Here is a 273,457-nt window from a genome sequence, read left to right as displayed (position 1 = left end):
AAACTTTACTTTTGAACGTGATCAGTCATCATTAAATCCAAACAGCACCGTCTTCTGCAGATGATTACAACTAAATGTCACTGAAAGGTTTGCTGAGTCATCACAGTTGTGTTCTACATAATGGTGAAGCACTTTTGTTTTTGTTCCAAATATCATAATGTCAGATGTGCCCCACGGTGCCTTCACGTGTAAGTGCTGTACATGGTGGTTGGTCTTCACTTACTGATGGAGCTGGAAAAAGGTTCACAGTCAGGATGTTAGCGCCTCATCGCTTAACCAGCCGCTGCCCTTCACCAACATTACTCATCTTCTTCATGGTGACCTGCCCGGTCCTGCCTCCAACTGTCCACCAGGGGGCTTTGGAGACATAGCAGTCTGTATCATAATAAGTCGTTCATGCTACAGCCTATAGACTGTCTTCACGGGGCACTTGTTAAATATGAATGAAAACTTCCCCTCAAAGACGAACGCATTCAGCATGTATCGCATATAATTTCGACACGTGGTTCTCCTTCTTGTCTCAAACTAGGTTTAAAATCCGAGAGTGACGACACCCTGACGCGCCTTTTAACACTTCACGTTTAGTTTAATTTTATAATATAAACATTTGAAGTTCAGCCTGTTCCTGGATCATCCACTTTGCTGTTGTCTGAAGGTTGTTTAAATAAAATGATGAGTGTTTTTTTTCTTCTAATGTCACTGTTCGACTTGTCTATGATTTAAGAGTGCGAACAACATATCGGAGCTAAATACACGTCGACATGCAGCACAGCGCGTCCTGCAGTCAGAGGTGGGATCAGTGTCTGAAGATGACTCCACAGACTGTCGGTGGCCTTCGGGCGGCGGTCCCTGTGGGAGCTGTCCAGCGTGCTGAACTGTGTCTTTACCAGTCAGTGTTCGCCTCTCAGCCAGAGTACTGACTGTCTGTCTGTAGAAATAATAATAAGTCAATAAAAGCCCCCCCCCCCCCCCCTTTATGTTCCAACAGCTTTGACCTCCTTGAAGCAGTGGACTGGAGAGAAACTCATAGGCCTTCATGACTGAACCAGCGATAAACCATAAGTGGAGGTGAGTTTTTAATCAATAAAAACAAAGAAGACTAAACCTCACTGATCAAATACACGATGAATAAAACAAAAACAATAAGTGAATTAGGAATTAGGCTGGGATGCATGCATATTTTCGCACAGTGGCCCAGCCTCAGCAGACTTAAAAGACACCACATATAACATTATACCACATTTCAACTGTGTATATCTGCTATATATTAACTATAACTGTATTAAGAGAAGTGGAAGTGATTTTACTGGCAGAAGGCACATTTCTTAGCTAATCGTATAAAGAACAAGCAGAAGGAAAACAATTAGCAGAACAAAAGTAAATGGCCCTGCCTCGTCCTGTGTGTGAATGTGCCTGACCTTGTTTATGCAAAGATAGATTTACCCACTTGACTTTCATTTGTAAAAGGTAACCGTTGCGATTAACTAACAACCCCCTCTCCATCTCACACACACACACACACACACACACACACACACACACACACACAGACCCCTCAGCACCGTGATGTTCGTAAATCAGCCCCCCAATTATTCACAACATACCAAATCCAGTAGCCTTAATGTTGCACATTTCCCACTGTAGTTTGGCCTCCAGCGGCTTGGTTAACAGGAGGCCATCGTCATCTTTTAAGATGCACATGTAATCGTTCAAAGTTCAGGTTTGTATAATGTGGGGGCCAAAAGGTGCAAAACAAACTAGGCTCCCAGAAAATGTTAATTGTGCAGCAGTGATGGTTTCCACATCTCTCGGCTCTCTGGTTCCTGCTATGAAGCCTATAGGCCACATTTATGGAGGATGGAGGAATATTGCGCCGCGGATTCATTAGTAAAGTGGACGTCTCTTCTGGAAAAGACAACGCCGCTCTCCTCTCTGTCCACACCGGCACTTCAGCTTCTTCTCGCCTCTATCTCTCCGCATGAGACAGCAGCTGCAGCCGGCTGAAAAGCGCTCTTATTAATTGTCTTTTGTCATGCGTAATTGCCACATTTTCAATGGTGGCCGAGGCCTGACGTCTTTTGGAGTGGTCTCGTTTGTGTGTGCATTAGTAGGTATAGTCCCTTTCATCTGAAATCCACATTCCGCACACTCTGCCCTGCACTACATTTTGTAATGCGATCAGACTTTTCAGTGATAGTTTGGGGGGGGGGGGGGGGGGGGGGGGTCCATTTGACCTGGTACAAATAGGTAAACTCTCAAAATGAGCTTCAGTCCTTTTATTATACTGGCCTTACAGTCCGAGGTCACGTCCTGTGGGGCTGAAAGGGGGATGGGGGTCTTTCTCAAAACTGTTTATTCTATTGTTAATCGCTTTAAATGCTGCATTGGTCTTTCACACCTGCAAGGGAACTCTAATTCGATTAATAGGAACTTCAATATATATTCATTAGGTGGCTTTCCCCCAATAATATATGATCATCAGCGGGATGTGAAAGGGGACCATTTATTCCGGCTCTGAATGGGTCCGCGTGGGACCAAAACTTCACCTGCTTCCCCTCTCAATTAGGAATGTATCCCAAACTCTGACAGAAACGAGTTAAATTAGGCGTCAGCTAATTTCCAGTGGCCCCTCCTACGTAATCCCCCCTCAGAGTCTTTCCAGTTGAGCGTGCCCCCCCCCCCCCGTTTAATTCACCATAAGTTGAAAGGTTCAAATAGTGCCTAATGAAACAGTGACTAAATCGTTCTCTGTCGCTCGGAGGAACCCTGTAGCTGTCTCTCAAAGCTCTCTGAGCACACAGCCGTCGGGGGTCTCCGGCTAAATGCGAGTCCCAAGGCAGGACAATCTAACCTGTCAAAGCCTTTGCCCACTTCTATATATCCTTGTTCTGTGGTTTCAAGCAATAGCGGCATAATCAACCAACGTGGGACCGAAAACGCAATTAAACTCGCTTTGGACAACCAAAAATCTTTTCAAAAGCGAGCATTAATGGACTATTGGCTGCTCCCCAGGGGCGTTATCGGGTACCCTTTTGTGGTCCGATCTAAGGAGAAATTACAGCTACACTTTCATAGCTCACTTTGAATTAAATAGCTTATATCGTGTAAATGGAGCTCTGCTACGTCATGTCTCTAAAGTAAAAAACAAAAAAACAAACGCGCAGTGAATATTGTCTCTACCAGTCTCTTAAACACAACACCAATAGCGTAGTAATGACGGCTTAATAATAATAATAATGGCTGTCAATTGGTAGAAAGGGGCTGAAAAGGTGGTAAAACCTGTAGTGGGAGATAACTGCACTTAAACCCCCCAGCTTCTACGCAGAGAGTCAGAAAAATAGAAAGAGGCTGTTTCAGACACATGGATCCAACTGATGTCATTTTGTACGATGGAATTAGTTGTGTTGTTTTACTGGATTGCGTTGTAGTAAAATGTGTTTTAAATATTTAGTCCACTCATATGTACTACTCCTGTGTAATGTATGTTCTGCACTACATTATACAGGATATTATTTTCACTTTATCACTACAACTATAGGTAATCAGTTTGTCATGATGACACATTGATATTATCATAATAATAATAATAATGATATTGTCGTCTATGCAGAATATTTATGTACATTATGTACGAAATGCAATAATGAAGGACATTTATTTTTGTGGCCCATTTTTAATTGAAGTATTTCAAATTGCATTGATGCAAATGTTGATAAAATCAATGTCAATAAAAATATTTGCAGTAGTAGGTCCTTTTTGTCAGACAAAACAACTTCTTAGGTCAACTCGTCATGTTTATTACAATAAATACAGATATACATAGTTTACAAATAGTTGCGTACAGGTTCCACACAGGTTAGGCCTATACTATTTCTAAGGGGTGTCATTACCACACAACCTCACCGACAGCAGTGGGACATCAGGCAATAGTTTACTGGGGGTGATTAACTAGACCTGGGTGTGTAGGTGAGAACCCTGGAGGGATCAAAATACATCAGTCTATTACGGCACACAGTCGGTCACGTTTCCCAATATGTCACCACAGTGTTAAAACATGCATTCACATTTTTTTTCCTTTTTAATTAAACAGTAGGATTCACATGAAGTGAAGAACAACATTTTCAACACTTCTTCTCAGACTTCATGCAGGAGATTATTTTTTTTTGTTGGCCCCAGAGGTTTGCGTGATGCCATCATCCATAACTGTAGCAGGGCAGAGGAAGTGCCAGCAGCGGGACTGTGGATGTGGCGTTGCCCTCAGATGGGTGACACCTCTTTCTCTTCCTCGGCAGAAGCCGGAGATAGAGACTCCTCGTCCTCTGACCTTGAATAGTCTGTGTGGCCGGTTGTGCACTTGCACCCGCTGTGTGCGCTCCTCTGGGTGGCTTTCCCCTCCTTCTTGTGCTTCACCCTGCGGTTCTGAAACCAGATTTTCACCTGCTTCTCTGACAGGTTCAAATACGTGGCGATTTCGATTCTTCTGAGTCTCGAGAGATACATGTTCGTGGAAAACTCCCTTTCAAGTTCCAGGAGTTGCGTGCTCGTGAAAGCCGTGCGCATCCTCTTGCCATTCTGTATGTGGCTGTTGTCGGAGGCGCCTGTTCGAGAGAAAAAAAACATTTTAGTGTCACAGGTTTTAGCTTTTTGGTGCTAAAAGTCTAAACTCAATCAAAGATGCAAATGGCACAAAACATCGCGCGTAAATCAGCGTGCGTAAAAGCCGAGCCTGGACTTTTATCTTATTGCCTGAAAGTGCCTCATGGAGCAGCAGGACTATCAAACAGGTGCCTAACAGGGCTCCTAGTTGTGCGCTGAGGCTGAAGCAAACAGGTGGCTTACCAATAGAAAGACAGTGGTATCTCCTGGGATCTGTGACGCTGAAGGTGGGCGTGCAGACAGGTGTATGTCCCGGGTGCGCGAGTGTCGGAGACTGATGCGCTATTCTCTGACAGTACTGCGCCTCCGCTCCTGGAAAGTGGCTCTTCAGCATGGGAATGCCGCTGCGGGACGAGTGGATGTGGGACGTGACGCACAGTGGGCAAACACAGAAAGTCCCGTTTTTCCTGGACGGGCACACCGGAGCGGTGACCGTCATTACGCTCGGAGAATGCATGCTGATGGGTATGAGGAAGTCTTGTCCTGGGTGCTCAGCTGGTCCTGGTCGCACCGTGTCCTTGATTATTAAAGAATCGACGTAAAAAGACCTCGACATGGCTGCGCCGCTGATAAGTGATCGCTCCGTGCACAAGATGATAGCCGTTTCTCATCTGAACCCCTCGGGATCTCCAAAGGTGCTTATGTTTGATGGTTCAACAAAAGGGACCCCGAAGAGGGTTGGCCCTGCAGCGTCACCCACGTGCGCACCCGTCTCCAAGGGTTTATACTGTCAGCGACCCAAACCACGTGATGTCTCCCTGGGCCTCCAATCACATCTTGCAGATTTACTCCTTTTTATCCCTGAATTCAGAAAAGTCTTGGACACTAGAATAACATAACCAGCAACATACAAAAATACTTTTATTTGACTTATATTTTATGATCTATATGTACTGGCTTTCTTCAGCAGACTCAAACTAGTCAATAACTATAACTAATAATCATTTTAGAACAATGTAAAAAAACAAACAAAAAAAAAAAATCACAAACCTGCTGCTAAAATCTGTATTTATGGTGTGGAAGTTTTAGGAGCTGGTCAGACATCAATCTGACATTCTTTCTCTAGAAATAGCTGCCATTTTAAACTCTGATCGCACTACAATAATATGAAACACGCTTTAAATAACCAGATGAACTAGAAACAGCTGAAAGAAGAACTGTCAGAGCAGGTGCAGTGAAAACAAACAGCCTGCAGCCTGAAACACGTGAATCACTGTTTAAGTTTCCAACTGACTAAAGGTGATTTGATCATTATCCCTTTTCACCCCCAATTCACTCTATAGATCAGTTGAAATGAGCTTATGATTTCAAACGACTGCGTAATAAGTCTGGCATGCAAAGCAAAGCTATATGATGGACTTTTATTCGATAATCGATTTATTTTCCCCAAATGCGATTGAAGGAGTTATGCACGCGACTACAAGCACTAATTGCCTTGCAGCCTAATCAGACTTTGAGTCCGGTGGGTCCAGGTTTCACTTCCAGCAATTAAAGAATTATGAACCGATGGCGAGTCTGGCGCCCGGTTATTTGATGGCGATTAGGATTCAATTAGAAAGTGTTTATAATGGCCCGTCTGTGCGGGGGTAAACAGGCAGCTATTTCAGAAATGCGTTAATCCCTCATCTTGTGACAATAATTAGCGAGTTTGATCCTGCGGGCGGGTCACCGGTGGGTTTAGCTTCTGCTTTCATCTGCCAAGTAACGCCTCGGACCTGCAGACAGAGGCGAGCCGTCAGGAGCTCCTGCTCCCAACAACGACGTGCGTTACAGCTTCTCCACGAACACAAGAGGAGCAGGCCTGTTGTGGAAGTTTTACTAAGGCAGTCAACCTCCTCCATAATGGAGCGAATACCTGATTATAGCAGCAACAACAAAAAACAGGCGACTGGAGCGCTTATTGAACTGTGAGTTAAAATGCAGAAAGAATTAGAAAGTCTTTAAAATCCCACCACAATAATGACAGAGGCAAACATGTCAGTCACACAGACAGTAATTGCTCTAATAAAGTGAATCCAGCGTCAGACAGGGAAGACGCACAGAGTTGTTATGGTACAGATCATCTGAAACAAGAGAGAGAGATGGAGAGAGATGGAGAGGTGGGGGGGGGGGGGGGGGGGGGGGGGGGTGGAGAGAGATGGAGAGGGGGGGGGGAGAAGAGAGCAAACCAAGCGGAATGATGCGTGGCGCGCGCCCTCATCACACCATGCGAGCTCTAATATTATTTTTCCATAATTCTGCACGATAAAATTTCATTGTCTATTAAGTAATCCCACAAATGAGATCCTTTATGAGGCTATAATGAGGCCTAATTGCCAGGACTAGTGGAGCCACGTGGAAGGATTTAGGAAGCATTAAGCCGTCGGGTACTGAGCACAGGCTGTTACCTAGCCATTACTTTCATAATTCAAGGAGAAAATTAGTCCATTTAAGGGAAAAATCCTTTGATTCCCTTTATTCTGCCCGGGGTGACAGGGCTGCAGTTTTTTTGTCGGCTTCGGTTAAGAAGCCGGTGCAACAAATGGGGCCGGTGCAATATATAACTCACAGTTTAAACGTTAGATTAAAAAGAAAAGGGAAGAAAAAAATTTCAGAAATGTGTAAAGCTCTCAGGGCCCCACCTCTCACTTGCCTTTTCTTTCTCTGCAGTGTTGTGCGCCCTTTTACTTCATAGTGCAGCGGTTACCCTCCACTGTTCACCCCCTTTTCAAATCATGCTGATGGGCAATTAATCACTGGCCTATTCAATAACAGGAAAATTAAATTTAAATGGGGGATTTAAGAAAAAAAAGTTTATTCTCTTCAGTGGTTTGGTTAGTCTGAGTTTACTAAATCTCCTCAGTGGAAAACGTGTATGAGGGTCTGTGCAAGTGCATCAAAGAGGGGGAAAAAGGTGTGTGTGTGTGTGTGTGTGTGTGTGTGTGTGTGTGTGTGTGTGTGTGTTTCCAACTCCTCCCAGTAGTAAAAACACACAAACTTGTTAAAGTGCAGTGCTGAAGTTCCCCCCTCTCATTCACATCGCATCCCATGCCATATTATACCGTGAAGAAGTCCATTAATGTTTTGTTGAACAAGCGTCATTAACTTGTATCAACGCCTTTTTACAAACCTTGCATTGTTGCGCAGGGCCAGTCTGCGGCCCATCTTGGCCAATACAGTGGATGATTTGCCCCTTTATTAGTTACCAGGCAACAGATCCTGAATACCAAAACTCAAAGGAAACACTCTGGTCCTCCATATAGATCTCAATGGCGATGGGGGGAAAATGAACAATGATCCTGTGGACAACATAATGCCACGCAATGACTTTTCATTAACAATTATCTGGTTGATGTGAATAGCAGCTGCAGTGGCTACTCTCCATCTCGTGGTCTGCAGAGAAAAGGGGAGAGCGGGGAGAGAAAGAGGCTTGCCAGTGAATGGCATCCTGCAGGAGTTTAGGGGGTTCATGGTCCCCGTGAATGTGGGATCTAATTTATATCTCGGTGAATAATTAGGTTTCTATGCAAAAATGAGTTGGAAATAATTGCATTTTAAGATGCCGTGACAACTTTAGCCAGATAAACAAAGGAAATCAGCCCCTTTTTGATGGCTCACAGCAGGAGTTCATGAGTGGTTTTTTTTTTCAATTCACCGGTCAGGATCAATAAGATGACGTTTGGATTTTAGTGCAAAAAATGGATCAGGACACGACTTCTCTTTCAATATGGGATTGTTGTGCCGCTATATCCTCGAAACAAACTGTTCCTGCGATTGAAAAACAGACAACACTGTGAGGGAGTGCGGCCCTCGGCCCTATAGAAAAGTAAAGTGACAGCCTCAGCGTAAGAAGAGGCTGCTGAACAAAGCCAGCGAGGGCCCTGTTGATGGCCTATAGAGATGTCCTGCACCAGGCTCCCTCTAATTAGGGAGACGCTTCTCGGTCTCACAGAGCTGCTCAGACCAGACACTCCAGAGTGAAGTGTGCCCCTGCGCCGACGAGTGTGTCTGGACGTCCACACTCAACGCAGCATGTGTATGTGTCCGCGCACAATTAACGAGCCTCGAAAATGAGATAAACACCGACTGATAGTGACGCCGATCACGGTTAAGCTCCCAGAGAAATGTCCTTTATTACAGCTTATTGTTGGAGCCCCGATTTGTCCCTCGGCCTCCTCTGTTGTTTCCAAAAGACTAAGCAAATGCCATTACAGAGGCGGCACACAGCAGCCCTTATTTCAATCTTTTCTTGCTTGAGTTGTCAAATAGTCCTGAAATTCTGTCCTTTTTTGTAATAGGAAGCTATTGTTGGTCACTTTGTGCTGCATGTTCTCCCTGCAGGAGCTATCAGCTGTAAGGACTCATTATCGTGCTCCTCGCTGGTTTCCAAGAAGATCAAGATGCTGCTTCATCTCCGGTAATGATCGGCTTTTTACCAACGTTATTTGGGTTCAGAATGATGCCTTTTAGGCTTTGTCTGAAAACAAGCTCATCTACACAGAAAACAGAACGTTTCTCACTCAAATTCCCAGATTAAAACACAGCTTATAGATGGAAACCAATCGCCTCAACCAAACCTGAAGGTTCTCGCCCCTCCTCTGCTCACAACAAGAGAGATCCTGACTTCCCGTGAAACCCAAATCAGGAAACGTTTCAAAGAGTGAATGACAGGAGTCCTTCCACCCGGTTACCCCGACCAGTCTCTCCCTCAATCTAAGGGAGGTGATATTGTAGCCCTTTTTTCTCCCCTTTTTGAAAGGGGGAAATCCCTGGGATTGAGCTTGTGTGCTGGAGCGGAAGCAGACTGGAATGTGTGTCCGGGCCGCGTCTTTTGTCGCAGGCCGGGGCCATGAATAGACATGGACCGCAATCCCTCTGTCCTCTGTTTATCAGACTGTGAAGAAGCAAACAAACCAAAATGTTTCATCCCCGCGTTGTCGCCACCTTATACCTGCCAATCAATCAATCAATCTTTTTCTCCTGTCTGATGGGGATGTTTGAACTTTTCCTGTTAGAAGAACATCCACTAAATTACATCTTTTAATCCAATCAGCATGCAGGAAAACAGATCCAGCAGCAGTAGCATCCTCTGTGCTGTACTGCTGCCCTCCATAATTCATGCTAAATGTAGCCAAGGATCAGATGAAGGCTTTCATGGGTCCACACTGCTTAAAGAGGGACTTTTATTTTTAAATAAATAATATTTCTGATTTATTATTTCTGTGTGTCCTCTCTTCAGATTTAATATTGATTTGGAAAAGTGTCACGTTGAGTAGAGTTTGTCATTATGTTGATTTTCATTGTTGCCTGTTAGCGTCTCTCAGGCAGCTTGGCGCTCTAACCTCACCCTAGTTTTCCCTGCGTTTGAGGTCAATAGAAGCTTTCAAACTAATAGGAAAGCTTACACGTTTCTGAATTGAGATGATGCCCTCATTTTCCCATCCATTATTGTGGATATAGTGTTCCTCCAATGGGATTTATTGGAAGATATGCAGAAGTTAAAAGGGTTGGGTGGAGAGCGAGCTGTCAGGGTCTGAGACTCTGCTTCATTCTGCTCATTTGGACAATGAAGAAAGCATCGATCTGATTCTTCCTCTGTTTTTGTCGTCATCATCGTTACAGCTGCTGGCATTTCATTGTGTTCATTTATATTCATTCCACTGTTCTGCAGAAACACAGGCCGATGTAATTGAAATCCTCCTAGTATTTTAGTCAGAATGTGTACCTTCCCGCCAGTGCCTGAGATTCTTTTTATGAGAGGATTTTCAGATTTATATGTTAATTTTCAGTCGGCGGCCACAGACTGTAATTTACTGTCTTTTCTGTGAGAGCTGCAGTGTTCTTGTGTTATTCTCAGACAAAAGCTTTCAAAACCTGGAAGAAGAAGTTTTCATCCAAACACTCAGCTATCAGTTTTTGCTTCATACGTTGAAGATCCTGTTTAAGTAAAGAAACAATCATTTCAATCAAACAATCATTTCAAAGGAGTGCAACCGAATGTTCTGACCATAAAATGTTTCAATTGACTATCAATTGTTCATGAAAAATGTGATTTCATAGCTGCCTCGAAGAATCTGTAAAAGCCACCAGAGTCTCATTTTTCTCAGGCTTATTGCCAGAATTACATAAATGACTAATTAACATTTTGAGAGCAGTCCACTGTGACTTCAGAATGGAAGATTTTATTTTATTTTCTGTTCCCTGTATCCACCCACCAGTAGGCGTCTATGGAGGGCATCACAAGGTTTAATAGCAGAGGAACTCATAAAGTGCTGTAAGCCCAGCAGAGCTCATTATACAACAGGCGGCTAATTGTGCGGCGGGTAGTTTGGGGCATCACATGAACTGGCTGGAGTTTGGTGGGCAGCTGCATCCAACCTCCAGCAGCAGCACAAAGTCGCCCTCCACAGGAACACAGCCTGGAGCTCTGCTCTGGTTTGTGTGTGTGATGTTTGCAGGTTTTTAAGAATTCAAGTGTTTCAGTTTAAATGTGAAAAACTCTCATTAGAAATTGCTGTTTTCTAAAAAGCTATTTGGAATTTTCTTCACAGTTCCACAGAACATGCTAAATAAAACATGCCATCACATTAGGATAGGAAATATTGGTGGTGTTAAGCGTCTTAAATCTAAACAGATCTTCAAAAGCTTCATTGCACTCCGAGGCAGCTTCACCCATTTCAGTTTCAGAGCCTGAAGTGCCATTCAGAGCCATTTTCTTCTTAAAGGAAGATACATCTAATCCATTAGAAACAGGCAAACAAATAAATAAATACAATTGATACATATGGTGGTGTTTTTAAGAATTAAATCTAAAAAATGATCCAGGTTCACACACAGCTAGTTGTAGATTCAAAAGCTGCAGTTAACAAACGCATAATTTCTCTTAGAAGAAGAAGAAGTGTTGTTTTAGACCTTATTTAGACTTTATTTTTTTATACTTATTTAATTATATTTACAGTCACTACTGTCCAAAATAAACTATTATTTGAGACATGATGGATCTGGTACTTATTTCTTTTAAGATGATAAAATAATTATAAATAAATCTACTCTAATTTTTATGAATGTGATATAATTATGTACTGCTAACATAATGCAAAATAAAGGCGTTTTTCATTGAAGACATTTTGACATGTCACAGTAGGAAGAGCACAGGTGTAAATAATACAATGAATGATGATGGCTGAATTCCATTTAGCTGCTTCAGTTTCAGACGAAACAGCCATTGATAATGTTATTGTTCAATCAAATGAAAAGCAGAAAGAGTGTGTGAAGTTGAAAACAAACTTTTCAAAATATTCTATATAAAATAAATGCAATCAAAAAGATTGGTGTACATTGTGGTTATAGTAACTGCCATTCCATCCTTTCTCACATTTCCGCCATGTTTCAGTACACATTTTGGGACAGGAGAGGAATTTCCTAAACAAATTTTTCAGTTTCAAATAAAATGTAAAACATATTTCCAGTACTATACTTAAGTACAATTGTGAGGTACTTTTCAGTTTTACACTACTTTATACTTCTCTATTCCATTACATTTCAGAGGGAAATATTATATTTTTTACTTCATTTCACTTAACTGTCAGCTATAGTTACTGTTTACTTTTCAGATTAAAAGTTTCATCCAAAATATACAATTACGTCATAAAATATGATGCATTGGTTTAGATAAAACTACTTAACAAAATTCAAAGTATTTAAAATTTCCAACTTGAAAACATAAAAAACATGAATGCATCTGTAATAATATTCCTTTTAATATATATGATAAATATAAAGGGGCTGTAATTAGTGCTTTTACTTTTGATACGTAAAGTATGTTTTGCTGAGAATACTTAACACTAGTAAAACATTTACTTATAATCAAGTATTTTTATATTGCATTACTCCTATTTTACTTAAGTAAAAGATCTCTATTGGCTGTGAGTGTGTAACAGTATGTGCTTCAGTTTTACCGCAAGACACTAAAAATATCATAGTATTTTATAATAAAAACACACAAAATAAAGTAAAAAGTAAAACTTGTCATAGTAAAGATTAAAAGTCAGTACTGATTGGCATGACTGAAGATACATGTTTGTAATCTGCATGTCACGGAACAGACATTGGAAATGTCATTTGTACATGAAGGTGCTGGGAAGCGGTGATTTGGGTGCCAGAAGAAATAAGGTTGTGATTTAGAGTTACTTTGTAAGTAAGCGCTCATATTAGATTTTTTTTTTTTTTAATGACTCTCCCACAACTCTGCTTTGATTAGCAGCCATTCATAGCAGGGTGCTGGTTTTTCTTTGAGAGTTAAGTTAATTCATAGAAGAGTAACAAGTGTTTTGCTTCACACTGTTTGCATTTCCAAGTGCAGCGGGCTTCCTTTTCAACGTATCTAGACGGTGGAGGTCAGGGCCAGGAGCTCCTGTCTGCACCGTCCCAGCTCTGTGCCAGCTAGATAAATGGACAGAGTGTTTGTAAGCTGTCTGAGCTTTGTGTTTGCACAGAGTCACAACTTTGTATGGGGTTGGGGGGGGGGGGCAGCTACTCAGATTTGTATGCAGGCTACATCGCTCAGCCACCCCCCTGGTCCACTCTATGTCCTCTCACCTGCCTGCTGCAGTAAATCATAGAGCTATCAAGTGAAGCGTGTTGATGGGCCTGCACGTGCAAGAGCTTTGCTGCACCTGTCGTGTCTGTGTGTGTGTGCATGTGTGTGTGTTCTGAAGAAGTAAAGAAAGGTCTTTGCAAGTGTTTTAACTGTTTCTATGGATGTTTACTTCTCTGCATTCACATCTTTTAGCTGTGTGTGATTCTTCTTGCAGGCCTGGGGGTCGGTGATAAGAGAGTTTTGGAGATCTGCCTAATGGTTTGGTAAGTGTGTGTGTGTGTGTGTGTGTGTGCGCGCTCTCTGTGATAGCAGTAGGGATGGAAATAGAGGTAGCTGTGTGTCAAACAGGAGGTCTGCAGATGCCTGTCCGGCTGAGAGCTGCAAGGTCCCTCCCTTTGACAGAGTATCCATTCAGAGTCAATGAGCTGGGTCAAAGCCTACACGTCAGGCTGCAGCTCGGCCTAGCACTGGGGCGGTCCAAGAGGTCAGTCGTATTCACATGGCGCTGTCATGCAAATGAACCCACCCACGCTTAAACAACTCTTGGAATTTTTATGTCTGCTCCCTGGCCTTTTTTTCCTCCGTTTCCCCCTCTTTTTCCCCTGCTTTTCTCACTCCCTCTCTCCAAATCTCTCTCCCCTGTATTCACAAAGTCATTGACGAGACATTCAAAGCTTTTTAAATTGGCCAGTTTCATTGTGCCCGCACTAAAGTGAGGGGGGGGCGATGGAGAGAGGGAGAGTGTAAAGAGGAGTGGGCCTAAATATACTCCGGTCTGAAAGTAGTTAGATCATGTTCTTTTCATGGTCCGATTAGAATCAAATCGATCCCCCCGCCCCTCCTGACACTCCACGGTTTGAAGAGGAGCGGCCAAACAAAGATTTCTTGGCGGAGACAGGGGGAATGAATAACCAAACCTGAATGCTAAACACACTCTTAAAAGTCTCATTCTGAAGCGTGACAATGCCCAAGAGAGTAAATTTGTTTTAAGTGTGAGTGAGAGATGTTTGTGTGGACGGAGAAAAGATATCTCTACAGTGAGGATACTGTAGGAGCATCTTTGGACGAGACCTGATCTACATATAAATCAGAAAAACCCACAAGCCTCAGTGGAGGATCTTCTCCAAAAAGGCTTTAAGCCTCATGATGATCGAGGAGGAGGTTTTAAACAAAGGTGCTGATGAAAGAGTCTTTTCTTTAATCCATGATACCTTTCTTCAGGAGAAAGGTTACATATACAAAGAACAAAGAAGTGGGTCGGGGTGAGGAAGCTGGAGGTTCGGCCCGTGGTGTCCAGTGACAGAGAGGACGGCCGCTGGACACCCAGACTCTCCTTCAGGGTGAGGGGAGGGATGGGTGGAGGGATGTGAACTTGGTGACACCCTTTCTGCACCTGCAGCTGTGGTAATCATCAGCTCATTCTTCCACCAAACTGCCAAAACTCTCTCATTTTATTGGCTTGTTTTCTTTTTAAAGCCAGCAGATAATGCACTATTTGAGCTGTAGTTTGCTGAAGAAACTAATATGGAATATGTGTTTATTCTTTTGTTTACCATAACATTTTGTTTTGTTTTCAGCTTTTCATCCCTGTGAAAACCATGTATCTCCAAAATGTCCACTTGAAAAATGGCCTTATCTTCAGCTTTGTTACAATGCAATTTTCTGGTAATAAGGTTTGAAATGTGTTATTTAGCTGCAGAAGCACAAACTCACTTAATCCTTCAGTTTTTCTGAAAAAAACTGTCAATATGTGGTTTTCATTGAACAGCAGCAGTTTGTAAAAATGTAATTAATGAAAAATGTCTAAGGCAAGCCTTTGAATAATGTGTTCCCTTACCAAGTCTGGGCATGTTCAGATCCAAAATAATGAGCAGAAGAAAAGAATAATGGCAGTTATTATCTGTATACACTCAGTTGCCAGTTTATTAGATACACCTGGCTAAAACTAATGCAGTGCATTAATGAGGCTAAATAACAGAAACATCTAATGCAGTTCAACAGCAGCACCATCTGCAACCAAAATCCTTATTCCAGTAATTAAGATTACATGGTTAGATTAATGAATATAACTGTATGACAGTGGGGCTCCATCTACTCCTTGAAAAAGCCCACTAAAGCTGTTTATTTAAAGCACGTAATTGATGTGTGCTTCACTAAAACTCTGTTGTCCATGTTTTTTGTTTTAGCCGTTTACTAAAAAACCTTCTTCAAAATACAAAAATGAAAAATGAGAACTCGACACATTAACCTACGATAAGGACATCAAGCACAGTCAAAGACCAGTGTGCTCTCAGAAGCCTCACTGCAGTCATTATTGGTCCTAATTAAGCATTGTGTAATGAAACTATAGAGCTGCTTATCCTTAGCAAATTAAATACTACAAAACATTAATTATTTATTTTTTCTCTGCTGTTTAAATGGCTTTAACGCTGTAGCATGGCATGTCTGTTAGTAAATTATTAATAAACCTTTGTGACGATATTTTATTTATCTTCAGTTTGCATCTTCTCCTGCATGCTTTTTTTTCTCTCTAGGTCACCGCTATTGATCCGTCCATTCAAACAAGCAGCATTCATTACAAACTCAAACACTGTTCAAAACTTAATTTTAAATTCTAGTGGAGAGCCCAAAGTTTCTAAAGACACCAAATAATATGCTGACTTTTGGGGGAAATGTATACAGAAGGGTGCACATCCAGAATGTTTTCACTGCATGGGACGGTTATGCAAACAGATATGCAAATGATATTTCACCCAGTGTAAACATCTAATATCTTCATTGAAGAGCAATGATACAGAATATACAGTATGTGATTCTGTCAGACAAAGTGTAAAAGTTGATTTTAACCATCTTAAAAATGTTTAAGGGGAAAAAAGGGGGGTTATGGTGTTTTAATAACTGAAAATCTGATGGTTTACATGTGAAGCACATTCTGTCCCCCTGTCTGTCCTGTCAGTGGTGTGACAGGATCAGTCTGCTCTTGTAGCATGAAGTTTGTATTCTGAATCCTGAGAGAAGCCAAACAACACTCTAGAGGTGGAGGGACGGTGGAGGGATGGAGGGACGGAGGGGTGGGACCACCCTGCAGCTGCCCCCTTCTCTCTCTCTCACTCCCACCTCATCCCTTCATTCCCTCTCCTATTCATCCTGCAGCTGCAGTCTTGTGCCCCTCTCTCTCACTCTCTCTCTGTCATACAAAGTTTCTGCCTCTCTCTCTCTCTCTCTCTCTCTCTCTCTCCATTTGTCCCTGAGACACAAAGATGGATGGAGAAGCTCCTGGAATGGGGCGCACAATAGGTTGTGCCACAAGGTGAGCAGCCTCAGCTGCATACGGCCCAGTGCTGCCTTTTTTAGCTCCTGCGAGGCTCCTTCCCCGACTTGAGTATGCGTGTGTGTTAAGGGGGGTCTGAGCGGCACAGTATGGCAACAGATGCTTTTGTTCGGCCAAAAGTCTGAAAGGGGCCTTGGGTGGGGGGCTTAGCAGTGTCAGAGCACAGAGTCATTTTTCTCTCCTTTTTCTCTCACTCTGCCTCTCTTTCTCTGTGTCTCCCTCTCCCCAGCTGTGCCTGCCGTGGCGGCTGAGCAAGAGGAAATGTGAGGGCAACGGCATGATGGAATACGTAAGTGGGGCGCGCGGTTTTGGCCTGTTTTGTGGGCGACTTCATTAAAGGGTCGTTTATCTGGCCTGTGATCCCATTGTCCTGGGCCTTCTTTATCAGCCCCGGTGTGTCAGGGGGGCGTAATTGGCCGATTGGCTACGGTCTGCGCATGCTGAGGTGATTTATAAAGCTGTGAATGGAGCTGACTCCTCTCCGGGCAGCGCTCCCTCTCCCATATAGGAGACACTGCACTGCAGAGGAACACTGACTAAATGCAGAAGAAATGTGAAAAGGATGAAACGTCCCCAAAGCTCTTTGTGCGAGTGTGAAATCAGAGGCTTGAATAAAAGGGCTCTGGAATCACTCTTTCCCTTGTCATCTATTTTCTCTCACCTTTATACTCTGTCTGACTTTGTTGTGTCACCTCTTTAGACTCTGGTGATCACCCGCCTTTCAGACTTTATTCTATCATCATTTCCTCTATATTTCATCCTGTGAACCATGGCCAGAGTGTAACCTCCTTTTACCTTTCAGCAAATCACATCCAGTGCTGTTGCGATGATGTAGTGAAGAAATGTAGAAAAAGGACACGGTTTATTTTTTTACCTAAAATGTTCAAATATAATATTTTTATTCTTTATATTAGTTGAGCCAAGCACATTGTTTTGAATGAATCACAAGCTAAACAATGTCTGGTAGTTGATTGCATAAAACGAACTTAAATTGAAATGAATACAAGGCAGTTTTGTGGAGCAGTCAGCTGTGTTTGAATGCAAGCTGGAGAGCAGATTCTGTGATTGCAGGTGGGAGTGAGCGCTGGCTTTATGTGGTCCCATGGCGTGTTGAGGTTGGCTCTTAATGACCTCCTAATTAAAGCAGGCCCTCCTCTCAATGGGCTGATCATGTAGTGGAGGTCAGAGGTCATTTACAGGGCTGCTGGTGGCCTGAGTTCCTGCTCCATGCTAATTGCCCCCCCAATATGCACAAATGAACACAACACAATAATATCTGGCAGGTGAACGTTTTAACAGTATATGAGCTTCCTCTTGGCATGAGCAGTCAGAATCCATCCAATCTCTCTCTTCTCTCAGTGCTCACAGAGGCTGGAAGTCCCTCTCAGGGACTTCTGCATTGTCCTGCCCCAGACGTAGAGCCTGAGTCCATTAAGCCAGACTGAGTGTTTGTCTAAAGGCTAGACGAGACAACTTAAATCCCCAACAAGTGTTTGTGGACATGTAGATAAGGTCTGCAAACACACACCTTTTTAGAGAAGGATTCACAGACACACACACACACACACACACACACACACACACACACTCATTTTGGAAGCCAGATTTTAAGATTAATGCAGAAACCATTTAAGGTGGTATAGACTGTTATGTGTCAAAACATGAACAAAATGTGATTAAAAAAGAAATTAAATGCAAATTCTCCTCTTTCAAAGATGTTTTATTAGGAGCGATTTTAGTGCAACTTAAAATATATTAAATAACCACGTACGTTACAAACATTTGTCTTTGGATACTACCTCCCAGAGCTCTCTGAAACATGGCAAAGTCCCGTAGGAGCCTCCGTCCGCAGGCGAGGGAAGGCCAGGCGAGGAGGAGGGGCCTGGCTCGGGTTTAATGTAGCTGATTGTGCTCCCCTGAAAAAAGGAACAGTTTCTTCTGTGTTAATTTTCAATTTTGTTGCTGTCTGTGTGCCCGGCCTTTGTGTCCGATTCTTCTTCCCTCCCTAAACGGCACCACCACCCCTTCTCTTTTTCTTTTCACTTCTCCTCTCGTCAGGCCGTCTAGATTATGTTGCTAAGGAGATTTTTCTCTTTCTCCCTTTTTTTTTTTTTTTTTTTTTTTTTGCTTTTTTCACTGTTTCCCATTGATTTTGTGTTAATGCGTTTTGAATGCCCCTTGGTGTGTGCCGAGCGCTGGGGGGAGGAGTGGAGCACAGGGTCTTGCCGAGTGGAGGAATTTCAATCTGAAGCAGTTAGGTGGGGGTTTCGTGTGGGTTAAGGCCCAAAGAGATGCACTCAAGTGAGAACTGAAGTGGTTTGCAGAGCTGAGGAACCTCTCGGGCAGCCACTCCCCCTCTTCTTCCCCCTCTCTTTTTCAGGGTCACTCCTTCATTGGCAGCCCACAGGTGCACTGTCAATCTTTCCTTTTCATACCCAAAAACTAACTCATGAGTAAAACAAACATTTTTTTTTCCCCCAGTGAGAAAATGGGAAGAAATGCGTCCAGCGGCTTGCATAGCAAATTAGGTGCATAACAGTTTGCAAAAATTCAATGTTGGTTTGGGGTCACGGTTCAGTAGATTCTTGGTCCAGCGAGGAAACCAAAGATTGAATTTCCTTTCTGAAAATAAAAAGAAACTTAACGCTAGGATTCATTGGCCATGTTGCTGCCCAGAACGGGTGAAGAGGGCGTCTTCCTTTGACAGCAGAGGCCACGACCTTAAGGTTTCTTTCAACCGTAACCACAATCTTTCCACAATTAACAAAGTCATTTTTGTGCCTAAACCTAACAGAACGGTAACAGATCAGAAGGTTATATACGAAATGTAGAAGGTTTAAAGGTTATATATGTTTTGAAAGGCACAGTTGTCCTGACAATAGGGGTGCCAAATCGCTCATATGTCGTTTTGGAAGACGAAGGACCTATTTAATCGTTTAGTTTGGAGGATTTGTTGTGGGAAAGATGCTTGCTCTCGAGTTTCCTCTACAAGGTATCGTTCCTGTAGACTAAACTTGATTATCGCCATGAGGGGAGAAAGCAGAGTTATGAGGTCATGAACTTGTTAGTAGGTGTTGGTCTCAGTACATTAAAATATATTACAGTGATATTATGCTTTCACATTTTCATTGATGACAATGTCATTTATCATGATTTTGATGATAATGATGATGATGTGTTTTTATTACTACATGATCAGCCCAAGTGAAGAAGAAAATGAGTTCTTTCTTGAGTTAGTTTCTGCCACATGACTAGATGTAATACCATTTGTTTATAACATCATACCTTTAGATTTTTAAACTGTCTACTTTGTTGGCTCAGGCTCATCTCTCCCTCTCTGTAACTTTCTCTCACTTTCACCCACAGAAGCACAAACACATCTGTCCCTGCCCCGTAGCTGTGTGAGAAGTATCCTGCCATAATGACCTCGCAGAACATTTCATCTACATCGGCACTTAACATAATGAGACAATCAGAGATTTGCCTCCAGCAGAGGCTGCTGTTCCTAGGAAAGCTCTGACTTCTAGCAGCTGTGTGTATTATTTGGGTTGCCTTTAGTGAGTCTCAGTGCAACATTGCAGAAGCAAACACCGAGGTACCAGAGGAAACACTTAACCCTAATCATATGCCGTCCTCATCCGCTTTCTCAGCTACCCAAAATCCCAGAAGGTCGCTGAAAGTTTGGCGTGTCTGTTGTCTTTATCCATTTCAAAAAGGAAGTGACACACAAAGCCACATGATAACTGACTTCCAGTTTTCAACTCTGTAGTTTGTTGAGATAAAAATTTAAATGGTAAACCACCATTTAACACCAGTCTAATCCCTGAAGATTGTGTGTTAAGTAGGGATGGTAATTTTAAAGCAGTTATTAGGAATATTTTTTTATTAACAATGGATCACATGACTATTTGGCATGCAACTAGCTTTTTTATCACCGCTCTGATAGTGGTTGTTGTTTTCGGCCCAGAGCAGGCAGCTGCTTTCAGTAAAAAAGTTATGATAAACCGACTGTGTGTTACCTGTCCAGCACCAATCGGCAGACAGACAAAGCTAGCCAGAGGCTAGTGGCTAAACATCGTGCAGCATTTAGCAGCTAAAAACATGCTGGAGACCAAAAACAGAGCTTAAAGGAGGGTGAGTGTTGGACTCCAATATTTTTTTTCAGGTGAACACAAACACAACTCCAAATGAAAGCTAATGTTGCTCATCGTCTCCTGGATGAGGAATTCCAGTGAGAAACGGCAGCTAGTAGCAATGATATCGCTAACCGTTACCTAATTCTGCTTCAGCTAACCGGGAGGTTTCCTTCTTGAAGTAATGACCATTGCTTTTGTGATTTAAGGCACAAAAACTACTTTTGATGTTGATCTACCCATAAGCTCTCTGATTTCTACCCCCCCCTCGAGTGCTCGCATCTCACTCATGATGCTGCTCGGAAACTCCTCTACAGGCAGCTGTTTGCAAAAAAGTTTGCCCTATCATCTTAGAGGGTGATAATATGTGAGTGTTGTGTTCACAGCTTTTCCCACTGAGTTTAGATAAAGAAAGTGAACTGGAACAAACACCTGCTCTGTTAGCTTTGGACTCTTGTCATTACTGTACGTTGGCCTCCACAGGACTAATACAGGCTGCGGCGGCTGGCTCTATGTCAATTAAACCTATTCTTCACCAGGGCCAGGGTTGACCTCTGACCTGTGACCCTAATTTAACTAACCCTCACCAGTGTACTACAAGGAGACAAACACTCCCAACTGTTGAGGCTCTCAAAGGCCTTTAACTAAAGGGGAGGAGAGCCTATTCTGTTGCAGCCGTCGAAGGAGGCTCAAGATTCTTGTAGTACACTTGTAGGAAGTCACTTGAGACTGTTGTGTCAGCAGATAACAATAATTCAAATGTGCACGCTCTCAGTGTTTTTCAAATGATAATTATTAAAATGGAGGGTAGCATTTTGATTTAGCCATCATTTCAGAATACGATTCATTCCAATATTTTTTTAAGCAAGTGCTAAATGCCAAATTTATTCAGGCTCCAAAAAAAACCCAACAAAAACAATCCTCAGTCCTTGATGGTTACACTTCCTTCTGTGTTTATTTTCAGTCTGTGCTGGGAACCTCTCTGTGTAAACCAGTGTTCATGCATGGTCTGTTGTGCCAGCATAAATCATATAATGTGTGTACAGAGAGAAGAAAAAGACAAATCACCTGACACATTTCTGATTTGCTCTTTTATTTAAATAATGACGCTGGTTTTGGTGGGAGAACAGATGGAATTACAGATTGCTATGCAGCTCCATCGTCAATTATGGTCTGTCCTGTTTGTTTAGTTGATCTCTCTTTGATTGGATAATGACACACTGAGCTGTAACAAGAGATATAGATGAACAATGAAACACTATACTCTCTATGTACACCAGCAATTATCTCTCCATGCTTTATGCCCGCTGATGAACTGTAACCTTTTGTCTGAACAAATATGGATTCACCAAAATTTCACAAAAACACAGTGATGATAGCTCATCTCAGATCACAGCTACACAGCAAATGTGTTGTGAGTTTCAACACGTTCAGTGTGACGCAATCTCTTCACCACAGGCGAGAGTAGTTGTGTGCACATCCAAGTTTTTGTCCTCTGTTGGATCAAAATGTTGCTAGATCCAATATATTAGCTTTTTCAATATCACTACTTCAGTAATCAGGGCCTTCATGGAAGCATTAAGGAAACTCGGTTTCATGTAAAGTAACTTTCATACCAAAGTAAAGTTTTTTGTGTAAATTGCATGTGTTGCAGGATACGTTTTACTCTTACTTGAGTATATTTTGTGACTCTTGATTTACTTGACAAATAAGTATATAATATAAAAAGCGTGCTTAGTCACTGATATTGTTGGAATATTCATATGGGAATTTTGTGACAACTCTTAAGAGATAAAGACTAAATAATAGAATTTTGTCCTGGTATATATTTATAATTAATAATCAACTTCAAATGCAATTACATAATATCTCCCTGAGGATTCACATGTAAAAGAAGGTGGAACAGTACCCTTACTCAAGTAGTTATTTAGATTACTCTTAATTGTACTTGAGCTCTTATTTTCTTAAAGTAAGAGTGTCTTTACTTGACTTAAGTACTGCTCTACCTACCTCTGACTGGTTGTACCACCAGCAAAAATCCTTTTATTTGCCTCCTTTTTTGTGAATATTTCATTGCCTTCTGAAAAAGCTATAGATTTGAGAGTGACCTCTGACTGAGCCAACATCACTAACCTGCAGTATCTCTTTCTCAAAAGGCAGCTTGTTGTCAAGAATTACATCCAAAATTGTGGTTATGGTATAAAACAACGCTGGTATTCAATGGGTGGATGACGTTGAAGGTTAAATTCAATGCTGAAGTGATCTTAAAGTCCTGTGGGAAACATGACAGACATCCCACTAATGTGGATGCCACTTGTTCACAGGCAATTCATTACAGAGACTTGCCCAAAAATGTTTACAGTTACACATTCACAACATATGCAAGCACAGGCTGCTGTAGCCACCTGTTTTTCTTCTTTTCCTTTACATAACACACACACAGGAAAATGCACACATATATCGGACACACACACACACCCAGCGCAACAGTAGCTACAGCAGCTGCAGTGGGGTGCCATCACTGGTCATGTCTTCATACGTTTGATCCTTTTGACTGGGAGCTTTACTGCTGGAGGAGAAAAAACAGCAAAACTGAGCTAATGTGTGTCTTTGTCCTCCATGGGGGGGGAGAGCCTTTCTTCTCCCCAAGTACAAATCGCAAGACTTTGGCTGCATTCTCCGAGGACAGAGGGAGGCAATGGCGGAGAGAAAGATCCCAATCAGACATTGATCTGAACCAAACTAATCCCCCATTGGTGCCAATGTGACCTTAAAAAATCGGCTTAGAGCAGCTCGGTTAAACTGGACACAGTTTTCTATTTAAGTGGCCCCGGCACAGCCCACCCTAATTTTGCCACCCACAGACATTAGTAGAAGAGAATTAAGACACATACATTCATAACACTTTTCATTACAGCGAGGGTGGGGCTGTGGGTGGTGTATCTGCCGCCCTCACACAGCGAAACAGCTCTACAAGCGGGATAAGCCTGCGGGCCTGATGAGAGGAGATGGGATGATATCTCCCATTTTATCTGTGAACCTCTGCTACCATTTTTCATTGTTGAAGTTTTGAGTTAGAATTTATTTCTTTCGTTTTCCCAAGTATGTAAATTAAGGGCGACAAGGACTCTGATGGACAAACTATGTAATGATTACGGTTGGGTACCATTTCAATTTCATTGATTCCAATTCTGCTTATTGAGTCCGGTTCTTATTGAATATATATATTAGAATAATTTGTAGACATCATTCGTTTATATATAAAAGACGAATGTCTTACTATGTTGCTAATGTTAACGTTAGCTGTGTCAACACATCGAATGCCTCTAGTGCCACCATGATGTTGACATTTTTGTTTTTTTTGTGAAATGTGTCAACGAATATTGCAGATATAGCCATGGAATCTGGCTCAGACATCCATGTCCCCCTGGGGATGAATTATAAAAACTCTGGTGATCCTCCGACTTCATCAGCTCAAAAATTCAACATGGTAAATATTACTGTATACTTGCTACACATCAGCATGCTAGCATTGTCATTGTTAGCAGGCCTATGTTATGCTAAGCACCACTGTGCCTAAGTGCAGCCTCACAGAACCGCTAGCATGGCTGTAGACTCTTTGCTCAGAGTTTTAAAAGCGAGTTGTCCTGGCAAATTATGTAATGATGACACCATTTCTAAATTAGCTCAAGCACATTTTAAAAAAATGCTATGACTCTGTATTGGCCCTGTGCCAGTCTGGCTGTAGCAGTGAGCATGTAGGACTTGGAAAACAATAAAACCCAAGAACAGCACAAACTCTCCTCAACAAAAAGGGAGCAGTCTATGAACACAACACATTTTCCGCGTTCTGTGTACCAGCCAGTGTCACATAAGCTTTCCTTGGCTGCAACTAACATCTTCACTTCTGCTTCTGATTAGAGAGCATGAGCCCCGACAGCTATAATCTCAGCTCCTCTGTGCCTGTGCCCGCCTGTCTGTCTGTGACTGTGTAGGAGGTTAGAACATGAATGGATAAGAGGGAGACTGGAGGGGACTTTGTTTAGGGGGACCGTTATATGCTTGACTGAGAATAACGAACATTAGAGAGGCGAAAGAAACATTAAAGATGTTGATCTGTGTTGTGGCCTGCTGGTTTACAGGCCTATCTGAAGACAGAGGACTATTTTAAGCATGGTTAAAAAAAAAAAGTATCTCAGCTTTGTTTGAAAGCTTGAGCCCATTGTAGACATGTGAAAAATCAACCACAGTAAAACCAACCATATCCTGTGATTTATATGGGCACCAATACGGCCACGATCCTCCACCGCCACTTCCAGGGATCAACGGCTAAACCAACAGCCAGTAAGAGGCATTTGGGGTTGCTGGCAGTGGGCCAGGGCCCATAGAGAGGGTCCCATTATAAAGCCAGATCCTCCCATTATACAGCCCGCACCACAAAGACTCCACTGACAGACATCACACATAAGAATTACACAGATACACTGAACACAATTACACATGACACACTCAGAGCTTATAGATTCTGTCAGTGTGCCATCCATTTTATAACATTACTCTCGTATGACACATTTCTCTGTAATTACAGATACAGTCCAAACACTCATGTTTATAAATAACAATGGGAATACATTTCAAAGGGTATCTCCCTCTTTTTTTCACTGAATATGAAGGATTATGATCATGTCGCATGTGGGGGGAAAAAAAAAAAGTGAGATTTTGTTTGTTTTGTTCAAGTCTTGGAAAATTCACATGGGCAATCATGTAAACTTTGACTCTGCCCAGTGAGGTGTCTGTTTACTGTTTAGTCTGCACCATCTGACAACACAGGCCTGGCCAGCATACTGTCTACTATGGGCCTCTCTGCAGGGAGGCAGTGTGTGTGTGTGTGTGTGTGAGTGAGTGAGACAGCACCTTCATAAATCACTCAGTGGAGTTCTTCTAAACGTCTGGCTGACACATCAAAAGCAACTCTGTCCAATCAAGACATGAGCAGTAATGTTACACACCTACACCAGGAAAACACACACACACGCACAGACTTCATAAACTTGAGCTCAGAGACATGCAAAACCCTATTATATGATTGGCTGTCACGCTCACACATTTGTCTTGTCTGAGAAAGAGGCAAGGTGGCACCCAGAGGGGGTTTTGATTGCTAATCTCTTAGCAGGGATGCAGTACAGGGATTTGGTTGTCAGTTAAGGTCGTCTGTAGGTGAAACCCATCACGTGTTGCCTGACCCAACACTGCAATATCACACTTTATTGAACTTGGAAGCTGGGTTTAAAATGTCAAAATAGCAGTTGTGGCTCCCAAATAAATGACGAACAAAACGTCATGTCATTGATCAGTGATGCTGTTTGGAGAAAAGGTCCAATGTAAATAAGAAAACAGCAGTTTTAAACTATCAAAGCCACATCTGATCCGGCTCCGGAGCAGAACATGTCAACAGTGACGGCCTCACCAACATTTGAAGTGGAACAGTCCTCGGTTTTCTCTCCACGTTAGCTCCAGATCAAAGTCCAGAGTTGAGCATTGTTCTCGATGAGTTGGGGCTGGAGACACACACACTCTCAGGGTAAATGAGACAGCTTTCAAAAACCACAGCACCCTCAACTCCTCAGGAGAGACAGATGCACTCAAGGCCATTCTTAAGGCGCTCTCAGTGCGTCCCTTCAAAGGGGACAAAAGTACAAGAGCACCAATTAACGCTAAGTAATCATTCTTAGGATCAGCAAAGTACTGTAGAGATGCAAACCTCAATGAGATAATGGTTAGACACTCCACCCTGCACTGTGCAGCAGATAGAGGAGATTAAGGAAAGGCTTGGTTGATATTACACTTATGTTGTCGCAGGATTTAATAAAGTTTTGCATGGTACTTTGGCAACTGAAGCCAATGTACTCGTGGGAACATTTTCTTGATGCTTCCTTTTCTCATCTGATGCTGTAAAAATGATTCAGTGACCATCTTCCATCTCCCTGATCCCTGTTTATCTACAAGCAGCTCATCTCTTCTCTGTGCCTCCTATGAGGCTAACTCTTCTTGAAAAGACAAACACTGCCCTCTATCTCTGTCATGTGGAAACACAGGAATATAATTCACCTTCAGTTATATCTATGAACAATATGATGTACCCCCAACTGTCACCCATGGCCTGCAATGACGAGCAATTATGTATTTGGCCTCGGATGATATGATATGATTTTTTATTGTAATGGAGTTTTGCATGGCATTTCCCTCATTTGTTTATAGCTGAGAGACTCCAGCTTTTGTTGACTCAGTGGGGAGTGTGTTCGGTGAATCGATAAATTGTTTCTTAGAGGGAACCAATAGAATTTCATTTACCAGTCCAATGACAATGTGATGTCTTTTTTAACCTGGGGGGGGGGGGGGGGGTGTACCTCGGGGGCCCTTCATTCAGCGAGTCCCACTAAGAAAACAGCCATTGTGACGCTGTCGGCCAGATCTGCATGTCAGCACCAGTATTGCTTTCTCACACGCTACGTTTTATTAGTAAGGTTTTTCTAAGCAAAACAAACATTTTCAGCAAGTTCTTCTGGAAACAAAACATTTGACATGTCCACAAGGCAAACGGGGGTAAGGGTATTAGATCCAGGATATAACTGAGGATGTTACCATGTTGCCTTAAGTAAATAAAAGCTTTCAAAGTAAAGCAAGTTAAAGCTTTTTCCTTGTTGATGCTGCTTTAGTAGCAACTGGCAAACTTCCTAGAAGCAGTATTAAGCATGAATGGAAGTATTAATTATATATAATGCTGTGCTGATATTAAAGCATCCTTTTTTAGTTCTATGTTCCAGATTGAATATATATTTTTTGTACAGAATAGGTTCAACATCTCTCAAAGTCTGTCTTACAATAGTCAGGTATGAACAGTGAAAGAGCCCTTCCTAATGCACGGTCAGCGTAAGTGATGGGAGACAAACTCCACAGTCCTCTCTCAAAAAACATATTCAAAAGTTTATGAAGCTTCAGCCGTACAAATTAGTCAAATCAAGCGGTTATCCTCCAAAGCTAAAGCCTTTTTATTACAAAATTTTCCTCAGAAAAACCTGTTTTTGTTACTAACCTTCTACTGCAGCTCAGCAGGGAAACACAGAGAGGGAAATTCTTTCTGTGAAAACGTAACCTTTGGAAGATAGCCTCTTGATTTCATTCAGCCTGCTGAAGCCTCATATTAGTTTCAGATGAACTTTACACAAAATGAGGACTGTGGATTTAGTCCCCCATCACGTTGAAAGAGCGGTATGAAGGGACCTTTTAATGGCCAGTATGAACAGGAGGAAAGAAGACCTCTTTCAGTGTTTCTATGGGCACCTGACTGTTGTTTTAAGACAGACTTGAAAGAATTGTGAACCGATTCTTTAACAAACCTGCTGCAGTTAGCAATAAACATGCTAAACATGTATCTATTGATTTAATGTTTATTTTTAAACGGACAAGTATATAGAATTAACCAATTTCATATAGCATAGCATCTATAGCATATGCTAGTTTGCCGGTCCCTAGACAAGCCTTTATACAAGTACACAAAACTCAGCAAGAAAATATATACAAAACAACACAAAACATAAACAACAATACACTAAAATGACCATAAAACTCAAAGGCAAGCACCAGATCATTCGTGATCCCTCGTCAGCTTGTGTTTAAAATGATCACATCCATGATCAATTTTAACTTCTGTGGGTAAAGAGTTCCCCCATACAGAGAAAGACGTCAGAACCATCACACATCAAACTGTAACAAGACAACAAACGCACACTCCCTCCTAATGAGACTCTCCTCACCTGGCCCCCTGACAGCCATTCTCCTGTACCAGTGACAGTCCACTTTCATATAGCCATTGTATTCATTTCAGACGTGACAGCTCACCCTGTCTAATCCCCCACCCCCCTGCGGCCGTCTGGTTACCACGGCGACAGTGTTGTGGGCTGTGTCGCCTGTGGTGGCTCCTGGGGAGGTGACCTATTACAGTGGACGGGGACCAGCTACAAATGACAATGACCTCTGCGGCGCTCAGAATAATCTCTGTCATGTCTTCGGCCCGCGCTGAGATTAAAACCATCACTCTCACAGAAAAACTCATCTGTAGCCGGTAATGACTCCTTCACGCCTTTTTTTATGAACCGAAGCGTGCGCGTCAATAAAGATGATCAAATTATAAAACTCCAGTGTTTAATTGCAGAGCTCCCACTATCTTTACCAAGGACTCATAGTTCTGTAGCTGAAGATCATGGACGTTACATGGAACATTTCTTACTGTAAAACACAGTCAGAGCTCCACCTCTGCTGTCTGCAGGTTCCATGTGGGAGGTCAGCTTAGTAACTTAACTCCACCTCTACCCCGTGTGAAGGAGGTGGGCCTAGATAAGGGACTTTAATGGACACATGGTGGGGAATTTGACATGGTCTGTCGGAGGGCTAACATTATTCACAGACATTGCATTTTCTGTCTCTTCTCTAACTTCCTGTTTTCACTTTTTTAGAACCACATTATATATATATTCATATATATATATATATATATTTGTGTGTGTTTGCCTCATCACCATTTCCCTTTCTTTCAGCCTTTTCTTGCCTTAAACTCCCTCTTATCTACTACCTTCTCAGTCCAATGAGGTGCTACTGATGCTCGGTCCTCAGGTTGTTCTCTGCCTCCTGATTTGGTAAACTAACCCTTCCTTTAGCCTCTGTGGGTTAGAGGTTAAAGGTCAGGGGGACTGGTCTGTTGTTATGACCTCCTGTAAACACTGTCACTTACACCTCTCTATGAATCATTCTGTATCCTGACCATCTGGAGCTGGATGCACATCCCTCTGACAAAACAAATGTCAGTCCATGCACTGCGTCCAAGTCTGTATTCTCTGTGTGAGGACAAATCTCACAGTCCGCTGCTCAAAATAACAGCACTTTATATGTTAAAATAGAGCACCTCGTTGTGCAAACCACAGTGTTTTCTGCTGTGTGTGTGATCTCTGCGTTGCCGTTCTCATCCGCAGGATCCATGTTCTGCATTCCAAACATGCACTGTTTTATTGCTGTTGGTGTCGGCGGTGGGGAAAAGCCAAAATCCAGGCCCTGTCTGCTGAAGTCATTAGGTTTCTGATGGACAGCCTCTGAAATGTTTTACTGTTAAAAGGCCTGGTGCCCTGGAACCCCGCCCTCTCCCATGTGGAGCCCCACAGCCAAGCCTCAGTTTGTACACACACACACACACACACACACACACTGCAGTTTCATGCACACTATATACGCCCATTCTTTTCCTTGCATAAGCTGACACGAAACACATCTCAACTCAAAGCATAACACCACCATAAGACATCAGGCATTTTGGCACACGTGTATGCCTCATATGAAGTCAATAATACATTTTACAGTTGTCAGCGCCCCCCAAACCCAAAAGCTATGACCCCCCCCCCCCAAACACACGCACATCCCTGTTTTTACAGCATCTCTGCTCTGAGCTGTTGACCAGAACACAGACTTTAGACCCCCAGAAGTCGTTGTTTCCCATGAGCCGGCGTATAGCGGATGGCCACAGAGGTCATCTCTCTGACAACAGAAAATGAATGGTGCGCTCATCTGCTGACTGACCAGCGAGAAAATCCGTCATCATGGCCCTGATGTCAAACACTTTCACAGAGGTGTTTGCTAACCTCTAATCCTTTGGCCACGGGGGGAGGCGACTGTGACAGCTCCATGTAAACACACACACATACATACCTACGAATAGGCTGCGGCTTACGGCTTATGTAAAACCTCCCAATTAAACATGACTCATTTACAATGTTGTCAACAAGCAAGGAAGACCAGAAACAACATACAGCGGTTGAGTTTCAGTATCACTGCATCTGTAAACACTGGAGTCTCATAGTTAATTGACCAGAGATCATCAAAGCATCTGACAATGAGCTGTACCTTACTGGAAGTGTTTCTAATTAAAGCAATGCATTTTCTTCCTATTAAAACGTCAAAACATTTAGTCAGACGAGATTTAGCAGTGTGAGGTTAGAGCTGATTTGTAAAAAATGCAATGAGGACAAATGACGACTTGTGCAGTGTGAAACCACAGGACAGGAGAGGTTCAGATGCTGCACGGTGTAAGAAAACGCTTGCAGACGGACCCTCTCGTTGAACTGTTTATCCCTTCTGCCCTCAGTAAAAGTCCTGATCCTAGGCATTTTTAAGAGAGGTGTCATGGCGGGGGCTCTGGCGTTGATGATGCTAAACAGACTCCAGATGTTGAAGGAGAGCAGAGGACAAGAGTGCAAGAGGCCTGACTTAGAGAGAGAGAGGGAACGAGGAGGCAAGCGAGAGACACCGCTGGGCCCCCAGGACCCCCCCCAGGACCCCCACATGGGACGTGACTAACCGCCGGGTCACATCCGTCTCCTTCTTTCAACATAAAGTCATTCCTCTCTTTCCTCCTCTCCCTTCACAACACTACGGTATGTGTCAAAGCCTTTCCTGGCAGCATTCCTCACATCCAGCCTCCTCTCGCTTATCAATACCATATCTGCTAAATTTACTATTTCCGTTGCCAACTCTGTCCTAATCTGGTCCTTTATTCTACGTTTCATCCCTTTCCTGCACCCTTCTCTTTGCTTGTGGCCACTCTTGAGCATACTTCATTACTTCTTCACAGAGATGTCTCTGTCTGTGGAATACAGAGGAATATATTTACTGGAAACATGAATGCAAATGAATGCAGGACTTGGTTTATTCTCGCTCAAAGAGCTGGCTTGTTTTCCTGACGGCCCTGTGTAGCGGATGAGGAGGAATCTGCAGTTTCCATCAATCGTCTTCTAAAACACACGCACAAATGTTCCTGTATTTATTTATATTTATATTTATACCAAAGCTCTTAACTTAATAGAACAATTCAGTTTGCAAGGGCAGAAATCCAATCAGGTTATGTGATGTATTTGTACATTTATGTAAAAGTGGGTTGAATATGGTAAGATAAAGTGCTGCTATTTCAGGAACATGTGGAATCTTTCCATTAAAAGGATTTATCTTGGTTATCAGGGGCTTGAATATATGCAGGAGCACTCACACACACACACACACACACACACACACACACACACACACACACAGAGAGAGAGCTGCAGGAAATCTGTGCTACACTGCCATCTACAGAAACACAGCTATTTCCTGCATCACAAAGGCACAGTATCTGTCTCTCTCACTCTCTATACATATTTGTTTATGCCTGTAAAAGCTGGTTCAACTAAGAAACGTACGTTTGCTGCTTTAAAAATGTGACTTTAATTTAATTTAGGTTGAATGATGAGTTCAAAGTCGTTTCATGATTTGTGAGAATGTAAAACCAAATGAGTTCAGTTCACTGAACTTGAGTTGAAGACACTTTTACAGCAGATTTAGTGCAAAAACAACTCATCATGCTGCTCCCTCTAACTTGACTCAATTCAATGCTAACCATCATCATGGTTCGCATTGTTTTCACAACTTTTAAAGACGCACAACAAGCTTCCATCATATATCATCGTCATCATTTTCTTCATACTATAAGAAGAGGGGTCATTGGGAATGCATGCTGGGAATGCTGATGATGTCTCTTTAGAAACGTAATTTAATGAGTTAAGTGAACTCTCAGCTGTACGTTAATTCAACTCATCTTTTCAAGTCAAAATATTCCAGAAATCTAGAACTTTTAAGTTGAATTAACTCAATAATAAAACTTACATATTTACATTAAGTTAATAGTAAAAGATGAGTTGATTCCACTAATTTCCTGTCTGATGTTTTACAGTGTACTGAATACTCATCCATGTGTGCACACAGTACAGCATACTAGTATGGAGCTGCTTATCATACATGGAGCTGCTTGTGAAATCTCTCACGACCTGCAGAGTGTAGCTGGAGTGTTCCTGATTGAACACATCTTCCCTCCCAGAATCCCACCTGATTACCGAGTGGGCTTCTGCTGACCCCGCCTCAGACCGGAGTCACACCGAACCCATTGTGACTAAAAGACTTCAATCAGAGCGGTGAGCCAGAGCTGTAATGACTTCCATCACACGGAGGAAATTGGACCAAACTTCAGGCTGTTTGACTTGGTGACATGTAGAAACTGTGCACAGTGCTGCAGACATCCAGACAGGTATGCATGGACGTACACACATACACACACACACACACACACACACACACAGATTGACAGTACGAGCATGTCCACAACCAGCTTTGTTCTCATTTCATTTCTCCCTCTTCGTCTCTCTTGTCATTACCTCTCTACCTGCACTACAGCAGGAAAAAAAGACGCTACAAAATAAAGGCTCGGATGTGTTTTTAATTTTCTTCTTGATGCTCACACCAATCTCATTATTCCCGAGGGTCACAGGCACATCAACCTCCTGCAGACCACCTGATCAAAATCAAGGGATGAAGCCTCCAACAGCAAAGAATCCCACTGAGCTATTCAGAGGATTTATTGATTTACCTGATAATCAGCGATTGTATGCAATCAAACCTTTCACCACTAAAATTAAACCCTCCTGCTGTGACTCGTCTCAGACCTTCAGGCCAGATCTCGGCCGAGTGTTTCAAAACTGCAAATTTATGTCATGATAAATTCAACCTGGTGATAAATTCACCAGAATACCAAACCTTTGTTGTTGCCTTGTTCAAGATCTTAATCATACAACCAGATTGCTTCAGATTGTTTAACTTTGTTTCAATCAGTGAAATTTCCACTATAAATACACGTCCCAGTGCTACGCCACAACGGCAAGAGTGCTTCATCTCCCTCTGATAAATATTGCTATTGACAAAAATCACCAGTCAGCTGAGCGGCCACGTGTTGGTGGCCAGAGGGGAATGTTTATGGTCGGGGTAAACTATTGACGGCTGTGTACGCAATCATCAAAAGATACGAAGGCTCGCCAAGGAAGTTTGTGTTCCTGCAAAGCTCCAGTCCAGATGTTCAGGGAGAGGGAGGAGGTGGAAAGACAAATATTAGTCTACTGGAAAGCTCAGAGGAGTGGGCTTTGGGTTCGAAAAACATCAACAATGAAAGGCAGAACACAAAAACACAAAAAAGGAAAAGAAGAAAGGAACAGGACACTAGATTAAAAAAAAAAACTTTTGGTCGGAGCATCTTAGTCACTTTGAGATTCTTTGTTCAGATATATAAACTGTAAAAAACCCGTCTCGACATGAGTGTTTGGAGAGAAAACTTGTTTCCTAGAAAAACTGTTTTTCGACATATTTATTCAGAGGGACTAAAAATGACATGGCTTGTTCATGAAGTATAATTTGTGGTGGGAAAAACAAGGTCAGCAGCCAGTGAGAGAGCATCTTTATTTTAATCAACCACATGGAAAATATAAATGCAGAGTTATCTTAGATCACTTCCCTGAGGATATCTGTGTCAAAGGGATGAATTATAGAGGTCTAATGGTATATATAGGCCTGTCGCCATGCTACTGTCTTAAATAATCAAATGCTGAGAAATACCACTAAGGAAGGAGGGTGAGGATGTGAGGGAAGCTTAATTTCTTTAACCCATTGGGCATCATAAACCACATATAGGAGCAGTTGTGTGTATGCATGTGTGTATGTGTTCATCTGCATGTGTCATTGTGTGTGTTCATGTGTGAGGTTGAGATGTGTGGCCAGCCCACTTCAACTGCCCTTGACACCACAAATGAAGTCAGCATGTATTTCTGCCGTTGTGGCAGATTTTTTTCCCTTCATGCCAAAGTCACGCTGGTCAGAGTGTTTGTCAAGTTCAGAGGGCGGCCACCTCGACTCACCCTGGTCATCTCCGGCCCGGCCAGGCCCAGTGCAGCACACCAGCACAGAGGAGCACCTACTGTACAGTGAACCAGCCTCTCTGTGCCTCTGGGGCCCTGTCGAAGGCCGGGCTCTGGGTGTTAAGTGACACCGAATTGAATTAGCGAAATAAAATGGACAGGCTGTAGCAGGGTAATTTACCATGTCAGGGCAAATCAAATTATCCCTGAGGTGCAGATGGCAGTGTATCCATTACTACAGCTCAACTGGTAAACGCAGGCTGTTGTTATCTTTAGAATCCCAATTTCCTTTGCTTTGCTTTGTGTAGGAGGGAGCATGTTAAGTAGCGATGATAGAATAATCAGTGGCTGATTAAACAAGATTACTACAGAGGTATTTAAGACACTGAAGGAAAGTGAGACAGGGATTTCCTGCATTGTTTTGTGTAAATAGAAATCAGATGTTTCAGGGAACTAGACATCATACTCGCTTAGCAAGTCTCAGTCCCCTCTGGATCAGGTAAGGACAGACTCAGCCACACTGAAACAAGACTAGAAAGGGTCCGTGTCAAAACCCACACTTACGGTATTTGCGAGTACTCAAGTGCCTACTTGTGTGACATATTTACAGTAACTGCCAGAGTGCCCAAGTGCCCATTAAGACTGCAAGCATGTGGAAGTTTGTCAGAGCTCTGGACTACTTACTGGTTAGCCTGCTGCCACTGTGACCCAGCCCCAGATAAGCAGAAGAAAATGGATGGATGGACATGAAAATGAATGTTCACGCTAAATCCAACATGTCATAAACTCAAACTTCATCATCTTATAGGCGCATTATTGCTATTTACTGGACCGATGAGATGCAGTAGACAGTGGTGCATTGTGGGATACACTACAGCTCTGAATATAATATATATATATAATACCCTAACCCTCTGAAACTGTATGAGGTGAAGTGTGCATTAAGAGCTCTAGGCACCATGAATGCAAAATAAGTGTGTACAAAATTTCATGGAAAGAGTTGTTGAGATATTTCAGTGTGGACCAAAGTTGTGGACGGACCGACGGACACTGCCATAGAGCCACACTGCTAGCATGGCTCAAAATATTGTTATTACAAGTGTTTCAAATGGCATGTCAGTAAAGAAAGTAAAAAATGTTGGTATAGTAATTCTCATTTTTTGTGCCCTCTGCAGGCTCCTTCCTCGAGTGATACTTCGGCCTCTCGCCCATCCCCTTACACTAATATTTAGGTTCCCCTGATACATCTAATGAAACTGTTTATAATGTTTCCCCAGTGTTTCACCTCAGAGGAAGGACGTAAACTATTTCACAGCGCGAGGAGGAAAGGAAGCAAGGAGCAAAGAGAGATTGAATGTCTACGCACACCTTATGTAAATATTTGAGACATCCGCAGATTCTGGGTAACCTGGGATCTGGCACTCTGTCTACTGATCGTTATGAGTCAGACATTTCAAACCAGAAGAGAATATATAACAGCACTTGTTAAATCAAATGTCTCTCTACTCTCATGCGCACGTGTCTGCCTCCTTCCCACTGGTGCCGAGGCTTACGTAAGTGGCATCGCTGATATTAATATTTAAGGTTTGTTTTGGGGATGGCGCTCCTTGTTTTTTTGATGCTTGGCTTTCTCCCGTGATGATATTTCAATTGAGCTGTTACATCATCTGGATCAGGGCCACAGCCGAGATAAAAGAGCCCCGTGAGCCATTAGTGCAGGAAGCATGCTGCAGTATGGTCCATGTGATATGCATTAGGAGCTAACAGGGATGGCTGCTCATTAATATCAATGTTCCCTCAGATGTGTTTCCAATAACAGAGAGATTGACTAATCATTAATCCAGTGGTTATCACCAAGGTTATTCATCATCACTGGATTTGTGGGCTCGTCTGACTAACACAGTAAGCCTGCACGAGTATTAAACTTAAGTCTGATATCTTTTTTTTTGAATCTCTGCTGTACTTCTCAGTCGTAGATGTAAGGGGTGAGATAGATGGGAACCTCGGGGGTCGGTCGGTCGCTGTGATAAAACAATACTCTCTGCACATCACAACCTCGGAGTCTGTTTTTCAGGCCACGGCTGACTGAGCGCGCTCCTCTCTGTCTCCAAAGACGCCGCCACCCAGACGAGGGAGCGGCTGCAGGCTCAGTCTACCTCTCGGCCCATTACACAGGCCTCGCCGTGAACACGCCATCCTTTGATATCAGCGCTCAGAGATTCATCACAATTTGAGGTAGAGCTGAATGAGTAGGTAGATGTTTCTGTTTTCTGGGATTATGTGTGTTGGTTTATACTATGTGTGCACCAGTGGATACTTTCTCTAAAGTTTGACTATCACATTACTAAGTAACGCATCACAGTAATGTGATTATCTTTTTCAGAAACAAGTAGTGCAAGGGATTACAATTTGAAATTCAGTCATTACATTACAGTTATTAGTCTCAGTAATCTCAGTAATAGACCTGAACTACTGTCATCAATTTGGATGTCAGCTCATTCGCTGTCTCACTGAGAGTTTGATGAAGGGTTGATATCAGATTGGTCTGTGTTCAGTTTGTCTGACTCACCGGATGCAGGCTGTTGGGATAAGTCTGCCATTGGCCGACTATTTCAGTCAGTCTTCTCTTCCCCTTCCGCTCTCTGGGTGTTACGAAGAAGACGATTGTGATTGGTTGAAAGAAATACAAAAAAGTCAGAGCGTTTTCCCCCTTATCCCTGATAATGGGTTGAGCCTGACCTCTCTGCTAGACTAGTGTTCAGTTGACAGACTGGGCCGTTAGCTTGACGCAGGGACTGGAGGCGTGGGGAGGCCGCTAGCCTCTACTGAAAGAGTGCAAATACAACTTCCGCTAACTTCAAAATGTATGTAATTATACGTAATGTATTCTTAGCTGGCTTGCTAAAGTTTGTACATTGTATATACATAGTAGTATATAGTAATTCATTTAGTTTGGGAAGTTGGCAGTGGCAATGATTGAGGGCTGGGGGTGGATGGGTAGGAGGAGGTTCTCCTGAAAAAGAATAAAATAAACTTTAAAAAACGGAAGAAACGAACGTCAACTAGTTCATTTTTTGGGACTGTGAACTTAGTTCAAAATTAAAAATTGTGAACTATGAACGTGAACTAGGTCATTTTAATCTGTGCTAACTGAACTTTGAGTTAACTCTCGTGGAGTGTGAACTTGCATGACGCTCCTCAGGGATCTGAATGACTCGCAAGTAATTGCAATTCACTTCTTAAGACTTGTGACTTGACATGGACTTACTCTCAAGGACCTGAGACTCAAGGCCTCATAAAACTTCGCTTGCACTGTGCCACAAAACACTTAAAAGCTGCTCTGGTGCCAGGCATGCCAACTCCATTATTCCTGATGGTGTCTGTAAGCAGTGAGCTTAACTGGAAGACTAATTTTCCTACCCAAAGAAGAAGCCATTATTTTTTTGTACATTATGAAAATCAAATTCCACTGCCTTGAAAATTGCCTGAGCTAGATAATCCCTCCATGTGACAATGAAGTTGTGAATTTGGCTGTGTCAAAGTTTGTCTCTCTTACATTATTTCGTTCTCTGAGCTGAGTATTTTCACATCAGTCTGCTCATTATATCAAAGTCTGGTTATTGTGAGTTACCTGACACCCTCAGGAGGAAATTAAAGTTCTGCCAGGATATAATCCCTCCAAAAATATGTCGCCTGGCAAACTTTATCATGTCTTTTTATTTAGAGGGTTTTTTGCGAGCAGAACAGCAGTTAATTTCAAGCTTGGTTTACCGCCATCAATTCTGTGATTTGGAAATGACAAAAAAATAAGTTAATGTCCACACATCTAATTACTTTTGGCATACATTATAATAGTAGGTTGATGTGTAAAGCAGAGCTGTAGACTGAAACCCTGTAAAAATCACTTTAAATGATGATGGTATTCTCCATTGAAGTCCTTAAGGATGACGGTCTCCATTATTAACGTCTTTACTGTGTCTATAAAACATGAGCTTTTGTTCATAAGGAACTCAATCAAACACATACCATCAGTCGTTTGTCCATATGGAGCTGCAGCAGTAACTTCTGGCACGCCAGCCAGACTCCCATATCTCACGTCACTAGTCTTTTTGTCTCTTTGTCATGTGCTGTACATCATATCGGTGTCCTACTTTTCGGTCAGCTCTGGCTGGGACTATGAGTAAGTTGGCTGCCCATGTCTGTCTTCAGCCCCCCGAGGGGGTTCCTTCCTGTTTTTACATTTTTTAACACTGAGCCTTTTTTTATACCTACAAGCCTCAATATCTCCACCGCCTGCCTGAGCCCAGAGTCAGAGTGAAATAGAGGATCGGGTGGAGAGTGAGTCAGCGAGAGAGAGAAGAAAGAGCATTTTTGTGACAAATTATTAGAATACCAGAGCTGTGTTCTCTTTTTTTCCCCCCACCATTGATTGAAGTGATTTCCCTCCAAGTTACGCTGTAATTGATCTGCATATTGAACCGCGTTGTCGCATAATTTTTTACATTATTCATATGTTGCCGTGAGCGAGGATGTGTGATACACTGCAGAACATGGAGTTCCATTAATCCAGCTTTTTTTCCTCATACACTGGATCCACTTCTCTGTACCAGTTGCATTTTGTACGATGTCTTTTCCCCATTAAGTAAAGAAATACGTGTGAAACTTTTAATGCAACATCCAAACTATTGTGGCTCATCATGTATGTGTGTGTGAATCTAGAATACATTAAATTTGATTTTATTACATGAGGCATTCTGCTATGTTGTGTAACATTTGGTCATAAATTATTAAAGCATGAAAGTGATTACACTCTGGACCTTGTTACGCAATGCAGCATCCCAAGATCACTGGTGCTATATTCAGACATCAAGAGCTGCTGGTCACAAGACACCACTCTGGGAATAAAAGAGTCAAGAATACTTGACGTGTGTTTAAGATGAGGACTTGTACACTCTGCTGGCTAAGCTTCACTGCTCGGCTAAACTTGACAAAAGTCCAAATTATTAATCATTAAATGGATTGCCTGTTCGCAGCAGGAGCATGCCAGCCATGTGAAATGCGGAAGGTGTGCTGAGGTATAAAGGAAATTACATAATCCAGTCTATTACCCAAGTTAATCGATTCTGACACATTGTCAATTTCATTTATGAGAGCAACTTTAAGGTTAACAATTGCAATTAGGTTTGACACGTGGTGGGTGAAGGCAATCAGCAGGGTTAGACAGGTGGATCTATAGCGGCGCATATGTAATTAATGCATTCAGCTGTGCCCCGGGGCACTCTGCCGAACAGAACGAGCAAATTGCAAAGGCTGCTTTAAAGCCCAGATAAGTGCAACTGCAGATGTGAGCACATTTTATTGTGTTTGCAGTTTTTCTCTGTCACACACACCCTCTCCCCTGTCTTGCCCATTCTGCATGTGTGTTCATTGCACTTCCACCTTAGGTATGGTTTTCCTCTGCATGTGTATTACTGTGCACATATAATACGCGTCAGGACACGTGTGGTAGAGTTGACAGGCCATCAGAGCGGCTTTTGCAAATGAAAGTGATGCTCAGGAGGAGAGACGCCTGGAGGAGGGCTGGGAATAAACAGCCGGATCTGTGACGCACTTTGAAGCACACATCTGAGAGGAAGAGGGAGGAAGCAGAGGGGAAAAGAGCAAGTGGAGAGGGGGACAAAACTGAGTAGGAGGGAGCTGTTTTCAAGCCTTTATAGAGCTGAATCTATAACTGACCAGACAGCAGGTCATCTTTCAAATGCAGAGTAGCTGCAACTCTGAGGACTTAACTTGCTGCCAGGGAAGCCTTTCAGCATCGCACACATCTACACACAGAATCAAGAGGGAGCCCAGAGGCTGACCTGCAGAACGCAGCTTCAGACTGCTTTCTGATGTCAAAAATGTTCTGAACTCACATTTTCTTGTAACACGGATGAGTAAAGCAGGTAAAGGTAGCAGGAACAAGATGATGAAATATCAGATAAGACTGACATGCCTAAAGCAGCGCCCAGAGGCAGAGGAGGATGACACAGTGACTACATTTTATACAAGTTACACAAAAAAAAAGACATGAAATCGAGGTCCTCGTGGGGGAGTCATGATGTGATAAGAAAACTCGATGGTTCAAAGATTTGCTGCAGTACAAATATAGGTTTTAAAGAATGTATTTACTGCAGTATAGGATTAGGGTCATGTTATTGTGCCAGCATGATAAGAAGAGCACAGATTACTGACATTCTTATCTAAAGCCCACCACTACGGGCAGGACCACTCCACAACACAGAGGAGTGTGTTGTTTGTGTGCACACGGTTATCTATGTGTGCATGGCTGTGTGAGTATGTGTGTGTTGTGTCATGTTTTTCATATTTTTTTCTGAAAGTTTTAAACGTTAGTATCAGGCGGTGACAGTAAAGCTGTCGTGGAAAGATTTATTTGACCCCCACATAAAACTAAAACATGTATACTGAATATCTGAAACTATGTATACTGCAGTAATGTCTGCTAATGAAAATTAGCGGTATATGAACATAATTTCCAGGAGACAAGGTGTTAATTTAGCATTTATTTACCTTCGTACAATGTACATACAACATTTCTCTAACTTTCACGGTTTATATAATAGAATAAGCTGAAACATGGCCAGCTGTGTGTGTGTGTGTGTGTGTGTGTGTGTAACACTCCTCCCAGGTCTATTGGTTGTAGTAATTAGATGGCTTCTGGCTGCAGACTACATTATTAATAACACTTTTGTGAAAACACAGCACACATACGGAGACTCATACACCCACACCCACTAATATCCTCCACCCTGCACAGTATAATGAGCAAATGAGCAGGCAGAGACCCGCCGCGGCTCTGTGACGGATCACAGACAGTCTTGATCCTTTTAGGTATGAGGATGCTCTGAATGCAGGTCCCCCATTATCGGACAGCCGAGTGATGCAGAGCACAACCCCACATTAACGCTAATCGCTTCAATGTATTCACCTGCACATTCTGAATGATTATGCCAGGAAGCATTCGTAGCCATCCTCCACGCCATTTAATACCGTGAAAATAAGCGGAGATGCTGGATGGTTCGGTAAACACCAGTGTGATCAAAGGCTGCTATTCAACATGAATTATAAGAGGGAGAAAGTAAAAGAGCGAGTGTGTGTGTCTGTGTGTGACCGACTATGAGTTTATACAAGTGTGCATGTGGTCCTCTGAGAGGCCATCTGTGTGTGTTTGAAGTGTTTATGTGTTTCCACCTGTGTATGCCTGGACCAGACTGGTGATAAGTGATAAGGGTCATGGAGAGTGACAGGCTGGACAGCCAGCGGGAGTGTGTCAGTGGACGGGCAGGGTGAACTCAGGGTTATCTGACAGGGATCTCAGCTGGCACTCAGGACACAGCTGTTCCTGAAAGAGCAACGACAAGGTGGCAGCCATGTGACCACCATCTTTAATGTTGTCATACTCTGACTACAGATCCACCTAAACAACAGGTGGTTCGTCCCCCGACATGAGTAAGCTGGGTGAAATATTAGGTTGATATCGGACCTGAGACATCGTCCACCCAGGTTAAATTAAGTCAAGGGGAGCTCTCATTTTGTTGGGTGCACCTCTGAAGCGCACAGATCAACACATTATATCTCGTTTGTTGTTCATACTAATTCTTGGCCAGGTGCAATAACTTCCTGAAGCAGATTTTGTTCCCTTTGGACAGGGCCAGGCTTAGCTGTTTACAGACATGAGTGGCATCAATCTTCTCAACTAACTCTTGGCGAGAAAGTGAATAAGCTCTAAAAATAAATAAAAAGTATTTGTTGCTCATAAATATGTATTTTCTGTATTGTCACCCCATGCAAAAGCAATAATATTATATATTACTATTCACTGGTAGTCACAATCTTTATATCTCCTCTGTACAAAAGTATTGCTTTTGTGTTGCACTCTTAAAAATTGCCATTGCATAAAATTGCATCATCTCCTACCTTCAGAAATTGGGATAGTAAAAGTACATTACCTGTGTTCCTCTGTGCGAACGATGAAGGTAACAAAGCGCGGCTCATGTCCAAGGTTCTTGTCATCACTTTGCTCGATAAAGTGCCCAAGTGCCACAGGGAATATTTCAACTCACTGAAAGTTAACTTTAGTCACTTTTTCTTTTCATTTTTTCCCCATCCAGCAAAGTCGGAGAGGTCAGCCGAGCTCACGGCGTGCCTGTCTCTGATGGACTGATTATGATGAAACCGACGTGATGAGATGAGTCTCTGGATAGTTTGATGTTACTCTGTTATTAAGAATCGGTGATAAGAGAACTGCTTTAAGATACAATATGGTAAGATAAAAGTTAAACTGTCCTATTTGAAAATATGAACATTTAAACTGCAAGCAGTGATAAAATATAGCAAAAATACTTACAAGAATATAATGAGTGGGTATTATCCAAACACGACTTGTAGAGAGGGGTTGTGTAGTAGAATGTATAAACTGAAAATAAACAAATGGGCCAAAAATAGCCTACTCTGGCGATTGCAAACATGTATATATATTTCCATACACAGTATATGTGAGTGTACTATATTAAGCTCAGCATTTTAATCTGGATTTAATCATCTAAACACACAGAGATCATAACCGCAGTCATACAGGTTATTATCCTATGGAAGAGGCATACTGACCCCCCCCCCCCCCCACCCTTCATTGTTTCACTTCACTCTCTCTGTTCACCTTTGTATGGATGTATGGACTAGAAATACAATACTCAAGCTCTTCAATAACCCAATCAAATTGTGCTCCATGTCTCTCAACACGCCGGCCTTTGTCATTCCTCTACTTGTTTTCACTCTCTTTAGATGAGACTGATGATACCTTTGGGAGTCACATACAGCCACATACAGTCGACTGCATCTCATTATTGCTTTTCAAAGATGTGACCTTATTGAACCTGTTTTAAGTATTTTCCCAATGTTTGCGTTTATCTGATGTACCTACATCTCGGCACTGGATTTTGGTTTTATGTACTCGATGAAAGTGACAATGATGAGATGATGGTCTACTTTCTTAGCGTACTTTATTCATGTTCCTCTTGTCATTAACATTCACCGTTAGCACATATTTTGTGCCTGACCATCCTAATAGATCCAACTGGAGGCCCTTTACAAGGTTTTCTTCTAATAGTGGGATTTTATTAGGCTCAAGAGGAGAACCTCAATTAGTATTAGCTCTGTGTGTGGGGGGGGGGGGGCAAAATGCAGGTGTGGTCAAAATGCTGCTGCTATAAAATGTCAGGCTTACAGTTGGTCAAAGGTAGTGGGACAGGATCAGGCACACAACTCAGAAACCAGAACAGAAGTCTGCAACAGGCAGTCAGAACAGGCAACAGGTAAAGTGAAGCGAGACTGGCTGAAAGCCTGCAGCAGGTAGGCAACATAAACAATCTGGAGAACTACAATGCTAACTGCCCGCTATATATCCCGGGGAGCTAATGAGCAAACGAGCAGCAGCTGTGCAGGCAGGTGGCTGATCACAAGAGCAGTCAGGTGATTTAACAGAGGCAGGGAACTTCTGACAATGCCTACTGGGCAGGTACGGCATGACTGAGTCTGAAAAATAACACAAAAGGCACATGCCGTGTCGCAGTTCAGGGGCTGAATCTTCATAATCCATTGTGCATAGGGCAATAGACTTTTTTCCCCCTTTGTCATAGTAGGAAAAGCACAGGTGTTACTAGTAACATTAATGATGGCTCTGTTCCATTCAAGTGTTCCAGTAAGTCATGACATTGAGCCAGTATTTACCAGGACCCTGAAACTGAAGCATTTTTCTTTTATAACTGTGCTTTTCCTACCGTGACTTGTCAAAATGTTTTTTGTGAAAAAGGCCATCTGTTTAATGGAGAATTTAGGTGATCCTCTTTGAAGTTGGGAAACATCAAATAACTGTGTGTTAATTGCCTGAAAGTCCAGGCCAGTCTGACAAAGCTGGGTTAGCCAGCTATCTTTGGGTTTAACACCATTATCACAAGTATAATGAGCCATCATTCAGACAGGATCTTGACATCAACAAAAGTTCATGATAAAGTTATACAATAAAAAAATAAGCAAGTGTTTGAGTAACAGATTAATTAAAAAAAACATCAGTTTCTAATACTCTGAAGCAGGATTTTACGACTGCAATTATTTTATCTTTCGTCCCAATGGTCGCCAGGTAAACAGTAGAAATACTTGTCGTGGCTTAAACTCAAACCACAGAGTGGAAAAATACTTGAGAAAATCCGTGCTCCTGTGGTAGGACGCTGGCCCCACCTCACCTTCACACTGACCCCTGTCCACCTCCAAAAACCTGTTGATACTTGAAGCTGCTGGTTTATGGAGAGTGGAAGCTGCTGACAGGGAGCTCCCCAGAGCGCCATTAGCGCTGTCAGCAGCCGCTCAGCAGGAAATGCCCAGGCTTCGGGCCTATCAATAGGCCCTTTCAACAGGGCACACACCAGCCCTGTTCAGGCCAGGTAAACAGAACGTGATTCACACCTCCCATGGAAACCAAAATGCACATTCTCAACACTGCAAACACCACGTCCAGTTACTGAGTCTCTGATATGCCACATGTTATGTGCACATGCATTGTTTTATTGGAAACATTCAACTAGCTAACAAAAACAGAATTATGATCCTGTATAATATATATGGTTCAAGTGACTGCACCGACTGCAGCCAGCCTGTGAGATGAGGATTTGCTGTGTCAGATAAACAAAACCACCTCCAGACACTAAGTAAACATGCTTGCTTGCTGTGAATTATCTGATTTGAAAGTCATTTTTGCTCACACCTGTATCCAAACTCATCTGGGTAATTATAATGAAGGTGGTGCTGAATTAAATGAGGCAAGGGAAGAAGGAAGAAGAGAAAGTGTCTGAGAGGAAGACAGGATGAATAAGAGCATTAATTGAGGTCCTGCACAGAGCGGGATAGAGGTAGATGAAAAACACATCTCATAATCATGAAGATTAATTCACCATAAGTCCATTTCGCTGTGTTTTTACTTTATTTATGAGGATAAATTAACACACACATTTTGACAAGAGGGCTTTGAAGTTATGTATTGATGAAAGGGAAGGGGGAGAAAGTTTGCGTACGTGTGTGTCCACGAGACAAGAGACAGACATAGAAGGAGAAAGAAAGGGAGGGAAGCACCCCCTCCAGACAGCTGCTTTTCATCACTCTGCTTCACGCTCAGTCCGTCTTCCTTGTTAGTGGCGACTCACACAGTTTTCATCAGGATTTCTCACATATCTCAGAGTTTGGAAAGGCAGCCTCTCCTGTGTGTCTGCCTCCCACCTTTTTCACAAGTCACCTTCTAGCAGTCATTCACGTTGTCTTTGAGCCTGCTGATATGATCCAGAGCCCAAAAAAAAAAAAAACAGCAGAGAGCTGCCTTAATGAAGGGCTGGCGTCAGATGAAATATTCAAACGAAAGCATACAGGTGGACTTTTGAGTGTTGCATAATGTGGCTAACCTGGAGAGCTTAATGATATGAAGCAGGACTTTCAGATCATCTGATTATCATACTGAGTCATTCCCCTGTAGGCTGTGAGCCTTTCACATAACCTTGTCTAATCACTGATCTCCCACATCAAAAATGTCAAGCTGAATTTTGGCAAATCAAAAGGCAACATGCGGCCTGTGAGCTGAATCATAAGTAAAAGTTGTTGCCTCTACTGGAACAAGGTGTTCTCGCCATCCTTTTTCTTTCTTTCTCTGTCAGTCTGCCTCCTTTCCTCTTGCATCTCTGCCTCACCCCTCTACCCCTCCCTGTGCCCCCACTCTCCCCTTGCCGCTCTGATAAGAAGACAAAAGATAAACAACCCCTCCAGCATCTGCCATCGATCGCTCCGGGGTAAAAGCTTAATGGCTTGGCTCAAAGTAATAACACTCCTGGAGTTCTCTGAACTGATGGGAATGATAGATTCATTCCCCTCAGCTGCCCCTAGAGTTTATAAGCAGAGAGAGTTTGTATGTGGAGGAGAGGGTGAAATCAGGAGCACGGAGATCAGGACAAAGAAGAAATATGCAGAAATACTTAAATGACCCAAAGGAAACTTCTGTTCTTGAGGCAGGGAGTGTATTGTTAGCTGTGCCCTTCCTGACTGAGGTGGATCTGGGTTGTTCTCCAACACTTGTCACTCATCTTGATGAGCTGTCCACATTGAAATAGCGCCTAGCTTGTGGCTGAGGCAGCCGGCATCCCCGTGGCAATGTTCTTCTCTGCCCATGTCTAGCTTAGCCATTGTTTCTTCGTCAGTGATTTTCAATTTTGTTTTTATTACAACTCCCCCCTGCTTCTGATTGCCACAGCCCAGCTTGCTGCTGGGTATGCATGTAGAGAGACAGATATGCTCTGTTTCAAAAGAATGTCCCAAATACTATTAAAAAAACAAACAATTTCTGGCAAACAAGGAAACCAAGGCAGCCTGATAATGTGAAATAGGATTTCATGGTCACTTTAGTGTAATACAAGAAAGATGTGTGATGACTCATTACTGAAGACAAGCATAGCATTTCATTCAGAAAAACAATTCCTTAAAAAATGACTTCTGGTGCTGTGATTGTACTGGAGCAAGTGAAAAGCTTATTTGTCATACAGCACAGGTTTCAAAGGTTTTTTTTCCAATGTGGTTTTGTAAAGTGAAAAGTGAGGATTGTGCAGCAATTTAGATACTATAGAGAGACCCGTCACCCCAGGGCTCGCATCTCTCCAATAGCTTCTGCAAGTCAATGCAGTCTCTCATTGAGCATGTCTTTCCTGGGGTTTACTATCCATAACATAAATTAGCATCTATTACAGCACTTGCCATAGGCTAGCATCAAAAAAAACTACATCTCCCATGAAAATCTATCAGCACAATCATTGTTAGCTTTAATGTTTGTAAGTTTGTAAGTTTTCTTACTTGTAAAACAGAATGCAGAAGTTCCGGCTTCGCTTCGCCTTCTCTTTTTACTAAGCTGTGGTCCTGAAAATAGAAGGAAGAGGGTAAATCGGGGACAGAAATAAACAGCACTACAGCAGGTCCCGTCCTCTTTAATGCCTCTGTCTTTTAGGTTGGTTTCCTTCAACATTGGCTCTGACACTTTGTATAGCTTAGCCCTCCAGACTCTCCCACGAGACAGTGGCTGCTGCTCGCTCTCCCCAGTCAACTGCAGCAGCTTTCTCTTCTCCAGAGTATTTAAAACATTTACTGTGGTCCCAACTCGCTGCAAACATTTGTCAGACTCTATCATGCTCACATCACAGTTCCCAGGTGCTACAGTCCAGAGTTGGAGCTGGACCAGGAGGATTGTGGAGGTTTGAAGACAGAGAGAGAGAGAGTTCTTTGGTCTACAGTGTGCAACAGCGAAGCTCAGTAACACAGTTTTGGTAATTTGAACAGTCAATTAGGGGACTAATTAGCCATCCAGTCATTACAGTGATTTATTAGATTGAATGGTGTCAGAGATTGAAACAATGTCATCCTCATACTAAAAATAACAATCTTTGCACTTTGGGTGACTTCAATGATTCGTGTGGGCTTACAGAGCTGCCACAGCACGCACTGTAGCAATTCTCAAATTGGAATTAATCTGCTTAGAAAATGGTGTTTACAAGGCTTTCTTCCATTTATTTTTATTGAAACAAGGATTAGTCTGTCTCCATAATTCATGGGGGTCAAACGCCATGAGTGTGTTGATAAGGTGACCGTGAACAGAGACAAGCCCCCCCACCCCCTTTGCTACTGTGGGAACAGGCGTGACCTCTGACCCCTGACCTCACCGCTGAGGCTCTCTAGGGTTGGTTGTCTCGGTGGCTCCTTGGGCCGCCTGATCACAAACACTCACCTTGGGCATGATGGGCCGTGATGAATGGTAGCCCCGTGAGCCGTGAGGTCAGCCGAGTCAGCCCCATGCAGAGTCAACCGGCTGACCTCACATAGGTGTGTTTACGTGGCTGTGCACGTGTGGATGCGTCGCAGTAGTTTTGTGCTGTGTGTGTTTAAATAAGCAGTTCTTAGAGGTTTGTTTGGGCCAGATGAAATAAGACCTAGACTTGGATGGAAGGATTGAAAGCTTAAATGTGCAGGTGGGTATTGCTTAGCAACAAGCAGAGACTGCATACTGCTTTTCTTGCATTTGGAGGATACTTCTTGGTGACAGCACAGTATCCATTTTAAGATTTAAGAAAACTTAATCTTCAGTCATGAACAAACAGCCACGTGTGCGTCTCTGTGTGTGCTGATTATTCAGCTGATGGCCTTGAGTTCCTCCAGCGGAGCCACACTGCGGTAGCTCCAGTCTCCTGTGTAATGGTGCGATGATGATGATATCTCCTCTTAATCTTCAAAGTGAGTCCTGACACTCGTGAAAATGTCCCTCGGCGTCAGCCCCCTTCCTCCCCGCTCTGTCACAAGTGCGTATACATACATACGGGAGGTTGGGGTGTTACATAAGTGTTCTATGATAGATGGGAGCGCTAGCTGCCTAACACGTCCTATCTCTGAGATCAGCAGGAGGTGGCTTAAAGACACGTTGATACAGAGATGATGAGGAGGAGTTCAAAGAGAGAAGCTCAGTCCTGGGTAATAACCAGTGATCATTACATTATTAGGTAGTTCACTTTGTAAATTACATTTTCTGGAAGCTGGTGAGGTTTAATACAGATCTACTGTATGATTTTACAGCTGCAGCCAGGTAGAGAAATAAACAAATAGCTGCTCCTGGGCCCAGACGTGTCCTCGCGTGATAGAGGTGTGATACCATTAATGACACTCTCATGAGGAGAAGGCAATGGGAGGGTGTGTGTGTGTGTGTGTGTGTGTGTGTGTGTGTGTGTGTGTGTTTGTGTGCGTGTGTGTGGAATTCATATAAGCTGCCCTTTTAAAATCTGTCACCGACGACGGCCACACCAGTGGCTGCAGCTGTCATAGGACTGCTTGATTGCAACTTTGCTAAAACACAATGCCACAGAAACAAGAAGAGTCCACCTTTCATCATGAAGGGCGTCTTAGGTAATTGCTGATATTTCCAGAGGTAAAATTAGACAGTAGGCTGCTCTAAAAGCCCTATAAATGGAAGCAATCCTTTTGTTCTTCCTCCAGAGTGAAAGTCAAACAGGGAGGTAGATGAATTGGTTCTACTGCCAGAGTGGAAAAGCTTTTACAGGACCCTTTAACAAACTCTCATTGATGGCTTGCTGTCATGCAGCCATCATACAGTGGCTCTCTCAAATGCTATTTACCTGGAGGGATCTTAGCTTTGCACTAGATAAGGGGCATTCTGTTTTCATTTCATCTTACAAATGCCTTTCAGAGAATATTCTGGCTCATAAATTCAAAGACGAGCTACTCTGGTCCTCGTGTGCTGGCTGGCAGAGGAGTGGTGCTGGGTAGGAGAAAGTCACTGGAGTTAATTATGAGAAAGGTCTGTTCTCTGTTTGGAGGAGAGACATGACGCCAACAAGACATTGTTAAGATAAAAGCACGGGGGGAAAAATCAGGCATGAAACGAGACAGAGAGACAAGCAGACAGAGATGTTTCTTCTCTTCAACCTGCAGTGTACCAGAAACAATCAATGACTTAAGAGGATCCAGAACTGAAAGATCGTGCTGAGATGGAGACAAAAGAATAAGAAAAAATCTCTGGATGAAGTGCAAGTGTAGTTGTACAGAGAGAGAGGAAAGGCTGGGAAACTGATGATGAATCGACACTGAAGCTTCTTCGGCCAACGTACAGTAAGTTTAAAGTTTGAATCCTTAAGATTTCAGTCGTAGTTAATTTGGTGACACCCATGGTTACCTTGGTGACAGCAGGTACAGTTTAGTACTAATGCAACTACACTCCTTGAGCAGCTGCTCTGTAAGAATGACCAGGTCTTGTAGACGCATTTTCCATGAACAATCGCAGTTAGCGCCAACCGTGGTGACAAACACATTGTGTTTCCTGTGGCTGCTTCACAATAAAAGCCACTTCATGTTTTGCCAGTTGAATGCTTTCAAAGTAAGTTAACACAGCTCTGATACTGTGTAAAGAGAGCAAACAGTAAACAGTGAGATAAAATTGTGCTGGATTACGCATGCATCCGCCACTACCAAAAACTAAATAACTCTACTATGTATAGAGAGGTCATTGATAAATAAATAGTATAAATAATATCAAAAATGGGGTTTGATTTCATGAAAATTTTTCTCAGATTCTAACTTATAAGACCAAAGTTATTGATCTATATTGAGAGCACATGTCTTTTGTTCAAAGGCAAAAAGCAGGACAAGATGTCCCAAAATTAGAGAATAAATTGTTGACAGGACAAAACCCAAACTTTTGAATCACTAGACATGTTATAACAGTGGGCAGATGATTCATGAGTGGAAACAAGGCAAACGTTGTACAGTGTACACTGAGTGATTTTGTATTCAGCTTTTTGGGTAGTTGTTTTCAAAAATGTGTGTTTAGTCACTCCAATATGCCTAAAGACGTTTCTGATTCAAAAAAGTCAGTGGAACACAAAAAATACTGAGACTGTGTCTTTTTAGGAAAAACTGCACTTGTGTCTTTTTGGGCGGGTAAATAAGGCCACAGACATCAGGCATCAGTACACATTTGAAACAACTCTCACACATTCTCACACATGTATGCCCATCTTGAAGCACCAGGAGAATAATATGCAGTTCAAGGGTCTGACTTGGATCAAAGGTCACATATTGAGCCTGTCCTCGCACCGACGTTCATCTCTGACACCTTTGAAGAGGGGTCGTACATCATGGTGGGGAGTCCTGCGTGTCAAACGAAGACCTTGTGTAACAAGGATCATCCTTCCTGTTTGTGTGTGTGTGTGTGTGTGTGTGTGTGTACACTAAGGGCATGAGGGGGTGGACATCACCATCTTCAATCTAGGTCCTTCCCACATCCTGGATTATTTCACCATGTCATAGGTGTTTCTCCCATGATGATACTAAACAAAATGTCTAATATTATGTATGTGTTTGCATGTGTGTCTGCCAGTGCATGCCCACACTCACATATCTTTGCATTCCTCAGAAGTACAGTTAAAGAGGAGATACACTGAATGTGCATATTCATGTTTTAGAAATAGGTGTAATCATGAAAATCTGTAATTCTCAGTCTGATGTATTATTTACTGGTACGATTTTGTTTTTCTTTCTGCTTTGTGCATCATAATTGAATTCAGTAACTACTTGTCAAATAAGTTTAAATACACTTGTAAATTAGGTTTCATTGATTTAGCTAAATAGGCTATTTTACATATGTATTATACTAATACCAAACACTGAATGTAAACACACTGAGTGTTGTTTAGCTTAAAGACTTCTTTAAAGACTTAAAGAATTGGAAGTCACTTAAGATGACAACAAAGAATTCCTCCAAAGTCAATGAAGTCTCTGGGTTGAGTTTGTATTCTGGACTTTTCCCGATTCTTCCAGTCCCTTACCCGCCCACTAGTCGTCTCTACTTTGATTCCCTTTTCTTTGGACCACTAGGCCACTTTACTAACCAGCTGCTCCATGCAAACAACTAATCATACATCATAGGCCAGTATCCCTAGTGATTACAACCATATTGGAGAATGTTGTACGATGTCACTGCCAACGCAGGAAGTGGTGTTCCCCTTATTTAATGATGAGGGAAAGTAAGGGTGTGGACGTAGGTCGCAGTGGGGGATGGGCGTGCAGCGCATCAGGCTTTTGAGTCCAACAATTAAGAAAGGGGGAATTTTAAAAACATTGGCACTGGACGCTAAAAAAACACGAAAAACGTCACTGAATGTAATTCAGGTGGAAATGAGCTTTTTTTTCCTTACCAGAGTAAAATGCTCACTGATCTCCAATCACCAGTTTAATGCCACTTGCAATGATTATGAGTGGTGCCAATTTCTTTTTTGAATAAATCACAGTCCAGACCTTGATTCGTCCTGTCAACTTATGTGAGATGATGTTTTTAATTGGAACTCCCTGGTGTCTGTAATGCAAACTGGCGACTGTAAATATGGCTTGATTGCACAAAATGCCCACTGATATCTTACACAACATCAGCCTTTTTACGCTTACGAGCAGCTTTAATTTCCCATCAGCATGTAACTTTGCAGGAGCCTGGATTGTGCAGCCGTCACCAAACTCTGTTTGAAACAATAAACTCTCTACTGTCAAATTATTGACTTTCTCTCTTGTACTCTGTTGCACTTGTGGTAAATAAAAAGCTTTTAATCCCTCTGAGAACCTTAGCCCACTTTCTTTTTCCTCATTTCCCATTGCAAGGAAACCTGCTCTCCTTCTGTGCAACACATGAAGAATTACTGTGATCCCATGATAAGACACAACAATAATGATGGAGTAAAGATACCTTCCTTCACTGGTCTATTTTCAGCTGCTTGATCTATGACACTCGTTTGCAGTTGTCCAGGTTTCTATCATTTTCTGATGGATGAGCCACAGATTCAGATATTGCCTTCCCCTCATCCACAGTTGTCCCTCCTCTACCTCCTCAGCACTGCCTTCCCTCCAAATCCCTCCATCTCACTCTCCTCTGTCCATCTCTTTTGTGCTCCCTTACAGTTTATCCTTCCCTCCCGGCTTTTCCTCCATCTCTCTTTATGCTCTCGCTGTCCCTCCCTCTCGGTGACTTTGTGGATTTTTGCATCTCTGTTACGTAACGGCACCCAGGGGACGAGGGCACTTCAATCAATACTTCAAACAGGCCGGCCCCCGAAGGACTCGCGCCAAATGCCACGTGACAACATGAGAGGATGACATTTGAAGACGGAGGGGAGAGACGGCCCCGAAATACCTACTGCTACCAGCGGTGCTCAGGCTTAAGGGAGGTGGCTGTGACTGGGAGGAAGAAAGACGGCGAGAACACTGATGAGGGAGATTAGAGACCACTGGAGAGAGGAAGAAATTTCAAGAAAAGTAAGAACAACAGGCAGATAAAAACACACCCGCTCTGGGACACAGGCCCAGGGTGATTTATGTGTCTCACTGAGATAAAAGCCAGACGAAAAAATAGAAATAGAATTATTCATACTGTGGCATCAGAGGGGCAGCACAAACTTTATTCTAAAAAGATAGTAAAGTGGCACACTTTGTTTCACCCAATTTCCCTGTGAGTAGATGACTGGATGAGGAGTTTGATATACAGAAGCAAACATGTATATATAGATGATGATTACTGCCTACAGCCTGAAGAACCACTGTTGTCCAGTATTCCTTTCGATGGTCCCTCTGGCCTGAGCAAGCATCATCCCAGTGACGAGTCCCTGCGACTGGGACCCGCTCTGTGCTCCCAGCCTGGAGGAAGGTGAAGACTCTGGGCTCCATAAATCTCCCACCGCTGCCTAGCTCATGCTATTTCAGGCCCGAGCGGCCACAGAGACCTGACTGTAATTGTGCGTTCTCTCTCGATAAGTCTATATTTATTTAAACCACCCCCCTGTGAAGGCACAGTGTCCTCCACTCAGGGTTAATCAAGTGAATCAAACACTGAGAGTGTTTGTCTGGAGGACGAAAAAGAGAGGGAAGGAAATACATGGAGGCAGTCTCATCCATCCGTAGAGTTATTACAGTAATACGTTTAACTGTTATTTATTACACTAAAGCGCAGAGAGGCCTTTTGCGCTTCAGCTTAAATGTCACGATAATTATATGGTAACGGATTGCTGGTGCAGTCGAGCACAGGAAGTGGGAGGAGCTCATGTGTGCACATGTCATACACACAGAACACGCATGTGAGTATGTGTGGGGCATCAAAAGGTGTATGATATGAGGAAGACATGTAATTTGCATGAACGATCAATGCTGGAATAAAAGGTGTGCAGGTTTTGCAGCGAGGGTGACTTGACAGGTTTATTTCAGGAGAGCACAACCCCGAGCATCTCTCTCTGTTCCTCGGGGCCACTGTGTTTCAGATTCAGACCTCCTTGTTCCGTCTGTAGGCCTGACCTGAATCTCTCAGCCTCTGCACAGGGTTTTGAAAACAGTTGTGTCCCCGATGCTCTAGATCATCCTGACAGAGGAAGTTTACAATACCAGAACAGTAGTGTACTGGGTCATAGCAGCTGGCTCATACACAAATGTGTGTTTGTGTGTGCACATTACATGCAGGTGTTTTTTTCTGTAATAAGCAGGAAGTGAGAAAATAAATGTCATGAGGGTATTTCAGTGCCTTAAAAGGAAAGCATACAGTTGAAGGTAACATCAGCAATTAGGGTAATTGATTGAGATACAATTAAACCTTTCAGACTTCATGGACTAACTACGGTAATGATGCTATTCTTGAAGCAGTTAAGTAACTATTTATTTGATATGATTACATATGTTAAGGAGGTGGACTGCCCTGATCTGTGAAGGCACATATGGGCAACTGCTCTGAGGCCCCAAAGGGCTCAGGTTCACTGTTTAGCCATTATTTTGTGGTAACTTGATTAATTGCAAATGTGGTTTGATCCAGACATACACGGCCCCCAAATGATTAATCATAATAACTTTGGCAATCCCCTGACTTTACATCTAGCTCTACCATTAAGTCAAATTTCACTTTGTCCAATAAGATGGTGGTAAACACTGATGTTGTTAGAATGATGTAAACTGTACAGAAATGACAACCAGTACACTTCCTGCATATTAGAATCAGAAAGAATAAAGACTGTATTTCTTACATCTCTTTTCACATCTTTGTGCACACTACATGTGATATCATACAATTTCACAAGTGAGTTGACATTTCTGCTTTACACATCCTCCTCTCCTAACACTTCCATTCTCCCTACATAACAAACCCCTCTGATATACGTTATCCAAACTTTTATTCTGACAACAGCCTCTAGCCAGCTATTACATTTACTTCACTACAACTGCTAAAGAGTAAACTTTTTTCTATCTACCAGTTTGGTTTTCTTTACAGTGAGTATGACAGCCTGCCAGAGCTGCTAGCGTTGCTATAGATAGCTCTTTAGCATGGCTACCTTATCTTTAGAGGGACAATTTGTCACTTTGTTGAGTCACGGTAACCCCAGAATAAATCCCTAAACCAAACTCAAGGCCTCTTGTAATTCCATTCACATATCAACTCAAGGCCAACTCCAGCAGGCTGAGCGTTGTCCAACAACACACAACCATGTTGATTTAAGATTAATATTGCTATCACAACCAACTCATTACACTTGTATCCATCCATGCACAAACAGGGGGTGTTCGTAGAGAGTGTGTGTATGTGTTCGGCTGTTAATACGTCAAGATATCTCAGTGGGGTGCAACCAGGGCCAAAGTCAAACTTGTTTCAACTCTGATTCATAAAATTACTCACACTGAGATGTTCCCAGAAACAGAACCTTTGAAAGTCTGTACTTACATTCAATTGTGAGGGGCCGTTGGAGCAAAATAACATTAACCACAGCAGGGTTGCCATTTCCAGAGCTGTTGATGGAGCAATTTTATCATACTTCCATGAATACCACAATGTGGTCAATTAGTGAGTCATGGTAGGCAGAGAGCTTCAGGCTTTTAGTCATAGCGGTAAAGAGCTCAGGTGGGTGAGAATGACGTGAGAAGTGAAGACAGAAAAGTCTTGATTCCTCTTGCAAGGTTTTGAACGTGTACAAGTCTTGGAAAAAATAAATATTGTATGCAGATATAGGTACCTAGTGAAATTAGTGGTTAAAGAAGTCCATTAATAATAATTGAAATCGTGATCTGATTTCACGCTGTACACAGAATGAGCACAGAAAGGTTGGTTACCTTGCTGAGGAGCTGGAGTTGTGCAGCCTGTCGCCTGCAGCTCTTCATCTAACAGCTGACTGTGGCTGTTCATTCTTGTTACATTACTACTTCCAATATTAGAAACTGATCCGCTGTTGAAATGTTGAAAATGACTGATTATTGAATGAAAATACATTAAATGACTATAGTTGAAAAAACACCAACCAGAAACATCAAAAATGGGATTTGATTTCATGAAAATCTTAAGGATTCTAACTGTTGAGGACTAATTAAAGGACATGTCCTTCATATAAAACCTTGGATGATTTTGAATTAATCTCCTATAAATTAATGTTACTGTATTTCCACTCCCCTTAAACTGCTGTCAAAAGGAGCCAAGGCCACTAACATGATGTTTCTACTAACCAGAGCTGTATGTTACCACTTTGGATTCACTAAGTCACACAGTCACATTTATGAAAGCAGCATATACCTGTTTCTGCAACTTTGTGACTTTGGCAGAGTCTATTCAGTAGCAATGCAGCCCTGGAGCAGTACAGTCTGTGCTGGACAGTCATGGATGCTGTAAAATTTCTCCTCAACATGCTAGCACACAATAGAGGTAAGTAATGTCTTTGCAATGAGGTGTACTTTAAAAAGAAGGCTAGCAGACATCTGTAATACTGTACATTGTGTACGTTGTGTACAAGCAGAGTAATCTGGATAGCCTTTTTTGATATCATGCACTTATTCAATTTTCTCTTATTTGACCTTCATTTAATCTAGATTGTCTCCTGCAATTTAATTCTAATTTTCAAGAGAGCTCTGGCTAAAATCTGTCTCTGTCATTATGTTACACAACACAGAACCTGAATAGAAATAAAGGAAAGAGGAGTAAACATTAAAAATCTGAATTTCCACGTGACTGTTGTGTGATGAAGGCTCTGCCTTGCACCTCCATGGCTCTTCCATGTATCCCTGTCACATTGGTTGTGACTTGAGTCTTTGGCCTCAGAGGCTGATCAATCAGCTTCAGCACTGACCTATACGTGTGTCATCCATCATGCCTGCTTCTGAGGCATTTGTGATGGCCTCTTCGATGCTGTATTCCCATATTCAAACACCGGGAGGAACAAACGAGTTCCTGGAATTCATTTCATTTGGATGGGGACTATTAGGATAATGATGATAAACATTGCTAATCCCCCTGTGTGCTTTGTTCCGGGTATTAGAATTGCAGAGTTGATCCATTGATCATTTCTCAGGGGATTTGGAGAGAGTGTGCGACAAAACACTGAATTTATTTTGGGATCCACGGGGTATTGTATATAAGTTGTGTGTTGTGTAAGATAATTTTTTAAATTGCTCCGTGTTTGATTAATCCTGTCTTTGTCTCCCACAAGGCTTCTGTTAAATTATTATTTCTCGGGTCTTGAGGGTTGAATCCTCAGCTTGATGGTGAGATGTAATCTGTCGTTTCTTTTTTCATTTGTCCTTTTCTTTCATACTCCCTCTTTTTTTGAACTCGTTTGATTCACAGGTTGGTCATAAAGGGAGATGGAGAAGATTGTCATCTCCTAACCTAATTTGACTGCATCAGATGTTCACATTGCCAGCCCGAGTGTATCTCTGGTGTCTGCTAAGCTACCTACAGTATGATCAGACCTTTCTGGATTTTAGCTCTGCGGTTAATTATCACAGTCGATGCTCACAGAGCTGAGGGAGCAGGCTAAACTGTTTGCCTGCATTCGGTCCCAGTTCATTTAGCTGCTGCCCGCGGGACTGAAGCTCTTTATTATGAATGAGGCGCCTCATTGATGTGCCTCAAAGTCAGAGGCTCATTAGAACTAAATACTGCGTGCTGGCTGAAGTTGCATCTTGATGACTCCAGCAGCAGTACACTACCACTCTGTCCTAACTCCATCACTTTGAAGCGATGGTAACTGCATTTTTAACTCAGACTGGTAGCTGTTATAGAGAGATTTATTAGGAATTCTGCATATGCACTGCAAATTCACCAGCTGGCTCATTTAACATGTATATATATGATTGAGTTTAAGGTATTAAATGTGTAGACCCAGCGTCAAACATACAGTATGCTGTCTACAAGCTAATCCTAGCTCTATCCATTAAGTTTCAACTGCAGCTGCTGTTAATGTTTCCATTTTCAGATCATACTTAGAAAATGTGCTAGAGAGCTCCGTCTGTGCCAATGTTTTAAGACCATACAGCTGTTTTATCCGTACAATCTAAACACCACGTGTGAGCGGTGTGTGCATGTGGGTCAGAGCACATATGCATGAATGTGGACATTTGAAAAAGCTTTTATTTGTGTCTAAACTTATTATTTTTTGTATCTTAAAGGACTAGTTTGACATTTTAGGAAATACACTTATTTACACATATCATTTCTGGTAGAGAGTTAGATGAGAAGATCGATACCACTCTCATAATTGTCTATTAAATATAAGGCTACAGCAGCCGTTAGCTTAGCTTAGCACAAATACTTGAAACGGGGGGAAACAGCTAGTCTGGCTTTGTTGTCCAAAGGTCACAAAATCCTCCTACCAGCACCTCTAAAGCTCCCCAATTAACACTTTGCATATCGTTTGTTTGCCCCGAACAAAACTCAAAGTTTAAAAATTAAAATTTGCCATTTTACTGGGGATCATGGGCGGGGCTATTTATTAGTGGTAAATAGTTGCCAAGCAACCAGTGGGGACCAGGCCAAGCAAGCACGCTTGCTACCAAAGTGCTGGCAGATTTTGTTACCTTTGGACAGAGCCAGGTTAGCTGTTTGCCCCTGTTTCCAGCATTGATGAGCGCTGAACTTTTGCTCTAAAGGTAAATACGGTAAAGGCAGTGCAGTGTATTAGCTGAATGGATACTGTTGCAGTGACGCCCAGGCTGCATCATTAGGCTCATAGAAACTCGAATCCATATTTACTGCATGTATAATACACGGTGTACTAGAAACCTCAACAAAGCTTTGTTTACAGCAGCGCAACTCAGATCAATAGAAAGACATGAGACTGTGCACCCCTAACTAACCACATGCTGTGTTACAACTGTCTGCAGTGTGTTACCTCTTCACCACAACCACTCTTACATAATCATTTTGTTTTCTCAGTTTGGCTGGAATGACACTGTCAATAACACTCCACTTTCAAACGACTGAAACAGAGTACTACACGGCACAAAGTGGAGCTGCTCATTGCTTTCATTTAAATAATTTAGCATAATATGCATAATGACTGAACACAAATGCTTTTTTGTTCTAATAAAAATGACAAAAGAGAATGAAATGAATTCAATCAGTACATAATTCCCTACCTCACCAGTTCACTGCTTCCCTTTTATTGGTCTGAGGCCACTTCACTACTCCTTCTTGTTGCTACGAGCAGCCGGTGAATATTTAGACGCTCGCATTAAAGTTACCCTTCATTTCTGGCTGCTCAGTGCATAATACTAATATGCAGGGAGTTCTGTATAATGTTTGTTTTCGTGTGTGTGTGTGTGTGTGTGTGAGGGAGGGAGGGGTGGTGGTGGTGATGAAAAGAGAGTACATGGACACAGCTCCCTCTGGGGTTGTTAACATGTTTATATGTGGGCCATGTCACTGTTCCTCTTTCTCCTTCAATTGACTTATCGATCCACTCTTAATTATGTAACAATTTCAGTTTAAAAATAGGCCTTCGCCGCGGTCAATGCGCTTCATCATTAGCATCTAGCACAGCCTACCCGGCTCAGGCCATCTATACCACGGGATTAGGGGCCAACTAAATGGGATTACCACCAGCCCAAGGATCCCTTTGTTATTCACTGTTTCACCTACTCTGACATTAATAGACCACTTTACATTTTAGTCCACCGTGGGGCGGCTTACGAAGCAGATGAAAATTCCTCATTTATCCATTGCACGCAATATCTTCGGCCTATACGAGTGCGGGTGTCCTCTCTTGTCTTGCCGGCCAGTGGTTCGGCTAAACTCTGTTCTGTACCAACCTTGCTCTGACACTGTGCAGCACAGGACTGCTGCCAGATAAAGAAGAGCACACCCGTACTGGGCAAACCTGAGATGTCTGATTACACCTCTGCTGTCTGTCAAAGAGAGAGAGAGAGAGAGGCTGGCAAGAGAGTGGCCATCTGAAGAGAGGACATCAGTTCCCTGAATCACCAGGGACATCATACTCTGTTAAGCTTACAGTAGTTGGCATTTTATTTTAATCCTCCTACAAAAATACACAGAAAAGAGATTATGTTAATACAGTATGCATCCTAGCTAAATACAGAAATGTGTGCGTTTGCGTTGGTTAAACTCCGTCCGCCTGTGCGTTAATGTTTGGTAACTGGCAGTGTGTGCTCATGATAGGTCAGTTGCTATTTATGTCCGAGCCCCCTCCCACCCTAAGCCACCCCTCCCCTCTTTGCGCCTTCTCCTCCATCCTCTCAGTGATGCTAACCTCCACGTCTGCTCAACGTCACAGGACAGCCGCAGGGGAGGTCGAGGGAGGGAGGGAGGGAAAGAGGGGGAGGGGGTGGAGAGAATGGGGGCCAGAGGGGAAGGAGATGAGGAGGAGTGGGATGAAAGGAGCTGGTGTTGGAAAGAGCAGAGGAGAGGAAGGAGACAGAGAGAGTTGAGGAGGGGACAGAAAGAGAGGCAAAGTGTGACCTAAGTGTCACTCCCGGCCTTCTCCTGCTGGTGGAAGAGTCTTATTTTACACACTTCTGTGCATCTCTGGCTCTGTTTTCCTCACGTTCTCTCTTCTATTCCGTGAACTAGTCATTTGGCTTCACAGCATTCAGTCTCTCACTGCCCTCCCCCGCCCCCTCCGCCTCCCCTTTATTAGCCATGTCGGCTTTGTCTTCGCTTTGAGATGTGAAAGCTCCCTTTTGCTTCTGCACAGCGGCTCTCGTCCTCGGTCTCCCCCGCATCATAATAACTTCAGATTCAAAACGCTGTTATTCTTTATCTGACTCTGACCCTGTTTCTGCTAAGCCTTTCTCAGAAGCTCGGGCAGTGGCGCTTGAATATCTTATGTCACCCTTAGGTTATGAAAACCGTATCCGCCGTGTGTTTCTGGCAGAGATTGGTAACACTGCACACACTGTACAGGACACACAAGAGGACAAAGACACATTGTTGCAGAAAGCCTGTGAAAAAGCCTTATGATGTCCGCTGAGGAAAAAGAGGGAAAGATTTTCACATGAAAGCTGGATTAAACATTCAGTGATATAGTTGATAGATTATCCTCAGATGGATCTAATGTTGCTTGAGGCTGACAGGGGGTGGACACAATACCACGAACACCTTCACAATATCATGGCCTGGCATGTAAAACAGAAGTCCTCCAGTGAATGATTTTTACTATGCCAAAGAGGTGTTGATTCATATCTATGCTCATTTTCGAATGCAGAATGCATGCTACAGCCTCAGCTGTTCCCCGCAGCTCTACGGAGCATTTTAGCGTTTTTCACTTGATTGTTTTGGTTTTCTGGACCCTGAACTTTACTGTTTTGGTTCACTCTCATTGCTGTCATTGCACCGTTTTCCCTGTTTTCAGCAAACAGACAAAGTTAGTTGGTGGACATAGTGGAGCATTTAACGGCTAACATGGTGACATGATGGTGACATGATGGTAACATGTTGCTGTCATCTCGAGCAGAGACTTCAGGAAGCTTCTGCTCGTGGCCAGCTCACCACCCCCTGTAAAACCACAGTTACAGTTCAGTTTTTGTACAGATTTAACAAATAAGATATAACATGTTAATTGATATTAACACATATTAGATAAATAGATAGATGTATTTTATTGTCTCCCAAAGGAGAAATTTGTTTCCACAGAGTGTGCATTATATGAGCTTGCAGAACAAAGATACATTAACATACAACAACATGACACAAACAGATTTGTACTGAAAAACATAGTATTAATTGTTAATTTGCGATGTTTAGAAGTGCCGGTGGGTGGATTTTGTTACCTGGTTTTTCCCTTCCAATCTATTTCGCTAAGCTGATTGGCTGCTGACTGAAGCCTTATATTTACCAGACAAACATGATGTTTCACAAAATGTCAAAGAATTTCTTTGAATAAAGGATCTGAATACTTCACTGCAAAAATAACGCTGGTTCATACTGTTTAATCACTTGCTTTCTTTATATCGTAATTGTAATATTTGATGGGTTGTTTTATTTAATTAGGTTAGCATTGATTATATATTGTCCACATTCCTGTTGTTATATATGAGTTTGTCAAAGAAAACACTTAACATAAGCATAGTATAAATCCAGTAATAACTGTAAAACTCTAATACAGAAAGCATTTATTTTTAGTAGTGGTAGTATTAAAAACAGTTGTAGTGTAGTTATGCAGGTATAGATGCTACAGTGTACCCACTGTCCTACAAACAGGTATGATATCATTCCTTCTGCAGTATTTCTTTGACATGGCTGTTGTGCGGGTCAATGTGAAGTTGTAAAGCTAAGCCCCGGGGCTGAATGAGAGCCATCAAGATGCTTCACATCAAAGACTGGGTTACCCACTGGTGGCCAGCTTAAGAGCAGAGCAGCTGCTGTGACTGGAGCAGTAAGGACAATGGCCAGAGCAACACATCAGGCTCCACTATAGCAACTCGGAGAGACAAGCAGTGTGCAGTGAAAATCAATACAACACAGAAATACTGCAGCAGTAGCAGGGGGGTGCCAAGACATGCCAAACAATCCATCAGAAAACATGGGGGCAAAAACACAAACCTGCACCGGGTATCAACATAGCAACAACAAGCACGTAGATCGTGTCAAGAAGCATGAAATTAGAAACCTATTTCCATGGCAACAGACAGATGGAAATAATGACCGTCTCAAATGGATGTCAGAACACCCCGACAGAACAATTACACTGATCTCATAATTATGATTTCAGATTAATGTGATTTGGTGCGGTGTGTTCCCAGCAAGTTTTCATGTCTCATTCTGAATACATGAATTTTCTTTTTTCCTCGACAAATAAACATGTTGAATTTCACTGCACTAATAAGTTTTTAGAGCCCCTTTGGAAGTTAGCGCCTGCAAAGATCTGAGCCTTTTTTTGGACGTGCAGCTAAGCGTTCACAGTAGGGTAGAGCGAGAGGAGGAGAGAGTTGTGAATATTTATAAAGCTTAATTCATTCAGCGCTCAACAGTCCTTCCCAAAATGATGTTTGCTTTCAGAAACACTAAACAGAAACAGGCCCTCAGCCTAGCATCTTCTCTGCTGTTTTTCTTTTTTGCTTTTGTACCTGCTTTTCTGCATCATCTTGTATCATCACTGACTGTGTGTTGTCTCCATGCGAGGGGGCTCATGCATGTGGATTCAGAGTTCCATGGCAGCGGAGTGGAGTGACTGTCTAATAAATGGATGAGAGGATTACGGCTGTGATGAATGACTCCGTCTGTTCACATTCTTGTAAGTCCTGGTCATCTGGACTGTTGCATCATAAGCCCAATTTAATCACTCCAAAATACTATGAAATGATTGGAGCAAAAACCCAACACAGGCCCTAACAGGCCTCTTTTTACTGTATGCTGCAACCTGACCCGCCTTTTACATAACCATTGCTAACATTATGAAAGATGGACAGGGTGGGAATTGGAGGGGATGAAATGACATTTTTCAGGTGAGTTTTCCTGATAGGAGAAGACGTTAAGGTGATACAGGGAAGCAGTCTCCACACAGATCCTAATGTAAATGTCATGGAAAATTAGACCGTGGATGCTCTCCACTTGCCATCTATTCTCAGTGGACTGAGTGTGTTTTCACAGCTCTTCAAAGACACAGAGGTCCTGCTGGGAGATCGAGGGCTTGTCAGGGACTGGGATGTGAGTGGGGTTATGGGGGGATTCAACAAACTGCAGTTGGACAGATCAAAGGAAGTATTGAATGCTGCATGTTCCCCCACATATAATGAGTTATCCGTACATTGTTGCTTCTAGATAAAAAATGGAGACTTTTTTTCAATTTAATTGCACATATTATCATGTTATTTCTATGTAAGACATTTTAATCAGCCTTCCACTGTCACAGTACCCACAGTACCCCACTAATAACCAAAGGCAACATCTGAGTGGCATACGGGGTTGGCAGGGGTCTCTGGTAGCCTCTCACTCTGGACCAGGATAATGAGACTGTCCCGCTGTCAAGCATCTGTGGCCCTGCTCTAGTTTTCCTTCGACACACTTCAGTACACACACACACACACACACACACACACACACACGTGTCCAGGCTTTTATAAGCAGTCACAAAACAAAATTTTACCCGCTCAGTGTCAGAAATATTAATAATAAATGAATGTAAAATGTAAACATTTTACCAGTGAAGCCTGTGTTAGATTGATGGCTATTGTGTGTGGCCTTTAGGTTTCTGCGCGTGAGTGTGTGTCTCAATGCTAAAGTGTAGTTTTGGCAAGAGAGAGATTAAGTGCATTCATCTTCATTTGCTGGCTGGCGTTAGCTGTGTTACCTGCTGGAACAGCAACGCTCTGCTTCCCTCCTGAGACTCAGACCGCCGATTCAACGCTGAAAACAGAGCCAGACACACCACTCGCTTCATATCTCTCTCTCCCTTTCCCTCTCTCTCTCATTTGTCTCCTCCTCGCCTCTCATCCTGTATTCTGCTCAGCATCTGTCCCTCTTGTCCCACATGTACAAATGTCTCCCACTTTTGTTACAATCTGGCTTGGTGTCACGGTGACATTTGACAAATAGCATAACAAAATAACACCATCCATCCCGCGCACTCTGAACGATGATGTTCACACCAGTGATTACTGCTTATAGGGCAGCTGTCAGATCTGCACGAGCACACAGGCATGCACATTCTATACAAGGCACTTTTTCCCGTGTCAAAAGTGGAGCCCCTTTTGACACTAGACTAATGACTTATTGAATACAACATTATTTCCCCATATCATTTTGTCAGAGCTGGGAAAATTAAAATCGACTGTCCTACTTTATCACTGTGCCTACCTTTTTGTGCAAATGAGACGAGCAGTGATAAAAATGCAACACTTGCAGATGAAAATGCCCTAAAACTCACCCTTTGTGATGTCTTGTCTCAGTGTGTGGCACCGGACTGATGTGTATCAGAGGAGGGTGGGGTTTGGGTAGGTGGCAGTGGGCCAGTGGTGTCAAGGCAGACACTAATGGATGAGCTCCTGTCTGACGTGTGGTGTTTTATCTTTTGTGTGTGCATATATGTGAAAGTGAATTGCATTGGTTTGTATGTGTGGCTCTGGGAGTGATGGAAAGCCACATTCTATTACTGCAGCGAGTGAAAGGAGCAATATGAAACAATATGAGACGGGTGCACTTGTGTATTTCAGATGCCACCTTGAATTAGGTAGCTGAAGATTACCAGCAGAAATTGAAAGTGTTTGAAAAAAAACCCACAACAGCTAAGGTGAAACAGTACTGAGATTGAGTGAAATGAGAAGAGGTACAATAGAAAGAAGAGGGATTTTTTTCTTTTTTAAAAAGCGGGATCAGAAATTCTCTGAGGGTAAACCACCAGATAGATGGTAAAGTGAGATTGCAGGAAAGAGGACTGTTTCTTTTTTCAGCCATGTATGAATGTGCGTCATTTGCCTGCAGTGCAAAGACGGCAAAGTGTTTTTCATTCAGGTTGTTGAATAATTACACAGGGACCCAGTCTAAAAGCATTACCTTCGTTTGCCTACTGTAACAACCCAGTGGGGTAAACCTTCCCAACAAACTAAACCTAAAAATATCCACATCTTGTCACATAAATAAAGAAGGTCTGAACTCAACAAGATGATTAATTAATGAAGCAAGTTTTACCTGTACAGGCAGTAGAAGTCGAATCAAAATCCGTTTTTTGTTAACCTGGATGATGTTGTTATATTTATGGCCCTATATTAATATATGTCATGATGACATTTCCAATGCAAAGACTTGGGAAACACTGACTCAAGAACAACATTGATCTGGGCAAAGAGCAGGAAAGGAGAAATCATCTCACTTATCTTTGGGTTAGACCAAAAGTAAACACAGAATCCATGTAGTTGTAGCAAACTGCATAGCTGTTAGCAATTAGCCCCAAAGAGTCTCTCTTTATCATATGATGTCGGTCAATAAGACAACTAGTCTACAGCCATATGCTTCCAGCTCTGGGAGGCTGTACTTAGGCACAGTGTTGCTTTGATTAAATGCTAACATGCTCACAATGGCTATGCTACCATGTTGATGGGACGCAGGTATAATGTTTACCATGTTCACCATCTGAGTTTAGTGTGTTAGCACGCTATCAGTAGCTAATTAGCACTAAACACAAAGTGCAGCTTAGGCTGATGGGAATGTCATAAATGAAAGTATTGGACAAATTACACTTTTTGACCTGATGGTGGCGCTAGAAGGAAAAGTCAAGGGATCATTAAAGTCAGTAGGATTCATTCAAATGTCATGGTAACCAATACAATAGTTGAGATATTCCAGTTTGGACCAAAGTGGCGGATGTGTCGCTTGCATGGCTAACAACTGCACCTTGTGGAAACTTTCAGAGACAAACCATCTTCTCGTGTTTGCTACAGCTTCTCTAACACACACACACACACAAGCTAAATCGAAAGTGAGCCACACCCTCACACTAAGATAAACAAGCCAGCATACATGCATGAATACAGCAGGTAGGTCAGCCTGCAAGTTGACCAGGGAGTGGCTGCAATGCTATGCAGTTTGCTACAATAGCTACAGGGATTTCCAGGGTATTTCGCTTTTGGTTGGACTTAAAGTAGCTGAGATATGCTTTCACACTAAATATTTTTTTTTGTTTTTAGAAAGGCTCATGCTCCTTGCCTTGATCATTGCTGGTCTGCTGCAGTCTGCATTTCCCAAATCTCTACAACAGAGGTGGTGAGCAAATTGTTATCATGACAAACAGTCATAATGGTCAAAAAGATGAGAATAACACTCAGGTTGACAAATATTGGAATTTCCCTTTAAATCTGGACTGCATTATCCTTGCAGCCTTGTTTGATGTTGTAAATTCAGATGAACTCAGATTTACAAATCATTGTCATACTTACAGAAAATCTGCAGTGCAGAATAAATTACTGAAACACAGCAAGCATCAGCAGAGGTATTGGAGGTAGAGGAGTATGATAGTTCAATATGATTAGCAAGTGCAGCAAGGTCTCAAGGTAGTGTTTTAGCTAAATACAGTTGGTGAGGGATGGTTAATGTTAATGCTAAGTTATTGCCCTTTTTAAACAGACGAAGGATGTGAAGGCTGAGCATGTACAGTATTTCTTTTGTGTTTGACCTGAAACATGCGCTCACAACACCCAAGCACATGCATCTGCATAGACTCACACCTGCACCCACACACAGTCTGCGTTTAATGATCACATTAGAAGGACAAGAAGGAGGCCATCTCCGTGGTGATGGTGGAGGCTCGGTTTCTTCTATTTGATGACCTTCCTTCTTCCGTTCCCCTCTTCTGTATTCATGCTACAGAGAGCATTTGCATTGGTACCATGAAATATGGATGCTGTGTGGAAGGAGAAGAGACGGCCGACCTTTCACTGCCACATGAGAATGGATAGAAAGAGAAACTGATGAAGGGTATTTCAAAATGTGAGTTAGAAGGGAAATATTCCCTGTCTTTGTATCAGCCGGCTCTTCTACGTTCTCATCTGCCATCTGAATTCAAATCATTGCCGGGGACTTAGAGGAAAGTGTGTCAGAGGAATGTGAAGCGCTGCTAAGCTGGGAAGAGATAGGGGGAGCGGGAAAGTGTGTTCGTTGTATGTGTGTGTGTGTGTGTGTGTGTGTGTGTGTGTGTGTGAGGGAGAGAAAGAAGAGAAAGAAGAGAAAGTGTCCCAGACAGACAGGGAGGATTGGTTTCACCACAGTGTTTAGATCAACTCCAGCAGCAGGGAGCTGAGGGCCGAGAAACGTAACAGGATGCAGGTTCAACTCAGCACTTCAAAGGGAACTTAAGAGTTCAAGAAACTCAAAATCTTTGAATCACTGTAGCAAAACACTGCGTATAATTTAGCATTTCATGGGCATTTCCCAGCAGTTAGCACATCCTGCTGTATTATGCTGGTGATCAGAGTCAAGAAGAGACGAGAGGAGACAGGGAAAGAAGAGAAGAGCGGTCATGTGGAAAGGAAGTGGGAGTGATATGACAGCTGCAAAGGTCACAAGGAACTACTGTTTCTTGTTCATCAGAATCAGAATCAGAAACAGTTTATTGCCAAGTAACATACATTACAAGGAATTTGCTGTGGTCTAAAGGTGCTATTGTTTTGATAACAAATAAGTAGAATATAAAAATAAAAAGGTAAATTCAAAAGGTAAAATAAGAATAAGAATAAAAATAAGATAAGATAAATAACAACAGTGCAGTGACCAGAATAAAGTAAAGTGTCCAGGTAAAGTGTCCAGTAGGGGGTGGGTGCGTTAATGTAACGCAGGGGGGACAGGGGTGATGTGCGTTAATATAACGTATAACTAGTGTTTGTGTTCTGGGGGGGGGGGGGTCAATGTAAGTTTGTCAGGTTGACTGCAGAGGGGAAGAAACTGTTTTTGTGGCGGGAGGACCGCAGCCTCCTGGGTGGGGGAGGGGAGGGGGTCAAACAGATGGTGTCCGGGGTGGGAGGGGTCAGCAGCGATCTTCCCTGCTCTCCTCAGGGTCCTGGAGGAGTACAGGTCCTGAAGAGACCTCATCCAGTGAGGAGCCTATACTCAGCCTGATTGTTCAGTGAGCGTGAAGATATAAGCCAAATACCTTTAACGCCCCGAATCCAAAACAAAATATCACAAAGACAACCACGAGTTTCTGTTCCTGTAAACAGCACACCTGTTGCAGGAAGGTTGTGAGTGATATGTGAGCTGAAACTGAAATAAAATTTACCAAGAAATGAAAATGCGCTACACAAAACACCACGTTAGGGCTGAATGTGTTCTGAGTGATGATTGTCAGGGAAATTTAAAATAACACGAAAATTAACACAATTTGAATTTATCATGTTACTTGACAGGTTTCTCAACCCTGAAATATATCTCCTGTTCACTTTGATCACAACAGAATTTGTCATTTAAACAGAAAGCCCCATTCGCACTGGATGGGATATAGGGATATAGAGTGTTGTCGCAATTACCTATTGTTTTTCAGCGAACTCGCTGGTCCTCTTCTGTCTAGAGCAACGTCCTTGTATTTTAATGTGTTTCTTTGGTGGTAAGAGTTGTTTGTCACTAAAAATCAGCTCAGTGTGAAATTTGACTTTTGTGTGAAAATGGATGAAGTCAAAAAATGTTTTTGCTCACCAGTATATAGGCCTTTTGGTAGTGGTATTGTCTTTCAGTTTGTCCAACTGAATTTCCATGTCTATTACAGACTCACATGCTCACAGGAGCACAGTGAACATGTTATTCCTCACCTCCCCCTGTAATGTTAATCCTGTCCAAACTGGGCTTCCAGTTCACAGCCATGCTTGGGGCTCTATGAGGCTGTAATTAGTTGCTAATGCTAATTTCAGCATGCTAATATGTTCAAAGTGACAATGTTAACACAGTGATGTTTTTTTTAGGTATGTTTACCATGTTCACCATCTTAGTGTATTACTAAGACTAAGTGGTAACTATATTACCACTAAAGTTATCACAATTCATCCAGAGCAGAACATGAATGTCTGTACAAAATTTCACGGCAATCCTACAATAGTTGTTGAGGTATTTCAGTCTGGACCGAAGGCTAAAAATAGTATGTATCATATAAAACACCTGAACATGCCTTTAACAACCAATGAACACATATTTGGCATGTTTGATGTAATTTTTCTGTATTTTAAGGATTTCCGACACAGTATGGCACTCATCCCTTTTGTTGTTTTGCTCATTTTTCCTCACTGTACTAGTAGCCTATAGCAACACTTGAGTCACTGTGGCAGAGTGACCCATACACAGTCTAAACATACTCTGCTCAGACACAGCACAATTACAGATGATGACCAAAAAGAAAGAAAAGTGATGGATGTCACATTGTATGATCATGTGGATGTGATGAGCAAAGTAGGCACAACTATAAGTGCTATGAGAATATTCTCCACATATTGGATAACTAATGATTCAGCTCTGCTTGCGTCACAGAGTGACTCATAAAGAACCGTCATTTTGTGTCTGCAGTTGTGTTTGTCTCGAGCACCTGTGGCTCACAGTCTCTGGGTTTAAAGAGCAGCAGGTAGGAAAAGCCGAGAAGGAAACCACATCTGAAAACCAGGATAACAACTGTTTTTGTACAAAGCCGGATTCACGCGCACGGCTTTACAAAAGCAGCTATTGTCATAGAGAAGCAAAACCACAACACCAAAAAAGAGGTCCTATACAAGCAACAGGCATTATAGTGTCTGTATTGTACACAGGGTTAAAATCTTTGCACTACATGGTACCATTATCTAAGCCTGGCACATGTTGTCATTTACTCAGATTATGGGCTTCCTGTTTAAAGAACAGACGGTCCTTCTGTTTACGCAAATGGTCGGCAGGAAATCAATCATGTAGGTATAGAAAATGTTTCGTGGCTTATTAAATTTTCATTGGGATATAGAAGAGGTCCTGTCAGAACTTGTAGCTCAAGCTGCTGGTGCCCCTTTGCAAGACATTTTCAATATTTCATTACAAAGAAAATGGTTTTGTTTCTTAGTGGTACTGGGACACTTTAGAGAAATGTCTCAACAGCTTTTCATTACCCGTTACCCGTGTCTTTATAGGAAATTACAGCTTCTGCCAAAAACTCCCAGAGCAGGTTTGGGCAGTTCTCTTGTTTACCTTTTCTCTGGCTCCGCCCCTCTGCCCTGCTGCTTCCTGATCACCTTGGTCTGTTAGAGGTGAGCAGGTACTGAGCTCACACAGGAGCAGTCTAACCCCACTTTGGCTTGTAGAAATCCCTCAAGGCCGGCAGGCGGATAAAATTTCTCCACTTGAGGACTGGCAGCCAATCGGCAGACTCCGTGACTGGGACAAAGTCCTCTTTACTGAGTCATTTAACTCTCCTTCCCCTCCACCCCCTCTCTGAATGGTTTAATGTTACACCCTCTGCGAGGCTTTACCTGTCCAGGTGAAGTGCGCTGCTGAGAACGTCTCTGAGGAAGTCATGTAAGTACACTTTCCCCACTCCAAGTGGATTTTTTTTATTAGAAGTGTGTTTGTTGCTTTTATTAAATGCTCTTCTAGTGAAACTTTAACTTTGTCAGTAGCTACAAAGCATTGTTCCACTGCCTGTTACTAGTCTGTGTTATTTGCATGGAATTCATTTGCATTGAATCCCAGTGCGAGCATGTTTTCACTTTCACCTTACAACCATGTTGTATGTGTAGGTTTCTGCTAATCTCAGCATCTCAGTTAGTGTTCAGTACAGTTTGTGCTGATCCAGTCAGCCATTCTGATATTAGAGACACTTCACAGAGCTTCACATCTGCCTACAGCTGTTCTCCCAGACTGAGGTGTCAGCTCTGGCTCCGACTCATCGCGGAGATTGCTGTGAACTTGGATAGGGGCCGGCATACGCAAACATACACACACACACACGAGAGCTTTATGTAGAGGTTATTGAAAGGGCAGGAATTACATTACTCTGTTGCTCCACATCCCATATGTTCATTCTAAATGGGACGAGATATGCTAGATTTGAAAAATACTAAATGACGTTATGTTATGTAATGTCGTCTGTGTGGCTGAAGCCCGAGAGTTCGCGACATCGAAATCAAAATGAACCACAATATAATACATGTAGAGGTAGGAGTAAATAAGTCATGATGAGATTCTTGATAGAGTGTGCATTGTGTAACACCAGTAAACAACTATCCACAGAGAGAAGTTTTAGTCATTCATTTCCGCCTGTTGCATACTGTAGAAATACTGATAGATGTTTCTCTTGTTTCTTTAACGGTTTGGTTTGTTAGTGTGAGTCATTGTGATTATGGAACAGATTTCTGCAGAAAGTGAAGAAGGGAAAAAAATGGCTTACCGGAATTTTCAGTGTTTCAGGGACATGTCTGAACACAACAGACTGTAACTCCAACTCATGACCCCAGTTGTGCGCAGGGTCCGTGTTTATCGAGCTGCTTGGAACGGCGGTGCTGGTCAAGTATCGGCACGCTATCCTGATTTATTAAATTCTATTTGATGGTGAACCGATAAGGTCACGAGCAACCTGTTGTTCAGCACTCCCACTCTGTGCTGATGAGTGTGTGTCTCTTCTTTACATGAATCACAGAGCAGTTAATGGTCTTGAAAATGTCAGACCACACCCACTACAGTGACCAGGTGAACTCTGTGTCAGTGAAAATACACTGTAACATGAATTTCAGCACAGCGCAGCCATATCAGTGCGCTGCAGCACACAAATTGAAATCTGCAATGATTAATGAGGTAGTTATGCAAAAGAAGTCTGTGTTACATTATATCCAGTGTGCTAAGCTCACACGCAAGCTACACTACTTTGTCTGATTTGGCTTGGATCTGCCTTTTGCCGCGAGGGAGTGTTTTGTTTGATTGATACAGATATGATTTGATTTCTCCAGGTTGAACATGAGGATTGGATATGTGCTCTGCAACATGTTAGTTCCGTGTGGACGGTGAAAGTGCTGACGCAGACACAGTTGACTTGTCATTTGGTTGTTTTTCACACTCAGTCGTTGGGGGGGGGGTGCTGACTTGGCACAATCTTGAATCATTATTAACTCGTCAAGTCATCTCAGATCACAGGAGAGTGACCCCAGAGTGAATCAACAGCTTTATGTACATAAAATGTGCAATGTGTGAGGAAAAAGGTAAAAGCTGTCGTAAACAAACAACTCCCCCAGGTCTTAATGGTTGAAAAGGGACGGCCTATTGAGCCAAAGCCTGACGTGACTGGTTCAAAGACAAAGGAAACACTTTAACCTCGGCGTTGGATTTACAATCCAAACACAGCTTTTTCTTTCACTTTGTGATCAAAAGTGAAATGGGAATGTGGACAGAATGCAGCAAGCTTGTTTGGGTATTGTATTGCCGGTGTAGTTATTAATAAAACATCAGTAGTGTGTAGTCAAGGTTCAGCCTATCAGCTTTCTGTTATTTTCTCTCCAGAGCAAAGAGCAATGGGGCTGTTGCGGGCGTGTCGTCTTGTCACTTCAGGGATTAGGAATGAGCCAGAGAGAGTTGATTCCTCAGGCATGGGTGTGTCCTCTGAATGTGCCTGTGTGTATGAGTGGGTGTGTAGAGGCATGCATGTGTATGTGTATGTCTTTGCATGTAGTTACATGCGTTTGTGTAAGTGTGATCTTCATTCCAAACACAGATTATTATGGCTAATGGGTTGTACCTTGGCACTGGAGATGTTGTCCATTTTGTTTAAGACTAAGTATGATCCCTCTGCTATATTCTTATTGTTAGTGTGTAGTTATCTTTTCTCTTTTAACACCAAGGAGAGAAAAGAGAACAAACTTAAAGCAGACAATGTTACCCTGTTCAGATCAGGAGTTGATATCAAACGACTTTCATTTTTCTTTTTCTTTTCATTTTCAGCTCCTGCTGGCAGATATTCTCTCTCTCTCTCTCTCTCTCTCTCTCTCTCTCTCTGTCTCTCTCTCTCTCTCTCTCTCTCTGTCTCTCTCTCTCTCTCTCTCTCTCTCACTTTTCCTGTGTAGTGATGAAAGTGCTCTGCTCCATAGATCAGGCCAGACCTCAGACGCAGCAGGTGCCACATTGTGTGATGAATCAGCCATGCTACCGCAAGCTCTCAGTGGGAAAGTTCATCTTTGTTAAGACTGCTCAGCCCTTTTCTTATTAGTTTTCCCCTCCCAGACGCACCAAAGACACTGAGTGTTCATGGCTGTTCATCTTCACATTGCTTATGTAAAAAGAAATGAAGACGGCCAGTTTGTTTTGACAACTGGGTGGTTATTCAAACGATTTGTATGTACTTGTACATGCATGGTCATATTTGTCTGCATTAGCATATTGGGATGCACATCAAAGTCTATTGTTATGTTTGTTTTTAGCATGGGAATGTGTCCAATTAAAATAGAACTAGCACTTGGATAACATTTGTATTTTGTAGACTCCACACACAAGTTTTGTTGCTGTTGTTTTTTTTTAAGCAAGATCTAGTGTCTCATTAAGCAGCCAAAACCCAATAGTGGGTCCAGAAACAAAGCTTGTGGAGAGCCAACAAGATGGCTGTTGCCAAGGTGACGTGTGTCTGACTGAGCCCATCTGCTCGTGTCCATGTGCTCGAGGAGCCTGCCTGTTTTGGATATGACGTGCACACTGGCACGCTCACAATGTCCAGCACAATGTAAACCTGTGTAGCTGTGAAAAAGAACCAAAACATCATGTCTCATCCCGCAGTGGATTAGCGGCTATGTGTGCTTGTCATGCAGCACAGCGAGTCGGGGCCGGAGACTTATCTGTGTGTATCTGTCTCTACACTTGCAGCTGAGATGAGTGGTATTGATGTTGCTGCATCCAGAGAAGAAATCTCAGTAGTTCGATATCGCCTCTCTGTGCCAGCGGAAAAAATCAAACAAACTGAGAAAAGGACAGTTTGCAGGACTGCCGCACACATCGTGCGGTTGTTCATGTTCCTGCTCTGCTCTGGCTACACAGCTTATGAATATTTTCACACCCTGTTTGCTTGACATGATTGTGAACTGTCTCCCTTTCTTCAGTGGTGGAAAGTAACTAAGTACATGTACTCAAGTTATGTACTGTTACAGTTTTGAGGTACTTGTACTTCATTTCACATATAAAACATAATATTTTATAATACATTCAACACACTTTATAAATATTAAACCAGTGGCTCCCAGCCTTTTTGGCCTGTGAACCCTTACAAAAAGCAGTGTAGTTGGGGCCCCTTGTCACGTTTCAGATGCCTATGAGTTGTTAGCAGTTCCACCAAAGAAATATTTCCCTCCTACAATTCTCACATTGTTTCATTTGAATAATTATTCAAAGACCAAAGAGGTAAAAATTATCCAACATTTCACCAAAAGAGCGAAGATTAAAGGAAATGTCCAAAAAACTGAATACAAATTTGTGTATCAGCACTTTGTTTGTTCTCCTTTTGTTCCCCATCAATCATCTCACGACCCCTCTGAATTATTTTGTGACCCTTTGGAGGGGCCTGAACCCTAGGTTGGGAACCACTGGACTAAGCTGGCTAACTTTATATAAAGTAGTTGAAACCAGCTCCACCTCGACTGGCTACAACAGTAAAATGCCACTTACATGTTGATGCATGCAATTTGATAATGTCATATAAAATAATCAGTCACAGGAGACATTTTATGGCACAAGCAGTACTTTTACTTTTGATACTTTAAGTACATTTAGCTTGTAATGGGGTATTTCTACACTGTTGTATCGGTACTTTACTTAAGTAAAGGATCTGAGTACTTCTTCCACTACTGCCCTCCTCACACTATATTCTTCCCCGCAGATCTCTGCTGCTAATGACCTCCTCACTGGATTAAACAAGACGTCCTGAGTCATGCCCTCTAAATGAGTGTCTAGGTGGAGGGTATACAGCCTGAAGTTGCCACGGCGATGGCCGAAGCGTCGGCTCCACCTCTTTCCCCCTCTATGGACTATGGACTGTTGTCTCCGCCTCCTGACCTGTGCGCTTCATGCGGCCACTGTCACCAGCTGGAGGAGAACCATGAGTACCTTTACAAAGATGAGGTGGACGATGACCTGGTCTGTCACATCTGCCTGCAGGCGCTCATCAGGCCCCTGGACACGCCCTGCGGACACACCTACTGCCAGGAGTGTCTCACCAGCTTCCTGCTGGAGAGCGATTTCTGCCCCGTGTGCCGCACGCCCCTCATGCTTCAGAGCTGCAGGAAGCCCAGCCTGCTGGTGCACAAGCTGCTGGACAAGCTGACAGTGGCCTGCCCCTTCTCTGACCATTGCACTGAAACACTGGCCCGTGGTGAACTAGAAGATCACATCAAGAGCAGGTAGGATGGAAGAAGCAGTTTGGTGTATCCCAACACTCACATCATAACAGCAGTTTGTTCCTTGAAGCATTTGCAGGCCTATAACTGTGGATTTTCCATTAAAGAAACCAAGATATAATCAGTGCTGTTATTAAACAAGTAGGCAAGTACTTGAGTTTCTTTTTTTGTTTTTATTTCTCTCCTATTTACCCTTGCTATGTGGTAAAAACTGCACGACCTGCAGTAAACACTCACTCTAGGTTTCCCGCCCTCCTCTGCCCGTCGTCATTAACCCACAGCTCCATCTTCCTCCGTCCAGGCTTTCATCTAAACTAGGCCCAGCTCCTCTGTTTATACACAGTATCATTAAAACACAATACTCTGGTTTCTCTCAGTCTGGGTCTGTTTTCATTAATGCTCATTAATACTCCCCTCGCCCCAAAGGCCCCTGGGATAATTAGTGCATCTCGGCACACTCACACACAAGCAGAGTGTTTCCTATTCATTTGCACTTTAGAAAACCTCAAGTTGCATAAAACTCTCTCAAAAAGTTGTGTCCTTTTTTTCTGCCCCTTCTCTCTGTCTTATTTCCCACCGCCTACACTTACACTCATTTCCTCTGTTTCCTGTCTTTTTACACGTTCTTATCCATCCTTCCCTCTATCTTTTTTCCCAGCCTTTTCCTTCATGTAGTGTGAATGTCATAATGAGGTGTGGAGCTCTGAGTTCGACTCCCAGAAGGATTCAGCTGCTCTCCCATAGTTAGAAGGTGTTATCTGTGGAGGTGAGAGGCCACGTCCAGAGGGATGACTTTACACACCGTGTGCGAAGATGTGAAAACGTTTGAGTGAAACACCCATTTCAACATTTCTCTTCTGTTCACTTATTTTACTATGGTCCAGTGATTGTGGCTGCTGTTCATACAGTGGAGTAAATGTGTCTTTCATTGAATGGTTATTATTGTTGGCCTAGTATTTCTTGAGTTTTAACATGTGCTGAAGGGTGAGGAAACTAAAGGAAGTTGGTTCGGCCACCATGAGTCACCAAAACAGCTTCAGTGCGCCTTGGAATGGACTCTAGAAGTTGGACAACCAGTCCCACTCTACTACAAGGATGCAACACAATTCTTCCCAAAGATAATCCCTCATTTGGTGATGATGACAGTTGATGGTTGGATGGGTCAAAGTCAGCATTGGTTTATTTTAACCATGGCCACAAACGTCCCCTAAAACCAATAGATTATTATTTCAACCATGACCTCAAAGGTCTCGTAATCATAACAGAAGAGTAATTTTAACCCAAACCGTGATCTTTCCATAAGCCTAACCATTATCATTTGTGTACCCTAAACATACCCAAACCTTAGCCATAGTCGTATCAGATCAGAAAATGGGTTTATTTTCCCAACAGTGATTTGTAACAGTATGAGAAGGCAGACATCAGATTCAAAAATGGTTATATGTGTCATTCTGGAGATTTTCCTTTAATTTGTCACCTGTTGTTATGTTAAAGTAAATGGACTGAAAATGTGAACTCATATCCACATATTTTGTCTGATTCTCAAGATGTATACGCCTCTTATCAAACAACAGCAAGACATAATCGGGCCTTGCCTGCTGTTTGAAAAAGATTTTTCCATCTTTAATATGATGGAAGCTCAAAATGAGAATGATGAGAATAAAACCAACAGGGTCAACAGGGTCTTCTCTGTACGTTTAAAGACCTGTGTTATATGTAAGTGACACATCTTTTCTGTGGGTATTTTGGCCATGATGGGAGAATACACAGTCTCTGGCCATACCCCAGAATCTGGCAGTGGGTCAGGAGTCGTAATGACTGAGACAGCCACGCCATCTGGTCAGAGCTGATTTCATACTCATCTAATCATTCGTGACCTTTATTGGCCTTTGGTTGGAGAAATTGTCATTCTAGACACAACCAGTGCAATCGAGTGCAACAAAATCTTAATAATTTGCTCAGTGGTATTTCTTGTTGGTTTTGTTACTTGGTCCTGTAAGGGCTTGCACAGAATTCTGCCAGAAGGGGCCTCCCCACCCACTCAGGTATTTTCTTCTTTATAGCCAGTTACCTGTGGCTACATGTGTACGCACAGGTTTTCTCTGCTCTGAATGTCTCTGTGTTCTCATATTTTTTGTATGAGTCAAGTTAATTTACCCAGAGTTCTGTGTGTTTTTTGCTTATGTTCTGCCTTGAGCATGATGGTGTTTCTCTCTTTTTTCTTTCTCCTTTTTTGTGAAAATGTGCTTGTTTTCAAGTACACTTTCAAAGCCCACAGAGGAATTCTTCAAAGCGTGTGTCAATATTCAGAAACAAATGAGAATTCCTGGCAGCTCCTATAATTTTGTTCTTTCTGTATGTTTACATGGGCCTGTTACTTTTGTATGTGACCTTGCTGTTTCTGTGTGTGCTTGTATGAGAGATATAGATAGAGGCTGAGAGAGAGATAGGGCCACTTTACAGCCAAAGCCAGTCATAGTGACAAGTAAGTTAACCTGTTCACGGAACCAGCTTCTGCAGGGTTAGCGGTTGCTACAGGTGCCTTCCCTCTTCTTAGAGCTTTTTGGGAACTAAATGATGTAGGAACAAAACCTGTCACATCTTACACAGGATAACGTGGTCATGCCTCTGCCTTCGACTACCAAGGTGCGGGAGGACGACCTCAAGAAGTGGCCTTGGCTAACAGCAACAAGCAAAGTTAGCTTAACGTTAGCTAAAATGTTACAAAGCTGAGGGATAAGTTGCGCTGTTTGCCATCCAGCTGTCTTCTCACTGTTCTTTAGCATGCCACAAATTCACATGGCTCTGTTCATGTCTGCTTCTGAATACACAAGGTTTCGTCTCGTTGCTTTTAACATAACGTGCCTGATCTTATTACTTTTTAGATTGCTCATTGCTTCACCGTTGGTAGCAACGGAATCAATAAAGTAACTTAACCCTCAAATTTGTAACATTTTAGCTAACGTTAGGCTAACTTAGTTTGTTATTATTATTCTGAGGCCACTTGTTCAGGTCGTCCTCCCATCCCTCGGTAGTAGAGGGCAGAGGTACATCACATCACCTGTTTAAGGTGTGACATTTATTTCCCCAAAAATCTCTTAGAAAAGAGAATAGACACCTGAAGCATACTGCTAACTTATTATTTCTCCTGCCATGTGGTCATTTCCACAGCGTCAATAACCTCCTCTTCTCTACTCAGTGTACATACAGGTCCCTGGATTTAAACTTATAACACCTCTCTTGGTAAGTTTTCTTTGTGATGCAACATTCCAAGGCCAAAATATATACTGTACCTTTGAAAATAACCACTTTGACTGCACATCAGTATTAGGAATTGGCTGCTGTGAGTGGGCAATGAAAAGGAATAATGGGGGGAGAGTATGTGTATATGTGTATGTTACAATGGTGCTTTTGTGAGTGCAAGTTAATGTGCAAGTGTATGGAACGACTCCTGTGGGGGCAGACTGGTTTCTGTTCACAAACTGCATCCTGTCACAATCCAATTACATTTCCATTTCCTGCGTGCCCTGTGGTCTTGTTGCTGTGCGTACTGTTCAAATACCGCAGGATAACTTGTGCCTCAGTATGCACGCATGCATGCATTAACACACACAAACAGACGAACGCACACACACAGACATATTCAGCCTGTAACCACACTACCTCCATCCATGAAATATTAATTCAGACAGGGTATTTACACCCGTTAAGTGTCTTTCTCGAGGGTAGCAGACAGCTCAGCGCTATGAAAATTGGATAACAGTGGAAAACGGTAACAAGAGGGGCAACAAGGAAAGGAAAGGTGGAAAAGGACAAGATGAAGATAAAGGTCAGGAAGAGGAGATCGTTGAATGGTTCTGCATAAAACATTATAGATAAAATTGACATGATTCCATTTAGAATAAATAATTGGTTAAACACAGGAAAGGGATTGAGGGTGTGATATGACAGGATTACTAGAACTGCTGCAATATTTCACGTTCAGAGTTGTAATGAACAGAGGTGAGATGAAAAGAAACAGAAAGGGACGATAGAGGAAAGAAACACACACCTTTACATGTATCTTGCCTCTTTGTTCAGCACCTTCACCAACACGTAACACAGTCCATCAACACACACCTCTCTCCCTCTGTCACTTCCCAGCTGTAAGTGCCTCCCGAGAACTCTGCACAACCTCAGTCAGAACAGGTGGCGACAGACGGGGTTAACCTTTGTTATTGTGTATTACCTACTTCTCCCATTGTATATTCTGAAATTGAATGATTGTATGAATGAATGACTGAATGAATGAAATGTGCACTTGCATTGTGGCTCTCAAGCTTCCATCACTGCAGAGAATATTGATTTGCCAGTGTGTTTTGGTCATGCTCTGTCTTTTTTTTTTTTTTCTCTCTGTTTTTTTATTCTTTCCACACATGTAGGCAGATTCTTTTGAGCGATCACACCAATCTGCTGCACAGGGAGCAGTCCATCATTGGAGAGGAGGGGGTGAGGGTTTGGAGGCAACACATTCTCTCCCTCCTCTCTATCCTCCCCTTCATGGACCAACATATGTGCAGGCAGGGGGGAGGTGAATTGCAGAGGTTGTACGTGTGTGTGGATGTCTGAGTGTGTGCGCGTGTGTGGACGTGTGTGAAGAGGGTAGAGCCAATCAGAGCAGCACCAGGTACCTCCTCCCCCCCTCCTGTCTTTGTTTGGTCTGCTCCATCTCCCCCCTCAGTGGTTTCTGCTGCAGTATAAGTCACAGCCTGCGCTGTTCTCTCTGACATACACACATGCGCGCACACACGCACACACGCACACACCGAGGGAGACAGACATGCACACACACGCATACGAGCGCAAATCCTCTTACAACTCGCCAGTGCCCAGAGCAGATTAAGGGGCTGCACATCTCAAATTGTATTCCAAATGTGCCACCTTTGCATGGGTCTCCTTCCTCTTCTTCTTACACTTTCTCCTCTTCCTCCTGAGCCACAGCTGGACTTCTCCTCTGCACCTGCTTCTGCTGCTGCTGCTTCTTCTTCTTCCTCCTCCGCTCCGTCTTCAACCTCTGGCAACTGGCCCGTTTGCCTCTGCAGCTGAGATGACCAGGCAGCCAGCCTGAGGCAGAGGAAGAAACTGCCAAGCTCACACAGACTCAGAGGAGGAGAGGAGGTAGAGAGAGGGGGGGGGGGAAGCGGAGGGAAAGAAAGGTAGGAAGTGAAGGATTCATTCCGATCTGAGAGCGCCTCTGGAGAAGCAAGGCAGGCAGGCGAGGAGGGGGGGGGTCAGCACGGCCAGGTTTGGAGAATTGGAGGTGGAGGAGGAGGAGGGGGAGAAGGGGGGAATAGAAGAGGAGAAAGCTTCAGTGCTGAGGGGACAGGAAGAGGGGAAAAGAGAGGAAAAAGAGCCGAGCGTTGACCATGAAGGCTCTGTTGCTGCTGGTCCTGCCCTGGCTCAGCCCGGCCAACTACACAGACAATTTGGGCAACCTGCACATCCTCTATTCTGAGCTGTGAGTACAAGACTCAGCCTCCTCCTGCATCCTTTCACCAGCATCACCCCCATCTCTCCCCTCCGTCAGCAGTCTGTGAATGTGTTACCGTGCATGTCTTGTCACTTTTACCAGCTATTTGTTTGTGTGTGTTTGTGCAGCACATTCATGCACATTTGTGTGGAACTTCTGATGTTTACATTTTTGTCATCGCTTTAAGAGTTAGTGTGTGTAAAGAGTGTATCCTCTGTGGTGTGAAAATTATCATAGAATTGCTTCCTAATGGTCTGGTCATTGGTTGCTGTGGCACTGGGATGCAGTAGAGCCAGCAGGTAGGGCTTTGTACTGTCCAGGACAGTTTGGATGCTACAGCACTGCAGCATGGCATCTCTCTCTCTCTCTCTCTCTCTCTCTCTTCAGCGGCATGTGTGAGTGTGTCTGTGACTACTGTATTGATTTGAGCAAAATGTAAGCATGCGATTGCTCATGGTTGTTGGCTTTATGTACTGTGTGTGCGCGCAAGTCCCACTAAGCCTGTGGACAGTTGTAACTACGGTGTGTTTGTTTGTGGAATAGACTTTCACCTCGGCATTAAAAATTCATAGCTGGCTACTCTCGCATGGCATCTGTTCAGCATACAATCCTCTATGCACATATAATCTTTATTAGACTGGAAATAAACAAAATCACCATCAGTACACACAATAACATGTAACATAAAAACGCACCTGTTGGTGCACATTTTCACAGCCTTTCCTTTGAATTAGTATTTCATCATTATTGATTGATCTGTTGTTACGTATTTGGAAAAAGGATACATTATTTACCTATTTAGAAAAGGCAACTGGCATTACTTTTTGTTAACTGATCTGAACAAATCAATTCTGTTTACAATGATATAAAATAGAGCGAATGTTTGGCAGTTTTGCTTGATAATTGACTTGAAAGAATAATTATCAAAATTGTTGTCAAATGATTGAATAATCATTTCAGCAGAATTCAAGCAGACAAAATATTACACCACACACTATACGTCACGCTATCTTTGCTCTTGGCTCCTCTTCCTCTGAACTGTGTTTTCTGCTCTGTATTGGCCCTCAGACTCTCTTTATGTGGGAGTTAATGTTGACTATATTCAGCAGCTCCGTGTGAAGCCAGGGCTCTCTGATCCCCAGGCTGGGCTACCGCTCCTCTCTCCAGTCTGACGGAAATGTTTCATTATACTGCATGAATACATGGAACAATGGAGCGCCTCGCAAATCCCCTCATTTCATTGTATGCTCTCTGCACTGAGTGGGGCTTTAGCTCCTGCAGACACCAAGAGCCCACATTGGACAGCAGTGGATGCCAAAGAGGAGAGGAGAGGAAGGGCGATGTAGGGAGATGGGTTGGAAGAAGAGATGGAATCCTTGCGTTTGATTATGTACAGGAAAGAACCGGAGGAAGAGGAGGATGACATGAGAATGAAAATTAAGTGGATGACAGGGAGGTACAGCAGAGAGGAGAGGGGAGATGAGAGGAGACAGTGGGGGTATAAGGTCACTTCCTGTGCCTGCTTTCCATCTGGCCATACATACGGCTGCCATGGTGACGGCGCCCAGCACGCCCAGTATGTGGGTCATTTCAGTGAGGAGTTGTTTGTAAATAAAATGATCAGATGTCTGTGTGACCGTCTTTACCCACCGAGTGAGAAACATTGACAGCCAGACGGAGTGAATGTGTGTGTGACAGTGAGGTTTTTGCTGATTATGACATGACAGAGAGAGAAACCAGGAGCAGACAAACGCGGACGTGGTGTTTTTCTGCCTGGCTAGAGAGCAGTGGCACACCATTTGTCTTTATCCATACTGTTGACAGGAGTAGCCTCCAGCTCCCCTCTGCCTGCCTCTACTTTTCCTGCTCCCTCTCTCCACTCGTCTTCCACCCCCCTCCCCTATTTCTTTTCTGATTTCTTTCAATTTATGTGATTACTACACTGAGTTTATACTGCGTGGGAAAAATGAGAGTGGCTGCAATCTGTCTTACTCACACATAAATGTGCATACACAGGCTTGTGTACAGGCTGTATCGGCTATACGCAGGGTGGAGATGGAACTGACAGTGCAGGGGGGGAGTAAATGTTTCTCTGTGATGAAATGCTTAATATGGTTACTGCTGTTTTACTCTTGTCAGCAGCAGCCAATAAAAAAGCAGCACTGCCACACACACAGGAGAGCACCTAGATTGTGATTTGTTTTACTCCTCACTTCGTAACACACACACACACACACAATTACACCTTGCTTATTCCCTCCCCCAGCCCACATGGCCTCCCCTGATAATCACAGTGCAGTGCTGTAGAGCATTAATGATTAATCTATGTTCATTTCTGGGCCTGTGCTGAGATGTCTTAAACACTATGATTAGCTTAGCTTCCGTCCTTTCAGCCCTCATCTAGGAGGTGTTTGATCACCAAGAGCTGTGCGCACTCCCAGTGCTCCGGACATCTTCAGCATGGACGCATTCTAACAGGATTAGCCACCCGTCCGCCGCGCACATCGCTGGATCCGAACAATACCAGTCATTCGTTTATTGCAGGTCCACCTGGAGTCAGAGGCAGCACACCACGCCGTGCCCTCCTCGGCCTCGTGGCCGCTTCAAGTGTGGGGCAGGCTTCACTAATTAGACTTTTGTTTGGATTAAATATTAATCCCTGTTCTGTGGTGAGGCAGCTCTCCCTGTCTCATTGTATCTAGCAGGCCAGAAATACAGGGAAGGCCGGGGGGAGAGTGGCTGAGAGATAAAAATCATACTAACAGCCTACTTCCTACCCTCCTGAACTACTTTCACAGCTTTCTAAAAGGAGATAACATTAAATCAGCTTAATTATTTCTTTGCATGGGATTTAACCAGGAGCAGCACATTCAGTGAATCCGTCATGGGAGCATTTATATGCACGGGCAGACAAAGTCGACTAGCTGCAACAGTGTGAAGCAGCGTGCACTGCACACTCAATCAAACATGAAAGGAAACATGGAGCAAGGACACATGTGGAGGACACACTGAAGCTGTTCACAAATAAACAGACAAAAGTGTGAATCTCATATTACACGTTACACTTCACATAGAAACAAACATGCGTGAAAATACACACATCAAAACACGTTTGGCTATGTATAATTGAAGTGTGCACAGGGTGCGTAAATACAGCCACAAAAGAACAGATGAATAATGTATGTATTCATTTATTCATGAACAGAAGTGAGTAGCAGGTCATCATGTTTACTTTAGCTGAGCCTTCCTGTCAGATGTGTCTCTGTTCAAGCAGAAATACAGCACACCAGCAAGGTGAGCAGGTATTAGCGTCAGCATGCAGGGAGGGTTTAAGATGGGATTGAGTTTGGTATTTTGTAAGAAAAGCATTTTGCTAAACTTAAATATACGATATTTGTTTCTGCAGTGCAGTTCGCTTTCATATCTGTGCTGAGTCATTTACATCAAGTGCCCTACTTTCTTAGTCATATCACTGAAGATGCGTGTGTTGTATAAATGTGTGTCCGTTAACCTTTGCCTCTGGCTGGCTCACGGTCTGACCGGTGTTTTGGGTCTTTGAGGCCTCACATGTTTAACGTGGAATATTTTCCACAGCCTACCATCTCACGCAGGCTAATCTGAGAGAGGGGGCTCCATATGAGCGGCCCGCGGTGCAGAGTAACTGACAGCAGACAGGAGGGCAGCGTAGAGTTAATCTCTCACGTGAACAGCGCCCCACTGAGTGCCAGGGCTTTGGGTTGGGCTGATCAGGCCTGGCTGTGTGTCAGGCAGTTGTACCATGGCACGTGGAGGTAAAAACGGGACACTGCCAGGGGCTAGTGTGGCATAGAGTGAGAAAATATAGGCTACAAGGTGCCAAGAGCAATGTGGGACAGCAGCCTAGTGGGGATTCTCTATGATCATATACTGTGGTGCAGAGGGAATTACAGTTAGAGTTCAGCTCAGTGAGAGCAATGTGTACATAGTATTTCACTGCAGGGCTGGAAAACAGCCGCTGTTGAGGTGGACATATGTGAGGTGTATTAGTAAGCCGAGATCCAGCTCAGCCAGAGAGCAGAGAATAAATCAGTTCTAGCACTTCCTGTGCTCTTCTTCTCTGTTGACAAAAAGAGTGAGATCAACCTCTTGGTTGAAACCAGATACTGACGCAATAAACGCTGCATAAATGTCCCTCCGGCCTGATCATGGGGGTCAGGGCTCGGCTGATGATCGTACGTATTGATTGGCTGAAAAAAAACATGACTCAAGAGTTTGGGCTGTGTCTAACAGGCTGACTCGACAGACACGGCGCTGGCTGGGGAGGCCTCTGTGCTCGTAAACACACGGATGCACTGAGCACGCCAAACCTGCCGAGCCGCTGCACAGGAGCACAATGGACAGTTCAAACACAAAGACAGGATTTATGTTCTGTGTGGGCCGTTGTAACACATTCACTTTTGGTTTCTGAATGCATTCATCTTCAAAAGGCTGTAAGAAGTCACACCCAGCTAAACCTCGCCTCCTACTTCAATTTAGCAGATTTGTCTTTGGAAACAAGCTTAGCCAGAATTTCCTCCCACAGCAAGAGACTGTCCCCTCTAGCTGCGGTCTCACCCCCTCCTCGCTGCAGCAGATGGGATTACCCCTCGCAGCAGGCGGATCCAATCAACACACCAGCGCATCCTCTGATTAACACTCCTCTAGTTCATCATTAACTGGATTACTCTGTCTGTCTTTATGTCGCTCTTTACTCTCTCTCTCTCTCGCTATGTATCTATCCATCATTCTGTCTGTTCCCTCCCAGTCAAACTTTACTTTATGTGTTTGGCATGTGGCCCGAGTGTGTGATAAAGGAGTAATTGATATACTAATCTAATCAGGGGAAAATGTTCATTTCAAGCCTTTATCAACATAAATTCAATTAATGGCCATCAGCCCTCCCCATGTTGCACCAGCTTTCTTGTACTTTGTGTGTGTGTGTGTGTGTGTTGAGGCCACAGGTGCTTCCCCAGAGCACTGTCTTTTTCTCCTGCTCAGTCTAGTCTGAGTTACTCCTCGATGTGTCTCAGCCAAAAGCTCTTCTGGACAGACGGAGTCCCATCCCTGAATCAGCTGGAGTAGATGTTGAGTAAAGCATAAATCCTTATAATATAAATCCTTTAAATGTCTGGAATTTAAAGATTGTTTTCTTTGCATTGTTCGCCTTTATTACGGAACAATGGGACATTTGGTGGAGAAGGGGATGACATGCCTCCCTGGCTTTTTCATTCTTTGGTTTGTTTGTTCTTTGTCCGCAGGCAGATGGTTAAAGAAAATGAAAATGGTCTTTTTTAGCTCACAATGTGGCTGATAGATAGATCTGCAGGACTAAGAAGTCGCTGAATATTGCGAAGTGTGTGTGTGCGCTCCCATATTCATTAGTGCTCCAAGAATAAACTCACACATGCTGCCACTTTTAAGCTTCTCTCACATTCTGTCACACAAGGAAACCTCCCATATGTCACACATACACATACACACACTTGTTGTATTTCACACATTCTTCTGTGAGAGTAAACCTGCGGGCTACCTCCGGGCTCACAGTGCAACCGGAGATTCTTTTCTTTTATCTCGGGTGCTTACATGTCAGGTGTCGCTGGTATATTTTCAAGAGCATCAGAAAGTTGGCTGCTGGAGTCAGAACTCGTCAGGAACAGCTGCCTACTGCTGCTGCTGTCAAATTAATAAGGAAGAAGAGAAAGAGGAGCTCAACTAAACCAAAGTTAGTCAAACTTGTGGGTCATGCACATGTCAGCTGGCTGTACCCCCACAGACGTAGGATGAGTTTGTGGATATATACAATGCCTTAGATTCCAAACCATTTGCATGATTACACGCCGGCAGCATTTGAAAACATGAACTGAGATGCAGCCCAGTTCCTGTATCTGACTGCCTGACCTGGAATTGTCACCTCAGTGGGGGTAATTTGCGCTGTATGCCGAGTGTGGCCCAACACGATTGTCCGTGGCAGTCAGGGAGCGGAGAGAGTATTTGGGTTAGGAAGGATAATCCACTCACCCCTAAAGAGGATTGGAGAATCTCACAGGCTTTGATGAGTTGTGAGCTGGTGTTTATTTCACATCACAAGAACAGGGCTGTTTGTGTCACAGCCAGGGCGCTTCAGAACGACCACCATGTCGCAGAAAGCATCATGGGTAATTGCTCCTGTGCCGGAGAGAGTGGAGGGAAAAGGGAGCAGGGGGTAGAGGAGGATAAGGGTGTTTTGGCGTCTTCGCTCCTTATCTCGCCACAGATCCTGGGGTTTAGAGAGATGATGTGATAACCGAGGCGGTGCTGACCGAGACACAGATACTGCAGCGCTAATGAGCATCCTCTAGGCTCAGTGATCACCCCACCACCACCACCCCGAAAAATGATGCTTTTATGAGAAGAGGGTAGTCTCACATGAGCACCCAAAGTTCCATCATTATACACATAAAGGATGTTTGTTTACGAGAGAGAGAAAAGAATAAGGAGGGAAAGTGTATATGTGAGGATGTCTTTGCAAGCATACCTCCAGCAGTGCACTGCGACTCTCCAGTGTGCAGACTTAATTGGCTCGCTTACCTTGGCTCTAAAACTCCAGGACCACCCCGGTGAGAGAGACAAGGGGTTTCTGTCATGCTTCCCTGCCTTTAACCCCAGCACAGCACAGACGGTGGCCTTAACATTAAAACTCTAAGCAGCCGAGATATGGCTACGGTTTTAAGGCAACTCTCATCCCCCGGAGGGGAGGAAGGAGATTTTAATTAACGACAGACAAAGCCTTTAATAAACCAGTCGCACACTAAACAATGGCTGTGTGCTGCTGTCTCAGAGACTCTGCGTCGTGATGGCCTCTATGTTTCTGGGACTCATCAAGAACTACAACTTGCATCTAAATATATTTGTCTTTGTTTTTTATCGTCTGTGTCTGAGGCCTAGAATAGCACTTGTACTGGAAATGAACCCCTTAAGATCTTCCTTATGCAAACTCTGTGTGTAGTGTGCATTCATTAATACTTGGACAGACATTTTGCTGAGATTTGGGTGGTCTGTAAGATTTATATAACTGAATGAACCTGTATTCAACGGTATTTGCCCATCTCCACTGACTGACTGTGGTTTTCCATTTTCCACTACCCATGCTGAAACAGGGGAATGTTGTCTAGGTCTACAATTCCAGGCAGTCAAAGGTGTGTATGTGTGTGTGTGTGTGTGTGTGTGTGTGTGGCTGCATGTGTGACTATAGTCAAGCGTCTACTGTCAGTGCTGCTACACAAGACTTTGGCAGGGAGTGAATCTATATATAGATGAAGATGTGAACACCAGCTGGGAGGAATTAAAGTTAATGAGGACATTGTTACACAGGAGTGGTCACAGCAGCACGAAGTTGTGTAACAATAAGGACAATTAAAGCTGGAATCTGTAACGTTGTTTTAGTTAAGAGATTGTTATTGTATCTCTCCGTGAACTGGAGTGTGGTGAAATATTCACAAGATTAAGAGTCTGCAGCCATGCTAGCGATTCTGTGAGGCTATACTTCTTCACAACAATGTTTTGAGCTCAACGCTAACGCATGCTAACATGCTCACAATGACAATGTTAATGAAATTATGTCCATGGAATATTTGCCATGTTCACGCCTAAGTTTAGCAAGTTAACATGCAAACATTTGCTAACTAGCACTAAAGTACAGATGAGGCTAATTAGAGGAAAAGATACCAACCAACCCACTGGGTTGTGTGAGCACACCCAGCTACCTAATGAGTTCATCCAAAACACCTCCTGCCGCTTGTCATCTTTCTGTCTGACTGCATATTTCTGTGGCTGTCCTTTCTCTGCTCCTTACAATATATGATTCTGTTTATATTTTCAACTGACAATGGCTGTCTTCACAACAAATTCCTGTCTTGAAGACAGTTATGTGAGTAGCAGTAGTGTTTCAATTCTTCTAATTGATAGTGAGTGACACGAGCAAAAGCTTCTGCCCCCTCAAGACTGCAGCGCTGCCCTCTCCTGTGAAATATTGCTCTGTTCAACCACTTCACTCAGTTAAGTGGTATGTTGCTGCACGGACATGCTTGATAGCATTCAATTTACTAACTGAATGAACAAGAATAACTCACAATGGCACTGCCCACACACAGGTAGACAGACAGACACACACACACACACACACACGTACTGTATCGCAGTGTTATGTCACAGAGCTCAGAGGGAGATCAATAGGTACTTCAGCTTTGTGTAATGCTAACTGTGAGACTCTGAGTGGCTACAAGTGAGATATAGAACCCACTTTAGTATGAAATGATTCTCCCTGTGAAATATGGACAGAGTGCACGACCCACTCTGACAGCTCTGTTATTGAGACAAAATGCCGCTTCGAGTGATGTGGTGCCCCAAGGGGGGGCAATGGCCTCCCTGGGCTCAAACGCCTCACCAGCATGTAATCTTGCTTCTTGTGTGACTCTGCAATGATGGCCACCATTTTACCTTGCTTTTACTTAACCCCCTCCTTTTTTCGGCTTAATATCGTCCATGTAAGAACCAGCGGTGCCCAGCCCTTCTTACAGCACAGGAGAACGGATGCCGCTCCTCTTGTTTTTCTGGGCTACTGTTGAAGTGGAGCCTGGGTTTGATCCAGCTCATTAAAACCCAGTTAATGTTTGTGCTGATGGCTCCACAGAGACAGCCGGAGAGACAAGCCAGTGTTATTCCTGCCTCTGATGAAGCGTCAGCTCAAAGCCTTTATGGCTTACAGATGGAGGGAAATTCTCCAACAATACAACACCCTACTCTGTAGGGATATCTTTAATTCTCACACAAACACTCCCAATTTAATAATGTCAGTGTGAAAAGCCTTTCATGGTGTGTAGCATAATATGTGCATGAGTGTGTATCTGTGTGCATGTCTATGAGAGAGAGACACTGTATGTGTTGTGGTTGCGGTGTTGTTGACAGCGAGGAGACATCTGGAACTTAGGAATTAGATTTGTTTTTTGAGAAAAACAACATTCAGACGATCTCTGTTTTATATTCAAATGTTGTGTCAGTTACCCACCCTCTCTCCTCTCTGACGGGTGTTTTCTGTCAGGGATGTTCACACTCACAGCCATCCTACATATGATTATAGACACTGTCACAAAGAAGGTGTGCAAGCAACAGAAATTGGTATTTTTTCCTTTATAAGAGTAAATATGACAGGTGCTGCATAAATTCAGTGAATTCAATGAGTGAGAGCAGCGCCAGGATATATTCTGCCACGGCATTTGTTGTTGTGGCTTATTGTACAGGCTGTGTGGGATCTTAGAGGGGTGCTGTTTGAGTGTTAAGGTCAGATAAGCAGTCTTTGTGTGAGGCAGTCCCAAAGCTAGAAGATAGAGGTCAGCGTGCGGAGAGCCTCAGGCTGGAGGAGATGCTCACATTAGTCTTGAGAATGTGACCTTTTCATTAGATGTTAACATGAATTTGTTGACTCTACTCTGTTAAGTGATGCTGTTTATTGCTGCTTCAACATTTCAACATCAGTTGATTACAGAATTTGCGCACCCTTTGTCAGATCATCAATGTCATCGTTTCATTATGTCCAGTATTAATTGCACCACGCTGACTGTGGAATCTGACTGTGAGACTGACCTTTTTGACCCTTGTGTGCAGGTGTAAAGGGGCCTCTCACTATGGGCTCTCAGCAGACAGGAAGCGGCGCTCACAGGAGGGCGAATGCACCGACAGCACGTCAGAACTCACCATCGCCACTCTGCCCAACGATGGCCCCACCTCCGCCGCCGTGGCCCTCCTGTCGGACGAGCCTGGCCTGGTCAACCCCGCCTTCGACCCCAGCATGGAGGACAACAGTCAGTCAGGCAGCACGACCAGCCTGGCCGCCCGCAGCAGCAGCAAGAAGAGTGAGTGTGAGTGAGCGAACGGATGTTTGTGTTTGTGCGTGGTCATGTTCAGTCCTGCATGACGCTACCCTGAAGTTACCTGACGAGAGAGGCGTGTGTGTTTGCCAGAATGGCAGATTGGAAATCAATAGAGTAGTGAGCTTTCTAGTCCCAGTTACAGTCTCCTATTCAAAACCAGATGCCAGTTCAAACATACATTTACACCTGCAGACCTGCAATGTATAACCAAGGCGCTCGTTCAACCTCGAATACAGTCTTTGTTCTCCCTAATGCTCTCTGATAGAAATCCTATTAGCCAATTAGCTCTACTGCCTTGTTTTTTTCCCCACCAATCCATAAAATCTCTCTTTGTGGAAAACAGTTGAGAAAGCCACTGAGAGGGCAGGTACATTATGCAGTCAAGGAGAAATGGAAGGAGAGGTAGGTTAAATATAGCTGATGCAAGTGTGTGTTAATGCCCAATGACGTGAACCCCCCCCCCCCCCCATTTCCCCACCTGTGAAACCAGGAAGCAGTCACGAGTGTTCCTCTCTGCCCCTTCATCCCTCACCCTACCCCTTAACGTGAGCGTACAGGCAGTGGGGACACCAAATGACGCTGCACCAGCACTTTAGGCCCCACCACCACCACAAGCGCCACTACTGCTGAACAAGCTGTCAGCTCCAGAAGCGGCTGGCGCTTTTAAAGAATAATGTGGCTGTCAGGAGCCCTCGCATCTCCCCGAGCCTGCAGAGGGAGGGAATGGGGGGAGGGAGGGGCGCTGCAGAGGCTTGCTGCCCCGTGCTCGGTGCAGCCTGGCTGGGACTGCTGCCTCTCCACTGCAGCCTCCCGTAGCCTGTCTGTCTTTTTCTAAGAAAAGCAAAGTACCAGACAACAGTCTCTCCGGGTCTCCTTTGGATGTGGTCACTAGAATCCACGGCGTGTTACATCACTGCTGTAGTTATGCAACCGTGTAAATATACTCAGCACAGATTGGGTTTATTAATTAAAGAGCCACTGGTTGAAAGCAGCTCCTCCATCCACAAAAAAGACGCATTATTTGAGCTTGTTGAAAGTAGCTCAACAAATAAAGCTCGGAAGAAAATAAGGACTGGAGGCAAAAAAACATATTCTCCTCATTTCTTTCAGTGAGACCACTCCGGAAAACAAACACACAGGGTCGTCTGAAAAAACAACTGAACCTGGTTCAACAACAAAGTTATGCTTACCTCCAGTGTTTCTCAGCAAAATGTGTGTATTCTTAAGGACATACATTTCCTATTGCATATTTCAAACCCTGCATTGTTTACATCAATGTTTACTAGGAATGTACTGATCCAATACAGTGGATCGGTATCTCCAGATATTTCGGATATTTCTAACTGGATTATACGGATATTTCTAACCAGTACCTATATCAACACACCAACCCAGATCTCAAACAGTCACTAAACCAGGAGAGGCATCTGATTGGCTGTGAGGAGGCAGATTCAGACATGTCCGGGCATGTTGAGAGTGAGGTAATCTATAAAGTGCCTCTCTTTCTCCCGTCTTCCTTTGCAGTCAGAAATTTTGACCGTTCTTCAGTGAGGAGCCGCTCCTTCAGGAGGTTAAACCGGGCGTTCAGTGTCCTGCGGAGGACTAAGAGTGGCAACGCAGTGAGCAATGAGACGTCTGAGGAGAGAGACAATGCCAGGAATTCCAATGTGCCACAGGAAGGTATGGATCAGGGTCTGCATGTCTTGTCTTGTCTTTGTGTACATTGTTGTGCTTGTATTGTGCTTTTTGTGTCTTGGTTGCATGATGTCACTGCTGCATTTGCACTTCCTTGATTCCCTGAAGAGGCTTCCAGAGCGAGGGCTCAACGTGCGTGCGTGTTTCCAAATGTGTGTATCTGCGATGTTCCCTCAGCTGTATGAGGAGGGTGACACGGCTGGGAGCCCACAGTGTAACAGTAGCATATGTTTCTTTAATAATTCAGCTGCAGATTGCATAAGTCCACTGGTGCATCACTAGAGAGGGATGGGGGGGGGGGAGTGGTAGCCTGAGGCACTTTGGACAGGGATGGGATATGGGAGGTCACTGGAGACGAGGCTGATGACGTCCTTCCTCCCTTCTCCACCTCCAGATCTTCTCCTCCTTTATCTCACTCTCCTCCTGCCAGTCTTCTCCTCCTACATCTCCTTCTCCATGTCTCCCCTCCTCCTCTCCTTCTCCCTCCAACACAGCCAGGGTCAACAGGTTTGCACCAACTTGATGGAGTAGTCCCCGGGGAGAGCAGCGTTCTTGTCATGGAAGAGCCATAAGATGCTACGTAGTAAAGAAAATGTGCTCTAGAGATATTAAATGTAATATCCACAGCCCAACCCTCGTGATAGTAAAGTGGAGGGAATAAGAGAGCATAATGGTGAAGTAGAAGTGCAGCGTGATGGGAAGAAGAGAATGAATGTGCTATTGCGTAAGAATGAAGGATGACGAATAACCAGGGACTAGATTATTCTCTGAGGCCATCACTGAGGAGGCTGAGAGAATAGATTAAATATTCATTGCCTGCCGCTGGAGAGACAAAGATAGACGGAGAGGATGGAAGAGTGAAGTAGGGATAGATCCATACAGAACAAATGGAGGAAGGATGGGATACACAAAAAGACCGCGGAGATAAGGAAACAAATAAAGGCATAGTAATGTCCCCATGGATGGGGAGTGGATGAAAAAAAGAAGAGAAAGATGGGAGAAGAAAGACTGAGGTTAAAAGGGTGTGTGATGGAGAGAAGGAAGGGTTACATAATAGCTGCGAGTCTCTGTGTTAATGTGGTCTCCACCCTGGAAGCAATCTGCTGTGATAACGACAAAATATTGACTTTGGAACGGAGAAAGTGCAGCGCGAGTAGAACGAAAGACTGAGGCTATACGGAGCTAGAGACACAGAGGGAGACAACCCGCTGAGGGCTAAAGAGAGAGACATTATTCATAACCAAAGGAGAAAAAAATAAGACGAGGGATACATCTTCGCCGTCATTTATTGGTCAAGGCTGTTGGCCAAAATAATCCCAAAAGATCCCCACCCACCTCCACATGGTCCAGTCCAAGATGTGTCATTCTGCTGCTAAGTGCAATTCTCCACTAGGCATTAATGAGTTCAAACGAACAGACTAGCACATATTTCTCAGAAATGTTGAGGTTTATGATGAGGTTTGTGTGCATAGAAATCTCATTATTTGTCTTGGTAAAAAGCTGCATGTATTGTCATGGCAGAATCCTGCAAATTGGTTGAGTTGAGGTGAAAACTAGTTAAGAAATATGCTACTGCTTTACATCTACGAAAAACTAGAAGATACATGCACATTTTCACTGTGCGACGGTTGAAATATATGCAAAGTTTGTGCGTGATACAACTGTACTTGAATCCCCACCCAAGTAATAACCTTGTGGAAATTTGAAATTGAGGGTTTTCCCAAGCATACTTGCTACAGATGTATGTGACTAATGGTACAAACATCGAGCGGGATGATCAGCCAAGTAAATTTTCCCTGTTGGCTTGTACAAGTTTGTTTTAGTAACCTGAGGGAGTAGAGACAGCTGGTTCCACTGCTGAACCTCTCCACCACAGTCTACCACTCTTTCTCCCTCGATGTGTCTCTCTTTCTCCCACTTCCTCCCGTTTTACTTGGCTGTTTGTCAAATTCGGCTTTCCCTGTCGTTGTACAGTAAGATTCAGAACTAAACTCAGCCTTTTCCTTTTCCCTCAGTGCTGGCTCTTCCTCAGCTGCATCACCTGATCCCTGATGGTGAACTTACCAGTATTAAGATCACGCGGGTGGATCCCTCAGAACCGCTGGCCATCAGCATCGTTGGTGGCAATGAGACCCCATTGGTTCGCATCCTCATCCAGGATATCTACAGAGAAGGTGTCATTGCTCGGGATGGACGCTTGCTGCCTGGGGACATGATCCTGAAGGTATCACAGTAAAAATGTGTTTCACAAATCAGTATGAAGCAGTCAATTTGTCCTGTTTTAAACTGCATCTCTGTTGCCCTCTCAGGTAAATGGCATTGACATTAGCAACGTACCCCACTGCTACGCCGTGGCAACCCTCAAACAGCCCTGCCAACTCCTGCGGCTAACCGTGCTCAGAGAACAGCGCCATCGCTACCGCTCACACTCGCACAGCCACCCACACGGCCACGGCCATGATGTCGCTGGGGGCCACCCATCTCACGGCCTACCCCACCATCCCTTGAGGGATGATAGCATCCACGTGGTCCTAAATAAAACCACCCCAGAGGAGCAGCTGGGCATTAAGCTAGTTAGGCGGCCGGAGGAGCACGGAGTCTACATCTTTCACCTGCTGGAGGGTGGTCTGGCAGCACGCGACGGACAGTTGTGTGTTGGTGACCGCGTGCTGGCCATCAACGGGCACGATCTACGTTACGGAGCACCGGAGCATGCGGCACTGCTTATCCAGGTCAGTCAGCAGGTCTTTCTTTAAACGTATCGATTTAACTAAGAGAGCCGGTCTTAGCCTTTTATAGATAGTTCATAGTTGTGACAGTCAAATGAGTCCACATGTTCTTACAGACCATAAACAACTGTGTTCTGTTCTTACTCCGGGTCCCTGGGGTATTAAAGATAATTGTGGTGATTCAGTCTAATTGTGTTGTGCTGTGCTGTTGTGTCTGCGCTCACTGCACTTAATGGTATTTAATTGTGGTTATTCCCTGATGGACCGGCCCATGCAGCTGTCTCTGGTTCCTGGTTGATGCCAGTCAATGGTGGTGTGTTTGTGGTTAATGGTGGTTAATTGTGGAGTGTTAGTGGCTGACTGTGCAGGGTCTCTGAGCCCGGAGTTCCTGTTTGAGCAATCTGACTGGCTCTTAGGGGTCTCAGTGGAGCCAACCTGGCCTCTCGGAGTAGGCACATTCTGTCAGAGATTAAGAACTGGCAGGGAAGAAATTAAATTAGACCAATTAAGGCAATAATGGGCTGGACTGGCTAATTCAGGAGTCAGCTCTGTGCTACAGAGACCAGGGCAAATCTCAGAGGACTGAGGAGAGGGAAGCAGCCAGCCAGTCTGTGAATCTAGTGGATCGCTTGCATGTGAATGTGTGAATGAGTGTAGCTGGACTGGCAGTTCAGCAGTAGGAGTTTGAGTCAGAGAGGGAGGGGACTTTCAAAATATACTTACAAAACTGCTTGGCAGTGAATTTCAACTATGACTGACCACCCGTTTCCTGCAAATTTCTCCTTAAAGGGCTAGTTCACCCAAATTTAAAAAACAATATATATATTTTGCCTTTACCCAGTACCATGGATGTGAATGAAATTCCATCGGTGATGCTCACAGCACTGAAGAATTACATTTTAAATGTGATTTTTCAAATGTATTATTTCAATGCCGTGAACATAACAAATTAAATCCCACTTTGTAATGAATCTTTAGCTGGAGTTTTAATCTTAAGCCTGAGTTTTAGAGGTGCTGGTAGGCAAATTTTGTTACCATTTTAAAAATCAAGGCTAGCTGTTTCCCCCTGTTTCCAGTCTTTATGCTAAGCTAAGCTAACTGGCTAATGGCTGTAGCCTTAAATCTAACGGACAGACGTGAGAGTGGTACCAATCTTCTCAGTCTTGCTTTAAAAAATGTCTTGTTGTTTTAGCATTATTTGCAACTCATGTCTAAACTTTCTGTTGTCTCTTAATGTTCTCCAGGCAAGCGAGGAGGGTGTCCACTTCATAGTGTCTCGTCAGATCTGCCTGCCTACCCCAGACATCTTACAAGAAGCTCCGTGGGGCATGGACGGTCCCCCACCATATTCCCCTGTGGATATAGAGCAAACACTACTGGTGAGTAGCACATACACAACAGTGCTAATACACAGAGAGGAGCTTTGTTCCCCCGTCTCCCCTTGCCATGATAAATATTCCCTTTCAGGTGCAAATGATCCATGGAGGTATTATTCTCCCATCAAAGCTGAGCATGTCATTCAAGCAGTATAGCAGGCACTCTTCTCCTCTCAAGAGAATTGTTGCATCCAAATCAGCCATCTTTTTTTTCAACATGCACACAGAAAACAGCCCCTCACCCCACAGGATTTAGAATATCTTCCACCCATCCTTCCCCGAAAGATTTGTCCTGGTTCTTTACAGAACCTGGTGATATTTCTTCTATCACTTCTTGATAGATTAATTCATATCTTACATTAGAGTCACTGTTTCAAGCAGAAAATGTTTGATTTCAAATTTGGTTTAGAAGCAGCCAGAGGAGTAGGCTTCTTCCAAACAACATACATTTTGGACACAATGACAAAATGTCAAACTTACTATTCACTGAAATATAATACTAATTAAGTTGGTCAGAAAAGAGAAAAGTTTCTACCACTATTGACAGTCCCTATTTTAGAAAGTATGCAAAAGCCTTACTTTTCTGTATAGTCTTTGCTCTTCATGAAGGTGTATTATGTATGTATATTCACACACATAGCATCCCACGCAGTCGTGTACATTGCATAACTTACACATTCTACAGTGTATTGTGTAGGTAGGCAGCAAATGTGTACACTGTTCACGCGGCTATAGTCGGCGCCGTGCCCCGGGGTCAGTCATGTGACCATGAGTGATCTCCTCCTGTGAGCGCAGCAGATATGTGTGAAGGCAGCACATTAGCGAAGCAGCACAAGCTACATCCCATCAACCTCAATGTGTCCATGTGTTATTCATAACTACTCTACTCTCCCTCGCGCTCCCCCATCTGACACACAAACACATTCACCATAAATAAAATCTCTCTCACTTTATCCCACACACACAGCCTCGTTCACCAAACCAAATCGCACATCACGACGCCTATGAATAAATCAATTTCTCTGTATCCAACATGGACACAAAATGAAGAGGCACTTGAGCTGCCTGACATCCTATCCTAATAACCACCATATATTATACATAACCCGTTATGCTAATGAGGTCACTCATTAATTAGCAACTATGTCTATGTCATTGGACTCTTGTTCCCATGGCACAGCATGGGTGGTAGATGCATATGAATTCTCCTACCATTAAGAGGCTATCACAAGTCCCAGAGAAAACAGTGCTTATTAATATGCAAATGTGCCGCTCCAAAATCTAATTAGATTATGTAGTCTATAGAAGGTGCCCTTGGTGTAATTAAGTTCATATGTTGTTTGGTCTTGAGTTATTGTGTTTAGAAGAATGTGGATACACAAAGGAAGACACCCAAGACGCCACTGTGAGAATGTCCTGTATGTTTTTATATTTACTACCATGGCTGTTGAAACTAAAATAGTACATGGTATTGGGGCAAAAACAGCTCTGTTATTTTTCCATTATTAATTTACCCTCCACTGTAACCACTCTCTCTCTCTGTCATCTATCCCCCGTGAAGGACTCTTGTCAGAAGCCTGCATGTTATGAGAAGACAGTTACTCTGACTAAGGAGCCATATGACTCCCTGGGCATGACGGTGGCGGGTGGCATGTCCAGCCGAGGGTGGGACCTCCCCATTTATGTCACGAACGTGGACTCTGATGGAGTGGTGGGACAGGAGGGCTCCATCCGCAAAGGTAAAATGAACTACTAACGAACCCCTTGTCGTCTCTTTCCACTTACCTGCACACTCAATCTTGTAATTATCAGAATATTACGCATATATTTTATGACAAGGAATGTCATGTTCAGCGCTTTTGTGCGAATAATTACTCATTTAGTGGACGGAGTAGTTGTTTTGTGAGGTTGTCGTCTACTGTTGTGCAAGGCGCTGGAGCTCACATTGTGGCAGGCAGATTGTCATGGATTTGGCTTTGATGATGAAAACTTTGCATATAACAGACTGGGTGATTGATGAACACTTAAGACTATGCTTCATTATGAAGTTCATTCATCCAGCAGAATAACTCAGTGGTGCTGCTGTGGTTCAGCGCTCAGCAAATTGGCTCTAACACACTTAAACACAAACAAACATTTGCGTAGCAGTAGTAAGGACTGATTGTGTTCCAGAGGAGAATTTGTGGAGTACTTCATTATTTGATTATATGAAATCAGTCGGCTTTGAAATAGAGCAAAACATGGTGTGGCACACAAATATCTAGATGTTATAGCAGCAGTCTTAATATCCTATAATGCAGTTCAAGGCAGGGGACTGCTGATTCCAGCATATCCACCTTAAAACATAACCATATTAAGCCTGTCATTAGACTCAATCCCTTCTGTCTGAGGCTCTGTTCATGAGAGGAATGAGAGAAATGCTGCGATGGAGCATAACTGAATAAAGGTTTCATGAAAACGTATCAAAAGTAAATTGAGTCTGTTTGTCCTGTGCATGGTTCAAGGTGCATATTACTGTATTCATATGGGACATAGCAGCAGCAGCTGTCTCTGTTGTGTGGTTATGAAACATGTTTGTGCATTGTAATAGACTATTCATTTGCATTAGTATATCCACACAGGGCAAACGTGTCCTTTGAGTTGCTTACTAGCGAGCTGAAACGTCTGTCTTTCTTTGCACCACTTTCATCACCAGGAGGCTTTTTAAAGCACAGGTGGCGCTTGGTTTCCATCCCTTTGTTTTGTAGCAGGACGGTTGTTGAATATTAAATAGGCAGGCGACAAGTCCCTGTCCTGTGAGGTCTTTTGAAAAGCATTTATCAGGGCAGCAACCGTGGGCAGAGGATGAGCTGTGCTGTCCGCTTCCTCCCCTGCAGGTGACATCTTGTTAAACGTGAACGGGGTGGACTTGACGGGGGTGACGCGAGGCGAAGCTGTGGCCAACTTGAAGAACACCTCCTCTCCCGTTGTGCTCAAGGTCTTGGAGATGCGTCCTCCAGAAGAAAGCCTGCAAGAGTGCACGTTGCCGCCCTGTCTCACACCCTCACCCACAGATAGCACCAAGAGCCCAGTGCCCAACGACGATTACTCCCCACTGTGGGTGTCATGGCTGCAGCTACCCAGGTGAACACCCCTTGATGTCTCTGTTTCCACTCCAAATACATTTTTCTACTTTCTCCACTACTTTTTTTCAGAGCTCAGTATAATTTACACCCCCCACACTGGTCCTTGTGACCTCTGCCAGCTGGTGCCAAGTGAAATTTTGACAGAGCCAGCTGGGGAGAGAATTCTCATTATACTTTCAAACTAGCTTTCCATCTTAAATATTCACCACTATTATATCAGTAGAACTTCTGATAATGAAAAAACTTTCCCTCAGATTGTAAGATATGAATTTATCTTACTACAATGCGCTGTCAGGGAGACAGCGGTGCGCTGACAGCAATAAGCAACTGCCGCTGCTTCAAGTGAAATACAAATGTTTTCCTCAAACTGTGAATTGATTAACAGTCAAAACCGAGAACTGAGTCACCATGGGAATGTAGTCTAGACCAGTGGTGCAACTAAAAGGATTTGAATATAATTTTCACTCAGCCTTGCGCTATCTCTATGAGACTGATATAGAAGTCCAGCTACTCCCATTGTTTCATTTCTCCTGGGAGGAAAAGTCACACCTTCATTCAATGAGCAGCCTGGCCTTTGTCTTCTGACTGGTTTCAGCAATCTAGCAAGTGCACACACACTCAGTATGGATATACAGTATATGTAATTTGAAGATGCAGTCGAGAGATTAGTGTTTTTAATCTCTCTCTTGGCTCATGCAGGCATCTCTACTGCTGCAAAGACATTGTCCTGCGGCGGAGCACTTCGGGCAGCCTGGGCTTCAGTATCGTGGGAGGTCAGGAGGAGGTCAACTGCAATCAATCCTTTTTTATCCGCTCCATCGTGGAGGGGACGCCAGCCTACAATGATGGCAGGATAAGGTATTCAGCCTATGTAAATCACTTAGTATTGCCCATGAACAAAATGTTTTAGACCAGCTTCAATGCAACCTGTACATGCAAAAAGAAGGTGCCATATTGCAATTTTTTCAGTCGTACCCATGTTAATTTACATAATCTGAGGTTCACCATGCTTTTTCAATGGCCGTCTCCCTCTGTGTAGGTGTGGGGACATATTGCTCGAGGTGAACGGGAAGAGTACATGGGGAATGACCCACACAGCGCTGGTGCGCTTACTGAAGGAGCTTCGGGGCAGAATCACCCTGACCATCGTCTCCTGGCCGGGCAGCCTGCTGTAGCGGCGCTCCAAGCCATCCAGCACTGCTTCAGTGGCACTGACCGAGGAATGTGGAAGGCAGAGCTTTAGACCGGCTGACCACCCTAAGCTTGCTGTGTGGGAGAAGCTTAGAATAGTGCTGTAGTTGTATGGATATCTCACTTCTGATGGACAGCTGAGACTTTGCCAGGAGTTTGGAGAGGGACAAACATGAGACTGGATTTGTTACCAGAGGTTAACTTGCCCCTCCGTGAACACTGAACAGGGAGGATCCAGGACTGAGCCACTTCTACCTAGGATGTTGGGCGTCATCTGTTTAGAGGACACGGTCATTCTCTGGCACAGCACCCAGTGAGTGGATCGAGAGGAGACACAACACGTTGCCAATTCCAGTAGTTATATATTAGGGTATGCGTTAAGTTGGACTCACATTTCTTTACTGTAAATGTTGGGTGTCTAAAAAAGTTCTGATCCAAGCACTTGTAATACGTTTCTTTTGTTTGTGGTATGGCCTTTAAATATAGGCTCCATTCTGTTTGTACTGACAGTGGTTGTCATCTTCATCCGTTGACCTGAGGACACGTTGCCAAGTAGTAGTCTGTGTTGAGATTTTTTTTTCTTTTATTTCAGAAGCTATGGCTAAATGATCAAACCACTGGCAATAAAAATATATTTAAAAAAATAAAATAAAGGATCAGTGTGTTCATAACATGTTTAAAAATAATATTTAATTAGGTGACATTGTGGAGGCCTTACTAATTTTCTTACTTTTAAGAAAAAAAAACGGACTTGGTTTCTGTGTATCAGTGGATGGTCTGGGGTCCATCTGCTGTGGTTCTGTCTGTCACGCTTCGGCCTGTGTAGTATATCTAATGGTACATTTGGTTAAATGATCAATAAAGTCGTATGAAAAAAGACTTGTGTGAGAAAACCCATACTTAAAAGTCTCACTTCAGCTCAACAAAAACAACACTAAAAGCTGATGCAACATAAACATTTGGTATACAATATATACATACAATTATATTAAGTTTCTCTGGTGAAGTTAAACTCACATTCTGATGAAACATACAGTAAGATGCCACAGGGCAGCCCCTCTCATTAAATAGATTGGGAAACTGAAAGTCAATCAGATTTAAATTTCCTCTCTTGGTCAGCAGAGAACATCTTGTCGGTCTCCTTGTCCTTCCTATTTCTTTTGGGCTTTTTGTGTTTGTGTCTCCTCTGACTGTTTCTGTCCTCACCACCGTCCCTCCTGCTCCTGCTGCTGCTGCTGAGGATGTAGATGACAATCACATGATAATTCTGTCGTCTTTCATTCTATTTTTCATTAGGAGTTAGTGTGTGTGTGTCTCTGTCAGACCTGCGTGATGAATTTTGCCATCCTTCGCTTTTGTCTCTGTGCCTCCTCTCTTGGTGCTGTTCTTCTTTTCCTCCACTGCATCTTTCCAAACTGTGGCGTTTGTGCCCTCGCTCCGTAGTGTCCCTGTGCCTCATTCGCTCCTCCCCACTGAAAAATACCATACACGTATGCAGTGTATTTTTTCCATTTGCAATTGATGAAACTGGAGGCTGTTTCTTTGGGAAATAATACAAAAGGAAAAAGAGCTCATGGTCCACAGGAATGAGACTGCTGGCCTCTTTTTCCTCTTCTCCACTGGGAAAGAGATAAGTCAGAACTCAAGGGACCAAAACCTGAACCACAGTGCCTGCTGGTCACCTGTCTGAGCTTTTGTAGCCTCCCCCCTGGCTTAGACTTTGAGTAACAAAGAGCCCAACACTAGTGTCACAGAATGCCCTTTACATTAAGGCCATGCTGCAGTATCCTCTAAGCTAAAAAAGTCTATTATTCGCTGAAGGACCTGGAGTCCTGTGAGACCACAGGATGGATCAGTCATTACCTTCACGTCAGATACCTTCTCTCCCCTCATACGACCTCTGATAACACACATTACAACAACAAATTCATGCTAAGGGGGGTGGTGACAGTGCAATATTATGATTTCACTACACCTACACCGTTAACCACAGAGGAGGGACTGATCACTGACATCAGATGTTGGTTGGAATGATCACCTGCAATGGTTAGGGTTAGGGTAGGGATGGTTTCAGCTAGACAGTAGTGCAGTTGTTTCCAAAGTGGGAACTTCAGCACCCTGGGGTGACTTAAGGACAGCCTGAGGGTGCCCTAAGATTTTCACTGTACATTTATAATAACGTTTCACCACATAAGCGACATTAACTACATTTTAATATTATGTCTTCAAACATAACCAAACAAAATATGCAACTATCACTGAAATCACCCAGTGGAATTAGCAGCTAAGACTGGTGACAACAGCTTACAGTTGCCATTTATCATAGCAACCAGCAACATGCTTTTCTGAAACAGGTTTTCACGTGCACAGCAGTCAGAGCAAGCATTGCAAATACTTGTCATTGTAAATAAAGCTCAATAAAGACATGCTGATACATCTACACAGCCGAATGAACCTGAGCCGACAAAAAGAGCTAAAATCTGAAAGCTACATGGCTTACAGCTTTTCACGGAGAGGAGAAGCTCGCTGCCTCATCTGCAGCAGGGGTCGAGAGACATCCTGAAAAACCTCAAATGTAAGCAAATTTCACTTTTAAACAGGACAAAAGAAAAAACTTTTTACTTATTAACACACTTGGTTTTTATTTACTTTTTTGTGCCATGAATAAAAATCATATTATCATATGAATGGTTTATGAATGGAATGGCCATGGTTTAAAAATGTTTGGGAACCACTGGTGTAGCGACCCATTTCAGCAGCTGCCTCCTTTAAAGGATGCAGTCTATTACAGTGTAACCTTCAGAGGGCGTCTCTAGTAATCAGAGTATGACTGGCTGCGACACTGTCCCCTCCTGAAATAAGATTCACCATAACATAATTACACGTCACCACTACTAGACTCTCACTTCATTATGTTTTAGTTAATCAGTTATATAAACTTTTCCACAGTTAGTACACAAGACAAAAAGCTTAGTGAAGATGACATTGTCGCCTCTGCCTGCTTCTACATAATAGGGATTATAGTTACAGTTCCACAGTAGCTAAACCATAATCTAGATAATGTTACATCATGTAAATTGTGCTTACTTTTCCAGGAGAAATGTTTCCTTTTCAAAAGCAACACCGGTGTTAGTGCTTGTTTTATCCAAAGCAATTTGAGTTGTTTGGTCTTTCCTATGCTGCTTGTGTGTGTGTATACATTTTTCTCTCTCTCACACTCCCTCGCCTCAACACAAGACACCCCGGCACAGCTTGCAGCTCACAGTTTTAGAATAATCAACCTGACCTTTGAGAATCATCGTACTGGAGGCATTTCTCTCTGCCGCTATAGAAGTATCATCTTGCTCAAAAGAGGCTGTAGGAGAAGTACAGATGCAGCACTGCTCACACATGGCTGGAGTAATTATTACCATTCACACAGAAAAGAGAGAGAGCCTTTAGGGGCAGAGTTGTTGCAAGTACAAAGCTAAATATATTCAATATTTGGAGACAGCTCTTCTGTTAGCAGCTGGGATTAGGACCCAAGGCCCACATTTGTTCTTGCTCAGAGCCATTAGCTTTAACACAGAAACAACCATCTCACATAACACCAAGAACATAGTCAAACGGTTCCCAAGGAGACCGTTAGAGAGAGTATATTATAGCATGGAAGCCTCCGGATTTGTTTTCACATTTTATGTTTTTAATTCATTACAAGTGCCCAGGCCTGTCAGGGCGGGCAGTATCACAGATTTCAGAAGATGCCTGAGCCCGCCGCTGTGTAATTTTGTCCACTCCATTCCTGCAGTCACTTAACTGAGAAACCCAGATGATTCACCGAGCCACACTGCGGATATGAAACACAATTTATGATTGGCAGAATTAACATGAAACTAATATCCAGAAAAATAAACAGCAGCTGCGTTTGGGGGGATAGAATGTAACGTCTATATGACTCATGGAGGGGGAGATGTTTTTATTTTAGAAAGATTATGGTGGAAACTTTGGTCGCCAAAAGAAATGCCACTGTGCCAGCTTTTCTGTAAAGGCAAATTTTTGTTCTATAATAAGCTTTTTTTAAGAAATGTAACCCAAATAACTTAATGCAACCTTATTTGACTTTACAGCATCTCCCTCCATCTATCCTCTCTCCTGTTTCTACATTCTATTCTATTCTGTGATAATCACGCTTGATTTACATATTAGAGCCAATTAAAATGTAGATTCTACTAATGTGACCTTACTTGGTAACTCTGACACAACCCATGGTGCTATGTGACAACTGCACAGTCAATCCCATTTCGGAAAAAAAAATTAGGTAGTCGCCATGTTTATTTTTCATGTGCATCATGTGCAGCCAAATGTAGGTAAAGACACAGTGTTGTAGATGCTATATAAACCCTGCAAATAAATATTCCAAATATTAGAAATAAGGCTAAGACTATAAATAGGTATACTTTACTATTATTATATATGTCTTTAGTAGGAAGAAAGTATTTTTGCTTCTTTGTCCAATGATGAACAAAATATTATGAATATGTGAGCGCACATAAAAGACTTAAAAGTAATGTCAGACTGTTTCTGCTGCCAAAGCAGAGAGGAGAGCATGTCTTTTATTTCCAATTATCATCACAGAGTCACCTCATGTTATTCTGAGCTGCAGTGATGGTGCAAAGGCATCGACACTGTCAGAAGTCTTGTCAGGAAAAAAGAAACTTTGCTCAATTAAAATGTAGCTATAATCGTCATTACCTATTTATAGTGTCATAAACTATCCCTCCGTTTGTTAGAGGCTCTGTTTTAAAACCAAAATGATTCAACTGATCTATAAAAACATCTAATGCTCTTTATTACTCAGTACTTTATTATAAAGTCAGTGCTTATGTCAATGTTGGGGCCCTGTAGAAATACTTCCAATGAGCTGATTGGTCAGTGGTCGAGCTGTTGGCAGGTTTTGATCTGATTATCTGAAGTTGTAGCGCATAAGTTACCATGGTGATCTAGACGGTTAAAAGTGATACCAGAAAACCTGAGTTAAGCCCAAAGACAGCTGGCTAACCCACTCATCTCGCTTCATGGTGCAGGCCTTTGAAAAAGCCAATTTATTATCAGCCTTCAAGTAACAAGGTGTGGTGTCACCATGGGAACCAAGTGAGTGAATAATTCAATATGGATGGCTGTCCATACTTGAATTTTGTGGAACTAAAATGTTGTATTCCATTTTACAGCCACCTGGGTTTGTAAGGAGGAATACTGCTGGTTAAGTAGAACAGTATTTTCTATTCCTATACTGCTCTAATACAGCATTTTACTTGTTTTCTTAGTAGATGTTTGATTTGGCCAAATGCACCACCATTGAATCAGATTATTGAGGGAACCATGGATGTGTAAAGACACCAATGCCAATCGGTTTGCTCCAGACACAACAAAGATACTACTTAGAAGCCAATGTTTCTGTAGGAGGGTGAGTGCAAAATCAAACAAAACTGGGGACTCAGGTCAATGAAAAGAAGCGGAATGTTTTGTAAAAGATAACCAGTGTGCAGTGCCCTTAGGAAGAGAGCTTTACCAAGCATTGCTGGCTGTTAGTGGCAAGGAAAATAAGAAGCAAATGCAGAGGAATATACAGCAGCTATGTATGTAAAGCTAAGACAGGAAGTGATGCTGTATGTTTAATAAATGAAGACAGAAAGTAGCACTGAATGCAAGGGAAAGCATGCACTGTAGAAGGAACATTTAACTTGATTAGGTACAGACCCCAGGATCGACTCTGGAAAGAAATGAGTTTCATGCATGAAGTTGAGTCAGAAAGACAGAAAGTATGTCGCATTACGGGCTAAGCAAGTTGGGTAGGGGGAAAATAAAAACAGATGTAGGTGGGAGAATATACAGGACCCAAGACAGACCCTGAAGCCAGGATAAAAGTGGCATCAGGCACAAAAGCAGCTGAGGAAAAGACCAGTTTTACTTTTACCCCTCTCTGCCTACGGTAGAAGCAAAATGGCAATTTGGATCTTGTGCTGCCTCCTAAATCTAAAACAAAGCCTGGAAGGCAGACAGGGCTGTTCCTCCAAATCACCAAGCTGCCATCAAAGTTGCAACTTACTTATGAAACGTATGAAAAAGTAGCTCTCCAAATGTTTTCAGCTTAGGACGGGAATCACTCTATTGTGCATTGATGCAAATTGAATGAGGCTGTTATTGTTGACAGGTGCAAATTTGTTTTAAGGCTGTAAAATGTTATTGCCATGCTTTCGCTGTTCCGAATTAGCGATGCCCTAATTTGGTTTCAATGCATTGTATTACAGCTGCCTTTTTTCAATTATCAGTTCCTGTTCCATATTCAGAGTCAGCTAAACCCTTTGTTAACACTGAAACTAGCCTCACAGCATTTTCTAATGAAGCTTTAGTGCAGTTCAGAGCAGGGAGACAATTATCATTTAAATGTCCTCATCACACTGGGACTTCTCCACTCAATTATTATCCGATGAACTTACTGGCTTACGTTTGCAAGCTCTTCGGTCAACCAATGATCAAACTAGCCGAAGGGCATTTAAATTAGGTTTACGTTTGTTTGAATGTGTGAACTGAGGCCATGTGTTATAAATGGACCAAGACAAAAAGTGGATATTGTGTGTTGCCATTGTCTTGTGCAAGTTTGTGCATATGTGCACATGAAAGACATGATGACAGGGTCTGAGACTTGGCCAGCTGGAAAGATGAGAGCCACGTGTATCATCTGGAGATGTGATCTGCAGTCAGTGTTGAGCAAATGGCCAAATCAGTTCCTCAGCCTGCACCCATTGGTAAAAAGTAGAGGATGTCAGAGGCAGGGGAAGAGACAGACACACACGCACAGTATATCACTCACTGGATAAATGCATGAGTGAAAATGTGAGTGTTAAGAATCTATTAGTGATGGTGGTAAATCATAGGCATGCCGTCACAACCACAGCTGATAACCAGTAGCTGATGCCTAGAGGGCTGCCCTGCCACACTCTGTGTGTGTGACTCAGCACAGGACATGTGGGCTACCAAGCACAGCTCCTGGATCAGCAGCCCAAATGCACAATGTAACACTCACACCAACCTCACCAATGAACAATAAGGGTGGCTGGCAACAAAGCTATGGAAGGCTCCATCTGTTTCTCTCTCTTTCACACACACACACACACACACACACACACACACACACACACACACACACACACACACGAATCCCTCTGGTTCCAGTCTAAAAATAGCTTAGAGCACAGTCATAAATCAATGTAGCAGAAAACACATAACCTGTACATATGAGCGTGTGTGTGTGACACACGCAGCGTGAAGCCTGATCATGTGACCAGAATGTAGGGCAAACACATCACCAGAGCCCAGAGGGTTGTGAGCAGTACACATTCAACTCTGGGGCACAGGAATAGTCCTTTTTTGACTGTGACATTAGAACAAATCTATGGTGTGTATACCCAAATCTCCTGTGCCTTCCCCTGTGTGTCTGTCACGCACATGTGATTCACGTACTTCCCATCTTCTACAGCTAGCCTACAGCTTCCCAGCTGTCCCCATGTCCCACTTTCCTCATTTGACCCACAAGACTGTTCTGAGCTTTATATACAATCCTGAATCCAGTCATCTAACGCAACACAAAGGCTCCAGTAGAAGTTCACCACTTTAAGTAGGAGAAGTGCTGAAAAGCAGAACAGCATTTGAGGATATTTCAGAACAGAGCACAGTACAGTAAGAGATACTTTACTTTGTCATTTTGGTTATTTTGCACTTATTTCCATGCAAGTTCATTAACGATGAAGCTCCAACATTTGCTGACACAGGGATTCATTTTTATCAACTGCATTACAGCTTTTGCAACCACAGACACAGTCATATTTCAGTTGTACCTCGTAGTCACAACTCCAGATCTGAGGCCAGTGCCTCGGTCAAGGGCAGTGGCAGGAGTATCCCTGATACCTAACATGTACATGTCACAGTGAAATGTCACACTCATCCTTTCATACAGTATGAGCCTTAGGTCAGCTGAGGAGTATGTGGGAAGGAGGGAAGATGTGCCTGTGAGTATTACAGTTGGCAGCTGTCTGAGTTGATAATATTTAAATAGACATCTGGCTACCGATCAACACTGAGTGAGCAAAGAAAATGTAGGGCTCGGGTTTGGCTTGTGCATGCATGTGAGCATGACTGTTTGAGTACACATACGGCAGCGCTCAGGCTGTCAGAGTGTAGGGTAGTGGGGCACTATGTGAAAATTTGGAGTGGGAATCAGATTGGCTTTTATCATCTGTGAGCCACGGGGAGGGAGGACTCAAGCTCCATGCAGAGGAGCGAACACTCAATGATTTCCTGGCAGTAGCTGGCAAACACAGCAAGTTATTCCCTCATCTAGACAGTGCTGTGGCCGTCTCACTGCACCAGAACAAAAAGAAAACAAAAAATATTCTGCATATGCTGGCAATAATTTCTCCCGGCCTTGCAATAGTCTTGATTTCTGTCACAATAGTCTTACGCTCTTTTGCAATAGTGTGCATTTCTTCACAATAGCCTTTTCTCACAACAGTCATAGCTGGTTATATTATAGCTATCAGCTGGAGACATGAGAGAGGAACCACAAAATCCCAGTTGCAACTTTACCCCCTCTGCAACAATGGACACTAAGAACATACTCTTTACAGTGCCACACAAACCCAACATGAGTTAAGAGTCACTCTGGCAACTATACAATTAGTACAAGACAACTAAAAAGCCAAATATTTTCACGTCCATGTGTCTTCAGAGCTTTGGTTCTCTGCCACTTGAGGCAGTCAGTGTAACACAGGCTCCTACAGAAACTGCTGTCACCAAATACTATATAGCCATGCAGAGATTTTACCCTGCACTGATGCCAACATCATCTCTAGTCTCACCATCTCTAGTCTCACCTGGCAAACGGACTGCTGCACAGATCCACACTCCTCCTTGTTCTTTGTTTTGTTTTTGTCTTAACTCTGAAGTTTTCAATCACACAAATCATACTTGCTGTTCACATATGTACAAGCCTGTGTGTATATGTGAGTGTGTATGTGAGAGAGAGAGGCAGGCTGCGAATGCCCACATATTGAAGGAGCCCAAAACAGACTGGATATCTGGACCAGAACCAATCTACTATATGTTTCCCAATCCAAAAGGCCACATCTGCACAGCAGACATTTGCATTTATCCACTACGGAGGCAACCAAGAGTAAAAATAGGGACATGTGAAGGAAGAGGGCGCACTGTGTTTTGTGCTTGATCAACATGATGTACATATATTAAATAAACTGACCTAGGGTAATTTGATCATGAATATTTATAACTTCAAGTCACTGAGACCCACCTGTTGTGTGAAGAGGAACAGCTCTCCCTGTCTCTGTCTCTCTGACTGTCTTTATCATGGCCATGCTCTCTGGATCTGTCTACACTGGCTGAAAGTTGAAACAGAATATATTGGGTATATGTACTAAAAGTGTAAAAATACATAAAACGCAGTGCAGAGCAAACCTTCAAAAGGCTGTGAATGTACATTGATCTGTATAAAAAGGCCTGTATGTTTCCAGGGCCAAGTCACATATTATCATTGACCCTGATGTCTCAATAGTATTCAAAAACAGCTGAGAGAACGAAGTGAGTACCAAGAAGCAATACACACCTTTGATCCTGGTTGACAGGCTGTATGTAAGATCATCATGGCATTATGTGTGCAGTACACAAACCGGAGTCATTATTATGAAAAATTATGTATTCTGGACAGAAGTAGACATGTACCTGATGAACATGGGTAGAGTGAAGTTGAGGGGCCATCAAAGCCTTTAGAGAGTCCACTGAAAAAGAAAACAGAAAGAGAACATGGTGTCAATTCATGCATAACATCTCTACAAGACTCCACACCCTGCTGCTTTCATACATAAAACTTTTGTTGAAAAAATGCGTAAGAGCTGTCTGTTCTATTTGTGGTGGCATCTGAAATCAACATTCTATAACATTTTTCAACCTCCTTGTTAACCATCTACTCCTGGCAGACCCATATTGCCAGATATTATTCAATTTGATACAATATATAAGGTAATTCATTGCAAAATTGCGAAAAGAAACAAATTTACAGATGAATCAATGAATGAAAAAAAAAACCAAATGGACAGGCCTGTAACATGATCAAAGCACTTTTCTAAATGCACAGCTGTGTTTTCCAAGTGTTTGAAGTGACTGGCTCATTGTCAAGGCGCAGTGTGTGCTTGCCAACCCATGAGGAACGGATGGAGGGCATATTACTGATATTATCTGGATCTTCTGCCTGTCCTCGTGGCCTGGACCCACACCCGCTTCCAATTGAAATCTTCCGACAGCGCTGAAGGTGTGTATGAAGCTCATCCAATGGAACTGCTTCCCACCAGGTGTGAGTCCAAACACACTGCGCCATAAGTCCCGTAGTAAGCAGGTCCATCATTCCCTGTGCTATGTCAGCACTGGCCTGGCCAGTTCTCTCTCTCTTACATTTTATCCTGGTGTAGCAGAGACATGGAGATGTGGGGAGGGTTGTTTGTGAATGGAGACAGAATGAGTGAATGGAAGAGTGAGTCTGGCTGAGTGAGCATGTGGCTGCTGGCAGGGCCCTAACAGGGGATAATAACTGAATGTGTAATGGTTCATCAAAGCACTCTGCACTGCTCAGTGCTCACATCTCTCACTTTGTGGCCTCTGCGTTTCATCAACATAAGCACTGATGATTCTAACTTCATCTGAAATGCAACACGAGTTCCTTTAATGGTCAATAATATACATTATGGTTTAGACACATCTGTCAGAGAGTTGTGTCTTGTCCTGATGCTGCATCACAGGAATAAGAACATAGATGCAAAATTTGGCTGACATGGGAAACATGTAAGGATTTCTTCAGGCAGTATCGCAATCCATATTTCTCTATTGATGTTACTACTCTCTATCTTATAAGGCTATTTTACTAAAAGATATATCCAAATTGGCATCTCTACAGCACTAATTTTTTCAAGCAAATATAACCCTGCAAAAACAATAAGACAGTCAGATTTAAAACAAAGAACACAACCAAATCAATTCAAACCACGTAACTGGAAGAGAGTTATTGAAATGAGCCCAAGCTGAATTTAAATATGTTTCTAGTTTGTTGTGTTTCCAACATTGTGTGGCAATATTAGACTGTTTTGGCATTGTTTTAGTTATTTGGCTATTTTCTTCTGCAAAAACATGTGTAACTTTAGGATATGAGAGGCCTCTTATTAGCTTGTGTATTATCACCCAGATTAAGCCAACAGTTGTATGGTAACTGAGCTCCCCCTCTTGTGTGTCTGGAGCGCTTCACCTAACCAGTCACATTGTGTAAAACAAAAAGCGTCCAAACAGGTCCAAAGTTCAACATCTTGTGTCTTCTCTGGTTTGACTTGTTCAGCAGTGCTTTTCCCAGTGATGATTGAGCATTTTTTCTTTTCATTCAACAAATAGATTAGATTTAGACTGAATGTGAGCATGTGAAAAACTGACAACTATGAATGTTCAGCAGTGGCATGGTACTACTAATCTCCCTATAAAGGCTTATCATTGGGAAATTAAATATTACACAAAATTGAAATTAAATAAACTATATGTGGACATTGGGAGCCCTATGGGCCCTTGGCCTTCCACACTGCATGTGAAGCCAGGGCCAAGATCAAGCCAGAAATACCTGCTGTTCCTAATATCCCCGAGGGAAAGGCTAAGCACCAACAGTGAGGCAGGGACTATCTGTGTAGACACGGCACAAGTGTGTGTGTTGGAGAAAAGTTAAAAAGGAAATGATTCATAAAGCGTAAGGGAGATGGCTGGCAGAGTTCATAGGAACAGTAAGTCCCTGAAGGATGTGAGGATTTGGCAGATGGACTGAGATGTGAGAAAAAACATCTTTTAGGACAGAGTACAGAGTGAATTCAGGCACACGTAGACACAGAAAATTAGGAGAAAGGGAAAGAGTAGGATTGAGAAAAGAGAAAAAAGATGAAGGGACAGGAAGCTACAGAGACAGACAAATAGAGAGATGGAATGAGACAGGCTGGATACAGACAACATCCAAGGGAAACAAGCTCAGTAGCAAACAAAACTGGAGTGGAGCTGCATTTAGGGCCCTGTAAGAAAATGCAGGAGAGATCCTGGGGTACAACGTGGCCCACTTGTGATCTAAGTAGTGTAAATTAGAGCTGAAATGTGGGAGTTTGCTGACGGGTTGTGACATATATCAGAAGAGGGGAGCGGGGGATGCCTTGGATACTGATAAACAGACATAAACAAGGTCGCTGTCTTGCTTTCTACCTTATTTGGCCATTGGTCCAGCTGCTAGATCAGCAACAGAGCACAGCGTACAGTGATAAAACTGGTCCAATTCAGAATGAAAAGCAGTAATATCAGAAAACCTAAATACGGGTTGTCCTTTGTTGTCAAATAGGAGCCACTAGGTCTGTCTCAGAAATTAGAAAACTGCTTCCAACAGCAATTATATTATTTTACATTTTCAGCATGAATGCAGCTTTTATTAATGAGCTCTAGTTCAGTCTCTGACTAATGTTTTTCTTCTCTTCTTCCCATATTTTTGCTGAATTTGTTTCTTACCTGTGCCTGCACCTGAGTCACTGAGATCAGTGTACTGTTACCCTGACACCATCTCCATCCCACCTGCGGTCTCTCCTGCTCCTACACTGCAGCCACTACATACAGATACACAATGACAAATTCATGGACTCACCTGTCCAAAGTAGCAAGGGTGGAGAGAGGAGGGGGTCCTGGTCGGTAAAGGAAAGCTGCCCAGAGGAGAAGACAGTGACAGTGACCAGCGTTACATATGATCATATATGAAATTATTTTATCTGAATATGTAAACGTGCAACACATACATACACATACATACATACATATACATTGTTATTGTATATATTTTTTTACCTCATTGTTCACTTAAATACTGTAAATGTGTATATTTTTTGTTTTCTATTTTATTATTTTTATATTTTGTACATACTTTTAGTTCTAAATTATGCTACATTTCTACTCTTGAATGGGAGCACCGGTACTGTACAATTTCCCCCCGGGGATCAATAAAGTATTTCTGATTCTGATTCTGTGATAGTCAAGCTCTGTTGTCTATGGTCTATGGTGGGCATGGTCTGAGACTAGAATGAAAATACAATAATGCAATATATGCCTCAGTGCAGGAGATCTTTCTTTTCCCCTGTTTTTTCCCCCAATGTGGAATATCCAGTCCCAGTGCAATGCAGTCCTTTTCACTGCCAACTCCATTGTTAGCTTGGGGAGGGAGCAGACACACATCCACAACGCACAACATCATTTTGGTATTATTAGCTATCTTTCACTTCATACAAAAACTCCCTGTGTTGTCAAGCTCCCTAACTGGATTTTCATGCCTTTGCTGAAGATGGGTTTGCCTCACAATTTTGGGGAAAAAATCAAGAGACAGTTTGGGCGAAAAAAGGTGTTGGCACAGTAACACAGAGACAGGGTTTAATAGGCGATTATGCTGGGGTATTTACCTTCATATGGCTAATGTTAGTTTAACTGGTAACTAAAAGTAAGTAAGTAAAAAAAGAACAACTACTACTGCAAGCAACCTGGCCTAGTTACACATTTAGAACACATGTTGCATACCCCTGAATGCAAAAGGATTCAAATCACTAAGGTTGCAATCATTTGCCTTTCACTTTACTTTGAGGACCTTAAACTTCCAAACTAAATGCATTTCAGAATGACAGCCATTAGAGTAAAACACATGAGACATAACAGACAAAAGCCACCACAGAGCCTATAACAAAAAAAGAAAAATCTTTTCCAACATAGTGCAAATATTTCAGGAATGGAAATATATTTATATATGAGGAAATATTAATAAGGTGCGTTACGTGTGTGAAGTTCAATGTGTCAGCATTAATAAGTGGAACAAATAACAGGAACACAAGCCACAAATTGCCAGCAACATAACCTAATAATTTATGGTGCTAGTCCTTTAAAGGTAGAGAAACTAGATCAGCCTCAAAATGTGGCAAGTCCTGCTTGCCTTTTCCTCCATCAATAAAACAGAGTCAAACGCTTGGGTGCACAGTTAATGGTCCCACTTGTTATAATGCTCAAATTTTTCGTGACCAAGCAACACAATCAGTTCTACCTCACACACTAAAGCTGCACAGAGTACACATTTGCATGCGTGCACACACATATACACACATATAGAGATTCCTTTGAAGAGCTAAGGCAAAAACACACATTCACATCTGGATACCATCCCCTTCTTTCTTCCATAAAGACCCCTAATATGAGAGTGGCTCAGAGCAGTTTTCAACAACATAAAGAACACAAAAAAATGGTTGAAACAGGAGGAAGAATAATAAGAGCTGTTGGAAGTTCAAGCTTGAATATGAAAAAAAGAGCACAGGGCGCCCCTGTTTAGTAAGTGAAATGTAGAACATCTTCCTTCCTTTTCAAATACAAGTCCCACAGAGTTGAGAGGGCCTGAACTGCTCACTATAGAAGACAGACCCAGCGAGGCCTTTGATACCTCAGACACCTGAACCCCCAAAGGAAGACACATGCGCACACACACATAAACTTCCAACAGTCTGAGAAAGAAAGGCCTGAAGTGTAGTGCTGAGGGACGACTTCAGGCAATTCCTTTCAAGAAAACAAACCGAAACTCAACGTGTGATTCCCTCAACGGTGTGATAACCTTAACCCTAACCCTAACACCCGAGATAGGGATTCATTACAACATATAGATAAAGTCACTGCATGAGAAAACACCAAAAGTTTATAAAACACTAGAAGTATGTCTCAAAAAGTGATTAAAACTGGAACATCTCCTTCGCACAGTAATTATGCTTGAGAAAGGCAGTGCAGTGCGCACTGCATACACAAACAGACACACATGCTCTCACAGTAAACACCAGCTCGTCCACACACATGCCATCAATGTTTGCGTGAGTGAGTAATTGTTTCTACCTGTGGGGATCTCAAGTGAGTGTTTGATGAGGGCTGGAGCTCCATGCTTGGCAGCATATAAGAGAGCTAATGGCTGAGGGCTAATTGCCGCAGATTGTGCTTGCGTGGCGTTCTCTCTCATGCTAATGTTTCACAGAGCCACAGGCTGGAGGGTTTTAGATGGAGTTGATATTTCACATTGAACCACATGCTGCCTTTCTGCAGTACAGTAGAGGTCTGAGCTTTTCTTTGCTTAGGTAAAGGCTACTGTCTCCCGTACTCTCAGACGCAGCAATCTGCACAGATAGATGTGCACGATTCCTCTTGCAGTGACAGTGGCCTGTCATTGCCCTGCCACTCGTCAAGAGCATAGCCATTAGCTGCTGGTCAAACGCTTCCTGAAAAAAAGCTGCCTTTCTCAACCCTGAACCTCAAAATCAATACTGGGTGCAGACTTTTGATGTAATCAATCAAAAGAAAATAATTTGCACTTTCATTTGTTTTCCTGGAAATTATCACAAAGCCAGGAACTTTTGGTATTTTAACATATTATGCAACTGCTCGATTGTTTCGAGTCAAATGATCTCCTCAGTAATAAGAGCTATAGAGGTCAGTAGTTCTCGTCAATGACCCAGATGTGAGGGCATCTGGTAATGTATGGTCAACTCAGACAGAACTGCACATCTGCTCAGCTATGATCATCAGTCAGTGTATTGCTGCCAAATGGAAGGACACTCGTATACAAGCTGTGCTGCTACACTGACTGTAGTGACCCACTAACCGGCTGTAGAAAGCATTAGCTGCAGCGCAGAGCAGCAGACGGTCTCACCTTGGCTGTGCACTGTGCTGCACTGACAGATGACACAAGAGCAACCCTGCAATGACACAGTTCCACTCCAAAATCAAACACACTTGGCATCTAATGTGACCTGAACGAATAGCAAACAAAAAATTAGAAAAAAACCCGGCCCCTTCTTTCCCTCTGCCTTATTCCCTATGGTCGGTCTGTTCAGCACATTTCTCATGCCACAATATGCTGGCCCAGCACTTTTTTTTTACCAGAGGCTATTTTTATCATGTTACACATTTGCATCACAAAAGGAGGCAAGGCCTATAACTTAAAGAAAGGGGAGTGGCCTAGATAAAAGCTACACAAATACACTTCAAAGCTGGTGTTGACTGTTCAAAGCTGCAGTCGGCAGGATGTTTGAGATTTGGGTTGTATTAGCAGCTCTGGCACGGGTTCACCAGGCAGTATGGGGCTCACAGGGAGGGGTGTGAGGGGTAAGAAGGGGGCCTAAACCCGCGCATCTATTTTGGAACCTTTGAAGATGAAGATATGGCATGTGCTCAGCTGTGTGCTTAGGCCAGGGAGCCTCCCTGGATTTCTATCTGATTCACTACAAAGACCAAGAGGAAGTCTAAAGACTGACAGCACCTGGATGGCACTACAAACACCTGCCTGCGGGGAGACATATATCCATACAACGTCTTCAAACGCATGCGTTTACACACACACACACTCACCAGTGTTCACCTCTGTCCTTCAACCCCACAGGATTATTTATTATCACATGTGTTGCAGCTTCACAAACACACACATGGTCAGATTGCCATTAGTCATTTGTGCAGCTGCATGATGCGTGATGCGGCCCACCAGGGTCTCTAATGGGGCCCTTTCCACCTGAAATCTCCACATACCACTTAAATCTACTCCCGCAGCTTCTTAAAAGACAACTCATCTGTTCATAATCATAGTGTAAGATGAGAAAGTGCAAGGATTTTTGCCTATTAAGTCTAGGGATATTGTGAATGAGCATGCATATAAATAAGTGTGTGACTTACGTGGTGGAGAAGTATACGCAAAGATAAAATTGGATGGAGGGGACTGATGATAATAAGTAATTCTATCCTCCTCGGGGGACATCTCAGTAGCTGCCTGCAATATAAACATAGGTATTAATGGCTCAGTGACTGTGTCTTTGTCTCTCACTCTCTCTCTCTCTCTCTCTCACACACACACACACACAGACACACACACACACACACACACACACTACCTGAGTATTGTTCCCTTCATCACTGAGACATTGGCGCCCTTCCACTCTGCTGCTGGATCCAGGTTGCCCTCCAATCACATCAATGGTAACACTTGACTGTCTGTTGATCAGGTCATATGATAAACAGTCTACAGCTACATCACATCCAGGCATTATTTTGATACAGTGGCAAAATATGGCAGGTGAACCATTCTTAATATTCCCCTTAAACAATGGCTACACGTGGTTTTTATGTGCACTTCTATAACATTTTTAAAAACAGGACATTAGTTTGTCCTAAACTCCTCATGTCCCTACTACAACCCCCTGCAGATCCATTAACACATTAAACCTCCTTATCTGGGTCATCTTGCCTTCTTCACAAAAGAAAACCCCTAAACCCCTTCTAACCCCCAACCCCATGGAGCATGCACACACACACACACACACACACACACACACACACACACACACACACACACACACACACACACACACACAGATGGGACACTAACCCCTTTCTGTCACTAGGACTTAATCAACAGTAGAGAAAAACATACAGAAAAAGGAATAACAACAACATCTAATGGCATCTCAATAGGGAAGTGCTTGGAGCTCCTTAATGTCTCTTCTGCTTGCTTCAGCTTTGAAACACTGAATTTTTTTTAACACAATAGCTTTGTAGAAAGAGAACACACAATTTCTTTTTCATGAATTTAAAATTTAAAATAGAAGAGAAATTGTGACTGAATCTCACTTGCACCCCAGAGGACAGCTATATTGCTTGGTAGGCAGCACCAAGTGGAGAACATCACACACACGTCAAGAAATACAGCAAGCGCTTCCTTAAGCAAGCATCACATTTTCAGACTTTCTGTGACGGCTGCTGTATCAAAGCCTCATTGAACACATCATCCACTTCATAACAGAGTGTGTGTATTTGTCACGCGTCAGTATGACTTCCTGGTTCCTCTCTGGTCCAGTGCTGTCACTGAGAAACAGCGAGATGCATGACGCCACACAGCGCTCAGATTTACATGACCTCCCCGGAGGGGCAACCTTGCAGAGGCAGGGGAACATTATTAAGAGACAAATCTTTAATTGAGTGGCCGGTCCTGCCAGTTAGCATCCTTGACAACCACCCAACTAAATGGGAGGGTGTTGAGGAAAAGATGCTGTTGTGTATGGGATGCTATTTAACAACATGACAAGCATCTGCTGCTCATGAATGTATACATAAATGATGGGAGACTGTAACTGGGTTGTAAGGCACCATGGGCCCAGTCTAACAGCCCTGACTCCCACAGGCTTCAGCCAGCTCTAGTGCTCAAAACCTTCCCTTAAAAGCTTCACATTAATGTGCGGAGGACAGTGCGAGCAATTTGACAACTCAAAGCCGACCCATTTCATTTAGAGGGATTTGATTTTTCTATGACCATATTACTCTGATTTTTCTGTTATACATACATATAAAACTGTGATTATTTCAATGTATGTAAATGAATCCAATATGTTAATTGTACTGAAGAAGTGTTAAGAGTCTTTTAATTAAGTAAAAGTAGCAATACAATCATGTAGAAATACATACATTTCTGCATTCAGATGTGTTACTTAAGAAGAAATACAGAGGTATGAGGAGCAAAGTATTAAAGTCTAAAAAGTACAGTACTCATTAGACAGCAGAATGGCCTGTGTGAGTGTTATATTGGATATGGATCAGTATTACTGATGCATCAATATGTGAGCAGTTTTTTCATGTTGCAGCTGGCTGAGGTGATATTTTAGTGATAATAAGGTGATAATTTAAATCTAGATTTCAATCTATAACGACATATCATATCATATTAGCTGATTATAACTAGTAATTTACTTTTTAACGAGTAAAAAGTGCAGTATTTTCCACTGTAATGTAGTAGAGTAGAATTATAAAGTAGCATAAAATGAAAAGTTAAGTACTAGTACGTCAAAATTGTACTTAATTACTTGAGTAAATGTACATATTTACTTTTTACCACTGTGAGTGCAAAGTGGTGGAAAGTAATTATTTGGTAATTGGTAATTATTTGGACAAAACCCATCATAGTACTCTGTGAGTGTCTTTTATGAAATTTCCCTTCAGCCTTTAACAGATGAACATTAGTCTCTGTTTACCTCACTACACTTTGGGATCCCTTGCCAGTACAACCCTAATATGCTGAGCCCATCTTAGGATCACAGAAAACAGATGGCACCAGCCTGATAGTTGTTGTGTCACAAACAAACACAAACAACCAGCTGCCAGCTTCTCCTGGCTCTGAGCTTGGAGTTATAACAGGATGTGGGGTGGAGCAGTGAGGACACAGACAATGACAGTAGGTAAGAAGACGTGTTACCAACCTGGAAGCTAGTATAGATGAGCTGCCTGAGGAGGGATAAGCAGAACAAGACTCTTTTTCTTCATGTCTAGTGTGCCCCCTCTGGACCTGCGTGGAATAACAACAATTCCACACTCCTCTGCTCTCTAGTCTACTCATTATTCATTTCTAGTTCAAATTAAACCAATAGTATCTGTTGTGATTCATGCTTTCAGATTATGTTCTCCCTCTTGAGTTAACAGCCTCTTCAAAAAAGAAGGTAAATCACATCCGAAATATCTTATCTTACCATGATTCTGGTGTATAGTTTTCTATTAGCTGCACGGAGTTTGGACTGTTTCTTACAGTAGGTGCTCCAGCTTTCTTCATCAAAACCATAGTTAAAGTAATCTGAGATGTCAGCACCTACAAGCAAAACACAACATAGTAATGAACAAGTCTGCATATAATTACTGGCCAAATCTACAGGCTCAAAGACTACTTCTTACCAGATTTCCTCCATGGCTTTTCCTCTGCATTCATCCTCAGTACTGGTATTCCTTGAATATTGTCCAATGCATCCAAGTCTAGTCCCCATTTGACTGGATTCAAGGTGTCTGAAACAGATACCTCACAATCATGACATTTGCCAAGGACCGTAATGGAGAAGATGAAAATTTATTGACTTTTAATAAGGCCATGGGACATTTTTTTTTTGCATAAATACATCATTAAACTGAGCTGATGTGCACTAATGAATCCAGTACTCTCAGTGAAGAGGTCAGATAATGATGAAGGTGTTAGGAATGTGCAAAGTCCAAATATTCTGAACAGTTAACTTGCTATTTCATGAAAGATCTATATGAATTAGAATGTATTATGTATGTAAGTAAGTATGAAAGCATGTTTCTTGGCTTTTTTAACAATAGTAAAAAGGCTGAATGCTTATCAGTTTTTTGTTAAATTAATTACAAAAGAAATATGGTCCTTCTGTCTCAGTGCTCATGTTGTGTTATGTGACATCTTGTTTTCTGAGCCACCTACTTACCAACTGCATGTGTCCTCCTTTCAGCATTCATTTTCAGATGTACAGGTGTGTGCCCAGAGCTGCAAACACACATTATCAACACAGTTATCTCCATCATCAGGACATTAACTTGGAACACTGAGAAATACTGCTGTCTGGGCTGAGAGCTGATAACCTAATTTCAAATGGCACCACCACATACAAGACTCATATTTCACACAAAAAACAACAACAATGAAAATATCTCAAAGCTACATTTTGACAGAAGTGGGTTTCTGACAAACAATGCACATTAATATTGTGCCCAACAGGCAAACAAACACAATAAAAGACTGAAAAATGCAATATTATTTTGTCAGAAGATGGATAGTAAACAGTTATACTCTCATAGGCACGGCTGCATGGTTACACAAAAATCATTGTATTCATTAGTGCTGTCATTGTCACTGTCTTCATCATGTTGGACAGCTTTCAAATTATGCCATAAAACAAAAGAAACACATGAAAATAATAATAATAACATAATATATCCATTTGCATGTCAAAACGCACAACAGTTTATTTGGCAGGTGCTGTGACAAAAATACAAAATAATGTACATAGTAGATAATAATGAGAACTGGAGATAAAAGTCTACAATGACTGTAGCTTTTTTTAGCTGAATGCTTCACTCAGACTGCTCTTGTCAAGACCAGTCACAGGCAAAGTGCCCACTTTCACAGATTCATAGGAGAATGATATTACGTGATTATAAAAAATATCAGTTCCACAGCCAGTTATTGCATGGCACAAAAACAAACACAATAAAGCCATCTGAAAAGAGATTATGTTCTGTTGGAAAATCACGACAAAATCTAATCTTAGCTTTTCAAACACAATCATCAACAGCTGTTCGAGCTTTGTTCGGATTCTTGAGGTGGGTCATTCTGACCATCAGGCATCAGGGCTTTAAGTGAACCGAAAACAAAGACACTTCACTGCTATCCTTTGAATAGCTTACACGTTCAATTTAAGTCACAAATGCAAAAAATCACACACAAAAAAACAAGAGCTTTGGTGTACCTTAAAGTAACTTACTGTAATTGGCAGGTTATGCTACATTTACTCAAAGAGAATGCAGACCACAAACAGCGTCAGTGCTCCAGTCGTGTGATTGCTTACATCCACATTTCCCAGCTCACAAATAAACACTGCCGGCCTGGCAGCAGATTTAATGAGCATCAAAATACTTCTTAAAGTTCCACATGACTGGCTGCACATTTTAGGCTGCACACACGGTGCCATCACACACACACACACACACACACACACACACACACACACACACACGTATTGTGCAACTATAATGATCACTGTCATTATTGTACTGTGAAAAGTGTATTATATCTGAATGCTTCATTACTGTAATGCAGTGAATTTGTTCGCCACTCACTGTCACTAATGGCCTGTCTAACCTGTGTGTTTTGAACTTCTCAATCCTTAGTTCAAAGTAAGAGGGGTATTGGAGACTTAAGTGAGCAGGTTAAATAACTGTAATAACAGTCTCATATATTGTATTATATCATCATTTTCTTGTGGTTATGGAAAGCAAAATAGTGGTTGTATTCAAATGTAGCGTTATGCTTATAACACATAACAACACACCTTTAATATGGTTCAATAATCATATTAAAAGTGAAAGGTTTACTATCATGGAGACAAATACAGTGGGAGCATATACCTGACACACAGTAACTACCTGGATGGAATCTGAGCCTTCTCTTTTTCCTCCTTGTCATCTGTGGTGTCCATGTCATAAATCACTAAAACACACGCACACACATGATAAAAGTAGCTAAATCAACCTTAGTGGTCTAATTTGACACTTCGGTACAGTATGCTAACATAATGTTACGTTCATTGGGACAACTGTGGCAACTATAACGGCTTTCAGTTATGATTTCTCTAGTTAATTATAATATTGTTTGTGCCGAAAATGGAGAGAACAAATTGGCTACACAGACAGCGGTTGGTCTGTTTAAACTTACATTTATATATGCTTTCCTCGTCTTCATCTTTGGAGTCAGACGGTGAAGACATCTTAATATAGAAAAGGTAGTTTAGCTAGCGTCATGTAAAACGGTAATGTCGGATAATTAGGCAGTGTGGACCTGTCAGTGGCAGTTAAATTAACAGTTCAAGCCGTTTCTATGGAGGAAGACGTTCTATGAGGGAAGTGACTGCTCATGTCGCATGAACCCAGCCTTGTCATTGGTCGGAAACGTCTCGCGCTGGGTTGATCAACTGCTATTAGCTTAACCGCTCAAAGACAAGGTTGATATGTTTTAACATGTTTTTAAGAATTGAGTCTAGAGTTGAGTTGTATTCTTTTTTTTCCTTTTCAAACTTTGAAATTTCGTGCCTAGTAATGGAGGTGAATCCTAGACCCTCTAATATTATTAAATTCCGAAAATGTATCGATAACTCCGAGACATTAACACTTTATCTGCACGAGCTGCCCTCTGGATACTGCTTATTGCCATAGCAACGAGTTAACGCTTGCGTGACGTTTTTATGCTGCGACGCGTGATTGCCACGTCACCTTCAAGAGACTCGTGTGTTTGTTTTGTTGGAGCTGACACTTCTGCATGCATTTCTGATGTGTATTTGATTTCCGAGCATTTAGCTAAGACTGACAGCTGGTAAAATGCTGACGACGGAGGATTTTACGCACTTTCCGCTCCAGATGTGGGAGAAGGTGCTTTCGAAGGTAAAGAAAGCTGTTGTTTTCATGGATGACAAGTGCGCTGAGGCTCTGCACTGGAGCGGAGGTGCAGCTGCCTTATTGGAGGCTGGGGCCAGAAATTTAAAGGAGTTTTCGAGCTTCGAAGCCTGCAGTGTGAACGAACCTAAAGCGGTATTTGTGGTGAGCACTTTGTTGAAGGGCAGGACAGTTGACATCATTAAAGACATCATATCCCTCAGTCACTTCCAGTATTGTGTTGTCTTCACCACCGTGGCTCACTCCGTGCACCTGCTCGCCAACAACGTCACGACAGAAATGGGGGGGAGCCCTGTGTTTGAGCAGTTTGAAGAAAAGCTGTGCGAGTGGATGGGAAACATGAACTACACGGCTGAAGTCATGCACGTTCCGGCGGTGTTCGCCCCCGTATCACAGCAGCTGCTCCTCACGCCCATGTTTGCTCACCTGTTTCCCCTGCTCTCACCTGATCTGGAGGCAATAAATGCGAAACGACCAGAGAAGAAGAGATTTGGAAGCGTGGTCGACATAGACGTACACTCTCTCCCTGTTGATCTGTATCTTGAAATCAAATCCTTGGCTTCATCATTAAATTCAGTGTTTGAAGCTACAGGCACCAGGGAAGAGAGTTTTGCTGTGGGCCCCATGAGCCGCATCATAGCAGGAGAATTGGCCAATCACCCTCAAGCAAAAAACCGAAGGAAGACAGCCCCAAATAAAGCATCGATAATTTTTATTGACCGAACAATGGATCTTACAGGTGAAATCCTATTGCATCAAAGTCACATCACAATCATGACCCTGTCTGATATTCTTTATAGTATTCATTGCTAAATCTGCAAAAATACTTGTTCTGTGACCAGTATCAAGTATAAAAGTGTACATATTGATGTCACTGACAAGTTTTACTACGTACTGAATAGATATTTGGTCAGTTTTAATTCTCCATTTCTTGATTCTCAGGAGCTGTTGGTCACCATGGCGACAACCTGGTGGAGAAGATTCTGACTGTGCTTCAACCTTTACCTGGTCATGTGACAGATGTACAGGTGGACATGCTGGAGCTCACAAGCCTGCAGCGAACCCCTCACTCCCAGACCACTCTGGCCCCCGGCTGTCTCGCACAGACCCAGTGAGTGCATCTCTGATGATAGTTTTGACCATAGTTCATTTATAGTAATAGTCATTTTCTTGTTAATTAGTTCTTGGATTGAAATTACTTTTATTAGTAGTGATCATTCATTGCACCTCTTTTCAGCCACTATTTGAAACATTGTTTTCATTTTTCAGTATTATTCATTTAAGCATGATCCATTAAACAAAGAACGCAAGTGAAAAAGAACAGTAAGTAATTAGGAGGTACTGGGTTGTCAGCACATGCTCAAGGTTTTAGCTAGATAGAGAAGTTTGTTCTACACACATATACGTGCTGTACCTATAACTTTATTTTAGGTTTCAGATATTTTGGACATGCAAGTATTGCATTTGTTTATACAGAGTTCTGGTGGTTCAGCTCTCTGTAATATCCAAGACCCAACATGACATTTAGCAGATGTTCAAAGGGCAAAATGTAAGGTCATCTCTTCTGCAGCCTCGCCTGGAGCAGATAGAATGTGTGATTTTCATCCCCCTACTAGAACGGCAACGATTTGTCAATGAATCGATTAAATTAATTTTCAAGCAAACATTTTGTGGTTCCAACTTGAGAATTTGCTCCCTAACATTATAGTAATTGGATACCTCTGTGTTTTGGACTGTTGGTCATACAAAACAAGACATTTGAAGGAAATTGTGATGGACATTTTTCACTATTTTCTGATGTTTTTTGGACCAAACAATTAATCGAGAAAATAATCTTCAGATTCATTGATGATGAAAATTATTATTAGTTGAATAGTAGAGTAGTAGAGTTACTCTCTACCTCAGTAATAATTACAGTCATAATTACATTCATTCCTTCCGTAATTTCCTCCTGAGATATAGCTCGTATTTTAAAAGTGTATTTGCACACAAAGAACTGCATGTCCCATTGGGAGAGCACAAAAGACCCCACAAGCTCATCCAATATGTTGCTGTAGTGAAAGCTACAGGTAATCATTCTGTCTGGCTAGTGACTTCCTATGGCTGATTTCATGTGTAGTGGAAAACACTACACTTGCTGTACCTTTGTTACTGCAAAATCTTATTACTAGCCTCTCAGAAAGAGGAATTTCAGTAGTTTGAAACTGTTCCTGTGTGTGTGTGTGTGTGTGTTTCCTCTTGGTGCTCCGGTTTCCTCCCAAAAAAGACATGCAGGTTAGGTAAATTGGAGTAAATTGCCTCTGGGTGTGAATGTGAGTGTGGATGGTTGTCTGTCTCTATGTGTTATAGTTAAAATGCTGTCCTGAATGATGAGTTTAGTTACCAAGGAGCATTATTATTTTTTATATTTTGTCACCTCCCCATGGAATATTTATCCTATCCCAATGGGGTTTAATTCTTGTGCACTAGCGCTTCATCGAATCTGAGTCCAGTTCCCAATCCGAATCCTTTTGAATCCCTTATCAAATCTTTTTAGGTAGTTTGTTTGGTAGGGAATGAAGACATCTTAGTTTAAATAATATGTAGCCTACTGTTATTTCAGTAACATACATAAACAAATCCAGGTATACCAACTTGGAACCGGATCCAAAATGGAACTGGCTGTTGGAACCCATCCCTACCATAATATACATTTTTGCATACTTTTCCCACCTGGCCAAACACACATATGCCCAAACACACACGCACCCGCCAGAGCCACCCCCCTCTGAGCGAGTTGAGTGGCATATGACCAGCACTAGGTGCCAGTGGTTCAGTGAAGCCTGCCTCCAGTCTTGGCTGTGCAGATGCACGTGTTAGGAACCTGCGGTGGGGCTGTTGTACATGGCAGGGATTAGTCCTACATCATGTGTTCCACTCCCGCTTTGCCCCTTCATGTGGTTGCAGGAGGAAAAGGCTTTGACTGAGAAGAAGAGTTTTGTGGCTTGAGCTGTCATGCAGTGTGTCTGACCGCGTTCATGAACAGGCTTATACATATACACTGAATGCAGCGGGGACCGGTCCCAAGCTAGGTGGGAGGTTCTGTTGCAATGGAACCAGTCTTAGATCTTTCTAGTCAGTGCTGTTTAGACAGTGTGTGCTGTAGCAGATAATGTGAGCACAGCAGGGGCAGGCTGCACCGACCCTCAGATGCAGGGCTGAAGTCTGGGGCACATCAACCAGATGCCTACAATACACCCACAATAGCATGCTTCAAGTCACTGTAGTTGTGAATATCTTTGTTGCACAAAGTAGTCTTTAGAGAGAGAGAGTCTTTAGTAGAGTAGTCTTTGTAGACGGATGAAGTGTTTCATATGGTATGCTCGATGCTGCAGCAACAAGCTCTCACATTGTCTGTCCATAAAAAAGTTAAGTTGTGAGGATGGGTTATATTTTCTTATCTCACAACATTTAGATGACAGATTCAGATATTGTGTACAAGTTCTAGCAGGTGCTCGGACGCAAACAGACAGAAGTGTAGCTGGAAGTAATAAGTAAGGCAGCGGGGGGATGTGTTTGTATGGAGTACGTGTCTGATCGGGGCCAGCGGGATCAGCGGGAGTCTTATTGCCTGTGCTATCTCTGAGCAGATGGCCCAGTTGAGCCTTATCACAGATGTTTGGGAGATTGAAGTGCTGCCGAGGCACAGCAAGAAAGAAGCCTAGAGTTCCCACTTTATTTAACTGCCTTCAAGTGCACAGCTCTCCACAGGCGGAGTTTATGTCAATCACTTTAATACGTTGAAGACAGGGCTCTACAAATGCATGTTTCTTTAGGTAAACTTCTTAAGCATTAATCTCTCCTAATTCCACAAAAGATACAAAAGCACACAATTCTAAAAACGGATTGTTTTCTTTGCATTATGTGAACTGTGCAAAGCACCAGACCCTCCTGGCTCTGTGCGGTTTGATTGTCTATATAATAAGTTCCCTCCTACTGTATGTTTATACACCTATGATTTGTTGGGCTATTTTTAGCTCCGACCACAGTGTGTTTTGATTGGTTTTGTTGTGTAGACCAGTTCAAGCCTTTTAAATATTAGGTGTGGACCTAATTTGGACCTTTTGTATGATATTTCCCTCAGTAATTCCAGGATATTTTTATAGATTACTGTGTCTTAAACATTCTGTGGGTGGTTGTTGATACTAGCTCTCCTGGCAAGGCCCCACACTTACTTTGCAATTACTGCCATATTGTCTTTCATAACCTGGTGTGAATTTTCCTTATCCTGCAACCTGACTTTCACTCTGTGGTTCTAGTAATCATGCCAAAGAGAAAGTATACATTGTGTGGGTGTGTATGCGCACGCACACACACACACACACACACACACACACACACACACACACACACACACACACACACACACTTTGCCTGGGCTGTTTTTTTGCTATTCCACTCTTGTACTATGGCCATTAAATGGTGCCAGGATGCACAGTTTGCTGTATATAGAAGGACGCTGAGTGAAAGTGGCAGTGGAAGTGTTGTTTTTTGTGTGCCTGTGTATGTGTGTGTGTGTGTGTTTGTGGTCAGGTACCTTCCAGCCCAGTCTGTGTAATTTGCTGTGCTTGGCTGCACACCCCTTGTGATCCTGACCGGGACACATGAACCCCATTGGCAGAGGGCACCAAGTTTCCCTCAGTCTCAGGCTGAACCCTGCACCCCCGTCATCTGGCCGCCTTCGACCTTGATCCTGTGGTGGGAGTGTGTGCATGTGGGCAGAAGCCGAGTACGGGTGGCCAAGGTGCTCTGGGCCTGCCTCGGGAGCTGCTGAGCCTGAGCCAGGCAGAGTAACCGACCGCACCCTGCCACGAGAAAACACTGCAAGGCTGCCATCTCCTCAAATCTGCCTGGCAGATCCTGCATGCGTACCACCAGGAAGGAGGGAAAACACCTATTTCTGTCCCAGCTGGGAAATATGAGCATGAATAAAAAGCCATGAACACTTACTTAAGTTCAGGCTGTATGGGAAAAGTAACAAAAAAAACAGAGATAGGAGAGAGCAAATGACAGACAGCTAAGCCTGTTTTTACTCCACCAAGAATGAAGAAGGGGAATGAAAAGTGGCCACATTCATTCTATTGTGGTTCCTTATAGGGTAGAGATTGTTTTGCTTTACTATACTTACTTACTTATACTTGAAGTTAAGTCTTTCAAGTGATTTATTGGCTAAACATGGACTCTACTCCATCATTACTTACAGTAAAGTATGAGTTCCCATACAGACCTGCCTGTTGAGTATGTTTTGATGATTTCAAGGTTTGTTAGAACGGCGATTCACAAGATGTTGATTCTTGCCAAACACTGGGTTCCTTACATTGTATCTTGATAAACTTAATTCGTGGAAAATGGATTGCAGTGCTTATAGTAGGAGGTAGAGGTACTCATGCCCACAGAAAAGTGCTTTTTCTTCTCTAGAATAAAACTTTGCACTTGATGGAAATCATAGCTATGTTCTTGCGATGCCAAAGTAAAGACCAATTTGTGCTTGCAGTTTTAATCATTGCAATACAGAGTGAAGACCAAACTTAAAATAGCCACAATTTAATATTTTGAAACCTTCTCCCCCCACTTTAAAGAAGAGAACGAATTCTCCCTCTGAGCCATTTGCGTCTGTGCAAGAGCAACGCAGTTTGGCTGCTTTCATCTAATAATTTATCACACTGATTTTATCGAGACTACCCTAAAGGTCAATGATAACTGCAGTTGTTGCAAAATAATTCAGTTCATATCTGTTGATTTTGGTAGTTCTGTAGGAGATGCAGAGGATTTGCTGACATGTCCCCTTGTCCATCTCAGATGTTGTGTTTCTTCCGCTGCTTAATTCTTTTTTTTCCCCCTCCAGTGTAGAAGGTATCTCATCCCGAAACCCACAGTACATCAGTCAAGTAGATCACGTGATCACCTGAACAACTTGTACTCCGTGTTCCCATCAAGACGGGGATAACAAAACCTATTCTGTCTTTGTATTCCGTCTTCTACTCTGTCATTTGATTTTCACCACAGAGCGCGCTTTATATTTGGGAAAGAGCGTGCGTTCATTTATTCAGTAAGATGATAAAACACCCCCAAAGATGGCGCTTTACATCCTACAGCCCCACTTCTTCAAAGAGCCCCCACTGCTGGCATCCATTTGAAATGGTAAACTAGCCAAGACAAATGAGGGGAAGAAGAGACTCCTGCACACACACACACACACACACACACTTTACTATTCTCTCTACACTGCCAGAGAAGAAAGTTTCTAACATTTTGTACTGTAATTCAATTCAACGTTTCACTGTAAATGTACATATTTCTACTGTATAAATGATACATATACTTTTACTTCACACACCTCTAGTACAGATTAAAGGAAGTTTCTTACTGTTGTAATTGGCATCATTGGTAATAACAGATGTTTTCGTTGTTCATTGTAATTCCAAATGGTGTTAACAATGATGCATTTTACTATTCTTTTTTTAGTGTATAAGAAGTATATATGGAGTCGTCACTGAATGAAACTGGCCAATGAGAGCTCCTGGTATTTCTGCGTTGGTGTGTTTTAGTTTTTCACTTCCTGCGAACTCCTCTCCCTCTTTTTCACTCCATAAATCCGTTGGGTCATTTGTCCCCCTTTCCAGGACACACAGACACTCAAGGCCAGGTCTGGTTTTGGTCCGCCTCTCTCTCTCTCTCTCTCTCTCTCTCTCTCTCTCTCTCTCTCTCTCTCTCTCTCTCTCTCTCTCTCTCTCTCTCTCTCTCTCTCTCTCTCTCTCTGTCTCTGTCTCTCTCATGCACTCATGTACACGGGGAGGTTTACAGGAAACCGAGAGTGTGTTTTGCCCCATTAAAAACACTCCACAAATTAACTCACTGAGGAATGGGGCTGACCTTGCACAATTCTAAGGCTGGATCTGTTACATGTACACCTGTTGGAAAGGACACAGATCATCTGAGTCATCTGCACTGGGAAGTAGATTACAGTTTTGCAGTCTGCTGAGTGCGAAATTGTGATGCTCTTGATCTCATTAAGGATAGTTACATTAATATGCACTGGAGAGTACTGTAGTTTGGGGATGTGACTTGTTGCACAGATGCCAACAAACACCAAGAAGTGGTGTCGAATATTTATGAGCTGTGATCCGCACTATGCATCTCAGCTGTCCAAATGATAGGCTGAGTAGAACTACTTACCTCTGGGGGTATCTAGTCATGCAGATAGTTTTTGAGTTTATTTGTAGAGATTTAAGATATATTTCTCCTAGATTTCTGCCACCACTGCAATACAATTGACTTCATTTTAAATGCATTTGTGGTGCTCAGAACATTTTGAACTTTTGAACAACCACCAACAGCAATTTGCCTTTACAGAAACTATATAACACTTCTGATTGCTTCCATAAAATTCACAGACATTGACTGGAACGTCTTTCTACACTAGAATTATTCCTCATGAAAGCTCTTGACAGTAGTTTAAGTGGATTAGACAGACGGTTGGAACACTTTCTGGAAAGAGGTGTTGCTGCAGAATTTTAAAATGTTATTTATCAATGCTTTGAGCACCACAAACATGGTTCCATTCACCTCTACAGTGTTGCAGTGGTGGCAGAAATCTCTGAGACACACACCTCAATAAGACGAATAAACCTAATAAAACTGGATGCTTCCAGAGGTAAGTGAGACAGTGTTTTTTGTAATTTGGGTGGTGTGACCCTTTAAAGACATTTTGCCACTCATCCTGGAGGCTTCATCTTATTGTATGTATGTAGTGTGACTCACCTCTGAATCATGTCATGAATGCTGAATTTTGAGGCACATGCTTGCTCGTATGTGAGTGGGAGTCAGAGTAAAGAAATAAACACTGAAATGTGTGTGTACACACGCATGTTTAACCAAATTATGAGGGGGCCACAGGATGGGGAGTAAATTTAAGAAATCCTGAGTCAGAACGGTTGGAGCCATTCTTTTCTGCTGCATCACACACTTCCAGGAATACTATCCCCCTCCTCACCCCCACACTCATTAATGACTTAGACATGGTCAGAGGAATTTCATCACTTTAATGGGCACATACATGTTCATTCTTTCAGGCAGTACACACATCTTTCTTTAAGTTACTGTATATGATGCTTAACTGCATTTTAATGGTACAGCACTCATTACACATCTAGTGGAATTTAGTTTGGGCACAGACACCCACACTCTCCAAACACACCCACTCAGCCTTTCCAAGCAAGCCAGAGAGGACATTCACTATGGTGTACACAAGTCCAGTGCAAGAGTGCCCCCTTCAGGCTGTATCTGAGCAGCCTTTTCAACAGACAGAGCCACACTGCACTTAGCGCTTGCAGATGGCCAATGACAGCCCCCCCCCCAACCTCCACCTCTCTTCCATAGTAGAGTAGTTACTCAACAAGGTTCCTGGCTGGTTATGGAGCCTGTCTCACATCCTGCCAGTATAAACCTCACCCCTCACCCCTCAGTCCAACTCAAACCCCCGCCTTCGTCTGACCAAATGGCCCAGGGAAAGCGTCAGGGGAGTGGGCCGCTGGAGGGGGGCGGGGCAGCTGTATGGGCAAAGAGCCAAATTAGAACCATATTTTATCCACACCCGACCGAAGCCCTCCGTCTTCCAAGAACACACACGGATGCACAGGGTTGTGTGCAAACATATACAGATGCATGTGCACACACTACTCTCAGACACACAAACACACACATGGCTGCGCACATGTGGCCTGGTCAAGTCACACTATTGGTATTTCAACAATGACAAGTACGTGGGACTTCACGGTTTGCATAATCGTAGAAATTCTAATACTTCGTCAAATGTATGGGAGGTGTTTTTCTGAAGGATTGAGAGAAATGTTCTCCAGGATACACCATGTCATAGCACTTGACCAATAGCATGTCAGTATTCATGTCTTAATCATAACTTAAGAAAACCAAGAGAAACCAAAATTTTTAGTTCAGTCTTTTGCCCATATTCCAAAAAAGACAATATTCCTACTAAGCTGTTAACATGGCTAATATTAGCCTAATAATATTCCTGTTTACATGCAGCCGTGCATACTCCAATTAATGCAGTGATGTGTGAACTCTTTCATTCTTCCAACCACTTCTTGAAAAGGTCGGTATTGTGATATAAGAGGCCAAACTGCGGGAAAAACCCAGATTGAGACACATATTCCGAATGCACTGTATACATGTCCAAAGAATGCTCCTATGACCCCAATAATATCGGCATATCCCACATGTCTTAATTGGAAACTGCTACGTTCGGAATATCCAAACGGAATATGCTGTTATTTATGACCTGTGTCAAATTCGGAATATTGTCACATTTGGACTAATAGTGGAAAATTAGTGTGCATGCATCTTTTACTGTATCAGTTTTTATGTAAGACTCTTGTCCCGGGCTGAGTCGTGTTTGCCGGTCTTTGTGTCTGGTTCTGGTGTGAAGATGGCGGGCGTCCCAGTGTGAGCCCCTCTCCTCCCCATCTAGCCCCAGCCCAAGGTCTGGAACAGATTACATCTGATATTAAACACATGGCAGCAGTTAGAATGGAGAAAAGGCGAGAGAAGAAAAAAGTCCCCCCCCCTCCAAAAAAAAAGCAAAGAAAAAGAAGAAAAACAGAGTGGATTTGTCAACGAGCTCCCTCCTACCTTCCCTCTTTCTGTCCTTAGCCCCTTTTTCTCTCTTTGTCTCTTATTCTCTTCAGTTGCTGCTCGCTCCTGAGAGTACGGAGGAGATCATGTCCGCTTGTCTGTCTAACTGTCACAGACACAGACAGAGATGTAGGCTGTTGATTCCCTTTCATCCAGCCAGCAAAGTGTCAGTATCTTTAACAGGGCATGAAATCTGAGATGACACCAGTGGAGACTGAAATATAAAATGTTGAATTCAGACATAGGAGCTGTTTTATAAGAATAAGTGTCGCTCTCTATGAAGCTATTGATGATGAAGCTCCTCCATGACACTCTTTGATTCTTTCATGGAAGGACTTGAAGCGGTTTCCACTGCTCATGGCAGATGGTAGTAGTCTTACACACATACCTTGTCCTCAGTCTCCCATTAGAGATGTGGATCAGTGTGTTTCATAACCTAGCGGATAATGAGACGAGGGACTGAGATGGTATCAAGACTCTGTTGCTTTGACACTGATATAAGGACAGCACGGATCAGTCCAAAGGAATGTTGGCATACAGACGTTTAAGGTGGACTGAGAACATTCCTGATGTTCCTTCTGCTAATTTCAGCTTTATCCTGTGAGGGGTCCCACAGGAGAGTAGCCACTCCCCGACCAGCAGGCTCTCAATCACGTCCACGTTCTTTTGTGTTTATACAAAAACAAAGTCCTGCAGAATTGTTAGTGCTGATAAACACCGTACAACCTCTACTACAGCGTTTTGATTAAATGACTTGATTGTTTTACCTACCAGGTCACCTGCAGCACAGTCACTATGGGAGGCCATGCTGACCAATAAACATAAAGAAGGGGTGATGGAGGTCCGGCGGCAACTAGTGGAAACAGCCAGCAAGGAGGAGCTGCCAATCAAGATGAGCATGGGTAAGAAACAGAAATCCACAAATGGAAACAAGTACACACCTTGTTTCCCATTCAATAAAACACAAATTCACACAAAATGCAGAAAATAAAAATTAATAAACGCGAGCATTCACATCAAATAAAAGCATCAATATTCTTAGAGAGAAGTGTGTGTGAGTATTGCAGAACCATAGCGCCTCCTACTGAGATCCAACTTCTCTGCCTTGCCGTGTATTTGCCCATGTGGCCACATAGGAAATCTGAACCACATGTTGGCTCTATGACACACACTCACACACATACATGCTCCCTCGCACACACACTGCTTTTGAAAACTTTTTGTTGTTTGTTAATGAAGCAAAGGGGGCCAAAGAGAGGGATAAAAATATGTGTAAGCACGCAAAAATAAAGTCATTACATGCACAAGTATACAGTGCTCTCGTGCACATTCACCTTATTGTTACCCTCTGACTCACATAGGTAATAGATGTACTACACTCACACACACACACACACACACACACACACACACACACACACACACACACACAGGGCTAATATGCAGGTTAGCATCTGTCAGAAAGGGGGGTGGTAAAAGGGAGGGGCAGTGTGTCCCTCAGCTCCTATAATCTGTGAGGTAAAGAAGGTCTCGTCTCTCGTAACATGCAGATTGTAATGTGTTGGAGGTCACACACACACACACACACACACACACACACACACACACACACACACACACTCTGACAAGCATCTACATACACATGGTGGTTTCCTTTCACACATTTGTGCTAAACAGCAGTCCTTCTAATTCTGGATGGCTGCTACATTGTGGATTTATTTAGACAAATGTACGACAACAAGAGACTGAGCTGCAGAAAGAGAGGGAACAAAGAGATTGGGAGTGACAGTAAAAGCAAGAAAGTATGAAGAAGCATTAAAGCTGCTCCCGCCTGCTGGCTGACAGTCTGTTGACTTAATGTCTTTCCTGAGAGAGGGAGAATAAGAGAAAAGCAGGGAGAGAAGGGGGCACTGTCAGACTCCTCACACACTGAACCTTTATAGCCCACTGGCAGTGGACCAGATTCCATGAAGCCCCCCTGAGCTCCCAGCGCACCCCCACACAGTTCCCATCCTACCCACCAGCACCACCAGCAGAGTTCTCAATCCATCATGCTCTGCTCATATGAGACCGAGCTAAACCCAGTAACGCAAAACGCTTAGCATTTAATACCTATCTGCTCTCTCAGTGCCCACTCGCTCACCAGGAGAGTAGAATTTTCCAGTCGCACCCGAACGCACTCTCACTCGGGTAGGTTTATGCAGATCAATGGAGAAAATACTGTATCAGAATACAGCAGGCCCCGCGTTCTCACATACACACTGGCCCAACTTGGTTTCTTTTCATCTCAACAGGATAAGATCATCCAGAGAGAGTCAGAGAAAATAATCCATTTCTCAGAGCCTGAGTATGACCCGTCAGGTTTCTCATAGCACAACGGGATGATGAAATTCCCTCGCTGTGTGTGTGTGTGAGTGGCTATATATGTGGTTGTGCAGTCCAGAGTCCAGTGTTTATCTTGGGTGTTTTTCCTCTTAGCGGGGAATTAGTGAGACAGCTTTGGTTTCATCGTCAGTAAACGTGCGTTTATCTGTTCATCTGTGTGTGTGTGTGTGTGTGTGTGTGTGTGTGTATACACATGCATGCATATGTGTGTGTCACAAGGTTATACAGTTTGTGTATATATTGTGTGCACTGATACTGCAGTGTAAATGAGACAGGGCCTTTCTTTCTGTGGTGCAGTCTGGGCTTTTAACAGCAGATAGGAGTGAGACACAAACTGACAATTGATTGTCATTGTGAGCAGGTAAGGCCTGCTAATGTTCGTGTTTGGCTCAAAACAACGCTGCCCGAGTACAGCCTCATGGAGCCGCTAGCATGACTATACACTCTTAGTCTTAGTATACAACACAAAAACATGCCCCGTCAATCAAGATCAAGATGCCTCATACATACTGTACAGATGATCTAAAACATTTTTCCAACAGCTATTTCAATCCCCAAATCACTCGCATACATTTTGAACTGAGGAGGAATCGCAGATAAAAACTTTTGTAGCTGCCCTATTAAAGCCTGTACTCTCCTCTCTTGTACAGTAGATTCTTGAAAGGGGCCCCAACATGCGTCCACAAATAAAAGTTCCAGGACTTTCCTCCTCTTGGAGTGCATAAATAAAAGTCTCTCAGTCTTCCTGTGTCCCCCATCCATGTAGAATTACTTATGAGGCTGTCCAGCTGCTGAGGCCGGCCACCACTCAGCTGCAAGCTGACATCAGACATCACTTAGCCTCTGACTAACCCTGTGCACCTAGAATGCAAGTCATCTTCCAGTAACCGGACTAAGTGATTGTTGGCCCCTGCCCTATTTTGCATTGTTCAGGACTTTGATCATGGGTGAGCCTCAACTTCCACTTCTGCACATCAGGCTAAAATGGGCAGCAGCTCAAAGTCTTTATAGCATGGGGCTGAAAATGTGATTTGTTTTATGGCTGGTCCTGCAATAAATGCACCCAGAAGAACTTTAAAATGGCCAAAAGGTTCAAGTTTCTTCCACCATCTTAGGTCATAACTAAAGAGCGACACAAACGACAGTATTGCATATACCTGAAAACCATGCAGGAGGGTGCTGGTGAACAAAACAGACATGTTGATGTCATGAGTGGAGTTGCGTTTAACTAGAATAACTCCATATTTCATGCACACATTGTCCAATTAGAAACATGTCATGTACATCACACTTGATCACATTTTAAACTTCCACTGTAACATAAAAACTTGTCTTTCAATGCCTTGAAATGAACTGAAAAACACAAAAGGCAGACTGTAATTTGTTCCATGAAAACAGTTGTTAAACAAATGATAAAGCTGACATGGAAAAGTCAATTAAAGGCACAAGTGCAGTGTCATCTTACACGTACAGTCTAATTTATTAGAGGCTGAAAGGGTTTCCAGCACTGCATTTACTGCAGGAACACCCGAGCTTGAAACCATAGCTCAGCTGACAGATCATCTCCCTGGGATTCATTGTGCATCTGGCAACAAGATGCTTGAGGAATCACAGAACTGTTTTGAGGGAAGTTTAGTGACATAGATAAGCGCTAAGGCTCGGCCGGGACTGTTTGATTGTGTAATGGAGAACAGGCTTTTGTGTTGCTTTCTTGTCTTAAGTTCTTTTTTGCGTTTTTTTCCCCATGTCTTAACATTTTCTCTCTCCATTTCGTATGATCTCCCCGAGCTGTAAAGTCTGATTATATTTGGCCTACAGTGTACCATTCTTTGGTCGCCTATTCTCGAGTGAAATTATGCTTGGCCCTTGCCTTGGACGTATTTCCTGGTTCTGTGCTGAATTATGGTTGGCACATCAAGCTCAGCGAACCTTGGTTATGCTGCCAGGATTTTATGGCTGGATATGTTCACAATAGAGCTTTTCAGGATTTTGACTGAAGCTTATTCTTCAAAAAACACTTTAATTTCAGCAAGAAACTTCATTCCCTTTTGTGGCTCCATATTGCCCGTACAGTAAGTGCACAACACACTGACTCTGAATCTGTTTTGCTGTCAGGTTTACTTATCAGCTACTCCGAAAATTTGTTTTTATGTTTCTAGCTTCCCTGGATGATTCCCTCCAATTTTCTGTCTGAAAATATTTCACATGCAAATAAATTGTATTCATCCAGTTTAACAAAGTTAAAAAAAAGAATGTGTTGCCATGACACCATATTATATCTAGTATTCTGGGACTTTCTGCTCCATTTTTTATCCTGCCTGTCTGTTTCTCTTCTAGTCATGTGTTTGGCCCCGCTAAAGAAAACATTGGCCGTGTAGTCCAACAGGAAATACTCCCACATCTGGTGCTGGTTCAGAACATCAACATGAAGAAGTAGGCTTTATGGGGAGTTAATGTGTGCCCCCTCTCTATCCCAGCCCCTGACACAGCCCCTTCGTAGCTCCAGGCCACCCTGCACCCCCCACCCCAGCCCTAACGCCCTTTACGCTGCTCTTCCTGTGTCTCTGTGAATCTTCGCAGGGGGGACGCAGAGGGTCCTAAACAGTGTGAGGAGTCTAGTCTCTCTCTGCTGCCTCTATAAATGTTCAGAGACATTTAGACCTCTGATTTACACTTATTAGTCACGCACAAGCTGGGCTCTCAGGAGCTGTTATCAGTGTTCCTGCACCTCTGCTATATGTAGTCACGCTCAGGCACACAGACATTCTGGTCATATACAGTGACTCATGTAAACACCTCACTGAAACCTCTGGACAGTAACTCTCCACCTGAAGCTTGCACATATAAATGATATCGCTCCCTGACTGGCACAGCCACACACACACATACACACTTCTGCACGGCTCTCGCTTTCTCCCAGCCTGTGGAGCTTTTTGCTCATTAAGATAATATTATGGTCTGTTTTGGTATCAGTAATTCCCCTCTGCCCTAAGCTGAGTGTATGATAGTTATTAAAAAGGCTGTTATGCTTGGAAAAAAGTTGTCTATTTTTTCTGTTTCCACGCTCCGCTCTCCCCATCAGGAGGAATAACTGTGTGTGTCCCTTGCAACTTTGTACATTTTTATTTGTTTATAACAGATGGCACCCAAAAGACCATTAGGCCAACAGGCCGAGTACAGTTGTGGATTATATGTTATATATACTGTATGATGGAATTTGACAAATATTGATTGAAGAATTTATGATGGCTCCAAATTTCTCCCCAGATAATAATGGTATCTTCTTCGCTCCTCTCAGGCCGTGTGACCCCCGAGCAGCTGTGCTCCTACGTACAGCTGTTCCGGAGCAGTTGGGGGGCGCTAGAGAGTCACTGCGGGGTGCTCCAGCTGGGCCTGGCCACGGCCCAGACGCTCCGCCACCCCAGCCTGCCCCGCTGGGATGCCTGCCTGGCCTTCGAGAGGCTGCTGCTGCAGGTTTGTACTCATCTTACACAAACCTATAATCCATTTGCGTTAGAGGCGATGAAAGCTGGAAAGTCTCCTTTCCAAATGGGATATCCACCACTTAAAAAATGTGATACCAGCTATGACAGAGAGACTGACAGAAACTTTTTTGAGCCTTTTAACAGCAGAACTATATTTCAGATGCAAGCGATTCTCTTTTTTGATATTAGGGAATGTGGATCAAATAACTTAAAGAATGAACACGTGTTGTTTTTAAATTAGAATCCTAAATACTGACAGAATTAAGTTGAAAAACAGCACATTCGCTGGCAATTTGTAATTAATATGGTAATTATTCTTTCACATCTTTGCCTTCGGGTAAATATTTTATTACTGATGCTCAGCAGGTAAGTGGGTGCTTGTGGTTCACTAGATGGTGGCCAAAATGTTGTGTTAAACTGACAGAGGCAGGAAAAAACGCAGATTCCTCTCCTTCATAAACAAGGTCAGTGGTGTTTGTAGGGAAAACATTCGGATCCAGTAAACACTGCAAAAAACCCCACCAGATTTCCATCATGTTGTTCAGAGGCTTTTTAGTTCAGAGGAAGAAGAGGTCTAGTTTACGGGGGCGGACAGCAGCGGATGCACACGTGTGTTTGACTTTGGAAAGGTCAGAGGGCACGTCTGATGGGGAGACAGAGAGGAGAGTGTAAGGATAAATCAAAAGCCAGACCAGCCAGTTATCACTTGTTCACTTCAGCTCTTCAGCGGTGATCAGCTGACATTTCAGGACATTTCTCACCGGGCTGAAAGGCGCCATGCTCTGCACTGTGAGCTAACTAACACTAAAGCCATTTCCTCCTTCTCTTACCTTGCCACTTTCATTGAGTCTCTTTATATTCCTGAAGCTGTAAAGCAAGCAGTAGGACAGCAGAGTATTTAGGAACTTATTAAACTAAATCACGGAAAAATAAAACAAGCTCGCAGCAGTGCCCCATGCTAAATTGGAATTTGAAAACAACCTCATAAACCTTGGTCCTCAGCTGGGGCCATCGTTGGTTTTATTAAATAAAGGAAGACTTTAGGGCTTATGGTTCCAGTATCCATTTACTTCATGACTCTACTTTGATCCACTCCCCCATAGTTGTCTACTATACCTGGATAATTCAAAGTACAACTTTCTCATCACTCTTTTTTTTTTTTTTTTTGTTTCGGTCTCATAACTACCAGGCTTTTAGGCGACTGTGTCCACAGGTGGAACTGGGTCTCATTAAACTGATGATGACTACGTTAATAACAGACTGTTGTTGTATTTAGCATCATGAAAGTGTATATATAGCTCTTGGCCTGGGTTCAAAATGACATTCTTCAAGAATCAAATGTTTGCAATCAAGTTGGCCCAAGTTTTATTGAGGTATTAGGGGAAATGAGCTGTGTGTCCTCTGTGCCCCCTCTGTTTATTTAATTTCCATGTGAGGGTTTTGCTTTGGCTCGACGTGGACAGAGTGAAGTTAATTACATTACAAAATGGCCGGGCGAAATGCCTTTCAGCTCTGCCTGGCGGTTGGGCCGTGTTTACTCTGCCTGAGTGTGTGAGGGCTGCTGTGGGTACGACCGGGCAGAGCTGGACGCTCCATCGCTGTTGGACAGTGTGAGTTCATTCAGGCCAGCTCCTCCGTGGTGCACTGTGGCCTTGGACTGGGCAGTAGCTGTACTGAGGCAAAGGGCCATTGGGTTCAGGGCCTAGCCTAGATCATGCCTTTCCCAACAGTTACGTACACACTTTGTCAGTATAAAATACTGTGTAATAGCTACTTTGTGACCTAGACAGCGTAGTGTTTTGCTCATGAGGTAATGCTTAAATATTCTGTAACACATAAAAAGCTCTTCTGAAAGGAATTGTGCTCTTGCAGGTTTTTCAATGGCAGCCTTTACTTGAAAGGCGATATACCTGTGAGGGTCTTGCAGCCAGGAGGTTAATAAGATAGGGGCACAGATGTGGTTATGGAGGTTGGCACGTTAGTTAGACTGTGTGACATAAATGTGGTTAGTGTTATACATACTGCCTTTACGGAGACTGTTGTATTTATTACCTCCCAATTATAGTAATTATATTTGTGTGAGATGGCCAGATATCTTCTTCGCTGGCACTGCCACCCTGCCTGCACCTATATCCCCCGCCCTGCTGCCCTGGGCCCTGGCTGTCTGGCATGTAACTGGGTTTTGGTCTGAATGGCTCAGATTGAGCAGGCTTGGTCCAGGTCCAGCCCGCAGTTACAGAATGTGTATGCTAGACGTGTTCAGTGCTGGACAGGGGTGGTGCAGCCAAGGTAAAACTCAACAGACTCGCTCTTTCACCACTTCCCAGAACATCACAGGCACACTACCTTCCCATCAACGGCCCAGCCAGAGCCTCTACCTCACCAAACTAAACACGTACACTACTACTGTACATCCCTCCCAGAGAGAGCCGACTTGGGACAGGTTTGCAGCTCCATTATGTTTGTACTGACAGACTTTTTAAGGAGGCTAGTATTGTCTTTGAGTGTGCTGTGCAGCCTACTGTTGATTAGTCTGTCACATCACTGGACAGGGTAGTGATGACAGCAGTGCAGTAGAGAAGAGCTAACCTCTCTCACCCCGGCCTGTTGCTTTACTCTGCTGGGATTACCAGGGCATGCCTCTGCAAACATTCAAGCTCCGAGTTGTTACTGGTCACAGCGCTGCTCAGACAGAGAGCTGCACTAGGCTGTGTGTCCCGTTCTCCCATGAGTCACTCAAGCTGCTGGCCTGGTCCTTATCTCTGTATCTGCTGTATGTTTGTGTTTTAGTCTCAAATACTGTACATATAAGTTAAAATCCAGCTATGAACTCAAACCCGATGCCCTTGACATAGCAGAAAAATACAGTATATATATACAAGGAAAAATTGCCCTCATTATTAAACTTCACACAAGATAAAAATCCAAATTAGTCATTCTTAAAACATCAGCATCTACGGGAATATGAAAAAACTAGTTTACCAAGACAACCAATTAGAGACAACCCAGAAGACCCCTTCACTGGGTCCTCTTGTTTGTTCAGATCTGAGACGGCCCGTATCCAAAGTAACTAAGTGCATTTACTCAAGTACTGTGCTACAATTTTGAGGTACTTGTACTTTACTTGACTATTTCCATGTTATGCTACTTTATACTTCAACTCCACTACAATTCAGGGGGAAATATTGTACTTTTTAATCCACTACATTTATTTGATAATTTTAGTTACTAGTTACCAGCAAAATATAATCAGCATATATGTGATGTGTGTGTGTGTGTGTGTGTGTGTGTATATGTGTGTGTGTGTATATATATATATATGTATATGTGTATATATGTATATATGTATATGTGTGTATATGTGTGTATATATGTATATATGTATATGTGTGTATATATGTATGTATGTATGTATATATATGTGTGATGTATTATTATAGATAAAGATAGGACAATCAAATTAATAGGACAATGAAATTCACGAGCTACCAGCAGTATATATATATTTATACAGTAACAAATAATCACAACAATTATAATTCAATTTTCAATGATATACATTATTCTGAATTGAACCTTTCTGCATAGTGAGTACTTTTATTTTTTGTACTTTAAGTATATTTTGATGCTAATACTTTTGTACTTTTACTTAAGTCAAATTTTGAAAGCAGGACGTTCACTTGCAACAGAGTATTTGTAGACTGTCTACAAAGATCTGAGTACTTCTTTCAGCACTTGGTTTGGGTCCCATTGAATTCCCGCAGGTCTTGGGTCTGGGTGTCAATATTACAGTACTGACCTTTACCAGATTTTGAAGCCTTTACTGATGACGATATTTGGGAGTTAACATATATCAGCCAGTAGTAATAACAAACCTACAGTTTATACTGCTGTGTCATAGATAAGCTAAGTCTTCTTTTCAGACTGTTGTTTTGCTGGTGTTTGTGTTCATGTTCATATTGTCGGTGAGTATATAGCCAGGTTGGAGCCTGGTGAGCCACATACTCCATTAACCCCCCCAGTACAGTGTCTGTGCATGCATGACCCTTCACCTCTATCCATTGACCCCTCCTGGACATACAATGACCTATAGATGCTCAAATCTGCAGGTCTGTAGTATGTGAGTCGCCCGACAATAAAAATTGTCATTTTCATGTTATGTAAAGCTGTAAGAAGGCACAGCAATCCCCAGAATACTTAACATGCAGTTATATATGTAACATCTGGATCGTGTCATTTCTTATGGCGACAGAAGGAAAAATGTTGATATTGGTCCCGAGTAACTTTCATCTTATCTGAGCTGCATGCCAAAGACAGACAGGGGGCTTTAAGCCTGTAATTGGCCTTTCCCCAGGGTATGGAGACTGTCCCCACATCCCAGACATTCCCCTTATTCTCATCTCTGCCCCCACAATGCAGGGGGGGGGGGGGGGGGGGGTTGTAACAAAGGGGTGTGAATGACTCCGGGGCACTGCCCTGAGATGTCCAGCACTGACCTTCTCCAGTTCCCCACTGTTTAACAGCCTCACATCTGGACTGACCTGGACTGACCGTCTCCCCATCCATCCAATTTCAGTACCACATTCTCCCTCATCCAGCCCCTGTGTATCCTCTCTTTATCCCCTTAAACCCTGGAGCAACCAAGATCTGTTCACAGAATGAGCCACAGGAGGTTCAGGATCAACTCCTGTCTGTCCTCTTGACAAAGTGGCCTCTCTGGCTTTCTCCTATCATCTTCTGTTAGTCCCTTTTTGCCAAACCCCCCTTTATTCTGCGCTTCCCTTGTAAATATGTCATGTTTGCCCTGTATCTCTGTTATGTGTTCTCCAAACATGTGCCTCGCTGTAACATACACACACATGTACAACATGAACTCCTGTGCTCCGCTAAAGTACACGCCACTGTATTTTGTAGCATAACAAGCCTTCTAAAACAGGAGGAAAATGCAGAGCTGGAAGAAAGTTGGGTTTATCAGAAGAGTGAGTTATTTACCTATCTCTTCCTTCCTGTGTTTAGTTGGAAAGGATTACAGTGGGAGAGAAGAGCAGTGATGGAGTTCACTCCCAGGAAGACCCAGGAATAGCCCCCATCTGAAGCCCCTCCCCCCTCCCCTTAGCGCCGGTACCCTGAGACGTCTGTGTTTACATTGTTCTGCACAGCTCAGGCCTAATGTACTATCTGTTTAATAGGCAGAGAGAGGCCTGTTTATAGAGAGGGACCCTCTTTAACAGAGGTGATGGGCTGGTAGGCCAGAGGGCAAGACCAACTCATCTCACTTCCTGTTATCATTACCTCTCTTCTCTCAGACAGATAGGTGCTTGGCTCGCTCTGCATTCTGCATTACTTATCCCCAATCACTAGGATTGCACTCAATCTATTTCCCCTGGAAAATCGAGGGACACAAGAAGGCTCAGTCAAGTTGCCTCATATTAAACCTCAGTGGCTCCACTTCTCAGCTCAATAGTGATTTGCATGTGCTGCATTTTAAATGTTCTACTAAGCAACTTTTTACTAAATCTATATTTCAGCCCACTGAACTGAAACTTTATAGGAATTGCTTTGGGGTTAATAGCTGTAGAATTATAGAGCCACAGCTCTGTGAATGTTAAAGCGGAGGGAGTATGATGGGCTCATAAGGGTTTAATACATTAAACATTTTCTCTTTTACTTAAAGCGACCTTTTTCTTTTGGCATTGTTCTGTATCGAGTCAGAGTTGCGTATGTGCATTTGCGGATATTTTTTTGTACTGGTCTCTATTGTTAACTGTGGCTGTTCAACTGTGGAGTCAAAATCCTTCATGTCAGGAGGATTTTTCATGTGGCCTGGAGTTTTTTTCCCCCTCACGAATGTGTGTTTTTGGGGGTTCTGCAGGATTTAAACTGAATGTTTTTCACTGCCTCAGCCAAAGGTTTTTCTCACACTTGCTCGGACCAAACTTGCATAATGAAATGGTCTGTCTTTTCTTGGAGATCATCCATACTGCTCTCTCCACTTGAGCACGCTTTTGGCATTTCAGAACTCTGTTGTACTGAGCTACATTGTCATCTCACAGTGTTTGGGTGAGGTGGTCTTGGGAACATGATCAGAGGGGGCTCTTGGAGCTCCCACTAACACTATCCATCCCTGGTGAATCAGGTCAGTGTGGTCTGCTGACTTGGCCTCCTGGCGTCAGACTTCATTTGAGCATTCTCCAACAAGACACCACAGACTGGGGAAAAATCCCACAATGCCCAGCATTCACCCTTGGATTGTTAACAAGGAAGGCCGTAGAAAAAGATGACCAGTAGGGAAGATGGCGGGGGTTGCAAGAGACCCAACAATGACCCAGTGTCCCAGACAGAGCCGGTCAACGAACCACTTCATACCTTTATATTCCTCTGACTGGCACACGACCCTTTCTGTCATTTTAACATGCCACTGCTCACTGTTTTTTGTTTTTTCCATGATGAACTGCATCTGAAACTATAGCCAGATGTGCTTGCAAGTAAGTGTGTGTGCGGCCATGTGTGCACGCAGGCATTCATGCATGTGCGTCCTTTAATGTGCTTATTCTGGTGACAGTGTCTCAACTTCCTGTTGTCACAAACAGACTCTCTGTTCCCTGTAGAAAAGCTCCACCCCAGGACAGATTAACTATCAGGTCATTTGTCACTACCTGCTGAGCACAGGCCAGGGAAGGTCACGGCCCACAGGACATGTGTCTTTGTGTCTGTATGTCTGATCTGAAATGGAGACAGAGAAACATTCCAGGACCTTTTTGAGTGTCTTCTTTAGATAGTGAATGACCCCTTAGAGCCAGATTACAGATTTTTAATCCGGTTGAAGATTTCATTGTGATTGATCAGTTAAGGGTGAAGATATATTAGTGACCAGTAAGCCATTAGCCCTCATAGATCTAGCATGTTTTTAGTGCTGTAGATGGACACACATCAGACCAGTTTCTCTATGCTTGGTGGACTGATGATGAATGCTCATCCTTGTGAGCCAGTGGACAGTAATCTCTCAGAACTTGACCAGTTTCATGCTGGCCTATACATTTTGGGACACCGTAGATTAGTAGTGCCCCCTACTGCCAATGATGGGCAAAGCCTTGCATTCTGTAAACAGAGATGAATGGGGTGAGGTGGGGGAAGTAACCCCCTTAGGTCGTGGAGCAAAGGTGGGACAAGGACTCCTCTTTGCTATCGTGTGTAATTGTACCCATCTGAAACCCCGGTCGTCACCTCCTTCTCTTCTGTACCCCCACCCCTCTGCTCACTCATGCCCACCCTGCAGACCACCTTGTCGCCCCAGGGATTCGCCCAGTCACCCAAAGGGAACGAGGCTGACCGATCACTATGGTAACTAAGCAGGGAGGGTCAAACCGGGTCAATCAGAGACAGACTCTTGCCACCCTTGCTCTGTCATTAATTACCCATAGTTCCCTGGGGCAGTGCTCCTCATGTAACCACATAGCTCAGCAGGCTGGATCTGAGTGGACTGAGTGTATGATCAGGTGGAGCACACCATTTGTTTGATATGTGTATCTGTGACAGGGTCAGTTAAGTGAGTGTTCCACCTCTGACCGTGTTTGGAAACTGGTGTGTCAAATGGAGATGTCATGTTAGCAATAATAGCTCAAATCTATCCTACGACCTGTGGGATGTTACAGAGACCTTTGACTCTAAAGGAAGGCTTTTATTGATTGAATGTTTGAAAGGTTCATAGTGGAGCAATCTAAAACAAGTCCAGCAGCATCTCAGTGTTTGATTTGAGCAGCCAGAGCGTACAGACCCCAGTCCCCCCGCTCTAACTTTAAATGTTTCAACATTTATAGGTGGTGACAACATTAGCTATATCTGGTTTTGAGTTCAGCTTTCGACTTGAGCTGGTATTTGCATTTGTTGGGAGACATGTGGAAGAAATGCATACAGCTTCCCTTCTTTTTTTGTGTTTGGCAAGGTTGCCTTTTGTTGTTCTTGGAATCATCTTGTTTGAGCTAGAAATGAAACTCATCTGTGGAGGAATTTTTAGAGAGCGGACCTCTCCACTCCCCTCGTAGCTTGATTGACATCAGGGTGCAGAGAACAGGGAGATGCCACCCCAGGCTCTCTGCTGGGGTCTGGAGGTAGTTAAGTGTCCTGTCATCCTCTCATTCAATATTATTAGTATTTTCTGTCTTTGTTTTGAATGCCTTTTTTCTTGTAGCCTTTCCTCCTGTCTGTCTTTCTCCTCCCCGAACATTTATTTTTCATTACTAATATGATTTGTTTTGTGTTGACTCGTAGAAATGTGTCTCATTATATCTGTGTAGTCTTTATTTGGGGGCAGAAGGGTGTATCTGGTGCAAAGGACTGTAGCCATATGCTGAAGCATCCTTTAAGAGACTGAAACCAGAGCGGCTGACGTGAACATGTACGCATCGACAAAATATTTGTAAATGGATTTGTTAGAAAGGCCTCAGAACAGCTGCCAAAATACTGGATATGTTTAGTGCAATTATGACAAATAGAGAAAGATTTCCCACATGTTTGCTCGATCCAGCACACAGAAAGATGAATTTCCAATAAGCTACTCATGGCATAAATACATAGAATGTGTTGAAATGACTAGAACATGTGGGCGCATTTCGATCGGCCGTCGAGTTTTGTTGAAAAGTTTCCACTGCCTGTCATGGTGTATACCAGTTGAAGCCAACACTAAGCTGTTCCAGCCTTCCACGTGACATTTTATCCAATAGGAATACTTGATTTGAAAACATGTGAGGGAAAACCTCACTAATTCCTGTGTTTTCCCGCTCTAGCTTTCATCTGGAGTGAACTCACATGCCCCACTTTTCTTCTTCTATTGTTCTAAGCTTGGTGTACTTGGAGACACATGTGCGCCTGTTTGTCCCACTGCTGTTTTCATGGAAATAGGAAAAGGAATGAAAGTAACCCAAAACGAGCACCAACGCCGAACCGCTAATTATGAGCGGGAGGAGGGGATGGAGGAGAAGGAGGAGACTGGTTTCTCATACGCCCGCCATGTGCCCCCTCACCCCCTCCTCCCAATCTCCTGCTCCTTAACTCTCCATCTTCTCTACCCTGTTGTTGTTTTTTCTATTCTGAGTTATTTAAGATGCTGTGTGTTCTCTCTTTCATGTCTGCAGTCGTGATGTCTTTGTGTTCTGAGTGCTGTGTGTCTAAACATCACAGCGAAGATATCTGCTCCAGGCCTGTGGGGCCCTATTGACGGCAACAATGTTTATAGCCTTTTACATGCTTTGCATTGTGTGTTTGAGGGGCATAATAAATTATACCGGCTCTAATTTGACGAATGTGTGTTCACTTTTGGTGGTCATGTTTGTGTTGAAATTGTCATAAGCTTTCAACTAATTTTCAGCTGCTTATTGTGGTTATTAGGAGTTCATTGTAGAAAAAATGAAGACTCACAATGACACATTGAACACATACTGCACATCTGGCTGTGAGGATCACAAGTTCAGATGTCCTCATTCACACTGCACTAACCACCACATCCTGTATAAAGCATAACAATACAGAGGTTAAACTGCAGAATCAAATTTTTATTTTTGCAAGTTTGCATTACTGCAGTCTGCAGTCGGCTGACTCTGCTCATACCTTGTTTCTTATAATAGACAAATCTTAAACAAAACCCTAAAAGCTTTTGTTCAAATATGTCACAATAAAACATTTTTTACATGACTTTGATTGTACATGATTATAATGAACACAAATTCCTTAGATACACCCAACTAAATCTAATGTTATCCAATGTAGAAGCCCTGCCATAAATCTTACATTTATAAAGCTCTTCATATTCAGTTTGTGTTGAGACTTTGTCAAAGAGGTGCTGACTCAGCTCTGCACTGCACTGCATTCAATTATAGTGGAAGTTGTTTGCAATATTTTGTCTACTAACATTAGTGTCAGTGGAGGTGGCCAACCTATTACCAACACCTAGTTTAGTATAGAAGTTTTGCTCAGCATGCTATGCATTTTCATTGACTTTTTACAAGTCAATAAATCATCATATGTTTAAATCATTTGACATTCAAAACCATTAACATGCCAAGTCGACAGTATGATATAAAAAAAAAAACATTTCACAAATGTTGCCTTCTTTGTGACACATTTTCTGTATATTTTTTAAATATGTCTTCTTTTTAAGTAGCTTTACTCTCTGTCAGCCAGTGGTGGAAGAAGTATTCAGCTCCTTCACTTAAGTAAAAGTACCATGACCACACTATATGAATACTCCATGGCAAGTAAAAGTCATTTTGCCATGCATTCAACATTTTACTTAAGCAAAAGTAGGTAAGTACAATCAGGAAAATGTGTTTAAAGTATCAAAAGTAGAAGTACTCAATGCAGAGAAATGTGAACCGAAACCTGTGTTATACATCATTACATTATTATCCGTCATGCATCAATATTTAAGCAGCATTTATCTGTTCTTGTTGGTTGTGGTGGAGCCGGTTTTTAATTATTATATATATATAGGGCTGCATTGAATGGTATTTCATTGTGGATTAATCAGTCCATTAATTGTTTGGTTTGTAAAACGTTAGAAAATAGTCATAATAGAGCTCAAAGTGACGCCTTCAAATGTCTTTTTTTTTGTCCAACCAACAGTCAAAACCTCAATATTTTTTGGTTTACTGTTATTTAAAACAAGGAAAAACATCTGAAGAGCTGAAACAATGAAATGTTTGGCATTCTTGCATGAAAAATGGGATTAATCAGTTATCGAAACAGTCACTGACCAACTATTGATTAATCAGCTGATCGTTTAAGCTCAAATTGTATATACTGTTGGGTAGTTAAATTTTTTCAATGCGTCATATTTTAAAAGTTCTTTGTATGTTTTGTACGTATCTTAATTTGTAAAGTACCTAGTAACTATAGCTGTCACATAAATGTAGTGGAGTAAAAAATGCAGTATAAAGTGTCCTGAAATGGAAATACGTATAAGTAATAATAATAAGTACGCCAAAATTGCATTACATTACTTGAGTAAATGGACTTAGTTACTTTCTACCACTGCTGTCACTGTGAGACTACAGACTAGTGTATACTGTAGTTGTGGGAAAATCACAAAGTCTTAAACAACCAGTGGAAATAAAGGGGTAATATTAGCTGAGCGGTATACTTTAGATGCTTGAGCACTTAGACCATCAAGCACACAGTGACATTGTAATTCTCACAGTCTTAGTGTTGTTTGGAGAAGCGGTGCCTCTTTGCCAGTGTGATGTGTTTAGTCCTTGTGTAGCAGGGAGGCTCTGCGCTGCATCACAGCATAGACAAACAGACAGACAAGGCATTAGTGATGTGTTTACCATCTGTTCAGGAAGGACAGACATGATGGGAGAGGATGAGGAAGAGAGACATTTTCACGGTGTGCGAAGGCAAGGGCAGTGGGCGGCGTCTAAGGATTTACTACCAGACATCAACCATTATTTGTCAGAGAGGCCAGTCAAACATTGGTGTACCCTCATTGGCACACTGTCATCCTTAACTCGGGAAGACAGGCCAGGGATTATCAATGATGCTGTCTTCTTTATATTACAAGACCCACCTGGGTTATGGACCCCAAAGGTGACAGGGTGGTAATCACATTGAAAACAGCTGTCAACATGTAGAAACGGGGCTGACTGAAAATATAACCCCCAGAAACAACAATTTAGAGAATTTCACCTCCTCACATTAGGCACAGAGAAATGACCCATGCAAACAGTCAGAAAGTGTGAGAAACACCCTCAAGCTGCTGCCTTCAGTCATTGAGGGGGATGCTTAATGTGCACAGTTAACATAGGGTAGCACAGTTTGTGACCCAAGAATTCTGGGAAGTGAAGGTGGTCTATTAGACCAAGGGGAAGTAAGGTAAGGATTGAAGCGGGATGGAATTGGGAAGAGAAATGGGGTTTACTCTAGACTCTAGGAGTTTGGTGTAGCAATCCTTCCCTGCCTCCACTCCTTCTCCAACGCTATCTCAGACGCCAGCCGCACAAGACTTTCGTGCAAAACCATTATTTGATTTGATTTGTGTTATCGTACTTGTGCTCGAGCTCTAGCAATTTTGATTTTGTCAAAGATATAAGTTATGATTTCTCAAAGTTATTATAGTCTTGAGGGATTTTTTTTATCACGTCAGAAGAGTTTAAGAGTCTGTGTGATTTGGCCTGAGCAGAGTTATGCTTTCACAAGCAAGGCAATGAGAGGAAGAGTGTGGGATGCACTGGGGAATGTATGAAGAAATCTGGGAAAAAAGAGGGAGACAATAATTGAGAGAATGATGTACTTAGTCCTGGACAAAGTGAATAAAAAATGAGGTGTTAGGCTGTATTAATGGTTTGAGCTAGCCTCGTTGCCCCTTCCTGGTAGTGTTTTTTAGCTGAGCTGTGGGCTTAAGGCTCTGGGAATGTTTGTGCAGTTGAAACCCTGGGTGATGTTGTTTGTATTGTTCTATTTCAGCCTGTGTGTCAAACCAGTGTCAGCAGACCAGGACTGTGTTTTGTTTTCACACACACACACACACACATATAAAGAAGAAATCAGCCATGCACTAATCACTCTGTCTGTCTCCATCCTGACCCCAGCTCCCAACTCTCCTTCTGCCCCCGTCCTTGTTTGCGTCTATTGGTCTTTGCCCCTTTTCATGAAATGCGGGTCAATGCTCAAATGAATTGCCATGAAGAGATCCTGGTAAACCCCGCTGATATTAAAAGTGTTGTAACAGATGGAGTTCATGCAGGCGATGGGTGTTAGTGTGCAGACATGTAGTCTGCAGAAGGATCGCTGAATGTCTGTGCTCTCTTTCATTCTAGCCTGCATGTTGTGTCCAGCCCTCCCCATGACACCTCAGTAAACACAAGCATAACACATATACCTTCTGTTGCCTGTATGTCTGCGTGTGTGTGTGTGTGTGTGTGTGTGTGTGTGTGTGTGTGTGTGTTTGTGTGTGTGTGTGTGTGTGTGTGTGTGCTCCAATCAGACTGGGTTCTTAGTGTTTTGGTGGGGACGAGCGTGCTTCCATGCAACCTGTGTTAGCACATTCATATGGGTGTGTGACAGAGGACTGCTGTGTGTGCAGAATGCCACCCTGTCTCAGGTCTTAGATTACTCACAGAAAGAGCTTTTTACTTCACACCCCACTGCCCTGATACACTCTGTTAAAATAATATATTTAATCTTACAGCAAGGTTTTCTCAGTGAGGAAAACTTTTGAAAAGCTTCAGGTCTCATCTGAGATCAAACTTTTTAAATTATTATCTCCTCTAAACTTTTATTTTGAAAGTTTCCTCCCCCAGCCACAACTACCTCTTACTGTGGCTCCTATTTCCTAATTCTATTTTCTATTTTGTCTCTTCTTTGTGTGAGAAGGGGTTTCCAGGAAAAATCGGATGGGAGAATACGCCTGCAACTGTTTATCGTGGTCTTTACCCAATAATGCCTTTATTTCACTGTGTGCAGGCGTGTGTGTGTGTGTGTGTGTGTGTGTGTGTGTGTGTGTGTGTGTGTGTGTATGTGCCTTTTTGTATTTCTGTTGACATGGAGCCCTCTCATGTTAGCCAGACAGTAAATAATCGTGTTGATCATAATTGACTGGTAAATAGAGGTCTGACTCACATCATAAGTGTGCTCATCGGGGAGCATCATGTGACCTGTCTCACTCACACCACCGTCACTGCACTGATAAGATCTCTCAGTGGAGGTCTTACTACGTTTCCTTCCCATCATCCCAAACTTTTTATTCATGTCTTTCCTCTCTCCGTCTTGTTTGTCTTTCAGGATCTTTTTTTTTATTTGTTTATTTAAAATGTTCCAGTATGTTCTCATTTTGAGCATAATTCGTCCGTACGTCCACGCAGGTGTGTGTACAAGCGCGCATTTGCAGGGAAATGGAGGGAGATTAGTTGTTTTCCATTTCCCATGTCTGTAATGAGTGTTCTATAAATGTTTAGGGAAGAGCAGCCGTGTGTAGGCGTGTTTGTCAGTGTCTATGATAGAGATGCACACAGGTTGGCGGGACAGTCCAGATTATGATGTAGACCGTAGTTACACAAAAAAACACACAAAAACACTAACGCATACACATCTAAATACACGGTCCTCCCCTGCCTTTAAAATAGATGCGCACATCATCTCTTTTCCATTTACCCATAAATATGGTTACCTCTGTGACCTCTGTGTTAATGTGAGGCTCAGTAAAGAAGCTCTCCCCACATGTGGCACACTCAGCCGACACACGTACATGACCCTCCTCCTTTGTTAGACAGAGAGCGCACCAGCTGTACCTCAGAGTAATGACTCACATCACAGTCCGCTAGTCAGTGACACAGCTCTCGGGTTATTCATGATGAATTCCATGTTTTATTCAAGCTTCACCACAGAAACCTACCCATGACAGAGCTCCGCATCCACTACAGCAGCCTGTGATGACGAGCTGCCAGGTTAGAAATGACGGCATGGATACAGCTGAGGTCAGCGACGCAGAACACAGCCTTGATCCACCTAACATACAGCTAATAGTTTAAAAATATCCAACACTAAGACTCCAGTCCATTTCCTGTCTATTGTAGACTTCTCCAAGTCGGAGGGATGGAGTTTTGGAGGGAAAGAGACAGGCAGACGTGGTGCAATCTGTGCAGGCTGTGATCAAGCCTTCCTGGGGCTCGGCGTGGTGCAACAGTGCCCCCTAATGACTCATTGTTTGAAAGTCTCCACAAGCCCTGGAACTGAATTAAAGAACAGCATCTCTCATATGAAAAACTTTATCTCCCTCTCATGCAAACATGCTCATATAAACTTAAAAATGTGTTTTCCTTCACAAAACAACCACAACTGAAAGAGGATCACAATAAGTTGCTACTACACATTTACAAATTTGCAATCAGCCTTTCCCATCCAGTCAAGTCAAACTCTTATTTTGAAATAGCCTCCTTTTTGTGCTGGTTAAACTTACCCCCCCCCACCTCTGTGCCCTCCTCTCCATGTGTGAGACCAAAACTGGAATCAGATGGTCTGCTTTAATCTTTCACACTACATGTTTTTTCATAAAAGATAGAAGAGAAGAAAAGTGATCTCTTGTATCACTGTGTCACGTTTCTGATTGGCTGCAGTGAAAAATGAAACTGAGCAACTGCAAATTGTCAAAGCTAGTGGTTTTGCTTTGAATCCCATCGGATAAATTGTGGTTGTTTCATTCGGCCTCGTGTAGAAACCGTCTGTTTACCTCAGGATGTTTTCTCCCTGCTGGAGCCTCCTGAGTCAATTAGTAGTGGATGTAATGTACTGTCCTTGGCAGTATTAGGTGTGTGTGTGTGTGTGTGTGTGTGTGTGTGTGTGTGTGTGTGTGTGTGTGTGTGTGTGTGTGTGTGTGTGTGTGTGCGCACGCACACACACGTGTGTCTGCTCATGAATGCGTATGATTCAGTTTCTCGCAGTGTGAGAAAAGTGCAGGAGGTTTAACATGGCCCTGGGGTTTGTGGCTGCAGAGCAACTCTCATCTGGTAAATTACGCCATAATCTGTTGCAGCCTATGTGGCAGAAATAAAGCCTCATTAATTCCCTTATGTTTCTAAACACTTTGAGTGTACTGCCATAATACACTTTTTTTTACATTAAAAGCTACAGTACGTATGATTGCTATCTCGCTCATTTTTCCTGCTAGTAACAAAGGAACTGCAGGTTTTAGAGTGTGATAAGCAGGCAGGGTGTCGTGTGCCGCGCAGACAGAGTCCAGCCGCAGTGACCAGCATGTGGCTGACTGGTGGCGTGCGGGGACTGTGTGTTTGTGTCTGTGATTGGGTCCCATGTCTCCTCTAAATTACAGCCCTCAAGCTCTGAGCCAAGCCAACCTTTGACACACAGAGCAGAAGGGGAAAAAAATGCAGATAAAAGACAGAGAGATGCATGTGGAGACGCTGGCTTAAAGAGGATAAAAGGTGAAAGGCAGAAGGACTGGTGTAAAGCCTATTGAGAGCTTTTGCCTGTATTGACAGAGAGGCAGCTGCCCGTCCATCCCTCCTCCAGCGTGCTGACCTTCAGCTGTGTGTCTCTCCATGTGCAGGAGTCCATTGATTTCTCTCCCAACAGTCCAGCGTGCAGACCTGAGACCAGGCCGCTCGGCTGGGCAGAAACAAAACAGACCCACCTCACTCTGTGTGGTAATTCAGGCCTCATTTAAAGCGAAAGATTTATGTCTCAGTGTTCCCACAAACATAACAGGCATCAGGCTGATGGAGCCAGACCAGGGGTCACCTTACCTTTAAGAGCTTTTCCATCCACTGCGCCATCTATCATCCCATCTCCTACTTTACAACAATGTGTCTAATTAATCAATCAAATGGTCTTATCTTTCGCAGTTTCTTTTTTTTCTCTGTATTTTCTTCTAACTTGCCTCATCAGGTGTTAATGTGTATGTTTTTTCTGAGCTGAGACATGCAAGAGTTAACCGACTGATGGACAAGCCACAGAGTAGTGGTGAGCTGTGTCGAGTACATTCCATCATTTACTGAGTATTAATAGATTTGTTGTAAAGAAAATCCCAGTCTGTTTTCCTTTTGCATTCAAGCAGTGTTTTGCTTAGTCATCAGATCATCTGGATGATGATCATTCTGTAAAAGAGAGTAGTGACTGACATTAATGTTGTAATAATGTTGTAAAGATTTCAGTCCTGGTTTATTTGGCGATATCCACGGTTACTGATGGTAACAGCATGTGAGGTTTAATACTACACAAACACTCTTTAAGCAGCTACTTTCAGTCAAAAAATGATTGCAAACACGATCTGATCTTCACGCTGCACACGGCGGGAGTAGTTTTCCACACAACAGCAGGGTACAGTAAAGTTGGTTACCTTTCAGAGGAGTTGCAGTTATGCAGCTCTTCATCTAACAGCTCACTGTGGCTCCTCCCTCGGGAACATTTAGAACTGATTCACTGTCAAACAATGCAGAAATTAACTGTTGCCTTGTTTTTGAGCTGCATCTTTGATGAACAATTTCACAGTAGTAGCCACCTTGTGTTTCCCCAGTTCAGTGCTTTTGATATAAAGCAGTGGCAGTAGGAAACGTGTGGCTTGCATTAACAGTAACAGTGAGGCTAATCATAATAATAAAATAAAAAACAGTAACCCTGCATTACATGCATACATTGTTTCCTGTGAATCCCTCCTGCTTATTTAGGATATTTCAATCCCGCAGAGGAATGGCTTCACCATGAACAATAAATAATATTTTTTAATATGGTAATTACAGAATATAAATACATATAAAGACTATTGCAGAAAAAATGCAGACCATGAATATCATCAAAAACGGGTTTGATTTCATGAAAATCTTATGGATTGTTTGAACTTTTTAAAGCTGACAACACGTCACAGGATATGAAAGAGAGCAGGTAACACAGACATTTGGCAGATGTTGCAGTTCAAATCTTTCACCTCATATTTGAGCCTCAGAAAAGTCACAACCATTACAATCATTGCAAATTGTTTGAGCTGGTTAACAACAGAAAATATGAGGTAGGCAGAGAGAAATGTGGATATAAAGGGATGAAATTCAAGCTAGCTAAGTTGAGTGATTTGATGAATTGGTGATCTTCCACTGTTCAGTGTACGTATGATCCTGTGTGCAGTCTTGCTCTTCTTTGTGTTTAGAGTCACGTTTCCGCTCTCCTTGTTAAAGACCTGACCCGTTGTCCACACCTTTCACACAAGACAGAATAATGGTTGTAAAAGGAGAGCCAGAGATAACATTTATATTTCCATTCCCGCTCGACTTAAGGCAAATTTCCGTCTTTTGATAAACAGAAATTTTCCGGTGAACACGTCCTCGGATTCATCATTGTCATCACTGCAGGTTACAATGAGCATATGTCCCTGCTGAGATGTTCTATGTGTGCGAGCGCGCTGGCAGGCTCAGATAAGGCTCGTCTACAAAATGTCTGTCAAAGCATTTGTGAGTTTGCTCTGAGTTTTGGTGTTGTTTACATGTTCGAACTTCTGCCAGCCTCCTTGAGGGTGAAGACATACTTGTTTGTTTTCCAGCTGTTCTACTACAAATCAATAGTAATCTTGCTGTACATAATTTAGAGTCAAAGTTTAGCTGTCTTCTAACTCTAAGATTTATGTATTTTGTTTTTAGAAGTTTGCTTGTATCCCTTCCAGCTTTGCGTGTTGTTATTTGTGAACGCAAATTGGATGTGATTACACATTTGCAAATTAAGCCCATATGTACATTTCCAAAAGAATGCAAATTCGTTTTTTTTCTAGTTGCTATGGTAATGATGAACTGTCTGACAACCATGTAAGGTGACTCCTGTCCAGGGTGTCTTTGGTTGACTAGAACCACTGACCTATAGCCAACTTTGTTCATGCTCCCACAAGGACCCCCACCTCCAATACCCGCCCCCTCCCCCTGCCCTCGGGCCCAGAAAAAGGTTCATTGTGCAGGCAGAGAGCGAGGCAAGCAAGGCCTGGTTCTGTTTAGCGCGCTGTGCTGCATCTGAAACGCTCACCTTCCTCCAGGGTCTGCATCTGGAGCTGGTTTCCTGTTCAGGCTGCACTGGGCAGGGGCGGAGTTTGGCCCATCTCTGTGATTGGGCGAGATTGAGCCTTGATGGACCCCAGGATGGTTGGAACTGCCAAACAGTAATCTGTCAATCACTGGCATACAGATTCAAACCAGAGCATAATGCAAGAGAACGCTTATGATTGGTGCAAAGGCGTGAGCAAGAAGCCAGCGACGTTTCAGTCATACACCGATAATCCAGCAGCAAATTTAGCATCAGTCAATCTGCTGAGCCGATTCACAGAACAAAGAAGTCTTATGTTCTATATTTTCTATCACATGTCAGTTTTTCTTTGGGAAATGTTGTGTCATGACTCTCAAGTAATTTAAAGTAATGGCTTTATTTGAGTAATTGCAAGCCCTAAAATTAGCATTGTTTTGACAGAGCAATGCCATTGTTATTCTATAATTGGGTGTAATAGTCACATTAGAGCATGGCAGCAGGGCCAGTGCATTCAGTAATGGTGTTTAATAATAACTTTTGCTTCCTGTTATTACTGCAGTAATTCTGTAGGTCAGGCCAAGAGCACCGCCCCTAAATCTGCACAGTGGACCTTAAACGCAACATGAATTTAGCAGCATTCTGAGTCTGTCTTTGTTAGATGGGTTTTTGAAAGTTAGATGAGCGTTGGGGTTGGAAAGATATCCTTAAAAAGTTTACTTAAATTAAAATGGTATTGGCTGAAAATATGTATTTGAACAGGCTCTTTTTTGAGCATTTAATTAACCTGTAAACCTGTAAAGAGTATTTAAATGTTGTCGGTGGTCCAGATTGCTCAAAGTCCAAACACTCAATACAGTCGGTTCTATGTTTTTTGTAAATGCTTATTCTGAATAAATGGATCGAATGAAAGAAAACACGTCATATCTGAGCGCAATACTCTGATTGTGTTCTCCTAATTGCCATGGAAAGCATGCTGTATTCTGCTCCGCTCTGTTCCCAGAGGTGTACAGTACACTACCTTTCCAGTGAGCCTGTGTGCCAGCGCCGTGAGTCGGGCATTGTTGAGTTTAGCTTCAGTGCTGGAAAGAGCTTTAGTCAGTCTTCCCACTCAGCTTCACTCAGTTCAGTCTCAGTTCTGTACCAAAGACCTCCATTTCCTGCTTTGGCGCCACAGCATGCAGCTGACAGCAGCTTTTATAGATCTTCTGAAGGGACCCAGTTACAGTGCATGCTTCCTCTCACACGTAAAAACATACACATCCTGCACAGTACACAGTTTACACACATGGTTGGAAGGGGTATACGATATAGGGATATAATATATGAAAATAGCTTAGTGATGGCAGGAATTGTACTTGGGTTCACGTTCAAGTTCATCAAATAATACATTTGTTCAGTGGAATACATTCCAATACTTACTTTTAGCTACAGCTTCAAATTCAATTTTCCAGATTCTGATTCAGTTTTCCTAATTTATGTGCTGTTTCATGAGACACTGCCAGGCGTAGAAAAGACCAAAGTGAAGAAGTAAAACTGAATAAAAATAAAGCTGTCTTTTCTGTTGACAAAAAAGTTGAACAACCTTATTAGCTGTTGGCTTTGGAGAGACCAATGGATGACTCGCTTTCTAGGCCAAGGGGTCCGTAGATCAATCTGAGGGGTCATGAGCTGATCAAAATGAAAAAAAAAAACAGAAAATATATATATTGCTGCAGCACAAAATTATGTTTATTTTTTCTGACTTTTTCTTGTGAAATCTTGGACACTTCATCCTTCTTCATCCCTCTAGAAATCTCTCAAGTGAAACAATCTCCGAAAGGAAAACTCACCCTTTGCTTGAAATGCTCACACTACGGCTCTAACATGTGATGAGCTTTATTTGAAGGGGTCACAAGCCAAGAAGGCTGGGAACCACTGTATAAAAAAAGTTTTGTAGTGGTAATACGTTAAGGGATATTCTAACAAGCCTCTTCTAAACATTCAAATATCATGATGATCGTGAGGATTATAAATGATTACAGGCATGTTGTTCTGCTTTTCATCAATACTTGTTTGCACAGTAGCAGCAAGATAAAACTGCATAATGGTAACTTTGATCAAACCAACAACCTTTTTACTATCTGGCAGCTATGCTGACCAACCTGCAACCTGTGAAGCGTAGTTAAGACCACATGTTGAAGAAAAATACAAAATATAATTTGATGCCTACAAATGAAAACATATACTGGCATGCTCAGAGGCCCAGGAGGTAACACTCGTTCAGGTTTGAGCGAAGTACTTCTTGACAAATGATGTGGGGGCCCGGAGTCCCTGCAGAGCTCCTCTTTCAGCTCCTCGTCTCTCCGCGGACCCATACGGAGAGCTTCTGATGCCGAGGTACGATGGCAGCAGGTACTTCTTAGTCTAGCTCTGGTTAAAATAAAAATGCAATTTGTTGACAATGGCACGCGATCAGATGAATGTCCTCCTGGACATGCACAGACAGATGTGTAGGCGATCAATAGTCAATAGTTAGTAATGAGAGATGAAAGAGAAAGTACTTCACCGTTTGCATTTCAACAAGAAACTGTTAATGTCTTTCTCTCCTCACAGCCGTCCAGTTTCAGTTCATTTTTAGTTTAGTTTATTTATATAGCACTTTAAAAAGCAAACAGTATTTGCTTCACAAAGACAGACATATATGTATACACACACAAGCACAAATGCATACATGTGCCTGACAGATGCTCTGGAAATAAAGCAAGATTAAAATAGAAACAAGTTAAACCCAATGTAAAACCCAAGGGGAAACAAAATAAAAACAGATTAAACACAATTAAAAGCCAGAGAATAACAGTGGGTTTCTTAAAAGCATCAGCAGACTCAGCCTGTCTAAAGGCCTCCGGCAGGATATTCCAGAGCCGAGGAGCCGCTACAGAAAAGGCCCTGTCCCCGACCAGCAAAACGAATCTTTCAAGGGAAAGAGCCAAAACATTGTTTGGCAGTTAGAATGAGTGCAACTGGGAGAGGTATTTGATTTCACAATAGAAGAAATATGTGTGGTGAGATTGTGTTTGAACGGTCCAGAGGGGCGAGTGGTTGGCGGGGGTCTGAGGCGAGGAGGAGCTGTTGGAGTGAACAGACCAGCAGGAGAGAGTGTTCTCCAGATAACTCGGATGTTGGGAGGATGTCACCTTCAGCTGCGTCTATTCATGCAGCAGTGACTGTAACTGCGATGTTTAACTTTATATTTATGATCAAGATAATCACCAACATCAACAGAGTCACTGATGTAGTCCTTGTATTGTGAACACTGTCCACCACATTTTCCTAAAAGTCTTCTCCTCAGCTATTTCAGGGGGGACAGTCAATCAGTTCTGTGGCTTTGGCTCACCGTCTCTGGGTTGCCGATTGTATTGCGTCTTTGTCTCCGTGCAGAGTTCTTCTGGGTCAGATACAGGATCCCCCCAGTGGGACCACTGCAAGGTCCAAAACCCATCGTTCTCAGAGCCTGTTTGTCTTGGTAAGAGGAGCACAAAGCCCTTCACAGAGGAATCCCTCGTTAAAATGAAATATATCCACGGGGCATTTGTAGCTGTATCCGACACAAACATATTGTCCTCTGTCAACAATCATTCCCTTTATACGATCATCTGAGGCTCAATTCCTCATGTAATATCTCAGTATCTTTCTCAACTCCTTTTCTTCCCCCCTTTGTTTTTCATGTTTTTTTCAGCTGTTGCCTCCATTTCCCCCTTTCAGCTCTATTTTTCATTCAATTTTCATGCTGTTCATCGGACAGATTAGCTCCACACCCTTGTTTTATAGGTCCATGAGCTCAGCCTTGTTGTGAAAGTGGCCAGTGTTCTGTAAACGGCCCAGTGATCTACAGCATGTCGGGACTAGAGCGCAACCGTCGTGTGGGACTATTCAGACCTGCTCAGACAGGCTCACAAAAACAGGTCACTGCACCTAAACATTGCCCCAAATGTTGGATTTGTGTGTGTGTGTGTGTGTGTGTGTGTGTGTGTGTGTGTGTGTGTGTGTGTGAGATAGAGACTGAGAGAAAGCAGTTCAGTGCAAATCCAACAAGAGCATGAAACAAAACTAAGCGTTACCTCAACCTCTCACAGAGCTGTAAAATTAGCAAATGGAACGATGAGCTCACTCACACTGTGCTCTTCATTTAAACACTTACAGTATTTTTACAAGGACGCTAACTAATAACATGTACACTAATGAATAGGTAATATAAAATGATGTAAATGCTCTTTGCATCATAATGCAATATACTCAACAGGGGGACACAGCTAATTAATCAATGAATCAATATGTTGTTTTTACACTTTTTTTTTAATGGACTAAACAAAAAAGATAAAACATGTAATATTTGTGTGTGTGTATATACATACAGTATATACAGTTCGGCCACAGACTCGAGTGTGTTATGCTAGTAGCAGCTAATGTAGCCTCGAGCCATTAGCCTCAAGCAGAGATGAGGTGCGGGATACAGAGGTCTGGTAAGCTCACTTTCTTCCAACTCCAGAACACCTCCAACCAACACTGATTCAAGTGGCATCACTTGAGGTCATTTATCAGACTTTCGCCCAGTAAAGATATAACTTATGGCACTCTGGAAGGTGCAAATATTACTGTCTTCTGACTACCTGCCTGTTTTCCATGTATGTCTGTGTGTTGTGTGTCACAGGCTCTTGGAGACTCTGACTTCCCTGCTGTGCTGAGGCAGCTGCTGCCCTTGATGAAGCCCCGTGGAGGCGAGGACAGCGCGGCCTCTGAGGCAAGGTCCAGGGAGGATGAGTGCGGGCCTGAAGAGCTGATCCTCCTTCTGGTCTACCTGTACTCCCTGGCTGATGAGGCGCAGCCCGCGGACCAGGACACTGAGGAGGAGGAGCTGGAGAAGCTGGAGAGGGAGCTGATAGGAGTGCTCACCCTGGTCCTCACCCGAGAGACCGAACTCAGCCCCTTGCTCCAGAAACTCACCGGTGAGAGAGAGAGAGTTAATGTGATTACAGTTTCATGATTACCTCCAGGAGCATGCTCTGTTTGCCAAATTTGCTGATGGTCTAAGGAGAGAGAAATTGGAGCAGGAGAGTGGGAACAGCTGATTGTTTATTTCCTCAGTCTGCTTCCAGTGCTGTTAATGGGAGGCTTTTTATCAAAGTCTTCACACCCCATCCCTCTACTTCTGTCCTTGCATCACACACACACACACACACACACACACACACACACACCTACACACACACTTTCTGGTCCGTTTGGCAAGCAGATACACAAACAGTTGAGTGTGGAAATGTCTGAACTTTGTGCATATGGATAAGTGTGAGAGAGAAATGTCCACTTCACTTCAACATCTACAGCCCCTCTGCAATGACAATGAGATATACCTGTACAGCATACAGATGTAAGAAAACTTTGTATTTGCGGTTCAAACTTGCTAATTGGCACCAATGTGTGTCTAGTTTCTTTGGTTCCTCTGTGCACCACCTCTTGCTGGTTTAGCTGAGCTGGTAACTGTGTGGTAGAGCAGCTCAAGGCCAGCCCCTAAGATGAATGAACCGTCTACCTCCACACCACAGTCGGCTGTACCTCCCAGAGTAATAGCGTCTTTAACCTTGAGCCTGTACACACACGGTCTCCTCCCCTGCCACATAGTTCATAATTAGAGCTACTTTTAGTTTTAGCCCGCTCTGTACCTTAGCACACACCCTGAAATAATATACTGCTGTCAGGGTTTTCATCTCATATCGCACATAGGCTCATATAGTATATATAGGGTTGGTAAATCTATGAAAAGCGCTAATAAAGATTGTTGATCCCTCTTGCTCTTTTTCACCCTTTTCCTTCTCATACTCCGTCTCTCTCTCTTCCTGTTCTACTTGGCTAAGTGCAGCTTGGAATTGAGGGGCCTCTTGGCAGGCAAAGGCGCAGAGATGTGGCTCATGTTTAAAACCTGACTCTCTGTTATAAACACTTCATTGGAAATTACCCTGTCATAGTGTGCCAGGTGTGTTTTAGACAGAAAACACTGCGTGTGTGTGTGCACATGCGCACGTCTTGCCCATTCAAATGAATTCAGCAGTCTGCTCTTAGATTTGAGCGTGTGTGTGTGTGTGTGCACGCTCACGCACGAGTGTCTGTGTGAGAGTTTTTATGGCAGCCGATGAAGTGCTTGGCTGGGGTAACATGAGGCGGGAGGTCGTCTCTCTCTGCATCCAGAGCAAAACACCGATTGTGACATTCTCCCCAATTAAAGGAGTCAAATGGAAACCAGACGTTGAATGAAAACCTGGTCGCCATGAGAACAATGTTTTTACAAATTCTTCTATTTTGTTCCCCTTGGCTACAGCACATGCACAAACAGGGTGCAGAAACACAAGAACAATATACACAGAGAAGAAATCAGGACAAGTGAGTTTGGGACTGGACACAGGACAGACTAATGCAACACACCCCGACCCCGCCGACTAACTCCTTCTGGGAACTTAATTAAAGAGGATCTTCAGGAAATGGCGTTCCTCAGACTACCGTACCCTGCAGATTTGTTGTCTATTCCATGTTTCCTGTTTCCTGAGTTTTGTGTACAGCAGCATAAAACTTTCATCATACTTGTTAGTACGATCAATTTATTGTTTGTTTTGGCCTTTTCATGTGATCTGTTGACAATAAGAAAAATATATAATATCACAGACTTACCCTTTAAATAACACATCTCACCACAGTGCTTCATCTTCGTCTCACTTAGACCAGAGGGAGGACAAATCCGACTCCTCAGAATGTCCTAATATAAACTTAGGGCTGCCCCCTGAAAGTCAAAGATTTGAATCATCAGTCAGACACCCCTCAGTTGTCTGAGATTCTTCAAGTTGAGCAGTTGTTTTTTTTGTTTTTTTATGTCAGTCAGTGTGTTTCTGGGGACATTTCGGTCCCCAGAAGCAGCTGCAGAGTGTACGCTCCTTTCATGATGCTCTCTAGGGTCAAATCATTCCACTACTAAGTCATCCCGCCTGCTTGGTGAAGGTGTCTGCGACTGGCACAGGCAGCTGTATTAGCACATTTAGTACGCATTAGCTCGGAGGGCTTGCTTTGCTTGTTTACTATATTACTGAACGTCGCTGTCACCCTGACCATCCCACCGAACCCCATTCAAAAATCTGGCAGTTCAATAAAGTGTTGCTTGATAGCCTATATGTTTGTGTTGAACAGCTAAATCCCAATCGACTGACACAATTCTGAGTCAGGGAAAAGCCCTAAACTCATCTCACCACAGTGCTTCGTCTTGCTCACTCATACCAGAGGGAGTGTTAACTCAAGTTTGGGGTATTCAAGAAGTTTTGCCATGTCTATATGTTTGCATTTGTTTACACAATGCAACTTTCTCATCACTGTGCATGTCCGTGCATGTGAAATGAACATTCATACTATACAGTACAGTACAGCTTGTCTGCATTGTTGTCTTCGGGTACGGCTTTGATTAAAGGGTTGAACAGTATTTATCCAAGAAAATGGTTCCGCTTATTGCAGCCTGGGAAATGAGCTCTTAAACCAAAACGCTCCACAGCCAACACCACATGTGGGGAGAGCCGGATTGGTCATGTGCAAAGCCGCGAATGGGGAACAAACAGCGTGATTGGTTAAGGAACCCACTGCTCTCCTGAAACCCGGAGTGTGATTGGCTGCTGCCACACAGTCTGTGGTGTACATGGGTGGTGTGTGTGATGTGTGCAGGTTGTAAATAGCTCCAAGCAGTTACTGTTAATCCCTCGTTCAGTTGTGGCAAAAAACGACATTGATGCTGGTAAGAGAGCGAGAATGAGTGTTCCTCAGACTTCTTTATGGATTTGTTTCCTGTCAGCCTTGGTGGATCTTGTTTTCCTTTGGTGCTGAATCAAACTTCCTTCTCTTTTTTTCCCTCTCTTCTCTCAGCATTAGGGTACAGTGGGCCAGAGAAAGAGAGCAGGCCAACCCAAATGTTCCTAATTCTTCACCCTAGGACGTCCAGCTAGCTCAGGATCATGGATCATAGTTTGTCTGCGCTTGTGTCAGTGTGTGGGTGTACAGCTCCAGTAGTTAGAATGTGAAATCTCAGTCCCCAGATGGTAATGATAGTGATTTACTGGCAGCAGTGACAGAAGAAGGGAAGAAGGTCGCAAAATAACTTTTAGAGCAAGACATGAATTTTAACTGAAATTGCGGTGGTTTCAAGTCCTGTTCCTCTCTCTCTCTCTCTCTCTCTCTCTCTCTCTCTCTCTCTCTCTCTCTCTCTCTGTCTCTCTCTCTCTCTCTCTCTCTCTCTCTCTCTGCCTCAGACACACATTGGGTTTGTTATTCATCCTGTCAGTGGGGTGTGCACGGGGCAAGGAAGAGGGGAGCAGTGGGAGAGTCGGACCTCCCCAACGCCGCTGTTTGGGTTGGCACGGCAACACGGGCCAGTCGAGGGACATGAAAGGGATCACACATAACTCTGGCCACCAACTCTCCGTCTGCCTACCTCTTAAACTTTTCTTCTCTTTATTTTTTTAATGTCCTTTTCCATTTCTCCCTCTTTCTGGCTTTTTCACCACCCTTTCGTTCTCCCTCCTTCCCTCTCTCCGAGGCCCTGAAGCACCAGGCTGGTTGCAGGGGGAAGTGGAGCATAAGTTGGTCTAATGATCGCGCCTGATTAAATATATTTCCCCTGTTGCACTGTGTTTATGAAATTAGTCCCAATTATTTTTAATTGGTGGTCTTGCTTTACTTCCTCCTCAGTTACACAAACACACACATACACACACACATACATGTATGAGGTGAAAGCCGTCGACCCCGGGGTGAACAAAGCAGCCAGTGGCATTGTGCTCTCTAGTTCACTTCATCAGATAAGCTGATGACATGGAGCTCAGGCTTTAATTAACAGAGGCTCATCAGCTCCTCACTGCCGGGCCAGACAGGCCTGGATCACAGGCAGGGCCACACACAGACTCGCACCCCACCAAGTTTGCTACCAAGTCAGCACTGTGGTTGAGTCTCCATACTGGGTCTCTTGTTTCCTTGTATCCATCTCACTTCAAAAAGGGAACATTTAAAATATATCATTAACAAATGTCAGATCATTTTAGTACATATTTGTAGAATATGCTTTTATTTCTATGGGGAAGCACATCTTAAAACGTATCTATGTACCTTAAATGTATGCATTACAATTGCATGCAAGTGGATGCATCCTACCCCTCCACCAAGACCAAATGGTGAGCTTTGAATTATGCGTTTGGTGCTCCACTTGCCCTTAACAACTGAGACATGGAATTAGTTTGGAGGAGTTTTTCTTTTTCATCCAGGGAGTAAGATGTCAAGTCAAAATGAAACTGAAGAACTAAAACAGAGGTGATGAAGCTTCTCTCTAGCAAGCAATCAAACATCAACTCTACATAATCAATATACAATACGTCTGGATAATTTAGTTTTGACTTGTCAGTGAAATGGCCTGAGACAAAGGCGCCTTCTAATCGTAGGGAGGGATACATTTGCTTCAGTAGTTGTGAAGAGATTTTTGTCCTGAGACTTTTGTACAATGTACTGTATGCAGTAATGAAAAATGATACCTGCAGTATTATCACTCAGAAGCAAGCCGTCAGCTGTCGAAATAGTGCAGTGAGTAGTAGCCATAGTTTGTCGGCTAGATTTCGCAGGGCCAGCCGAGAGTGTAGTTTACACCTCTGTTTGCTTTATGGAGTGTGTTAGCGCTCAGCAGAGAATTCCTTGGCGTCTTATTTATGACAGGAAATGCACATCATAAAAGACTCGTAAGCACTTATATCTCCACCGGGAATTGGGCTTGCAGAATGAAAAAGGACACTATCTCCATCCCACACAAGACTTTCAAATAGATACACACACACTCGCTCAACGAAGAAAAGGCAGAAATACATACCAGACACACACAAACACACACATACAGGCGGGCTCCAGAGGGACTCTAACTGAGACAGCGGCCCCTGGCCCCTGCACACGCGTCAGTGCAGGCAGGGGTCAGTCTGTGACCCTCTGTCGGAGGGTCAGCAGAGGAGTCCAGCCAACGCACTTTACCCGCTCGTCTTCTGCAGGGACACCCCTTGGCTCCTCTGGGAAGACATCCCTCTTGATCTGCTTCACTTTCTGTGCAGCACTTAGACTGAGAGGCAAAGAGTTTAAAGAAGGTCTTTGTGGGTCTCTGTGTGTGCCTTTTCTACAGTCTGATGGCCGTAGAAACAAATGTCTTAACTCGAACAGCATTCATAAATGAGCGTATGAGTTTGGTGGGCTGTGTGTGCGTGTGTCTGTTTTTTAGCAGAGCCACTTGGTTTTACAGTATATCTGCGTTTTATCTGTTGGTGCGGAAGAACTTGTTTACGTTCAGGATTCCAGTCAGCAGTGAAAGATGACCTGTCCTAATGTACCCGCTTTCCTCCCCAAACTGTCCCCTCACTCGCTCTCTCTCCACCCACAACCAGTGCATTTTCTGAATCTGAGGAACTCTCTAAACTACTTTCACCTCATACTCCTCAAGGGATGTCCGGCTGTAAACTTGGCAGAATCGACCGTCAATAGAATGTTGTGATGTGGTCGTGATTTGCTGCGGGGCTCAGCGCTGCTTTTGACGACTACGCCCTCAAACAACAACAACAGGAACAGAGGTATGCTTCCTGTGTTAGCGCCCCGTACAAACACCGGGACTAATCTAGCAGTCCTGGAAGAGAAACGTCCTTCTGCGAAAGTTCTTCTGCTCGGTTCTGAGTTCTCCTGGGTGGAGAATTCCTCCATGGCCTCGACACCAGATGGAAGCTCTCCTGGCGCTATGAGCTGGCCGGGTCATTTCCTGTCAGGAGGCCTGGTGTTAATCAAGGCCTGAGCCAGCAGGGAACGCCCCCTACTCCCCTACCTCCTTCTTCTCCTCTTACACCCCCTCATCTAGCAGAGAGGCTAAGAAATGCACATTTTCTCTCCTCCCCCATTTCCCCCCTTTAGTTTCAGTTCTTTTGTCTTCCATACCATACCCCTGCTTTGTTTAGTACATGTCATACTCCACTCTTAGTGTCTTCAGGTGGTCGTAAATCATGTGGAGGTAATGGTCTGTGTTATCAAAGTGTCCCTATGGAGGACTGCAGGTTCAGCCAATAGATAGAAGGAGATAGTAAGGAATGAGGAGAAAGGAGGCTTTCTTTACTTGCAGTCTGGTCACTTTCTGTTGTGTCTGTTAGTGTCTCCTGTAGTGTGATGGACACAGTCGGAGATAGGCTTATCTCCTTGCTCCTCCCACTCAGCTGACCTCCAGGCTGACCAGACGCAGGCCGACAAGCTGAGGGGGGCAGTCAGAGGGAATGTTTGGACCAAGTTCTCCTGCTATGTCTTTCTTAGTCACTTAATGGTCTACGTGCCTCGTCTCCAGTGTTCAATGGTGAAGCGCTGCCTTAGCTGTGGTTTTTCTGTGGGGTCATTTACATGCTAGGAGGTTCTGGACTCATGCAAATGTAGCTCATGTATCCTAGCTTTGGGTTGAAACATAAAAACATAATTTAGTTTGAGAAAATTCAGTTAAGCTAAGTATGAAAAACACTTCAAGTATGAGACTTGGAATGAAAACATAATGTTCCATCAGTGTTTTGGATTTCACTGTTGCTGTATTATCAGATTTGTGATTTAATTTTGATGACCGCGAGCAGTTCAAACTGTTTTTGGTGTTTGCTGTTTTTGGAAAGCATTTCTTTTTCCTCTAATAGAGGTCACAACCTAAGAAAAAATGTTTCTACCAGAACCTAATGGTTCATTCTTCAAATAAACCTAAATCTGAGTGTGCTTATGTTCATTATTGAAACAGCAGAAAAGGCAAGCAAGCAGCAAGGAGAGCAAACGACTGCTAGTGCCCTCTCAGCACCCATAGGCCTCAGGTGTCATTGCTCTCTCAACAGTCATCTATGAATATTGCATTCAAAGATGTATGTATTCCCATGAAAGTTGCTTACTGGGCACGTTTATCTGAAAAAGCCACCGCAGGCTTCCTCACACTTCCTCACACTTCCTCACGCGTTTTTTGGCCCATAGAGCATGCTCAGTAGTGTCCTCCTCCAGCCAAGCCAGCTAATATATTGTTATTCAGTGTTTTACAGTCACTCATTTTCTAATGATTGTGTGTGGAGAAAAGAAATTGTGTATGTCAAAATCGCTTTACAAAAGAATAAACAAACATGACTAAGTATCTGATCAGACATTCAGATCCCACTTTCAACACTTTTTAAATACTATTGCTATAGGCAGCACTAAATGTAAAAGTTCCTGTTAGCCTGTTCCACCCCTGGTAGATGAGTGTTCTAGCTGTGCTGAGCTGACGCAGCCTGATAAAGCACAGACTGTTGGCTATCATTTAAATCCTCCTATCAATACAACCTATTTCTCCATCACATTTTCTGTCTGCCTCTCCATCTTCTTATCTTCTCTTAGTTCTGTCGGCTTCTTGGTCCTCTCAGGCTGCTCACACACACACACACACACACACACACTCACTCGACTGTCTTTGATGCTGACAGCTGCTTGCCGTCTGCACTGTGTCTGTGAGCTCAGCACTATCACATCCGACTCAGCCCACTCTCAGTCCAGGTAAACGAGCTCTCTCTGATGGGCAGAGAATGAATGAACTGGCTGTTGTAACGTTTTCCTCTGCAGTCTCGCTGATGGTGAGACACATTTTGGCGAAGAGAACCGTCAGCTGCCCGTTATCGCCGCCATCCACACAGCGTGGGTGCATGCACCGTGATAATGACTGTCTGCGGCGAGGATTGCTGCAGTGAGGCCAGTGTAAACTCGGCCCCCCGGAAAATAAACACATTAGAACACACACATATGCACAACTGTCGCCCCTTGCCCTAAGGCCAAAGCACCCCCCCGCCCCTATTGTATACTCCCCAGTATACCAGCTTCTTTTCTATCGTCCCTGACCCAGAACACACAAACTGAAGTCTCCACATTGAAAACACTCTCTATTTTTGGCCATGCTTAATTTCCCTCTCCGTACTGTAGCGATAGCAAATCCTAAGAAAATCCACTGTAGGGGATGTGTTATTTCCAGGATGGGATGTATGTTTTTAATTTTCTCCTTTTCCTGTTCTCTCCTCCACGCCTCCAGTCCCCCTTTTAGACTCTCCTCTCATATTGCTGCTGTTCACAGTTCCTCAGTAGCATCTCTCCGGAGTTTCACAGTTGCACACAACCTCTCTCCTTTAATGAAACACTCGCTTATTTATCGCCAAGTGTTGACGAAGTAACATTAGCGCTATGCTGAGTTCTTGGAAATGGATCATACAGTGTGTTCGACATACTGAGGATTAAGATTGAAATGCTCATTATCAGCTTTACTCTGGAGGAAATGTGGGATGACAGGGGGATCGTTCACATATCGTCTGGGACTATCCAGTACTGCAGGGATTTTGGCAAGATATAAAAGAGGAGATTGAAAAAAATAGTGAAAATTGCCATCCCAATGAAACCTGTGTTGTTTTTAGTTGAAGAACCACCCCAAAATGTAATGGGGCAAAGACCAGAGAGATATAAACTACACATACTTCTACTGATTGCAAGAAAAATTATAACTATAAGTGGAAGGAAAGCGCTTTCGCCAACACAAACTCAAAGGATCAGCCAGCTCAAAGCCCTATGTCAAGGACTGTTTAATAGGGTTTTATGTTTTATGTTACTGATACTGAAATTTAGTTAAAAGTTTAAAAAAAAATAAAAACAAATTCAAAACAAGATTGAAATATAACATAACCTGTTGAATTGTGGATTCTTTTTAAATATTCATAAAAATGCCTGTAGAGTGTTATTTCTTGCTGTTAGACTAAAAGTGCTATTAGACGCACTAATGTGGATTTTACAGCATTACTGTGGCAGGTCGAGCCCTCTACTAACATTAACATCTGTCTCTCAGGTGGGAGCAGCCGCCCTCTGGTAGGCCTCCTTGCATCACTGCACCACCAGTAAAGACACACACACACACACACACACACATCGGCAGCTGCCTCACACTTTCACTTGAACTTTGAATAATTCTAAAACCAGCAAGCTTTGTAGTCCAAATGTTTTCAGTTGTGATACACTGTGCTGCAGTTCCTGACCCAATCCGTGACAGCCCTCTGCTGCGATGTGTGGGAGCGGATTAGCCCGTTGTGTACTTTGAATGACAGGATTATGAAGTTTGTGTGTTTCTGTAGGGCTGGTGTGTATGAAGTATGTGTGTTATTAGCAGTGCGGCGTGTTATTTGTGTTATGCTAACCTATTTTTGTAAGCAGTGCATCTTTTGTAGCAGAGGTTATTGTGGGTTATTGTGGTACTCAGGCCAGGAATATGATACACACACACACACACACACACACACACACACACACACACACACACACTCCTCAATTAAAAGCCATGTTAACATTATTAAGACAATAAAACGTTGTGATTCAACCATTTAATAGGTCACACATTTGTGTGTGTGGACAGTTTAGAGACATTCCCTTAGCCATGGGTGGCGTCGACATATCGAGGTCAGAAATAATAAGTGGTATGTCTGCTAGCGGTCACTGCAGCGCTGGCTTCATCCACCCTATAATCCACTTTGATGTGGACCTCAACCCCACCAGGCTGCGATGTTTGTGTAGGGTGCCTGCCTGGATGGGTAAGTATATGTATGACCCCATGTGATGTTGTCCAGCTCGCAGAACTGAAACAGGAAGTCGAGCGGCGATTAGGAGGATCTGACATTTGCAAGAGGAGCTTCCTGCGATAGGAGGCTTCCTCTGTGTCTGTGGGACTCAACACCTTATCTCACCCCCTCTCTCTATCTGGCAGTGACCACCTTCTCTTCCAGTCCGCTCTTCTCTCACTCGCTGTTGCCCCCGGATATGCCAGTTGTTTATGTCACACGTATGTATTTCCAGGTTCGGTCAGTTCACAGGAATTACAAAAGGCTTATTTTCTTGCTTACTGCCACTGGGATGGACCCAGTAAAATGGAGGTGAACTGAATTTAGTTTGTGGTGCTCACAACATTGAGCACTGACATTTAAATAATTCAACTGTGACATATATTTTTCAAGATATATGAATCAGTACGTTCACATTCACACAACACATTTACATGTGCTATGGCAACCTGGGCCTATATTTATCAAGCTGATAAGAATTACACCTTCACTGAGTGTGAAGAATAACACGTATAAAACAACTCAAGCAACATGATTAATCACGTTTGCTCTGAGCAGGAAAGGATTTACCCTATGTCTGCCTTATTGTCCATTCTTTAAAACAAAATCCTTACATTTTACTTTGTGATATGTTATTCTGCAACATATCTAATTTAGGTAATTTTGTTTGTGTGAAATCCTTAGTATCTCCATTAGATTGCTGTGATATCAACAAAACTTTGTGCTAGTTTCAGTTTTAGTCTTTGTGACTTTGTATTGGAGTTATTTTGTTTTTTTGAGGATGATCTGTAAATTCCTCCTGCCGCTCTGCCGTCACTGCAATACCTTGTTTGTCTGAAGTCTTTGCACTGCACATGAATACATGCACAGTAAAAAGCCTACGTGAAACCTGGTTACACATATTCATGGCCAAGAAATCATCTTTCCTGGAGAAATCTTGCTGCATAGGTTTTAGTATCCATAATGTTTAAGAAATCGGGTTACTGCAGAAAGCTGAGTGTCCCCATTACTCTGGAAAAACCACAGAACATTTTTCATTGGAACTGGATTTTCCTGAGGAAATAGTCCCTGTTCACAATGTGTTCTGTGGCAGTTTTTATATTTTCACAAGCGCAGCTGAGTGTGCCATAGAGTTTTTAGTTCCCATGATGCCCCTAACAAGCTGTGATATCTTTGAAAAGATGAAGTGAAATGAGAAGTTTCAGGCCCTCTCTCCCCAGAACCAATAGTTAGTAGTTACTCTGGAAAATCCACAAACCTTTCTGCATTTCAGTGTTTTAACTGGACCTTCACTCTGCCAAAGAAATACTAACTATAAAAACTGTCCCCAGTGTTTCCTGTGGAGGTTTTTATGTTTTCACAAGTATGCCACTGTGATTTTTGTTCCCATGATGCCCCTCACAACCTGTACGCTCTCTCACTTTCCTCCCTTTGCTTCTCAGTAAAACTCGTCGCAGCCTCCTCCTCCTCCTCACTACGGGATTACACACTGTTACAAGCCGCCCCCCCCCGCTATGTGCTACCGTCCCTACAGAGCAACATCAGAAAGTTGTTCCACTCTTAAAGGCAGTTGTAAGTTTGAGATCAGACGACTTTCTGTGTGGCGCACTACAGTGCTCTTGGAGAAGTTGCGACTTTGTGTGAGTCACCCCACAGCACAATAGTGTGTGTCTGAGTGTGAGTCACAGTGAAGTAGTATGAGTGTACAAGAAAGAAAGAGATGAAATGTGCTACAGTATATAAGCGGTACATTGTCATCTGCTCTGGCTTTGCTGTGGAACTTTGTGCTTTTAGAGGGAAAAGAAAAAAACATTCCAGATTAATCAATCAATCTGTGTGTGTGTGTGTGTGTGTGTGTGTGTGTGTGTGTGTGTGTGTGTGTGTGTGTGTGTGTGTGTGTGTGTGTGTGTGTGTGTGCTGCGCCTCAACATATGGCTTCAATCTCTGTTTTCTGTTGCGTCCCACCCCTCTTTTACCCTTCACAGAGACTTGTGACCATTGAAGACGTCTTCGTGGTTGAAAACAAGTCGTTTCAAACTGGATTTCACATTAGTTAATTTGCCCTTGTTTTTTTTGTTATTTTGATACCATCATGGCTCTAAATATCTCTACAGCAAAAGAATCACATCTCATGCAACAGTGGTTCTATTGGAGGAATCATTGTGAGAGCGTCCAGGTTGAGATGTCCGTGTGTGTCTGCCATTGCGGTGTGTTGACTGATGAGCCCGTAAACAGACCCAGCGTCTCAGATATCGGTGGAGTTTATTGCTCTGGGTTCAGATCTGGCAGCACTGAGTTGTTTATTTGGCTTTCAGGTATCAAATTAAACCCGCAACTCTCTTTTTGTGTCTCTCTCACAATCACAAGTGTATTCCCTCGGTCTGACCGTGCAGTAATAGCTTTGTAGAGTCAATAAACAGTCATGCATGAACTTGTTCACACAAATACACAACTCATTGTCCAGCACATACAAGAACTGATCTCTCTTCTCTGCTTTCCCACAGAGACACACACACACGCTTTTTTTTTTCCTCCGTCATTGCTCACTTTTTCTCTCGCCCTCACTTTGACATAGACACCACATACGTACATGCACAAGGCTCATGGCGTTCCCATGCTTTGTCCCAGGTCAGCTTGGTTTCAGAGGTCAAACGCAAATCCTCCCGTCCCCTCAGCGCGTAATTCAGACCAGCAGCACCCAGGGACCACCAGAGGGTAGAGGCTACCCAACCACCCCAACCAACATGTCAAACACACACACGCAAACATACACAGCCACCACCACCAACCTCCTCCTCCTTCTCCTCCTCCCCGCTCCATCCCTGCAGCCATTATCAAAGGATCTGAACAGCGTCAACATTATCTATCTCTGTCTCCCACGGGAGCAGCAGAGCACATAGCACAGTTATCATTCAGCAAACACAGGCACACACACACACTCTCTCTCTTCTCTCTTCACACGCACTCGCTCATACTCTCCAAGATGTGCCTGCATGCACACACACATGCACACACACATGCACACACACATGCACACACACATGCACACACACATGCACACACGATGCGGAGTGAAGATCAAAGGTTAATCATGTCTTTTCATCAGTTGCACCACCCTCTCCTCTATCTGTCCTCCTCCTGTCTAATGGTTGTGTTTATATATATGTGTGTGTGTGTGTGTGTGTGTGTGTGTGTGTGTGTGTGTGTGTGTGTGTGTGTGTGTGTGTGTGTGTGTGTGTGGTCGTGTGTACATGCTTCGTTTGTCTTCGGTTGTGGGATCATTTCTGTCCTCACTATTGGACGCTTTGGAAGCACTTTTATGCTTGCACACGGTAAATAAACACTCCTGTCCTCCTCTTCCATTGTTTTCTTCTATCTCTCTTCATCTCCTGGATGTTTTTTTCCACTATGAAACAAAATTTCTCTGTTTACATTAGCTGATTTAATGGGAACCAAGTGTTTCTGTTGTAGTTGTAAAATTGGCTATTAATTTGATGTACGCTCCAATAAAGTCTGTGTAATAGAGCCTTTCTATAATTTGATAAGTATGTGAGATTTTAGCTGCGTGTTTAAGAGTCTGCAAGTGAACTGAAAATCCTGCTCTTGACTGTTTGAGTAGTTGTTTTTCTTAGAGTTGAGAAAGAGAGCAAGGGAGAGAGTCTAACCCCCCTGCGTGAACCCCAACCCTGACTGTAGCAGGAAGTGCTTATTCATTCAGGAGGTGTACATTTACAGAAAACCCTCTCCTGCACACTCAAATGGAGATTTTTGAAACAGGTCAGAGGCACAAAATGGCTGTGAAGAACTGCAGCGTATGATGCTCAAGGCCCATATGCTTTAAGTACGTGATGGTAAAAGACATGGTCCTCTCTTGTTAAAATGATGTGATCCTGCAGCCTGACCAGTCACCCTTCAAAAGTCTTCCTGTTCTTAGATAACAGTTTTGCTTGTGCGGCGCCTTTCTGCACTTCTCTCATGAAAATCGTTTTCAAACATCATAATTGCCTCAATTCATGGGTTGATATTTAGAAATATTCCCCTGTGAGTGAGTTTCCAGATCAGCACTTCAGGCAGCCTGCCTGTAAAACAAATAGAAAATAAATTATGCCTTATTTGGAAAGGAGATGAGAATATGCAAGAAAGTTCTGGCAGTGTATTAATTTATCAAGAGTGTTTTACAATTATCAAAAATTGAATTTGAGCTTAACGATTAACTGCATTTCCTTCAAGATTTGCTTCATTCTTTCTTATTTTTGTTATCATTGGCATCTTGTGCTCAGGCTCTAGATATTGTACTGTTTCATATGTCGGACACAAACCACAAGGAGTTACATCCACAGTCGTTTGTTGCATGGAGGTTTCTCAGTGCATCTGGCTGATTTTCAGTGGGAAATCGAGCAGCCTTGGCAGAGGAAATGATATTCTGCCATGAATTACGGCACCCTTGCTCCATAGTTCATTAATGATAACCCCGGCAGTGAGGTTGGCCTGGAGCCGGGCCTCTCCTCCAGCTCTTCGTTAGCATGGTGGCGTGGGCTCGGAGCAGCCAGGCTACACTTGGGGCAGTCGGGGCTGCCATGCACATTATCACATTATCATGCTTCCTGGTGTGTGGGATTGAACATTTGCCATCAGGCTTCTAAGCACTTTCACCCACTGATCTGACGCACACTTGTATGGCCTTTGATGACTTTGGAACCTAAATGATTGCAGTGTTTCATAAATCAAACAGCGTGTATCTGTTTGAGTCTGATGTGTTGGATGTGTTATGGTGTGTCTGGTTGGGCATTCAAACAGTTTCCACTATTCACTGGAGTATTTGCAGTGTTTAAAATGGCAGATGTATCAACCAAACAGCCAAGCACAACAGCAAACTGTATGTTGTAGAGTAAAATATGTCAGGACAGACCTTGTCTGTTGGCAACAATGGGTTGATTAGTTTACTGTGTACATTTACAACAACTTTTACTTTATATATCCTAAAGAATACTGGCATTGTAAGAATCCAGTGAATTAAATGGGGAAGAGTTGTTTAGTTTAGAATTGTTACACAAATATTTCTTTAAACAATGACACCAAATAGACATTAATAGCCCTTTATAGAGTATATTTATCTAACTAACTCAATTCAGTCAGACAGAACCTGTATATAGAAACTAATAATTCAGTTTTCCCTCATTTTCTCCTCCCGGAGGATGCTACTAGTCTTACTCTCCTGTGGGTGGCGGCTCTTTGTCTCTATTTAAAATGATGTGTGCTTTCTGTAACTTACCAACAGCTCCTCCGGCTCAACCATATGTTGGATTAGGAGATTTTGCAGCCATATTTTAATTACGTCTCCTGATAATACATGTGTGATTAAATAGAGGTGGATTTGGAGGACACGAAACACAGACTTGTTTATTTTGCAATCTCCAAACATGGAAGATGCTTAAAGGAGTAGTTCAGCATTTTGGGAAGCATGCTTATGCGCTTTCTTGAACGAGACAAGAAGATTAATACCACTTTTATGGCTATATGGTAAATATTTTTGTTGTCTTTTTGTCTTTTCACCTGAATGCCTCTGCAGATTTCTGTCACATACAGATATCAGGCAGCATGCTCACTGTCTGTAAGTGTGAACTGATACTAACAGCTTCACATATTGAATTCACTCATTTTGATGACCACTGGAGATTTGCTGACAAGCAGCAGCATTTTGCTAAAATGTTAAACATTTGTTTAAATTTGATTCATCTCAGTCAGCAAACTATAAAACACCCAATAAGTTGAAACATTTAGATTCACATTTTGGATCTATATAACAGCGTGCCATTTGGCCTTGATCCTACATATTATGTTTTCCAGGAATTCCTGTACCTCGTCTTTATTTCAAAGGGTTGGGTCCAGCTGTCTCCCTCAAATGTCAACCTATGTCCAGTATGATAGCCTATTAGTACTGTGTATGCTATTGCAAAGCAGGACAAGCCTCTATTTTCAACCGTCATTGCCAGTTTGCAGGTCGCAATTTCTGTGTAAGGCACAGCACCTCCCAGATGTGGTTTAAAAAATGTAACACCCAAGTGTTGGACCGGTGTAAGTTGTCCCTCGAGTTGTGGTTTTGAAAGATAATATGCAAAAGTCTGGTATAATAAAAGAGAAGATTCTGGAGCCATCATTGTACACTGCACTCCACACTTAAACTGAAATGTTTTCTAGTCATTATCTCTTTTAAACTGCAAAACTTGAAATATATTCATACTTAGCTCCACACAATGTTTAACTTCTGTTTTTGTGGTTCTTTCAATTTGTGATTGGGTTCAAAAGGCTCCAGAGGACTACCACCAAACAGTCAGGAGAAGTAGAAGAAGTTAAAAATGGACAAGAAAACACACCAGATCAGAGGAGGAGGGAAAGTGACTGCGGGTTTTTTTTAGCAGGTTTAGAGTTGGTGCCTCACATCTGGGCCACAACCTCACTGTATTATCTAAGATGGAGAAATTGGACACAGTTAAAAAAAAACAACAGGAGTAAAAAAAAGACGCTGATCTCCCTCAGGAGAACGAGAGAAAACAGCTCAGTCGTGGCAGCAGTGTGTTTAGGAGTGGGGGCTGATGTATATATATATGTGTGTGTGTGTGTGTGTCTGTACCTGTGTGTGTTAGGGTTCAGTGAGCAGTGTAACAGTGCACCCTAGTGACCATGCTGAGAACTGCATCAGCAGAGGTTGTGTGAATCTGAATAGCGCGCAGATAAGCTCAGATCTGCCGTGTGTGATCAAAGTGTTTCTCTGAGAGCACATTTGCCTCCATGACTGCTGTGAAGCTCTTAGAGTGCCATCATCGCTGTTCTCCGCTGAGCTCTTATCACTTCTCACAGCAAAGAGGGGCTGACGCGTACATTTCTTATTGAAAAAGGAGGCCTGTGACAAAGGCCAGATGTTCTTGCCAAGTGAAATATGTTTGCACTTACACAATATTTGCTTAAGAGTTGTTTTTGAGCCTTGGATTTCTTGGCTCAATACGTAGTAATACAATACAAACTGCAGCCACAGCCAGAAGACAATGAAGTTGTCCATCCAGCTATTGCTATAGGCCTTGAGACCACCTTATATCTACCATACATACTAACACACACGTTCACGGTGGCCCCTACAGTCCCAGCATTAGGCGACATTCCTCAGGCTGCCTTTGAAGTTTTGTGGTGTTTCCACGTCGTCTGATAATAAAACATGTGGATTTGACATTACTTAAGAGTAATAGCAATTATATGACAAAGCAGAGATTAACATTGTCCTTACCTTTGTGTGTGTTTCCCTCCTTATATGTATGTATGTGTGTGTGTGTGTGTGTGTGTGTGTGTGTGTGTGTGTGTGTGTGTGTGTGTGTGTGTGTGTGTGTGTGTGTGTGTGTGTGTATATATCTTTGTGTGTCCGACTGTGCACATGTGTTTATGCGTTCTTGTGCACCGGTGCAGCTTGTAACTCTAGCCCAGCGTGTTGCTCTGAGGAACACCACAGATGTTCAGATGTTTCTCCTTGGAAAACAAACACAACAGAGGCCATTTTCTCCAGGACAGAGGGACTGTCAAAATAAGAGCTGGCCCCCTTTGGACCCCTCCTCCAACAGTGACTCTCTTATTCAGAGGCAGATCACTGCTCGCTCTGTCTTAAAAATGTTTTGCAGGGTGTTTTTTTAACCTGCATTTGGATACATTAGGTTCACGTGTGAGTTTCTTCCACATTCTGTTTTCATGTATGTTTGTATGTGCGTCTGAGCCGGCCATTACTCTTGTGGAACACAGGGGAGGGGCTCTGAGGGTGATGAGTCCTCAGACTGGGAGAGATTTAAAATCATAAAATGGGAGGGAGGGATCGGAGAAAACATGGTGGGAGAGCAGGACAACCCGGCCACCCTCTCCTCCTCCTCCTGCCCCACCTTTTGATTAATGTCTTGCTCCCCACCGTGTATGACAGAGCTCCACAGGGCCTTGCAGGGCCCCAGGTGAAGACTTTAGGCAGACAGGAACAGAGGAAAAGAAGAGAAACTCATGAAGAAAGAGTGCTAGCCCATTTGCTTTTTTGTTGCATGTTATAGGTCAAACGTTTGTCTTTTGGCTTTATAATGATAATAACATTGCACATAAAAGCGCAATATGAATGTAAGACAATAAATGGAGGCACAGAAAAGGTCATTTGTATCTGCGCTGATAGTAGGAGATGGATGTGACAGAGTCGGAGCAGAGGCGAAGCAAACAAGCAGTTTGAGCTGTGAAATTGAAGAGGATCAAAGTGTCAGTGAGTCATAAATAAATCCTGGTCCCTCCCTGTGGATAGATGGAGCGGACGTTGTACTGCACTGATTCTAACAGCAGTGTGAGCGTCAGGAAAACAGCATACAACTCTCTGAGCCTGTGTGTGTGTGTGTGTGTGTGTGTGTGTGTGTGTGTGTGTGTGTGTGTGTGTGTGTGTGTGTGTGTGTGTGTGTGTGTGTGTGTGTGTGTGTGTGTGTGTGTGTGCAGCTGTGTGTGCAGTTTTGTTAACACTCTCAATACTTTAACAGAAGGCAATGCTACGATGGTTACTCATGAAAACCGGGGAGGTGGTCCATTGAACCCCTATTGGCCGATACGTTTTCCCAGAACTCTCCGTCTGTGTGTGTGTGTGTGTGTGTGTGTGTGTTTGATGCAATGTTGGAGACTAGCAGTGCTATGAGCTTGTTTCCTCTGGGCCACATGTGTTCTTCAGTGCTGAGCAGGCTCAGAGCGCAGCAGTAATGAGAAGTCCAGGTGCAGATTTTACCCTCGGGGAGGAAGTCCTTGTTTACTCATATTTAACCTTGTTTCTGACCTCCCTTTTTGTAGGCTTTTTGACCCCATAGACATTGCGCTATTGAAGTTGCACTGGTTGAGAAACTGTTGAGACATTCAACTGGTCACCACCATGTCGGTTTTGAGATCACATACATGCTGATACAGATTGAAACATTGCTGGCATGTTTGTAATAAACAACTACATGTTCAGACCTCAAGATTATGTCAGAAAGAAAACCAGGAATCACATTTTCACAGGCTGTACACACACACAGTTTTATGACATCGACGCAGGTGTTTCAGCATCTTTTCTTTTTTTAATGATTACATAATGTCGGATAAAGAATAGAACATGAAAATCATGTTAAATAATAATAAAAAAACTCAGTGACTTCTAACTACATACATTTGCATTAAAATAATTTATATCACTCATAAGTTCTGCTCTTTTTCTCTCAGACTAGCCTTTGGTCTCGTCATGCAGCGTCAGCATTAAGATATTAGTGATTGTTAAAGTTGAAATCTGTAAATCAAACATCATTAAAATGATGTTTGCCATTGCTGCTTGTGCTGTTTGATTGTGACAAACATTGTGTGAAGTGTGTTTTTGCTTGTGTGGTGGGTCTCTTTAGAACTAACTTTATTGGCTTTGTTAAGCAGCTACAACCTGACAACCTTCTGTAGCAGAATGACGGAGCATCTCTGACAGTTGTTTTTTGTGCTAGTTTTCTCATCATATTATCATTTACCACATGTGCTGATAGTATACATGCATTACAGATAATAGTAACTGAAAACCTGTGTAGTTGAGTTTGCTGTTGTTGTGTCAGCATACATTGATTTGCGCTGATTTATCATTACATCAATGCCACACTACATTAGTTTGGCACATACTTTTGTCCAAAACAACTCACTTTTTTTCTCAAGAACAGACTGACATGCGGACAGAAGGAGATGTGGATCAAACCACTAACTTTAGGATTAACCCACCATTTCGGTGAACATTGTACTGTGGCAGATTAGTCCAAGTCTTTGCTATGTGCTGGTCTGGCTTTGACCAACAGAGGGTTCTCTGTCAGTGGAAAAAATATTGACTAGTCTCATAGGAATACCCTCCACCCTAATAAAGCTTTGGCTCTAACAGATACACTGTAATAAAGTTTTATACTCTGAAGACTGTAGGACTGAAGGAACTGCAGCTACACACTATTCATTCAGCTGTATTCTGATTGCACAACAAGCTGCCATTTATTAAATCCCACGTATGCTGCTGATAGTTCAATGTCTGCACTGTCACTGTTGTCCTTCAGGGGGCAGAATAACCTTACTTTGGCTCACAGAGTGTCTTTAAGTTTGCCAGAGGCACCGAATGGCCCTTTTGCCTTTCTTTGAGTAGCAGAGAGAGCCGGTCAGCTCAGCATGATTATCTCACTGTGAGCACTGTTTGTGCCTGATGTCTGCAGCCGCTGACACCCGGCCTCAGGAATGATCTTGAATTGAGGAGTGATGAAAACTGTCCCTTACCAGTTACACACACACATTCACACTTGTGTTGGAGTGTGCACACAACTTAATCATGCGTGTGCAGCATATTTTGCCAAATTAAAAAACACTCTCTTCTGTCCTGTCCTGGCTTGGCACACACACACACACACACACACACACACACACACACACACACACACACACACACACACACACTCAGTCATCACACTGCTAATGACATTCTTTCACATGCATGCAGGTATGATTGGGGAGCAACACTCTGCAGGTTCAGCTGGGTTCAGCGGCTGACCTACTGCAGAGAGCATGGTTTGTGGATATTTACTACATGTATGAATAAAAGACATGCTTGCAACACTGTGGCATTGTGGCTGTAATGTTATAGGTCAGGGAACTGATACAATTGCTTTTACACTGCTTATGCAATACATTTCTCAAGACACATCAAGGTATAACATTCATAAAAGTCTCTTTAGTCAGAATTTTCACTTTTTGCAGACAAGGTCAGTGGCGTCAAATAATTCTTTCATACTTATGTAAGAGTTGCTGTATAAAGAGGTGTTAGGGTTTTTTTTTCCCTTTCTCCGTTACATAACATTTTCATCGCCAGCCAATTACATGATAAAATGCCTTTGGCTCCTAAACTGTAATCAAACCTTCCTGAATGTTCACTGTTAATTAAAGTGCTCTTATTTCACAGAGCAGGAATAGCCACTGCTGGTAATGCAAAACATGCCAGATGCTCATACACGCATGCATGTGTGTTTAAATGCACAGGTACCCTACATACTGACATATTTCAATGCACACAGACACACAAAGAGAGAGACCCTGAGATTTTATGAGCTATACTGTGCAGCAGCTCTTTCAGCCTATGTGAAGGCCTTGGGTTGCCGTGTCAACTACGCTCTCACCCACAGAAACATAAATCCTTCAGTCTGGCCAGATAAGCGCCTCGTGACACACCATATGAACTCAGACACCTTAAGTACACAAGAGCAAATATACTTTTCAGAGCTTTGCTTAAAGGACTTTAACACTGTGTTATAGCTCCTTAAGTATAAAACGTGTGTTCTATACACTTTGATGAGCATGGTCGAGTGCAAGCTGCAGAGTTTCTGATTTTTGCCTGAATCTTTCCAGCCATTAAATTACTTATATTTTAGTTTCTGCATTTGACCAAATTGATGTCAAATTCAATGTATTTGAGCTGTGATGACAACACAACTGAAGGTGGTTTCAACAGTCTGCTATCAGATTTAAATATTGTACAGAAAAACAGTGGGCGCCTAGAATGGTGGAAAGAAACTTCACATTTCTAAAATACAGCAGCTTGGTTTGCAAAATGGTTAGCTGTGATGTGTTCTGCAATTTGTAGTGAAAGGGTTAAAGCATTAAAAAAAAGAATAGGATGGTCCTTTATAACTACACTAATCAATCAATCATTCATTTTTAAATTAACAGGGGATGAAATGACTATAATGTGAAAATTGTCACACTTCGTGGCAAATTCTCTGAGAATTATTACCTGCCTTTGCTGTTTGCCTCAGCTCTACAGGGCTTTATAGCATCTTCCAGCAACTTAACAGTTTTGGTTCAGTCTCACCGCTCCCATAGAGTTATTTTTCGCCTCACTAGGCAGCTGTTTTCAGCTAAAGAGTCCGATATTTCCCTTAAGAGTTAGTGTAGACCAAAACAGAGCTAAAAGGACGGTAAAAACTGGGCTTACATACGCCAGGCGACCAGAGACACGACTCCAAAAGAATGCTAATGTTGCTCCTGCTAGATACATACATCTGCTAGATGTGTAAATAAGTTTTGCCATAACAGCTATGCAAGGTGATATGTCAGTGTTGTATTTACAGCTTGTTTCTGCTGCCCCTGTGTGGCCAAAAAAACAATTAGGGCTGCACCATCATTCTGCTTCTAAAATACATAGTGAATGTGAAAATATTTTGGTGCATGCTACGGTAACATGCTGAACCAAGATGGTGATCATTTTACAGATTACGGCTGCGTAGCATGTTAGCATTGTCATGGTGAGCATGGTAGCTTGATGGATGTGGTTAGCATGCTGACATTAGTACAGCCTCACCGAGCCGCTAGCATGGCTGTAGACTCTTGTTCTTCATCGATAGCACCATCACAAACAGGGACTCTGGGAAGAGCCGTCCTTTCACCCACATAACCAGCCCAAGCATCTCCACGGTGACAACATTCAGACCATCAACGCACAGAGTGATTTGTATGCATGACTTGTGTTTGTGTATGCAGTCCATCCGCCGAAGACCATTTTGCAGTAGACGTGAGGATAAGCACCTGGTGTTCCACGGGGATGTAGTTATGTAACAGCTGGGACATTTATGAGACGGGAGAGCTAACATACTGTATATCCAGTCAGCCAGACAGCCACAGAAGGACTGATGTGGAAAAGGGGTTTGTTTAACATCCCACCATAAATACACACTGTTACACACACACACTCCTCTCTCCTGCTCCCCCTCGTCATCTCCATGTGAAAGAGGGGACCCGTGTTGCATTGCGTGCAAGAGTTGTAATGTTGTCTGTGTCTGGAGTCGGTGGTGTTTTCTGCGCCTCGCCAGATTTCACTGATTTACCTCGAAACACTGTGACCGGCATGATTACAATACACGCCCCCCATTTACACACACTAATACACACTCACAAACACACAGCACTGTAATTACAGAGGATCAAAGTGAAATTCAGCGGGTCTGATAGTCCGGCTAATAGTAGACGACAGCGAGGTGAAACACAAATCATGAGGAACAATATCAAAGAGGGAACCCCAGGTCAGCATCAGGACGCAAAGTTTTCATTTCTGCAGCTAACACTGGGGCCATGAATCAGCTGTCGTCTGGGAGAATCTAGGTAGTTGAAATGAAAAGGAGAAAAATGTGACTCCTCAGTGAGTAATAACTTTCATATGAAAAGCCATATTGTGCCTTTTTAGAACGTATGTGAAAGCACTGTTGCCATGGTGAAGTGGATTAATGTTAGTTTGTCTCAGTGGCGCGTCAGACACCTTATGTGAAGCTTTGTCCACTCACTGTGTGTGTGTGTGTGTGTGTGTGTGTGTGTGTGTGTGTGTGTGTGTGTGTGTGTGTGTGTGTGTGTGTGTGTGTCTACCATCTAATCTGCTTTAGAAGACCTTAAGTCAGATGGGGAAATTAGCAGCTGCCACTCTCTAGTTGAGCAGATCATTACCCTGTGATTCAAACCACAGTCCCCACCTTCATCTTATTTTTACACACACACGCATGTTGAAACACACATGTAGAGCTCTCTGATCCACTCGTACGGATACACACGTGTACTCTCATTCTTGTTAGTCATTTATTATGCCCACGCACACCGGCGGAAACTCCCTTTGGCGGCGACAAGGTGTTCCCCCCTCAGTGGGTGAGTCGTCCACGCCTGCTGTTTGATCTCTTCATGCCTGTTAGCAGACAACACAACATCTGAGGGCCGTGTTGCCAAGCTGCTATGCAGCTCCCAATCCCATCCACTAACACAACCCCCCAGCTGACATGAAAGCGCTCAGGAGACAGTGTTTTGCACACCGACCCCTCTGTTCTCCACAGTTACGCCGCCTGCTCTAACCATGAAAAGTTTTCTTCACAAGTGGCAGGGTTGAGACCGCATTCTCCTCAGCATGTGATTAATCACATCCACTGTGAACACACAGGGAAAAGCTGAGGATGCTGGCATGCTGTGGCCTTCTCACTTTACATTTTCACCTGTCTTCTTTCTCTGATGAAACACGTCCACGCTCAGCCCCACATTGTGTTCACTCACTGAAGTCTCACATCAGTGGAGGAGGTTTGAGTTTAATACGACTGACAGAGGGCCTGATGTGTGAGTGTGTTTGTATGAGTAAATCACTGTGAGGAGCGTTGTTCTGCACTTCCTAAAGAGTTTGTGAAGCAGCCCAGATTAACAGGTCTTGTGTTTTCTCTCAAGCAGGCCACTCTGGAAAGGATTAAAGCTTGGCTCTATTTGGCCCTTATCAGTGGCCCTTATGTTGGACGGTGCTTTATACAACTTTATCACATATGCAGTAGTGCTCCCCTCCCTGCAAACAGACTTTGATGTGTAAAATCGGCAGAGTTGTTAGTTGCAACATTTTATAGGACATATTCTCAGTTCGTATTTTGAGCATGTGTGCAATGTTTTGTGGGATATGAATACAAACTAATGGCTGCGTAATCATGACGGTGGATGTTAAGTGCATGTTGGAGCTCAGCTGTAGTCTTTGTAATGTGTGTAAATGCAACTTTTATCGGAAGAGATGAGGCAGTACAAAGTGATTAGTCAGACTCTGTCACTGCTAGTCGTATGAGGTCGTCATGCTGTTCCAAGTCCCTTTAAGTATCATTATGTTCTTGTGAAATGATCTTATGGGACAATTCCTCATTCCAACTCACACCTCAGCTATGAAAAGTGCAAACAAATGCACTGCATTTTAATATATACTCTATTTAGTGTGTGGAAGTACATAGATTTTTTTTAAACTTGTAAATGAAATATTCTTTGATAAATGATTGGCCTGTTTTTAGCTAAGGATGCTTGTTAGGGAGGTATTCAAATGGGCGAGTGAAAGGATGATGTCATCCTCCTACAGTTGTGCCTGTAGAGTGGAGACATCTTCCTCTGCGATACCTAGCAGTGGAACTGGAGGTACCTTTTGTTGATGTAATGGATTGATGTACAGTCTTTCAGTTATTGCAGTTTACTGTATGTGCACATGCACGTGCATACATTAATGCTCTCTAGTCGACAGCTCCTTCTCTTCAACACACCTCTCAGTACACATGTTGGCCAACAGCAAATTAAAATCTATGAAGCCTCCTGACATAATCTTCTACAGTATGTTTGTCAGATTGACACAGTGAAACATTCTGGAAACACATATTTAGACAGCATATTATTACTATTATTGTGTGTGAAAGAATAGTCGTCACGAAGCAGTGAAGACAGTTAGCCTGGATCCCTGCTGTGGTTGATTTTTCTGCATTATTTTCCAAATCCATCTGAGGCTAAAGTCTGACATTGCAGCACACAATGTGTGTTATTAATTCTTCCATTAGCTTGTTTGGTTTGGCTCTCAAGTTGAAGCAGAATAGCTAAAGGTAAATGCATTGTAGCTTCTTATGACCCTATATGTGCATATTTCCTCAGTACAGCTGTGCTTTACTTATGTCAGTCTCATGATGGCACCATGCGGAAGTGACTACCTCCTGACCTAGAAATTACATGGTTGCCACGGTGACAGCTAGCATCATGTAAGGGAGAGAAGGGGCATGACAAGCGTGGAGCTCTAAACAATCCACCTCGTCCGTCTCTCTCCTTTCATCCTGAGATACAGTAGCAAAGAGATTTTCCTTCCCAGCATTCCACACAGGATCACCACGTCTGATAGAAACTCTTTGTAGCAGTCAGTGCTCTCCCTCTAAAAAATCACGTACTTGCTTTCTTTTCTCTGACCAGAATAGAATTTTTGACCAGGTTTCAAAATAAGCCGGGATATTTATAAGTAGTCTCGTTGTCTGCATTCCACTGATAAGTACAGAGCGATTAGTTTTGATTGTGGTGTCAGGCTTGGATGGTGAGTTGTTGCAGTGTTTTGAGGGTTGTTGAGGAGACAGACTGTGTTTTTCTAATTTAATGTTCCCTCTGTTCTTTAGAAGAGGCTGTATTTCCTGTAAGCAGAACAGCGTGGCGGTGGTAATGGACACAAATGCCGTTTTACTTCCACATTGTTTTGATTTATTTTGATGATTTACAGGCATTGTGTGTCCAGTCTGTTCTGTGTGTCCATTCTGTTCTTGTTGTGTAATATTAAATGCTAGATTGAAAAAAACCTTTTGACCTTTAATTTTAGCATTAAAAGATAAGGCTGGCAACTTTCTGTATTTTTTTAAAAGACCAAAATAATGAATGAATGAATGAAGCCTGATTTATCATATAGTCCCTCAGTGTTACTATTGTCACTATTAAAAACACTTACATGAGCCACATCATTGCTCTGGGTGACATGTTTCTTCTTTGCCACCAGCATCAGCACTGCAGTGTATTTTCAGTCCCACATGCACCGTCCTGCTGCCGTAAATACTCAGTACACACCAAACGTGTATTAATCCGTGGCTGAAAGTAGTTCCCAGCACATGCACAATTTACTCCTGTTTGAGTAACATTTGCTAAAAACTACAGTGCCCAGCTGTTTTAGGATATTGTTAGGCCTTTTTTTTTTTTAAAAATGAAAGAACTGAGGGCCACAGATGGATTGAAGTATTGGGAGGTGGAGTAACGTATTGTTGGTTTTGACCGTTTCATGTTAACGATAACAACATGTAGAATTACACCAGGCTTCTCCTTTTAAAGGCAAAACATTACTGATTACAAGTTAGTCCTCCTGTTCAGATCTGCCTTGACTTCACTGAACATTGCTGATTTTGAAACATTTTAAGTCAACTTCTATGTATACAGATTATGTTTTTTACACACGGTAATGTTTATAGGGGTTTCAGTTGCCTCATAAAGTTTGCATTTTGCTCTAGCGAACAAAGCGTGTCTCATGTCAGGCACCCTTATTATACTTTCATATTAAGTTTTTATATAATTTGTGCAGCATAATGAGCAGTGTGGTACAATACTGCTACATTCCCAGACTTTGTTTGGAGGCTTGTTTCATGGGTCATAAACTTCACATTATGCATTCTCAAAAGTGAGGGCAGAAGCAAGCTGGACCTTTTGTTTTTGATGGCAAATCACAGACACCAGTGATGTCACCCTGACAGTAATATTACTTCAAGCTTTGTCTTTGATTGCATCGCTTCTCTCTCTGCAGTTCTTTATTTTGTTATTTGTTTTAATCCCCACCCAGCTCCATTCATTAGTGACACATTCCTCTGTGTTGGTAGGTTGCACCTTTTGAGCGTCACAGGTTACACTCACACCCTCTTTAGTAACCATTGCTCAACTCCGTCTCTGTTAGATCTAATTAAGAAAACCCTCAATCAACCATTTCCGGCCTAGACTGTTATTGGTTTTCCGTATTAAGACCAAACTACATTCTCTCTCCGCTTTCTCTCTCTCCCTAATCTCTCTCTGGTGAGTCAGCCTTAGAAATTACCTCGTAGTCTTCTAAACAAGCTCTTCACTGTTGAAGTGAGTCATTTCGGGAAGTAAACGTGTATAGACGTCGATGGATTTGGAGCTCTTCAAATGACATGTACTCATCATTTCCCATCAGTTTTACAAAAGGTATAATCATAGAAAGGCAAGAAATAATTCAGCCAGGAGGCTATGAACTAAGCATTTATTATGCACTCAATTTGAACAAACTGGAATTCAGCTCGCATGTTTGCGTGAGAGACATCAGACAGCGAGTGGTGATGTGAAACGTGGTGTGGTGCTGCAATGGTGGGAAGCATGGCGGCGTCGCGTGAGATGAATTCAGACACAGGTGTTCAGCCTCACAGCCAAGCTGGATGTTCCCGGATCAGCACCTGGTCCTGCTCCCTGCTCAGGATCTGCAGTGCCACGATCAACATCTAAACCACAGATCGTTTCGAGGAGGGAGGGGGGGCGGGCACAGCCTCAGACCCAGCCCTGGGCCTGCACTGTATGCTTTGGCAGCAAGTCAACCAGCTCACGGCAGACACGCAAGCACTCGAACAGATTTATACATCTCCTCCGACACAGCCCTCATAATGTGTCCAGCCCACTCCAGTTCCCGTGACCTCCTGCCACACACACACATCCAATATGCACACAACCCTTAACCGTAGGTTTCAGCAGATGGTTGCTGTTCAGTCATGTAACTAAATTTCCAGCATATTTGCATGTTGTATTTTACCATCTTCTGGTACCATAGGTTCTTTGACTGTATGAATGCTCAGAGACAAACATCAGTCGTAGTTTGTTTTGTTGGATGGCTTTCTACTCTGCGGGTGTCTGCAGAGATAAGACCCTCATCTTCACGCTCAGCGCCGTCAGATGGCCCTGCTGTATGTTCCTAAGAGTTTACCTCTCAGCCGGGGCAGCACAGGAGAGCCAACCGCCGGGCCAGACACTTTACATTCCTCAAGACAGCGACTCAAAACAAAGACTTGCCGGGGCTAAATTTGATATCGCCTATATGGGAAGGAACAGGAACAGATATCAAAGCCTGACAAAGTCAAGCTGTTCTGTGTACATTATCCATTTTATTAACTGTGCTGACAGTGATGTATTCCTCAATGTATATAATGTGCCAAGTAAAATGAAGCAAAGTATTCATGCAGGTCAGTTTCCAGCCTTGTGAAAGTTATATCTTGACAGCGGGGGAGGAATTAGGAGCGACATAGCTTCCCTCACGTCTTATCAATTTACAGTATGTTACAGACAGTAAGAGTGCATCAGCGTTCATAAAGGGATTTCTACAACCTGTGAATGTTAGATCTTATCTTCAGCACTCACATATCACTAACATATATGTGTCTGCCTTTGCTTTCATTCCAAAGTAGGGCTGTGTAATATGTGAGCTCATGCGTTGTTATATAACCCTGAGGTAAGCGCTTTAAATGAATTTCCTGGGCTTGATGGTAACCCCACGGTGGCAGAAGTCATGCATAGCCTTTTGAGTCTGGCCTAATTAGTCGAATCAAAGTTGTGGAGTGCCTGGAAATTCTTTCATTCACTGAGAGCAAAGATTACAGTACTCTGTGTTACTGAGCGATGGAGATGTCCCAGTTTGTTAGTATATTCTATGTTCTACAATATTTTCCAATACATTTTTTGTCATTTTGCTTTAAAGTTAGTTTTTAGAGAATGGATGGAGGCAATTGAGCTCTTTAATCAGTGAGTCAGCATTTTACAATATTTTTGCCACTGTTTTCGGCCGTGCCGGCAGCTGTCGAGGAGGCAGTGTCAGTCTGCTGCTCGCTCAGACTCGGGAATCCCGCAGATTATGGTGATCCACTGGCTTTTCCTTTAGCGCCACCATGTCATTTTTGTCTTTTAATAAAATGTCTCAATAACTATTGGATGGATTGCTATGAAATTTAATGTCCCCCTCTGGATGAATTGTACTAATACCTGCAGAACCAGTAACATTTCAGCCTCAGCTGTACTTTGTGTTTAGTGCTAATTAGCAAAAGTTAGCATGCCAACATGCTAAATTAATGGTTAATGAGGTAAAATGAATACGTGATAAACATCAGCATGTTAGCATTGTGAGCACGTTAGCTTGCTGATGCACAATAATTATTGCTGGGTTTTAATGAAGTTAACATCAACAACATATGTGGAGTACTGTAAGTTGTGCGATGTTGGGCATGACCTATATCAGGTTTTATTGTTTTATGTTTTCTTTTTTAACGGTGACCTTACAAGGAACTGCAGATGAGAATTTCTTCTCGGATGATTCTGATACATACAATGTAATATTCATGCTTAATATTGTGCACGGCTCATTACAAATAAATATACATATAGGCCAGTGTATAGAGGTATTATATATTCGTTATATCAAAGAGTGGACAAACAGAGCCCTGAGTGGAAGAAGACATTAAGTGGCCCCTGTAGCTTAATCTTCTTATCCCAGCACACAGTTCACCACTTCTGACTGGGAGGAAGTGGGAGCTTAAAGTTCCAGTCAATGACAGTCTGTCATAGGCTAACAATATGGATTTTTTTTCTTTTGAAATACATACAATACCGTTCAAAAGTTTGGAATAGCTGGCCACAGATTCAGTACAGTCAGATGGCTGAGAGGACTACTCTATAGTATTGAATGGTCTTCATGCTTTTAGGTTGTAGAAAGTCCTCTTTACAAATAGATATTATTTTGTATGATGGTTTGCAAAATGAAAAAAATTGTATATGGAGAACAAAACGCTGTATATGGTTCAATCAGACTGCCAACTGAAAGGGCAGAAGGAGACAAAGATACCTCTGAGCAACAGTTAAATAAGAATAAATGAAATTGCCAGTCATTGGTAAAAGAAATTGGATGTTTAGCATCAAAATCTGTGCAGATTTAAATAGAAACAGGTTCCTGTTTCAGTGTTAAGCGCACAATAAGGCCTGTAACAAGCTGGAATTAACAGGCCTAGTCTAGGGTTAGTACTACTGGATTGGACGCGGGAATGAATATCAGCTGAACATATGATGGATTGGCAAGTCACAGTTTTACCCTGTTCAATCTAATCACAAGACAAGGAGACTGCAGAGGACCCAAAGAAAGATGGGTTCCCAAAATATTAAGAGCCCCATTGCAAGCACTGTTGTGGCTCAAAAATGATCTAGGGTCACTTGCACTTTTCTGGACAGGAAAACAAATTCAAAATCGAAGAATATTTGGGGGGGGAAATGGTTACAACAGTATTCTCCCATCATGCAACACTTTGGGGACATCGACTAAATTTAAGGTTTAATCATTTAATTATTCTGCTTTTGGGGCCAAAACTATTTCAAATGTAAATAAGATAGTTGGTGTCTGAATTATACTGGTTTTATGTATTTTAAAATAGCCATTATGAAGGAAAGAAGAAAAACAGGTGATTCCAAACTTTTGAACAGTGGTATATGTGCTACAGTGCTTTGTAAAAAAAAAAAACACCATCTTACTTAAATTTGCTGATTTGCAGCAGCGATGGCAGAGTCATCAATGTTCTTGTTGTTCGTTACGAGCCTCTCAGAGTTAGCTGTGCTGACGCAGTTGTCAGTTTTGGCTTTTATATATTTTATAAGACAGCTGGCTGGAAGGCAGCAACATTCCTGAGCAGTGCGAGGGGGAAGTGCAGGTGCCAGTCGACCTACTTTGCCAACAGCGCTGTGAACTGCCTGCTCAGCCGCCATCCTCCATCTTCCTTCACGGTCTCTCCGTCCTCTCACTTTCTGTCTGTTTACTTCACTCTCACATTCTTATGCTTTTTTTCCTGAACCCCCACCACCACCACCACTCTCCTTCTGTCACAGCCTGTCTGTTTCTCCCCTTTTATCTTATGCTCTGTCAGGTCTTTGTTTCTATACGCACTTCTTTAGAAAGGAGGCAACATTACCTTTTGATTAGACAGCAGTGTTTTCTGCCCGAATAAAGGAGCTCTTGTCCTCTTGCTGCCGTGCGTTTACCTTGATAATTGGTTTCAGTGCACACCCAGCTGAGACAATTAACCATGAAAAGCAACATGTTACATCTTACAGGCCATTTTTTTTGCAGATGCAAATGTTTTCTTGCATGTTTAGCTTTCTTATCAGGTCCGTTTTTGAAGGAACGTGGGGCGTTTCTTATTTTATGTGAATCTTGTGTACACACTGTCACACCACAGTGACGCATTTTCACATGCATTGTAACGCTCTTGACATTCATATATGATTCTATACTCATTTAGTAAGTATGTGTGTATGTGTGTTGTTAGGTTGTGCAAACCCCGAGGAGCTGACCACAGAGCGAGCCCATTCTGCTGTGGAGGAGATGTTCGAGACCCTCCGAGGTTTGAGCCACACCAGAGACCACCTGAAGCAGCTGCGCTCCGTTTACACCACCAGCGATGGAGTTCACCAGGTCTTAGACACACAAACACAGACCGTCACCGTCAAAACACACACCCATTTGTGTTGCAGAGTCCACCAACACATCTATATTCCAGGATCCAGGCAGGTTATTTAGTTAACGTTCATTACACTCAGCTGGTTTCTCTCATGTTTTATTTACCTATTTTTTTACACTCTTGCTGTGGCAGTAACACAGGCGCAGATTGAGCGGAGGACCTCTGGCCTTCGTTGCTTTTGTCCCCCTCCAGCTTGCGTCACACAGGCAGAAGGAGTTCACTGTGAGAGCCTCTTCATAAACTGTCTGTTTCTTGGCACTTATGTAACTCAGAATGGCCTCTGCATGTATCCGAAAGCTCTGTCCTCATGAAAGGCTCTCACCTTTCCTCATGGACAGTCAACAGTGCAGCTTCACTGCCAGTGTCCTTCACTGTGATTGGGTAGGTTTTTTCAGAGAATAATAGGTCAGGAGCATAAAGGTTAGTCAATGAAAGTTCAAGACACTTTTTTTTCTTTAGAGGTCGTAATTATTTTCGGAGCCAAATACATAGACAGAAATGAAAGAAACAGGCAGTAGAGTGAAAGACATATTCTTGGGCAAAAGCTTTTCAACAACAGGGATTTTCATGTCCTTCTCTTTTTGTCTTTTGTTGCTTGTGTCTCCTTTGAAATGTGTTGATTGAGGCTTTTATTTTTTGCAACTCTTACATAAGTCATTTATACAATCATGAAGCCATGAGGCACAAAGCCTTATTCTTTCTGGAAGAGTTGGATCTCTTGTGTTCAGCGGGATAGTGAGAAAGAAATGTTAGAAATGTATTGAGTATTGAGGAGTATTTCATCCATTTTTATGCTACTTCAAATATTTTAGCCACATATATTATGTGTATGCTGTATTCAGCAATAAACAGTAATCCCTAAAGGAAAGGTTTGACATTTTGGTAAATAGGTTTATTTGCTTTTTTTTCAGAGAGTTAGATGATTTCCCGTTCAGCCTCAGATGCAAAAGCTAAATCTGAGGGGGGTTTCTCTCTAATCGTCAAAAGGTTTCAATGCTTTCAATGCTTACTCCGTCTCAGTGCAGATAAATAAGAGTAAAAATAATGTCATCTTTGTCAATACTTACTTGACAAGTACTTACGTAATACTACTGTCTGTGACTGTAAGGGTGTGTGTTGCATGCATGTGAGCAGCATTGTGTTGCCGTTAGGACAGAACTGTCTTTCCCTTATCCTCCTGAAGTATGATAATGATTTCATATAATAGGTGAACAGCGTGACATCTTCCAGCTACTGGCTGTTCTTGAGAAACATCAGAAATCCTTCAGCCTCTCTCAGCACACATCCCCTCCACCAATGAAGCCAATACCTGTCGGTCAAGATGTCTTCCTCCTCCCCTGGGTTCACACCTAAGTGAGAGGTTTTGACTTCAGCCAGAACCTCTTACTCTTGCCCCTTTTTCAGTATAGGTCATGTTAAGTTGCTGATTTTATTTCTCAAAAAGCCTGGAATAAGACTGGTGGGATCAGACGTTTTCTTCCTAGCGTGTTTGTATGAGTGCCACTGAGCACTGTGTGCTATTAGCTTCAGTGAAAAGCTTTCACTCTGCATTTAAGTGGAGGATTATGTTGACAATAGCAAATGGATTTAGTAATATAAATGAGAACATCACAGTTTCTCAGATGGTTCCAATCACGCTCTGTTTATTCCAGTTATAATTAATCACACCAGCAGACAGCAGCACTCGTATGCCTTTGCTGTCACATGTATATTTGTTGCATGAAGATTGCACATTTCCTGAGCACATGTCGTGCTGTGAGGAACTGAACGCTGTAGAATTTCCTGGGAAAAAATCATCAATGAATGAGTGACGGAGGCTGTAGCAGCTGGAGTCTAATGCTTTCTATTGACCCACACGAAGGGGGGGGGGGGGGGGGGGGGGGGGGGCTTGATTGATAGCAATTTTATTGCTGTGACAATTTCATACATATGATGTATCAACATGGCTTCAACCACTACCACCTCAGCTGAACTGCAAATACTGTGAAGCAAAACTAAATGGTCAGTTCACCCAAATGACAAAGACCATATTTTCTAATTTACCCCCATAATCTAGTCAAAATTATATTTAAAAACAAGTTGCATCTTATTTCAATCCTTTAAAGGAATAAAGTGACTTCCCTGGAGTATTGTCGTCACTGTGAGTTTGCCAGACGACCAGCAGGGACTTCAGGAAGTCAAGGTCCCTTGCCAAGAAGTTTTCTAGCCCATAACCTCCCGTCAAACCAAAAAATGTCATCTTTACACTTCTTTAAATCTCTGTACAGCCTGAACAAATAAGGGACATGTTAATTTGTGAGGGGAACATGCTGTACTCTTTAAAAAGAGTACATTGCACGTGCTGATTGAAATTTAGCACTGTGTTTTTATTTTTAGGGATTTAAATGAGATGCATAGTACATCTTCATAATTTTGACCACATTATTCCAAAGACATTCCAGTCTGTTCTGTTCTCTGCTGTCTTTCTCTGTGTGTCTGTTTGATGTTGTCACCGTGTTGTTTTGGAACATTAATTTGTTCATCCACCTCCACGCCAAGAAAACCTGTGGGGAAACTGATACTCACATGTGAGGATGTGTGTGTGTGTGTGTGTGTGTGTGTGTGTGTGTGTGTGTGTGTGTGTGTGTGTGTGTGTGTGTGTGTGTGTGTGTGTGTGTGTGTGTGTGTGTGTGTGTGTGTGCGTGCACACATGTTTGTGTGTACAGACGAATATTTAAGCACTGGCATTATCATATGACTAATTCTAATATTGTTTTCATCATGTTGGTGTTTGTGGTGGTGATTTAATAGGATTGCTTTTGGCTTTTTGAATAGCAGATGAAAATGGAGTGTGCGTGACTGTGGGTAGGATTCGTTGTTTATGCCCGCGATGCTGTTGGTTGTGTGTTATTTAGCCGGAGGTGAATCACTAATGTGTTTACTCCCAGCTCAGTTTGGGCAGGCTGACCCATGCAGCAAAATCATGTTGGCAGGGGTAAATGTTAGTTGATATAATTTGTGATTTATACAACGTGGACGGCAGGATTTCCCTAGGCCTAATTTGGCTGCTCCTCAGGGACTAGAGGAGTGGGAGGCTGTGAGGCATCAGCTAAGAATGATACATACTGATGCTCCATATTGAGGTGAGAGGATGCCTGTGGGCAGAAACACCTGGATGCATTAGCATTTGGACAACATTATTTTTGTTAGTGTGTAGGTGTGTATATTTATTGCTTAAATCAACAGTTTGGTAGATGGAGTCTCTGCTGTGTGTTCAGATGTTTCTTTGACAACTTCCAAAGCTCACATTTTGGCATATAGCCCCGATGTGTCACTAACTCTGGCCTTATCCAGTGTTGCAGTCCTGGAAGATATTCAGCCCGTTTATTTTAAAACTTTTGCTATTCGGAGTACTCATATAAATCTCTGCCAAGTCTTATCTGGGTCTTTATTGTTCTCTGAGACAGCAAACTTCACTCCCATGAAGAAAAAAAGTCTTGAATTCTTGATCCGCTGGCTTTGAGGTCTATAAATGGTACATTACTGTATGTCCTGGATAACTTGGCAGAAAAAGCTGAGTCCCTGTTACTGTTAAAGAGCTTAGTTTTTTTTTTTTCATGGATCACCTTTTAAGAATTTATGAGGCTTTAGTTGAGGCTCAGCTCCTTCAAGGACATCAACATTTTATGGAAAGTCCAGTTTTTCACTGTAAAAATTACCAGGAAGAATAATGAAATATTGTGCTTGTGAAAGCTAAGCTGCTCATAACTATGGAAACGTGAGCCAGGTGCTGTTGACTGTTTTGGAGAAGCAGGTTATGTTCATGTGACGGTGTCAATATGTTTATGTTCATAGGAAAAGTTTTTTAAAAAAAGACTGTTTTTTACCAGCATGTACACACTCAGCTTAATCAAATCTAAGCTCAAATATGGCCGACCTTCAGCATTCGTCAACACGGCCTTAACATCTTCTATTGCTGGGAAAACAAGAGTCTACAGCCATGTTAGCAGCTGCTTAGACACAGCGGTGCTTTGAGCTAAATGCTAACATGCTCACAATGACTATACTTACATGGTGATGTTTAGCAGGTATAATGTCTGCCATGTTCACCATCTCAGTTTAGCATGTTAGAATGCTAACATTGGCTAATTAGCACAAGACAGGTACAAGGGTAAACTAAGTTGTCATTCAAGACTAGTTGTTGAGACATTGAGCCAAAACACCGATGTGAACCTCATGGTGGCACTAGGGGAAAAGTCAGTACGATATATTATCACAGAACATGAATGTCTGTACAGAATTTCATGGGAATCGTCTAATAGTTGATGAGATATTTCAGTTTGGACCAAACTGGTGGACCGACTGAGCGAGATTTCCATCCCTAGAGGCACGCCACCACATGGCTAAAAAATACACAGACCTTGCTGTGACTGTTTTTCAATGTGCTGAAGAAATACTGACTGACTAGTATCACAATTGTGACATAATGGTGGTTTGGATAGTTTTGTTGGTACCATTGAGGGAAAGGTGTTTTCAGACACAACACTGGCAGGTGTTGATTCTCTCCCTTTTAGGTGCTGTTTTTAGCCACATCGAACAGTGCAGGGTATTTTTTCCATCCTGATTGCAGCAGTGATCAAGCTCCTCTCGCCAGAGCTGTTTATAACTCCACTGTCTCTCACACCCACGACCATTCACATAAACATGCAGAGGCTAAAAGAAGGGCTCTCTGTGGAAAACACACAGCTCTTCAATCACATTTACACACATATTCATAGGCAGATTGTTTACTGAAGAACATCACACTTGACACATCTATAAATATAAAAGCTGTGATGTCTGTGGGGGTATTTTTGGGTGTTAGCTAAATATGGTGTTCAAGTTTGTTGTTTGGTGTTTTGCAGGCGACCTATCGTCCTTTCCTGCGGCAGATCCTGGAGGAAGTCTTCCACCCTGACAGACTTGAATGTCCCGACATCGAGCACATGTCCGGAGGTCTCACGGACCTGCTCAAGACCGGCTTCAGCATGTTCATGAAGGTCAGACATTGCTCACAATCACACACACACAACCATTTTTATGTAATGGGGTCAGCTCTGTCACATCATCTTAAACCTACCTTTGCCATCTACCTGCTGTAAACAATGAGGTGCCTTCTTCTATTGCTTGAACTTGACCTGATTTGACAATTTGCTGAGTGAGTTTCTCATGTCTGCACTCACAGTATGCAGTGTTTACTCTAGTAGGCCACTTAAACCCTATGTAACTATTTACCCACCACTTTTAATTCTTCCTAACCACAATCCTACCCTTACACACAGATGTTCCACACTTCTTACAGTAATTTGACCAACAGATCAAAAGCCTTAACATTTCACTCGGCCTGTTCTATAATCATCACTGCACAAATAATTGCAAAAATTGTCACGGAATACAGTTACTGATCCTGCAGTCAGGAGCTGAAAGAAAAACACTAGTACAGAGACCATTTGCACAACGATCACACTTTATAGGTCAAACAGCCACGTGTCTCCACATGGAGTTTCCAGCTGCTTCTTTTCATTTCACATTTACAAAGCACAGTTTGCTTCACTACATGGGCCCAACAGCCCCCACTGTTGGCGCACCAGCAATTACTTGGCCTGGATAATTGGCCAAGTGGTGGCGCTGTTCGTAGCTCGTTTGAGGAGGCCTGTCTTGACCCGAGGGATCCAGACAAAAGACAATTTTCCTTCTGACCCTCATGGTTCATAAGTTACCAGCAGAAATGTAAACTGCGTCATAAATCAGCGCTCACAAACATTATTAAAGGCAAAGAAATAATCAGACATCTGTAATCATCTGACCCATTAAAGGTTTGACTTTCGATTTAGAAATTTAGAAATGTAATCCTCAGATGACACCAGCCCCATGTGGTCCAGGTACACGAGGAGCACGAGCTTAACAGGAACAGAAACACTGGAAGAGAAACAGATAGTCTGTCACAGTATTTCAATAACAAGAAACCCCTTAATTCCATGTTAATCCATTTTAACCAAAATGTCACCTTTTAAAACAGTGCAGTTGGATTGGAAGAGAGTGGAAAATTGTGTGCAGTAATTATAGACAATTTGTTGTTAATAAGCTGCTTGATTGATTATCAATTGGCTCATTCTTCCAATCATTCATTTAGATATTCATTCATTCTTTTACAGCTTCAGAGGGCGACACAAAGACCTGGATTTTTGGGTTATGTTAATATTTTGGCCAAATGTTTTTCTCCAACAAACACATAGTTTTGGCCTTGCGGGTAATGTATATCCACCGCAGAGCAGATCACTATCTGCAGTCTGATTTTCCCACATCTGGGCCTGCTTAAACTGATGATTACCCAGGGGGAGGAATTAGACTGGTTGTGTAACTGTGGCCTGGTTTTACACAAATTAAGAAACTTGGCCCACGAACCACCAACTCAGACAGACTAAAGCTATAAACCTGAACTTGGAGCATTGTATAGGAGCACAGTGTACACCCTTTATACAATAAAACAACCCAATAAAACTTCTATTTTTAACCACAGGGCCTACTGTGTGCTCTGCAGTTTGTATTATTATACACACTGGATCCCGCTGTCTGGACCATGACCAAGTGAGAGCTTGTGCGCTGTTGCTTTATCTGTCATAGCCTGTAACCAAAGGGTGTACGTGCGAGTTTGTGTCTGGTGGTCTCCCATGTTTAGTCTTTGTTTAGACAGAGTCCCAGTTGTACAGGAGATCTGGCTCCTGCTCTGACTAACACCAGCAACCAAATATATGTTTTAAATACAATTTGTTATTTGCCACAGAATATATTCAACTTGGTTTTTTACTGACAATGCAGTGAGGTACTGGCCAGGGTTGAGCTGTTGTATTGCCCCATTCTTTTTATCAGGCAAAGTTACAAGTCATGCTTTAAAAATAGTTTTAGTAGCCTGAATAAACTTAAATGTGTTACAATTTATTTAGGTTTTATTTCACTTTTCATTTTTATGAAATGAAAAAATGCTACAGTCAGAGGATGAACAAGGTGTCGCCATCTTGGTTTTTTGGAACCAGAGGGGACCATATTTGGACAAGAGGGTAGAGATGCACTCTGCACGCCCACCTATACCTGACTGCATCTGGCTCCTGGCTACGATGTGTGAAGTAGCTGCTTACAAAGTTAGCATGTAAATATACTTACCAGAAATGAACAGTTGACTTCTAGAGTATCTTTTAGTGCAGCCGAATGCTGACTTGTCAATCACAAGGTAGCCACACCCTAAAGCACACTCTGCTTCATCATTTATTTTACTCTGAATGGGAACATAATTTACAAGATGAACATCATGCTATGTTGAAGAAGATTTGAAACTAGTGATTGAGACCATAAACTCATTAGGAAAATGTTTACTGAGGTAATCAAGTGAGAAATACGGCCATTTTGTCATAGACTTCTATACTATCGGACTTATCTTCGCCCCCTGTGGGCCATTAGAAAGAATGCAGATTTAAGGCACTTCCACATTGGCTTCACTTCTCAGACCTGGAGGTTGGCACTTGCAGTTGCATGTCATAGCACTGCTACTCACTTGAAGGTGGGAAACAGTACTAAAATAGCCGTTCTGGAAATTCACTTTTATTTATTTTTGGTTTGTTTGTTTGTTTGTTGACTCCTCACAACAAAAAGTCGTTGGTTTGAATCCACTGACAGGCAGTCAGAGTGGATGAATGAAAATCATCTGAATGTGTTCTAAGATGATCTATGTGTGCAGCGAGACCTGATGGATGAGAGAAAATCTGGATCCTCACGCTGAACCAGTTAAGAACCACTAGTAGAGTAGATGTCCCGCCTTAGACAAAAGCAGCTCCCTGCCAGCAGCTTGATATTTTAAAAGAATTTTTATTGAGTGAGCGGCGTCTCTAAGAAAGCCTGTGGATGTATTTTATCATCAGGACATTCACACCTCATCTCTACTCACTTCCATAATCCCCTTCCTCCCTCCCTGTCCACCCGCATGGCAGCACACATGGTTCAGACACATGGAGCTGCAGTGTGTCTTCAGATACAGCGAACATGCATGTGGTGCCACGGAATCCGTCTTGAAAACATACAACAAAATATAACATGAGAAGAACACACTAGAAAACATTTGTTCTCACATTTTTTCCCGCAAAACACATGTTGAATCATCCTTGCCATGCTTCACCCCAGCCTGCTGGAGCTTCACGTGTACAGCCACCCTCGCCTCGGGTCCGCCCCCTGCAGCTTTGATTGCTCGGTTAGCATTCACAGGCGGCAGACGTGTCCTGACTGCTGCTCGCTGAGCCAATAACACAAAGCCATTATTCCCCAGACAACCAATCACGCTCAGCAGAAACACCAGACTTTACCCTGCTGTTAAAATGTGTCTTTTAGAGACAGTTAATGCAGCTTCATGCTGTACTAGCAAATGTTTGAGTGAGTCTGTGAGAGCTTTCTGACACAGGCGATGGGGAACATGTTGTTTGTGTGTCTGCATGTGTTGTATTAGAGCGTGTGTGTGTGTGTGTGTGTGTGTGTGTGTGTGTGTGTGTGTACGCCTGCTTACATGTCCACGTGTCAGCCATCATAACACCGGGGTGAGAAGACATCAGCCACTGAGCCTTGTTTGGAGTTGTGTCCTGGTAGAGTCCACTCTCATCACCACAATATCAGACAAGCGTCCAGCTGAGCAGTGACTCAGCATCAAGACACAGAGACAACCACAGATGATAATATGAAGAGGAAATGATTAAGTGTTCCCTGGACAGAGCGGGTTTGTTGATCACATTGACTGTTTTATAATCAGGAACAGAATCGACACCTTATATGGCCTTTCAAATACACTGACCAATCACAATGTCCCGTCTTAACTCCAGGTGAGTCGTCCACATCCCAGCGACAACCCTCTGCTCTTCCTCTTCCTGGTTGGTGGAGTCACGCCCTCAGAGCTTCGTCTCATCAAAGAGATTGTTGCCACTCACAAACCAGGGACCCAGGTGAGTGGGCAAGAGTCTGCACATTTCTGCATAATCATTGAGTTTCCCTTATATATTCTCTCACTCTTCCAACTCTGTCTGCACTAACTGCACGGAGTAAAAGGCCTGTGGGGTTGATGTAAGCTAAGAAACTAGAAAAGCTTTTACTGAATCTGTGCAAGACTTGACTGTACTTTCATGTTTTAGGCCCCTCTGAAAGCAGTTAGTGGATAATTTAAGCAGTAGGGTGCACTCAGCTCAGAGATGAGCACTAAAAGTAGTTTTACTGTATGTTGTCGTTTTAACAGAAAACATATATTAAAGTAATACTGAAAATATATAAATATGAAGTAATCTTGATATAACTTTTAAACTTTTCTGACTTTTACACTTAGTTGTAATGCAGTTCAGTGCTTTAAGATATAAACTGAAACTAGGTGTATTTTGATATTGCTTATCCCTGCATATACTGTGTTGCGTTGTGGTGGTAACTCATTTTGAGGTACTTGTGATTTACAAGTATTTGTATTCCTTTGTGCGCTATCTCTACTCCACTACTTTTCAGATAGAAATATTATGTTTTCAACTCCATTCATTTGACAGCTATAGTTACTTGTTCCTTTAGATTTTACGTACACATAAAACAGATGATCAAATTCAAAAATATTAAAATATAATTTAAGATATAAATACACAACAGTATGAACAATGGTTAATATATGTAGGTTAGGCATATATAAGCATCTTGCTTCTGCCTGAGCCTGTTCAGTCACTATTTACATACATAGACTGTTGATTTTGTCTATATATACAAAAAAAAGGTACGACTACTAAATATTAGCAACATTAAAATGCGGCTTACATATTAATGCATCAGTAAAAATAATCCAGTATTATACAACATTGAGAGGGGTAATTCGCCCTGCATAATTATTACTTTTACTTTTAATACTTTGTGTACATTTTGGTGATAATGCAGTTATGATTCTTTACCCTTATGTACTTACTCACTATGATTCTATATTTGTAAGTACGTTTTAAAGACCTTTTACCTGCAATAGTAAAATAGTAATGTTGGAACGATAGAGACGATGGAGTTTAAGTTGAAGGTTGTGTGAAAGGCTGCTGTTTATTAGAAGGCTTTGATTCCAATGAATGAACATTCAGATAAATGAAAATACAAATACACTGTGAAACATTTCGCTAATGGAGCTCTGGCTCAGTCAACCAGTAGACAACAAAGTGCATCTCTAACCCAAGTTCCTTCTACTTTACCTTCCAGATGGATATATTATTGATGTATCAATTGAAAACATTGCAGATGCAGATTATGTGTGGGTGAATCGTCAATATCCACTTCACAAATCTTTGTTATTCTATCACAAGCAGCGTGTAGGAAGGTGCATGTTGCTGCTGATGACTCATTAAACTTTTCTCCAAAAGCATTCACGTTCCTTTAGAAATGGCAAACTGCCAAACGCTTAACCCTGTAAACCAAACATGAAAATGGAGTTTACTGAATTTAACTGACATCGAATTGAATTGAGCCATAAAACATCAAACAATCAGAGATAAAGATGAGGAGAGACTCGGTGGCCCTCGGAGGGAAGGTGTACTGACTGACCACCTTCAGACAGATCTCAGACTGGCCCAGGCAAGAATGCGACTGAGTGAACGAACATAAACGCTGACCTACATACACAGGTGGCTCAGATCAGGCGTAGAGGTGAGAGTGCCATCTGATCTTTACACGTATTAACACAGTAATTGCATCCAGGAGATGCTGTGTTGTCTGCCTGTGTGCTGATTACATATGCAGTCCACACCGACGCACAAAACATGCAGATGAATGCGTTTCCTCTGTGTGAGAGGAGAGGGAGATCATTCTGGGTAATGTGGGTTTGTCTTAATAAAAGGCTTTGAGAAGGAGGCCAGAGGCAATGAAAGGCCTGAGCGAGGATCAAAGCCTTCCATCTGTAATCAGGAAAACTGAATAAAGACGAGCCTATACAATAACCTGCTGGCCCACACACATACACACTGACCTCCGCGCACATACATGCTCAACATACTGTATACAAGGAAGTGTGTGTACGCATGATGGCAGATGTCTGTGGACCAAAGTTTTGGTCCTGCACATGGACGAAATTCCTCTAAAACTGACTCTGCCACTACAAACAGGCGCTTTGCCAATTTTAGTTGCTGACCCAGAGTTAAAGCAACAGCGCTGCAGAGAAACAGAGCTTCTCTGTTATATAACATGAGAGGACTTCAACTAAAGTAACTTAGGGTTTTTCATCTGCATCAAAATATACGTAAAGATAGAAAATCATGGGATATATATGTTTTTTTTAATTCATAAAAAGTGCAGCAGTTAATGAGAAACCCCCAAAATCTTCAATGTTGCGTTGTTAAAAAATAAGATAATCCAGTATCCACATCAAATTCAACCACTAATTTCTTGGGTCCTTGCCAGTCTTTCCATCTATTTTCATTTTTTAAGTGAAACTCTGTCTTTTTCAGTGTCAAACTCTCACCCCCCTGTTGACTTGACAGGTGAATGTAAAAAGTTTGTGCCGATAGTTTGCATAGAAAAAAGACTGCACAGCTTGAATTCCCAGTTGGTAACAAATGTATTCTAAAGCCCTTTTCAGACATGTACATTATTACGTAAATGTGATGGCAATCTTAGGTGTTGCTCTCATGACTGAATAAGCACCTTAAGTCACTTTTACATTGTTTTATTGTTTGTTTTCAATATCAGTACCCAGGACTTCCTGGAAAGCAGCATTGATTCTGACTGGATTATCCTGGTGAAATAAAGTAAAGTGAAATAAAGTTACTGGGCGACAAAAACAATCGCAGTAATAATCAGACGAGTACTCGATCCCTATATTTTTAATTTTCATCTCTGCCAACGGCATGGATGAATGAATGAAAAAATATCCTGCAAAATGCTTCACATAGAGACTCAGTATGTTGCATTGTGTTCTTGTGCACAATCGAACATCATGAAGCTTATACAATAACACACGCATCCTGACCTCAGCAATACACTGTATAGAAAGTGATTAATACAGTATAATAAATGATGGAATTGATAGAAAAGGTATTCGGGGATTCCCTGTCGTCAAAATTGAAGGCTTCAACAGAAATATCACTTTTAAAATCCGTCAGTGATGCAGCCCGTGAGAGAGCTGAGGACACTTCTCTTCCTTCTTTTACTCACTAGTGTTTCCCAGCATTGACAGTGTGGTGGTTCTTTCATGTCTGAATAAAGATTTTCACCTACCAAAAAGATTTTTTTGAGATAATACGCCACCTAGAAAATCAGTCAAACAATGAAAACAAACCACCCACAGCGAAACCTCCGTGGCGGAAGTGATTAAATCAAATTAACAAAATAACCAGCTGCCAAGGCACCTGATTCATGCACCTTGTTGATTGCCAATTTGCACATTACTCTCCCCACCACTCACATCTGCTTCATTTATAAGTGTCGAGTTACACACTGTGGTCCACTTTAACCTTAATGAGTGTATTGTTGCTCTGCTCCAGGTGCTGGTTTTGTCCACCAGATTACTGAGGCCGACGGATATCGCCGAGCTGCTCTTCGCCACCCAAAGGCTGGTGCCTGATATCGGTGTCTAAAAAGGCCCGTCACGTGGAAAAGCGCGCATGCACACGTGGAAAGACACATGCGTCGCCATTGTCTCGACACGTCGTCAGGTGTGAGCCGAGCTTGAGTAATGAGATTCACTGTTAAAAGCTGCGAGTGGAAATCAAGGGAACGATACGCAGATGAAGCAACATTCCTCTCCTGTTTATGTCAGTGTGTCTGGTTGGATTTCATGCAAACTGTAAAGTAATGATATAAAAGTAGGAGACAGAAAAGAAAATGTTTGTTTTTTGTGTGTCAATGTCCCTTCTTTGCTGCCCAACAGAAGGACTCAGGTACTGCTTGCATCAAATGTTAATACAATAAAATCAGTTCGTTTTCAAACACAGTCTTGTGATGCTGTCTTTGGTTTGCATATGCAATACATCAGGCTCGCTTGTTAGCTGTTTCGACAAGCAGGCCACGTGTGAGTGTGTGTGTGTGTGTGTGTGAACTCAAGGAAGGTGTGCTCTTGTGGTGGAAAGAGCACACACTCTGTTAGCATCCATTCACACCTCGCCACATCATATGGTGACAAATGAGAGCGGGATAATTAAGTCATTTCACGCTGTCTGCTAAGGCCAACAATGTGCTCACCTCCTGGGCCCCTACACTCTCCCATACGCTCTTTATTCTCTCCAATGTGAATCGCCTCGGCTGGAGCTCAGTAATTTTACCCACCTACACACCTGAATCAATTGTGAACACAAAAGACTCCCACATTGTCAAACAGACACAGGCAGGGAGTGTAGTGATCCAGTAAATCCTGCATTTTGAGGTTCCTCTGACAGATTGGAACAGGATATTCAGGATTCAATAATTAAGTTCTGGACTGTAAATAAACTGAGCTCTTTTTGTTTTATTGGAAGAGTGCTTAATATCATTTTCTCCTCGTCTTCTGGGAGCTTGCGATTCTCAGAAGAGATCCTAATAAAAAACTAACAAACTCTTCCGGCGCTGTCGGCTCAGGCTATTTCATCAGCTTTTTTTCTTAAATTGATTTAGGAATTTTAGCTGTACACAGATCTCGAGACCTGAGAAGCAGCTGTACAGTCATGCTTCTATTGTCTTCGATGCTATTCATTAATGCTGTTATCAAAGCATTTGTTCCCAGATAGGTCAGACTACCTGTTTCTGCGTGAGTCATCCACTTCACAGCAGCAGTGCTGTTTCTCATGGTGTTGTGGAGACGCATAAGACCCAGAAAGTGAAAGTTTTGAAGTGCAAACTGATAAATGAAAAACCAGAGACATAGTCAAATTCATCATCATTTTATTGTGAACGAAACGTGAATTTGTAACAAATAAATTACAATAGGCCCTTTGGATTATTCCTTTTTATAAAGTGCATCAGTGATAATAACCGCCACATGCTACATACTGTGTCTGCTGCCCCACTACAACCCCCCCCCCCCCCCTCCTCCTCTCATCATTACGTCATGCACAATGATGGTTCTGGATGCTGCAAATATGCAGGTGTTGACATACAAGAGACAAGAGAGTACACACACACACCTGCACAGAGCCCCTGGCTCAGTTAGCTGGTATAATACTACCAGCATTTAGCTGTGCCATGTAGTGACAGTCTGAATAAACAACCGCCACAATGGGCAGCACAGCTAAAAATAAGTGTCCTTCAGAGCTGCTGTTGCCAGGAGAGTTTGATTTACAGTCTTTCCTATGCAGAGAGTCTGTGGTTCAGTCAGACTCACACGGCTGCTCCTGTGACCTGAGGGCTCATTTCTACTCCTGAACAGATGAACCTCCTCACACATGGTACCTGACAGGCACCTGCCCACTTAGAGGTCATTATTACCTCTGTAAAGATTCGGCCTACAGCTGTGTAGACCCTACCACTGTTCGTTTCACCCCTGCCCTCTTCAGTCAGACTGGTACAGGACTTCAATGGAGAAGCAAGAATCTTCTGTCCTCATTTCTTTTCCACCTTCAATGGTTCTTTCTTTCTGTGGCCACCCGGGACCATTTTCAACTTCTAGTCCTCCTCACACAGAGGTGACAGTCCTGACCTTCGCCGACAGTGCTTGCTTGAAGCGCCTCTTCAGGTCTTGCATGTTGGGAGACTTTGGCCTGGGGATGAGGGGCGAGCGCTTCTTCTCCGTGGCAGCGCTGGCGACGTTGTGTGAGGAGTTGGGTGCAGGAGGCGGCTGCTTGGCTAGCTGGCAGCACAGCCTGTGGAAAGCCATGTGCACCTGGCTGTAGTCCTCGCTGGCAGACACTTCATAGAAAGAGCAGCCCAGAGTTCCCGCCAGCAAAGGGCCCTGCTCGGAGTCGACCCGCCTCAGGTGCAGCAGGTCCACCTTATTGGCCAGAAGGATTACGGGGGGCATGTTGGCGCCGCCAGCACGAACAACCAGCTGGTGCAACTGATCGATCAAATCAAAGCTACGGCGGTCCGTCACAGAGTACACCAGCACCACTGCGTCAGCCCACTGGATGGAGCAGGTCACATGGTCCGGTAGACTGATACCGTTATCAGTCAGCTGGGAAGGGAAAGAAAGAGGGAGACACATTAAAACACAACCCAGCACACTCAGAGAAACATGTGAAGCATTTTCTGTCCTTAACTAAAGGATGAAACAGAATTCAGACCAGATCAAACGCTCCCCGACTTCATGCAACTGATCTTTAGTCATGACTGGAATGCTGACTGAGGCAGACAAGAGCTATAGGGTTACTCCTCCAGAACAGGGAGGTGTGGGTGACTGAGGAGTCTGGATCAGGGTATCATTTACCCTGGCCTCAGACATCCATTAGCCTAAATGGGAGATTAGACAGCCAGACTGAAGGGCTCTACTTCATGAGAAAATATACATACACTCTCATCTTTGGGTTTTGGACCGATGCCCAGTCAAGAGAGGCTTAGATGATGCTGACAGTCAGACAGCAAATTAGATTATAATATTTTTGTATTGGATTATTCTCAGTTTTTAAGCAGATTTCCATGTGTTGTCAGACCAGAGGACATAAACTGTAATCTGTAATGTCTGTTTTCTGTCTGAGATTTTTAAAGAGAGAGAGAGGAGGAGGATCTTACCTCCACACCAGGAGTGTCTTGAACCTGGATGGTCACTTGCTCTCCATCCACCTGGACTTCTCTGGAGTACAGATTACCTGCACACGCAGAAGAAACAAAACGCATTTTAGTTTCACCGTCCTAGAGAGCCAATGTAGCTCATTTCACCCTCAAACACGACACTGCTCAGTTACTCACCAGCATTTCTCTCATAGTCTCCGATGAAGCGCCTCGTTAGGAATCTCACCACGAGCGCTGAAATAAAGGAAAAGCACAATGTTAGACAATAAGACAGAGTAGAAGACAGAATAAGTCGCTGTGAGTAAGGCTTTTATTCGTTTTCTTACCTGTTTTGCCAACTCCGCTGCCTCCTATCACAGCCATTTTAATGACCCGGTTGGGGACCGAGTATTCAGGTGCTGGATACTCCGCAATCGTCGTCATGTTTTGGATGAGACGCATTTTTTTTCTTCTTCCGTTTGTCAATTCCGTCCGAGAAAGCAAAATGTCGACAAAACAATGTTAGTGTCGCTGGTCACAAAGCCTTCAGACAAATATGATGAAGTTAATCCTGTATCACTCCCGAGGTGGCTCAGTAAGGAAATAAGTCAACAGTAGCTCGGTGCAGAGGATGAGGAGGAAGCGCAACGAGTGAATGCGACGTCGGAGAAGAGCTCGCGGCTTTTATAAGGCTCGAGCGGCGGTCGCATCTGATTGGGCGCTGGTGATCCCCCCCCTCCCTCGTGCGCCCCCGCCTACACGTGGATATGCAAGCTATACACAAGCAAGAAATCCGCCTGCAACAGGTGGGACCTCTAGCTGGGTGTCCTGACAAAACACCCTTTCTTTCTTTTGGAAGCGGAGACGGAAAAAAAAGCCTCTTTTTTTTGGTTTACAGCGACTTGACGGTTATCATGTAATAGAAAGATAAAACTCACAAAAATGAATCTTATTTTACAGTGAAACATCAAAATCACAATTTCCCCATAAGTAAACAACAAATAGTTAATTCACATCCTGAAAATACAACAGCCTTTTTTTTCTTATGTTCAGGTGTCTCAACCAAAACAGCACAGTTTTGTGTGGAATCACAGGATGCAGATGGATCCTGCTCAACCTCCCGGTGCCTTGTTGCAGCCTGTAACCTGTTCAGACATGCCCCTACACTTGTGAATCGTCCATACAGGGGGTTAATGGCTGCTGATGTTGTACAAATTCAACCCCCTCCCACACACACACACACACACACACACACTCACACACACATACCTTACAAGAACTCATGCAAGCATTGATGCCGTAGATGTGAAGGCCACTGGCCTTCAACATCCAAAAATGACACAATATTTCAGCCAGTTATCCAATAATGGCAACAGAGCAGTAAAATAGGTATCTATTTTTAGGATTGTACTGCAACAGAACAAAACATTTGTTGATATTTCACACAATAAATCAGTTGAGCGGTTTGCTCTCCGCTCTGATTGAACCTGTATCATCTCTTTGTCCCATTTTCCTCTGCCTTCTCTGTCACATGCCCCACAGGCCTCTCTCTCCCTCTCTCTCTCTCTCTCTCTCTCTCTCTCTCCCATCTTTCATTTGTGCTCATGTGCTCTGAGGTATTTTGGCATCCAGTCCTTCTGTGATTATGGTCTGGTATGTATTTTTGATAAGAGCGCTGATGACAGGCGACTGCGCTGAAATATGAAATTAGTGCCCAGGATTCGCGAGGAGACATGGTTGCTAGGTGTGTACACATGCACGCACACAGAACTATCCATCTAACCACATCACAGCCGACACAGTGAACTCCACCCGGCAGCATTATGGGAAGGGCGAGCCTGTTTTCTTGCTAATAGTGAGTAAATACTGTACATAGTTGCATTTGATGACATGTAAACTGGATTCTCTCAGAGTACAAATTAAGCTGCCGTTTTCTAAATGAGCGATGTGAGTGATTTGTAATCCAAGCCCACGCTGCAGCATGTTTGTAGCACAGAAAGATAAAAGGCATTACGGTTGCTCCCTCCTCTAGCAACCAGGCGAGAAGGCTAATGATGACAGATAATGGGAGGGTGCTGTGGAGGTGTTTTTAACTTGTTATCCTGATGATTCACTCATTTGATACACAAGAAATGGTGAGTGACTCGCACCAGGAGTCCAAGCGGCAATATCAACATAGTGACTTTAAATTGGTTGTGACAGATGTGCAACATCACTTGTTTTATATATAGAAGAACAATGTTTATGTGGTGATCATACATTTCACACTGCGGTGCAATAACTCCGCTCCACTGCCTTCAGGCCAGTGTTGCCTTCACTTTCCCCGAGGGAGAGCTGGAGGTAAATTAAAATACCTTTGAGTCGAGGCAACTACAACAGAGCAGAACAAGGCCTGACTTGGGGATCAGAGTGTCACTCACACAGAGGTGACAATAGATGGCTAGAGAGGGTAAAATGGGGGTTAATCTTTTAGCTGGGTGTGTGGACAATTGTCAGGGAGAATTTGGGGGAATTCACTGCAAACAGAGGAATGTTGAGTTAATTGGGGGTTGGCGGTGGGGACGAGGGGCAGGTGACATTAGGAGGAGGAGGTGTTCTCAGAAGGATGTCCTTGTTGACACATAAGTGAGGACTGATTTCCCGAGGTGGCCTCGCCTTTTACAGTGGAGCTGAGATGAGGCACACGGCCGTCACTTGCCCCCGGGGCCTGATCCCTCAAAGGGTGGTCATTTGGGATATCAGAGAAACTGGGGCAGTTTGGAGCTGCCCCGGGGGCTTAACCTCATGAGCCACGGCCATACATTTATCAGCACCATGATAGATGCTTATCATTGTCATTGCCTTTAATCATTGTCTGCAAAGGTGATTATTAGGAGCCAATTATTTTACTGATTTCTGGTCTTAGCTACAAGAAGACCTTGCTTAATACTGCAAATTTGGACTCTACCGGCATGTAGGGCGTTTAAAATGTTCCGGAAACATTCCATCACTTTTTTTTGCTTTCTTGCAGGACTTTTCTGCAGATGCACAAAAACAAGGGTAACTCTGAAAAGCAGCATCTATTCACACATCTTTTCATAGATCTCTTATTTGTTTATATCTACAAGGACATTTGCATTTCTAATGACCAATGGAAATTGTATTGGCCTGCCGGCACACGCAGCTCTTCACCCACATAAAGGAAGAGAGGTTGTTTTTTCTTATTGAAATGTAAACCTCCCAACATGTTCAGCCATTTGCATACCTCTGAATGTCAACAGTAGAAGGGGGGTGGCAGTGGTGGTTTTAGGGGGTTGTGTGTGCTATGGCACTAGCTCTGAATGACAATAGTCCACACACACACACCTCCTCCTCCCTCTCAAGGAATGCCAGTTAGTCATAGCCGACTTCTTAAGAAACATGATGGAAAATACTTAAATCTTGATTCTCCATCTCTCATTCATTCTCCCCTTCTCCTGTTTACATTCCACGGCTGATCTCTGGCGTGACATTGGATAATTGGTTTCCACTCTCATTTCTGAGGATTGACGTGCACGTGTCAGTCCCCAAACTGTTCATGTTATGCCAACACGTATGGCTGTGTACAAGTGTGCATGTAGAAGAGACAGACAGACAGAAAAACCACTGGGTGTTGCAGCAGCAACAGAGGATAGGGGTGTTTTCGTCTAGCGTACATGTGACCATAGACATGTATTTAAGGTAAGACTTTAAACTCCGGGATTATCCTGTTTTCACTGATTGAGAAGTTGTTGTTTTCTTGTCACGTGCAAAACCTGTGAGCGAAAAATTAGTAAAACTGCACTCGATCTGTGCATATTTGTTTGGGTTTTCACCTTATGAAGTGGAAGATCAATAAGACAAAGTTTTGATTTGTTTTTTGTTTGATAGAGGAAACTGTTGTGAATCTTGCAAAACAAATTATATTCAGAGAAGTTACTACCATGATGGGTTTTTGTTCAACAATGTCAAGGTAGTTTTTGTGTGTGTGTGTGTGTGTGTGTGTGTTTGCTGTCTGACGGAGAAACACATGGCAACAGGTTAAGTAAAGTCAGAGGTAATTAACCCAGACAGCCTTCTCCATAACAGTTATTAATTTTGTTGCAACATCCTCTGCACCTCCTCCATGTGTGTACAGTAAGTAAAGGTGTCAACAGCACACATTTGTAAGCGAAACAGTAATAAGCCCAGGATTGACCCCTGTGGTACACCCATTAGATCCCCCAAAAAAAGGCAAATAATAGTTTCATTTTTAAAGGATTGTGGACAGATGGATGTCTGGATATCTCTGAGACTAACCATTTCAGCTTGAGCCTCATTTTTTATGAATCATTATTGTTGCACCCATGGCAACCAACACGCGCACATTTATTTCTAATGTAATTTCTATATAAAAAAAAAAACCCTGGGAGCCGGGTTGTAATGAGATAAAGTCATCATCAGTATGACTGAGGCACACAGACGGACGGGGACACTCTGTTCTGGACAGATCATGTTGGGACATGGGGGTTCAGTGGTTTGAGATTTATGGTTTTGGGCCTCTGACGGTAATTCAGACTTTCCCCCCAGGGCCCTGTCTGTCCGTCTAGCCTGCTTTACTGCCCAGACAGAACGGAGCTGGAGCTTAATGCTGGAGGCAGAGCGAGGTTCAGAGTAGGGGCTCTGTGGTGGTTTAATATAGACAGACAGCCTCCTTGGGGGCTGATTCACAGCCAGGACTGGAGCTCTGATCTATGGATGTGGTTACTGAGTGGTCAAAACGAAGCCACTGCCAAGAACTGCTTCACATACTGGCAATTATACAAACAGTATGAGAAAGTTTATGCGCGGCAGCACTGTGTGTACTGTGGGTATGGAGTATGGACTTTGTGTTCAACAAAGGGGAAAATGAAATGTGTCATTCAGATAGGATTCTGGCTCTAACTGTGCCAGCTCTGATGTGACCGTACACAACTCTTCACGGTCCTCAGCAGGACACAGTGACCTGTTCAGCTCGTCAGCTCACAAGTAACAAGAGCCAGGTGATGAATAGGGATAAAGATGCTGCTGTGCACGTGCAGCCCGATCCCCGTTCAGGTGTGGATATGAAAGTAAACACAGAAAAGAGAGAATGTGGAAAATAAGCTCCTAAAATATTCATTCTGATTGTCTTTTCAGTCAGACAGCTATCATCATCGTCAGTATCCTTCCATCATTGTCATCATCTTATGCCGATACCCTTAATTACATTGTTATTTTCACAGTTTACCCATGTGTCTGTCATTGTTCTCCATCCCACGAGGCAGCTCTCCTGTCAGTGCAGGGTCGTCAAGACTAAATAAAGTTTAGTGTGCAGATTGACAGACAGGCTCAGTCCTGTCACTACCTCTCACAGGAAGAATGAGCCTGAATACAGGTGGATTAGGCACCTGTGAACACAGATCTGATGGCATAAATAGGCATGCCTAAACAAATAGAAAACACTGGAAAAACGTGACAACACTGGGCGTGTTTTAGTCCGTGAACCTAAAGGACTTTCTCTCAACATAGACAGACAGATGAGAGGAGCATATTTAACTACAATAACAACACAGACACAACACAGAGGTAGTTTATGGTCCTGTGATTTGATGTTAAGTTGAGTTAAATGAGGTGAAAAATGGTACATCCTGGTGATAGCTGTCTTTTAGTGTTTTTTCTTTGTCCAGGTTTACAAAGTGTTTTTATGGGATAAAGCCTTCCTCAGAGGGCTCAGAACTCATTAATCCCATGATGAATTACTTCTCGTCTCTTGTCCTCGGGTGAGTGCTCTGACTCAGAGGAGCCTCAAAGCAGTCGCTTTGGAGAAGCAGGGAGGTAATCGCACATGTGCCCTCATTGAGGAGGGTTGAGTGTCTTCACCTTGTTCCTGAGATTCACACTTAATCACTGACGATGCTCTGCCAAGTCACTTGATGTGGGTTATTGTGTGGGATTGTGTTTGTTTTATTTTTTGTTCATGGGGAAGTTTACAGGATAGAGTGATTTGTCTTTCCTTTCCATTAAAACTACTAGAAGTGTCCTCCAAAACCTGACAGACTCAGGAACAGTGGACTGGGGATCCTCCAACACGTTCATTATAACAATGTGCACTCATGACTGAGTGCCCCACATTCATTCATATGCACATACACACCCACACAGACTACCACGCTTTGGCGTAATCTCAGTAATTATGCAGCAGGCTCACAGACACTGCACAAAGAATTAAAACATTGAATATGTGTGTAGACCTGATTCAGAGGCAGACTGAGACGAATCTCCCTCTAGATTCTCAAGGTCACCACTCTCTCTACAACGTCAGTCCTTTGTGCCCTCAACAGGAAGAGAGTGTGTGGGAAAGCAGATGTGTTTTTAATCAGTGTGTGCGTTAGCGGAAGTGTACAGTAATGCTAGCTGGAAGCAGAAAATCTCGCCACGTTTTGTTAACTCAACTGTAAATTGCTAAACTGAAAGACGCAACTGAAGACATGACATATTTTTCACGATGATGTGGACATTGTGGACATTGTGGACAGTCATATTCTAAGCAAAACCCAACACATTTAAGTGGTGCGTTAGAGCAGACATAGTCGACTCAGCAAAGAGTTGACTGCATGTGGGTTGTGCCTCTGCTTCTCTCCAGTCCCACCACAGATGAGACTTGGATGCTGGCTAAGCACACACTCAACACCCCCCCCCCCCCCCCCCCCAGCCTGGCTTTCAGAAACACATTATGTCTGCTGCAGGGAAGAGTTGTGGTGTACTGGTGTACTGTAGCCGGGCCATTAGGATGCCGCAGAGTGAGAAAAAGAAAACAGACGGGCCAAACTGCTCTGGGCAACAATGGGGGGTATGTGTCGGTGTTCTTGAAGGGTACACACTGTACTCGATGTCAAAATTGGCACCAAGTACACTGAAAAAAGAAAAAGACGTGCGTCAGACATCCTGAAGGAGGGAGTGCTACAGCATCATGTCCCACTCGACCCCCCCCCCCTTCATTAAACCCCTGAATACATACAGAAAGAGCTGTCTCTTCCTAATGCTTCACACATCACAGACAGGGGGACTTGCTGTCACTGAAAATGACACTTCAATTCCTTTTATTGTAGGAGAAAGCTGAAAATTTGTGGTGCTATGAGATTGGACGCTTTCAATGCATCCTTCTGTGTGGTAGATACTCCGCTGGTATGACGCACAAAAGAAAGGTGAGCGTGTTGATTATTTTCTGAGGAATGTTTTCACTTCTAGCAGATAGAAAAAAAAAACACACAATATTTTCTATGCAGCTGCGTCAGAGAGAAGCTCATCACCTTGTAGAAAAGAAGATTCCTGCACATGAATATTGCATTAAAAGATATACTGAATCAGTAAATTTTACAAATGTTTTGGTCCCTGCAGACCTCAGAGAAGGAATGTGTTCACCATAATGTAGGTGTTTAAAGGTACACTCCCAGATTTTGTTAAAAGCGCCCCCAAATCCCCAAATTTCCTCCCGGCTCAGTTCACAGTTGAGTTTCAAAACATGAAAAATGAGCTGAGAGGATGTTTGTCATATTTTTGACTTTCTGGTGATTTCAATCTCAATTGCAAATGTAAAAATGAGCATAAAAACAGGCAGAAATGCTCTAGTGTCTCGTATTCTATTTCTACACGTATTATATTCAAATGATGATATACGATGAATATGGCATGGGAGTGTGGATTTGGAGTTGTTTAAAGGCACATTTGACAGTTGAGTAACCAGTAAAGTAAGAGATTACTTTTGCTGTTGAGTAATAGTATTAATGTAATTTCTTCTTCAGTGAGTAATATGTAATGAATAATTTGTTACATTCTTCAAACTGTGCTGTAACAAGTACTGCTTCTCTGCATCCATAAACTCTTTGTATTTGTAATTATCTGTTCAGAAACAGCTATACAACAAAACCTGTGTCAAGGTCCTCTACCCTGTTACACCAAAATCTCAGGCCCGTGCTGTGTAAAGGCAGATAAGGCCTTCAGTACGCTCACTTAGCAGCCTTCCAGTCTCGCAAGCACCTGGCAGAATGAATTAATGCGGTTCACAGGACTGGAAAGTGAGCCAAGCTCCAGCGCTTTCTGCAGCCATCTCAGCTCACTGTGGACATCCCAGTTATACAAACAGATCTATTGTTATTGACCGTGATCAGGACAAGATGCTGCTGAAGAAGGGCAGCCCAGGAACGCCATAAAAACTAGGCCAGAGCTTTAAATAGCCCGACACTATTATCCACTGACCTCCTGTCATAAAGCTGATAGTTTAAATAAACTGTCGAGTGAACGTTACATAAACATTATTTGTGACCCTTTCCATTTGGGTGCTGTACATCAATTTGACTGTGTTACGAGTCACCCGCGTGATAATGTGCTCTCACTCAAATGCACACATCTATACAAGCACACATACAGATACAGTTTCCAGGGCTGCCTGTATTAGATGGTTACAGCTAACTCTTCTGCTCCCTGCTTTGTGTGATGAGAACAATGCGGCTATTGTGCCGCTGACGCCGTCTCACTGACTGAAAGTGGTTGTGGAGCAGAACAGGTGCATTTTGGGGGTAGTTGAGGCGGACCACTGAGGAGGCTGTGAGCAGGGTCATCACCTGAATGAACACTTCTGGATGTGTGTAATTTTAGGATTTTGTTAATGCAAAATGAGTTGATGAATTGAGTTTCTGTTCTGACATGAATTAGAACTTCTCACAATCACAATCAGCTTTATTTGCCAAGTATGTTTAAACACAAGAAATATGACTGGTTTCCCAGTGGCTCTCAGTGTATTTGTAAATGTAAAGGAAGACACACATACGAGGAAAGAGCTAAAACAAGGACAGCGAGCTAACAGAGACAAGCAGACATACAAATGTGGCTATTATGGACGGACAAGTAGGTGTAAAGAAATGTATAGAAAAATGTACGGTGTCCATACAGTACAGGGGGCTTGGATTTACATTTACAAAGCGTGCGAAGAAGAAGAAGAGCAGAGCAAAGAAGCCATCTACTGCGCCGTCGAATATGCAAATGAATCAACAACTTTGATAATCAATTAAATCATTTATCGGGCAACAATGTCAAACATTAACTGGTTCCACCTTCTCACATGTGCTGTTTTTCTCAGTTGTGAATCATTGTAAACTGACAACCTCTCGGGTTTTGGCTGTTTAAAGACATCACTTTGGGCTCTGGGAAATTGTATTTTGCTTTTCTTTTTTTTTTACCACAGTGCCAATAAAATGTAAATAAAACATGAAACATTTTTTACACACTAAACAAACTGACTAATCTGAAGAATAACAATCAATAATGAACATACACATTAGTTTCTGTGTGTTTGCTTGTGTAATTTAGAACATTAGATGCCTTTCCTTGTGTTCATTCTCTGTGTTATGTTCTCAGCCACTGGTGGCAACGAAAAACAGACGTCCAGCATGCCAATGTGTCAATGCAGAGGTGAGCCTGTTGCACATCCACAGAGCACTGAGTGCCAGTACCCAACATGCCCTGTTCCTCTGTTTACAGAAGCAGGGCTCCTGTACATGTAAACGAGAGTCCGGATGAACCTGTTTGGAACAGTGTGTACCAGAAGCCAGAGCCTGTGTCTTCTCTTTAATTTCTCTCTGTTCTTGCCAAGTTCTTATTGTTTTTCTCCTCACCTCCCTTGATATAACACAGGCAATGTTTATTTCAGTAGGTTTTAGTGTTCGGGGAGCCCCATGGGTGCAGTGGGAGGAATGTAACTTGACCAGGATGGTAGTATTGGACAGGTTAATCATGATTGGAGGTCCAGATACCTATAATCATGTAAATAACTTTTCCGAAAGCTCTTGAAAGAGAAAGTGCTCTACATTCAACAAATCGGCTTTAATGACTATGCACGTTTTTTTTTACTACAACATAATTTTCCACAGAGTGCTGTTGTATTTCTACCACAAGACTTTGACAATATTTCAGCTCACCCAATACATCTTCCTGCTCGCCAACTATGACATCTATGTGCTAAGAAACCTCACTAGATAACAAATTAGACATTGGCGTCTTCATGCTATTGATACAAGATGTATAGTTTATAAATCTGGCACACACACACACAAACCAGAACCTGCCTCTCCCTTTGAAATGGCCTGAAGAAAAAAGCACCAATAACTGAAATTAAATAAAAGAAAAATTACTCACGGTGGATAGTGTCACATCAGCTCTCTCTCTCTGGCAACAGTATCAGATCACCAGTATAACCATCATCATCAGTGCAGCAACTACGGGCTGCCGCTGGTACTATCACTATGTTATTTCTATAGCCACACAAAAACATAGCTTTGAATAATGCACAATAAAGAAGGGACTCCACATGTTTTGTAGGTAAAATGAATAGGACTTTTGTATCATATAGGATTGAAAATGAGACAAAACAAAAGGGAATAAAATGGCGCATTAATTTTTCACTTGTGACTTCAAATAATGCAACTTGATAAAGGAACTGAATGCTTAATCATCAAATATGTCAAACTTGTGACTCATTTTGTATTTGCAGCAATCACAATACGCCGAGTCCTTGGACTGCGTACCAGCTCTGATACAGAGGAAAAAGAAAAGCTTCTGTGTTGCAAGTAAACTCCCATACAACAACCTTAATAGAGTGTTCCTAACCTTGATGTTTCAGATGCCTGAGCCAAGTGTCAGCAGGCTGCAGTGAATCACAGATTCTAAACTGGAGGATTATTTTCTTGGTGGTACGGAAATGATGCATAATTCATTTTGCCTCTCTTTGTGGCAGCTGAACGACAGGAAGGTCGTCAGTGCTTTTAGTAGAGCAGCAGCCTCGTTTACTGGAAACATTTTCTGAGCTCAACATAGTTTGGGTTTTTTTCTGTGTGTAGTGCACATGCACCCACATGAAAATCCCAACTTTCAGCCCCGCTTCTGATCTCAACTGAGGCGAGCAGAGAAGGTCCTCTGAGGTTCACCTGCTGCCTGACGAAAAAGAAAAGGTGTTGTGGATACAAAAGTCCTGTCAGCTCCATCCAAACATGAGGAGGCAACTACGTACCAGATGAGAGAGAGATTAAAACGCCAAATAAACACTGAAGCCTCGTGTCGACACATAAGCTAACCTGCATGGCCTGAAAAGAAAGATAAAACAGATTTTATCTCGTCAACAAGGCTGGGAACAGATCATCAGATGTACAGAACTGGAGCTGTTTTCATGCCTTCTTTGGTTTCTGGATGCCAATGAATGTGTAGGAAATGGGTTTTTTTTTACAGTGGGCACATTATCCATATCCACATATCCATCAGTAAGCACACAAACAGCAGCCATAACGACAGTAACAGCAGGATGAGTCAGGAGAAGGGTAGCTGCTCCCACAGTGGCCCTCAATCATATTAATACAGACTGGACTGAAATAGAAAGTAAGTCTGGGAACGTTTTGTATCGAGAGCCCACAAGCTACCACCACATGTAATTGTTTCGCTTGTCAATCAAACATATTCATAAACGAGAACATGTCAATCAAGACATTTCTCAATGAACTCATGGTGTATACCAAACGTCTGATCAACAATGAATCTCATCCCATCCTCCACGGCTCAAACTGGCAACCCCGTTGTTCTGTTGTTTTTTGTTTTTCTGTGAAGACTTTTATGCCTCTCTCCTTTCCCATTCCTTTTGAAGTCGAGAAGAATCATAATTATTTGTTGTTTTCCTTTCTTTTTGTTCACATGTAAATTGCTAAGGAGATAATTGCCGGGGGATTGTTGTGAAAGCGCAAACGAAGCCAGTGGTGAATGAGAGAGTGTCCTGAGGGCCCGGGACTCCTGCAGAGAGGACACTTACCTTTGAATGCCCTCCCTCTCTTCGTTATGGCCCGCTAATTGATGGTTTGAGTGCAGAATACCTGCAAATTAAATTATTAATGATTTAGCCGACAATATGTCAAGAATGATGACAAATGCCCAACACTATATTGAGTGTCATTGAGGCTTGTCTCTGAGGATTAAAGGGCCACTCCACCAATTCTTTTTTATATACTGTATAAAGTCTTCTGGAGGGGGCTGTCTAAGTCTGAAATAATAACCCTGATGAGGTCACCCTGATGATGTCATACAAAGACAAATAATTTACAGCAACTTAATTAATCATTTAAGCTATTCATCAAGCAGAAATGCTGCTGGTTCCAGCTTCTCAAACAGCAGGATTTGCAGTTTCTCTGTGTTTTGTATCATTGTGAATTGAATATGTTTTGGACATTTGGTTGGATAAAACACGTAATTTGAAGACCACACTTGAGCTGCATTTTTCAGTATTTTCTGACATTTTACAGACTAAGTTTATCTGGTTATTTATAGACTAATCAATTGTGTTGAAAAATAAAAGTTATTTCCTTTTTTGAAGTAACGTATAGATTTACAGTGCATCTTTGGTGAATCTCGCATTACAACATAGTTTTACATCCAGCCTGCAAAGTCTCTATTTAAACATAAACTACAACTCCCTCACGCCTTTGTGTCAAACACTTGCTGTTGATTGGTTGCAGCTCACCTCAGCTACATTATCCAGGTCTGTGTTTGGCTTTGCAATCCTGTCAATCCAACAAACTAAATCTGAGCCAATCAGCTCCGGAGCTCGCCTCACGTGGGCGGAGCCACTGCGCTTCCTCATCACATCACGCTTGTTTCCTGGTCGTTGCTAACAACCTGCTGCCTGCAACTTCGTCCGTCAACTATCCGCTCATGCACCGTCGGTTTCCAGCTGCGGTGTCTTTGAGATGTGCGCGAGGATGAAGCCGTGTCGACGCTGAGTGCCGCGTGACTCTCAGCCCCGCGCTGGCTGCATGGTGCTCCGTGTCTCTCTGCCTGCTTTCTGACGCTTGGGGTTTTGCAGTCTGGCCTCCAGCCGCGGCTGCGAATTAACTTCATTTCTCCGCGTCGCCTGTGCTCTGAAATCATGTTTATTTTATAAAGATGGCGGTGAGGGGGACACTGTAAACTAAATGACTGTCAGAAACATCGCCTCCATTTGTAATATGGTGAGTATCTTGCTGGTTATGTGTGTACTATCGATTTGCCTGCAGCCACTGTGTTGGACCTGGTGTGTGTAATGATGTACCCCCCTCCCCCTCCCCCTCCTCCGCAGGGGGGAGGCTCTATATAACAAGGATGCACCGTGAATGTAACGGTGGTCACTGCTTATAGGATATCCAGTGCATCAGGTCTCGGTGCTCAGACAGGCCTGCGTCCCACATGTAGTTAGTAACGTGTCGTAGACCTCTACACAGTGCTCCTCATGAGTAGCGTTCATGTTGCAGCCCGGCGAGACGGCACTTTGTGCCATTTGTGTAGCTGTCACCGATGACTGACAGGTGAATGAGGCGGCGCGCTGCCTGTGACAGCTTGTTGTGATTGCATAACGTGCTGCTGCTGCTGCTGCAGAGGGCTGGGTGCATCCTGGTAGCAGAGAGCCATTGGTCTTCCCTTTATTTAGACAGGATACTAATGTCAAACGCCTGCTGAGTTATTATTACACTATATCCCATGAAGAACAAGTTAGACATGTGTGTATTGTGAGTTTTACAGACACACTGGTGAAGATAGACCCCCTAAACAAAGTGTTGCAGCACTGCTAAAGACAAGTCAAATTTGAATGGACTCAGCTTGGGTGGACAGTAGGTGTCAATACGTGGTAGGGTGAATTAACATTTACTATACATGCTCAACATGAATATTTTTCCAATTAGGGCTGTATCTTACACTTATTTTCTATTTATCTGCAGATTATTTCTTGATTAAATTGATTACTTTATTGCTTGTAAAATGTAAGGAAATAGTGAAAAGTGCCAGCCGCTGTGATGTATTTAGATTATCGAAGAAAATGACATTAGGAAAATAATCAAACTGATGTTCCACTGTTGTGCATCACATCAGACAAAACTCCTCCTATGTGTAAAACAAACCATCACTTAATCATTTCTTAGTTTTCAATTGAAATTTGCCTGCAGGCACATAAACTGTGCATGTTGTCAGGAGCAAAGTGAAGAGATAAATGCTTTAATACGCTGCGTGACCTTAAAGGCACTAAAGCACAAAGTTTGTGCTTGCAGACAAACTGAGCCGGAGTTTACACTGAGGAAAGTTTCAAGGTTACATAGATTTCCTCAAACATATCTAAAGTAAAAAGTAGCAAGTTGTTATTGAAGCCATACCTGGAAAAGGAAGTTTCTCCTTGCCACTGTCGCCAAAGTGCTTGCTCATGGTGGGAACTGTTGGGTCTCTGTAATAACATTATAGAGTCGGTCTAGACCTGCTCTATTTGTAAAGTGTCATGAGATGAGTTTTGTTGTGATTTGGCGCTATATAAATAAAATTGAATTGAATTGTTTTTCTATTTGTGTATTCAGGGCACCAGCGCACTGATCATTCATTATTTGGCTGTTATAAGGCTATTTTCAACGGCAGACAGAAGTAGTAGTAATAATAAATAGTCGAAAGTGACAACAGTGTGCGAGTGTCGTGACTCTTCACAGCATCTTCTGCTCTGCCAGCACACGAACATGCAGTGTTTCCTTTGAGACAATCAAGGATGAAGTCTTTTTTCCTTTTAAATAAATGATGCCACTGCCTGCTGTTTATAAAGAGGAGCTCAAATGTCAAAATGTGGCATCAGGTGTCTGTAGAGGTTCCACAGATATTCGAACTTTCTCACATAAATGTTTTGTGTAGATTTTAACAGACTTTCAGGTCCAATAGTGGAGCATTACTTCACTGAATTTGCCCAATATTCTTCCTCCTGTTTTAAAGGCCAATGTTTGCATTATGAGATATCCCACAAGGAAAGAGTGGGTTTGTATGTGTACAGTACATGGACTCGTGCCTGCATGTGTGCTGCTGTTTCTCAGACTGGAAGCATCTTCACTGTCTGCTTTGACAGAGAGAAATGACAGTCAAAGCCAAACTAGATTGTCTTCTGTGTTCGCCCAACAAAGCTGTGGTTCATTTGGAAAAAGCTTTGAGCTCTGACAAGTGAAAAGGCCCTGACAAGAGAAGATAAGTAGATAAGTGGTCTGCCTCAGCAATCAGGTGCAAAATACCCCTGACTTTTGACATGGGTCTGCCTACTTAGACCATATCCCTTTTCTACTTTGACAGGAAGTTTGTTGTTTTTTTCCCGGCAAGAAAAGTCATCGAGACGAACTACAACATTCTGTGGGAAACTGATACATTTGCCAGAAAGGATAATGTTATGAATTACACTGAATGAAAGAGAGGCCTTTAATTTTGGTTTATCTCTAAGCTACTGCTGTAAACCCTCAGTAGTCTGCTGGTGCACCTTGAATATACGACATTTCCATATTAATTTGCCTATGTGTACATAGACTAGACTAATCTAATTAGGCTTTCATTTTAGCCTTGTAACTCTCCATAATAAATGTGAGTAACTGTGTTATATGAGATGGTGATGGTGTTGTTTCATGTTTTGTTTCTGGCCTTTCAGGGCACCAATGCCTCTGCTCTGGAGAAAGACATCGGCCCGGAGCAATTCCCAATCAATGAACACTACTTTGGATTGGTCAACGTGAGTATCTCTAAATCCAGTGTGTCCAGACAGTGTTGTTTGTGTATAGGGACGTTCTGTTTCCTTAATATGGTATTTACATAAACACCCAAGTTTCTCAACACCTGAGATGCAGTGTCTGCCAAATGATAAGAAAAACATAGATCTGTATTTTTCTACCAGCTAATACAACAGAAAATCTAAACAGAAAAATGGACTGAAACCCCTCGTCTTTGTTTGTGTGTCGCTGTCCGTTCCTCCTCAGTTCGGAAACACATGTTACTGTAACTCAGTGCTCCAGGCTCTCTACTTCTGCCGGCCTTTCCGGGAGAACGTGCTGGCTTACAAAGCTCAGCAGAAGAAGAAGGAGAACCTGCTCACATGCCTGGCTGACCTCTTCCACTCCATCGCCACACAGAAGAAAAAAGTGGGCGTCATCCCGCCCAAGAAGTTCATCTCCCGGCTACGGAAAGAGAACGGTGAGAGCCCAAACCTGATGCACTAAAAGCCTGAATAGATGAATAGTAAATCTCCTCTTAAGATGAAATACTTTGTTTAGCAGAATAACTGAAAAGTCTGCACACCATGACTTTGTTTGGAAAACTTAAATGTGGACAGATGTTTTGGGCCTTTACCTCCAGACCAAACTGCACTCAGGTGGCAGCGTTAAATAAGTATTCGATTAATTCATTTAAAAGATACACCTGGTGCAGCACAGAGCAACATGAAGCTGTTAGCAGTAGATCATGAAAACTAAAAACATGCATTATTTACATATATCATATGATATATATGCAACATAGATTAAAAACGATTTATAGAGCAGTTTCCCAAAACAAAGTTGCAAAGTTCTTTACAGTAAAACAGGGAATAACAAACAAACTAAAATCCAAAATGTAAAAGATAAAGTGAGATAAAAAGATTAAATGTTAAAACAGTTCCAACAAAATAACAAATTAGCATCAGTTAAGATAAAGCCATAAGATAAAATGTTGTTTAAAGGAGGGTTTTAAAAGAGGATATCTCTTGATATCACACTAAATCACTACAATGGACAGTTATCGTGTCATAGCAGGAGAAGCACAGGTGTAATTGATAATATTAACGATGTGTGCCTTCCATTTAGATTTACCAGTACCGCGGTCCTGGTGTTGTGCATGCTGCCTCACTGGTATGGCTTACTGGGACACATGAATGGAACAGAGCCATCGTTAATGAATTATTAGTTACACCTGTGCTTTTCTATTTGTCTATTTGCTGCATGAACATTAAGTGTTTTCTATAGTAGCCTTTTCTATTTTGCATTCTTTTTGCCACAGCCATTGAGTGTCCCTCTCCACATGCATGTTCACAAACAATCAGAGAGTGGAGGTTTGTGGTTTTGTGTTGTGTGTCTGTAGCAGTTGGCTCTAATGTGGTCTGAATATTTGAGGTGAAGGGCAGGTGCATGTTGGAGGTAAGGTCATTCAGTAGAACTGAGAGGCTGACTGTTCTCTGCTGTCCATATTGAGGAAGCTCTTTATGTGGATGAACAATGCAATCTCTGTTGGGACCCAGCTTTGGTCAGCTGCCTCCTCTCTGGACTTTTTTTTTCCTCTGCCCACTCTTTCTCCCGTCCGATTCCCCACTTCTCAGATTTCACCTTCCACATACAGATCTGTCAAACAGAAGTGTGTATGGATGTGGGTATGATGGGTGTAGCCTGTTGACTTTATTTACATGATCTACTGTAGGCCTACCGTCTCAAGACAAAAATTCTCTGTAGAAATGTCTCATAACGGGAACAGCGCAGGTGTAACTATTCACAGTAGTGATGGCTCTGTTCGTTGTGCGCCATTACTGTTATTGATTACACCTGAGCTCGAAGTCAAAATGTCCTCAGTGACTCCTCTCTCCACTGATATTATATAGATAGATGTTATATACAATACTATTGGACTATATATATTATACATATATTATACTATATATATATCTCCAGCAGCCAGTTAACTTAGCTCAAAGACTGGAAACGGGGGAAAGCTAGTTTAGCTCTGGCTCAAGGTAACAAAATCTGCCTACCAGCACCTCTAAAGCTCACTAATTAGGTCTGGTTTGTTGAATCTGGAAGAAAACCAACGCGTTTCTTGGCCAGACTAGTAGTAGTTGCTAAGCAGCCATCGGCAATCAGGAAGTTACCCCATCCAAGCGAGAAATAACGCGTTAATCAGTGAGCTTTAGAGGGGCTGGTACTGCCAGGCTAGCTGTTTCCCCCTGTTTCTAGTCTTGTGCTAAGCTAAGCTAAGCTAACCAGCTGCTGGCTGTAGCCTTATATTTAACAGACAGACATGTGAGTGGTATCAACCTTCTCATCTAACTCTCCAGCAGAAAGTGAATAAGCATATTTACCAAAATGCCAAACTTTATTATTAAATGGCTGGAATCAAGATCAATGGCCAACACACTTGACTGGGACATCTCCATCAACTCCCCTCTATGAAATTTCACCCATAACTTTATCTCCGCATATTCTTCCAGATCTGTTTGACAACTACATGCAACAGGATGCCCACGAGTTCCTCAACTACCTGCTGAACACGGTGGCCGACATCCTGCAAGAGGAGAAGAAACAGGAAAAGCAGAACGGACGCCTGAAGAACAACGGCACCGCCGTCACCACGGAGACCGAGGCGGAGAACAAGACGGAGCCAACATGGGTTCACGATATCTTCCAAGGCACACTGACCAATGAGACTCGCTGCCTCAACTGTGAAACGGTATGTGGCTCTACTTTTATTTGCCTATTGAGTTTTATCAGAGGGGTAGTATATTTTATGTTGTTATGTGTCCCTGGCTCTGTCTGTCCCTGTGTCACCCTGAATAAGAAGTCTCTCCTGAATACGTCTGAAAAAGGGATTAGCCTTTTGCAGAGATGCTGAGAGATGCAAAAAAAAAAAAAAAGATTCAGTGAGCACACCCAGTGGGCCACCCAGTTTACATCAGGACCGGCGGAGGCTTTGTCCTCACAATTTTGAGGGCGAGGAGTGGGACGGGTTGCCCTGCACAACCCCTGCAAACACCAAGGCGCCGCACTGCACAGAGACAAAAGCTACTCAGCATAATAAGCATTTCAAAGACTGTGTGTGTGTGTGTGTGTGTGTGTGTGTGTGTGTGTGTGTGTGTGTGTGTGAGAGAGTGTGTGTGTAAGTGTGTGTGTGTGTGTGTGTGTATAGGTGTGGGTGTTCTGTCACAGCACAGCAGGCTTATCCTGACTGACTCAGTCAAAGAAAATGACAGTTTAGTTACCTCATGTCTCTCTCTTCTTGACAGGTGAGCAGCAAAGATGAAGATTTTCTGGATCTTTCTGTGGATGTGGAGCAGAACACATCAATAACACACTGTCTCAGGTAGTATCGATTAATTATACATTCAGTCACAGCTAAAAGGCTGACAGTACAGCATATTCCCTTTTGGTCTGAGCGAGATTGAATAACCACGGCTCCTGTGGCATGCTCTCCCCTCCAGGGACTTCAGTAACACAGAGACTTTGTGCAGTGAATACAAATACTACTGTGAGACATGCTGCAGCAAGCAGGAAGCACAGAAGCGGTCAGTAAAGCACAGAGCTTAATACCACTGTGATGTGTCATCGCACACAAACACACTCCTCTGAGCATGTGTGCTTCTCTGCAGGATGCGTGTGAAGAAGCTTCCCATGATTCTGGCACTACACCTGAAGAGGTTTAAGTACATGGAGCAGCTGCACCGCTACACCAAGCTGTCCTATCGAGTGGTTTTCCCCCTCGAACTCCGTCTGTTCAACACGTCTGGGGATGCAGTTAACCTGGATCGCATGTACGATCTAGTGGCTGTGGTGGTTCACTGTGGCAGGTACAGTATACAAAATAAAAGACCTGTGTGTGTGTGTGTGTGTGTGTGTGTGTGTGTGTGTGTGTGTGTGTGTGTGTGTGTGTGTGTGTGTGTGTGTGTGTGTGTGTGTGTGTGTGTGTGTGTGTAAATAATGCTTTGATGTAATGTTTTTACTTTTTCATTTTGAATGAATATTTGTGTGGCAAACTGGCTACTACAGGAAGCTAAGACAGATGTAGCACGATGTGGGACACCATCTGTACAATACAGAGTCACTGTTTGTCTCTGTTTCCTCAGTGGCCCGAATAGAGGTCATTACATCACCATAGTGAAGAGTCATGGCTTCTGGCTGCTGTTTGATGATGACATTGTGGAGGTGCGTCACTCTCAGTCTCAGCCTGTTCTGCTCTGCTCGATGTTCCTTGACTCATTTGTTTGTACATTTGCTATTGTTTGTATTATCAGTAAACAGCATCTTACTTGTGCAGAAAATTGACGCCCAGGCCATCGAGGAGTTTTATGGGCTTACCTCAGACATCTCGAAGAACTCTGAGTCGGGATACATCCTCTTCTACCAGTCCAGGGAGTGACTGGAGCTGAATCAGTGACACAGCAGAAGACTGAATACAATGAGACCTGTACCTTCAGCCTAACAGACCCAGACTCCTGCCATCTCCATCCCATCCTGTTCCCATTCTCCAAGTCAGGCCTCTCTGACCTATGTGCCAATCCTCAACCTCACACTTCATCTCTCTCTCTCTCTCTGTAATTTGCTTCTTGCCTTTTAGTCACCTGCATCTGGACTGCACTTTAAAACAAAAGCAAAAATTCTCAAAACAACACGACAGAAACAAAAAGAAAAAGGAGTCTATGTTCACACAGTGAACATAGTGTAGACTAGTGTGAGAAGCCTGCAGAGGTGATTCTCCACCAGGAACATGACGGGGTGAAGGGTCTGGTGCACATACAGACTATATCACATATATGTATATAAGGTCTACTTCCATGATGTGTCACCCCCTCATCATTCCTGTCACTAGGGCTATTTTCCCCATCACTGTCCAGTCCTTTGATATGTTCATGTCCCTGGTGGATGCATGAGAAGTGAATGAAGTTGGAGACAAACACTGTATAATTCGCATAGAGATTTCATGCATTTCCAGTGGTTTTGAAGCAATATCTGAGCATTAATTAGAGAGAACTCAAGCTTAAAACTACCTAAACTTAAACTGTAACTGTATAGAGGTCATTTTGTCCCATAAAGAATCACATGTGAGCTGCTGTCTGTCTGCTGTGACAACTCATGTTAGTCTAACCAGATATGATCAACACTTTTAACACTCAATGCAACTGAGCCAAATGCTCTAACACTACACATGAAAGGAAACCCTGCTGTTTTCTCTGTCAGATGGATCTCCATTCAAATCAGCTGAATCTTTATTTCTAATTCTGATACAAAAGCCCTTATTTATTGAACTTAACGTATTTATTACTGTTATTTGTAATGCGGACTGGTAGATAATGAAGGTGTGTGTGTAATATGGTTCTTTTGAGAGCTTTGTATGTTAAACCCCTTTTGTCTAAGATCTCAGTGTGGAGGACATGCTGTATGTGATACACAACTTTGCAGGATAGCTAAAAGAAATTTGGTTTAATCAGTTTCATTTTGTAGTTTGCATGTTAAACAAAAGGATAAGACAAATTAATATGAAGCAAGTGAGACGCAACCCAGAACTGCCTAATCGTTCGATTGACATGAAAAAGTGAAAAAGGTGCAATAAGAGGTGTAGTGAGACTAATATAAAGTATATTTAAATGTTAGTTGTAGATGTGTTTCTTAGCAGCTGATCTTTTCCCAGTGCTGTGTGTTTGTGTGCTTGTGATATCAAAGTAAATGCCCACCCTCCCTTCACTACGTGCAATGCACACTGCCTGCTGGGAAGTTAGCTACAACCTTCTTTCATCCATCTTTTCTGTAACCACACATGGCATTGTCTCTTCTTTTTTTTTCATTCCCATGTTGAAGTACAGCTTAGTAGTTTTCTCATGGTTTGTCTCTGACTTTGATGATGTAAATTGTGTGTGTCATATGTAGCACATTGGAATCCTAAATCCCATAGACTTAAAATTCAAACTTCAATGTTAATTCATACAATGTCCCTTGTACTGTAGATGTTTTTTCTCTTACGCCCATCCCCCAGGGTTTGTGGCCGTGCCCTCTAGAATAGTGCGACATCAAAAAACTTGTTTTCATGTGAATGACATTCCCACATCAGAGAAATTACCATTTTCAAACGCATCTCATTATAAATTAGAGGTAGGAATAGGATTAATTTGCTAGCTTAGTGTCTGTGTCTATTCAGGAGAGGCAGAATTTAAAGTGAAAAGAGTGAAACACATTGAATGCACTTTTTTTTCTGCTGTCTCTTCCATTTTGTCTGTTACTGGGTGAAGTCACGAGGAATACGTGCCAAACTGGAGTCGATACTGACCTTGCAACAGTCTTTAACAGAACATTATTTTCTTTGTAAAGATACAACTGTACATATATATTATGTAGAAAAACACTTCTGGAAATAGGAAAAATATTTTTTTAAAGTGAAGATCTCAAAATGTAAAGACACTCATGGCAAAGATTTTAGCTTCATGCTGACCATTAATGAAAGAAATACTGTTATTTTGCAATCACTCAAATGACATAATCAATCACATTTTGTGCACCATCCGTCATATTATTGCTTTTACTGGGGCGAACTGAGCCAGGATAGAAAACAGTAGCAGGAATGGTCTGAGACATTTCAGACCCGAGTGACAGGAAAGAGACTCTTAATGCACCGATCTTCCATTAACACTTATGCACTCGCCCTCACTGAGACGCTCAGTCATTGCACTTGGTCATATATCTTACTGTGATGGTGTTCTACCCTGGAGAGCTCCGGTGCAGAGTCCTGCACCAGGTGGGATCTGATTGAGCTTGTGGGAGGGAAAGAGGAGATGAAGCGGAGTCTCCATTTGGCTGTAAACTGAAAGTGCACTTTATTAGTGATGAGCTTCAATGCTTTAACATGAAGAACCACAGTTTAACACACTCATTTCGAGTTTTTTTTCTTTTCTTCTGTTCAATAAAATGACTATCAACTAACCTGCTGGGGTGTTTGTGTTTATTCCTCTGATGCTTCCTCTTATACCTGCAAAGCTAATGACCTCATTAGCAGATGATGTGAGGATTTGCTGTTTTTCTTTGTTATTTCTGATAGTAAATGAAGAGTCTGGGTTTTGGATTGTTGGTTGGACAAAAGGAAGCAATTAGAAGACATCACTTTGGGCTCTGGAAAGTTATGATGAGCGTTTTGTTGTGATGAGTACTCCAAGCTGGCAGAATGCAGACTAAATACAGTCAATTTTTGTGTGTGCTGTTGATGCACAATATTCTCAATGCAATGCACAAAGGACATGGAGGAGCTGCGTACATCTTGGAAAAAAAATAAATAATAAAACCGAACAAATAAGGTCAATATCTACCTCCATCTTAATAGTATTTATCTTGAGGTTAATTGCTTTCCACTTATCCAGATAGTTTTTTATCTTTTGAAGTAATGGTGCAAAATAATTAACTTTGGGTGGCGTGTGATGTCCAGTTAGGTCTAAACTCATTTAAAAAGCTAAAGTGAACATTAGCTTCACATAGTAAAATGCCCACCTCAGTCCCCTGAGTGAAAGTCCTGTGATTGACCCATTCAACCATTACAACCTCCTCCTGTCACACACTTCGCTCTTCATACTACGTCACCTGACTTCCTAAAGCGTCTCTGAAAGGCCTGAAGACTAACTTCTCCCATTACCCTGCGTTACCCAGCTGGGTGGCAGCGCAGAATGGCTGGCTAGTGTACAGTTTGGGTGGGGTATTGAATGAAATGGCTCTCCATAAATTCATACCTATGAGATGCAATTCATTTGCACGTTTTGATTCATTCCTGGGCCATACAGAGAGCCTGCAGACCAACCTTGAGTGTTTGGGAAACATTTATTCTGAAGAACTATGAGTTTACAGTTTGTGTCTTACGAGTACCTCTGGTTCTGTGTGTTTTTCTTGCTTTGTAAAACAAACTGCTGATACAGTGGATTGTGAGCTGTAGTTTATTATATACTATACACAATCCCTGCTAAGAAGAATTATTTTGTATGGATTTGGGACAGCTTTAGTCTCGTCCCTGTGTTCATTCCGTATGAGAGCATCCTGATAACGACGTCACTGAAAAACAAGGATGTTCCCCGGAGAACATTGTTTTACAGTTTTCTCAGAAAGAAGAGAGACCTTTACAGTTTCCAAGTCTGTCCGGAGCATATCTAAAAGAAACGTTGTGTTTGTCTTGGTTTTCACTGAAAATTAGACAACATGTCCATCTTTACTGCTATCAGCTTAGTGTCCTCTCAGTCACCCTGAAACCTCAGCTAATCCCCCAGGAGAAAAAATACAGCAGCTGCCAGGAGCCTGGCACAGTCTTCACTCCGTGCTGATACATCCACCCTTTCCCTCCTCTTTCCCCTTGTTTTCTTCTTCAGCTCTCCACCTGCTCTCACCAAGGCTTCATCCATCGAGGAGACACAGGAGACATTTTTCAATTAACTGACAAATATTATATCTTTCTATGTGTCTTGATGAAAGAATGAATGAGCTTCATATATCTCATACCACACACACGTATTGAAGATATTTTCAATGCTATTTTTACTAGTTCAAAGGATAAGATGGCATCTCAAACAACTTCTACAACTACACCCTGTGATTGACAAATTCTGCAGAAATCTCAGAATCAGATATAGCCAAACCTGGTCAAATAAAACCAAACCACCACAGGTAAGAGAGGAAGAGTTCCACGTTCTAGAGGGATTTTAGCTTCAGTTTTTGCAAACTGCTCTTTTGTTTCAAATCGCGTACTTTATTGATTTATCAGTGTGTTTTTGGTTTATTTGACAGGGACGGTGCACATTGATAAACATTGCTGTAAATGCTGTAAATGAGTATTTTGCATTGGAAGTCCTCTCACTACTGGACAGATGTTACAAAGGCATCCTAAATAAGAATATATGAATATAAGATTACAATTATAAAAGTTATTGAAATCATATATGAGCATGCAGAGAAACAATAGAAAGAGAGGAGACATCACATTATTGATAGGAGGAACATTTTAATGCAAATGCTTTAAACCCCGCTGGAGCTCATCAGTACTGCTTCAGCTAGCTTGCTCGAGGTAACACAGTGCAAAGGAAACAATGTCTCTACTGCTGTTCTCGCATGTTGTACGTACGTCATCATCTCTACTTTGCAGGGCTTCAAAGGCCTTGAATCACAAATTATTTTAATTACGCATAATTAAAATGATCATCTGCATCATTAGCTCACCCACATCAACTGAACACTCATGACTACCGGTATGTTGATTGAGGAAAAGCCTCCGGATAAATTACATGAACTACTCGTCTTTAATAAATAATGTAAAGAGTGACAAGATTCTGCTTGTGTGCCAGTCATGTGTTCAGCCATGTCTCCAGCATGCTTTATAGAGCAAAAAGCACCCTTCATGTTGTAAGGAGATTATGTTCACTGTGGCCACCTCGCAAGAAAGTTCCACAGCTTGTTGGCTGAGATACATAGTCCCAAACCCCCGAACCCCCTCCGAATTTGAAAAAACACCCTTTTTGCCACGATTACATTGGCGAGCCATTAATAATAATAACTCTCAAACCTGTTGAAAGGATGTCTCCAGTTAAACACCAGTTGCAATCAGCAGCAGGAATATGTGCACTTCATCTGCAGTCTCCGGGTGTTTTGTGCATAATTGTACTCATGGATCCACATGTGTACCTTCATATGACTAATGCAACCTTTGAAATTAAGTCATTAAAAACTTAAACAGACAGTAATAATATGTTTTTAGATGTAGTCCTGATTGTCTAAAATAACTGACAGGCGTTTCAGTCTCTCCTGAAATGAGGCTGGAGCCGGCACTGTGTGGCTTCAGGGGCAATTATAATTTAATATCAGTAATACTGAAGACACCCATGGCTAGAGTGGGACTGTGTTGATCGCAGTGTTTCCTGTTGTGATTTTCTGGTGATCTGAGGCACAACAAAGCGAGGGGTGACTGAGGGTGTTTGTCTTTTCCGGTAATTTGTTGTAACCTTTGGAAATGAAGCCACAGTGAAATCCCACAGGTGGTCTCGGTCATGATATTGACCTCTCATTCTGTTTCTATGAAAAGATTCCCAGGAACTTCTCAGAAACACTTCATCTCCCACAGAGAGCTTTACAGAGGGACAAACGCACACACATACAGGCGTACACACACGATTTGTAGCAAAACAATGACTGTGTCCTGGTTATCAGCACATTTTGGTCTACCAAAATGTTCAGCTTCTTCCCAGAAACCATAGATATGAAATGTGTCAGTGATGTGAAGCAACAGAAATCTGACAGAATGTGCAATTCTGTGAAGTGTCAGTTCTGTGATTGAATAAGGCCATTTCTGGAAAAATAAAGTAACTAGACTTTCAAATCAGTGCAACCTCTTTATTATTGTGCTTTCTCTGAAGAAGAACGAGGACATTTACTGACAAAATATCACTCCAATAGTTCAGCTTTTTGAATAGGCTTATTTAAATTTTCATGGACGAGGAGCAACAGTGTTTTATTTATATAAAGCCATTTTCTCTGTTTTGTATTTCTCTTTGTGTTCAGCCTTCTTCTTCACATAAAACAGCTAAATGTGTTGCTTCCTTTCAATCCCAGGCTCACCTTTTTATGGCTTTATCTTGATTTGATTTGATCTCTATGACTTTTTCATTTCCAGTTGTCTTTCATTTTTTGTATTGTTTTTTCATATCTTCTCAAGACTTTGTCTCATTGTGTGTCTCATTGTGAATGATTTTGAGGCTGTGCAGATGGACTGAAACTGGACTGGACTGAATCTCACAGCTTGCTTTAAAATTAAACATTAAGTTGAATAAACTCGAAACACCATTTTCAGATCAGTGAGCAGAGACGACAGTCAGTCCTTATTTGCATGTCAGCTCCAAGGAAATGAAGAGTGTATACAAAACAGTCTATTTCCATCATGTTACTATCTTGAGTCATGACTAATTTGGACATTCGTATCGGAAAAGACTAAAATAAAACTTTTTTTCTCATTAATTATTGGAGGAGGGCTCCAAAAATAGATTGATGTAAATTCCTTTGCAAAGCCGTCAGAGAGAGGAGGGCTCAGTAACTTCCAGTAAGTCCTTCTGGACTTCCATCTGCCAAGTGGACAACCAGCTTGTGCTGGTGCCACTATGAGCCCTTTTTCTGTCCACAGTCCCTTGGAAACCTCACAAAAGACATTTCATGACACAAGTACTCAAATTAAGCACACAGATGTGTCAGTGCCACGCAGAGCAACAACAGACTCAGTCTTTAGTTTCAGAATAAACAAAAAACAATTCAAAGTGCAGGAAATGTTTAATATTAAATCTAACGTCTTTATTACTGTTGAAGTTGTGAACCTCAGTCTCTGTTGTCCCTTGACGGTGTGAGTGTGTCAGCCACAGATTGACAGTCGACCTGTTCAGAGTGTGTAGACTGTGCTGGGTAAGGAGAAGATGTTACACAAAGTGTTTTGTGCAAGCCACTAAAATCACTTAAAGCCTTGCACAAGGTTTGGTCATGGCGAAGGAAGAGTCCGATCTGTATAATCTGTGTAATAGGACATTTTTGATTAGTTGATTAGCTTAAATTAAAACAGCTTAATATGCAATATGTGAGATAATTGAGGCTTATTCTCTGATTGTCTAGTCAGCCTCAAAACAGCTGAGTGGAGTGCCTTATTCTCCCTCAGTCTGATACCAGTGAAATCTGAGTTTCCATGGAAGAAAACCCACAGAGTTAAGAACAGAACAAACATCAATAAACAATTTCCAATTTGAGAATTGTAAAATGATTACTGCCACATGGCCTTCCTCAAAACTCTGGCTCTCTTTAGTTTTACAATATGTTATGCCAATGAGTCAGACTTGCAGGAAATGTAATGGCTTGCTGTGCAGGAAAAATCAAGATGGGGACACTGTCTCGTACAAATAGCTCTTAACTTTTTCTCCTAACTTCATTCAAAACTTAAACTTCTCTTTGCCTACTTTTAAAATGATTTTTTATTCTGATATGGAGACAAGTCTATTTAGCTGCGAGTGTTTCTCGTCTATTTTATTTAGTCGAACTTTTACTGATTGTGGTCATCAGGGTTATTTGTTTTACGATGTTAACATCTGTCTCTTGTATTTATTTTAGATAATTTGAATCTATCGCATCTGATTCTACATTATAAAACGGTGTATTGACCGCTGTTATTTTATCAATTTTACATTACCCTTCTGATCATATCTGTTTGATTATTCCCTTCATATTTTGTCTATTTTATCAGTTTGTGGTCTGTGTTCTTTTGTAACCTGTATGTTCTTTGTTCTACTTGCTGCTGTTGTCTTGGCTAGGACTCTCCTGTGAAAGAGATTTTTAATCTTCCTGGTTAGCTAAAGGTATAAATACAGTATATTTTCCAGAGCTGACGACTACTTTGGATGCAAGGGGAGAAACCATCATCTGAAGATCCTTGGTATTAATCAGGAAATCTCCTCTTATGCGAAGGTTTTACAGATTCATTCTTATCATACAAGCTGCTGTATTGAAGGTTTTAAATGATCCGAGCCTTCCCTCTTTGTGAGCAACTGCTGACAAGTTGAGACACTGAAAGAGTTACATCTTAGACAGGGAAGGTTACTGCTCAGGAAAAGGCTTTTAATAAAAAATATTAAGTGGAGAAAATATCACCAAGACTCAATATTTTACAGAAAATCGTTGTATTCATCTGTTGAGTTGCGTCATTGCCCTGGTGCTATTTATTGTTGCATTTGTTTCTGATTGGCAACACGTGTTTATACTAACACGTGTCAGCGCCCAGATTGTCACATGTCTCGACTTCGCGCTATGAATGACTGAGTGCTATAGGATGCTATACTGCAGAGAATTTGAATTATTTTCATTCAGGATACTTTTTACAGGATAAGGCCTGAAACATTTCACGTGGGCACACAAATGCCTCTATAGTCCATTTATGGTAAGGCATACACCATATGTACACAATGTGTATGTATAATTCAGAAAAATTCAGACACTGGAGGACACAAGTAGTAGGGCTCCATATTATGTATGGTCATACTGTCTGACAACATGTTTTACAGCTTGAAACTAAGACCAGCAAATGTTGGCAACAGCCTGGCACACAGAGAGAAGACTATGTTTGCAGCTAAGCAAATAATTGGTGTTTTGGTGTTTTTCCTGATCCTGAGATATTCTCTTACTTCTCAAGCACTTGCCTTTTGGATTCAGAGACATGAAGACAATACATGGGAATTAACAGACCTTTTATGGCCTCCTATTCAATGTTTATTTTCTTCATTGACACAGGAAGAGTGGATCAAGCATTTCTAACCACATTATCTTCCTTAGAACATTTCCTCTTCCTTTTTCTACACCACCAAATCACTTTTGGCTCTTAGTCAGAGACCAGACTCATGAGCAGTGACCATGATGTTTGTTTTGGTCAGGAGGAGCTGCCACAGCCCCCCTTCAAGTCATACTCTCCCCATTTCCTCTATGGTTTACTTCTCTATTGTTTATCTTTCTGCCCTCTTCTTGGGGATTGACTGTTGGGCAACACAGAGGGATGATGTAGTGAACATCCTCACACTGGGGCAGCCTGTGTTGGTTCAGGGGCCCCCAGGCAAACAGGTCAGCTGAAAAATGTTTGTCCCATTGGTACAATTAGCAAGTTCATGTAAACTGAGAGGTTCACCATAAGTGAGAAGATATGTTTATTCATGGAGTGGATTGCATTACCAGCGGTAGAAAGTCTATTTACTCAAGTACTGACCTGAGTATTTAAATTTTACTCTACCTCTTCTCCTTTACATCAGAGAGGAAGATATTGTACTTTTTACTGACAACTGTAGTTACTGGTCACTTTACAGACAAAATACCAGTATTTGAAATTAGCTCAATCTCAGCCAAGTACACCATTAAAATACTTACAAGGTTACATGTTAATGCATCATAAGGTCTCTTATAATAACACTCATTTGGCAAGTACTTTTATTTTTGATACATCTAATACAAGTTGCTGATAATACTTAATAATACAGTTTTACTTTAAATTCAAGATTTGTACTTGAGTATTTATCTTTTCAATACTATTACATAAGTAAAGGATCTGAACACTTCTTCTACCACTGCATTTCACTGTGTCAGAAACTGGGACACACTGAAGTAAATTATAGTGCTGAACCGCCATCTAGTGGTGAAACTACGTTACAGTTGATAAGAAATGTGTAGCTAGACACATTTCTGCAAGTCCTGAGGTCAATTTAAATTCCTTTCCCACATTTGATCATCCATAATTAAACACAAACAAACGCACTTATCAGTCAAAATGTTGTCTTATTGACATCTAATTGTTCTGTCCCATTTTAAACAGCCTCTTTCATTTCTCTATTCTTTCTGTCTGCTGTCCCCCAGTGACAGTTTCACCTCCTCACATCTGTCAGTGAGAGACAGGGATAGACAAAAGACAGACACACATTCAAAGACATGGCAGTGTGTTCAGTCAGTGTAAGTGAAGCTGTAAAGACTCGGCGCCCCCGGAGGTCAAACCACAAACACAAGAAAGTTTCCATATATTTAATAGTTGTACGTGTTCTCTGTGAGGCTGTGTTATCCCAGCAGATATTTCTTTTTTTATTTCTTTTTTTTTCGTTCTCTCTCTCCCTCTAATGTTCCTTTCCTCCATCCCTGTTCAGGGTGGGGGTGTCCAGGCCAGTCGGACACGAGATTGGCGCCAGGTTTGATCGCCTGTTTCCGTGAGAGTATCAAATCTGAGCTAAGTGTAACAAGCCCCAGCGGAGCAGTAACCTTCGAAACTCACACCTGCATCCACGGCACTCTGCCCTGCCAGTGCTACTCCGTAATGTGAATGGATGGCTGTTATTCACATTAATCACATCATCCAGATGTGTTTTCACATGGAGCATTCCAGCATCCAGGCAGGGCTCCCTTTTGAGGACAGGAGGCAGGTTAAGTTCACCACAGTGCACCCATCTGACAAAGTAAACCATGTCATTACAGCACAGATTGACATCTCTACTTAGCAGCTGAAAGATTTGTCAATCTAACATGTAAATAGATTTCTCTCTCCTTGCCAGAGCAAACCCTTCAAAAACCCATTGACGTCTTGTTGATCTCCCCCTTCCTCCAGAAAGAGAAAAGGTCATGACAGCCTTTGAGGCTTTAATGACGCGTTAAAACAATTCTGTGGAAACTCGTGAACCAAATCGCCTCACTCTGGGCTCTGCTTTTGTGTCGCTGCTCTTTCAAGATCATGAAAGGCAGGGCACGTGATTACCAGGCCAGGTCTGGATTTTCATGGGGGAAAATATTGCTGTTTGAAAAGAGCTGGATGTTTTGTGCACTCCAACTGATCATTGAGACATTTAATCCACCCCCAAAGCCTGCTGCTGTCAGGAAATCGCACATTCATTAACACACACACACAAGCGCCAACCTTTGTGAGAGTATTCTGAAGAGACCACATCAAAATCATTTGACTTACAAATATTCTTAATCGACCGTGGCTTGTGATAACCCAGATGTGCAGCGGATGAGCAGGAAGAGGAAACAGTCTGGACAAATGTCTGCATTGGGAAAAAGAGAGTCCAAACTCAAAGTCGTTTGTCTTTATTTGATATGATAGTCGTCATAGAGAAAGGAAGGAAGTATTTATCCGTGGTGTCTCTGGCAGAGGATTTGGTCACTTGATGTCTGAGCTCTCTGGAGCCAAGAAGAAGATCAGCGGTCACGCCTGTTTGCTCCTCAGCACCCATTGGGCCTATGCCTGCAGCCAGCCCCTCGCTGTGACCTCACATACTCGGTAGTGCCAAGGAAATCGCCCTTGGGTGTTCCAGGATGGCTGAGAATGGGGGAAAAAAAGAGGGTGGGGTCGGTGGTGGTCCATGTGGCGCACTTACAAATATCCACACACAACATTGCAGTGATGTATGAAGCCACAGTCACAAGTCTTTCTCTGTTTTGTCCCTCCTGTCATAAATCGTGAGGTCCTCCTGTGCAAAACCTGCATCCAGCTCCGTTCCAGATGTGTTTAACGACCTCTCTGGGCCACAAACAGCACTGTCTCTTGTGCAGATACAGATGCTTTGTCAACCTGCAGTGGCTCCTCTGTTGAAGGGTGATTCCATCAAAGATCCACAATCACAGCCTAGGATGACTGGTTCACAAGTATTCACGTTTAATTGTTGTTTTGTCACTGACTACATTCTCACTTTCCCCCATCATTTTTTTGTGTCCTTGATATTCTTCACTCCCTCTACTCTCTATTTTAATATTGCTGTTGATTTACGCATTGCAGTCTGCTCACCCATAACCATGTCGTCATGTGCAGTGATATACAGCCCCATTAACATTCCCACTCTGGTCTGGCTATGGGATCAGGGCGGGTACTCATCATGTTCAAGCTCCAGAATCTCAAATCTGTGCCAGCATTGAGCACATTAAGGACGTCCAGAGGAAAGACATCACACGGTCCAGCGGCGTTGAGTCAGGCTTCTTTCACCAAAGTGGAAACTTCAGTTGGATTTGCAGCACAGAATCTGTTTAGGGTGAGCTCCAGCTACTGCTGTCTCTCCGGTTTGTGCCATGGATTAAGGTTTCCCTTCTAGCACCTGCTGAACACTCTGAACACTCTGGTCACTCTGGTCACAGAGGAAATGGTGGTTTCATCATTTAGCTACCAGAAGTCAACTAAATTTGGATGTAGAAGCTTAATGCTCGCTCTCTCTCTCTCTCTCTCTCTCTCTCTCTCTCTCTCTCTCTCTCTCTCTCTCTCTCTCTCTCTACGTTGTCCGTGGTGAGTGTGAGTGCCATGACAGCAGGAATGGCACTTTATTGCATTACTGTCCCGTAGAAGACAGAGCACAGCCATTTTCAGCCTTCTCTCTCATCTCCATCCATCCACAGTCTGTGGTCACTCTGTCCATGACCACAGTTGACCACAGCACACCTAAGTAAATAACCCCCCCCCCCCCACCACCACCACCACCACCACCACCACCAGGCTCATAGAAGGACAACAGAGCTGAGACAGAGTCTACAGGCTCCCTCCCAGTTATATCATGGTAGCAGGACCTGGCCTGTGTCCCAGGAGCCAGGACTTCTCTGAACTGCTGCAGATCACGCAAGAAGCTCATTGTGTGGGAATGTGATGAGGAGGCATGGGGGAAGTTTCCATGACATGAGTTTCTGCATATTTAACACGTTTCTTTTCTGAAAGTATTCTCCAAGTCTCTCAGTATTGCTAACACAAGGGTTAATAAAGGATTTGTTGTATCTTTATGAGGATACATTTGATTTTGGATGTCTGCCTCTGGAGAAATGGCATATAAGTTAGTGTTTACACTGGAATGACACTGAAATCACAGCGTAAGATGATGTTATGGTTAGGTCATGGAGGCCTGCTAGAAATCAGTGTCTGCTCTGCAGAGCAAATGACTGATTTTAGATATTAGATATGGTTTCAAGAGCCAGCAGTATAATTGGTTTGCCTGGTGAGGCAGGCGGGTGCAGGACTGGGCAAGCCCTGGAGATAGAGGGACCTAATTAGATGGCTGAGAATCCTGAAACAATTTATGAAGGCAACACGACAGGGATGTTGCTGCTGGGATTCCCTTTACGATTTCATTCAATTGTAAACATACTAGTGCACTCGCACACATGATGCACAGTGACTAAGATGGCTATTCACATGTTGAAAACAGTTGTGTGTCAGGATAGATTATAAGCTTGTAAAATGTTCTTTTTCAGAGTATAATTTATTTAAAGTGTGCAGAAATCCATATATTGTAACAGATGTTTTTCTTTTGTTTTTGTGTATGTATTAGTGTAAGATGCCTTGTTGTGTTTTTGATCTTTCATATATACAGAGACGTCATGTAATATCATGTGGGATGGGCCAAATGTTTGACATGACTGTGAAGTAAAAACTAAGTTGCATAGACTCCTGCAACCACTGCAGTGTTTTTAACTCCAGGGCTCACTTTCATGATGGAGTAGCAGCACCATCTATTGTGTAAACAGGGTACTAGTAATACTGTGATGTCAGAAAATGTAAATTGGGGGAATTTTTGAGCCGATTGTGTGAAAATAACTACAGTGGAATCCTTTGAGAGCCCCAGAGAGAACAGCATTCATGATTTAAAAAAAGGGTTTGCTATAAATTTGCCCCTGCATGTGTTCAATTCTTATTAGTCTAATTGCATTACCATGCCATAACAACACTGGACATACATGAGTATATATCTTTAGACTATAATTTGGCTGATAGACATTCAATTCAATAAAAAAAAGACACAATTGACAAAAAGCTGAAAACAACTTGGAGTTGCAGGAAACTAAAGGTTTGTCATTTATTCTTTAAAAAAACAATCATAAAAGGCACAGTCAAAGAATATATTCATCACACAATACATATCAAATCATAGTGAAATCAACATTCATGTATCCTACAGTCTTGACTATACTTATATTAAATTAACAAATTACGTACAGTAGTATTGGATATGATCATGTAAGTGGTGAGATACAGTACACAAGTTGTAAATGAGAACAAAAAATAAATAGAATTGTCATATTGAATACATACTGACATTTCTGAGAAAATAACAACTGGCCCTATTGTTGTACACAATAACTAACACTATTATTTGGAAAAGTTTGATTTAAAAAACATTTACTTCAAAAGTAAAAACATCTCCAGTTATCCTCGTCATGTTATATGACTTTAAATGTGTCTTACTTTATGTAAGTAATTTTCAGAATATAAAACAACAGCACCAAAAAATAAAAATAAGAAATAAAAAAACAAAACACAGCAACCACTAACACTAAACATCACAATGACCAATATCAGTCACTCAAGTACCGGAGGAGTTGAACTTAGCACGGCTCATTAGCACCATACTGTATGTCCTACAACACGCCCAGAGAAATCTGCTGCATAGATGTTGACTTTTGGTAAAAAGTAAAGAGTAAAGGTTGAATATGTTTCATATAGTTCTCTGTCAAACTAAGAAAGTGTTACTGTGCAGGTCGAGTTTTCCCCTGAAAATTGTACTTTGAAGTGTCTGATGATCACTAAAATACTGTTAGTATTATCTATCAAAAACATATTCACAGAGTAAATATAGTCGACTGAGACAACTGTTCAGTTTGCTTCATCTTTAATGTACTGACCTCAAGTTACTGTCAATGTCCCGTGAAACTGCCCTCCAACAATGTAAACTCTGAGCAGCCTCTGGGTGGAACAGTATCTCAGGATTTCATTGCTTTGTTTGGTGGAAGCGTAAGCGTAACCATACAGATGAAAAAAACTCAAACTTTATTTTACTGACATGAAGATGTAAATTCTTGTCCTTTTGTCAGAGAGGCCAGAGTTCACAGGCGGCTAGCTGTGAGACGTTCAGGAGACAGGCTTCTTTTGCTGTTAAATGCCTAAAAAGAAAAAAAGAGAGTGATGTTGATTATATTTACAACTTAAAATAAAACAAATCCAAATACATACAAGCGTAGATTTTGAAGTACATACCCTTAGGGCCATGGGTGTGCACGCATGTTGTTAAGTGGAAAGAGTGATACATCTGAGTTTGAGGTTTATCTGAATTTTATGAATAGCTGAGCAACGTTAAACCAAATAAAAAAGGACGCAATCCACTTTGTGAACAAAATGGTGCCTTCTCTTTCTGTGTGTTTGGTTGCACTGTCAGTTATTATAGAGACTTACAAGACTGCGAGTTGGGCTGAGAGAGCGAGAGCGCACGGGGCTGGCACTCCTGCTCCGGCTTCTACTCCACTGCAAAAACAGACACGTCACATGATTCTTCCTGCGTACTTTCATGCCCTCATATTATTATCTAGAGCAAAACTTCAATTAATTACGATATTTTTGAAGTATTATACAGTCAGTACCAGAGCGCCCCTTCTAGTCACAGCCTCGCCCTTCACTACCACAGCATCTCCTTCCGCCAAAGCCGGCCACACATGGTACATCACCAGAGGAGCGGTGAACTCGGAGTCATAGCTACGGCGATACCTGCCAGACAGAGAGGTGGAGGGAAACAGTGAGGGAAGAGCTGTGAGTGTTTACTGTATGCCTGCCATCGAAGGGCTGACGGTGACATCTACTGGTAAAGACAGCAAATAACAGTGATAGTGATTATAAGATAATATGACAATGATTTTGCATATTCACTCTGAACCTGTCATGTCATGTTCCTGTAAAAGAGCACTGACTTGTTGTCGTTGTAAAGTTCTCCATCACTGGCAAAGGCCAAGTCAAGCGGGGGGTCCAGTGTCTGCATGGCAAAGGCCACCCTGCATGTCTCCCTGATCAAGGAGCTGATGAGGACAAAGTCCACCTCTGGCGGGAAAGAGATCCGTGGGTTCACATTCATGGCATTGATCACATCCTGGGAGAGATGAAAATACACAGTCAGATACACTGCCTCCGTATCAAAGTACATTCATTTGTTCATAAATGCTGCAGAGGACACATGAGAGAAGTATCTAGTCCTACATTGACGCTGGCCTGAACGTCATAGAGGTCCAGGTTTCTGACAATGTAGTCCACAGCTGCATCCTCTAGACTTTCTGGCCCAAAGTGGGATGAGGACAACGTCTTTCTCACGCGCAGCTTGAACTGACGGTAAGCCAGTTTTGCTGTTTTGAAGGATTCCTGACACGATAACATGAAGAAACAAAAAAGTATAACAGGCATTTTAAAGTCTATTGCTCCATATGCAACCCTGATTAAATCAAGCAACTAGGCGGTCCAAATAAACAGATTTGGCGCTCATTTTCTGTGCATACACTTCTGACCTGCCCATCTCTACAGGTGGCTCTACAATAATTACAGTCATACCACGACAGCAATGAAGATGATTTTCTGGACCATCTCTAAGTCAATGATGTAGCGTCGAAGCAGGGTTTGGGCCTCCAGGCGCTCCACAGCATACAGGTCACTGAGGCGTGAAACAAGGCGCGCGTGGCGGGAGGAGTTAGTGAGCTGAGCTCTGGTGGGCGATTCACTCCTCATGGGGCTGGAGGAGCGACTGAGCCGAGGCAAGGGGCTCGGAGAACGACTTCTCACCAACCTGAGGGAGACGGAGAGAGACACACAGCATTATCATTTGAGACATGTTCTGTGTAGTGGTGTGTGTGTGTGTGTGTGTGTGTGTGTGTATATATGCAGTATTTGCATGTGTGCGTTGGGTGCAGGTATACCTCTCCTGCAGCATGGCCTTCTCTGTGCTCAGGTAGGACACTTCATCCCTCAGCAAGCGGATCTGTCGCTCATAGTCATCAAGAGACTCCAGCTTCCTCTTGTAAATCTCCACCTGCTCATGTGCGGATCGCAAACTGAAACAAAGACGCACCTCAAGTCAACACAGGAGTGGCTGCTGTGTATTGCATTTGAAAACAAATTTGTTCGGTCAGTATTTGACTGTAGCACCCACTCTGCCTTCAATTGTAATATTTCATCTTCAGTGGCCAGCAGGGTGGTTGCTGATTTGCTCTTTGTCTTGTCCAGCTCGTTCTGAGCATCGATCAGTCTGTTGAAACAAAAAGATCAGAAAATGTAATGTTTCATGTATTTCAGTACATGTAATTCAGAATACTTTTACTGTTTTGTATCTCTTAGACTCACTCTTCTCTGACGGAGTCCAGCTGCAGGCGAGTGGAGCACAGCTGAGTCTCCATCTTCTGCATGTCACTGTCATGGGAGACAGAGAGCTCCCTGATCCTCCTGTCCTTTTCCACTGAGTCCTGATGATAACAAATGATATACAGTAACCACAACACCAGATGGCCACAATACAGGAAAATGATTCAAATTGGTTGAGCGTTTTGATGTACTGTTCTGTCTATGGTGTGGTGTTACACTGTATAAAATCAATTTTGATGGATTTATCAACGAGATGTTCTTTGTTATGAAGCCTAGCAACAGATGATGTCACCTGGATGAGTTGTAGACTGGTGTCCTCAGTGACCGAGGGCCTCGCCATTGAAAAACAGGTTCCAAGCCACGGCAGCAGGCGCGTTTTGAGTGTGTCCACTCCTGCATAGTGTCCGCCTGGTGTGTGTTGAATAGTTCATGAGGGATTATAACCTGGTTAATGTTTTGTAAATTAAAACAAAGGCCTACACTGCAAATGTAAAAGCTTACCTTCAGCAGCTGCGAGGTTGAGGATGGCAAACAGTTGGCCCTGGATCTTGGCGGTTAGTTCAATCAGCTCACAACATCTATTTAGATTCTGGTCACAGGAAATCACCTGGGAGGGTAAAAGATGACAAAATATAGGCTGATGAACAAGGAGGCAAACCTTTGCTGTGGGCAGCCAAAGCCAAGTTAATTCCAGACATAAGGTGACAGGGAGAGAACCTCTCAGTCAGTCACGTTTTATATTCAAAACCATAAAGCATTTGAAATTGTAAAATGTTACAGGTTCTTTTTTTGTTGCGTTCTCTTATAACATTATATATTAAATATAGAATATAATGTTATAGTGGATTTTTCATTATGATTGTTGCTGCTGATTGTTTTTTGTTTTTTTTTCAATAAAAATCACAGAAAAACAGTCACATGAGGGTAGATTTCACACTCATAGACCAAAGGAAGAGTCAGACGCTATCCAAGAGAAGCAACAGATGTTACTAGCCCAGTTTTGTTGTAAGACACTTGTTAAATGACAAAATGTTAAATGCCATGCATTTATAGCGTAACCTGCAAGTAATTACTATAGTTTAGACAGATCACTTCCGGTCCTGGTGTCGCCCAGGGTTCTACCGGAAGTAACAGGACGTGAACCATCTTAACAGTGAAGTAAAAGATCTTTGGAATAACCAACCGTAGCCATGGCGACTGGCGTCCATAGCAACCAAACTCGACCTGAAAATGAACGTAACCTAAACAAGTGCATTCCTTTACTGTAATGTTTTAAATTATTTCATGCATTTCCAAACCACCGTGCTTCATGTGCGTTATCCACAACTGAAATAATAAAGGATTAAAAAACAAAATCTCAATTTTACGGGAAATTGTGAAAAAATCACCACAGGAATAAAGCAAAGCAATTTCTCATTTCTAGGGGAGCAGGATCGTGTTATCAGCAACGCTTTGACTAAAAGCTAGATTTCAACTGTACACAAATGTAACTTTTAGCTGGCTAAATTATGCGCTGGCCATCGTGGAGCAGCTCGGCTGGCCGAGGGCACTAATGAAGTGCTTTGGTCAGATTTAGGTCGCTCATTACTAATTGATGAACTTACATGGTAGTCTTTGTGCCAGCTCTCCAGCTTGTCCTGTAAGACGCGGAAGGAGGATGTGTTGGTCAGCCTCCTTAAAGTGTCGGCCATGTCCGTCCACAGTGACTAATACTCGGAGGTTTAAAATGCCCCAGGGGGAGGACGACTGCCGGGGGTGTAGTAAAAAAAAATCCTGTCCCGGGAAGCTTTCTCCGCCTACGACGCAGATGCCAAGCACCGCCTCAGTTGTGGCAACCAAGTGAGGAGACGAGCAGACAACCAGTGTTTTAAATAAATAACTCGAGCTCTCTCGGTCACTCCTCTGCAGGTTCTGTTCCCCCCGTCATGTAAATACGATTGTAATGTCATACTGTCAAACGACACCAAAGGCCCGCAGAGGAAACCCTGTGGCCCAGTGACACCGATAGCCTGTGTGTGTTGGATCAAATCTGATTATAATACAGTAGGCCATACTCAATTGAATTACATGAGTGGTCAGATTATTGGTACACTGAAATAATAAGTAGTGTAACACAACAAGGAGCAGACTGCTGCAGGTAAGGGGGTAGGGGTATGTAGTATATAACTTTGCAATAGGTACAACAACAACAACAATACAATTAAACAAAATTACATATTGGTGAGCATTAATTATCAGCGTAATATTTGCGATCTTTTAAAAAGGATGAGGTCCAAATCATGACTGGCCAGAAAAGTTAAGCAACTTCATCATCATTTTAGCCCATGCACTGTCCAGCTGCAGATCTGATCTGCAGCAGCCACACACACACTTTGCCTCACACTCTTTGAATATGTTGCCATCTGTATCTGCTTTATCATTGAGAATTTAATATACGTTTACAAACACTAACACTGAAATAACTGCCTTTTGTTAGACATTAGTGCCCTACAAAAAAAAACCCATTTTGCTTTGCAACAGAGTGCTTTAATAAAGTCAAGAGACAGATGTTCTGACCAACTGTGAAACCAATCCTTCTTAACAATTTTGTTTGTTACGTTTTACCAAATACTGCTTAGTTTATTAATTAAGAAGGCCATTAATAAGAAGGAAAGCTTGAGTGTTATGGCCCGCTTGGCAGTTTACCTATGGAAAATATGAATGGACGTGTTTTCTATTTTAGGATCCTTCTGCCATTGGCTGGTTGAACTTGGAATGGACCATCTTTTATTATCGTAGAAAGGTCCCCCTTTTTTTAGCTCGTTCAAACACAAATACCATAGATGTGCTCTCGTTCGTATTAACATGCCCTTTTCATTAATAAATAACAATCGTCTGGCCAATAACTTACAACATGACCAGTTTTTTCGCCTTCGACAGTGAAGAGTGGTATGCCCCGTGTCTCTCGGCTAGCAGGAGAGGGAGGGTCAACATGGCGTCTGAACAGGTCCGTTATGTTTCATATTTGTTGTTATTCTTGCATTATACTCCGTTTTTTTTTTTGCTCGGGTGTTTGTGACATACATTCCCGAGTAACCTAGTGTAATAAATATAAATGTACTGGGCTTTGTTGTCGGTCCTACCATAATATCAGTGTAATAAATTCTGGCCTCCGCTTCGTTATTATAGGTAGCGTTATGTGGAGATAAAATGCTGTTATTGTAGCTGCTGTTTGACAGCAAAGCAATTTTGCTAATGTAAAGAGCATAGAAGCTGTATGATAACGAGACAATCGAGTGTATTTCTGTTTTGCTGCTAAAATGAGTGCAGTTTATTTTTAGTTGTGGCCACAGACAGGCGGTCTGGTCTCTTTAACTGAGCTGCATACCAACGCAGAGCACGAGAGACATTGAAAATAAGTAGGAACTAAAACCTGAAGTTTGATATGGCCATGGACAGTAAATATAGATTTGTGGAGAACCTCATACTGAGAGAAAGCCACGTTTTACGAATCTGACCAACAAAAAAACATGAAAACAGGACATTACCTCCATGTGTAAAATTACACTGTGGTTTTGAGGAGAGCATCTTAAAAATGACTGGAGGTGACCTTTGAAAATCAAATTTCACCTCCAGTCTGTCTATGTAGACGACATTATAAGCCTATAAAACTAAATATATGTAAGGAAATTGTTATTTTTGATGTGTAATTTCATGATTTGAAATGAATGACTGATTCCTCAAGGTACTCCTTATTGCAGAAAGTAGGTGTTAGTTTTACGCCTCAGAGATTGTTTTGCCTTCCAGGAGAGTTCCAACGGGCCCGTGAAGAAGTCCATGCGAGAGAAGGCTATAGAAAGACGTACGATCAACAAGGAACACAACAGTAACTTCAAAGCAGGCTATGTCCCCATAGAGGAAGAGCGTCTTCATAAGACAGGGCTGAGAGGACGCAAGGGAAACATGGCCGTTTGCATTGTTGTGCTCCTCTTCCTCCTCGCCTTAATTAACCTCATTGTGAGTGCTACAAGCTTAATTATACTTGTCCATCTAATGGATCACTTTCTTAAAAATGATGGTAAAGAGTTGACACAGAATGATCATTATGTGTTGTTGTTCATGGATCATGAGTCATTTTCTCTGAAAGTCTTCAACAACTCTACTGTCCCTCAGATAACTCTGGTGATATGGACAGTGATCCGCATCGGTCCTAATGGGTGCGACAGTATGGAGTTCCATGAGACTGGCCTGCTGCGCTTCAAACAGAAGGCAGACATGGGCATCGTCCACCCACTGCACAAGAGCACAGTGGGAGGCCGTAAGGACCAGGACTTAGTCCTTGTCGGCAACAATAATCCGGTGAGAGCGTTTACAGTGAACACTGAGCCTTTTCAAAACATGGAAAATTACACATTGTGTGAACACTTCTCTTTTATTTTATGTGTGTTGTTCCAGGTTGTGTTCCAGCAAGGCACTACTAAGCTGAGCGTAGAGAAGGACAAGACCTCAGTCGTCAGTGATGTTGGCATCTCCTTCACAGACCCTCGCACACAGACCACGTTCTTTAGCACAGACTTTGAGAACCATGAGTTTCATTTGCCCAAAGGAGTCAAAGTTCTCAGTGTTAAAAAGGCTTCTACAGAAAGGGTGTGTATAATGCTAATGACGTCTGATAGCTGAAACAAAAAAGTAATTCATTTATTAGGTTAGTGTTTCACAACCTGTGTACAAAGAGCTATCAGTACACAATGACCCATAATGGTGAAGTGAAATGTTTTGCAAATGAATAAATAAAGCATTAAAAAAAAAGTCAGGAACACAACAAGCTTCATCAGTGTAAAATGGAGGAAGTTCACTAGATATTCAGTTTTCAACATGGCAACGACTGAACGTACACAACCCAGACAATCCTGGACTATATTCAGTATAAGTATCTAGACGCCCTTGAGTGGCCCAGTCAAAGCCCAGATTGGACATGTGATTATCCAGAGAGATATGAAGATTGTCTGACAGAGCCTGAGGGAATCTGAAAGAAAAGCAGGTGTGCAAAGCTGATTAATACAGATCCAAGAAGACTCAAAGCTGTATTTGCTAACGAAGGGTTTTTACAATGGCACAAAATAAAGGACTGAAAATAAATATAGATAAAATATTTTAGCTATATATCTTTAATATTTGTGGAAAGATCATTTCCAAAACTGAAAATCAAAACTTGCTTTCACATTGTAATTATGTTGTATTCTGTGTGATGGCAAACATTTGGCAAAAACATATTCTTACATTACGTTTAGAACACACATATGTGGAAAAGATAATGAAGTGTTAATACTTTCCAAAGCCTCTGTATGTGCTGTTTATAGTGTTTGACAAATGTCATGCTTTGTCTCTGATTTTAGATCACCAGTAGTGCAGCATCTGACCTGAACATTAAGGGGGACAGCAAGGCCATCATTCGTGGAAACGAGGGCGTCAACATCATGGGCCGGACTGTAGAGTTCAAAATGGGTGGAGGCATCGAGCTCAGGGCTGTAAGTATGGAATGCAGCACCATGTCCTGTTAATATGACTTGAGGTGGGACATGTCTTCCCACTTCAGTAAAAAAAAAACATTTTGTCATCTAAAATAAAGGTTTTGCAAACTCTTGCATGAAAACAGTTTAAAGCTGATGAAGATGAATATGTTATGGATTATCTCTTTGCAGGAGAACAGCATCGTCCTCAATGGATCCGTCATGTTCAATGCCACTCGCATCCCTAATTCCGCAGGAGACGTGTATTTCGATGAAGGTCTGGAGAGGTACAAGCTCTGCATGTGTGCAGATGGGACTCTGTTCCGTGTGCAGGTGAAATATGCCAACATGGGCTGCCAGACGTCAGATAACCCATGTAGGAAAGCTCACTAGGAGACGTGACTGGAATCTGCTGTTACACCACTGAAGTCAGATTGAAAATTTGCATATACAGAACATTCATCATGACTTGCACATAATAATAATACCTCTGCTGTTCACCTAACAAATTCTGTATTCCTCATTTTGTTTGCCAAACAGGAATTGTGTTACAGATCGTTGCCACTTGGCCAAAGATATTAACATACTTGTAAGTGCTGAAGTATTTTTACTGTTCTACAGGTTTGTGAACTTTATTTAAAGTGTATAATGCCATATCAGCGCATAACACTCCTATATTTAACATTATACTGTGGTTTACATTGCCCATTGATAGCACATTGCAATCTACAGTATTTACTTTTTGCCTTACCGTCCAGTATTACTAATATACAAATCTTGCAGAGGGGTTGTATAAAATTTGATTTGCTTTTCATTGTTTCTGGCAGCTGTGTTTAATATTTTCTTTATTATATTCACTGATATGTGTGAGACACGAAATGATTATAATGATTAATGTAATATTAAATTTGGGATAAAATGTAAAAACAAGATACATTTTAAGCCATCCAGTAATGCTAAAGCAGAGTAGGTCTCTTTCTGTACATCTTGGACTGTCTATCATGCACGTGCCAATGGATTTACAAGGGATGATGCAGAATATAATATATATGTGATATTCTAATTTTTTTGCAAAAGCTTTTTTACAGTGAGATAATACACTATTAAAACAACAGAACGAAAGTGTGTGCACTAAGGTTATGCTACAGATTAATGCAAATCTCTTTAAGTGTTGATGTTCATGAAAGTCAGGAAAGTTTAAATCATCAGTAGCTTGGTTTGAAGCCTATATTGAGTGGTCTGAATTTTGTGCAATATAGTATAAAAGCTTTGACTTTTCATTTTGTTTTGGATTGTCTTCTCTGTTTTATATAACATTGCTGGTGTCGAAAAATATCATGAAGTATCATGAAGCCTGTTGTAAGAGAACAACTACATGAAAAAACAGGAGAAAAAACGGAAATCAGCCTTAATTGAAAAGTTGTCCAACATTTCATTGCTATGTTTGTTTCAATAAAGAAACATGTCGCTAAGTGGAACTTCTTATCATTGGTTGCAGTAAATACCTCAGTGTTTACGTGGTCATTTTAAATCATAAAATGATACCGGTGCTGTTATATTATCTAATAGAATGTGCAGAAGGGGCATGGTTCTCCTTGCCATAAACTTTCAGGATGCTAGTTATCTATCATACATAAAGAGGAAAACAATGACAGTAAGACATTAACTAGCCATGTAAATGATTGAATGAATTGCAGAATGGCATCTTTGGGTAGGTGTTAGTTAAGCTAGACGCAGCAAAATACTGTTCAGACTTTGATCAGAACTGCCGGAGACAGTCAAACATCACACTGAAAGCACTCGGAGTGTGAAAAGACAGTCACAAGTTTTCCAGTCAGCTTGCAAAGAGTAGATACACAGGTGAGTGTGATGCTTTTTTAGTTAATTTGCTGTTTATCGTATTGTGCATGTCATGGATTTCCTATAATTTAATGAATTACTGTGTGATAGAGAGTGATAAATGTTTTCATTTGGTCTTATCACATTGGATTTAGTATTGATTGTACGAAGATATAGTCTGTATTTTATACAACATAAAATGGATCTTGATTTTACGTTTTGAGTGAGTCTCTTAACTGTCAGTCATGATCTATCTGGACCCTCAGGACAGGTTGGGATGGCTGTGGCACAGGGGCCATTCCTGGCTGCTGTGTTGCTCCTCGCCTCCTTGGAGCTCCATTGCTACTCTCCCTGTCCAGAGTCCTGCACCTGTCAGAGAGCTCCCCTGTTGAACTGCTCCTCCTCTGGCCTTTCCTCTGTGCCACGACACATCCAAGACTCTGTCACCGAGCTTGACTTGTCTCATAACCTCCTCGACTCTGTAACACTCGATCAACCACATCATAACCTCAGGAATGTATGGCTGGGACACAACAGTATCACACACTTGTCTCTCTGCATAGAGAGAAACCTGGGAAGCCATTATGCCAGAGGTAGACGTCTACATCGCTTGAGACCTTGGGGCAGGCAGGTGTGTGGATTGTGGGCCCCCACCCTGCACCTGCTATCTGTTGAGAGGAATCAGCTAGAGCAACTCCCAGAGGGTGAGTCAGTGTAATATGTAAAATGGTCATACACCCATATATAAAACACTGTCACAGAGCAGACACACAATAGTCAGTTTAATAACTGATCATATATTTTGTGTGCAAATTCGGAAAAGTAACTAGTAACTATTGCTGTTCAACAGATGTAGTGGAACAAAAAGCACAAGATTTCCCTCAGAACTTAAATGGAGTATAAATATAAAATAACGTGAAATGGAAATACTCGAGCAAAGTACCTCAAAACTGCACTTCAGTACAGTACTCGAGTTAGTTACTTTCCAACACTGTTGTCAACACACGTACTATACACGTACAATACACGTACTGTAGAATTAAATAATCCAACACATTATAATCCCTTAATCTTAAACATTAGCCCCTAACATCAAAAGAATTGCCAACAGATATGAGTAGGAACTCATACTACAGGCTTGAATTATGTACTGTACAGTGTTAACACTATTCCATAGTATCTTATAATGTGTTCAACGGCTATATAGTTACATGAAATGTCGATTGTCTGGGTGTGAACCCACAATATATATGTACACTGTAATACCTCCAAGGTGTATAAACAGGAGGCAGACACAATGACATGCACATTTAATACATTTCAACTTTCATGGAGCTGAACCATCACTACCAAAAAGCCTAGAACATGTTTTCTGTGTGCATGTTAAGAAGATGTTATGTTAAGTGCAACATGACTGGTTTTAGTATCTCTTCTGTGCATATTGTACAGTATTTCAGTACTGTGTGCTGCTATCCTTGATGTTTTTCTCTTTTTTGGCTTGTGACCCCTTCAAATAAAGCACTGTCTACTTGTGACCCCCCATCACAGGCGTCATAAGTCTCATAAGAACTTTTTTGGGGTTCTTTCCTTTCCCATGTATCACCCCGTGACCCCTATGATTTATCTTGTGACCCACTAGAGGGGTCTGAACTCTCAGGTTGGGAATCACTGACCTAGACAATTCCTTTTTAAAAAAATGTTTTTGTGTTTGGGCGATGCACCTGGTAGTGAAGTTGCAGAGTCACCACAATGCACACTTTTAATTGACCTCTGGAGTGTCATTGAGAAATGTCCATGAGTCAGACCTGAAAGATAGGTCCACTTCGTAGGCATATTGTTTTCCTAATTCTGCCTGAAAAGGTGGTCTGAGATCTACTAATTCGTCCATATAGTAGAATGAATCTATGAGGTGTGTGCATTGCTGTTACTGTCGTTTTATTTGACTCTCACATAGAAACAAACCCTTTCATTGATATTCTTTATCTTTAGTACTTTGCTCCACTCAGAAATGATTAAACCTCCCAAGATAATGACACTGTACACCCTTCAGCCAGTCACAGTTTTTATTGACATTCCAGTGGCTCAAAAGAAAGGTGTAAACATGCAGTACAACTTTTACGTTTTCCCTTGCATCATATTATTTCATAGAATTCCTTCTGCTTGGTTGAACATGTGTGTTTCAAAGAAATGCATTCACTATTGTAAGGCATGTGTGGATAGCCCATTTACTTTGCAAGAGCTGTGTTGACAGTCATAGAGTTCTTTCCTGTTTGGTATTCAGCTCACAGAACCCACAGTGCCTCTCTAATGAAGCACAGACCCACAGTGCCTTACTTCAGCCCAGCAGTCTCAGGGAGATTGTCTCTGGCTAATGAAAAGGGGGAGACAACAGGGCAGAATGAGTGCCACAGAAAAAGTCTTAGCCCCTAATTAGTCATATTGTATGATTACTCACTCATTATTGTGTGGGTGTTCACAATGAAAATAAGCCAGAGGACGAATTTAGATTCATATTCTCCTGGAATAAGCGGTGTTCATTGATTCAGAAATTTTATACTATTCACCATCTAGACGTCCAGAGAGAGAGGGAGAGAGGCCTGTGGTTTACCTCATTTAATCTCAGCACTGGAAACACTGCAGTACTGCAAACAAATTGACTTCATAGCTAAGTTTTCACCTTGCAAATCACAGTGAAGAAGGTAAAGCAGTACAGGACTGAGAAGACAAGAGACATACTTACCTCTGTTATTATCATTGAAAACCTGTAATATGCAGTACATTCCTTGGTCCCTTCAGGAGCCACCCCATCATGGTTGTTGTTGAGCTCTAATTACCATTCTTGTTTTCTGCCATCCAGGGCTGGAAGGAAGTGAGTCTTTACAGGTTCTGCAGCTCTCCTTCAACAAGATCTCAACTCTACAACCAGGAGACTTCAGCCACCTTCGACAGCTAAAAGAGCTACACCTACAACATAATCTCATCACAAGTCTCCATCCACAGACGTTCCAGGATTTAGCCCAGCTCAAGGTAACACTGATTTTTGAATGTAACTTGAACTTTTCTAACTTGACAACATGTAAAGAATATTCAGTATTCCAATAATAAACTCAGAGATGCCACACATTCTTTGTTCATCTGCCATTTTCAGAAAAGTACTCCAGTATGTCCATATTGTGTCCCCCTCAAAAGGTCCTTGATCTGAGCTTCAACATGTTGACCAGCCTCCACCCTGTGATGTACCTTTCTCTGCGTAACATGGGGGCAGATGTTGGGCTAGGAGGCAACAGGTGGCAGTGCGATTGCAGTATGCACAGTCTAAAAAGGCGGATGGCCTATGACAGCAGCAGAGGCCTGCAGGCCTGGAGCCTGGTGTGTGCTTCCCCCTCCATCCTCTCAGGAAAAGACCTGCTACAGTTGGAGGAGGATGACCTTAATTGTTTTAGTACTGAAAACAGGCCGGAGCTCCACCAAGATGTGACGGTCTATAGTGGCTCTGAGATACTGCTGTCTTGCTCTATACAAGGTAACACAGTCAGAAAAAGTCAAATAACTTAATACATATATAACAATGTAGGTCAGTTAAACTGCATGCCAATGTTGTCTTTTTTGTAGATTCAATGTGGTGGACGCCCAGTGGTCAAGCATCTGTGAGCCAACCTACGGCTGGTCTGCTCATCAATGACATCACAGAGAGAGACACAGGACTGTATGTGTGTGTGTCTGAAGAACACAAAGTTGTGTCTGTTTTTAATCTCCAAATCAGTAAAATAGGGGGTCCAAGAAGAAAAGCTAGAAGTTTACCCAGAACCAGCCAACACATAATCCCACAAGGCAACCCAAATGGGATGGGTCAAGAAAGGAATCAGGGAGCTACCCAGTCGAACTTGGCTCTGGCTGTGTGTCTGTCTGTTTTCATAACATTTCTGATAGCCTTTATCCTAGGAGTCCTAGCAAGACCTTGTATAGATGTTCTTTGGAGAAGAGTCACCAACAAGAAAAGCTCCTCTGCAACCAACTCTGTCTCATCTGCAGAACAAAGACAATATGACAATGAGGCCTACTTCAATAGTGAGGAACCAGAAGAGATAGGAACTCACAGGGAAAGGAGAGTCACATTTAGCACTATAGACTATAGAGAAGACAGCAATGTACAATATTATGATACTGTAGCCAATGGCGATCAGGAAAGCATCAATAATGATGCAGTGATTGAATGTGAAGCAGCTGAGGCTGAGAAGAATGCACATAAAGCTGGAGATTCAGGAAGTGAAAACAGCTTACAACAGAGAAGTCCAGACGATTACCAGAAAGATGGCAGAGACCTCTCAGGCGTCACTGATGCAGGCCGCACACACAACAAAGAGTTTGAACGTATCCCAGACCCTGTTGAGCTGAAGAAGAGGAGAAGCTCGTCTTCATGCTCAGATTATTCAGTATCTGACAAAGTATTTAATGAGGACCAAATGACTCAGGGAGACTACACAACACCAAAGTCTCCTCAGCTGGCAGAGGATTCTGTTCAGCAGAGAGCTGATTTCTCGACAGCTGGAACAGTAGAGGTGTCACAAATTTCCATAGAGGGCAGAAGTGAAATTCCTGGATATTGTTCTGAACCCTTTGCAGATTGGTCACCACATACAAATAACACCAACCTAAAAGACCCTGATCTGTGGCAAGAGAGTGAAGAACAATTTGAATTTAGTGATTCTGTTCGAAGCGGGTCTGCAAGGTCCAGCAGTGTGTGTGGTTCTTTTCATGATTCAAAACTCATTGTGGCACCCCCTTCAGATAAACAGAGGAGGGATGATATGTCCAGCTCCAGCTCATACGTCAGTGAGGATGAGCCTACACAATACACTGTGAACTCAGACCAAGAGGAGGAGGAGGATATAGAAAGGAACCACAATAAACCTGAGGTCACTAGTGCTTGTCTTAAACAGGATGCTCGTTTTGAACAGCAGATCCATGGCGTAGACCCTATCAGGCCTTCAGTGGGATTTCATCTTGGACATGTTACTCCCATCAAGAGATGTTTGGATATCAAAGCCCCATCACTAACTACTGATTCATCTTCTAGTAGTGACAGTGAGGATGAAACAATAAACCATGTAGAGAAGCAGAGGCCAGGGAAGGTGGACATTGCAGGACTTCCATTTCAAGAATCTGAAACAGAAAGTCATGACACAAGGTGGCCTGCCCTTGATCTTCAGTGTATTCCTTGCATCAAGAGACGTCTAGATATCAAAGCACCATCACCACCTCCTGATTCATCTTCTAATAGTGACATAGTGGAAGACAAAATAGCCCAAATAAAGAAACATGAGCAAGGGGAGTTACATGTTTCAAGACTTCCATTTCAAGAATCTCAAGCAGGAAGTCATGATCCAGATACAAGGTGGCCTGCCCTTGATCTTGAGCATATTCCTTGCATCAAGAGGCGTCTAGATATCAAAGCACCATCACCACCTCCTGATTCATCTTCTAGTAGTGACAGTGAGGATGAAACAACAGACCACGTAGAAAAGCAGAGGCCAGAGAAGGTGGACATTGGAGAGCTTTCATTTCAAAAATCTCAAACAGAAAGTAATGATCCAGAGACAAGGTGGCCTGTCCTTGATCTTGAGCATAGTATGCGCATCAAGAAGCGTTTGGATATCAAAGCACCATCACCTGACTCTGATTCATCTTCAAGTAGTGACAGTGAGGATGAAACTACAGGCCACATAGAGAAGCAGAGGCCAGGGAAGGTGGACATTGCACAGCTTCCATTTCAAGAATCTCGACCAGTAAGTCATGATCCAGATACAAGGTGGCCTGCCCTTGATCTTGAGCATATTCCTCGCATCAAGAGGCATCTAGATATTAAAGCACCATCACCACCTCTTGATTCAACTTCTGGTAGTGACAGTGAAGATGAAACAACAAACCACAGAAATAAACAGGAGAAACGGGAGACACACATAGCAAGGCTTCCAATTAAAGTACCTCAACCCGAAAATCATGACCCAAAAATACAGTGGCCTACCCTTGATCTCGAGCATACTATCAGCATCAAGAGGCGTCTAGATATCAAAGCACCATCACCTGACTCTGATTCATCTTCTAGTAGTGACAATGAGGATGAAACTACAGGCCACATAGAAAAGCAGAGGCCAGGGAAGGTGGACATTGTACAGCTTCCATTTCAAGAATCTCAAACAGTAAGTCATGATCCAGATACAAGGTGGCCTGCCCTTGATCTTGAGCATATTCCTTGCATCAAGAGGCGTCTAGATATCAAAGCACCATCACCACCTCCTGATTCATCTTCTAGTAGTGACAGTGAAGATGAAACAACAGACCACGTAGAAAAGCAGAGGCCAGAGAAGGTGGACATTGGAGAGCTTTCATTTCAAAAATCTCAAACAGAAAGTAATGATCCAGAGACAAGGTGGCCTGTCCTTGATCTTGAGCATAGTATGCGCATCAAGAAGCGTTTGGATATCAAAGCACCATCACCTGACTCTGATTCATCTTCAAGTAGTGACAGTGAGGATGAAACTACAGGCCACATAGAGAAGCAGAGGCCAGGGAAGGTGGACATTGCACAGCTTCCATTTCAAGAATCTCGACCAGTAAGTCATGATCCAGATACAAGGTGGCCTGCCCTTGATCTTGAGCATATTCCTCGCATCAAGAGGCATCTAGATATTAAAGCACCATCACCACCTCCTGATTCATCTTCTGGTAGTGACAGTGAAGATGAAACAACAAACCACAGAAATAAACAGGAGAAACGGGAGACACACATAGCAAGGCTTCCAATTAAAGTACCTCAACCCGAAAATCATGACCCAAAAATACAGTGGCCTACCCTTGATCTCGAGCATACTATCAGCATCAAGAGGCGTCTAGATATCAAAGCACCATCACCTGACTCTGATTCATCTTCTAGTAGTGACAATGAAGATGAAACAACAAACCACGTACAAAAGCAGAGGCCAGAGAAGGTGGACATTGGAGAGCTTTCATTTCAAAAATCTCAAACAGAAAGTAATGATCCAGAGACAAGGTGGCCTGTCCTTGATCTTGAGCATAGTATGCGCATCAAGAAGCGTTTGGATATCAAAGCACCATCACCTGACTCTGATTCATCTTCAAGTAGTGACAGTGAGGATGAAACTACAGGCCACATAGAGAAGCAGAGGCCAGGGAAGGTGGACATTGCACAGCTTCCATTTCAAGAATCTCGACCAGTAAGTCATGATCCAGATACAAGGTGGCCTGCCCTTGATCTTGAGCATATTCCTCGCATCAAGAGGCATCTAGATATTAAAGCACCATCACCACCTCCTGATTCATCTTCTGGTAGTGACAGTGAGGATGAAACAACAAACCACAGAAATAAACAGGAGAAACGGGAGACACACATAGCAAGGCTTCCAATTAAAGTACCTCAACCCGAAAATCATGACCCAAAAATACAGTGGCCTACCCTTGATCTCGAGCATACTATCAGCATCAAGAGGCGTCTAGATATCAAAGCACCATCACCTTCTAGTAGTGACAATGAAGATGAAACAACAAACCACGTAGAAAAGCAGACGCCAGAGAAGGTGGACATTGGAGAGCTTTCATTTCAAAAATCTCAAACAGAAAGTAATGATCCAGACACAAGGTGGCCTGTCCTTGATGTTGAGCAAATTCCTCGCATCAAGAGGCGTCTAGATATCAAAGCACCATCACCAGCCTCTGAGTCATCTTCTAGTAGTGACAGCGAGGATGAACCAACACACCACACAAAGAAGGAGAGGCCAGGGGCGGTGGGAATTTCAGGGCTTCCATTTCAAGAATCTCAAACAGTAAGTCATGATCCAGAAACACGATGGCCTGCAGTAGATTCTGGTAATATTGCTCGCATTAAGAGGCGTTTGGACCTCAAAGCCCCATCACTACCTCCGGATTCAAGAGGTGGGAGTATGTACCATATAGTGGGAGGAAAGAGAGAGGAAGCTATCAAAATTAGTCCATGTTACTCATCAAGCAGCTCAGATGAGCAAGAGGAGGGTATGGAAGATTTAAGCAACCCCCCAACAACACAAGAACCAGATCCAGATTCAGATTCAAGATGGCCTGAACTGGGTCTCAGCAGTGCCCCCCGTGTCAAAAGGTGCCTGGATATCAAGGCAAGTTTATCTCCACCTGATTCATCTTCAAGCAGTGATGAGAGTGAAGGTAAGACTACAGACCTACCTGTGAAAATGGAGAGGGACAGAACTGATGTGGGGATTACAAGTTATCAACCAGGGACAAAATTGCCTGACCTGAATATGAGTGTCTTCCCCGCCAAGCGGCGTTTGAATATCAAAGCACCATCTCAACCAGCAGACTTCCTCTCTTTCAACAGTGACAATGAAAGCACACTTTCAAGCCACACAGTGATACATGAGAGAGACAAAGGTGATACAGGGATCACAAATCATGACCAACAGACAAAGTTGCATCAACTGGGTGTCCCATACATCAACAGACGTCTGGATATCAAAGCACCATCACCACAACCAGATCCGGTTCTTAGTAGTGTGTATCCAGGCTCTCGACAATCTGAATCAAACTCTTTCAGCAGTGACAGTGAGGATGAGAACAGAGACCACACTAAACTAGGATTGGGAGTATCAGCTATATCAAAGGCCACAGAAAAGGAGTTCATTAGGTCTCCAAAGACCCCAGTGATAAATATTTCTCACAGTCCAAAGACAGACCACAATATAAAATTAGAAAAGTATACAATTTTTCCAGATGACATGGGGAACAAAACAACAAGTGACAACATCAGCACAACACCAGAGATAAACCCAGAACTTGAGTCACGGTGGGCCACGATGAACCTTAGTATCTCCCGCTTCAGAAAGCGTCTTGAAATCACACCGCATACGCATGAACCACCAAATCTGCCCTCATCACTGCTACCTGGCTCACCCTCCTCTACCAGCAATGAAAGTGGGACTGGGAGTAAAAGCAGCAGAACAAGACCAAAGAGAAGGGGGGTTGGAATGCAAGGAATCATACACACAGAATCATCTCCAACCCCTGAAAACAAACCAGTGAATGTTTCTCTCAGTTTGAAGGGTCAAGATGACAACTCTGGCAACACAGTAGAGGTTAAAGAGAGATTAAGAAAAGACTATAGCCTCCCCACAACTGGACAAAAGTCAAATACTATGTTGAGAGGTTTGGGGGAAGCATCCTCCAGCAGCAACAGTGAGAATGAGACAAAAGATCGCAGTGTTCCTGACCTGAGTCTTGGTGTCCCACGCATTAAGAGGCGTCTGAATGTCATGGCACCATTACCAGAGCCACATAATTCCCCGTCTTCCTGCAGTGAGAGTGAAAATGAGTCAAATATGTCAGGATTGACAGATGATGACTCTCTAATCACTTATAAGCGTTTAATTATGAAAGATTCATCGCTACCGAGTAATTCTTCCTCCCCCAGTGGCCAAACTATACACCATACAAACCAAAGACATACAGGGGCTGAAATGGTAACTGTTGCACGAGAAGGTCAATCCCATAGTATGGGAGACAGAAATGCATCTCTTTCTCCAAGGAGAGTTCCCAGTATGAGCTTTGATGATGTAGTAAAGAAAAGGATCGAGCAGTCCAGGTGCACCACAGATGTGGACCTGCCACCTGAGATAAGGTGGACAGGCGTTGGTTGTCAGCTGCCTGACCTTTCTATCTCCAGTCCGAGGAGACATCTGGATGTGGGCTCATCATTTCCACAGCAGGCTACACCTGCAGAGCCAGAACTTCCCCCACCTGACTCTTCCAACTCCTCCAGTAACAAAAGTGGTGATAAAATAAAACAAGACAGAGAGGAAGCTGATGTGACACTAACGCATAAATATTCATCTCTTAGTTCCAATAATATTTCTTTTACATCCAGCAGAGCTCTTTACAAGTTTGATAACTCACCCAGTAGCACAAATGAGATTGTGAGGGCTGTATCTGAGGACGGGATGGACAGGAAAGGCCTCAGTGCCCTAAAAGCCATGTCATCAGAGAGACGAAAGTGGGACACAGAAAATTTAGATGAGGGTGCATCTCCTCTATGTGATGACCATGGTTCAAAAGGTGACACCATTTTTAACTATCGCAGGTCTGAGGAGGACATCAAGCCCCTGGCCAAACAGCCACAATCACATATTTCCCCTACTTCAGTAAATAAGAGAAGAGCTACAGATTTGTTGTATGGTATTCCCCGCTACAGGAGGGATGACATTGGAGAACCACTGCAAGAGGCTCCACCTCCTATTCCAGCAACACCACCACCAGATGAGGCAGTGGGGCTTACATGGGGGTCTCCACGGAGCAGTAAAAAACAAGGGTTGGAAGGCATCAGATCCTATCTGCAACAGAGCAGACAGACAGAGGAATCTGACCCTTCATCACTTACGTCACAGAACCTGGCAGTCTATTTTGACTCCTCAAACATAAACACAAGTGATGTTTGATAAAGAAGTCACTGCATCCTAAACACTGACAAAACATGCAAATGAGTGGCATTGTTTGATCTTAAATTGGCCAATGAATGACACAAATACTGTGAATTATATTCTATTTTATCTAATGAAGAATTTAGCTTGAAATGAAATGTAAATACAAATAATGTATAGTGTGGGACTGTTGTAGAGTGCAGTAGATGATACCATGTTTATCTTTTATCAGATTTGACTTATTTCTGTTTTTTGTTTTTTATTTTTTATTTTTTTAAATCATCCACCACCAAGATGTCTCCCTGTAATGCAATGAGAATCCATATCATCTTACTGGTCATGTATTATTAATACACCTATTAAGAAACCTTAATAAATCTTTGACCAATATAATGCAGAGCTTTCATATGTAGCAATAAGTACATCTAAATAATCACAACAACAATTACAGTATTACCGACGTTTTTTTGTTATGGACTATAACATATAATAACTATCAACTAAAGAGCCCAAATATTAGCCAGTAAGTTAATAAACCCTTTTATTTATGTATATAGACATAGGTTATAGTGAAAACAGACATATAGACACTTACATAGTTTACATACATATATACAGTTGGGACAAGGGTGTTCATCCTCCTGCATTGTCATGGGAGAATACTAAAACATTGACCTCTACACAGTATTTGGTAAGCAATCAAACAACTACTTCAATCTTAGATGTTATGCTGATGGTTGATGCGTTGTAATGACAACAGATGCATTGTAATGACAATAGAGGCTTTCATATAGTTTCAGCTGCAGTGGATTTCAATGACATGAGAGCTGATTACCTTCGCAACAAATTTGTGTACTATATGTGTCTCATGACAGTGTGATCTAAAAGTTGCAAAAGAAGTTATGCACTTCCAATAAATAAAATTAGATCCTGTATACTAGCTACAGCTATCTAAAGCTTTGCAGCATGTGTAAGAATGTGTAAGATGGGGTAAATGCAGGAGGGAACTCCTGTTCCACCGTGAGGTTACAGGTGTGTTCCAGGTCTTAATAGACACAATCATGTTGCTCATCAGAATTAAGATAACATGATCGTGAATATCAAATTAAGCACAAAACACTTGCACAAATTCCTGTACAAAACAAAAACGCATTTGGAAAATGTTTTCAAAAAATCTCATCCATTCACAAAAGGCTCTGTTGGAGCATGCATGCAAATATTAAATCTGACGATTCAGCATCACACCACAGCCAAAGACAAAAATTTATACATGTGTTACAAGAACATTATACTAGGCAAAAAGAACAGCATAGCATCATCACACAGTTCCAAACTGTCAGTGTCCATTGATTTGATTAGATCCTACGGGTGGTACAAAGCAATGCTTTCAGCAAACCTACCTTTCTATTCAAGCCTTAAGGACCTCGTCCTGAGAGGGTCACTGGTCTTCCACTGTAGTTATATTAACACTGTCAGTGTTGGGAGATGCTACTAGTAAGAGGAGACCTGAAACTATCAGTGGACTAAGGAGGACAAAACAGATTCCACATATCAAGACAAAATGGACACCAACTAGCTCTATGTCAACTTATAACACAGCCCAAACAGTCTGAATTCATCCTGAAATAATCCCTGACCACTCAGTGTGTCTGTGTGTGCATGAGCATGTGTGTGTGTGTGTATGTGTGTGTTGTATGTGTTCTCACACGTGTATATACATTTGGGTTTGTTGGTATGTGTGTGGGACACACAAAGTGACTTCCATGTTTTGAGGCACAATAATACTCTTACCTACACAACGTAGATACATAAATTGGTCATCTGACCAATAAATGCTGATCAGAGCACTAGTGGCTCACCGCTGTACTGTAATAAGAGTTAGTAAGCAGCAATGCTGATTTGTTTGGTGTTATGAGGTCTGAAGCCTTTGCGGGGGGGGGGGGGGGGTTAGCAAACTGTTAGAATTAGCTGGAGCAAAACAGTAGGAGGGAACAAAAACTGGAGGGAAAAAAAAAATCACTGGCACAATCAATAGTAAACAGCACAGGCATCAGAAACCTGCGATCAACCATTTGACACAGTGTGCTTCTTGACGAACTTCTATCTAACTGAAAATATGACAAACAATAGTTAGTGCCATCTGTCCGGAAAAGCTCAAGTTCAAGTTCATTGCACAGATATATAATATTTCAATGTGCCAAGGTCAAAGTGACCCTGTTTAAGACTCAGACACAATGCATGAATGGTCACTTCTGTTGGTTTCTCTGTGCTGAAGACAAGGGGTGAGGAGTGGTCCTCCCACACAATACCATTTTGCTTCGTCCAACATCCACGTATGATACCATGTTATCCTAACACAGACAGCAATATGACATGTCACAGTGAGGGAGAGCAATGCCACTGGGGATTGCTGCAAGCTTGCCCACTATGCAACTTCGGAAGAGAACATTGCTCCACAATGGCAGCCCTCCGCCTCCACGCTCTGGGCAGCATGCACCCAGGCTGCAAACCCAGTGCCCCCACCCTATCCCACCCACAGCCCGAACCCCTCCTCTACCAGGAAGCATCCACTGTCACTGCTTTACCATTTTTGTATTGTTTACTTATTGGTTGTTGATTCTCATAGTCGTTGTTGTCACAGTTGTATTTTTTTCCATTTCCGCTCTGCACCTATGACATCTGTCTTTCCTTGTACCATTCCACAAACTCGTCCAACAAAACTGGCCCTGAGAAAAGGATGAGACAGAGATTGAGAGATCAGATTTGAGTAACACTTACATGAAGCAGCTGTTGCTGTAGATGTGCTTTTACTCACAGGCACCATCCTCATCATAATTACTGAGGTCCAGGTTGATTGTCCTGCTGAACTCTAAAACATTGCACCATTGGTCTTTGTTGATGACTTTGTACTTGGATTGCTGAGGAATAGTAAATAAATAAATAAATAAATAAATAAATAAATAAATAAATAAAGGCACAGAAACTTTTAACCACCCTATTCAAGGTCAAACAGGAATTCAAACTGTTGTATATACAATTATTGTATGGAACATCTTTGATTTGGTCAAATGTCGCAGAGGAAACATGACGCTTACCTCTAGAAACTGATTAAACACAGGAAACAGAGGCCACGTCTTTCCCAAAAGAAGCCCCAGCATACACTTGGCTGTGTTTAAGTCCAAACTCCTCTGATCCTTTTCCTGTCCAATCAAAACACCCAAAGCTTCATGAAATCCATGCAAAATGTCAAACCACATTTTAAAAACAGGCAGGAAGTCTAGTAACATCGGTATCATCAACATTAGCCCAAAACACAAAACAAATCCATGTGTCGTGGTTTTTTTTTTATTCACTATATCAGAGTGAGTTGCTTTCTTTAAATCATGGTTCAATGTCCACATGAGAGAAAGTCAGGCTATGCAAATAGGCAACACACTTGATAAGTTCTTTCCCACTCCAAGTCACACTGGAAAATGACCTACTCAAAGCGTCAAGAGGAGGTCTGAACATTGGCTTGAATAAAACCTTACAAGAATTTCAATCAGAGGCATTAAGCACTTAGAGATTTTTCTATTTAAAATGAACCAAATTCAATTTGTTTTAGGAATGCTGTGTATGTGAGCATCTTTGCAGAAAAGACGTAGCTTGACTCACCCGAGCAAAATCAAAGGCATATCTATAAATGAGCTTAAAACTGGTGCTGTCGTTTAGGACAGATCTCAGGTAATCGAGCGAGTTCCTCAGCCTCTCTGTGGAGTCACACCTGACAACAGCGGAGAAATGCCTTAGACAAACTCCACATGTCAACACCTGCTCTACTGAGTACCTAGGGCACTCTAGAAAGTCATGAGTAGAGACAGAGAAAACACAGCAAGACAACAAACAGTCTTGGAAAACAGCATGCAAAAAGACAAAGTAACTGACGTACTGCAGTGAGCCCATGCCTCTCAGCCACTCCTGGAGAGTGAAATATCCCATACTCTGAGCATCCAGCTTCCATGCAAGAACCAGCATCACCACCTGGGTACAAACAACAACAACAACCTTTATAGGTAGAGCTATCCTCAAATAGAAGATATGTCAATCCATATCAACTGAAATGACAAGTCTATTACATGTCAAACACAGAAGAAAAGTGACCTCGACAACCCTTGAAACAAAGAATGAGTGTAAATAAGTTAGATAAGTTTGTAAGACATCAAAAATGAAGAGAAATGCTTGTACAATACATGTAACCACTGCCAAAAGGTGTCAAAATGACTTGCTCAGTTTGACTGGCAGCCAGAGAGAGAAAAACAGCAGAAAGCGAGCAAACTGAGACCATACAGGTGTAACCAAACTGCAAGACTCGTCTCAATAATCTCAAGAATCTGCTTACATTCTCTGGCTCCACTCCAATGTCCTCACAGAACTTCTCCATGCCCTCTGGACCCACCACATCATCACAACCTATTTTAGACAGACAAGTGTGAAGCCACATATAACATCAGTTTCACATGTGGAGCTAAAAAACCTACAGCATTGATCAGTAGTTAAATGTGAACAAATCAGGAACGCCTGATGATGTCAGTGGAGCGATTGCTGGTGCAGTACTTTAAAATATAATACCTCACCTGCATATTCATAGAACCACTCCAAGCATCTTTTACTGGAAAATGTCTCCTCCTCACGGATTTGTGTTGTTTCATGTTTTCTGAAAACGCTGCAGATGATAAGAAGGTTTTAGTCACAAGCTCAGCAATACTGCAGTGCAGAATAGCAGTCAATGTGATTTAAAGAGGCTTTTCCTATTATAGTTTTCCTAATTGCAAAAAGACTTTATGCACACATTCCTCCTTAATAAGCCACAACACTCAAGTGCTCCTGCATGACTGAGACAGACACAGTGTTATAGCTATGTTACTGAAGTGGTCTTTTTTTTTTTTTTATCTTAAAAAACTAATGATGTCACACCTGTCCTGGCGACTTTTCTTGGCTGACATATCATCTCCAGTAGAGGGTCTCCTCTTTTTCCTAGGAGGCATGGCTCTAGAGCAACAAGCTAGGGAAGGAAGTGGAAGACAGAATGAAGGGGGGGAGGACTTATAAGCAATATAAAGATTATGCATATTTCCTCTAGCTAAACATACATGTACTCTCAAAGAGCTGGCAGTCCCATTTCAGAATGGCACACAATACTGGCAGTAGTTAGTTTAATGCCATGACTGTCTTAGTAATGACTACGAAACACACAGGGACCAGTTGAATTATTACCTGAGGGGTGGCTATCCTGTCCAACGTCTTCTGTCAGGTTCTATCAAAACCGATACATAAAAATACCACATGCTTGTGAGTACGAAATATGTGTACACAGTGTACACTCTCTCCCACACACACACACACACACAAAACTAACATATATGAAATACACAAGTTGCAAATATGTATTTACCAGCCTGTGCAAGGTGTGGTGGATCTTATGAATGCTGGCCAGTGTAGTCAAGTGGGAATTCAGCTGAAAATCTATTTCCACAAAAAATAAACATAACATCAAAAAATCACCTAAAGCATAACACACAACCCTCTGCTCCTAATCAAACTTGTAAGCTTGGGACAAGTACAAGGGTACAAGAAGGTGACATCATCATAGCACCAACATGAACCTGTGATTTACATTTTTGTCAGTAATCAGTACAGACTACAGTGCTCAAATTGCTTTAGCCTGATTTCTACTTCAAGGGTTCACGTTTCAGAGAACGACAGAAAAATATCTCACACGACTGAGGGAGTGACTCTCTGCATTCCTCGAAAGACACGAAAACTCGAAAATATATGATCACGCATGCTACCTTGTCGCCAAATGTCATCTATGCATTGCCGTTCAAATGCTGTCATCAAAAGCCGATGCTTTTAATTTATTTCTAAAGGCCAAACCAGGCAAAAAACACACTGCCGAACAGATAGCACTAGCTGCATACCTAAAATAGCAGTGCAGACGCGCAACTTGCACAGAGTTTACAAAGTATCTAGAGAGTTGGGCGCATGGGTGTTGTAGTCCATTTCCGTCAAAAAGGCCATTGAAACGTCAGTTCTGGTTTGGGAGACTGAACTACAATTCCCAAGCCTTAACAATACAACTATTTCTTTCAGACCCCTCTACCCCCCAACATTTACCCCAACTGATTGAATGCATTTTAGATTGTTTAAAAAAATCTAACATAATATGCTTACTGGCACATAAGCATTGCGCAGACGTTTTGCAGCAGCTGATGTAGGTGCCGCAAAGCCGGACTGCGCTGCAGCAGCAGGCAATGAAAGATGTTTTACAGAACTGCGTCACAATTTTCATTCTCTGTAATAGTCCGCAGTTGACCAGAAAATTGACCTATTTACAATGGCATTACGTTGATCCCAAGTTTGAGTTGAAACGCGTAGTGCATCCTCCGTAATGATGAATATAAAGATCACAACGCACCGATTACCATCGAAAACCTTCTGAATTTAACTAACGTCGGGTGCATTCAGCTGAGCTCTGCTAACGCTAGACAAAAAAATAACTTCAGGAAAACTGCCGTTTCAAATGTAACCTGCTGCATGTCCAAAACAACTGAAATTACACTAGCTATCCTTCCTTTGTTGTCGCCCAAGACAGCACTGGCAAATACAAAGAGACCAGCAAATAGCACGGAATTCATTCGTTCTCATCAAACCCTACAGAACCACAGGCAAAAAGTAGATGATGAAACACAAAGCGTCTGTTTGCTTCTCTACGACAAACTCTGCAGCATCCGTGAAGGCTCGTAATTTGATGCAGAAAAGCCTCTATAACGTTACTACTTACTTGCCGCATCAGAGTGCATTTTTATGAAACATACAACTGTCTGTGGGAAGTCCGCAGACCGGCCAATAGGCGGGCCTTGTCAACGTAAACCACGCCTGCGGACGCTGATTGAACCTGAGCCTGATTGGTCTCCGCCCATGTTCGCTGTCGATTGGCTGTTCGATGTGTCTTGTCAGGAGAAGGAGTGGAAGGAAATAGACCCCGCCTACGCACGAATATGATTGGTCAGAGTTCCCAAACAGGCTGCGCCTTCTCTGTGATTCATTGGCTTAGAGATT

General features: G+C 42.6%; 9 protein-coding genes across 16 annotated transcripts; 4 read left to right on the top strand and 5 right to left on the bottom strand.

Moving 5' to 3' along the window:
- Nucleotides 1-4,257: 4,257 nt before the first annotated feature.
- Nucleotides 4,258-5,212, bottom strand: gsx2 (GS homeobox 2). Its single transcript, XM_070909510.1, has 2 exons — nucleotides 4,840-5,212; nucleotides 4,258-4,598 (listed from the first exon to the last, which is right to left on the bottom strand). Exons 1-2 carry the CDS (start codon nucleotides 5,210-5,212, stop codon nucleotides 4,258-4,260), a joined length of 714 nt encoding a protein of 237 aa, XP_070765611.1.
- Nucleotides 5,213-71,298: 66,086 nt separating this feature from the next.
- On the top strand, nucleotides 71,299-102,655 carry lnx1 (ligand of numb-protein X 1). Of its 3 annotated transcripts, none has more exons than XM_070908547.1 (11): nucleotides 71,299-71,389; nucleotides 75,720-76,239; nucleotides 91,403-91,650; nucleotides 93,193-93,348; nucleotides 95,379-95,587; nucleotides 95,673-96,095; nucleotides 97,337-97,471; nucleotides 99,030-99,207; nucleotides 100,345-100,591; nucleotides 101,293-101,451; nucleotides 101,633-102,655. In XM_070908547.1, exons 2-11 carry the CDS (start codon nucleotides 75,827-75,829, stop codon nucleotides 101,766-101,768), a joined length of 2,304 nt encoding a protein of 767 aa, XP_070764648.1. In that variant the 5' UTR covers nucleotides 71,299-71,389; nucleotides 75,720-75,826; the 3' UTR covers nucleotides 101,769-102,655. The 3 variants fall into 3 exon arrangements, with proteins under 3 accessions (XP_070764648.1, XP_070764647.1, XP_070764649.1); XM_070908546.1 differs by having other exon boundaries at nucleotides 91,403-91,656; XM_070908548.1 differs by lacking the exons at nucleotides 71,299-71,389; nucleotides 75,720-76,239 and adding an exon at nucleotides 81,642-81,733 and having other exon boundaries at nucleotides 97,337-97,492; nucleotides 99,045-99,207.
- Nucleotides 102,656-102,871: 216 nt separating this feature from the next.
- On the bottom strand, nucleotides 102,872-124,253 carry fip1l1a (FIP1 like 1a (S. cerevisiae)). The gene is given in 13 exon segments (XM_070908200.1): nucleotides 102,872-103,016; nucleotides 103,110-103,256; nucleotides 111,128-111,250; nucleotides 111,504-111,611; nucleotides 114,536-114,590; nucleotides 118,621-118,714; nucleotides 118,836-118,935; nucleotides 121,191-121,276; nucleotides 121,458-121,573; nucleotides 121,657-121,749; nucleotides 122,196-122,254; nucleotides 123,913-123,976; nucleotides 124,202-124,253. Coding segments are annotated over 13 exon segments (1,242 nt in total).
- Nucleotides 124,254-124,860: 607 nt separating this feature from the next.
- scfd2 (sec1 family domain containing 2) lies at nucleotides 124,861-208,588 on the top strand. The gene is made up of 9 exons (XM_070909334.1): nucleotides 124,861-125,674; nucleotides 125,878-126,046; nucleotides 135,400-135,527; nucleotides 140,309-140,484; nucleotides 163,684-163,978; nucleotides 195,415-195,560; nucleotides 200,490-200,624; nucleotides 204,483-204,602; nucleotides 208,140-208,588. Exons 1-9 carry the CDS (start codon nucleotides 124,861-124,863, stop codon nucleotides 208,230-208,232), a joined length of 2,076 nt encoding a protein of 691 aa, XP_070765435.1. The 3' UTR covers nucleotides 208,233-208,588.
- A 945-nt stretch (nucleotides 208,589-209,533) lies between these two features.
- Nucleotides 209,534-211,910, bottom strand: rasl11b (RAS-like, family 11, member B). The gene is made up of 4 exons (XM_070909147.1): nucleotides 211,620-211,910; nucleotides 211,471-211,527; nucleotides 211,294-211,370; nucleotides 209,534-210,739 (listed from the first exon to the last, which is right to left on the bottom strand). Exons 1-4 carry the CDS (start codon nucleotides 211,732-211,734, stop codon nucleotides 210,242-210,244), a joined length of 747 nt encoding a protein of 248 aa, XP_070765248.1. The 5' UTR covers nucleotides 211,735-211,910; the 3' UTR covers nucleotides 209,534-210,241.
- A 12,101-nt stretch (nucleotides 211,911-224,011) lies between these two features.
- On the top strand, nucleotides 224,012-232,158 carry usp46 (ubiquitin specific peptidase 46). Of its 2 annotated transcripts, none has more exons than XM_070908493.1 (9): nucleotides 224,012-224,309; nucleotides 226,772-226,852; nucleotides 227,133-227,310; nucleotides 229,349-229,587; nucleotides 230,141-230,217; nucleotides 230,336-230,419; nucleotides 230,504-230,701; nucleotides 230,978-231,056; nucleotides 231,169-232,158. In XM_070908493.1, exons 1-9 carry the CDS (start codon nucleotides 224,274-224,276, stop codon nucleotides 231,268-231,270), a joined length of 1,074 nt encoding a protein of 357 aa, XP_070764594.1. In that variant the 5' UTR covers nucleotides 224,012-224,273; the 3' UTR covers nucleotides 231,271-232,158. The 2 variants fall into 2 exon arrangements, with proteins under 2 accessions (XP_070764594.1, XP_070764593.1); XM_070908492.1 differs by having other exon boundaries at nucleotides 227,097-227,310.
- Nucleotides 232,159-246,266: 14,108 nt separating this feature from the next.
- Nucleotides 246,267-250,244, bottom strand: spata18 (spermatogenesis associated 18). Its single transcript, XM_070909475.1, has 12 exons — nucleotides 250,158-250,244; nucleotides 249,055-249,160; nucleotides 248,846-248,961; nucleotides 248,536-248,654; nucleotides 248,345-248,440; nucleotides 248,112-248,246; nucleotides 247,750-247,981; nucleotides 247,405-247,563; nucleotides 247,122-247,297; nucleotides 246,798-246,921; nucleotides 246,613-246,681; nucleotides 246,267-246,323 (listed from the first exon to the last, which is right to left on the bottom strand). The coding sequence occupies exons 1-12, from the start codon at nucleotides 250,242-250,244 to the stop codon at nucleotides 246,267-246,269; spliced, it is 1,476 nt and encodes a 491-aa protein (XP_070765576.1).
- A 1,274-nt stretch (nucleotides 250,245-251,518) lies between these two features.
- sgcb (sarcoglycan, beta (dystrophin-associated glycoprotein)) lies at nucleotides 251,519-255,511 on the top strand. Its single transcript, XM_070909234.1, has 6 exons — nucleotides 251,519-251,539; nucleotides 252,340-252,549; nucleotides 252,706-252,891; nucleotides 252,988-253,179; nucleotides 253,929-254,060; nucleotides 254,235-255,511. The coding sequence occupies exons 1-6, from the start codon at nucleotides 251,525-251,527 to the stop codon at nucleotides 254,433-254,435; spliced, it is 936 nt and encodes a 311-aa protein (XP_070765335.1). The 5' UTR covers nucleotides 251,519-251,524; the 3' UTR covers nucleotides 254,436-255,511.
- A 13,459-nt stretch (nucleotides 255,512-268,970) lies between these two features.
- dcun1d4 (DCN1, defective in cullin neddylation 1, domain containing 4 (S. cerevisiae)) lies at nucleotides 268,971-273,239 on the bottom strand. 5 transcript variants are annotated; one of them, XM_070908933.1, is made up of 11 exons: nucleotides 273,180-273,239; nucleotides 271,791-271,861; nucleotides 271,613-271,652; nucleotides 271,313-271,400; nucleotides 270,973-271,061; nucleotides 270,738-270,808; nucleotides 270,288-270,379; nucleotides 270,014-270,122; nucleotides 269,455-269,559; nucleotides 269,175-269,277; nucleotides 268,971-269,085 (listed from the first exon to the last, which is right to left on the bottom strand). In XM_070908933.1, the coding sequence occupies exons 1-11, from the start codon at nucleotides 273,196-273,198 to the stop codon at nucleotides 269,030-269,032; spliced, it is 843 nt and encodes a 280-aa protein (XP_070765034.1). In that variant the 5' UTR covers nucleotides 273,199-273,239; the 3' UTR covers nucleotides 268,971-269,029. The 5 variants fall into 5 exon arrangements, with proteins under 5 accessions (XP_070765034.1, XP_070765031.1, XP_070765032.1 ...); XM_070908930.1 differs by having other exon boundaries at nucleotides 271,580-271,652; nucleotides 273,180-273,216; XM_070908931.1 differs by lacking the exon at nucleotides 269,455-269,559 and having other exon boundaries at nucleotides 271,580-271,652; nucleotides 273,180-273,216.
- Nucleotides 273,240-273,457: the final 218 nt, after the last annotated feature.

This window comes from Enoplosus armatus, chromosome 7 (genome assembly GCF_043641665.1).
Source record: "Enoplosus armatus isolate fEnoArm2 chromosome 7, fEnoArm2.hap1, whole genome shotgun sequence".
Lineage (NCBI taxonomy): Eukaryota > Metazoa > Chordata > Actinopteri > Centrarchiformes > Enoplosidae > Enoplosus > Enoplosus armatus.
Note: the sequence above shows the minus strand (reverse complement) of the source record. Positions and strands in the feature narration are given on the sequence as shown.

Bases quoted from the DNA above. Each gene is read 5' to 3' on its own strand.
- gsx2 (XM_070909510.1), bottom strand. From the start codon at position 5,212: ATGTCGAGGTCTTTTTACGTCGATTCTTTAATAATCAAGGACACGGTG. The intron at 4,599-4,839 runs GTAAGCCACCTG...TCTCTCGAACAG, and splicing joins ATACCACTGTCTTTCTATTG to GCGCCTCCGACAACAGCCAC.
- spata18 (XM_070909475.1), bottom strand. From the start codon at position 250,244: ATGGCCGACACTTTAAGGAGGCTGACCAACACATCCTCCTTCCGCGTC. The intron at 248,962-249,054 runs GTAAGCTTTTAC...AACACACACCAG, and splicing joins CAACCTCGCAGCTGCTGAAG to GCGGACACTATGCAGGAGTG. The intron at 246,324-246,612 runs GTAAGTCTCTAT...TTTTCTTTTTAG, and splicing joins TCAGCCCAACTCGCAGTCTT to GCATTTAACAGCAAAAGAAG.
- lnx1 (XM_070908546.1), top strand. From the start codon at position 75,827: ATGGCCGAAGCGTCGGCTCCACCTCTTTCCCCCTCTATGGACTATGGA. The intron at 93,349-95,378 runs GTATGGATCAGG...CTTTTCCCTCAG, and splicing joins TTCCAATGTGCCACAGGAAG to TGCTGGCTCTTCCTCAGCTG. The intron at 100,592-101,292 runs GTGAACACCCCT...TGGCTCATGCAG, and splicing joins TCATGGCTGCAGCTACCCAG to GCATCTCTACTGCTGCAAAG.
- sgcb (XM_070909234.1), top strand. The intron at 252,550-252,705 runs GTGAGTGCTACA...ACTGTCCCTCAG, and splicing joins TCGCCTTAATTAACCTCATT to ATAACTCTGGTGATATGGAC. The intron at 252,892-252,987 runs GTGAGAGCGTTT...GTGTTGTTCCAG, and splicing joins TTGTCGGCAACAATAATCCG to GTTGTGTTCCAGCAAGGCAC.
- dcun1d4 (XM_070908930.1), bottom strand. The intron at 271,653-271,790 runs GTAAATACATAT...CGGTTTTGATAG, and splicing joins ACCACACCTTGCACAGGCTG to AACCTGACAGAAGACGTTGG. The intron at 271,401-271,579 runs GTCATTACTAAG...TTCCTTCCCTAG, and splicing joins TGGTCCCTGTGTGTTTCGTA to CTTGTTGCTCTAGAGCCATG.
- rasl11b (XM_070909147.1), bottom strand. From the start codon at position 211,734: ATGCGTCTCATCCAAAACATGACGACGATTGCGGAGTATCCAGCACCT. The intron at 211,528-211,619 runs GTAAGAAAACGA...CCTTTATTTCAG, and splicing joins CAGCGGAGTTGGCAAAACAG to CGCTCGTGGTGAGATTCCTA. The intron at 210,740-211,293 runs GTAAGATCCTCC...TTCCCTTCCCAG, and splicing joins AAGACACTCCTGGTGTGGAG to CTGACTGATAACGGTATCAG.
- scfd2 (XM_070909334.1), top strand. From the start codon at position 124,861: ATGCTGACGACGGAGGATTTTACGCACTTTCCGCTCCAGATGTGGGAG. The intron at 200,625-204,482 runs GTCAGACATTGC...TCTTAACTCCAG, and splicing joins GCTTCAGCATGTTCATGAAG to GTGAGTCGTCCACATCCCAG. The intron at 204,603-208,139 runs GTGAGTGGGCAA...GCTCTGCTCCAG, and splicing joins CTCACAAACCAGGGACCCAG to GTGCTGGTTTTGTCCACCAG.
- usp46 (XM_070908492.1), top strand. From the start codon at position 224,274: ATGACTGTCAGAAACATCGCCTCCATTTGTAATATG. The intron at 224,310-226,771 runs GTGAGTATCTTG...CTGGCCTTTCAG, and splicing joins TCGCCTCCATTTGTAATATG to GGCACCAATGCCTCTGCTCT. The intron at 227,311-229,348 runs GTGAGAGCCCAA...ATATTCTTCCAG, and splicing joins CCGGCTACGGAAAGAGAACG to ATCTGTTTGACAACTACATG.